The following is a 268,675-nucleotide window of genomic DNA, read 5'->3' on the forward strand; positions in this document are numbered from 1 at the left end:
TAATCCCCAGCGGAATCCCGGTGATGATTGAGATGTAATAAATTAGCCATATAATCGACCCACTTTCGATAACTAGAAAAGCACATGTCGTGAAAAAGCTTTTCGTTTCGTAACGTGCAATTTAATCGTTTCTGTCACCGCATGATCGCGAGTTTTTATTTCCAACACTCTTTGTCGAACTCGACAAATATTGCGCAAGAGAAAAGCTTCACGTGACGATCGATTGGAAACCAACCAAGATAAGATCGTTTCAATAGCAAATGTTGCACTTGTGCTGCACAAAGATTTCAAGTCGGCGGTGGGAGGAGGAGGGGAGAGAACAGGCGTGCGGGAAGGAGAAACTGCTGAAAATGTGCACTGACGCCGCCAATGCAACAATCCAAGTTCACCCGTTCTGCGTCACAAAATTGACTTTCTTTGTTCAGTATATACATGATATTATTCTGATGTGTGTATGTTTACTACGGGAACGTTGTTTTTTTTTTTTGTTCACTTGGACCACGCAAGGCAGGCTTCGCTGCCTCCCGATCCTCCACAATAGAAAAACCCTTTTTGGATGCCTTACAAACAAAAGGAAAAAAAATGCATCTCGCATTTACGCTGATATGGAAGCGCAACACTGTCATAAATTCGAGCTGTTGCAGCAAAACGATCCGATCATGCACCAATACAGAACCAATGGCAGAGAATTTATTCCCAAATTCACTCAATTTTTTATGGAAAGTGTTTTGGTTAGAACTACAACTAGAGGAAGTGGTTTGCTCTGCCATTTTAATACAAAAGGATTGCATCCACTGTGCATGTTTTTTTTTTTAAGGAGGGATGGGGGTCGCCACCTGACATTTTTAGTGACAACCTTCTTTCAAAAAAAAAGATATTTTTTGCGAATGCGTATAAACTCTAGTGAGTAAAGTGTGGCTGCACACTCACATGAGCATTTCTTTTCATTTGCACTTCTCACGTCAGACGATGGGAGGTAGTAGCCGAAGAGAGAGGACAGAGACCGGGCCACTGCAGGAATGTCTGCTCGCCTGTCATCGACTTCACATTGAACCGGTGAATGCAGTCACAGCACCTGACCACTAGACGGCAGCAGAGCGTATGAGTCTGAGGACTTATTGCCACATCTTCAATGTACCCTCTTTAACCTTATAAATCCCCAATATCAAAATCAAAACCGGAGTTGACTTGACCTCCCTCTCTCCGTCTTTTTTATGTTGTCAGATTAAATGAGAAAAGGTGCTCCAGAAAATGTATGGATAAAAGGAATGTTTATTTATAATCAGATGCAAAAGTACAATTTTAAAAAAAAGTACAGCTTTAACTAAGTGGTTAAGAAGCAAATTGACTACATTTCTTTTTTGATAAACTTCCAAGTTATTTACTTTAAATGCTCATTCCAACACAAATATATATCTTTATTGACTACAAGTAGTGCCATATTATGTCTCCAACACTGATTTTAACCACCTTATTGTGCTGGCCGAGTGTGCAAATGTAACACATCTTAAAACTAACAAAGAATAAATTAAACTATCTTTTTGGGGGGCATTTCTGTATTTACAATGGCTATCTTGCTCACAGCCACTCCAGTATTAAAGTCAGTGCTGGTAGTCAGGATGACTAGTGATGTCATTCCCTGGAATGTGGATTTTTTGTATGCAATAATCCGGACAATTGTTACCCATTGAAAATGTTTTAAGTATTGCTATTTTTAGATCTTTAGAGACACAGGATGTGGTGGAATTTGTGTGTATAAGTCAGTTTTGTTTTTGAATATCAATTTCAAGATACAGTACATAGATGATTGGGTTAGGAGTGATTTCATGGTTAAACAATAACAAATGTAAAAAAAACGAAAAACTTCAGTTCCGATTATAGTTTCAACGGTAGTTGAAGTACGTCCCTTAATTACACGTATAGAGTGTTTTCGTACCCTCTGACAGAGGTATTCAGTAAAATTCAACCATGAAGATAAAAGAAAATAGGCCTATAGCCAAAAGTCTAAGTCAGTGATGGAGGTCCAAGTGCAACCAGTTAGTCTTTTCTTTTGCTTATCAAATCTTCCAGTTTGGGGTTGACAAAGGAAAAGCCAGAAAAGGCCGACTGATCCATGGAGTTGATGAGGTTCTTGTCAGTGTGAGAGAGTCGCGGCTTTTCACTCAGAAACTCTCTGTCAAAGTTGCTGCAGTCACTTGGGGATTTCTGCAGGCGGAGGGATTTCAGTTACCACACAAGTCGATGCCGCGATGCATCTTGACATATTCACAACATTGTGTTTTGGACAGCAGAAAATGAGTCAGAATGTTTCTCACCACTTTGGGCTTGAAAGGGGGGTCCACTTCTCTCCTCTCCAAAGTGAACCAGTTGATTGCTTTGAAGAAGGGCTGTGCACGGATGTCTCCTACCACGCCAAGTCTGCGATTGGGATCTCGCTCAAACAACTGCAATAATGATGGAGGAAAAGAAGATAAGTGTTTGGACTATAAGGCAAAACAGCCCTTTGAAATATTAGAAAGTAAACAAAACAGAAAAAACTGAACACAAAAGTCACACCAGGCTTGCTGATAATTTCCTGCATAGTTTCCCAGCAACTCTAAATCGCCCCACTTTTGCACATTTAACGAGAACATGTCATATCATCACCAGTTCCAGCAATTTCTTGGCCTCCTTGCTTATCCAGCGAGGGTAGTGAGGGGTGTCCGACCGGATGGACTCAAACAGCTCATCCTCATCGTCGCCTTGGAAAGGCGACTGGCCAATCAGCATTTCATAGACCAGTACGCCAAAAGACCACCAGTCCACTGAGAAGCTGTACTTCTGCCCTAAGAGAATCTGCCGTGAAAGGAGAAAGTTGGTTGGCTTATGAGAAAAACATTCTGATTACTTGCCAATGCCACAAATAATACAGGACTATTGATTATGTAAAAGGCCGTAAAGGGCCTGTGGACCCCCCTCCCCCCCACTTAGCCCTTATCTAGAGGCACTGCAATATTAAATACCTCAGGTGCAATATAGTCTGGTGTCCCACAGAACGTGGAGGCTCGAACATCTCCATAGACGTTCTCCTTACACATGCCAAAGTCTGCAATTTTAATGTGCCCGTCCTTGTCCAGCATGACGTTATCCAGTTTCAGATCCCTGTGGATTATTATAATATCCGTTTATATTCCACCTACACTACGTACGAATCTCGTCATCTAAAATGATTTGTATTAGCATGTCCCTGTGAATATATTACCTGTAGATGATTCCTTTTGAGTGGAGGAACTGCAGTCCCACGATGATCTCAGCAGCGTAGAATCTGAAAGTTGGAATACAAAACAACCTCAATAGAATTCTATTTGAACATAAGAGGATAATCCATTCAGGTACGCTGCTGCGCTTACGTGGCTCGGATTAGATCGAAGCGGCCTTTTTCTTGGATGTGGAACATCAGGTCGCCTCCATTGAGATACTCCATCACAAAGAAGAGGTGCTCCTGAGGTAACAGCATGACCTCATCAGCTCATTGTTGCAGACAAATTGATTAAGTGTGTGCAGAGTTCATCTTGGTGGGTCGAGATAACCTCCGTGCGGTAATGATGTCACGTTTCACGCTTTGCTCACTTTAGACTGGAAAGTGGAATAAAGGTGTGTGAGGAAGGGGTTCTCCCAGGCGAGGGCAAGGACTCTCTTCTCCACCATCGTACACTCGACGTCGTCATCCATGAGAACCACATCTTTCTTGAGAACCTTCACGGCGTAGTACTGGTTCTGACCCTTGAGCTCGGCCAGCAGCACCTGAAAACGAGTGAGATTTGAGCGGCGTGGTGACACAGCATAATTTGGGAGAAGTGATATGGAGTAGAAACCCCGCCCACCTTGCCAAAGCTGCCTTTGCCCAGAACCTTGTGGAAGACCAGATGGTCAACGGTGAGGTGTAACCGCTTAACAGAAGGTAAGGCTGAACTCGAGGTGTCACCCGATGTGCCGTTCTTATCAGCTATGAGGATTTACACACCAGAGTGAGTACACAACTATAGAAACCTGTACTAAAAAAAAATAGACAATCTTGAACACACTCAAAAACAGATTTCAAATTGAGACTAATGGCAAAAAGCAAAGAACTCAACACATTTCAACATTTAGCAACCTTAAACTGCAATGACAACATCTTACCAGTAGGATGTGTTGGTGCACGGATGTCTTGGTAGATCCCGATATCTAGTGCATTGGCGCTATCAGACTTCTTCAGAGATTTCTAGGACGTAAAATTCATAGGTGTAAATATAAATGATCCTACATGTATTTTAATTTTTGACTGCATCATCCCTGGTGGTCTAGTGGTTAGGATTCGGCGCTCTCACCGCCGCGGCCCGGGTTCGATTCCCGGTCAGGGAAAGATCTTTTCACATTGCTCTTGGGTGGTACAAACCTGTGAAACGTAAGAGAGCGCTTCAGCCAGTAACTTCTGGTTGATCCCACACAGGTTGGCCACTTTCTTCTGACAGTAGCTATGAACGTTCATGGCACAATCTGAAAGATCAGTGAAGTTACAATTGTAGAAATTGAATGAGTCATTTTTTATCCAAACACTGTAAGACAAATATTGAGCAGTCCCACCTTCACATTTAAGGCCTTGTTTGTAGAGACCCCACAGCAGGCTGCCACAGTGGTCACAGAAGGTGGGGCCTCTGTAGGTATTGGACTTGAAGCGATGTGGCATATCAATCTTGAAGCGCTCTTTCTGGAACTATAAAAAGATACAACAGACCCGATTAACCATTACGTCAACTGAATGCTACATTCAGATAAGTTCAAGGAAGTCTCACAACAAAATGTTGCATTCAGCTGGGACTAGAATGTTTTTGTTGTACTGTAAGTCCCAAAAAAAAAAAAAATTGTGGTAAAATCGACAAAGTAATTGAAGTTGGAAAAAGTATATAGTGAGGTTAAGTTGAATTTAAGCCTCCTAACAACTCACCATCGTGTCACGACTGTTAGCTGCAGTTCCGGTGCACCTGCCCATAATCTTTTCGATGCATTTCTTGTGAATTGCTGCGTTGCATTCTGGGTGGAATCAAGAACAAAATATTGAGTCCAAATTTGAATGTAGGATGATGTAAAATTTGAAAAACTGTTGTCCTATAGTGAAATATGGTAGTGGGGGAAACTCACGTCTGCACTTGTAGCCTTGCTTGTTGAGTCCCCTGAATGGGCAGAGAAAAAAGAACACAATTTTGCTACCATCCAAGAATTATAAATTTGATAATGACCCCATAGAGTGAAAAGAGGGCGCTGATGCAATGAGTTAGTGCTGGTGACTTTCATCAGATGGAATCCAACACGACCTGGTGGTTTCCCCTGGTGACTCACTCGTGTAACAATAAAATGATTCATTGTTGTTTCTTTCTTTTTGTGTTTTAATACCCTGATTATCGTACCAAAGATCGGACTCACCAGAGAAACTCTCTGCACACAGAGCAGAAGGTAGGCTGGTGGAAAAAAGTGGCAGCAAACTCATGGCTCTTCATGAGGTGAACCTTGGGCTGCTTGAATGCTCCCCTCCTCCTATTTAGGGTCGTGAGTCCATCCTGAGGACCAACTCTCACAGATGGTTGGTTGGCAGCTGAAGAGAAAGGTCAATCGGCAAATAAATATAAATGAATACATTTAATTTTGTGTGTTGAAAACAGTGGCTTATTATTTTAACCACCTTCTTTCCCTAACATATCTGTGACATTTATTTATGTTTTATTATTCAAGGTTCTAGAAATTCAAGTTGAAACCCACAGTTACAAAAAAGTACGACGTCTCTTAAATGGAGATTGGACACATAGAAACTCAACTGTGAACAAGCAACTGACATGGGGTCAAAAGTCACTTGGAGAAGACGGTGAAAGGCAAACAAAGCGGACGAAAACAGAGGCGATAAGGAGAGTGGGCGGGTAAATGGCAGCACTTTGTAGGAAAAAAAAAAGGAGTTGCCTTAAAGAGGCTGCTGATTAGGCTGAGAAGTGGAAAGACGCACAAAAAGAGATCTTTGCGTTTGAGTGACAGCTGCTTGCCTTTGGACAGCGCTTCAGTGGACTGTGCCAAGAAAGCAGTAATAGGAGAGAAGGACAAAGAGAGTGGGAAAGAGAGAAAAATATATTCACTGATACTTTTCAGGAAACGTGGCGTGCATGGCAGCGAGCTGATAAAGTCTGGAGTCAAAACCAAAAGCACCCACCCCACCCCCACGTGGGCTTTCTCTCATAGGAACTGCCTCTGAACAATTGAACTTTCTGAACCTAACCTTTATGAAGCTAATCAGTTAGCGTGCCACTATTCTTTCAGGATGCTACAACAAGAATTGCAAGAAGGACACATAAAAATGATGACTTTATCGTTTTACCTGCATCACTGTCCTCCAGGAAATACTGCACAGAAATGTACACCTTCCCAGAAGGGATCATGTCCAACCAGAACTCAGCCCGCCCGTTGGTCTTGGGCTTCTTGCAGCGTTCTGCGAGTACAGACACGTCAACGGTCGCCTTGCTCAAGGCCACCTCGGCGCTCTGCATCAGAACCACTTCGATAACGCGACCCTCGTAAATATGAGCGTCGAAAGTGGACTTCCACGACGGATACATGGTGGCCTTCTTCTGAATCAATGTCATCCCTCGATCTGTGGGAAAAGAGTGATTTTAGGGATTCACAAGTTTGACATAGCGCCACCCAGTGGTTGGCCACACTGGCAGTCCATTTGCCGTTCATACCCGTGCTGACGGATTCCTTCAACTTGATGGCACAAATGGGGGCTTCAGATTGAGGAGGCAATTCACCCAAATCATATGTGGTGAAGGAGATGCGCAGGAAGGGCGCCATGGCAACGGCTCACCTCAGCTTCCTGGGGAAACACCAAATGGGCAATTACATGTGGCAGATATGGGGAGTACACGTCTCACACACACAAAAAAAAGAAGGGAGATGACCAACAGTGTCAACAGACGGGAACAAGAGAGGAAGTACAAATTACCCGGTCATCAAAATAACCACTTTGCTACATTAAGTGGCAAATGTAAAAAAAAGCAAATGGTAACCCCAAAATGAGTTAAAAACACAAAGAAAAAAAAAACAAATAAGGAAAATTGAATAATTAAACAAGTTTCAAAGTTACCTTCTTTTACTGTATATTGGATTCAAATTTTTCAATTGTGATTCATAATGAAACTTTAACTTTTTGTTCATATTTTCAAGACTTTCCACAGATTAGTTCTCTATATTTAGCATTTTATGCAAATGTTGTGATCACCTGTAATGGCTTTTTCCTTCCCAATGCAAATGTTGGAAAGCATAAGTGTTACGTTTTACTTCCTTGTAGAAAAGTCAATGTTTACGCTAATGGTCCATTACAGAATTCAAAGACTAGAATAATTTCTGTCCCTAATTCCCCTCACGCCTCCTAGCGCTTAAAACAACCTAAAATAAATCTGATCGGAGAGGTCACAAGGGTGCTGAAGTGCTCCCATAACAGAGGCTTCATTTACACACACAGCTGCAGTGTAGCCCAACACAAACATTCTACAAATACTAAACAAACGATAGCTAAAATAAATACCTGCTACTTTGAAAGAAAAAAAAAAAAGAGATCTTTGTGTCCCCAAAGGGAACTGGAAAAACTGAGGACAGGAGAACATACATTTGGGGAAGGGGCAGGACAGGAAAACAATCTGGCTGACCCAAGATGAAAAAAAACTTAATGCTCCAAAATGGTGTGTGTGCGTGTGTGTTCCTGCAAAGTCAACAACTTTTCTGAAAAATTTGAAGGTCTGCCACATGTCGCTCTAAGCAACAGTGGGCCATGTGATATCTACCCCAACACAAAAATAATTCATCATAAGAACAGTAAACTGGAATTGGGAAAATCTATGAACCAAAATAAATATCACAGGTTTGGTATGCATTGAATTGCTGGAAATTGTTATTTGACATAAGAGCTAACCAAACCAGTGGGACAGGTCTGGACACTTTCCAATGACAACTGCTCATTTGTACATAAAGGACCCATCGCACGCAAAGTAGCACTTACAGTAAACAACATTCTTTACAAAAACAAGAACACAATTCCTTTGTGCTAAAAGCACCTTATGCCAATGGAAAAGTTGAAGCTTGTTTGTCAGGTATGAGGGGTCACCGACCTTTTTGAAACAGAGCTACCACTAGGTTGTTAAATGATGGCAAAGGCTACCAGTTAGCAATAGAACAGAACTCACAATGTCTGCACCCAAAGTTGGAAGGGCAAACGCTATAAGTGACTCAGTCGATGATGGCTGAATGCCAGCGAGCTGATTTGGTTTCAGCATCTCGGGACTTTTCGAGTGTGTTTGTGTCACTCGGCTACAGGGCTTCCGGGTACAGCTATCCATTATTTTTGCATCTGTAGCTCATCAAGAGCGATGAAAACTAGCCAAAGACGTTTCAAAATTATGTTAAGAATGATCAGAGTTAGTCTTGCTGTCTAAAAATATTTATTTTGTATTCGCCGTGATTTCAATGAGGGTGAACAGCGGTGCCCCCCCCCCCTTTAATTTTTTGTTGCTGTAAGAAGACACCAGACAGGGAAGTTGGAGTCGGAGTGAAAGACAGCAAAGTTCAGCGAGCAGACTGACTTCACGAAGTGACGCTAGTTGACAGATAATTACAATAAAGCTGCGTCGGTCCGTCACGCGATGACAACCTTAATAACCTCCTGTGTTTTTATGAGTACGAATTTTCCACCTGAGAAATGTAACAGTAAAAGGTTAAATATACTTGACTTGCATAACCAAAAAAGGGTTACAAAAATGTCAGTCGTCATCAAGTCTTCAGAGGCATGCAATCTGAGCACACGCTAATAACCTTGAACAAAGCGGTCTTTAATGACTTTGAGTAGAGGGCCGCTCTCAGAATTAAAGCCCTCCCCCTTTCCTAACTAAGCAAGATTAATATCCAACACTTGCTCTCCTTACTCAAGGGCAACACATGCACACGTGCAAGAGGTCAACAATGTAGTCATGGATGCCACCAAAACTGTAAAAAATGGAAGTGATTTGGTCTCAGGGAGCTAATACTTGCAGAAATATTATATTTCCATACTTAGATTACATTTCTGAATGCTGTGCTCAGCTCTTTGACAAGCTGTCAAACCTGCTAAACCAGCAGAGCAAGAATCCTTCAACAGCGAATTTTTTTTCCTGCACGCTCATCAACGGCAGCGTGTAATATTTTTCCTTTTAGCATGGCGGTGAATCACAGCAACACATTTCTGAGGTACAGCTTTTGGTTTCCAGAAGTTCATGCTGCACATGGGTGACTTTCATACTCAGCAGATGTCCAGAGAGCATCCTCAAAGCTACTCAGGAGACCGCAAGCTAATATTGACACGGCTCTGCCTGCAGGCAGATTGTATTACCGCCTCCAAAAGCATAGCCAGTGCAATGATAAGCAAAATTGGTGAAAGCTCAGATATGTGGTGGGAATCTTTTCCCTCAGAGGGTCACACAAACTTCTGGAAAAATATGATCTGGTGATCAAACACATTTTTATGATGACAAGCGACTAAGCACAATTCCTTGCATGACTTATTCAAAAGCTCTCACGGTCCTAACATGGCCTATCTTTCTGTCAAGTTATTGCATCATTTGATCTCCTCATAAAATCCACATTGCTGTTTACAATCTGTAAATGGGAATATAAAATGAGCATATCCAGAAAAGTCACCAATGTAGACTTTCAACTATACCTCGAATTTGCAACATTGATAATCCACATTAATAAAACAAAGGTTTTGGTGTACCTTACAACATTTTGAATGTGTTGCTTTCTTTGCTTGAGTTCATAAATTTTATGTACAAAGTTAGTCAGTGTCACTAACTCGGTTGCCATGGGCTACCCCCTGGCGCAACTGACTATTTATAAACCAAATAGACTCGTCTTACTGTTTCATTGAATGTTAAAAGGATTGTTTGTTATAACTTGATGTTTACAGAAAATGGGAAAAGTTGACGCCAAAGCGCATCAATCTACCAATGAAAGCCAACCGGGATTTGTTTCCTTGTCGTGCGTTCATTTGCAAAGTGAAATAAAACAAAGTGGCTGCGCTTCTTTACGTTGAGGAAAAAAAAACGTCCCAACGATCATACAGCGACCTAGACAAGTTCCATAAGAAAATCGTGACTTACCGCTTCCGCCAAGTCGCAAAGTGTCAAGTGGCGTTTCCTCCGACGGCAGACTTTTTTGTCCCCCGGCGCAATCGCTGCAACGCTTCTGCGCTGCTTTCGGGTCCGTGTTTTAATGTATGCGGTGCGTGCGTGTGGGGAGACTAACTCGTTGAATGCGTTCCCGGTGGCGTCCTGCTACCGAGTGCTGCCACGCACGGTGGCTTTGAGCGACTTCTAGTAAGTCCAAAGTATGACGTCACCCAGGTGATTTCCGTGTGTACGTTATCGCTACTTCGGCAAACAAAGCCTTAAAAGTATCATTTGTGTGCTGGAAATTGAGTTTCTAATGAGAGATGAAAACATTCAAGTTATTTAGTTATTTAATACTCTGACAAAAGTGGAAGTACTGAAAGTAAACAATTACAGACAAAAAAGTAAAATATTTTATATTTTATATATATATATATATATATGTATATATATATATATATATATATATATATATACATACACATACATATACATACATATATATATATATTATTTATAATTTATATAGATTATATATATGGTGGCGCATAGTTCGCACAAGAGAGAGAGAGAGAGAGAGAGAGAGAGAGAGAGAGATTCTGGGGATATTCAGACACCCGTGTATTTTTACACTGGCCCTCCCCACATAATTTCCATGGTCCAACTCCTTCAATAAGCAGAGCCGTCCACATGGTGCTGAGTCATCATCCTCCACCCTCTAGAACTGTTCAAATGGATGAGGGAATGGAGCAGTAAATTTAGACGCTCTGCGTCAGCTGCACCTAAAGAACTATTTATAGCTGTAAAAAACAAAAAGGAGCACAACAATGACGTATAGAAAAGCTCACCAAGATGAAATGATGGAAAAAGTTACTGAGTCAGACTTAAAAGTGAGTAATCACTCCAGTGTCATTTATCAACAATCAGCACTGAAAGCAAACTCAATTTTTGTTTTTCATGAAACTCATGATTGGACCAGTTAAAGTTGATCATCCTTTACTGACCTCTGCAGGAGAAATTTAAGATCCTACAGCAAAAGTGACCATTTATGTCATTTCAAACCACCGCATACTTGCTTCTCATCACTTCTTCCACGTTGAATACAGTAAGTGAATATGCAAGCAAGTTTTTTTTCCCAGATACTTTCTCAGCATCCCCACACGAGTGGAAGGAATGTTTTCTTGTTTTCACAAGTCTTGTATGTGATGCTTTACTTGTCAACACAAAAAACCTGCTGGGACTTCACTCATTCCAACTTTATGTTGAACCAGTTTGTGCATCATAAAAATGACAATCCCTCATTATGTAATGACCATCATTTCCCCACAACCTTGGCAGAGAAAATAAAAATATTGTTATTTTTGTATTTATAGCATGAGGCACATTTTAATACTTTGTACATACCGAATTGGCAACTAGCTTGACTTTACACAGGGAAGCTGGAGCCAATTTCTGTGTCGTCTACATCAACGACTAAATTCTATACACATCTTTGACAGATATTTAACAGCAGCAAACACAAACAATCATGCTTGCCTATTTTTCCACCTTGCCAGAGTCACTTGACTCTCGACTGTCAAACCAGTAATCCAACACAACGAGCCAAAAATGTGCTCTAAATATTTACGCTCTATATTGAATCGCCTTTTGTGTGAATGTTATTAAGAAGCGGTGCACTGAAGAAGAACAGAGAGCGGGCAGTTGTTCTGGAAATGCCACTTTTCTCGGGTGTGCTAGCCGTGGAATAAGATTGGAGATTACTGCATGGAAACTTTCCAACCACACTAGTTCTCTGTTACCCGCTTGGCAAACTCCGACTTGGAAGAAAGGGCCCTTTCACTTTACAGCATGAATGTCGATTGGAGGATTCGAAAGGCTCAGTAAAACATTAATAAGGTTTTCTCCTCACAGTTTATCCCACTTTAACCAACAAGAGTCGTTCCAATAGAGGACAAATGTGCTAAATCGCCGTTCGCCTCTTGTAGGCACATCTGAAAGTTTTTACTAATTATGCCTCGGGCAAGATGTTTTGTGATCTGTCCATGCCTTTAAATATTAATTGCATTTTTTATGGTCTCGGTGCAAGGCAGTCTGGCTTAATTGTTCGGTAAATTATCAGAGCTGGGTTGTATTACCCAGCAGTCTGGCTCTGATAGGGAAATCTGGTAAGCCTTGAAAAGTGAAGACTTAATTATAGCCTGGACTTGAACTGTTTGCAAACGCTTCGTTCAAATCAACTGATAAAAGCCAATAACAAGTAAATTCTACACAATAATGTCCACTGGGTGGATTTAACAGAGACATGGTAATAAGATGTTATTTGGACTGGATGTCTCACGTAACGAAGGACATTTTATAGGACAGGCAAGGTGACTGTATCGATTTAACATGACATGACAAGATGACATCTAAGAAATTCTTGCTTCTCATAGCTGAAATGTTTTGACAAATTATCTCAGAAATGTAATTCGGTGGTTACAAAACAAACTATTATTATCACAAGGAACAACAGGGGAAAACCCTAAACAAAAACAAGTCTCATGCAGAGTCAAAAGCCAAATAATAAAAAAAACGTGATCATGTAGAAAACAGTAAAGATTTTTGAACGTTATTTTGCATGGATGTTATTTAAAAAATCCCCGTTGTGGGTATGCTGCTCTTTGCTGGATCAGAGATATGAACCCAACAGGAACGACATCAAACGGTCACGATGAAACCCAAAAAAATAGGTCAACTACGTTTTAGCGTAATGTTGGTAAAGGAGAAAGCAGTAAAGTCATTGACCATCAGCGTTTGGGTAAACATAATTATTAGAACGTGAAAAAATAATTTGAAGATCTTGAAATTATTATACTCTCCACTTCAAGTCACATCACTGTTTTATTTCAAATCCGTTGTGGGATTTGCAAATAATAACAACCATTGCATATTTTGGAGAGTTTATTTTAATATGCATCTATATACATAAACATTTACATTTACAACGCACTGTATGCAAGAGGTACAATTTTATGTAACACTTACGGTCTGGCAAAAAAATGAAATGAATGATAAATGTGCAAATATCACAGTTACGCTTCATTTGGACTCGAGTTTTCTTTTTTTTAAGTTGTACTTTGAGATAATAAATAGTTCACAATATGTTGTAAGCAAATTCATGTTTAGAATAAAATGTCATACAAATGTGACATTTTTTCGCTTTGTATTAATAAATTTAAATTTAGAACTTTCAGAGGAAGAACTATGAGGAAGTGTGAAACTTCAGATTTCGTCATTGGCAGATTCTGTCATGTAAATCAAGTAAGATTCAAACCAGCAGTATATTTACAGCGCTAAAATGGCACAATAGTATATTCATAATTTACCTCTGCTGTAATTGAACACCGTAAAAATACAAAATAGTTGAAAGCTATAAGAGCAGATAGAAAAAAAGCACAATTCTTCTGCTGACATAAGCGTAGTACAGTATTGTCTAACATTGTAACAATTCTAATTCGATATCAGGCACATTTATCATTAAACGCAAATTGCACTGAATGTAACAGGAGGAAATAAACTGGCACTTGATAAACATTTCCATAATTTCAAAAACCTACAAATGCAAAATATGTTCATTATTACAGAACTGTTGCTGAGGACCAGTCACTACATACAGTCTAGATGTATGGCCTACTTCACAATATATACCCAGAATAAGCTTTATTTGACACTAGCGAATGGCTCCGCCTCTTTTTTGTTGTTGTTTTAGCTGCTGCCAACAATTGAGGCTTTTACGAAAATGTATTGACATTCTTTTTGCAGTGACACCACAGTACATCCACTTGCAAAGGTAGAAAAATAGAAATCAAGTGGACAGACGGAGATAAAACTGTTTTAGTTCTCCGAGGGAAAAATGTGAATAAGATCTTATGTTGTCCTAGCTGCTCGTGAAGAGTGGACACTCAAGTGAAGACTTGGCACATTGAGGGAACACAAAGTGTGCCCTTGTTTTGATCTCCTTACCAGTGCAACTCTTTTCGACGTGGTTTCTCTGTTGAGCTTCCATGACAGGAGATATGGATGAAGATGACAAGACAAATCAATCAGGTTCTAGTGACAGTCCATAGTCAGAATGGTTTGTTTTGATCCTTAGCCGGTGCTATAAAACTGTAGCCTCCTCAATAGCGTTGACCCATCTGGAACACATAACAGAGAAAATAATTATCCAGCGTAACAAAAATATATGAAAGGATGATTCATTCATCCATTTTGTCCACCCCCAACCCCCACATGGGGCCATAATATGATGATATCGCTTCAGTAGCCGTGCCAGGTTTGATTCTTGTGACTTGATGCGCTCCATTTCCAGTCTCGAGATAAAAGTCAAGAGTGACGCTGACCTGCGTGCTGTGTGATGATCATCAGCCCTGAAGGTGTAGTACAGAGTTTTCTTGTGGTAGAGCTGGAACACGTTGCTACCCTCATCTCCCTCGGGCCTCTCGGTCAGCTTGACGGTGAAGCCTTGCAGAGGGAGACTCTCGGAGGCCACTTTATCCTGAAGGAATGTCCAGGAGTGTAAGTGAAATCAATTTTAAAAGATTGTCAGATAAAGAACAGTGAGGGCAAAGAGTCCCTGAAAAGGTCACAGAGGGAGTTCAGAGGGAAATGTTGAAATGTGAAAACAATGTGTGTGTATGTGTGTGTGTTTTGGGGCTGGTGTGGGAGACTCTGTGCCCCCTCACCTCACAGGCTGTGAAGGTGTAGAGCACCTTGTCTTTGAGGAGGAACCACAGCCGCTTCCATTTCCTCTTGCTCTTCTTTCGACGCTGTAAGATGCCACTCATGGTGGAGCCCTCCACCCCAACAGGCAACTGATAATACAAGGCCAAAAATCAATAGTGTGGAATATTGGAAAAAAACGTGCAAAATAAATTGACTGTCAACAAAATGTCAATTTTGTATCATATGCGCCCAAGCTTCTGTGGGTCCCAATTACTGGGCAGGTGGGGATCAATTTTTATTGAACTGGGTGTCACACTGATTATGTAAATACATTTTGAACATATGTGGTCATCATTGATTCTGTATTCAATGTAACATGTTTCCTCAATTTTCTGATAAAAAAACAAACGTTGCCTTGGCGCAATATAGATTGGGTCTCCATAGTAAGTTAACGACCTCTACTGGTCAAACTTTGGAAATGCATCCTGCATTCACTGTGGATGCCATGAATTCCTCAGTTGTTTCTCAAATGACATATCTCCCTGGTGGTCTAGTGGTTAGGATTCGGCGCTCTCACCGCCGCGGCCCGGGTTCGATTCCCGGTCAGGGAACTAACTTTTTGTATTAACATCCCAGCTGTGCTCCATCTCAGCCGTGTCCATGAGGACAAGTGGTACAGAAGATGTGTTGGTGACCTTTATCGGAACCTGCACAAAAGTACCACACCTGATTGAGGGATATTGTGCTTTTCCTGCTCTTCCAAATACTCTGCGTCTGCAAGCTTTGGAAGACAGCAGAGAGGGGACGACTGGCCCGGTGAGTCGGCGGACTTGAGTTGCCGCATGCCCCTGACATACTGCCCCCTATAATCAAACATGAGAACTTTTAAACAACCAAGCAACAGATTCCTAGACAATTATATGAGCGTCACCTCTTTTCCTGAGCTCGGCATAGCAGTGGTCACACACTTTGGCCACCCTGTCTTTGAGGTACTTGAGCGGATATCTATTCCTAGAACAAGCTCGGCACACTACCTGCAGGAGCAGAATACAAAGAATGTGTTTGTGATACAAACCATGTGAAATTAATTGAATAATAGCAACAAACTTTAGTAAAAAGATAAATAAATCTCAGACATAATATCAACTAGTGCAATGTTGTTGATGTGTGATTGCTAGAAACTAAATCTAACCTTGCCACAGGCATTGCAATGGTGTCGTCGAAGAGTGAGGCTGAAATCAGAGGTGCAGTTCATGCACATCATCACATGAGACACTGGCACCAAAACTGGAGCAGCTTCACCCAAGGCCATCCACAGTTTCTCACGGGCCTGTTGACAATGAAATTGAATTTGTCAGGACTCAGAGTGGAATTTTTCACTCAACAGAAAGTGTAGTTTTACTTCAAGTCTCACCTCATTACAGGGTCCCCCAAATGTACAGAGTCCCGCAGCGTGGTCGGCAATGGCTCGACTCAACGTGTGGAACCAATCCTCCCTCTCTCCGACTGAGCTGAAAAACAGCAAAAAAAAGACAATGTTTAATGAAAACATGATGACGATCAAAACCGATTTTGTTTTACAGGAAAGGGCGTTTCCAAATGAGAGTTTTATTGACCTGGCAGAGAGCGTGATGGTAATATCGGACATTTCGATCTTAAGGCAGTTCAGCACGTTGTCAAGAACAGGTTTGCTCACCTGCACAAAAGATTCCGTCAACAATCAACGCAAACATGACGTTTTGTGGGCATATTAAAAACAAATGTACCTTCATTCCAGACAGGGATAATGTGTTCTTAACCCTGTATTTGCCATCCTGCTGCGGGTAGGTGTACAGCATGATATCATTCATCTGGAGGAGGTCACACAAAAAGACAGTGTGTTGAAATTTTGAAGAAATTGTGTTCCTTATCATGATGGTCACAATGTTTTCCTCCTTTGCAGTATCTCCTATCTACCACAAGATAGTGCCAAAGCTATACAGATATTTTAAAAACCTCAACAGGAGATTGTTTTTTTTTCTGTCGTGCCAAGCAATTTCTGGCCCTTACTTCATTCATATGGATTATTTCCTTTCCCAGCGTTGACTCAACTAAGTAGCACCCAACTCCCATGAACACTAAGTGCAAAGTAAGGCAATGAAGGCGTTTATTTAGACGGAAGAGCACAGTATTGTTATTCCCTGAACACACCAAGCGTCCATTGTGTTGTGCATGAGAGGAATTTCATCCACCCCCCCCTCCCCGGTGAAAAAAAGAGATGACATAATTGGTCACACCTAACGTGCGTTCTAAACATCCGCTGGGACTATAAAGACAGCATCCAGGAATTCTTCACCCTGCGCTGGGTTCTGGGCCTCCCCTCGCTCTCCCAGCATTCTCACCCTACGCTGTCAAAGGAGGCTGGGGTGGGACACCTTCAATATAGCACAGGTGTCAAACTCAAGGCTCGGGGGCCAGATACGGCCCGCCACATTATTTTATGTGACCCGCAAAGACTAATTGTGCATCAAATTCGTGTGTCATTACTAGAATTGCAAATTGTCTTCACTTTTAATAATATCTTTTTTTTTTAAATGGTTGACCAGTTTTTACTCATCTGATTTGAACACGAGTTATTTGTCAGTTTGTTTTGCAGCTCTTACTGTATATAATATGAAGTACTCATACATTTATTTGTATATAATATGAAGTACTCATACATTTATTCGGGTTGACAGTTCTAATGGCCCTCCGAAAGAAGCTATGACTACAATGCGGCCCGCGAAAAAAAAGAGTTTGACACCCCTGATTTAGAGCACAAATATCAAAACTCAAGGCCTGCTCCTGCGACACAGTCAACTGTTCGTTTCTGCAGGTTGGCATAAGACACAAGTAATTAGTTATGAAACAATAGAGTGAACGTCTCTATTTCATGGGATGTGTTTGTCTAACACCCCACGCCCCTTCAAACTCTTCAACCTTCCCCTCCCTGCATTCTACAGCCTGTCTGGCCTTCACTTTGCTGTCAGTCCCCTCCCAATACACAGGAAGCCAGCATCCAGTGACCCACACCAAACATCCTGTAAGGAAGCGGTGCCCTGGAAAACAAGTCCTGAGAGGGGAGGAGAGTGGAGAGGGAGGCCCACGCTGGTGGGTGTGGTGCCCAGTGGAGATTTTACAACTTTGGCCATGTGCCCTTCCATAGTTTGCAGAATAACCTCCGCCCCAAAGTCACCAATATTTTTGTGGCTAACGCTAGCAGGTGCTCTTCGCTAAGGTGTCAAAATGACAACAAAACATTTAACAAGGTCTTCTTGCTGTTCTTTGTTTTTTTTCACCTGCTGGAGGACTCAAGCCAGTCAGTTATCAAGCCATTATCAAGCATTTAAAGAGAATGAAAAGAGCCACTTCAATTTGTTGTGAATCAAGTCAGCTGTATTCACACCCACAACGGCGCAAAGTTCCCTTTTAAATATGCGCTACACTGCAACAGCTTGCACGGGTGTGCGAAAATACCAAAACCAAGCAAGAATTTGGCATGGGAAGCTCTGGAGACAAAACACAATTTTAGAGTTTCATGAGACGATGCCAAGATCTGTTCAATATTTACTGTATGCTGTTAACCCCTTTCACCACAACAATAATAACTTGAATCGGAGCTGAGGAAAACAGCTAGCCTCACTTGGCCTGATCACAACGCCGCTAAATCTCACTAATTAACACACTGCATCTTGTTAAAAGCTTCTGTGTGTAGTTGCCAAGCAACCTGTGGACAAAGATGCATTGCACGCTGTCAGGAAATAGTGTAATTCTCCATAAAACTGCAAATTGTCTTTACACAATTGAGATGAAGTGTTGATTAGCTGGATTTAAGTCGAGCCAGGCTGGAACCACAGCACTTGCATTTAGCAAAGAGCTAAGAAAATTAACCGTTGTGTTTAGATAATTGAGGAGTAGCACAAGGTGAATTTTCAAAAATTAAAAAGATTTACCAGAAAAAGATGTCTTGGCTGTCGGCTTTTTCTCGAGACCTTCATGAGTGTTCCCTCTTTGACAAACATCTGCCAATTTAAACATTGTTAACCAACTTTGCTTTTGGGTTCTGATAGTAAACATGGCCAGATGCACGGCTGGAATTTGCTCACCCTGCCAGCCTTGAGAAGGTCCCTCTTGCCTTTCATGCTGTATTCGATGTGGACCATACGCAGCAAGTTCTCCTGGGACATTGGAGTGAGAAACGAGATGGCGCGTGAATAGAATGAAACTACCCTTGTTTGTTTGTGAATGAGCGAGAGGTTGGCGGGAAGGGATGTGATATGCAAGACTGAATCGTGAGGTGCAGAGATAGTGGGAGTTTGTGTTTACATTGTCTACCAGCCTCCGTCTGCGCGAGTGATAGTGCTGTGAGATAAACACAGCAGGCGAGCCAGCGCCAGGAACAAGGCGGTCTTGACAGTGAGAAGTCACCGAGACATGACGAGGGGAGGATTTTGAATTATCTCCATAAAAAACTCGAAGGAGGCTGTAAATCTTGTCCAATTAAACAAAAATCCCCTTTACAAAGACACACCAGGGATCTTTGCATGAGCTCAAAATGGAGGAATCTACTTCTAGTACTAAAAATTCTTTTTGGTGGATGTCCATAAAAATGTAATTTTTTTTATCGACAACGTGAATCAGCTCATATTTTGCTTCCATGTATCTTACCCCCTGTTTCAGATTATCATTGGCTTGGTCCGCCACTTCTGACACAATCACCAAGGCAGCTGCAACACAAACAGAAAAATGAATAGAATGAACATAAGATGCATCTAAAAAATGAAACCATCTTGATATCACTGGTTTACCTTGTGTGTCCTCATATTCTTTAGAATCAGGTGAGAGGTTGTTTAGGTAATCTGTGGATGGAGTCAAACACAATGTCATGATGTAATTACGATCCGATTACTGTGCATCTCCTTGAAACTTGGCCGTGTTTGTGTGTTACCTGTCAGTAGCATGCGATATTGCAGCACTCTCACGATGACCTGCAGCAGTTGGTGCTTCAGTGGCACTTCAGCATCCTCGGGACTTTTCCTCTGCAACATTAAAATAATATGAATCTTTGAATCACATGAGTTTTATAGATTAATGAAAAAAAATCACATCTCTCCAGTGTAACGCAAGGCAAGGTCAGAAGTAACCGAGCCAATTGTGTTAACCAAGGTGACCTTCACATCTTTCCATGAGATAAAAAAAAATCCCATTCCTTTTCTCCGATGACTCATTTGCAGGAGAAAGGGTGGCGAAAAAGCACACAATCAAGAGAGTATTGGAAAATCAATCAGTCTAATTGTCTCTGACAGGTATTTACACCCTAAGGGGTAGAACCCCCCCGCCACACACACACATGCACGATTTTTTTTCCCACACAAGTCATCAATGTCAAAAAAGTCCCTTTCTGTCTTTGCTCTCCCCCTCCCCATTCTTTCCTGACCACCACACAGGGAGTACAACAATTCCGATTGGTTAACCCACTTTCCACGACGCATCTGCTCTCCTCAAGTGTCGCATGTAAATTGTCATCCAATTGACACTTCTTCAGAGGAAGTAATTCGCCCGATGCGTGCCAGCGATGATAATTAGCGTTTTTGCTTGTTTGGACTAGTGAGCCGAAGAAGAAGAGCGATGCTTCACGCTGTGATGCAGACACCCGTGCAAACAAACCTACCTTTTAAGTCTCTTTCACGGCCAGCTGATTTGCTGTCCGCACACACAAAACCGATCTAATTGGGGAGTTGTAAAGCACTCTGCTCCTCTAATTACTTTCTGTCTGCCTCATTGCCCAGCTAGCTTGCCTAGCGAGGCATTCACTCAATTCCACCTGCTGCAGGGCGCTCTCTTCACCACCTTGACCTTCTTGCGCACGACAAAACAGGCCACGCAGGCTGTGGCCATCTAAAAATAGATTCATAAAAGCAGCTCCACCAAATCCATTACAATGGCATCGCCCCGTGGTGGCCAATGTTTATAGATGCTGCGGCAAACAAGGTCCAAGCTGTGGAGAGGAGGCACTAATCCTGTAAGAGCTTGCTGTGATCTGATCAGGCTCTCTAGATACTTCATCATTGTCACCACATCCGCAATGATATTACCAAACACTTCTACTCCGGGGCTTTACATCAACCAACATGTTGAGAGTTTGCAAAGTAGATCAAAAGCGACGCAATAATAATGAACAATATTGCCATGCATGAAAAAAACAACATTCAGCAAAATTGATAATTGAACGTTGTCGCTTCACCCATGCTCTCCCTCGACGCTCCTTCTCTCTCATTATGGAAGGGTCACACTCTCTACACTCGTCCCAAGGCGGTGCTCTGACATAGCAGAGCATCCATCACTTTTTTTTTTCCCCCACAAAAAAAAACTGCCTCACAAGGCGGATGCACAAAAATGTCCAAAGAGGGAAAATACAGAACGTGCATATGTGCTGGCAAGTGTGCTGTAAAACATGCCTGCTGTCAAGCCTCCTTTTCCCCACGTGGCATCTCTCACAGCAATAAAAAATAAAGCCTCCTTTGATCAGACAATATCTTTCGTGCTTCTCTTTAGGCGCCAATGAGGCAAAAATTAATTGATTCATTAGGCCCGACTTTTATGATTAATAGACAAGGACTTGAATGACAAACATGGACCAGGTGTTGAAAATATGCCAAGGATCGACACTGACAATATTTTCCAAATGTTCACTTCACCCTACTTTTTATGTAGATTAGCTCGTCTAGCTTTAAGAAAGTTTTTTCTTTTTTTTTCCCGGGAAAGTGCAGCTGCTGTTCAATATTCATGAGTGCAAACAGTTGGTGCATTGTCCACTCCTTTTTACCAAACTCGAACGACTTGGAACCGCTGTGTCTACAAACATCCCGTAAATCAACGTACGTGGAGGTAGTAAGGCGAATAGCTGAATGCCGTTCGCTCGCTCTAAACAGGGACGTTATTCTGCAGGCCAGCAAACAGCTGCATGGAAATGAGAATCTCATGTGCTTATCTTTTCTCCTTATCTTAATATCCTGCCGTTTTATTAAACGCTGTCAATGTTTCCATTAACAATGTTGTGCACATTTACTTTCCAAATGCTCTGAAGAAGTGAATGAAGAAAATATATAGAATACTGTCAAGCTGATTACTCCTTTCATCCAAACCTTTGCTGCCTGATTCTTTAAGAATAAAGACATGGATAAAAAGAAAAGATTTAGAAACTGTGATCAAGACAGAGGAAATGTCAGTCCATAGAGAAAGGCAGACACAAAAGAAATTTAAGGTCAAGTCTGTTGGATGAGTGCAAAGGAAGATAGCAGGTGGACAGATGAAAGCGAGGTGTCCTTTCACAAATATGGAAATTGAGTTTTAAAGAGCACGGTCAACATGGGCCTCACAATGGCGGGTTCCGGGTTTGAATCTTGGACAATTTACCTCAAATTTCTTGACAGTGCTGGCAAAGGCTGGGTTGACCTTGCAGCTCGCCTCCAGTAGAGACATGCTGCGATCGTACTCTGAGATGAAAGTATCAAACACCTTGAAGTCATCACGACGAGATAGGATCACATCCGCCACTTTCTGGCCTTCCTCCCTAGACACAAGAGCACGATAGAATCTCTATAAAAAAAAAAAAATGAAGTGCTTTTGGTAGTGTCGATGGTGATACGTACCAATGATCAATACGCTCCTCCAGCTCAGTGAGAATGTTGCTGTGGAGAGTTAAGACCTGCGGAAGAACACCTAATATCTCCTCCAACGTCTGATGGTCTAGAAGCAGACCCCCGTCCTCGGCCACGGTCTCGGCCACTGCTGGCCTGAAGTCCTTCACAAGATAAAATAAGTTGATGAGAGAAAGATTACTAGTAGGTTGGAAGGCATTAGACAGAAAAAGGGGCAGAGAGTGAGAAAGGAAGTGTGTCCACTTTCCAAAACATTAGGTACACCTGGAACATTTTAAAATAAAAAAATAAATAAAATGTCCCAAGATTCGCTCGAAACTAGCACAATATACCTTGAGTACCCAATGTTCTGTCCAGTGAATGTTAAAGAATGTGGAAAAGGAAAGGAAAAGGCACGAAGGTCAAGTCTTCCTAAACATCCTTCCTGCTGCCCTCCCTCCCTCCCTCCCTCTCTTCATTTTGGGCTCTGTCCAAGCATTCAGGAAGTGAGGAACTGTCTGCATGGGACACACCAGCAGGTGTTGTTGCGTAATGGCCTTGGTGCCAGAGCACTGACAGTCCACTGAACCTCTGGAGCCAATCACTTGTAGTTTAAAGTCCAGACATGAAGTGAATCAAGGATGTTCAAGTTAGTCATGGGATCATGTGCTGGGATTTCATTCCAGTTAGCATTCATCGCATCGGCCTCAGACAAGATCAGCCACATAGTCAAACATCTTCAGCTGACTCTGTTTCCTAGGTTACACAAACATGCAGGCACCGTCTCTATTTGGTACAACCTATCTCACTTTTCATCACGTAAGGCAACATGAGCCGCTTCTCCAGTCACGCTTAGCTGCTGTAGAATTTGTCCAGAGGTCAAAGGTTACAAATACAAAAATAGCGAGCCTTATATGTTGAAGCTGTTGTGCGAAAAGTTCTTTAAAAGAGGAGCACAGCCTCCCAGCACAGGCCCTGGAAATTCTTTGTGTTCTTGTTATTCCTTATCAGACAATGGAACAATAGCTCATATAACTCTCAAGCACCCCCCCCCCCCCCCCCCAACACCCAAAAAAACAAGCCACTGTAATGCTTCCAAGTAAAATGACTCCATTTTACGCACTTCAATTGTTGGTATCCAACCACACTAGCACACTTTTTTAAAAAATTAAAAGACTTCACACTGTTACAGAATAATGCATTCGTGGACCTTCAATAAATGTCGTCAATGTCTGATCGCGTCAGGGGAGCTTTCAGAATTTTGGAATAATATAAAAGCAGCACTGTTTCTATCTAGCATTGTCATATTTCTGTTAGATTGAATTTCTTGCATAATATTTGCATTCTTATAGTCACCAAATTATACCTCATCTTTCATACTGTCGCTGTGTCTAAATCGCTGTGCAGGTGCATGCATAAGAGATTCACGGTAACCTCGTTCAAGGTTAAAATACGGATGGCCTCCCTTGAGTTCAATGTCACGTTTCATTTTTAGCAATACTCCATCATGAATGCAATTTATGCATGCGTGTTTGAGAGCTCGGGGCGTTTCTTCGAGGGGGCGGGGCATTGAAGTGAGATGATGTTCAAATCTTATCGTAGCTTTTTGAAATCCGCATACTTCAGCTTTAAGTGCCGTGGCAAGTTGCCCCTCCAATTTTGACTATCAGGTAAGTAAAGATACAAGGACAATACCAGAAGGCGCCTGCATCGCTTGACAACTGACTACATGTTAACTTTGTCAGAACCAGGAAGTAGATCTCACTGCAACAACATTGATAAACCTCAGCAAAGCTTTACGGCAGGGGAGGGGCGAGGGGACGCAGACAGAGGCCAGGGGAGTAGACTCGCATGATAAAATGTTATCAGGGGGTTTTCAAGAAAGTGGAAGAGGAGGGGGTTTTTACCTCTTGAAGGTACTTGAGGGCACGGACATGTCTGCAAAAAGACAGAAAAGACAAAATGAAATGAGAAATGGAATCTTCCTCAGAAATTTAATGGGGATGAATATTCAGAGCTTGTTTGTCTCTCAGTAGTTCCACAAAGTTCTTCTATCTGGAGGTATACATTATGTATGAAGGCGAACCCACGTTAGATGATTAGTTAAAAGGAAAACAGAGCGAGGATGAGATTGCTACTCTGCATGCAGCCTGATGGATTAGTTTACACGTGGGTGACATTACAGCAGGCAGCCAAAAAAAAAAAAAAAAACACCTTCGGGATGCGTGCTTTCGAGTGTGATGACACCACGGCGATACTCACAGTCGTTCCGAATCGACGAGCTCCTTGGCGACATAGAACGCTCGGGATCGCCCATCAGTCTACGTGAGAGCGATGACAGGTGAATGAGCGCAGCTAATGTTCAAAGTGCACTTATTGCTCTCAAGCATTAACGGCAGCGGCTATACAGCAACCAAGGGGACTTATAAAAAAAAATCTGTAGTTTTTTTTTCTTATCTCTGCTGTCAGAATGAGACTGATTATTTCATTTAAGTGCAGCATGAGGGCCCTCTCGAAGATGGCACTTTTAAACACTGATGCATTATGGATGAGCAATGGCAATGATTTATAGGCTAATCAAAAGGCCTCAACACATCACATTCAAACCATTTAGAGGGTCACTGTACTTTTTCTCCGTTATGCTTTTTGAACAGGAGCACTTTGAAAACGATTTCAATTCAATATAATTATTCCTCGTAGCATCTAATGTCCATTTTGTGCTATCAATTGCCAAGCTGCAGACCAGAGGATTAAACAGGCAGATTAAAGTGCGGCATAATTTTTTTCGTTTTTGTGCCATAACTCACTTGTCGATCAAGGTTTTGCTCAGCAGTCCCTTCTTCCTCTTCCGAGGTACGTCCATGGTCCTCCTCAGCTGACCCAGCAGAGACTGAGCTCAGCGGGAAAGGTTCTGTGTAGGCACTGCAAGACCAAGGGAGAACATCATGATAGCCAATCCGGAGTTGTTCTTGCTTGTGAGGGTTAAGAATCTTCTTCCCACATGGTGAAAAGACTCTAAAATGTCCTAAAGTGTAATTATGCGTGAAAATAGTTGTCTAAAACTGGAAGGGGACTTGTCCACCTCTCGCCTTAAATCAACTGGGACAGGTTCCAGCACACCTGCGGCCTTTGTGAGGATAAGCTGTACAGAAAATGGATGCCGGATGGTGTTAGCTGAGTATTTCCATTCCTCATATGCAGCACAGTGCCACATTTTAATCCCTCCCATCCCCAATTCATCCTTTTATCGCCGACAGTGTTATGTACGTACAGCGATAATCCTTCAGTGTGGTGGAGAAGGGCTCCGGAGGGTCACACTCTAGGTCAGTTCTCTCGTAATCCCTTAAATGCTACCTGGAGTCATTTATGAAAATTCTCCTAACCATTAACATTCACTTAGTGTGCTTGAATATACTCCCCTTACGAGGATGATGATCTAAAAGCAGCAACCAGAAGGTACCCCGGCAACTCCCTCCAGAAAAATGACAATTTTTGAAAATGTCTTCTCAATATATTGTATTTGATTACGGTGGGTGGAAAAAAAAAACGGCACTGCCTCATACTGAGTGAGAGTTGTTTCGAATAATGACGCCACATGAGAGCGGCTCTTCCAATCAACTTGGCATTCTTGTCTCATTTATTACAATTTTGTGGCCTGATAATGAATAGAACCTGCTGTCTTTTAAAGCTCCGCTGTGTACGTCACATCATTTTGTGTACTCGAGTACATTTGAATCTAATAGTCCGACACAGACTCCATTTGGTGGGCTATTACACATGGTGGACCTCAATGAAGATAAAACTCTTTGGTCTCCAGGGTGATGTTGTCTTCAAATATATGATAGAAGCACTTTGCCAGGGTTGTACGATCGTAAACAAAATCAACCAAGATAATGATGATGAGAAATTATTGAGAAGCACGATTACTTCAGACGTAGAGAAATAAAAAAAAATGGTTAACAATCAAAAGGTATAAAAAATACATTTAAACATCTTTCAGGAGTTCTAATGATTCCTTCAGGCAACCAGCCCATTTCCTCAAGACATAGCCTCCATGTTGGAACATAGAAATCCCTTTAACAGGATCGTTAGTATGCCAGCAGATTGTCTTTTATAACACAACAAAGTAAATCTACTGTGTCAAATTTAAAGGACTAAATGCTTTTCTGGAAAATAAAACCTATATTTAAATTACTTGACGACAATATGTAATTCAGTTGAATTAAATTATATTAGTCCCAATCACAAAAGTGTCCTCCAACTTCGAATGGCGCTATTACAGAAAATAGAGAAAAGGTTGTCCCGCCTCTCCAGGCAACAAAAGCAATACAGATGGGGGAATTGTGAGAAGTGAATGCTTTACTTTCAAATTGCTTTCTGCTTTTTATAACCATTGAGCATTGCCCGAAGCACTCGTGCTTCTAATGTGCTAGCGCATGATGTTCTAATAAGACACACTTCTCTCGAGCTACCTGTTACGTGACAGGTAAAGCCAAAGATTATGGAGTCATAACTTGCCCTTAAAATTCCAGCACTAAAAAAGCAGTCTGCTCAGTCTGCAAGGTTCCATGCGACCACCCCATGGTGACAACATTCTTGGACATCTATCATGTCTCCATCCCCATGTGCTGCATTTCCTGTAAACAGGCTCTAGGCTGGGCGTTTCCTCCCCGGGGATGACCTGGCAATGACTTAAGAATGCCTGGCACGGGGCCTGCCAAAAACACACCCTGTCCACCGCCTCACTGCGGAGCCGCCACCCAGAAGTTACAACAATACACATAAGGGAACACTTTCATCCCGTAACGTAACACAGGTCATGACGACCAGAGCAGCCAAACGGTTTCTACCACACAAATAATTCCATTCCAAAAATTAACTGTGCATAAGATGCAACTCCACATTTGCTTTGTGAAGTGATGAAAACTGACATTTGGGGACAATGAATGGGCTCACAGTTGAATAAAATCACATATCGTGCACTTTCTTTGCCAAAAAGTTGTTTACTGCTCATTTGTTTCCAAGCTGCTAATTGGCTACATAAGAGTGCCTTCTCAGCATGGGGTGCCATCTTTGACAAAGCACAAGCACACTTTACACACTTCACACACACACAGACACACACAAAAGCTTGGCTCACGTTGGTTGCATCATCAGTAACGATCACACATCGTCCTAACACGACTATTTAATTAAGCTGATGAAGTCATAGCAATATTTTTTGTGACTACATTTGGAAATACTTTGGAGATGGCTTTGTCCGCAGTGCTGAGGCAATTTGTTTATGTGACTGCTGAAATCTTTTATTTCTCCTCTGTGAGTGTACAATGCATTTTGTTGAGGTCTTTTGGAATTTAACAAATACATTTGCATATATTTTTTAATATAATAGAATAAAGTAACTCATGTGCACTCTCTTTGCAACGAATGCATCGTAAAAATCCAAATGTTGCAATTTATGCTCATATTAAAAACAATTTCCAAATAAGTGGGCTGTTAATCTTGATGAGAAACGCTATTTTTTTAACACTGTCCATTTCTCTCCACAGTCCAACAGCGATAAAAGATTGTAGTCAAGATAGCATTCATTGCAGAATAAAAAAAACTGAAAGAGAACGGGCGTTCAGGACATAAACATTGCCATAGGGTTATCTACTCCAGTAATTATTTTGCGGAGTTCTCAATAATGGCTCTTATTTTTGACCACACACGGGTCATCAAGCACGACGATTTAATTAAGAACACAAAAGCTTGTGGCCTCGCAGAAACCGAAGCTTATGGTCAGGCTAATTTGGTACCGCGTGACCACGGTGATTCCTCACTCCATCGCACGCTGCAGTAGAGCCCGCCGTCCCCTGAGGGTCCAATGAATGAAAGCGAGAGGCACCCGTGAGAGTGCTACTTTAATAAAAGCACTTCTAAAGTTAACCATAAGTGTCAGGTACAGGAGAGCAATCACACACAAGCCGCTTCCTCCCTTTTCTCTGCCTCTTCATTTACTTTACCACATCTATCAAGACGTGTACTGCTCTTCTCTTCTCATTTCTTCGTGAAAAGTATTCCTCTCCTGCTACTAACCTCCCTCTGACTTTTAATTGCAGCCAATAATGATTATCTAATGTGAATAATCCCTGCTCAGTGAGCTATTGCGTTGATCATTTTCATCCATCATAGGAGGCAGATGTATCCAAAGTGACCTCTAAACGTATAAAGCATTAGGAAGCTACCCCACAAGGGCTATCCCAAGAACCACCCATGTGCTCATCTCTCATTTAACAGACTTTTACGACATCGTTTTACAGGAGGCGGAGCTCGCTCAGCCACTATGGAAGTCTCTACGTAACACGTTCGCTCGCCACTAAAGGGTCAAGACTGCAATTGGAGTGATTCTTACAAGACTGCAAATATTGCAGGTGAGCACAGACTAATCATTTGAAAAGAATGTAGGCCTATAAATTTCGGTCTTGCTATGTGGATTGTAAAATGAGTTGAAGCGGAAATTTATATAAAACACGCTAATCACAAAAATTGGTTAGCATAAAAATACTCAAAAAGATCTTAAGATGTATCATACCTTTCAGCGTCTGCTTTTGCCGGTTTGCTGTCGATCCCGGGGAAACTATTCATGTCGACGTATCCGTCGTTCTCATTGCAAGGAGCTGTCATGCGATTTGGATCTTCGAAAAACTCGGTGACAGTGTGCGATCTGGCGAGCCTGCCTGGAATTTGGATGTTCTCGTAGTCTGAACTCATAGCAGGAATGTTTTCATAGTCAGAGGTGTCGGCACTGGGGAAGGAGATTGAGCGGGGTTTGGTTAAAGGCAGCGGCATGGCGGAGCGATGCGAGCGTTCCTCGAAAGACTCGACTCTGGAAACGCCTCTTCCGTAAGCTTTGAGGTGACCTTTCCTTCTCTGGTGATCTTTGTAGAAGACAAATGCGGATGGCGGTTCTGAGGGAGATCGCTGGGGGTTTACGATCATAGTCTGGAGCTGAGGGGAGCCGGAGGTGCTTCTACGGTCGAGATCTATGACTCGTGTGGGGCCGTGATGACTGGACTCAGAAGAAGAGCGAGAGGAACGGACAGAACCGTCAGTAAAACCTTTCGAATCCGTCTTCCTCTTGAACTTGAGAGCCAGAAAGCGTTTAAAGGAGATTTTCTTCTTCTTAACTTTGTCATCGGGTTCATGCTGGATCAAAAGGGAAGGTGAACTCTTTGTTACCGGTCTCTTGGTGATGTAGGCGAGTTCAAAGGGTGGAGGAATGTCCACCAGAGAGGTTGGCGTAGAAACGCCGCTGGATGATTGGTGACTACGTTGAGAGAAACTTCCAGAAGAGCTCATGACACATGGAAGCGAAAGAGTGTCATCTTTCCTCTTGCTCCTAATCTCATCAATTATTGTTTGTTCAGCCAAGGACAATTCTTGACTCCCCGCTGAGCGAGAGTGCAAAAGGAACTGACGGGATTTTGTAGCTGGGACTGAGCAATTGTCTCCAGTTGTTTGGGACTGGCTGATTGGTTCATTGTTGGTCTCCAAGGATACGGTGTAGTAGTCATGCGTTTGATACTCGGTGGTGGTTTCTTCCGGCACAGTCTCTGGGACGTAACCCGGGACTTTACCAGAATAAGAGCGAGAACGTGACACGATGGTCTTCTTCTCTAGGTTCAAAAAGTTCTCGCCCTCAGAGTCAAAGCCAGCCTCCTCGTAAATATGCTCTTCGCTGTCCGAGTCGGTGTCCTCGTAGAAAGGCACAATGTGACAATCCAGTTCCTCGATGTCTTCTTCAAACGCCTCGGTGGTGTGAGCAAAGACGACCCTGTTGGTGAGCTCCGGGGTGCGGCCCAGGTCCAAATCTTTCGGCACGGTGATGTTGCATAACCTGAGACGAGGCTGGCAGCTTCTTCGTTGACTGAGAAAGGCCTGTTCCCGTTGAGCCGTTCTTTCTTTGACGCTTTTCCCCTTCACTTGTTTCTTCTCTGGCTCTTCCTCTTCGTCCTCGTCACCTATCTCCACATAATCTTCCGACGAGGCACATTCCAACTGCTCAAAGTCATCAGCTTTCGGACAGGAAGACTCCTCAATGTCTGCGTACTCATCTGCTGACTCAGCGTCCTTTGCTTTGTCTTTCTGCTGATCGCAGCGTTCAGCTTCGTCCTCAACCTCATCCTGATCAGCGAGGGCTTGCTTATCTTCCAGTTGGTCCACGTCATCCGACGATACGTAGAAAGGCTCCGGGTTGGAAGTCTCGGATGTTTGCTGAACATTTGATTGATTTTCATCAGTTTCATCCTCGGCCCACTCAGGGTCAGCGGTGCAAGTTTGATTTGGCGGAACAGACTCGATGACAGAATACGGGCCAAAGACATCCTCGGTGCTGGACGTGAAACGGAAGCATCCAGAGACATCTTTGGTGGCCCGTTCCGGTTGCCATACTTCGGCATCACCATTTTCAGCCGGGTCACATGACTCACATGTATCACTGGTGTCATCTGCAGGGCCAATCACATCGTAGGGATACTCTTCGGTGACAGTCGGGAGCGTGCGGAACCCGAATCCAAATCTTCCGATTTCGAGCGTGTCGTTATCTGAGGGCAAGTTAAATTTAACACAGTTTGTCTCAAGCTTTGCACTCAACTCTTGATCGTTGCTTTCTTCCTCCTCCAGGTTTTCATTTGCAGGAGTCAAAAGAGAAACTTTGCTTTGGCCACCGTACGGTTGAGTCGGATCATCGTCAGGATTCTCATCGTCGGTGGTGTCTGCAGTTGAACCTTCATCTGCTCTCACTGTGTCTTCAGAGCCAATGCTCTCAATCTCATTATCGTTGTTATTATTAAATATTTCCCCAGTATCAGTTTCGCTATCACTCACTTCCTCCTCTATCTCGGGTTTTCCCTCATTGTCCTGTTTTTTATCAGCCGTCTCATTAAGATCCGACTCCTCGTTAGAATGAAGCAGGTCTCCATTAGTGAGACTCTCGCATTGCTCCCCCTGTGGCACAAACACATGGAAGCCTTTGGGTTTGGGGGCGACGGGAGGTTTTGACCCATGCACAGGGGGACAAGGCCTTGGCATCAGCTTGGACTGCACTCTGATGGTCAAATGACTTCGGACCTTCGGTCGAGGGACTTGCAGCGGATTTTGGAAATCTGTCAAAAGAGTAAAAATCCAATGAAATCCTACACAAACACTTGGTGAACAAAAACACAAATAGGGAAAGCCGTGTCCTGTCTACTAGTCAGTGACATGCAAAATGCTGCGGGGAACATTATCAGCAGGAAAAACAACAGAACCACAGCGTACTTAGAGAAACAATAACATCTCCTTGTCTGGGAAATGACACATGCCTGTTGGAGGTTCACACTCAATGGTGCCTTGTCTCTCACCCCAAAGAATGCAGAAGAAATACCCCAAAACAAAAGAAATGCACAAATATGTCTTTTTAATTGTAATTGTGAGGTGTACTCTTCTCTAAAAATACGACGTGAAGATCAATTCTTATGAAGTTTGGAATTATCATGCAACACACCCGTTCCTAACATAGTGCACACCCCTTGTCGCTTCCTGTTATTGAGCACCTGCCCTGACGCACATCCTATTAGACACTGTGTCTCGACATATCCATCACTTTTCGTGATATCCTATTTGAGATCCATTTATTGAAAAATCTGTTTCGTTTTATCCGTGCTTTTTTTTTTTTTTTTTTTTGAAGGAGTCCACACAGGATGTCCACGGGAAGGACATTAGCAGACCCCCAGTCACCATGAATGTCTAACAGTACACATTTTCACGACACAAATGAACTTCCTTCTGCTCATTCTTCAACTAAAAGCACATAAACACACACGCACACACACATGGTTGCTGAAAAGGCTCTTTGAGTATGTCAAAGAACAATCAAACAAAAGAAAAACAAGGGTCCCAGGCTGACAAAGCACACAACAGGATATGAATTATGCAACAAGAATTCAACTAAAGCAAATGTTTGAAATCAAAAGAGGTGACGGACAGTAGGACCTTAGCAATTCCTGACACAGGAAACGATTTGACAATGTTCACATAGTTAATTCCGACCTGTGCAGCCGTAACAATACCACTGTAGTCAAGATTTTTGCAGAGCCAAGCTCATGTTGACCATTCAGCAAAAACTTGTGAAGGCGTTCTTTTTTTTTCAAGTTTAATTTGCAGATGACCTCTGAGTTTTCATATTTAATTTTCCTGAATCTCTGCAGATATTGAAGTTACTTAAAACCATTTTTTCTCCTCAAAATGGGTGACATTATCCTAAAATAATTAAATTAATATAAACAATGAGAAGTTCTTCGGGATATTATATTTGCTCCTGAAGTAACCACGCAATCATTGCTCAGAGTTGAATGTGACTTATTTTAGTACCTCGGAGAGGGAAGGTATTCAGTCTTTCAGTAATTGATCAATCTGAAAAATAAAATCACCCACTGGGCCATCCCTCGCACAGTCTCTCAAACATTAGCACTTTTTTTATTATTGACAGTGAAATAAAAAATGAGCAACCAACCTGTGTTCATTGTGGGACATCATCATCCACGGGAGCCGAGAGTTACGCTCATTTTTCGCTCCACTGACCGCATCGTCCGCAAAGTTAATCCACAATCAATCGGAAAGACCCTGTTGGCACAATCAGGTTTCAAAAGCTGAGGCAGATCATTTCGTCTCGTTTCTGTGGACAGATGATGTTGCGCCTCCCCGCGTAAAACCGAAGCTCGATGTGAGATGAGCCAGCCGGTGTGCAGCGTGCACCTCCTCTTCTGATGCTCCACTCAAGTGAGCTTCTGTGTGCAGCTCTCTTTGGTTTCCTGACTGAGGCAGGACTTGGTAGAGCGCAGAGTCACCACAATGTAAAGAGGCGTTTTATTTCCTTACGCAAATCAAACATTCGTGTTTTGGGATATTTGGAGCAGGTCACTGTTTGGCTATTTTTACATTTGTTTCATGCCCCACCCACACCATTCACCGACTTGAATCCACACAAGTGTGGAGAGCAATGAACTATTTATTTATTTATTTTTTTATTTTTTTATTTAAATTATGATAACGAGCAAATAATACATTCGAACGCAGCCATTAAAATCCCCACACTAGTGCAAGTTGGCTGAGTAACCAAACCTTCTTTGTGCTTGCTGGCCACCAATGTGCCTAAAAATTGAAAATTAAAAGTTCTTTTTGTTCAAATAAAATATTGCCATTTACTCTAGCCTATTGCCAAACATGTACATTTAGCTTTTAAAAATGAAAATTATAATAATATATTTTCATGCTTACAGGTAGGACTCGAGGAATTTTTTTCCTCTCCTGGGGTTAAAGGGGGGCTTGATCGACAGTAGCTGGGAAATTAATTTATAAATATATTTTAGAATATCAACTAAAATGCTGCCTTGTCACATAACACCTTGCCGACTGCAACTCTTCAGCCTCCCTCACAAGTTCCTCCGAAAAGACCATTCAGTCAGTGTAATTATTTCTTTGGAGAAAAGTTCCTAAAAACAGTTTCCAAAGATTTTGCTTTTGGCCAGGCTTCCTGGCCCAGCATCTGTTGCCTGATTGAATGAGAGCAACCCTTTAAAAGCCTCTCTTCATAACAGGAAACCGCTCTCCCTGTTTCCTGCACAACAGGCTACACTTCCTTGGCAACAGATGGGAAAGGTTGGCGACGTTAACCCCTTGAGCAATCTTTCTCGGAGATGATTGATCGATGCTTTACGAAGGTCTGATTGTTCGAGGAACAGGCAAACATTGACCTGCTTCACCGGAGGACTCGTGGCAGGCTTCAAGGACACCTTGTGTTACTCAGGTAGGCTGGGATAGTCGCCCGCTTGATGTCTACAATTTGATGGCCCCCGGCTCCAATTTGATGCCCACATACCAGGATGGGAACACCTCATCTCATTTCTCCTTTTCATCAACATATTTGAAGGTCAATCTATGCGGCCGAACTGCAACATGGGAGATGAAGTGAACACCCTTTGGGCAGCGGGATGCAGTTAAAGAATTAGCTGAGCTGTATGGGGGCTTCGGGCATGACTGCAGGAGATCTTTACAATACATCCTCCTTCGAATTCCCATTCCAGATGGTTTGGTGCGGTGGGAATTAAGTTAAGCTCAATCACAAAGAGGTAAGAGTTGGGGAGGGTGTACAAGGTAATCGCTACATTGTGTTTTTTTCCCACTTGCATGAAGGTCATCACATAAAAGAAATCATCTGGGTGTGACAGTACTATTAGGGACGTTATAATTAAATGTAATTATCCTCTATTAATTGCAGTCGAACGCATGCCAGTGAAATGCTGTGAGGGACATCTAAAATCGTACCGCAGATTAAATATAGTATGGCTCAGAGAACAAAAACTATTGAATGACGTAAATCAATAAAATTAAATGAATCTATTTTAGATGATCAATTTTACCATTAGAAACTAATTCAACAGATATCACAGGATTCTCAATCGTGTAATTTCTCGGTGGGCCAAATTAAAGAAGAACGTGGGCCATACGTGGACCAGGAGCCATATTTTGCCCACCACTGATCTAAGACACAAATAGCATGCCGAATCTACTGTATGTTGCACAATACATGACTCAGTTGTTTTGTTCCCACCAACTCTATTGTCCTACTGTCATGAGCCGGCTTGCAGAATTAGTGGCACAGTCGTGGCACATTTATGGCTGCAAAAAAAAAAAAAAGCAGACTTTTGTTTTTTTTAATGGACGACTAAAGATAGCTTTTATCTGTTTTTCTGTTCTTGTCTTCTACTCACACCCACTGCAGTTGACCTTTTTCCTCTCATTGCTCCCAAACGTGTTTTGCTTTTGCAGGGTGTGCAAATAGATCCCATCAGGCATATTGTGTCACAGGGCTGCCCAAAAGAATGGCTTCAGGAGTAAATATCCCTCCAGATGTGGCACAGACGGTCAAAACATGTTTTTTTGGATAGAGGACACAAATTTCCTGGACCGCCCGCGTCTGCGCTCCGTCACTCCACCTGGAACATGACATGACTGAAATAGAGGAGAATTGTGATATGAGGAAAACATGCTGCGGCGACACGGAACAATCCGACTGTATCTCCGCTCTGCTCAGCGGCCCTCTGCTCCAAACAGGAAAGGGATCGGGGAAAAGGGTCAGCGACTTGTTCCCAGAACTGAGACAATCCATACACCTGCTTTGCCAACGCTAGACTGAATGGATTTGCTGAGTGTTTTTATTCCCTTGTGAGACAGCACAAGTGTGACATCACACTTTTTTTTTTAATTACTGGAAAGTGCATTCTCGCCCGTGTTGCACATTATAGGCTTCTGGCCAGGTTTTGATTTCTAATTAATATCTCAGCCGAAGGTACTTAATCAATGCCTTATGCAAATAGCTGAAGTGCATTAAGCTCAGGCACTGATGTATGTGATAGTACAATCAGGTTGACTCTTTAAAGTGACCTGACCGCCTTTGTAATTGGATGGCAAAAGCCTTTGACTGCTGTAATGGATCGGCTCATTATTGACATGTTTTATTGATTTCCAACCACAGCGCTCTACTCAGACGCGTGTGTTTGCCCTGAGATGTATATTCTGGTAAAGCCCTGAGGATATGTTTATGAACGTCGGAGACTTTATTAGAATTTGAGGGCGCATCATTTTTTTGTGGTTTTCTTGTAAAAGACATTAATTGCTTGTGAAGGTCAAATTATTAATAATATCACTGAAAAAGGTCAGTGAAATTAATATGCAATATATATTGCATTGTAGATTTAAAAAAAATAATTCTAGATGTTTGTTTTATAATACCTGGTTTTAACATTTGTCACGAGATGTTACCCGAAAGGGTTAAAAAGAATTTTATTGGTGAAATAAACCCTGAAATAAAAATGTCATTGTGCAATATAAAGCTAGTGTCGTGTTCCACACCCCTTCGGCAGCCTTTGCATTTATGCACACACATGCACAAGCCGCACAGCATTGAGATCAGCACTTTGTCACAACGCTGAATTCTTTACAGATCAATGACTGTTGTCACTTTTGTGTGTTTTTTTCACGATGCAATATATATGAAGACATTCAATAACAGTGACAACAAATTGAATTCTGTCACATTTACATAAAATTGGCCAGTGCTGTTTGCATTCAGTCTATCTTTCCGTCTGCCAGAAATGGGGCATGGTTTTACATAAAAAAAAAAAAAAATCTCTGTAGTAAAAGGCCACATGCAAAACACAATAGCTGTCCCAGTGCCATTAATTAGCCCGAAGCCCCTGGAGTAGGTCAGACTCCGATAACAGACACATTTGTTATTCTTTTTACTATTAGCGCAAAGACAATCCTCGAGCTTGACTGTAAAAACAATGATTTAAAATCCTCAAGATGCCCTATGCAAAAAGTAATTTGTTTCCAAATAAAGCACAATCGCGTGGGGGACGTAACATACGTACGGTGGCTTTCGGTGATAACTGAGCAGCGTCGTAGCTTTCCATGTTGTGACTTTTTGTCATCTAACTTCAGACTCCATGGTATCAGTTTTGGATGTTGAACAAGAGGGTTATTCTGGAAAAGAAAAAAAAAAACAGGTCAGAAATCACTTTTCCTGGATTTGTTTTCAATTTTCAGAGCCAAAGGGAGAGTGGGAGGATGTAGATCCTCGTGCGAGTGAAAAACACGGTATTGGCAAAGTTTCCCTCTGACACAAGGCCAAGCAGGAGTCGGTGTAAGCAACACAAAGTTCGAATTACGTAACTAAAATACTGAAGTAGTCATTCAGCTGCGATGAGGCTTTTATGACTTCACTTCATTGCTGCGAAATTAATCGGCCTTGAGAACATCTCACAGGAGCTGAAAATCCAATCGTGAAGCATAAATCAAAAGCTTCTGATAAAGCAGTTCCATTCATTCACAGAAATAACATGTTCATAAATTGCAGCAGAGACGAAAACAATGATGGTCGTTCGTGCAAGGGAGGAAAAAATATCTGGGGGGCTTTCCAACTTCTTCTGACAATGCATCTTTTATCATGCTGCCTGTGTGCTCAGATATCGATGACTGATGTGATGGCTGCGTGTGTGTGCATATTGTGCATTCTGTGTTATATATTTCCAGACCTTCAGTCTCATTGGTCCAGCGGCGACACTTGATTTCCGCTTCCCTCGTCCGAACCGTGAGAGTTTTGGCTCAAAGATAATATGGTGGTCTGGGTTCTCTCTGCCAAGAATTCTGCCATGTTGAATCACGTCTACTGCTTGAGCTGTTTGATAGAACCAAATTAGTTCTGATGAGATCTCATCCTGCTTTTGGAATAATTATGAGCTCTCTAATAAAGTCGGTCAGGAAATGAGAGATATGCATTCTAATGAGACAGAATAATGTATTTTGCAACCACAAAGAGGTTTTTTTTTCTATTGAAATTTCCTTCTATATTATTTTTCTATACCTAGTGTTTTTTTATTTGTAAATGAATGTTCCTACAGCCTTCCACGCCACTCTGTGTTTGACCATGCAGTTAATACAACAGTAATGCATGGCTTGCAGTATTGCCAAAGTCATGCGGTGTGAGATAATAAAAAAGACGTTGACCCGGCGTGATCTTCGGCGTGGGCGCTCATGTGCCGAATGAAAGCCAGAAGAGCAAGAGGACACTTACAATAACATTATCTCAACTTAATATCGGCCTCGGGTCATGCAGTGTGTGTCATTCCAAGCCGATGTCAATCACCAGCGATCGGCCCTAAAGGGACAATGAGTTTCCATGGGAACCCAGAGGTCAAAAGGGTCAGCTTTGATAAAATGAACCTCAACCGATCGTTACTGTCACCTCAGCCCATTGGCAGGTTTATATTGCCTGTGCTGTCATTATACGTTGCGGAGAAAATCCTTCCTAGTCCACCTCATGGGACTCTCTCGCTTTACCCCTCACTGACCCGGCGGCCATTGTCTGCACAGACTGTGGCGCCAGTGCAATAAGTAAGATTTAAGCCCCAAATGTTGCAGCTCCCAATATCTGTTTAGAACAAATGTGTGTGAGGGCACTGGAAAATGAGTATTTGTTTTTGTCTGTTATGAGTAAGTGATAGTGAAGCGCAGCTGAGGTCACAGCCACAACCAAACAGAATAAGCATCAGTTATTGTTATCTATTTTTGATTCAATTATCAAGGGGAAAATAAGGTGTGGTCCAATTTAAAAAATTGGAATACAATGGGTCATCTTAAAATATTAGAATTTCTTCAAAAAGTACATTCATGAGTGCCTGAAGTTCATATTAACTATTAGAATTTAATGACTATAATGAATTAATTTACCCAAAGTTATTTATTTTATTTTATTTTATTTTATGAGGGTATGGCTGGATACTATGCTTTCATTGCCAATCCACAATATGTGTGATTTTTTTGTATATTCAAAAACTCGTCATTCTTCTGCTGGCTACTGGACTATTGACAAATAACTAAAAATTATTGTTTGAATAGCAGTCATAAACTGTTACAGTCAATATTTGCCTTTTGATCCCCACCACATTAAACTTTGTATTGCTATGGTTAGCATCATGGTTTGTCCTATTCCGCCAAAGGCTTTAGCAAAAGCGATATCAATAAAAACCGCTCGACAAAAAAAAAAAAAAAAATCTGTGCTGCTTTCAGTGAATCTGCAAGAGTCGCTCACTGTGAGAAAAGCTGCACCTTCAAGCCGTTTTACGAGCTCCATTACAAAGTTTGTGCAAACTCAGACATAAGCAAGTCATAAAATGGGAGATATCCTCCTGGGGGAAAAGCTCACAATAGGATTCCTGCTTTGTTCTTAGGATGGACATGTGTTTATCGTGCAAAACAAAACCGCACTCCTTCCCTTGTCCTTTCTCGAAGAGGTGTGTGTGTCCTATATTCATCTGCAGCTGCACTTTTCATTCTTCCAAACGGAATTACGGTGTAGCTGTCTCTTTGGGTTGTTGCGCATCCTGCGCCAGTGAAATGTAACATAATATGAGGGCAGCTGGCTTTTCCAGAAAGGCGCTGTAATTGCTGCTGACAGTCAAGAAAGACAGCCAAATGAAGCTTGAGGTGTCCACCGAGGGGGGATGTGTCTTCACCCGCTGCGTGACAACCATGTGCAAAGACAGCTTCAATGTGATGAGCAGAAGATGAAGGAAAGCTCCACCAGGTTGTACCTGAATCCAAACCTGCAAAGGTTGTCATCATCTCATCACTGATATGCATTCATTAGCGTGTGGAATGACAACGCAAGGGCACATCCAAACACTAACGTGATTATGGTAATGAGTGCCAACAGCGAAGAGGCAAATTCATAAGAAGTAATCAAAACTCATAAATAGCAATAATGTCATTGGCGGCAGACGGGAGCTCGGCCAACGTGGTTGCTGCCATTCGGTCTATTTAATAATGGTGATGCGTGCGGCTGGAGGTTGACAAGATAATACATCATGCATGCGATATTTAGTTTTATGCCGTGTCAGCAAATCTAATTACCCAAAATGACAAGTTAACGTGTGTTTCACTTCAGCTTAAATAGACAACAAAGTACATTAAATTGATCAGGTTATGAATATATTCAAGTCCTTGACACAGATAAGATGTACTGCATTGTATTGATGAACATTGTGGGACATTTGATGTTTGCTTATGTGGGTTTTCTCGGATTTTTTTTTATGGGGGGGGCAAGTCTACAAAAAACGCTGATAAAGATTTATTGTATGATTGCTACAGATGACTTGTAAAAATACAAGAAAAATCTGTAAAAAACAAAAGTTAATTATTTATCTCGGCATATTTCAGGGGAGGCAGTGCCCCTACGGCTCCCCCTCTAGCTTTGCCAGTGCGTACATTGGCTTTTATATTCCAAAATATACATAGTAGGTTCAGGTTCACACGCAACAAGATTGCAATATGTGTGTCGCTTGCAGAATCTTGCCGCGTCAACACCAACAGCACATGGTGAACCAAATAGCAATTATGTCAGAGCCAATCAACAGTCTCGAAACAGAATTGAATGCAACCACATTGTGGAAAGGTCCCTAACGTTGTAGCCAATGAGCGTATAAATCTCTAACACTCCATATGATTAACACTTTTTGTAGCTTTCGCCAGCAAGTAGATGTACCCGTGTGAGGACTCAACGCATCCTGCCTACACTTCCTGATGTGGAAGCGTGATATTCGTGAATGTCATCACACTCAGATCATCACCACACCCTTCTCACATTTTTTTTTTTCTTTTACAAGACGGGTGCTGCTGAATTTATAATTTGCCTTCTTTTGCTCATTAGGAGCAAAGTACTGTCTTGGTGTTGATGTGGGAATTTCGCTATCTACAGTATGTGGCTGCAGTGTATGCCACTAGGTTGAAATATGTCTGCATAAAAGCGGCGTAGTGCCGATCCACTTGAGACTGGACCCTGAGGGCTGTGTAGGCTTCTTCAGAGGTGATTTTTATATGTTTCCTAGAAACTGCCCTTGAGGGACATCTTTGTTTATGTTACTTCTTATGAGCACTATGAACTCTTTTCTTCCTACCGACATTTATGCTTTTATCCTCTTGACATTTATCAACATCACTGATACCATGGGAAGAATATAGCCAAGACAAATATACGGCTCTTATAAAACAGTGGTTAAAGGCTAACGGTGTTGCAAGATCGTCTACGGTTATATCTTGAAAATATAACTACAGGATGCTTTTGTTATGAAAGTTTTACATGATGTGGATTACAAATATTTGAAAACTTAAGCTATTGTCGTGTTTAGTAGCTGACGCTATATCACTAAACCCGGTTTTGTAAACCGGGATTCATATAGTGCAGATAGATTGGAGCAGATTGAGCAGAAAATACAACATCATCACAATTCCAGTGTGGAACATGCAAGCTCGCCCTGTGGTTTAATGTCTTGTCTGGGTGTGAAAGTCATAAAGTGGTGAAAGGTTTGAGAGAAAAATCTAAGCGCTGATGGAGCTGTATTGATTCCCTGGCAATGTTCTGCAAGCTAAGTCCTCCTCTTGACAACAGCGATTGACAACTTCACGCATGTCTTCATTGGATTGTTGCTGAAGAATAATGAATCAAAAGGCCCCATTTAGCTATATGTGTATATAAATAAAATTAATAATATAAATAAAGAGATATCACTTAGCTATATGTGTGTATAGAAATTCTCTATATGCAAAAGATTATTTTCAACAGGAGCGCTTGACAGACAGAGAAAACTTATCTGAGTGCAGCTAGTGAAGTGCCACAATATTATTTTGACAAAAGGAGGTTACCGATCCCCTCAGGAATGTCTAAACGGTGAAACATTCGAAAGATTTCATCTATAATCTAACATTTTTTGTGTCCTGGCTTATGATGCACTGGCAGGCCCATTATCTGCTCCCACGGAGAACAGTAAACTTAATGACTCAGCGTAATTTCATTTTCCACTTCATTATTAATCTGTTGCTTGGCAGCTGGAGGATGAAACTTCATCAAAATGATTGGCTTTAAAATGTTTTCTTCAGTCAGTAAACATCCTGCTTGCTTGGACTGTGTTGCAATAGGGCATTATTTTATATATTTTTACAAACTACATTATCATTATCATTACACACAATGCTGCAAAATTAGTATTAGAGTAATGTTTGTCACTTTGGTGAAGCTTTATTTTTTTTATGAAAGGTACCAGTATCTCCACCAGCTGGGGTCTAATGATGAAGTTCCAAGTTATCATCCACTCTTGCCAGGCTTAATATGGTAAGACCCGCCCACTCTACACCCAAACGGTTGTTGGAGAAGACAGCGAGGATTTACTCTTAATTACCTCAGCGGCTCATCTAATTTTCAGAGCGTTTGGGTGGTCTGTTAGAAACCTGGAACGGGTCTCGGGACTGGCTGGCATTGGGCGTGATGCTGGGAGATAAATTGGGATTCCTTTTTTTAATCAGAAAGAATAGAGTCATTATTTTTTCATGTGATTATATATTGTGTGCATTAGAGATTAGGGTGGTACAGTGTCTATGATTATGAATAATTATGAATAGGTCCAACAAATGAATGTATATTAACCTCCGTCATTTGCATTTTCTTCCGTATTGAAGCCTCAGATGATTCTGGCCTCGCTATTGCACAGCCGAAAATGTTCACATTGAGTATAACAACACGAGCACACACGAGGACGAATCATTACTTCAGCCAGTGAAGCGCCTATTTTTTCATCGTAATGATATGGCCAATGGGAGGTACATATGCAAACATATTGCTGCAATGAAAATATTATAATGGTTTAAGCGGCACCGGAACAATTGGAATTTCACAGACAATTAAATTCAAAGGGCTTCCATTTGCTAAAGGAGGTTGTTACTATAACATGGATGCTGACTGATGTCAGGATTTATTGTCAACTGCGACTTCATTTGAATATACCTTGTACACACCCAAGCTGTCAGAAAGTCTGAGATAAGAGAAAGAGAGAGAGAAAAAAATCGTAGCACCTGATTAAGCATCCAGACGCATTCAGGGGACTTTATTTCACCCGGGAGGAAATTCTTGGGTGAATGTTGACCGACTGGATGTTGTCTCTGCAAAGAACAACAGTTCTTTTTAGCAAGAAGGAGACAATGGTGATGCAGGAATGGAAAAGCAGGAAGCATGCCGAGGAGGACAGGAAATAGGAAGCGCAAGCCGGAATAAACGGTGGTGAAAAATCTGGGGGGAATTTCCCTTCCTCTGACTTAAGATTCTGCCGTAAGAAATGCTTTTGTTGTTCTCGAAAGACAAAGGAGGGAGATGAAAATATCTGGCAGAAAGAATGACAAAGACAAGTTCTCATACCTGGCCTCTTATTTGTCAGCCAGGTAAGCCAACTTCCCTTTAGGAAATGGAATTATTTATCATCAAAAGAAGATTATAGTTCAACAAAGTGACGGTGAATTCCACTTCTTGGCCCAATTATTCAGAATTCCTCCTCCATCTTAAAAAAAACGTTGCAGGACCAAACTACAAAAAACAACAAAAGTATGTTTAGCAAGGTCATAGCCGGTCCTCCCCTACCGGCAGGAAGTGGCGAGCACAAGGAGTCAGTGGGGCTCTGCCTCAAAACTCAAGCTGCAGAATCGAAACATCCCACCGCATATTTGGCGGTGACCCCTTTGTGCTCACTCCCAGACACCTATCAGGCTAATATAGCTCGAAAGTACTGTTTGTTGAGTGTAAATCTAGAATCTAATTACATTGTGAGCAGCGGTGATAAATCATCGGCATCTTATTATCAAAGCGCCACAACAGAGCGACATCATCAATCACTTAACTAGACAATAACACAAATCCAGCCTGTAGCGTTCCAATCTTGCTGCACGGAATTTGGGACACGGCCTTGTGACATGTTATCATCGGCACAATCAAAACCTCTTTGGACAGGCTGACACAAAGACTTTGACTGGTAAATTGGTATGGAGTGCAAAGGTGACAAATGAGAAAATACAAGAAAAGTTGATTTTTAGGGCTCTTTTTTTTTGCTCCCCGTCCGCTGTATTTGGCTTTACACTTTGTGATGGATGGCAAGGTCATCTCAAAGGCACGGTAGTGATATTCCCAACGTCCCTGTTAAGGTGGGAGGATGACAGATGGCATTTCAATGGAATCTATACAACGATGTCAGCACTGAAGGATGTTTTGACTTCTATTCTTTGACTGCCCTATTTCAGAAAACTGTGTACATTCAGCATCTTGACACCAGCTCTAGTCATGAATGTCACAGCTATGAGATAACTGCACATGACTTTTCAATAATCAAGTGCTCTCCTGTGTTCTTTTTTTCCTGATGTCTGCCATTACAGTTGAATACAGAAATTTGACCGAGGATTTGACTAACAGGAAGTGAAAACCGAATCCCTCAAAAATCCACCTAGAGTGAAAATATGAAGAAGTCTGTCCGGATACTGATCTGCATTTTCTTTTTTTGTCCGCCATGTCCCCTGTCCCATTTACTTCACATTTCCTAAACTATTTAAAAGTTCAAACCGAATGAACAATTGTGTTTGCATGCCCATTAAAATGCATGCAAGTTCTTCTCAGGTTCATTAATCATCGTGGAATGAGAAATTAAACACAAAGGTTCATTAACTCAATGCCGACGTAGTAAATCACATACTTGTGGGAGCTATCCTCCCCACTAAAGCCATTAAGCTTAATCACAGGTTCTCAATTTTATGTCCTCCATTCACACTAAATGCCTCATGTAATTCTACACTCTGATAGCAGTCCAATGCAGTAAATCTACATTATCGTGCAACTTTATTGTGTTGCACAGCTGTTTTGTCTCACTGTTTGTTACATATACAATATAGCAATGTTTTAACAGTTTGGCAAATGCCTGCCCATAACGTGAGGAGGATTTTACAATCTCCCACTGACTGTGATTTAATTGCTGAGGCTACAAAGAATAAAATGATTGAAACTTGTATACTATGTTATTGTTTGGAGAAAAATGAGATTACTGATGGGCTGTTGCAAAACAGTTGACTTTTGCGGCAATAGGAGGCCACAATTCATACCATTGGTACCATTTGCAGTGAAAATGTCTTTGTAGGACATTTGAAATCAAATTTATTCCATTTTTTGACAATCGGATTTTCAAAATTTGGCCTCATTTGAAAGCTGGCAGATATGTTGTCCGACAGGTGTTGCATGTTCTGTCAAGTCTGTGCCACTGACCACGCTAGAAAACAATTAGAAAAATGCTGCCCCCTATTGGCTAATTTAAGGCGACACTGCAGTCAATTGACCTTGATATTAACTGTTCAGAATTCCCACTTTAAAGTCAGAATCCTGAGAATTAAGTGAGAATTCCCACTTTAAAGAGAGAATTTTGAGAGTAAAGTCAGAATTCTGAGAAAGAAAAGTCAGAATCCTGTCACCCCCCTTTTTTCGAACGCTCTGCGCGTCAGTGCGCCCTCGGAGTAGATCTCCAAACGCACCCAACCCGCAGCTGCTTGACTAAACAATGACGTCACGCTGCTACGTGGACCGGAAGCAACGACATTGCTAAAGCTTCGAGCTCACCGTCTGAGAGCGACCAAAACAATCGAAAACGATGGATTATGATGATGATACTTTTGCTATGATGACCGTGGTAGCCGACTAACGCAGTATTAATATTCTACTGACGCGATCGGGATTCCTGTCTGTCTTCATTGCAAGCTCATGACTAACGCTAATCCATACTAGCTTTAGCTAGCCTAGCTGTCAACAAATCGAGTCTGACCAAAACTGTATTTCATAACAAAGCGTTGTCACGTCCGATAAATCGCTTCGAGCAAATATGCAGACCTATTTAAAGCGACTATGCATTGTTCTTTGATTTAATCTTAAATTTACATAATAGTTAGGAACTAGCTTGTGGTCAAGATGAGTTGGTTCAACGCGGCTCACCTGTCCACTTTCGCCAAACAAGCATTAACAACAGCTCAGAAATCAATCGATCGTGTTTTGGACATTAAAGAAGAGGGCCAATGGAGTGATACAACTGTAATGCCTTATGACGGTAAGTTTTATATAACAGATGTTTAGCATCTAATGTTTACACTGTTAAATGTTTTCTTTCTTTTGGGTCAGATGTGACATTGCCTGAAAAGTTGTCATTAAGTGGTGGTTGGGGGATAACCCAGTGGGAAGCACCACCTGAAGAAAAGGTTTCAACTCCACCTTCCTCTGTGGCCATAACGACTCCTGTCACCCGCACTGTTGTGGATGAGTCCGAAAACTTTTTTAGTGCCTTCCTGCCACCTGGAGATGGGCAATGCGTCACCCTATCCCAGGTAGTGTCTGTACCCCCTACTAAATCTCAGAGACAGCCTCAGGAAAAAGAAAATAATAGAAAAAATGCTGCGATGAAGAAAGAAGTGGAGCCGGAAAAGACGGAGTCTGCTGATTCAGATCACGAATGTCAGACAGGTGGTGATGGCCAACTGCTGGAGCTTGAATGCTCACATCAAGACGCTATTCTTCTCCAGCCAGTTTCTCCTCCTGAAAATTTTGATGACCTTACGAGCAGCCCAGATGACGCAAAGACCAACACAAGCAGAGAAAAACATAACTCTGTCACCAAAGTTCCTGGCGACTCCAATGTAGAGTGGCCAGAGATTGAAACGGAATACCCAGTTGGGGAAACTCCCTCGGATTCTCCTGAACCTTGTACAGATTCTTCAGAATCTAAAAACTCTAAACATTCTGATCCACCAGCCTCCCAATCTTCCAAGGATGTACATTTGGAGCAAAAAGATTTAAAAACAGAAGACCGGCAAAGTGACACGCCTTCCCCTCCAGTTAGTGCCTTCTCTTCAGGAACATCCACCACGAGTGACATTGAAGTGCTGGACCATGAGAGTGTGTTGAGTGAGAGCTCAGCTAGCTCCAGACAAGAAACCGGAGAAGCAAAAGCTAACCTTCATTTGATGCATGGCTCCTTCCAGCTTCTTACTGCCTCTGCTTGTGGGGATTTCCCTCGCCTGGACGACTACCCAAAACTCACCGAGAGTTGTGGTTCCTCCTCAGATGCATTTGAGCGAATTGATTCGTTCAGTGTGCAGTCGCTGGATAGTCGGAGTGTCAGTGAGATTAACTCAGATGACGAGATCCCGGGCAGTCGGACGCTGGCTTCCGTAACTTCGGGCGCTCTCCCTGCAGCAGATGTTCCATCAGATGTATGCGAGAAGCAAGAAGATGGAGCGGTGGAAAGTACAAATGAGGTCAACGAGGAGAAGGAAGAGTGCTTGACCGAAAGCGAGCGGAAGGAGTCTGTCGACGATATGGAGGAGAGTGGACGGAGTGTGACGCCGGTGAATTGTGAACAACCGGAACTGCTGGCTGAGCAGCAACAGGATTCGCCGGTGCGAAATCCGGTTGAAGAGTTCGTCACATCAATCACCGAGGAGATGAAAGGTGTCTCGACGGTTCAGATGGTTGAGCTTCAAAAGGTATTTATGTCGTTTCGATAAGAGTCCTTGAGCAAAACATTTGTGGTGTAAACGCAAATTTGCACTGTTGTAGGTTATCGACGAGCTGTCGAGCCGCCTTGAGAAGCGAGAGTCTCAGCTACTAGCGGCTAGCAAGGACAAGGCGAGACTGGAAGAACAATGTGACAACCTGCGAGAGTGAGTTGAGGGCATTGGCATGCTCAGAAAACGTTGTATACTGAAAATATTACGCTAAGATGCTTTTTCTCATGTGTTCCCTCCTACAGTGAAGTTCTAACACTGAAGGGGGAGAGCTCCACAGTTCAGTCCTTGAAGGATGAATTTACACAGCGCATAGCAGATACTGAGAGGAAAGCTCAGCTGGCTTGCAAAGAGAGAGATATTGCGAAGAAGGTAATATGGGTATATTTGAGTTCTTGCTGCTAAAATAATTACATCACTAATGGGGAAAAGCTCCAGCTGATCCCAAATGTTTGGTTTAAAGTTGGCATATCTTGGCAGGAAATTAAGGGTCTGCGAGAGGAACTTGCGTCAAGACTGCACTCCAGTGTTTCGTTGGAGCTCATCAAAGAGAAAGAGGAACAGATCAGAGGCCTGCTGGAAGAAGGTAAATGCTCCATAAACACTAAATACACTAAGTTAAATAAACCAAAACAATAATTATTATGCTTTCTCCTTTTGAATGAAATGTTGCTCAGGATAACAAAGATGTTGGCCTGTCTGCATTTTACTTGTAGGTGAGAAGTTGTCCAAGCAGCAGCTTCAGCACAGCAACATCATCAAGAAACTACGTGCAAAGGAGAAGGACAGTGACACAAGACTCACCAAGCAACAGAAGAAAATTAAGGAACTGGAGGATGAGCTCAGGCATCTGCAGGAGGTGGGAGTTGAGGGCAGGGCTTCAAGCTTTTCTGCAAAGATGAAAAAATCAAAACAAGGATAGAACAGAAAGACCTAAGCACCTTACTAGAAAAGTAAGGCAAATTTTCTATCAAATGGCTTTACTGCCCTCTAGTGGCATTTTAGAGCATTACAGAAGGTGCACAAAAACACTCAATAGCATGAGTTTTTTTATGCAGCCATAATTTTTTTCCCAAGGATTGAAGTACTATATTTTGTTTTGAAAATTGTATGTAGGTGTTGGAGGGGAAGGAAGAAGTGGAGAAGCAGCACCGAGACACCATCAAGAAGCTCAACTCGGCTGTGGAGCGTCAGGAAAAGGAACACAGCAGGCTGCAGACAGATTCTGAAGATCTGCTTGAGAAGAACAGAAGCCTCCAGGCTGCTCTGGATAACTCCTACAAGTAAACAGCAGCTTGCTCTAATACATTTGGGACCAGAGTTCTTACTTTAACTCAGAGCACATTAGCCTGAGAATAAAATATTTTTGTTGTTGCTACTATGTCAGAAACTGGATGGAACAAAAACTAGGAAAAAGCCGACACACCGCCAAATATGAATATCTTGAATTTTTATGGTAATCTTCAACCATTTTGTTTGTAGGGAGCTAGCAGAGCTTCACAAAGCTAATGCCAGCAGAGCCAGTCAGGTGGAAGAGGCAGCTCTGAGTCGGGAGCTACAAGTCAAGGAGCTGCAAAGCTTGGCCCTCGAGAAGGCCCAGGAGGACGCTCGGATGCAACAAGAGGTTCTCGCCAACCAGGTGACACCCGCTTGAACTTTACTCACACGATCAAACATGGATCCCTGCCGGATCCGTTGGCTTAGTCACTGTTGTGTCGATAGTTGGAAATGCACAACAGATGGCATCAATAAGACTTCTAATGTCTAAAGTTTTATAATTTGAAAGCGCTAAATGCTCATTCAGTAACTCGTAATGTGGCGTGCAGGTGGGTGACCTGAGAGTGGCACTTCAGAGGGCGGAGCAACAGCAGGCAAGGAAAGAAGATTATTTGAGGGAGGAGATCAGTGAATTGCAGCAGGTAATGCTGTCGTGTTAGGTCTCAGCCTACAAATCTAGTTGTCTTTACATATCACTTTTTCCTACCTTTATCCACAGAGGCTCCAAGAGGCGGAATCAAGGAACCAGGAGCTGAGTGAAAGCGTTACGTCAGCAACGAGGCCTTTGCTACGTCAAATTGAGAACCTGCAGGCTTCATTGGCCGGACAAACGGCAACCTGGGAAAAATTAGAGAAGAACATCTCTGATAGGCTCGGTAAGAGTCGAATGATTTTTTTCCGAGTTATAAAAAAATATTTAAATAAATAAGACCTCTTCTTAATCTCGATCTCTCCTCTCGTACTCTCAGTCCAAGCCCAGGCGCAACTCGCCGTTGCGGTTGAGAAGGAACGTGCAGCCACGGAAGAATTGATCTCCTTTAAGTGCCAGTTGGCTTCGCTTGAGTCCCAGAATTCCCTTCTTCGCCAGGAGAAGGCCCGATTCCTGGCACTTGTGGAGACTGAGAAGGGAAGAAGAGAGAAATTGGAAGATGAAAGCAGCAGGTAGTAAAGTACAGAAAAAAAAATGAACCCATCATGATAACTGCATCTAAAAAATTCTACTGCTCATGGACTTATTTGACTATAGGGAGCGTATCGAGTTGGAAAATCTGCGAGGAGAACACAGTCGCATGCTGGAAGAAACAAAGAAAGAAAAGGTATGGTTTTGACCCCTCCACTTGACCTCTACAAAACATCTCCTTTACTTTTCATACGTTTGCCCTCTACCAGCTGCTGCTCACTAATCAACTCGAGATGGAGAAGATGAAGGTGGAACAAGAGAAGAAAAAGTACTACTTGGCACAAGAGGCACTCAAGGAAAAGGTTCGCTCCGTTCAATTTCATTTGTGTACGTTATCGTCTCTTAGCTTCTCTCACGGTGTTCCTGTTCTCTGTTGTAGCAGAAGAGCATAACTCATGACCCACCAGCTTCTTCCACGCCCACACTTTCCCGCTCTAGCTCCATAAGTGGGGCTGACAATGCCGGTTTGCACACATCTATATTTTCACAGGTACGCTAATTACACAAAAAGTACACTTACCTCAAATAGTACTCAATTAAGTATAACATTGGAGAAGTGCATACATTTTACTTTTACCAGCCATACTAATTATATAATGTGTTTTAAAAATAGTTGGATGCACTTTTGGTTGTATGTGTAGACCTTGACTTTTTTTTTTTTTACCTCCAAAGGATGATTCTTTAGACCAGACAATGGGGAACGGGAGCATGTCTGTGTCGATGAGCGGAACCAACTTGTATGAAGCGGCTCGGCTGTCCGGTGGCTCCAGCGTCATTGAGAATATGCAGTCTCAACTCAAACTAAGGGAAGGAGAGATAGCACAGTTGCAGGTAGAACATTAAAACAAGAGCGGTTTTCACAAATTACTGCCAACACTCGTCACGTTCCCCCCCATCAACACTTTGCTCTCTTGTGTCATGTTAGCTTGAGATTTCTAGTCTGGAGAGGAGTCGTGCTGCAATGGCGGAAGAGCTGGTACGGCTCACCAATCAAAACGACGAAATGCAGGAGCAGGTTACAGAAATCCCCAAGTTAAAAATTCAGCTCAAGGTGAGTCCTAACAAATATGCAACCTATTTAGGGGGATCTTGACTGCTGTATTTACTTGTCTTAATTTGCGTTTCAGGAACTGGAGCAGAGGCACAACACCATTTTGCAGATGTATGGAGAAAAAGCTGAAGAAGCTGAAGAGCTGAAGCTGGACCTTGAAGATGTCAAGAGCATGTTCAAAACCCAAATTGACGAACTGCTGAAGAACCAGAAATAAATCTATTGCACTTTGATTGTATGTGGGATATTCACAAAGTCAGACTTTACACTTTAAAAAGAGATAAATCTTCTGTATTATGAAAAATTTCATTATCGTTAACTCAATATTCAGGTTGGTGTGTGTGAATTTTCACTGTGTACTTTGCATTGTACCAATTGGTATGAAGGATACACTGATTGTACAGATAAGGAATCAAAAACAACATACTGAAGCTTTCAAGCATTGCAGAGAAGTCACCGAACGGTTCAATGAGTTTCTGGCATCAAGATCTTACCCCAACGAAGTTTTGGATTTTTAAAAAAAATATTTGATGCTATTCTAACAGCTCACAGTGGCCCAACACACAAGTTACAGTACAGTGTCATTCCCCCATCTGTAATTTTATAATACATGATTTGCTTCACTCATCTTTGCAATCGTTTTGAGGCGGTGAAGCTTTTTACACTTGCACAAATGCCTCCACGTTTTCTTGTCTGAAATATTAAAAGTTGTACAGTACATAAACATTATATTAATATTGTTTAATAGGGTAGTCATAGAAGCGTGTGCTCTATTGTTGAGATCTAAAAGTGTGGCATTTAAATTGTATAAATGTATATGAATAAATGTGGGGAAAAATCTTATTCCTTATTCTGACAACTACAGAAAGTACTTCATAACAAATTAATAACCACAAGGAGCATGGGACACATTTTACATGACGAAAATGCCGCAGGGACTGAAATTATTATCTCAATTAAGTTGTGTAAGAGAGAAATACAGTAAATTTAGAAAATGCGCGCCCTCTGGCGGTAATCATGATCCACTACACTCTCGTTTCCGGTGTTATGGCCACCACCGGCGCTAGCAGCGCTACACTTGGGCAAAAAATAAGTTGTGCATTAAGGTAAACGTGATAATTCCTCAACTTATCGCAACAAACTGCGGGTGATTTTGATTTTGAGCTGTGTGCAAGTAACGCTTATTCGTAAAGCATTTTGTACGCGCAGGATAGTGCATTGAGCTTTCTATTGAATTAGCGTCCTGATAGCATTGAACTCTTTCTCATGTAGTATCCACGTTAAACATTGCAAAGCAGCTCGGATCAAGCAAATGTTAGTAATCATTCCAGACAAAATCACAGCAGCTAAGTGATTTGTTCCAAACACGTTCCAAACCAGGAGGAAATTGTAAACAAATGTTAGCTAATAATAAATAATGTCAGACGTTGAATTGGGCATAAGTACAGATGCCCATTTGAATTTAGATGATGCTTGATCCCAGTTTTCTGACTTAAGGCAACATGATTTCCCAAACAAAAGTCGGAAAGAGCTCACAAATGACTTCCTGCAGCAGGCTGTTCCCATACGTGGGACTTAGATCCGCCTGGAATGTAGTTCCCACATCCTTGACATGCCCACATATTGTTCCATTGTGGTGTGAAGGTCATGCTCTTAATCAAACTTTGTTTCTCCCTTTTGACCTCAGGTCTCAGCAGCCTGCATGCACGCCAGTGTGATTCTTGCTATGCTGCTCTTGGCAATGTTGGATATACTCTTTTCCGTTGTTGTGGTCACCGGTGAGGACAGCGATCACAAACGGTCAACACCCGTGTTCAACTACAGCAGCATTTCCCTACCGCCGGAGCACATTTCATATTTCCTGTCCAACAACAAGAAGATCGCCAAGCAATGCAGGCTTGACCCTCTCTGTCCTTTTAAAGTAAGCTTTGTCATATTTGAACTTGGGCTGGACGATATGTCTGGAAAGTATATCGCCGTATTCATATTGGTTGATATCAAAATATTTTTTTCTTACAGCAGTTTGCCCAGTTGAATTTGTCTTCTTGTTGGGGTTACGAGAAGAACTGTGAGCCAGAAAACCGCTTCAGCTATCCCAATTGTAACAAGGTTGATTCTGGATGGTACTATGTCAAACAGTTTTTTTACTTACATTTCTTTGGATAAAGCTTTTCTTTGTGCCGTGATTTTGCAGAGTTGCATCGATATTTACAGTGTCTGTACTGTTAGGGCAGATTCATTGGAGGCGGCCCAGGATCTTTTCTGGAAGCAGGGTGATTTCGGCTACGTCAAGGAGCGCCGCTCTGAGCTCAAAACACTTTGCAAGGCCAGCAAGCCCGTAGGTCTTGCTCATTTCCTTCGTGGGTCTGTGAATCAACAGGAAAAAACATCTTTGAAACATTCCTTACAACATTTTTTCCAGGGGGACTCCTCTTTAAGATGCACGAGCCATGCAAGATTCTGTAAAGCAACTAACCTTTACCTGGACTTGCGGAAACCGCGCAGAAGTCATGAAAGGTCACTATTGTTTTGAAATGACATGACTTAAAAAAATATATATAATCCAAATATTGGGAGGCTCACTCATGTTTATGCTTGCAGGTACCAGGAGGACTTCATTCAGAAAGGGGAGCTCGGTGGTCACTGCAGACTTGACAAGCAAGCACTTGCTGCAGCGGGAAAACACAAGAGCCCATTGCAGTCTTGGTGAGACAAATAAAAGAAAACAGCATTTTCTTCCTAATCAATAGCTTAGCAATCATACCTATCCTGGAGCTTGGCCACTTGATTTCATTGGCATTGAATTGTTCTTTTTTTTTTAGGTATGCAGAGCTTCAAACATATACAGAGTTGGACTTTCACTCTGAATCCTGTGACATCACTATAGAAAAACCAACAGTTTTCATGAAACTGGATGCTGGTAAGACAGAAAGACAAATTAAAGATGAAATCAATCCAAAGATTTTCACAACAATAGTATGTCTCAGAGGGCGGCCATTTTTCCACTTGCTGTCGCCTGAAAATGACATCACAATTGCCAATTCAGGTCTCAACCAATCATGGCTCAGCTTCAGGCAACTGGTGGCAAAATGATCGCCGCTGAGATGGATAAAAACAGATTGATTTTGCCTGTTTTTAATTCCGATTCCACAAACAAAACAGAAAACTATGCTTCGACTAGTTAGGCTACACAGAACATATGTCAAAAAAACTGAGGTTGACTTTCACTTTAAGCTAATTCATAGCATCAATTTCCCATTTTCAATCATGTGACAATAAATAATAACTGTCTGTTTTGGCCAGGGGTGAACATGTACCATCATTTCTGTGACTTTGTCAACCTCTACATCTCCCAGCACATTAACAACTCCTTCAGCACCGACATCAACATCATAATGTGGGACACGGTGGGTACCTCATAACCAGCAAATATGTCACCAGTAACAGGCTCATAAGGGAAGACATTTTTATATATACATAAGCATCTTTTAAACCAATAAGGCACATTTTATTTATTTATAAACACATTTTCCATTCTTGCTTTTCTTTCTGTGTAACTCAATAGAGCTTTCATGAATATGGAGATTTGTTCAAGGAGATATGGAAGGCCTTCTCAAACTCTGATATCATTCACCTGAAGACGTATGATTTTAAAAGAGTAAGTAAAACTTTCACCCTGATGAATCTTTTTTGATAAAAAGTTAGTAAGATCGATCCCAAGATAGCTGGGCTCATATATATATCTGCCTTTAACGTATTTTATGCTTTCATAGGTATGTTTTAAAGATGCCTTTTTCTCCCTTCTCCCAAGAATGAGATACGGTCTCTTTTACAACACACCACTCGTAAGTTGATCAATAAATTTACTCGCGTGAATTTGTGTTGCTTGCTCAACTGTAATTTGGATTTGGATTTTCTATTTTGGCGGTCCTCTGTACTGTAGAAATAAAATTGATTTAATAATTGACATGCACTAGTGTGATACCAAAAAAATGGATTTGTCTGCTGTATTTGACGGCAGATCTCTGATTGCTACAGTGAAGGGATGTTTCGGGCTTTCTCCCAACATGTCCTCCATCGTCTCAACATACTGCAGAACGGACCCATGGTAAGAGACTTAAACAATAAACAGTGAATAAACTCCTACTCTGAAACAAAACTCTGGAAAATATAATTTAAATATTTCCAATGCTTCCACCGAGCTTTTTCTTTTCAGCTTCACATTGTTTTTTTTCTGAAACTGATGTTTTTAGGTGGGCCGTGTTCGTGTTACCGTGTTGGCACGCAGCACAGAATACAGACGAATAATCAACCAAAATGAGGTAAGTCCAGCTCCTTCCTCTTCTTCTCGCTTATTCATTTGAGCCCCTGTTTCCTTTTCTTCCATTCTTCTTCCATGTTTCCTTCTTTTTTAAACATCTCCCTTGATTTGCGCCAGTTATCGGTTTTATAGTAACATATCATACCTGCTGGATGATTCAACTAACTGTTACTGCATTTAATTATTTTACAGAAATAAATGATTGTGCTGCAAGTTTTTACTTGAGCACGAACGTTATGTGATCTTGACTGTCCACATTTGTCCTCACGCTAACTTATTCTTGTATTTTTATGGCAGCTCGTAAATGCTCTTAAAACAGTACTGCAGCTGGAGGTCAGTGTGCATGACTACAAATACAAGTGAGTGGTTCTTGGAAGGGGGCTGCAATTTGCATATAACATATTATATGAGTCTGCAATATGTACAAACTACTTTTATGAAATATCTTTTTGACATTAGATTTCACCCCAGACACACCGACGATAGCAGATATTTAGCCTTTGTTATATTTGTATAAATAAATGATATTTAACGTTTGTCAAAAGGTCATAAAGCAAGTTCAGCTTCAGACAATGAGGTCATCAGCACGTATTGCTGGTTATCGATCACGACCTCGTTTTCCAGGCTTGGTCACGTGACCTTTCACATATAGCGCATTGGTGACCGTGTTTTGTAGGTAAGCATAACCGAGACGTTGCTTTCTATGACTGTTTTAGCGACGTTGCCTTCCTTGAGCAATTGAGGATAACTCACAACTCGGACATATTCATCGGAATGCACGGGGCGGGACTTACGCATCTACTCTTCCTACCTGACTGGGCTGTGGTCTTTGAGCTGTAAGTAATGTATGTGTGTGTGAGACCAAAAAAATGAAGAGCCAAAGCAGGGAGCAGGCTGAAGTCTGCCCACCTCCGGTTATGAAGTAACGACCAATTACTGCTTTTGCATGCTAGCTTGCGATTCAAATAACAGTACACATGCAACTGAGAAATATTTAGCAAGAAAGAGTGACGAGAGGCTACTTTAGGACAGCAGGAGATAAAAGTTGTGCTTCCATCCCTCATAGGTATAATTGTCAGGATGAGGGTTGCTATCGAGATTTGGCGCGGCTGAGGGGCATTCGCTATATGACTTGGCAGAAAAAGAACAAAGTGTACCCCCAGGACAAGGTATGAGAAGCCTTATGATTAATAACTCCACTAAGATATGGTCTGAGAAATAAACACAACCATGCTTATTTTCCATTAACTCATTCAATGCTCGTTAAAATGGTAGTTTCAATGGCAGTAAATGAGTTAATACTGTATATAAATAGAATCCACAAACAAATCTAAATTTATAATCTGCATATACACTCTGTTGCACATATATAGAAGATTTATTTGACAGAAATTTTGTTTGGCTCGACTTACCCTTTCTTGTCTTCTGTAGGGTCATCACCCGACTCTTGGAGACCATCCCAAGTTCACCAACTACTCCTTTGACGTGGAGGAATTCATGCGCCTCGTGCTGGAGGCAGCACTTTACGTCACGCAGCATCCCAAATGGCAGCGTTGTATCATGCGTGATGAACTGTAGTGAGTCCTTGGTTGGGTAAAAAAAAAAAGGCACATGTAGGTGACATCAGGAGTAACATTGGGATTTGGATTGGATTTGAATTTAAAAAAACAAAGTGGTAATTTGCTACGTCCTATTGAGTACTTTAATAAGTCGCGATGAGTGAAATGTGAGCACTTGACACATCTGGAGGACTACCAAAATACTTCTTCATTTCCTCCGCTACCACTGCTTCATTCCACACCGATAAACTTGGCTAATGAGCATCTGTTCCGCTGTCCCGTAACATGTGGTCTGTTGTTGCTTTGGATTAGTGTCACCTTCATTTGAGCCTCCTGTGAGTGCTTGACGTTTATACCTGAGAATAAGAACGCATACCGACGCTGTACAATTCACTTAAACATTGTGACCTAGAGGGATCCTCAGTTTTCATCTACTAAATACCTGAGTCAGCAAATTCTTTAAATGTATCATTGACTTCTATGTATATTTATTTTGTATTTAGTTTTTTTTTTTCTTTCAATTCTTTTTTTCTTATACTTTGTCCCCTTGAGCCATTCAACTTATACCTCCCCACGACTTTGATTTTGCATTTGATCAGAAAAGCGGTGGTAAACTTTGTTGGGTTTAAGTTTTACAGTTTAAAAAAAGACAATATCTAACAAAAAAATAATAAAGCACACTAATGTTCTCATCTGTTTTGACCATCGGATGCATCAAAGATATACTCCATCCTCATTAAATCAATCATCTTTTTGAAGTTTGACCTTGAAGGGGAAACAAGCTGAACTTTCTTTCCTGACAGTTTTTGCTGATGCCAGGCATCTCTTTGCCTTTGCTTTGCATTATTTTTCTGAGTGTGGTTTAAGGGAGGAAAGGACTTTTTGCAAAAGGGCACTAGTTCAGTTTTTTACTGTCACCATAATAAATCTGCATGACCTCAATAAAACCTACCTCAGTTATCAGTGATGCGTAGTAGCCACATGGGGGCAGTACAAGCCCACAGATGAGTAAAAATCCCTGGTCTGCGCGGTCATCAACCCTGGCCAGTGCATGCCTGGTTAAAAGAATGACTTCACGCAGATCTCCACTGAGTCACGGGGAAATAATCAAAATCATCTCATCTCACCACAAGTTTGGTGTGAAGATCCAAGCAGCAGCCTGCTCTTAGAGGATGTGTCCAAACTTTGGCTGGATTGACATCCTCTCCATGGATGGACACTATTTCTGGCCCAGCTTGGGTTACTGCCTGCGACCTCGTGAAGAATGCAAAATCACTATTCAAGATGGGAATCAAAAGCAGAGGAACTGACATGCCTGCACTCATTAACCTTTGCGACTGCTTAAAATCAATACCTAGTTGTTGTTTTTTTAGTTTCTATACCTCACGTCAACAGAATATATTCCATCTCTCCTCTGGCAAGTTCTAGCGGAGTGTCAGTCAAGCTGTTTTTTGGATCTTATTAGACCAAAGTCATTTATGTGCTGACAAATTTGCCAATTTGAAGTAGAAATTAGTTCACACATCCTGATAATAACTTTCCCATTAGTTGTTGATTATGCTATCATCGGCAGTACAAACAGCTTAATGATCTTATTTTAAACACCTTGAAAACTCAATGAATTGGAATGAATTACAACCTGATGAGCCTGCATCGATTGCCTTTCCAGATCTCCGTGATATAAAAAAAAAGTATATACATCTGAGGGTGATTAACGAAGGAGTATCGATCGAGGTGGGGGTATATCCCTCCAGTCAACAACAGTTAACCCGCAATGCTCCCTCTGGGTGAAAATTGTTCGATTATGGGAGTGTAGAAATAGAGGCTATATCCCTGATTCACGACACAGTAGGGGGCCCTAAGAAACCGTTTTTTCCTGACCAACCTTGTACCCCGATGAAATGAATACCTAGCAAAATCTAACAGCTGGCTATGTAATGGGATTTTAAAAGGGAATGCAAATTGAATTTTGTTGTTAACTAAAGTGGTCACATATAATGTGGTTTCCTGTATCTAGCCCTTTTTGGTAGAAAAAAAAATAAGTGCTATAGGCTTCAGCTTCCATTATATGTCCATTACACCATTTTGTCGAAAACACATTTTAAGGTAGTTGCGCAAAGCTGGGTGGCATTTTCCAAAGGTTTTGAAATGTTTTCGTCTCCTCCCTAGATGTGACTTTGACATGCAGGCGCAGAGGAGTGAGGCGCAGTGACAGGGCAGCTGGCGCTGTCCGTGGTGCTGAAACGCAATTTATTGGCGTCGGGGGAAAATTTTGTGAACAAAACTGTATCTCTGTAATCTAGATAGTAAAAAAAGGTTGAGTGAACTATGATAACATTTAACGTTTGGCATTTTGCCAAAAATATTTTAAGTTTGGCTAATGTAATGGTTTTCCCGTTTTTACAAAAACTTGAAGAATTTAGTAGAAACTCCGAAATTTGTTTTGAACCAAACAACTTACTTGCTTGCTTTGTTGTGTTAACTAACACTGCTGCCACAAATGTCAATATTTATATTTTATTCCAACTTAAATTACTGTTTTAGAGTTCAGCACTTTTTAATATTAATTTAATTTCTCTCACTTAAATATTCTAAACTCACATATGTATGCACACAAAAAGTCACTTACCCTGGACCAAGCAGTTCTGCCAATGAGATTGGATACTCATCACCTTCGGTCATTAGCAGGCATCGACCTCCATTCAGTCTTAAGAGGCCCGCATATCCAACACCCTGCAATCAATCAGCATCAACACACGAGAATATTCCAGGGGATGGTATAATTGTTCAGTAAGTCTCTTGGTACTGTAACCGAGAGGCGGCCATCATTAAATCCTGTTCAAGGGGTGTGGAAGGGTGGTTTATATTTACACCCTTCACAATCTGGTATCAATATCTACACAGCATGTGCATGGAACATGATCCATAGAAGGAAATGAGGTGGGAAATGATGTGACGATAATGATGACGGGTTAGGTTTAGTCATAATGGCCTGTATGTATAAGGCTTACTTTGAAATGGCTCCATTTAACCTAGGACATAATAGGGTTAAAAGTAAAACTTTCTAACACGGGCGCTCTCTAGTGGTAAACAATAGAAACACATGATGATACCTTTAAATCATGGATCATTTTCTAGCTACTTATCTCTTTTGTCAAAAAGACAAGATTCCTTTATCCACCTTTATCGTTCTGAATTATGCCCCTCTACTTCTTGCAAACTCCATGACATCAGCAGGCAAAAAAAAAAAGGGGGGCTGGGGTGGTGTGTCGAGGGGGTGTACTTTCTGCTGAACTGGGCGGGCACTGTTGCACGTGTTCTGAATGGGAAGGACGGAGCACGCGTCTCACTTCTCATGACCAATCGATCCCTGCATGGCCGGGTGGAGCGAAGGGAGCGCGCAACTATCGCCACTGCGCCACTGTACTGCCATCACTCTTCTGGGCGGCTCTGCCAGGCTGTCACAAAGCGACTCAAACTTCTGCGGAGAGTTGGTCTAAAACTAAAGCACACACCAGCTTGGTGTTTTTTTTTTTTTTTTTTTTTATTGCTACTAAACGTACTTATTTGACTGACTTTATCCTCAATGTGAGGTTGGGATGGGACTTTGTGAGTTGAGCACATTCGGAGCACGTTGCTGTTCCAAGAAGTCGCGGTTGTCTGAACCGGCTTTAGCTGCCCGTTCCTGTGCGCGGACTCTTCGAGCTTCTTTCTTCCCCTCTGAGTCGGTGCGTTTGGGTTTTCCAGGAACTGGATCGGAGACAGGAAAGAAAGGATTGTGAGGAAAAACATTGGAGTTTGAAGCAAAAGTTAAGTCTCTCCTGGATAATCCTCACTTTATTGCAGTCATGCTTTCCACGATATAAATTCGGGTAAGTTTATTTTATTTCATTTGTTCGGTTAAATGTGAAACAGACGATCGGAGTGCTGACTAATTCACCCACAGTCGTTAGGCTGCTTACTTACAATATTACTTCTCATTTGCGTTTGTGTGCGCGCAGTCTGGTGAATTATCACAAATAACAAATAAAAACGCATCCGCGTAATGACCGTGCGTAAAAGCGCACTCGACTGTGTTGAGCGTGGGTCGCGGGCTTGTGCACGGACGACACGGGGGGGTGAGACGAACGCGACGTGTCCATCCACGCCAAGCATCTTAAATAAACCGACTTCCACTCTCCTAAGCATTGAGTGACGTGAGCTCGACTCGGCTTGACTCAGCTGCCTCATTGCGTGGATCGAGATGAGCTGCTGGGAATAGACACACAAAAGACGGACGAGTAGCGCGGAGCTGCGTGGGGCATACATGAACGCCGAATGAGGGGCTGCTGGCACGAAGGGGGTGTTGCAGAATATACGATCACATTCTATTGGACGAAAATTCACGCACTCAGCTTGCACTCTCTCTCTCTGCTTCATTGCATGTTAATGTGCGCAGTAATCGTGTTTTAATTGCAAGACCCCCCCGACCTCGTTTCTCCTCCTCATTGTCTGCGTATATCTCTGCTGTCCTGCTGCTAGCCTCTGCAATTTGTACTGTATTGAGAGCGAGTAATTAACCCCCCCCCCCCCCCCCCCCCCCCCCCACACACACACACACACACACATTGTCTCAACCACGCGACACTCCACGGAGAGCGATGTCATTAGTGGGGAAGGTGGTGGAGAGGGCTGGCCTTGTGGGGGAGAAGAGGATGGAGAGGATCGGTCCAGGGACCTAATTCGCATTGACAGTCACATTAACACGGGAGCAGCAGTCTTAATCCTGAGGAGATTACGCTCTCCAACCTTGTCATACACACACACACACACACCTGCAAGAGGAGGGTTGCCTTTGTGCATCGGTGGATGGCTCCTTCACTTTTGTCGACCTTTCTCCATCGCTCCGGCGTTGAACTATAGTCACAGATAAACTCAATTACTTTTCATCCTACACTGTGAAAACCAGGGTAGGAAGCAAGCCTTGCTGCAATAGCAAAAATCATCAACTCTTGCCTAAATGTCACACCATGGTGGCCAAGGACTACTTTTGTCTAAATGATGCTCCTCAGCACACTTGCAATCATTTCCTCTACAATAAGATGCAAGATATTTAGTGTTGGTTATTTTGGTTTTAATTAGATTGAAAATTTTTCCTCGTGTACCTTTTTCACAATTAATAGTTTTTGTGTCAAGCCGACGATCCCTTGCGTCTACAAATCAGCTTTCTAAGCCATTCCTGTCTTGTTCAGGTGTTCCTCCTATTTCTCTGATTCCTTTTAGTTCATTGTCCTCATCATGCCATGTTTTGATTTGTATCATGCTTTTTGGACTGGTGGTAATTTTGTATTTCTGATTCCACATGCCTTGTTTGCCTCAACCTCCTGCATGGATAAGACCCCCCCCCACCCCTCCCATGTGTGTGGTTTCACTATCCTCTCATCTGTAAGCCCACTTCCCTCATCTCCCAGCAATGGGACAGCTTGCCATCCTCCGGGCCCTTTGGTGCTCCATGTCTCAACAGCCTCCTGATCTCCTTCCCCGCATGAGGGCTGTTCAGGATGACTGCCTGGCAATGTGTGCGATGTGTGCATTTGCGCTTGTGCATGAGCGGGCAGGGCAAGGCGGCAGCAGGGAGGGCATGGGAGGTGACAGAAAGGAGCTGTAGAGACTAAAATAAGCTTTGCAAGAGGCATGCGATGACATGTACACAAACACCGGGCGTGTGAGATGAGCGTCTGTGTGTGTGCGATGCTCAATGAATTAGGGTGACATCAGTGCGACAGATACACTGACTGTAATGAATGGAGACTTCCTGAGTGAGAGGAGATGGCGAAAAGGGGGAGGGGGGGTGGGGTTCTGTCATGAAAGATGGAGATAGGACTCCCATTTGTTCATGGCGGTGGCGCTCGATCCTCTCAGTATGTGGACAGGCGTCATTCACCAGCGGTGAATTCGCTCATCCCCGAGAAATGTACAGAAATGAGCAGCACCATTGCCGTGCAGGAGATGCATGGTTGTAATAGAAGAAGAAGCGATATAAAATCGATGGCTGCCTTGCGCTCTTGTGTTTTCGACCTCAACCACAATGACCATAATTAGACAGAGGTCATGACTCCTGGGAGGAAAAGGGCCAAAGTTCAGTTCTTGCTTTGGCAGGCAATAAAGGCCACACATTCTACTTTGGTGACAGGCTCGGGTTCATTTCATAAAAACGTCGTGAGCTAGATGAAGGCCAACTCCAGGAATTGACTAATTTTATGAAACTCCTGCGTCTCTGTTGGTTCTGTCATCTCGTGTGCAGCTTTGTGGACTCCTTCTCACCTGCCTCAAGGTGAATTCCTCCACAGCTCCAACTCACTTTGACCATGACAAATCTCCCTAAGTGATCGTAATGATTGTAATTGAACAGGCAGCGTCTCTTCCCACGGCGCTCTATCTATCACCTTGCTGGCATCTGCTGCCTCCTCATGCCCGTGTGGATAGTAAAGTGTGCGTCAGCCTGCGTGACGCCGCGTCCCACTTGACCCCCCCACTCTGGCAGCTGCCGGATAAACGTGAGACGGCGGCCACGACGTGGGTTTATGAAAAGCTCTGCGGTCAGGTGTGTTTGTTCGCGGTGAAGCTGGGGCCTGTGGCGTCCATCGTCTAACAATGAGGAGGGTTTAAGTGTGGGAGATGCAGAGCATGAAAGGTGGAGGGGGGGGGGGGGAGGTGAGACGACAACATGGAGGGGCAGAAAAGGACCTCGGGGGGAGCTGCCTTTGGATGGGTGTGTGAGAAAAATCTTCAACGGAGACGAATATGGGTAGTCAGGACTGAGGGGGAATCTGTCAGGGGAGTGTGAGTTTGTGTAAAAGCGTGTGTGCGTCCTAATGTGTGTATGTGTGTGTGCTGGAGGTGATGGCTTTGTAATGAAAACAGCAGGCAGCCAGTGATGGAAGGTCTCTCTAGGTGGCTGACTGATGTCAGTCAGCGGTGTGCAGCAGCGTCCCCCAAGGAGAGCAGCTTGGTGAAGCGTGCGCGTGTACGAGCGTGTGCGCTGTTATTCCGCATTCATCAACATTGCTGATTTGGCACTTTCCCACAAATCTGGACTACAATTAATGCGTAAGCTGCTTTTTTTCGGCATCTGCGTCCTGGTGACATTGCGTGTGTGTGTGTGTGTGTGTGTGTGTGAGGGTTAGAGGGCCCAATTGTCCCAGAGGAGCGGCGTGAACAAGGTGTCATGCTTGGGAGACCCCCCAGACAAATTAATTCACTTATTGACACACTACTGACACGTCTCAGTGACTTTGTAAAATGAGCAATTGATCAGGCTTGCTCTCGCTCTCTGCTCCGTGTCAGTCGTTGTCTTTGTCTTTCTCTCTCGCTCGCTCTTCTCTGACATTCCACCAAGCTGACCACTCACTCCCTCAGCTTTATCTTGCCCTTACTCCACTCTTCCTTGTCTGTCAAGTTTGACTTTTCCTTTGGCCCTTTTCAGTTGACAGGCATGACACGTACGGTAATCAATACAATCACGTACAAACTAATCATTAGCAGCAGAGGGGATCGACAGAATCAAGTCGTGGGTTCGTCTCCTTGCGTGTATGCATGGAGACTGTAAAAGAGACGGGTTTTTTTTTCCCCCGCTTACATAAAGCCACGAGAAGCCTTTGGGTTCATCCGCGTTGGCCTATGGAGTGGGGGGGGAGTCAATGTGTGAGAATCGCCGACTCATCAGAAAATATCATTCTAATTTGAGCACAGATTAACCTTTGGCTACAACTTTCGATAGACTCATCATTACAGCCTCGGAGAGTAATTGCTGTTCGATACGGACGCAAACAACTAGATGGGCTTGGAAATTGACACCCAAGTAGAGCGGCACTATATTTAATATTACTATCAGATATCCATTTTGTATCTGATCTTTACGCTCGTTGGTTGGAGGCTTGATTCGGCTGGAGAAAGAATAGTTGTTTTTACGGCGTCTTTGTGAAGACAGCTTCATTTTGTCGTAGAATTGAGTGCAGACGTAAGGTTTCATGGATTTTGTTCTAAATCTAAACAGCGCATAGGAGGCAACACGTAGAAAAGAGTCAAAATATAACAAAGGCATCAATTGTGCTCTGATGTTGACGTGCGTGCGTGGGCGCGTATCGTCATCTCAGAGTGTCTGCTTTGCTTTCTACCTTTTCTATCCATCATGCGCCGTAGAGGGACACTGACATTTAAAGGCCCTTTATTGCTTTATTAGAGTGCGCAGGATTTACGGCGCTGGCCCGCACTCTGTCTGTCAGAAGAGCTTGTTCTGATCTATGACGACCAACGCCGGCTGTCTGAGCTTTAATCGACAAACGTGTAAAGAGGAAACGTGGGACCGGGCTGCGGTTGAGCTCGTGCTAGCGGCCAGCCAGTGTTTATTAGCCAGTTAGTGTCCGGGTTTTTTCCTGCCATAAAACAAACACCGGCCTATATCTGTGCGCTCTCCTCCGCCAAGTGGAGAGGTTATTAAAAGATGATAAGACAAACAAGTCTAACCCGAGTTTCTACTCGAATTTGAAACACTAATTCTGGTTTAAAACCCTTACTCAAGTTTAAAACCCTACTTTGAAACCAAATTTAAAGCCCTAACATACTTTAAAAACCCTAACCCAAGTTTAAAACCCTACCACTAGATTAAAACCTCACTTTGAAACCTTAACCTGAGTTAAAAACCCTACATTGAAACAAGACAGGTTGCGCAACAAGAATGGAAAGCGGAGGCCGCCGAGCTGAGTTGTAATGGCACCTCTGTGGCGATGCCATTTTTTTGGACTTGAAAGTCGATAACGCAGCCAGGTAATGTTCTTGCATTCAGAAACTCACAACTCCCCCCCCTCCTTGTTCTCCCCATTCGACCATTTCACCACAGTGAGATTGTTGTAGTTAATTATTTGTTGCTTTATTGGAGGAAACACTTTGTATTTGTGTGCCTCTGGACGGAGGCATGTAAACAACAGTAACTTATCACGAGCCTCTGGATGATTTATAATTTTTCAAACGATAACACTTTGTCACGTGACAGCTTTCTTCTTCTCCGTAGTTTGTTTTCATTTTGAACACAGATTTCTAGGATGTTTCACATTAGCTCATTTATTTTCAGGTATTCAATAAATGATTGTTTTACAGAAAGAAAATCTTTCAAGATATTATCATCATCTTTCTATTTTTCAAACAAATGTCCTGTCTGTAAGCTCATAACTCAAAGCGAATTTGACTATCTGCAGAAATGTGAAATATTTCACGTCAGTCCATTGAGGCTTTGTGCTCATTTTCAATATCTTCCCAGCTAAAGGGAGATACACTTTACACTGATATGCTTTTTGTTTGTCTGATCTGCAGATTCAGACTGCTGGTTAAGTTATTACTCTCTACACATACAAACAAAGACCCTAAGTTTATTTTGGGGAATTCCTGGGCAGTATAAAAGATAACGCTGTTGGGATGCGGGGGCGCACAGATACTACTGTATGTTTGTGGCCGAGATGCGATTGTCTCATGGAATGTCAATGAGCCACTCGTGTGTCATGACTGCACCGAAAGAGTGTGATGGTGGCGCAAGTGGAGGCTAAGATTTGAACACGAGTGGAGTGAAGCACCAACCTGATAAAAATGCAAGCCATGGCCCCGCTTTTAAAAAGAGAATAAGAAATGGGCTACTGTGCTTCCATGCAGCATGCTTAATCACTCAGCTACCCAACACACGCCGATTGCATATTTCGATAAAATGTACAGTAATGGAACATATGCAAACACACACGCACACTAGTGCTAATCTAAAACACAAAAATACTCTAAGTACAAAAAATACAGCAGATTTCAAAGTAGAGACAAAACTTCAGCTTCCCATAATAAATGTGACAGCTGGGTTGCCTGTTAAAGGGCAACAAAGGCAAAAGGAAGCCATTCATTTTCTGCACGTGTATTTTATCTTACACTTGTTATCATCCTCTCATTTTCTTACATGTTGCCACCCTTTTTCGCTCTTTCTCTCTCCTGCTCTCGAGGCCAATGCTGTCATACCTCTCACATTTTTCGCCACTCATCTCTCTCGATGTCACGCATCAATATAGTATTGAAACACTGTCACATTTTGTATTCACTCAGAGCTGCTGTGTCACACTCCTTTTTCAAATACTTTCTACACACTCCATCCATCTATCTCTTTTTTTCTCTCTCCACAAAAGCCCAGCTCACTGTCTCTGACGCTGTTCCCTTTATCACCGCTAGGGGTCAGTGGTACAACGTGGACCGCTCACGTTCGGTTGAAGCTGACACGTTTCCTCCCAAGTTCCCGAGTATGTGCAGGGAGGCTGAGCTGAATTTTAATGAGGCATGATGAATAATGAAGGTTTAAAGAGGGGGAGACATTTCGATATTAATGTGAATCTGTTGTTTTTCATTCCGTTTGCTGAGTTAGTCGCTTTGTAAAAAGAAGTGTGTTGACACACATACAAGGCAGATGCGAATTTAACCAGCTTGATCTTGCCACTCACTCGGATTTCGGGAAAATCTTTCCTGCTGACAACTCTCTGTTTGAATTTACCTTGCAAACAGGATGTGTGCAAATGTGTGTAACATGACCAAATGTGCATGAGTGATGAGAGAGTTTCATCAACATCTGTGGTTTTGGGGCCACCTGAGTGATGGGTTGTCTTTTTTTTTTTTTTGGGTTATGTACACTCATTGTTATGAAAGATTCAAACAAATCACGTCCATCACCACCCACGTATGCACAGCATCTGTTTGAGCACGTGTATAAAAGATAGAGTCAAAGCTTTATGATATCTAGAGTGGGGATCACATTGAGCCTGGGGGTAGGTGAACCTCGTGTAAACAATACATCTGACAGAATCCAGACCTTCACATGGTATCTTCCCCTTTGTGTGTGTGTGTGAACATGTGTACCTTCATATAATGCCATTGGAGGCCATGGAGGAGCTCTCGGGCACACTGGCCTCTCTGACTTTGTACTTGCTAATAATTCCAGGGTCTTCTTCTGGTTGAGGAGAGGAGAAGCGAGTGGAAGAAGAGGAGAGCCAACGTGTGAATGGATGCAACGATGGCTTGGCGTTCTTAGAGAGGCTACTTGCTGGAAGAGACCAATTAAAAAGGCAAACAGGTAAAAGGACATATTAAGGGGGAGCATTAATGATATTATTTGGTACGTTATAAAAACAACCGTAAAAATGCGTGAGTAAATAAAGATGCAAACAAATTGTTGATACTTGCTGAAAAAGTTGTGTTTTTCCTTCTATGTTTAGGTTCTAATCTCTGCACTTTCCTCCTCCTCCCTCCTCGCAGGATGAAACTGTGGAGGAGATCAGCTTGGCCTTTGGTGGTGGCCTACCTCGTTGCCTTGGCGATGCTCTGCGTCACCCCCGTGGCCGCTGGCAACCGCAACCACCGGGGATCGACAGGTACGCGTTGGATCTAGCACTGAGCCCCTTTCACAAATACCGCAAGAGGTTAATTACACTGTCAGAGTGGCGGCGAGAGATGTTTCTCAAGGCTGAGCCATCCCGGTCCTGATGAAGCGGGGCCTGGGCTAATCTCCCTGTCATCCCGCTCTTGACAGAATGTGAGTGAGACTTTATTGACACACACGGTCCCTTACATTTCAAATTTTCATGGCACAAAGTAGAATGTGCAGCCCAATTAAATATCAATTTTATTTGAGTAAAAGAGTTTTAAATGGGATACCTGATGTGGGGAGCTTTCTCCTTTCGAGCTCGGATGCAAATGCCGCCGTTGCGAACGAGTCTACTGCATTGATACAAATGGCACTTAAGCTGTCAAGAGTTGTCAACACAAGTCTGTCAGTGCGGTTGTGATCTGATCTAGTGAAAAGCCTTGGAGACATTCAGTCCATTGCTTCTGGGAATATCTCACGAGTGCATACCGGCTAATTATTAGCAGTGCTAACATTAACGTGCATCGCAGAGACCCCTTCATTCAAATAACTTCTTCAGTTACTGCAACATATCCTGTCAACTAAATCTATTCTCTTTATTGACTGTGCAGCAAAAGTCCATCTTATTATGAATCGTATAATGAATTTGTGGTGGCTTCGGGGACGGTTGTTGCTTGTTTGCAAAAACCTCTCGAGTCACCACGTTCTCACACTTAATTATGACAATTTGCTTTAATTGTCTCTCGGTTCCTTTACTGCCGCCGCTTGTGTTTTGGAAGGTGACCTTTATTTGCAGTCGAAATGTGACCGGCCTGCAGTTTGGGCAGTGAGTGATGGTATTAGTTTTCCTTTTGATCGAGAGGAGGCAGCCTGCTTACGGCAGGGACACCACTAATTGCAGGCCTTGTGTATAGTGAAGGTCACGGGTGCCCCCCCCCTCCACCCCCCCTTGGTCACCCTCATTGTGGAACAAGACAAGTCGCTCCCAAACCAACTCTTAGAGTATTTTTTTTTAATTGGTTGAGATTTAAAGTCAGTTAGTTGTAAATATTAGCCTTAAACACAAAGTGATTTCAGTCCAAAAACTAATTGGCTGTGTTTTTGGTCATTATTTTTAATGGATGGATAATCGTATGCTCATTTTTGGGAGGCTTTGTCATTGAAGGCTCTAAAAAAATGTCCTTAGGTGTGTGCATGTGAGTGTAAATTGTTTGTCTATATGTACCTCGAAGTTGGCTGGCAACCAGTCCATGGTGGTGGATCCTGCCTCTTATCCAAAGTCAGCTGGGATGGGGTCCAATTTACCGCTGACCCTTAAGCAATAAATAAAACGGATAAATGGATTGCAGACATTTGTTGGATCACACATCACAGCTGAAGTTCTATCAGCCACCACGAGGTGGCTTCAGAAGTCAAAAAATGTTATGCTGGAGTAGTTTATGCTGAGATGTTTTAGCTCAGTCACAATTTTTTCCATGAGATGCATTGTGTGGTTTTGTGAACTACATTGAGTCAAAGGGTAATAAAAAATAAATAAATCAGCATTTAATTTAAATAACCACCCTATTTTAATCACCCATGAAAGTAGTTTAGTCTGTCTTAAAGGCTGCTACAACAAATATAGTTCTCTCACTGTACAAATGTCACGTAAAGCCGGATTCCACGCATGGAGGAGGTAATGTGTGGTATGCTAAATATACACAACCCATGACTGATGAAAAATAGGAGAGGCGGTCGGCACGACTCACAAGTGATCTTGCCGCACAACTTTCAAGTACTTTTATGTGTGCGTGTCCATGCATGCAGCATACATGTCGTAATTTACAAAGGTGGGCCATGCTCAAAGGCCGCCACAGTGACTCACATTAGAATTAGCATAAAGTGAGGTCAGGTCGGAGGTGGGCCTGTTAGACATCGATAACGTCGGGAGGATTTATGGCCGGGTGCGGAGGAGATGGAACAAAGATAGATCTCACAACCTTTCGACCCCAAGGACTGTCCCAGACTAAAAAAACAACAAAAAAAACTATTAGGATTTAAGCTGTTAGGACTACTTTAGTAGGATACTTGTCTTGTCAGTTATTGACAGCAAAAAAGAACTTTTTGGTCAATTTCATGACATTCTTGCTCACCTGCGTCCGTATGGCAAACGCTCGGCTGAGCCATCAGTTGAAGATGTCTCGGCTTGTTGGCGGCGGCGCTTCGCTTGTCATCTCCTTCTCTCCCGCACTCCATTTGTACTCGGCGGGACTGTAAACGTTTGGCCATGCTTGAGAAACCTCTTCATCTTTGTATGCTATGCTCTATTACTTTGTAATGTCATAACAGAGTGCTTTAAAGGCAGGATTGAAACATTAGACACACTCTTATTACGTGCCTAGCAACATTAGACACACTCTTATTACGTGCCTAGCAGGAGAGTGAGCTTCCCGACGCATAAATCTGAAATAGATGATTGCTAAGAGGCAGGAGCAGCACTCTGGACAAGATGCTGTATCTGACTAGTCCAGACTACTATATAATTTCTTTCAATTAAACTTGGCAGGGTTCCATCTTAAGTTCCCTACAGTGCAATAATAAGATGGTAGTGAACCCCCATTTACGGCAATTTTCCACACCTACCCACGATAGATGAAAATTGCCAATATAGGAATAGAAGTTGTTTTATTGAAATCTGTCCATCCAAGTTTTTTTTTGCATATGTGCGTGGATGAATTTCAGCCTCATTCAGGTGGTGGTGGTAGTGGTGGTGGTGAGGGGGGGTTAATGAAAGTGCAGGTATGATATCAGAGGGGCACTCTGAGAGCAAGGGATCAATAATGGCTCTCGGTGGAGAAGACAACAAACACACTTTAAATCAGAAAAGACGAGTGAGGCCACGGCCCGCAGAAATAGATCCTGCGGCGAGAGGTTTTCTTTGTGTTTTCCTGTGCACTTTGGTGTCTGCCGGCAAAGCCCCGTTGAGCTGAGCGGCAAAAGTTGCCGAGTATGTGTAAAGTCACGTACATAAATGACACTTGAGCTCATGGCTCAGTCTCGCCTTGGCGTTGCCAAGGCTGCAAAGAGGCTTATTGGTTGCTGTGTCGCCTGCGGGGTTTGCTCGGGAAATGTTGGAGAAGCCAAGAGGTGCACAATAAACCTTAAGATAAGTCCTTGGCAATCCCTTTTTGGAAACCATTTGACCCATCATTTGTGCTTTACACATTTCCAGTTGGACTGGAAAGAAATAACTCCAATTTTAGAAGCATGACATGATGAGATCTGGTTTCAGGCTAAGACGTGTTCTGTTAAAATGGTCATTGAAAGGCATCCATCGACCTCATTACTACCAGAAGGACGTTATCATTAACTTGATGAAGTTCTCTAAGCAGCTTTGGAGCAAATTAGAGGCTGGGTGCATGTGAAGAACTTGATATATGTGTGTGTGTGTGCAGTCTCCTACCAGGTGAAGCAGGGGACATGCGAGGTTGTGGCCATCCATCGCTGCTGCAATAAGAATAAGATCGAGGAGCGCTCCCAAACCGTCAAGTGTTCCTGTTTCCCCGGGCAAGTCGCTGGCACCACCAGAGCAAGACCCTCATGTGTGGAAGGTAAAGATTAAAAAAAAAAAAAGACAATTAGCAGCAGGTAAAAAGTAGGCACTGCATCAGGCACTGCAAAAATAAATAAAAAATGAAATGCTCCGCTGCTACTTCATTTTAAAGTATGGACGATAGCTCACAGTAATTTATCTTCAAAATCAATTTATTTCTGCCCACTCATCCATGGATTTTGTAATCTTTGTGTTTGTGCCTTTCGTTGTTCCCTTGTGCAATTTGGAAGGAGATTTCAAATATCGTGGTGGAGCAGCAGCAGCCAAACTCAAAACCAAACATTTTAACTTCAGGCTAAACATCTTATTTGATTCGGGTCTGTCGAAGATGCATGGCACACTTGGAGAGCTTATCATGTATATAAAATCAAGAAATAAGCATGATTTTTTAAAAATCTCATTAAAAAATATTAAATTGTTTTTTTAGATACAATCACTGAATAAGGAAAGCAAAAAAATATATAAATTTCAGCAATGCTATTCCATCATGAGACCAGCAGAAGGTGCTTTTCTCATTTAGATTCCAATCGTACCACATCTGCTTGTTCATTTCAACACGATTTCACCCAATAAACAACTAGATGTGTTGTTTAACCTCTATGATGAGATCTTAAATAGCCAAAATGCATTGATAATGACAACACCAGACAACCGTGGCAACACTGATTTCTTCTGTAATGGAAGATAAATAAAAGATAATATGAGATTTTGGGTGGAGATTCATGATAGGAAGGAAGGACAGCGATCAGAAGCAAATACACAGGATGAATGACTAAAAGTCTGCCAGGGCTAAATTATTCTCGAAGAGGATGGATGGATCGTAATCTTAATCACTGGGGCTTGCGATTGATTGCCGTCTAACCTCTCAATCTCGCTGCCTCCAAATCCAGTGCTCAGTAGCACTCATCTGGTGAATCGTGCTTGACCTCCGGGTTGGCAGTTCCAAACGATCCGCCCTCGGAAGCGCATGCGGGCCTCTCTCGTACTCCTCCGCTGATGGAGAGAGACGAACTTCACTCTGTTGCCAGCCCGATGCCGAACAACCGCGGTATAAATGGACTTGCATTATTGATGCGGCTGAAAGCGGAGCAAAAGGTAGCAGGTCCTATTACCGGCTGCAGCCTCATTACAGCCAGCCAAAGTTTTTTCAAATGAAACTCTCCAAATAAACTATTGTTTATTTTTCCCGAGTCATCAAAAAGCCTAGATGTTGACTTTACAAGACGAGTGATAATTGTGCTGTCTGACAAAGTAAAAGGCAAACCCAGCAACCCTTACGATCAAAATCAGCAAAGGCCACATTTACCGATGTCTACGAAAGGTTATCCTGATTGATTATCCTGCGGTGTGGGGTGTGTGATTTTCACGCTCGCTCGGCCGTGAATTGAAAATGATAAACCTGTCAAATATTTACAATTGCATTTGCTTGTGAGGCCAACCATGAGGTCAGCTGAAAAACAATAAAAAAAAAAAAACTTTGTCAACAAAACCAATATTGAAGCCTAGTACTGTCCGATACCAATAATACTAATACATACCTTTCTTTCTTTCTTTCTTTCTTTCTTTCTTTCTTTCTTTCTTTCTTTCTTTCTTTCTTTCTTTCTTTCTTTCTTTCTTTCTTTCTTTCTTTCAATGCAAAATGTTAGAAGTGACTTTGTCAAGTTTCACTATTCAAACAAAGAATAGTTGGCAGAATTAGGTATGTAGACTTTTTTTTTTTCCGATATCGGACCAATACAACAGTGAATAATAACAGTGAAGATGTGTTTCACAACAGGAAAGACATTTAAATGCTGCTCGCTGTTGTTTCCCAAAGCGCCCGATTTACTCCAGGTCATTTTTTGGTCACTTTGCTCGTCTTTCCTCCTGTGAGTGCTCAAGTCTAGCTGTGTAATCCATTTCCGGTTGGGTTTTACTCCACCCTTGTGTTTTCTCGTAATGCACATCTGGTTCCTCTGTGTTACTAAATCATAATCGAAAGAAGAATAGATGCATCCCCAGCTACCCCGGGATCACTGTGCGCTTGTCAGTAATGATGCCTGAGGGTTTTATGCAGACTATACCTTTGGCTGCTTGTCTTATTTTATGTGCAAAAAAAGTGCATCATATTTCTTTTAAATAGTAATGACCTGGTGGCAAGAGAGAGTCCCTTTGTAAAGTATTGATGGATAAACACTCAGGGCGCCCGCACCCAAGTGCACATGGCCGTTCCGCCTTCCCCAAGTCCTCATCCGACTACCGAATATGCAGTCACTCAATTCATTTTTTAATCACAATGAAACCATTCTATTTGTATTCTCTCTTGTGATAATAAGGGTTAAAGGTCACCAAAAGTTCCTTTCAACAAATGAATCACGACATATTCCATTTGTCATGTCGTTATTTGAAGCGGGAGCAAACTGGCTGACCCTGGACCACTTTGACATGCTCAGATGATTAATTGTTCACTTTTAATTATTCACATCAAGCATTTCAAATAATGGTGGCTTGTTTTTTACCGAAGGAGCACCATGGGTGAGTCAGCATTGTCTGCCTCGCAAGGTCTTTGAATCTTGGTCCCTCCTGTTTAGAGTTTGCTAGTTATTTATTTCCCTCGGTCGTCTTGCCAAATGTCAGCTGGATTCAGCTGAACAATTGGAAGGATTGATGCGTCGTGACCGAGAGCATACGCGTATGTCACGAATGCGAGACGAAGAACATATATTCTTCCCATTGCGTTCATAACGGCTTCAACAAGAATGGCGCAGAACCTTTCCAAGGTCGAACACAGACCTCAATGAAGGCTCTTTATTATTTTTCTTCTCAAAATAGATGTTTACTTTGTGGAGGTGCTCAGAAGCCTTTTCTCTTGTGCACTGTGACCAATAAATGTGATATTGGTTTCAACTCGATGCTCCCACGACTGTTCAGCTGCGCTCTTATTCTCATATGAAAACAGGAATGACGACACGGCTCGTCGCTTGGCTCGTCTTTTGTGATTATAGACGCTTTCGAACTCTGTGACTGCTTCTTCGCAGAAACTGAAAGAAGGCAACGGAATATTACGTATGTTACTTTATGTCTGTGGCACGCCTCAAACTTTGTTTGGGTCACTTCAACTTTGCCAAGCAGATTGAAAAGTAGTCAGTGAAAAGCTTTTGGACATGATGCTCAACCATGAATTTTGAAAATTTTAACTGGCAGCTCAACTTTTCTTGTGGAAATCCTTGGCGGCAGGGTCAATCAATTTAAAAATAGGTTTACATGACTTGCATTGTATTTATGAATGATGATATTATTTTCATTCATTATATTCAAAAATGATTATAATAGATTGGCTTTCAGAATGTATGAATGAGACTTCATTCCACACAACATTTGAGATGTGGGTCACCAAAATAGATGTTTCACAAATGAATTCATAATGATCACTCATCATTGACAATTATGGTGCCTCTGGAATTGGATTCAAATTTTGCACAAGCAGGCTGGGCCTCGAGGATGTGGATGCACTCCTCATTTTGTCCACATGATGTCACAAACATTACAATTGAAAATGCCAGCACAGATGCTGCAAGAAGGAAACTCTGGAAATTAAACACACTCAACCGTTCATTGAAAATCTATGAAATGAATTCAGTCACTCTGTGATTGACATGTTGGCATGATGCATAAAACTGTTGGCAGCCTCATAGCCTGAAACCACATCGATATGTGTCATGGAGAGCACCTCAGAGACGTTTGAGGAGCTTTGGAGGAATAACTATCGTCACACCCTTGAGCTGCCTCAACACCTGCACTCTCAGCAAAGCACGAGCTTCTTGTTTGGCACAGCTTTTTTCGTGCTGAAAGTTTTAGAGCCACCATCAGAGCAGCAACCGTTGAAATAAGTGTTGATGACGTGTGACTAAGGTGTGACCTCTTTTAATTGGCAAACAAGGTAGCTTGATGGTTTGGGATCCGGTGGTGTTTAAATTTGGGTTGTGTTTGAGGAAGTGACATTGAGCGGAATACTTTTTTGAGTGTGAACATGACAAATATGTTAAGCCAACTTCCAATATGCTCAAACACTTGACACTTGAAAAAACTCCATATATTAAAACAATCTAAAACAAATACTGAAACGAATCAACTAAAATGTAGCATTTCCCAAAAACTAAAATGGTAAAAAAAATGACAGTATGTATGAAGATCTTTAAAGAATATGACATCTTAGGCCAAAGGTGTCAAACTCAAGGCCTGGGGGACAGATACGGCTCGCCACAATTCCCGTGAATGGCCCGTGAAGAAAAATTGTGCATCAAATTCGTGTCATTACTAGAATTGCAAATTGTCTTCACTTTTAATATCTTTTTTTTTTTAATATTTGACCAGTTTTTGCTCGTCTGATTTGAAAATGTATTTGTCAGTTTGTTTTGTAGCTTTGATTGTATATAATATGAGGTGCTCATACATTTATTTGGGTTGACAGTCATAATGACCCTCTGAAAGAAGCTATGACTACAATGCCGCCGGCGAAAAAAATTAGTTTGACACCCCTGTCTTAGGCAGAGGGATTTGATTGAAGAAAAAAAAACCAAAACACTACCTCAACGACGAAATTAAAACAAGCACTTGCTAATCTCAGTTTAGCTTAAAGACCGGAGATGAAAGGCAATAAAAATATATTTTGGCTCATGCAGACATGACAAGAGTGATCTCAGCAGTTTTCCAAAAAAAAAACAACAACCCAGAAATCATCCACTACCTCATTCTACACATCCCCTGTTAATTCCCTGAGGTGAAGCTCTCCGAATTAACTGCTCCCTACTCCCGCTCTAATCTCTTTAAAATCGATCCGTTGAGGCCGGCCGGGGCTGTCTGAACTAATCGTGACATCACAGGCCCGGCCGGAAAGCCCGTTTGTTTTTGAACTTGACAGGCAGCTGCAGGCCGCGCCCACCCACTCCACTCCGGCATTGGGATAAGTTGCGAGGAAGTAATAGCAGCGCTCACAGGCCATTAGCTCTAAATAACACTCAAAGCACCGTCATCAGCACCATAATGGAGACATTAACAAGCATTACACAGCCATTGCTTTTTAGAACCGTTAACTGCCACTGAGCTCATGCATCATAACAGCCTGTTAAACGTAATGGCTGCCACTTGCTCATAGCAACATGTCAACATCATGTTTCTGCCCTCTCTTCATCTGTCTGACCCCCACCCACACCTTTCCTTTCTTCCAGCCTCCATTGTAGCCCAGAAATGGTGGTGCCAGATGCAGCCATGCATGGATGGAGAAGAATGTAAGGTCTTACCTGACTTGACCGGCTGGTCCTGCAGCACTGGCAATAAAGTCAAAACCACAAAGGTGAGCTGTGTGTGGATTTGCCTCCCCGGTCTCTCTTCTGCTGTAAGAAAGCAATTGTGCGTATTTAATAAAAAAAAATAAAGATCGACATTTTGTGGGACCGTATATCGCCTGCAAGTTCAAAGGATGAAATGCTATCATGGATGACATCACGTGACCTCGGCATATCTTGCAAGTCTTTCAAAAATCGTCATCATATTTCATCAGACTTCAACTTAGTGAGCAGGCTGACTCTTCAATAGTCTTAAAATAAGGCGACACCATAGAAAGGGTCTCAGTGGATTAATATGATCATGTCCGCGGGACTAACTTGGAAAAGCATAAATTTTAATCTTCATCCATACTCCCTGCGTACCTGATCTCTTAACTTTTCTCGCAAGGTGCCACCTGCAGATGCAATCATTTTAGCGTACAGACCTATAAAGCACGTAACCTTACCTTACCTCCAAATGTCCCTCCCAAAATAGACTTCATAAATATATTACATTCACCCTTTCAGCTTTGACTATATTTGATGCACCCTAGATAGGCCTTGATCTTGAACTGAATTGATATTTTTCCTCTATAATAATAAGAGCTTGTCTGAATTCATGTCTGGGAAACAAAGCCTCTTTAAAATCTGATGATCTGTTCACTTGAGAACCTATTTTTATGAGACTCAGACAAGTTAAAGTTTCAACACAGATGTCAAACGTCAGCACAGAGAAAACTTACAAAATAACTTTCTGCATCTTCTGAGGTCAGGATGGAGAAGACCTCTGCACACTCCAACACTGAGATTCAGCCGCAGGTTCCTCCTTGGCTGCTCACAAGCCGCCGGCCGACGTGCGGGAGTTAATTTGCATCTGCGCCGTCTCGGGTGTGAGCGTATCTGCGAGGCAGGGAAAGGAGAGCAGGTGCGCTTGATTTACGCAGGTGCAAAGAGAAAGACTTGCGAGGGAAACGATGCCGGCACCGTAAGAGTAATTGCTCAGGAGATGGCACAACATCTGTCGCATTCATTACAATGCATTATGACTGGGGCCTTCCGCAGAGGTTTTACAATTAAGGCTCGTAATTAAGTTGGTAAGTAGGATAGACTGAGGAGCGGAGGCACCGCTGGGCGCACCAGCCAGAGGCAGAGGATTTAATGACCCCGAGCCTAACGACAACTCCGGGACCAATAGGACAATTATCCCAACGCTGTTGCCTCTGTCTGTTTTGTCAGCAAGCGATCAGCACGATCGGATCCGCGGACATTCATTTGCATTTGCGAGGTGATTTGCGATCAGTCAACTGTTACTTGCGGGACTCGGCGGCAGATGTCACCGACGTCGGTTGCAACCAGACACGGATTCCATGGCAACCGTTCGCAGGGCTCTCGTTATTGTCCGGCATATCTCCTTGCGCTCGTGACCTCCCCTCGCAAGCTCGACATCGCATTCAACGTGCCTATCAATTTCTGTCCGCGGCTCTTCACTCCCACGCAGCGTTGGCGTGTTGTTGAAAGGTGCGAGGAATGTGTTTTAACACAAGGAAGGAAAGGAGACACTTTTAATAAGGATGTGCTGCAAGATGGCAGATCTCAACTTAATTTCATACATTCCCATGTTTGGACAGAACTGCAACCTGTGGTGGTGGTGACTGTATCATAGTCTATGCTGACAAAGAAAAAAAAAATTATGACAATATTGAAGACAATTATTTTTCTTGTCATTGCCGCAGAAACACTAAAAAGCAGTTTAGCAGCTGTTTGTTAAGAAATGTTTTTGAAAGCAGCCACAAGCGGCAAATTGCCAAATCTATTTGGAAAGTTTTGACTTCTTCTGGCTTCCAAAATGTATTTATTGATTTATTTATAAATGAAAACCATGAACGTAAACCACCTCTGATTAGTAGTGAAAGATTTCCTTTCCTTGTCATAATAATACGTTTAGGATGTTTAAGTGGAATTTTTGAAGAATTTCATTCTTGCATGAAGAATGACTTTTGTACTGTTAGAGTATTGTCAACATGGCATCTTTGTATAATGTAATATTTCAACCATTTGGATGCATTGCTCTATTTGTTTGGATTTGGTTCGAAAACTCTGTGAGAGAAAAATGTGTTTCCATTCCATTCAATGCTAAATTGCTTTAATCGCTGCCATTGTCTTTTCAGGTCACACGATAACAAGAGAGCCACTGGAGCAAGAGGCAGCGTACGATTAACTCTCCATCTGGAAAGAGTGGAAGACATGAACTTACTAGAACATGTTGAAAATATGATGTCAGCATCTCCATTATGAAACAAGACAGTAAACGTAACCACGTACCCGGCGGTGGGCATGAGGACAACCACGCTTGCCGAGGGTGCACGAGGACAAAAAGCGACTCTAATTTCCAACCTATGGATGATCGAAATCCAATCTGAAGACCGAGTAAGCATTTCAAAGTGTGTCTTTCAACTAAGCATTTGTGGAGACGTGAGCCCAGCCACTGGACATGATGCGGGCGGGCTTTTTGTCAACTTGTAGAGCTCATATAGTGCAGCAAAGAGATAGCGGCTCATAACTAGCAAATTAGAATGGAATTGCTCTTGTGGGTCAAGTCGCCGCCGCCACAAAGACTGTTTTGTGTGAGCCAATTTGCAGTTCTAATTAGGAATTGCTGTGTAGGAACATAACAACATATTAAAAATTCATGCGTGGTATTTGCACTAGTTGAAACCTTTGGGTAATGTTTGGTTATTCCCAATATCGCTCGATGGAGGTCTTGCAGAACTTGAAAATTTTCTCTAACATCTGACATTTAAAGTAGGCACAAACATGTGTATGCCTCTTTCCGTATGAGTGGTTGAAAATTGCTACCATCCTAACCAGTAAATCTCGATCATCCCGTATTTCTGGTGGTTATCAAAACGTGTTCTGTGACATCTCCACTTTCTTTTAAAATAAGACATAAAAGGTTCAAGCTTGTGTTGTCTTTTTATCGGAACCATTATCGTTTTCCTCATGGACAAGATTATTTGCAAAGTGACGTCCTGAATGAGGGTCATTTGTAGCCACCTTTACGAGAAATCGGGTGTGTTTGTGCGCAAGCGCTGATTTCCCCCCAGAAAGCTTTTCTGCATCAATATTTCAGTGAGATATGGTGAAATAATTGCTCCGGATAAGTGCGGTTCAACTCTTGGCAGGCTTTACCCTGCAGGGTCTGTCACCATTGTTGCAATGAGGACAATGGTGGTGCACACCCCCAAAAAAGTCATCTTACATCTCACTATTAATTCTCTCCCATCTCTTTGTACTTATTAGAAACCCTCGCTGGTTTCCCCTTTTCCACCTCCACAATCCTTACCACTGAGTTAATTTGGCGTTTTCAAGAATTGCCCGACTCGATTGTATTTCTCGCTTCACCACACACCCAATTGCGAGTCTTTCCCTAAATGTGTCTATCTGCCCGTCTGATATGTGAACGTGTCGGGTCATTGTGTCTCCGGGTCGGCCCGCAGGGGACCGCTCCTCTCCGAATGAGACTCTCTGCTTTCAGTCATGCTGCTTTATGAGCTATGATAAATCTGTAGGAGTCGAGTTTGTGCCTTTCCCGCTCCTCTGCTCAGCTCTGTGCCAGAGGGAGCTCGGAGGGAAGCTGGCCTACTAGTGGCAGGCAGCTCCGCACTCTCATTACTGAGGGGCCGGCATAGCGCCTGGTTTCTCTCGGGACCGCTGACATGGAATATTTTTAGGCCTACGTTGCAGCACTGCAGCTTTGCCACGGTGGCCTTGGTTCTTCAGCGGATTCTCAGCAACAATTGGGAAAAGGGAGGATTTTCCGGAGTCTGTTTTACACTCAAGTGACTTCAGGCAGAGTTCGGGTCACCCACACGGAAAGACCACTTTCGAAGAATGACATGCACTCTTCAAAAAAAGCACCAATTTAATTTTCACTTAGAGTATATCCTTTGGATGGGCTTCAATAGAAGGTTCTGTAAATTCTTATTTGTAAAATGCGGTGAAGCCTTCACTCAAAAAAAATAAATGAATTAAAACATGACTGAACTGACAATCTCAATGCAACACAAAATTTTAAATTCGCCAAACTACATTGAGATTTGATCATGTGAAAATTGTCCTTCTGTATTTTCAGTTTACAGAACTAATTGCTTCTTTTCATATCCCCCAACAGTATAAACAACTCAGCAAATTGTTTCCAAGCAAACAATTTTCTTGCTTATTTTAAGTGCAAGTAAGCCCTGTAGCTCAACAACAACAGATAAAAAGATAAATGATTAAGAAACTATACGAGGACTCTGTTTCCTCACCATATTTTCTCTTCCTCTCTCATCTTCTCTCACTTTCCTTCTCTGTTACACTCCCCCAGAGGTTTGATGCTCAACGGATGAGCCTGGCGCCTCGTTCCCATCGCCCTACACGCTCTCTGCAGCAAAATCAATATTTGAGAACAATTTGCACCGCTCCCGGTTGGCTAGTGAATGGCGATGCAACCTCGGCTTCAGGTCTTAAAGACGCAGATCGTGTCAGAGAACGATTTTAGCAATCGACCCGAAGGTCAAGAAAATATTCACCATACATACCTTTAGAAAATCTCTGCAGGCACTGCGGCAGAAGACCTACAGATTCCTTCCTTCTGTTTTGCTATTTTTCTGAGAAAGAAGAACTTGCATCTTATACACGGAACCACTTTTAAAAGGCTTAAACTCATTTTGGGATCAACTGTATAAAATTGTAGTAAAAATGTGATAGCTGTTTGAAATGTGGTTGCCGACATTGTGAAAAAGATGTTATTTACTCAAAACAAACAGACTGGTGGCTTTTATCTTCATGCTTTGGCATATGGTGTGATTCAGACGCCTGAACCTGCAGAAGCAAACACACAGCATGGTCAGAATGACTGCAGAGTAAACATACTAATGAGATTGGATACGTTAAAAAAAAAACAAAGGGACAATAACGTAAACAAAATCAAAGCCGCACAGAGGTTGTGCTTGAAAGAAAGGGCAAGGGAGGATTATTTCAAGTAAGTCTTTATTTATGAGCTAAGCCTCCTAAGAGAGCACTTGCATTGTCACACTTAACGCCTGCAGCAGCTTATTACCACATTTGTCCAATTTGTATCAGGACCATGCTTCTCCTCCATGATGAAAATGGTCATCTTGCAACCACTCAATGACATTAATTGACTGTAAATCCCATTATATGAAGGGCAATCTTGGAGAACAGATAAATAAAATTATGAACAACAGGTTGGGGTGGACCCTTATTTCCTCCTTGAATCTTTTGCTCTGTCAGAGGAGTATTTCACGCATACATTTATATACACCCCTATATACATATTTATATACACACACAAACGTATACATATGTACACGTGTGTGCATGTTTTTTTCCCACCTACAGCAGGATTTGGAATCAGGGTCAAAGACCTTGACCCTGACCCTGACCACATCTGACGCCTGTGCGACAAATGAGAACAGATTGTCCGACATCACTGACTTTGTAAATGTTCTTCAGGATGAATCTATAAAAATTCCCACCGACAATTGCGAAATGTAATGGCCCAGTGTCCTCACCTTTTGTAAGAATGGTCAAAGAAGTACAACGCAGATATAATCAGAATTTCTGCTTGCCCATTGTATTCCTATGCCAAGCTAATTTGTGCCACTCTGAAAGCCCCAAACACATGTGCTCAAATGGTAACACACTAAGGCACAGAAAAAAACTCTATCTAAACCAAATTTAATTCTATTCACAGCTTTTATCATCATTGAACTCACTCAAGAGCATCATTCAGCCAGGCCCTTCATTTGGCGTTCAAGTGAGCTACCGTAATGAAACGGCGGCCATGCGAATCCGCTTAAAATCGTCAGGTGAAGGTATGAGGATTCATCGCATTAGCTGGCGCTCTCAGGCTCACAAATGTGACAACGCCACAACAAAGCCTATTAAAATTCAATGAAACCGAGTAGAATAAAAAGAGCCAAAACAATCAGAAGTGTCGTTAATATTAATTTTGCAGGAGGCCTGCGAAGGCCTGATATTGACGGTGGAGTGAAAAGGGATTCATTAACATCTTCCTCCTAGCGCTTTCCTCTTGTCGAGCCCTTCCTCGCCGTGTCGTCACTTATCTCTCCCAAGCAATTAGCCACCAGAGGCTCTATTGACCGGAGTCTTTGTTATACTAACTGGCGACATTAACATGGCCGTAGCCTGGTAGTCTTGGCAATGCCTGTGTCAATGCCAATGTGAACGGCGCTGATAAAGACGAGCCCTGCAGTGCACGTGCGCTTGTGTGCAGAATACACCAATGCATATTAACAAGCGGTTATCATTGTTGGACTTGGGCACCTGCACTATACAGCCTAAATGTGTGTGTGTGTGTGTTGGGAAGCAGGTTGAAAAGATTGCAACCAATTCATACAAATGTGTGTACCTCTTTTACATCACACAAAAAAACCCGAATGGCGAAAGCACAGAAGCATAGATAATATTACATTACAATACACACACACTCCATCTTGGTGTGGACGGTATGTATGCGGCGCAGAAGATTACATATATTCTCTCAACAGTATGACAAATTGCTTGCGGCGATATCGCTCGCTCTTTGTGCCTCTCGTGCATGCGGGCAGGCAGCTGGCGGGAGCACTGTGTGTTGAACATCGCACGCTTATTTATGTTGGAGCCTAATTTGACGACTCTATTAAATTGAATATTTGGCAGATATTTTTCTGAATGTTGACCTTATGGTTGGGAAAATACGGTACTTTACATCTATCTGTAAATTTGGACGATAAGCCGCACCAGCTATAATCTTCTTTTGTTCATATATATAAGGCGCAGGTGTTTTAAATGGAATGTCCCTATTTTTATTACCTGTATTACGACAACAAAACCTCTTACAATATCGTACAAAACATGAAAAATTCATAGATAAGACGCACTGGACTATAAGCCGCAGGGTTCCAAGCTTGTATAAAAAGTAGCGGCTTATAGTCCGGAAATTACAGTACATATTAGCAAAAATACAATTTTAGTAGGACTAAATGTAGATTTGAAGTTGAATGCAGTTTGACTTATAAAATTTAAATGACTAAGCTTAGACTACATAAAAAGATTTTTTTAAAAAATATACTTGTTTTTTGGTCTACACTCCATGCCAGAGCATGGCGGCACAAATGTCGTCAGACCTCAGCCCAGACAATGATCTCCACGGGCCTTTCTTGGCTTCACTTATTCGGCTCTATCATCATCCATGGGCCCCTGTGGTTGCCTCCAGCATGACAGATTCGCCATCAGACTTGAAGTGAGCGGTGCGGAGGAGGCGCAGGATGCGAGAATACAGCAAAATCGCTCTGTAATCAACGTGTTGTGATGGAGGCTCAGCAGGCTCACTAACAGTTACAATTGGCCAGGCAGCTCTTGTAAACAGGAATGCTTGTACAAAAGAGGCAGCTTGAATAATTAATAGGCTGTAAGAGGATCCGGCTTTGGGGGATTTGGGGACATCGATTCAGGATGAGAGGGAACGAGTGAGGTTTGAGGAAGAATGCTTTGCTGGGCCCCAACCATTTTTTCCCCTCATATTTTTGAGGGCCTCACTTTGTCCAGCCATGATGATTCCATGCTCACAAGTAACCTTGGCTAGACTTTATTTTCTTGCGTGTTAGAGACGGAAGTTTCAAATCTAATGGGATTTTTTAACACAATTTGGGAACAGGGACATCAAGGACATCATTTTTTTTTGTCAAATAAATTTTCTACCAAAAATGAAACTTTTTTTGTATATATAAACATGCATTTTCTGACCGGTATGACCCCGTAGCAAACCCAGATACGGTAATTATCACTGGGTGTGCAGGAAGAGTAACCTGACAAGAAATATAAACAAGGTGCACATTTATAAAAATAGTCACTTCAGTATAGGCACAAAAACAAAACATCGGGCCATATCAATCGATTTTCTGACATGAAAATAGAGAATAATGCATAAATCATCAAGAGGATTTGATATCAAGTTGAGGCCATTATCTGCAACGGTCACTGAAAAATGGCTGCAGCCTCGTTATTTTGTTATTGTACACGAGTTTAGACCATGCTCTATTCAAATGCAAATTGGAGACATCACAAACATGTCACCTGGCTGCGTAATGCAACGACAGTGTTTGCAGGAAAAATCTCACTCGCTCCTCACAACAATTGCAATTCAGACTTACCGTCTTCTTTGCAATTAAGTGAGGGAGCTGGCTATGCAAATGCTTTCCCTCCTCTTGGCAACCTTCTTTGGTTCCCTACTGAGCTTCTGTTTCTGAACACATGAGGCCTTTTTTTGGACTCCTTGCCTGAAGTAATAGTTAATAGTAAGAGAATAGTGGGTGGCCTTTCCCTGACAAGAGACATGTGTTTGTTTGGCATTGGGTGGGTGGGTTACATCATCCGGTTGTCCGCCTCACAGCCGTGCGCTCCTTTTGTGCCGACTCGGGGACAACGCGCAAAGACCATCATCAGAGGAAATTAGCTCAGTAGCGTTGAAAGCGCCCGCTTCTCACAATAGCCAGTGGCCATGCTAAATCATTAGCCTGTCACTTCGCCGGGGTTGACTCCAATTATTCTCTCAATCCGCCTCCAAACCAAATTGCATTATTACAATTATATCCATTGCGTGACATATTGTCTATTACATGAGACAGAAAGAAGAGGCGAGAAGAAGAAATATGTTAGATAGAAGAGGTTGGGGCACGATGAAGCTCCAGAACATTTTTTACTCTTGCCATCTCTTAAAAAGGGCATATTGATTATGTTTTCCACTCCAAATATATGACATAAACATTCCCCCCAGTCAGCGCTTCTTTCACTTGCTCCTCATTGATTTAAGCAGCTTATTGAAAATCATCCAGCTGTTTTCCTGAGCGCATGTTTTCATTGGGTGGAGGGTGAGCTGGAAGTCCAAGAAGTCTTCGGTTGACACCTTAATTATAAAAACACGATTGTTTCGATTTGATTCTTGAGATCTTAAGATCAGGGGATGCTTTGAGAATAATTGTTTGTCTAAGCGTTTTGAGACTGCTTGTGATTTAGGGCTATACAAATAAACTTGACTTGACTTGACTATAAAGCGTTTCAGACTTGATGCCTTTATCATCTTTAAGCACATTATCACATTGCAGGTTCATTAGTTATCACCATCATGTAGCCTTCATCCAGACATCTTTAAGAGTCTCTCGCCACTACTTTCACTGTCACAGCAGTCTTGTCAACAGGCTGTCAGCACTTATCAGGACATGGCGCCGCTCATCAGCCATGCCTCAGCTCATTTCCCAGGCCGTCCCCGCTGATGAAGTCCGAGATGTAATGCAGCCAAGTCCCGTCTCAGCCACTGGCTGTTTTCACTTCGCCACCTGCTTGAACTGATAGATCGGACTTCCCGCTAGGAGAGTAAGCACTGCCGCTGGGGTGTGAGAGCGTCACGCAGAGATATTCAAGAATCTCGCTAACAGACAGTGTGCTGCACTCCAAGCTGCCTTCTCAACCGTGTTAGCCTCTTGATGCATCTGTTGGATTTAAAAGGACTCCGAAATCACATCTTTCTTGGAAACAAATGTGACTTTCTTGCCGGAAAACACCGGTTACAAAAGTCACTCATGTCCGCAGCTGGAGTTCCAAAAATCGACTGCTGTCCGATTGTTGTCACATTTGACAAGGTTTAGATGTCGCCTTTATACTGTGAAGTAACTGCATCCGGAAAGGTATTTTCCAGCCGTGGGGGAGACAGAACTTCTTTGAAGAGGCGTGCTTTCAACTGAACAAGTAGAAAGGCCTCCTATTTAAAGTGGAATGCCACTTGCATACAACAGCGGAATGCTCTTGTAAGCGCTCCTGAATTGCTCTGATGGAGACCACCCAAACACTTCGATACTCTACATAAGTACTTTCACACACGCACCTTTAACCTCATCCATTTACAAGTCACAAAATGTGTTGCAATAAAAACCTTGCACGCAGCGTTATTCTTACTCTTCATGCCTTTGCTGTTCAAATCATCACTTGCTGCAGAGACCAAGCAAAGTGAGCAACTGCACCCTTCCAAGTTGCTCCTTTTACAACCACTTGTGAATCTCACCCGCTTCCAATTAAGCTATTCAACTGTGGAGTGTGCAAAGTGGTGTTTTATGAGTATTTCCAATCTTTTGTTGCCTCGTAAACACTTTTTTTTTTTTTTTCAACAAATAAGTAAAAATTAACTGTACTGGAGGAAAGAAAAATACACACAGGCTATATGCATAGCTACAAGCATCATTGTGGTGTGTTTGACTCTTTCCTGCCCTAAATATTCTATTAATTCAGCAATACTTTGACATACCACTAGAGGGAGGCCTACTTGTACCACACTGACCATAAGGGGTAAAACAAGCTGGTGATTCTTACATGATCAATGTTGATCTTTAAGCTTCCCCACAATTAAATCATTTTCCAAACACTGTAAACACAAAACACGAAGCATAAACCGCAGTAAATAAATGATTATGTAAGGTGGTGAATGCGATCTCATTGCAACCCCATTAGCGGCGGCACAGAAAAACAGTGTGTTCTTGTTTGTAAGTATGCCCTTGTGTATGTGCTCAAGCGTCTGTCTGAAGTGAGACCTTGGACCCAATTAGACTTGGTAATGATGTGGCCTGTTTACAGCCAAAGCCCTCCGCTAATGATGAATGCAGTTGACGGATGCGGCCCAGACAAAAGTTCAAAAAGCGATTCCTGGCCAGGCTCCATGTCAGTTTGTCAGCGAGAATGATATCTCATTCATTTAAAGTCTGACCAATGGTTTTACAGCTCAGTAATCACTCTGAAAGCATCACTGAGGAACTCGTAAGGACCCGTCGAAATGATTTGTCTGCAACAGATGCGTTCGCAGCTGTTGCGCCTCTTTGCTGCATCGTATTTTCCTTTGGGTGGATGTCAACTTTTGCATTTTAGGATGCAAAAGTTAATAATAGACAAGCTTTATTTGAGAAAAAAAAATCCCTATTGCTCGAAAGAGAAGATTGATGGTCTGCTTTTGCAACTAGCTTCGCTCTTTTGGTATTTTGCCACTGCAGTTTGGACCGCAATTAAAAGAATCTTTTAAATCCATTCTTATGGCGGAGCCTTGAGGCTGCTATGGAAACCTCATCAAATAAGTCCAAGTCAATTGCACCGAATAACAACTTGTCCTGTTAGGAAACAATAATGATCACGAATTTTTTTCACCTGTTGCCTATCCGCTTTGCTCAAAGTTGAGGTCATTAGCAAGGCAGCTACTTTTAAAAGTACTGGCCACGATATTAAAGAGATCACCCAGGAGACCGACCATATTATCAGGAGCATGTAAAAACACCGATGAGAGGAATTCATCCAGGTAGGTGCTCACAATACACCACAACTTAGACCTGTTTTTATCTAGTCTAAAATCCAGTCCAATTTTGGTCACCAAATTGTCAGAATGCGCTGAACTGCTTATGGAGGCATAGCCTGGTCTACCAAATTCACAAACATGCTTAGTACATTTCCTGTGACAAACTACTCTGGCGGTTATTGAGGATTGACACAACCGTAGTTGCAGTCATAATTTTTGAGTGAAATGGTTGTCTCCTTGTGACGTGTGTGTAGGACTGTGTGAATTGCACGTTAAGATGTGTAATCGTTTTCTCTGTGGACGTCCAGAAGTTGATCCAGCCCCCCCCCCCAAGGGGTCATCCTACTTCCATGTCTATTGTGACAGCGCTCCGGACGGAGCTGGGCATGTTGCTGCAGCGCCATCTGTGGCCCTTCTGTTTCCGCACCATCTGACCTTTGACTGTCTTTAGATGTTACATGACAAGGGTGTCTGACTCAAGGCCTCACAAGTTAGTCCGCTAATAGTAGCCTGAGAAGGTGCTAGGAAAGAAAATTGACTTTAGGCCACAGAACAGATTAACTGTAAAAATCACTACATCCTGTTATTAAAGAAATATGAGCAAATATACTCAGCCGTGAATACTCTGACAGTTGGAGAAGGACAAACAATGCACCTTTTTCTGATGCCACACTTAAGAATGCTCATCCAGGAAGCCTGTACGGTGTCCAAGGTCACTTTTGCACCACATATAGAAGTGCTGCTGATAGCTGAGCATAAAAGCTGCATCCCACTCTCCTCCATTTGTTGAGTCACCAAATCAGAATAATGCACACAGGTTAGTCACACCGGATGGTTGAAGAAAAAAAAAAAAAAACAACTCTGTGCAGGTTGGGGGCATATTTGGATCAAAATGGTGCTCCGCTTTCCTAAGTCTTGCAAGCTACCCAGAGATTTCCTTCATCAGATCGCTCGCTATGGATACCGGGTGGATGTTTTGTTCTTCAGGACCACCACTCTTCATGTTTTATTAATGTCACATGCTGTCGAGTTGGGTTCTCCTAACTGACTTAGCAAGTCATCCCTTTCCTTGCCACAAATCAAATTAGCCCAGGCTGTGATTAATCATCAGTCGGGGCGCCCTGTGAAAAGGGGCTGACACCTTATTAATTTCCTTAATTACATCTTGCATGAGGTTTCAGAATGGTCCCGTCTAATTATGCAGCCTTTGACTCCCAACTCTTTCAACTTGGCTACACAAATTATTTGTGCAACTGGGGGTGTTTAAATGGATTTCATTTAGTATCATCAAGTGTGATTAATGCAATAAAAGCCAGAGGTGGGCTTTCAAGTAAGCTTGGACCCTGATTGGATTTTAGATGTAGCTCAAGGTGATGCTTGAAGATGCTACAACGGGGACATTCACTCTTGGAACCACACCGATAAAGTTAAAAGTTTCTGCAGATGCTCAAATTAAAATAAGATTTTTTTTTTTTTTTTTTTTTTTTTTTACTGGGGGGGGGTACGCACACCCTGCTTATGAATCATAGAAGCAGCTGTGCAGTTTAATCAATGACAGTCCAAACATTCATTTACGAAGGTTTTCACATGGTGAGCGGGTTTAAATAGTTTTGCTTTGAGAGCTTGGGAAAAAAAAATGCGCTAGCAGTGATATGTGAAATGAGAGCAGTGGCGTGGGACCTGTCCCCTGCATGAGCCTGCAGCTTGTTGTATAAAAGCATCACAATCTCTCACCTGGAGAACCCCTCCAATACATTTCTTTCAAATTCACTTAATACCCAACACAAAGAAGGCTTTCATGTGTACTGCATAGCGTTATTCAAACAGTTGCTCAATGTGGGTGCATTTCATAATGGAATGCTTGCCCCCTCAGGGATATTTGTATTCATACCATAAGCAGTTCGATATTAAGTCAGAGTGGAAAGATACACCCTGACCTTTAGTGAAGTCAATGGGGTGCGAAATTGTTACACATTATGGGCTTGCTATACTGTATGAGGGAATTATTTAACTGTGAGAAAAGACAATACTTGGAGTAGAAATGCGTGAAATCACTGAAGGGGGAAAAAAACGACTTCCAACTGGCAGAGGTCTGAGAAAGAAACTAATACGCGTGACCTTTTTCAACCCAACAAAGCTGGGGTTTTTGTACGAGGCATTTTGTTACACTGTTGCAAAAGCAACAGATAAAGATCTACTATATTGTATTTTAGGCTATAAAAAATTGACATTTTAACAATTTGTTGCAGTATTGGATGAGTTAGAGCACCACAAAAACTTTTTACTGTAGCACATATTGGTGACTTGGATGTTGGTTAATGTCTCCATTTTCAACAAGATGTTTGACTTCCAAAAAAAAAAACTTGGACCTCATATTGGAGCACTAAAAGGAAAAAAAATATTTGAATAACAGCACTAGTTAAAATATCAATGTATGTACACCTCCATTCAGATCCAAAATTGAACGCGGTACCGCTTTTAGTATATTTGAACAGCTGCCAAATGTCTTTATGAATTTAAAGTGCCTAGAACAATATCTCGGGAATGTATCATAACTAAGTCTTTGACCCTTGGTGACATCTACCTGTCGAGTGGTCCTCTCGTGTGTCATGACAAATAAACACAAAGCGTTGACGGCTCAGGCAGAAGAAGTCTTTCACCGCCAATGTGGATCAATGGCCAGCATCTTGAGAAAGGCGCCATTCTATTTGAGATAACAGCTTTAGGGAAAAACAAGGTGAGGACGGTAATACCAAACAGCCGCCCTCTGGACAGTTATACCCGAGCGCTGTCGTGGGAATAACATCTAAATTGCTTTCTGCTCGGCGCTCATGTTGACATTACATTCTCGCAGTAGGGGTGGCTGCACCGCCTACTGAGATAAAGGAGTTTATCTGCCCTTCTGCGTGTTTCCGTGCTTGTCGCTGCTCCATAATGTTTGGGGATTCCAAATTAATTGTATAAGAGCACCTGAGTATCAGATTATGCTAATCCACATAAAATATCAATTTGGCAGCCTCAAGCAGATTCAGACCAGAACACCTGTGGGTGTCAGGTTTGGTTTGAATTTTTCCACCTGCTTGGATCCAGCGTTGACTCAATATGACTTTTTTCAGAGTCCAACCAGAATGTTTATGAATCAAATTCTGGGAAACTGCCCTCCACTCGACACTTACTACACAGTCCCCCTCTACCTACTTTTCTAATTGGCAAACATCCAATTATATGGAAACTAACTCGCAGTCAAGTGCGTAGGCCAAGGTCATCTCCCTCTGTACATTGTCAAAACTTTCGACTTGACAATAAGTTCAGCGTACTTTTTGTGTGGGCTGGTTTGGACTGGCACAAAAAGCTGCCTGGAGGCCAGCCTGCTCTTGTCGATTATTTAATGTGAGAATTTAACAACGTATAGAATGTTCTTTGCCTCCACAGTAGAGTCGACCTCCATTTCTTCCATACTCCTATTCAACATTTCAAACTATTCACAGAAAAGAATGAAAAGTAGGGCCTGTCTGAGATCAATAAAGGCAATGTATTAGAATTAGATTGAACTGTTAAGAGCTGAGGTTTTCATCAACTGGTATTTCAATATGATTTTAATACGATTTGTGATTTAGATGAAACCTTGCTGAGGGTATTGTATGACTGCTTATGAGATCAGGCTTGGCATTTGAAAAGGATCTGACCATGGGGTGGACATACAAGTCATTGTATTGTAACCAGAACAGCTGTGTAGATTTAATTCATACGTCTATAAAGGCCCGTAATTGGTCTGGTCTGAGATTGGGCCTGAGGCGGTCTTAGTGTACCTGGTTCTTGACCCCGTGCCTGGAGACACAGCAGACCGATGGATTTGCCGTCTTGGAGCAGCTTCACCGCCTGAGAAACCTTTGAGGGATGCAGATACTGTTTCAAGGGCATGGCAAAATTTAGAAACAGACAGAGGTGATACAAACGACAACCATCCTGTTTGGTCTATGAGCACAAAGTGGATTTGCATTCCTTGTTAGTTATCCATTTCGAGAGTCACTTCACTTAAAACACCTTTTGAAAACTTCCGATGAATGACTTTGTAAACAGCGCCGTGTGTGTTTTCTCAACTAATGAAACAAGTAGCCTCAAACACAAATAGTTTGATGTCCTCTGTTTTCTAATCTCACTCGCAGCTCCTTATTTTTTGTCAAGTGTCAAGTAATCATTTGGCAGTAATTGAAGGCTCCGGGTTTCCTACATTTGCATTTGGCTTACAAAATAATGAGCTAAAATATTGTCGGGTACTGAAGCGTAGCTATTTCAGTACTTTTTTTAACCAAGCACAGACTTGGAAATCATTTGTTTTAAAGTTTACGGTATTGATGTTTTCTGGGCAGGAGACTTATATCTTGCACATGAGCCAGATTGCGATTCTTCCTTTTTTCAGATTTGCCTGGAACAAGTCTCAAAGAAAGTTGAAATGGATGAGTGGGACTAATCAAGCACAACGCCGCCGACTTTTACACCGCCGGCAATCAACTTCCACACTCTATTCCCATCCATTTTCTATACCACTTATCGTCATTACGGCTCAGGAGCCCATTCAAGCTGATTTTGGACGAGAGGTGGTATAAACCCTGGACTGGTTCTCGGCTGATATTAATTTACATGTCAAGAAGGTTTCCAGTAATAATACAACTGTGCCGCAATTGAAAGTACATTAGCAGTCATTTGAAGAGATGATTTCTGTTGGCCGGCTCCTTTAAAAGTTCTTTGCAAAGGCGCCGCTCACAATGACTTCTGACCATAATGACTATAATTACGGAACACAACATTGCCAATAATAAGCTCGTCTAAATGACAGTTACGTGAATCTCTTATATTGGAGCATGATAATCATGTTCAGACAGGAAGTGCAGTCAAAAGGTAGGAGAGGCGGTAAAAGCACTTGAAGTAAACCGAGCGTTTAATATCCGCATGGGACAACGTTCACTTGAGCTGCCCTTGGAAGTTGACAACATTGTTTGGGATTTACATGCGATAAAGGGTTACCCTTGCTGTCAGTGGTTGATTATCCCGTCCGGTGAGGACACTCAGCGGGAGGTCATCGGGCCTTGATGGATGCCTCTCTCTGCAGATTGCACTTAACTGAGGATGGAGGAGAACCATCTACCGTATTTTCCGGACTATAAGGTGCACCTAAAAACCTAAAATGTTTTCAAAAGCCGACAGTGCGCCTTATAGTCCGGTGCGTCTTATATATGGACCAAATTCCTAAAATTAAACTGGCCCGAACCATTGTGTCGTGAAATCAATCATAAGTGGCCCGCTGAAGACTATGAATCATGAATCAAAAAGACTATGGATCATTATTTTGTGATTATAAAGTAATTTGTTGTGTCTGAAGTTGAAATAAAGATAAAATGGAGAATGATTTCATTTGGATTAATAATCTGACATGATGCATTAATGGTGCGCCTTATCGTCCGGTGCGCCTTATAGTCCAGAAAATACGGTATTCTTATCTATTCATGCTGCATTATAAAATGGCGCAGGGCCTCCCACTCCAGCAAGACTCCTATTGTGCACTGAGCTAAAAAGTATAGAAAAGAAAAACATGAAGAAACCCTTTTTGCCTCAAAGGCAAAATTCACTTCAAATTGTACAAGGGCAAAAAAAAATTCCCTGATTCATGCAGGCACCAAACATTTGCATAATCCTCACAGCAAGATACTGGCAAAATGGTCTCTCTGAGGCCCAATGGCCAAATTAATCTTTTTTTATACGAGACTACAAAGAGTAAACAGGTCATCATTCCTCTGCCAACTTCTGGATATTCACTTCCAACTTGTCACATTTGTCTTTTTCATAGCTTTTTAGCACTGCTTGAAACTCGACACATTGCGCAATGATGGAACGTATACAAGCGCATCCGCTGGGAGAAGCACCTCTCAAATGAGAAGAGAAGCGGCTAGATATTGAAATGATCTTGTAGTTGGCCTGGCATGATATTGGAAATCTTTATTCTAATTGCCTGAATGAATCGAATGTGCTATCCTGATAAATCCAAGCGACTGGCAGGGGAATAACACAAGTGAAGCGCGACGGAATCGTTTGTGTGTTTACTGCACGTTTGTTAGCCTGCGAGTCACATTCGCCATGTGTTGTTGCTGATTGCGCGTTCGTTCGAGCAAAACGTCTCTTTACAATGTTAATGCATCATATAAAAGACACCATATTACAACATATCAAGAAGTCATTTTCCTCATCACTGCAGAAAGGGAGCTGGAGACTGCAAATCAGTATAGAAAAGCATTTTTATTTCTCATGAGGCTCTCCTGTAATATACTCGGATCTCTACTAGGGGATAACAGCATTTCTCTTTCCGTAGTTGTCAATACCGCCTCTCTGTGTTCCGGAATATTTCACCTGAATTGTCACAGTCTGTGATGTGAGAAGTACATTGAAACAGCAAACGTTCACGGATTACTTACGACCACTTTCAGCAGCGAGAGACACGTTCATGTTCCAATTACGTTTTTTTTCAGGATGGGGGGGGCAACTGAGACTGTTGCTTTGTGAGGCAGGCCTATACATTGTTTTCCTCATCTTTACCGGCATGTTCTGGCTTGACATGACCAATGACGTATTCTATTTTTACACTTTGCATCTTTTTCAGTACAGACGTCAATGAAGGGCTTTCCACATGTATGAATCGCACTTTGACCCCAGAAGAAAACAAACAAAAGATAACCACAGTGGGGGTTAAGCTCCAAATAGTCTTAAATATACTTTTCAGTTTGTTGGATTTGCTGCCATATATGTCTTTTATTTATATATCTATATACACACACGCAAACGCACACGTGTCCTCACGTACAAAGAAAACTAGCGCTGTAGAATGTACATGCCTTCAAGGTCAAGACGTCAAATGGAAAGTTCGTTATTGACCGCAAAAGGTGAGGCCATAAGGGCAGACCTTTGAGTCACAAAGCAGAAAACTGATTAACTTCATCCAGGCTGGCTAATTCTTTCTCACTCCTACGTAGTCCCTACAAAGCCATCTTGTAAGCAAGTCAAACACAAAGGCAGCTATCCACACCGAAAGAAAAGGTTATCAGGGTAATTTCCCGCCTTTGTGCTTTTAGTTCCATGCTCTGGTCGCCCGTCGTCTTCTCGCCGTCTTTTACCTTTTTAGACCGGCGGGGTGAAAGTCTTCACATAATGTTCAAAATGACCCCGACTGAGCTGCTTCAATTTACGTACGGCACAAGAAGGAAACCAGGAGCGAGTTGGTAGCAAGCCGGCCGCAGCTGAGGAGATTCACCAACATGGCGCTCCTTGATCAAACAGGGGATTAACGCCGTTTGAAATCCTTGGCGCCACGCGAGCAAAGCTGTTTTATCTAGGTGGATATCCTTTCTGTGGTCCCAGGTAATCCAGTCACCAGCCTCGGATGTAATAGTTTTACACCAGTCGACAGGAAGAGAAAGGATAGATGAGAGGGGGAAAGGCTGGCGCAGAGTGCTGCGATGGGAGCTCGTCGTTAGGTCCTGGGATGAATCTGAAACACGGGGAGGAGGAAAAGAGAAGGGAGGAAAAAAAAGAACACACACACGTGCTTAGATAGAAAGAGACAAAAGTGTACATGGATTAGACCCTGAGGAATTCCTTGGTGTGTCTCACAAACAACGGGAAGCTTTTGAACTGTTTAGTGCTTTGTGGAGCCCCGTCTCACCTCCTGCATCCTGCTGTTACTAAAAGCAGACAGCTTAGACAAAAGGAAACAAAACGCACGGTTGCTTCCATTCAGAGGCGCCGGTATAAAGTCTTCTCACACAACCTTAGCGTGACGACACGCTGCCTATTCCTTGATATCCAACTTCAGACTGGTTTGGGTTTGACCTTAACCTGCACCGTAATAAACCAACTAATCCCAGCGACGGCTTTTTTTTTTTTTTTTCCATCCTGGCAAAATGACTTTTTCACTAAATGGGATCAGTGGCCCTGTTGTGGAGTGTGAGCCGTCTGTGACTCCGGTTCAGGGACTTTTATTTGGTCCAGATTGCACACCAGGACACATTTCAATGGGGTATTGTGAAACCTTTTGATTACTGGAGAATTCCCTCGCTTTCCAGCTTCTGCCTCAAGCCAGAGATTTGTATAAACCCTAAGTACGTGTATTCTAGTATGCTACAAGGAGAGGTTTTAACTTCATCTATGTTAAGATGAGAATGAAAATACGGTGGAGCCTCCGAGCAAACACTGGCTCACCGTTTTAGGCAGATTATGAGAGTTAAAGCCAGTCAGAAAGAATAGAAATGGAAACTAACATGAACATACCACTACTTGTGAACAGTAATTATGATGCATATTATATCGACATTTTTTTGTAACAACGCAAAGCAGACAAAATAAATATTCAAAAATAATAAATGTGTGGGTTATCCGTTTTAGAAAGAATCCCATCGTATTTCTTTTCAAGTCACTTCCCACGTATTTTATTTTCTATATTCTGATGAACACACCTGGAGTCTCCCGTAAACAGAGCCAATTATAAATCTCATGATCCCAAACAACAACAATACAGCCGTGACATTTGGAGCAGGCTTTGGCAGGTGTGTGTACATGATTGCGTGAGGTGACGTACGCGATACTCTGGCACACCGAGAGCCACGCTTACCAAAGCTGTTAAAGCTCAACTCGACGTGCAGATGTTACATGCAAACTGGTAAGCATGCAGTTTGAAAAGTAAAATGCAGAAAGTGTCGAGTTGTGAATGTTGGACTCAGGGAAATTCGTCATTTTTCTTCAGTTATGTACGCTTTGACAAACTGTCTTTGACTCGATTTCGGTTAAAACGTCATTTGATGCATCTCAGAGCCCAAAGGAATGATGTACGCCAAAGCTTTTTGAAATTGTCGCGCTGCGGTTTGACTTTTATCTTCAAATAATATTCCAAGTTCAAGTATTATCATGGCACACAGGCTTCTATTAAGAAGAAAATCTCCCGTCTTTGACGAGGCAAATTCAAATGGCCTAATTTGGCGGTCGACAAATAACTTCACTTTTGTCCATTAGATTTATATTTTACAATGGGTTCAAAGGTCACTTATTGATCATTTAGTATTCATCTCCGGGATGTCCTTTTAATAAAATCTTGTGTGATCACCATTTGATGTGTAAGAGGATGAAGTGGGAAATGACCTCTGTCAAAGGAGTAGCGGTAGTTGTAACTGGTTGGATATTCTGGCCCACTCTCCAGCTCAGATATGATCCACCAGAGATTTGTTAGCCTCCAAGATTCTATGCAAATGCTGTCACTTCAACCTTCAAGCATGTAGGTGGTAAATGTGACAAAGGTGTCCTTTGTTCCCATGTGTCCCTTGCCTCTTAAAATGATCTTTGTTGTGGGGAATTTTTTAAAAAAAAAATTATTTGCGAAGTGGCGGGAGTTGTACGCATTCTAATTCAGCGGTTGGAATCAATTGCAATTACTCCGACTTCAGCCAGTGAGTGCAAAGGAGATGAAAACAATTACCCTAAGCTGAAGCTTTTATTGCCAACATGGCCGTAGCCTTTCCAGCATTTAACAAAACAATCGGGCCAGCTGCCAATAGTATCCTCTAAAAGCACGATTTCATGCAACAATATTGTTTAAGTTCCGTTTAATAGCATTTTAAGTTACATTAATAATGGAAAAAAAACAATGTAAGCAAACAAATAAGAAATGAATGTTTGACTATCTGAAGGCTAAATGGTCTTTCACACACTTTTCCATCACTCTGGGATAGCAATACATGTACAAAATGAAGTTTGACGTGATGAAATTAGAAATGGTAGTGCCAGACAAAGAGTTGCATCGAAGAAATGTTTTGCCGCAATGTTTTGTGAAGCCACTAACCGTATAAAAGTTTTTCTTAATTTTTCCCAAAGCCTCATCGTTACATTTATATAAATATCTGAATGTAAATAATATATTCATTGTGTTCATCATGGCGGTGAAAGAATTCTGTCAAATCAGGTTTGTATGTGTGTCACCAATCAAATTAAGTGCCACTTCTTGGTTATTGCTAAATGTGAAGGGCTTTCAAATAAATCTATCTCAAAGAAAGCAACATGAAAAACAATTGCGGCATCTCACTGGCGAGGAGCTATTTTTAAAGCAGGCTCTGGGGCTACTCACATGTTGGTGCGTACAATGTGCGACATCATCGACTAGATTTCGTTGTAACTCACTATTTGGTCTTTCACCACATTTCTTGCATAGTCATCAAATGCAAGGGGGAAAAAAAAAGTGTCATTTTTCCAACTATTTAATGAAGTCTCTCTTAAGATGTGGAATAGTTTAGGAGCACAAGAAATTGCCTGATCTAATTGGCCACTGGAGTGGATAACGCTGGGCAAATGATTTGGAAGGTGCTCGCCAGCTTTTGTGTCACCGTGACAACAAAAAGAGTCTGCCTGCCTTGTCTGTCTGCTGTTACAGGCAAGGAAAGACTCCCTTTTGGAAAAACACGACGAAAAGAAGAAGAAAGATGGATGTCAGGCACCGGATTCAGAGTTCACGGCAATTTCGAGAAAATGGGTGCAGACGCTGGTGCGTGTGCGCCATTGTGCTTCGGTGAGGCTTTTCAGAGCAAAAAAAGCGAACCTGCTGGTCAATTTCCTTCTGAAAAGAAACAAAAGCCGTATTGGGGGCTTTCCAGCTTACGGTGGAACAAACAAATGATGCTATTTGGTTGGAAAAGGAGGGCGAATGAGGAACTCGGATCAAAGAAGAGAGCAGAGTGCTGGGATAAAAGGCCTTTCACCGAGCCTGTGGCCTGATAGCGGCTCCAATGAGAGGATTGCTATATCAAGTGGCCTTTAACAAGAACCAAAAAACAAGAATAAAATCAACCTGCCCGGGGTTGTCCAGTACACGTACATACTCACGAGCGAGAGTACACCGAGAGAAGAGTAAGTCGCATGTCACAGATTAGTTCCAAATAGGATTGGCAGAGCTGTGCAAGGAACTGTTAGAGAACCAAGAACGGGACGTGGAACAAAGAGAAAGAGACGAGCCATGGTATTAGATGAACCGTTTCTTTTAAGGATGAGCATCCATGTTGCTTCCTTAAATGCGCCGCCGGTGCGCCGTGATAAACGTGTACTGTGGGTGGTGACAGATTTCGCATTTGTGTCACGCCCGCCTAATCATGCGCAGCATGTAAACACACTCGATTATTTGGGTTAATGAGACATCATCGAACATGACTCGGTCTCTCGTCTGTCGCGAGCGGGCGGCCGAATAAAGTGGCAAAAACAAAGAACATCTTGAGAAAGACTAACCTTTACAGAAGCAAGAATGCAGCTCAATTTCGGTTGACGTTTCCTCTGCATTTTGCTTCCAGAAGCTAAAAAGGGGAGTATGGCTGCTGGGTGTTCTGCAAAGAGAGGGTCAAGAGAAAAGGACAGATGTGTATTTGGATAGAAAAGCAGCCTCACCAAATTGGAAGATTTCACTGAGCCGTGTCTCACTCACGGAATTTTGAGTCGTAAGAAATCCAAATTTCTATTCTCAAACTAGTTTGGACTGTCGCAAAGGAGAAATTTGAGATTAAGATGCATTCTTTGGAGGGAATAGAGCAATGCCACCTACCTTGGCGTAAAGACCGCATTCGGTCAAATCCTTTCTGGAGATTTTATGCTTGTGCCGGCCTGGTGAAAGTCAGTGGGCCCCCGTGTGGCGTAACCTTCACTGGCTGCCCCCCCACCGTTAAATTAGACTCTACTTGTATTCAAAGTCATTGTCACTAAGCATAAAAAAAGATGGTGATCGCCTTCAGGTGGGGGGCGAGTTGGTTAAACGAATACAAATGGGCCGATCAAGTTGTCACGGTGTGCCCGACTGCCGGCTCGGTGGGCTTAGCTCCCGTCGTTATTTTTGTATGCGGCGCTCAGCGGTAGCCGAGCTAGCCAAAGGGCAGCAATGAGGAAGAGTGGCTGTTGACTTTATCTGAGTGAGGAGTGCAGCCCGAGATGTTGCCTCCTCTCACTGACCACTTCACGCTCGGATATGTTCAGAGGTCACAAATTTACTGAGTTTTATAATAATGCTTTCAGTTTTATCCTTCACGTGTTATTGAGGTGGTCTGCATTATTAGACTGCTCTAAACCAAACCTAAAGACATTTTTGCAAAAATATTTTACGTATCATTCGGTGAGGTCTCACCCTTGTGGTCTTGATTTTATTCCCGGAGGAGCACATCCATCCAGAATTGTCAGGCAGAGTCTTGCACTCTTCTCCCTCCAGACATGGTTCCATCTCACACCACCATTTCCCAATTACAATGGACGCTAGGGAAGGTGAGCAAAGATATAAATAGGGGTTGGTGAGTTGTTTTACAAAAACAGTCAAGAACACAGGGTAGACAGAATTTGTGCCAGAACTTGAATGGAGAATGTAAAATATCCTACATGTATTCTTCATCATCATCATCACAAAAAAGGAAACCAGTACCACACAAACTGGTACCAGTTCACCATTACCAATAGTAGAAAATACCTAAAGAATAATACTTGTAAGTCAATATTTTCCAAGTCATCCCATTCCATCTGGTTTCATTCCAATGCAAATGAATCATTTTGTCATGTAGTTCCAGGGTGGGTAAACTCATTTTGAAAAGCATCTCATTGAGTTCATTTAACATCGACTCAATTCATCTGCCGGCTATTTGACAAAAATAAATATGCTCTCATCCATCCCCCCCTTCTTCCTTGCTGTCAGTGTACGAGTACAATATACGTGCTAAAATATTCATCTTGGACAAATAATTAGCATGTTGGAGACAGCGGGTATCTACTACGGCTTTTCTATGTTCACATTGACATGTAAGGGTCAAATGATGGAATTTGTTCAAAATTAAAACTCTCTTCGCTTTTGTTTACAATGTGGATCATCCTCGGAATATGAGCAAATTACAATGCACAAGCAGAGTTCAAGACATGATGGCTGCAGGATATTTGAATGCCTAAACAAGATTTTCGGGAAAGCAGCTGTGAATCAGAACTTTGGATTCCCTCGTGGAGTTTTACATTTCTCGCTAATTAGCACGTGTTGCTCCGTCATCCAATGTGTTTTTCTCACCATATCATTTCTTGGACAAAAACTAAATATTTGACAGCAACACTCATTCAGCTGTTTAGGAGGTGCAAAAGCAACCATATGCAGGATGTTCTTGTTAGGAATAAAAATTGCAGACAGCTTGAGGAAAAGTGTTTCATCATCGCATCAAATGTTACTGATGTCGCTGCTCTTCTCAAGGGAACGCGAAGGGAACTTTGGGACGTTTCCATTTCACAATGTGAATCCTTGACTTGAGATGGAAAACAACTTTATATGCTATATAGTAATTATATATGGAAACTTGCTTTAGTAGATGAAAATGCAAGGAAGGAAAAATGAACTTGTGGTTCTAAAATTGAAAGACTGTGAAACCTTGAACGTGGGTTTCATGAAATGTATATGAAGTTTTATTTTACAGGACGGCCAAACTTGTTAACTTGTTTTGTGAGGGCTCCAGTCAGCAATATATTATTTTTCAGAACATTACTGGAGGAAATGTCAGGATGGTTTGCTGCACAATGATGTTTACTTGCTGAGCAAAAGGTCATGTGTTGACCGCATATCATTTTTGTTTAATCTGCCGAGCCCAAAACATTTTGAAGTCATGATAAGGTGATGTGTTTATATAAAATCACTGAAAAATGCAACTCCAAGGCAATGAAACACAGTTGCTGATGTGTATTTGCTACAAGGAAAGAAAATATTTCAATCGATATTATTTGATCCACACATATTTTAACACTTGAATCTTGTTGAAGTGAATCTGGTTGCAGAAATGCTGAAAAAACTGATCATGTATATAAAACAATGTTTACCGGTCTAATAAAAATATTGAACTCAACATTTTTTAAACATTTTCTTTGTTCATAAAATCATGACAGTTAATATTGTGCTGTTAGTTGCCATGGGCCGACAGTCGAGGGTCCAACATTGCCTATCGAAGTAGGTTATATTTTATCAAGTATCTTAATTAAAATCTATAATCAAGCTCCTCTTATTGTGGCTCAGACGGGAGTTTACCTAATCAGAATGTTGTTAACAACACGTTGGCATTTAATGTAATCATTTTAGGGTCATGAAAGTGAAAGAGACATTTTGATGGCCAATTAGTAATTTAATTATGAACCCTTTAATTGTCCTCTAATTAAATATACTGACATTTAGTGAAAATGCCACACAATTTTAATGGTCTGCAAAAACTACACAAATTGAAATGTTGACAAATAACGTCACTTGTCTATGGAAAAAAAATGGAAACAAGTTGGACAGGGACGATTTGAAATTAGAGCGATTCACCCTGAAATATGGTTATTATTTAAAATGTAAAAAAAAAAGAAAAAGAAAGGTCTTGTCAAATATATGCTCTCTCTCTCTTTCAATGTGCTGCTACTGTTTTCCATTTTTGTGGCTGCTTCAAAGCTGATCTTGAAAGCTGGAATCAAAATAATGTCTTGAAATCCTGTGGCTGTCTGGATCTGGCAGGATCAGGCATTAATACATCCGGACAAGTCGTGTACAAACATGATGCATGGGCCTCGGAATACACAGATAAAAAAAGACAAACAAGCGTTTGATTCAAGATGTTCAGTTGCGGGTCGCTTTGTCGGACAAACAAGCGAGTGTGCGACTTCAATTGATAAACATGAATAGATGAGAACCTTTCACAAGTGCATCTGTCAGAAGAATGGCGGCAGAGCAGAGCTGCGATGGATGGAAGCGTGTCGCACGTTCCTCCCTGCCAGGTAGTGGAATGTTTGAACATCGTGATGTGTGACGAGGAGAATTGATTTCTGTATGTGTCAAAATGGGACTACGTGACCGTGGGTTTAATGAATAGTTAATGTCTTTTTAACTTGGCACGACGCTGAGAGCATGGTTGACATCCTTTCAATGAATGGCTGCAAAAAAGATCTAAAAAAATTAGCTTTTTTTCTTCCGCTTGATTTTTTTTTAATCAGTGGAGATTCATTTACATATAAAAGTGCACAAGCCATTATACGTGCCACTGGGGTAACGTGACAATCCTGCGCTGGGACTAAGTCAAGCAATTGGCTCTACCTGACGAAAGACAATCAAAATAAATCCAAGGTAACTTTGGTTTTCCACTCCCAAGGCATGTGAGAACTTGGTGACAGAAAATAGCAGGTGCTTTGTCATTTTCATGCAGTAGTTTAGGTCGCCGACTAGAATATAGACACTCATAAAGCAGGTCTAATTTGAGGCGCAAAATAATATTGATGTATTCGATCCAGAAGGTGGGCAGACAAATCAGCACGGCGCTTGTGAAAGTGGCGGACGTCATGTGAGACAATCCTTCTAAATTATTAATGTGACCATTTGAAGCTCATAATGGGCTCATTCTGTTCATTTCAGATGTGAATATTCATATCTGCAGCAAGATTGACTCCATTGAACATTTATTCCTATCTTGGAATATTCCAAACTGTAAACAAGTACAAGAAGTCATTTGAACCATCCGAAGCATGGAGTGGCTTTATTAGTCAAACAATGCCACGCACAATTAGATAAAATACAAATATTTTGGAGCTGGTCCTCCACATTTTAATGTACTGCAGGCAAACATTTCACCATCTGTTTGACCAGCAGTGTAATATTCATAGCATTTCCCTTTCCTTCTTTCACTTGCCATCCATGTGTGTCCCCTCGCTACCCCCGCTCCGCCCCCCGCCCCCGGATGTATCTTAAATGTACCATGACAACCTGTCATGCTCGGCTATATGCACCCGCGGCATAACAGAAGGGTTCATTCCCCATCAGTGATCAGCGATGAGCGGGCATCTGCATGCGGCTCTTGTTGCGAGTTTGCTGCTACAGCAGCGACATGACAACATAGCCGGGGTAGCCAGTGTCTTGTGAGGACATCCGCCAACCCGTGCTCGAGATTACTATCCGTGCGTGTTTGCAATTTTCACCTTTTCGGTGGTGTCCAAACTATGGCTGGGGGCTTAAATTTCACATCCACCGGGATAAGTGCGATGACGAGCGAGGCTGCGGAGATATGAGCGTTTGACTTGTTAAAAGGGATGTTCTTCACTAAGAGCCTCGTTGGCTGTGACATAACTGGGACATAGTTCTCCCTGTCAAAGCTAATAATCAATTCCCACTACAGGGATAATCTGACAGCAGACCCCGACTGAGCGTGACGCCTTCCCGCACACGCTGTCGTCACATCTCTCTATCTTCAGCCAAAAAGCTTCAATCTCAACTGAAACAAGAATTTGCAGCTCACGAAGAAATTGTGCGCGAATGCTGAGAGAGGCCGCGACAGAGCCAATTGTCAATGACAGACCCTGAGCTGGTTGAGTAATCAAAGCACACTGAATTCATAGAACTGCTCACATGGGAACAGTAAGATGAGGTCCTAAGTCGATGAGAAACTTAGAAATGGTAAGTCGTTGTTGCATCCTAGCTTTGTTTTCTACTCTTACTACTGCTAAGACCTGGGGAGTGGTGGCCATCAGGGATTTTGGAAGGGTCCCGAACAGCCACTCAATTATCCACAATTACGTTTTGACGCTAGACTCATGTTGCTGTTAAATGAACATAACAATGTATGCCATCACATTTAGCCAACTGGTTAGCACATCTGAGTTACTGTAATTTCCAGACTATAAGGCGCACCTTCAATGAATGGCCCATTTTAAAACTTTGTCCTCATATAAGGCGCACCGGACTATAAGGTGGCCTTTCAGAAAATTTTAGGTTTTTAGGTGTGCTTTATAGTCCGGAAAATACGGTAGATTCATATCTAGGTTCCAGCTTCCTGTGTGGAGTTTGCATGTTCTCCCCGTGTTCTCTCCTGTCGACACTGGTTTCACACATTCACAAAACATGAGTGTAGTTATTAAAAGACTCTAAATTCGTCGTGCCTGCTTGCAAGATGCAAAAAAATATCTGTGCGACTTGAATGGGACAGTCAACAAAACTTAATTTTCAGCATGATTTCAATGAGCCTGTAATTCTTGGTGACAAACAACACACACAAGAATGGGATCCATGTTCACCATGAGCTTTGATGCTGGATTTAGATGCTAATGATAAAACAGCAAAACAGGGAGACTGCAAATTTGGCTAAAGATAAAGACAAACACTTTCCTCAAGGCTCTGCCTGCGTGTCCACAATAAATGAGCCCTGAAAAGGATTTTTAGTAACTGATCAAGACGGCTCAACAGTGTTAAAGTTTTTATCGTGTGTGACTGAGGATTTGTTTGGTTTTAGGAGCAAATAAAGTTGATGAAAATGATCCCACTGGAGTATGTGGCACCTGAATAAAGAAATTGCCTAATCAGGTGACGAGTTCATCTTATTTGTGGCACATTTGTGGTCAATATTGTTGTTCACTGGCTTGTATTTTTCATTTTTATCACCACTCCACCTGTAAGTGTTTACTAATCGATTCACCGACTCTGGAGAGTTCCGGCTGGGGGACCCAAACCCACTGAGGCGATAAGTGTTAACAACAGCTTCTACTTTTGTGCCTTTGCAGGTACTCTTAATTTGACCTAACTTCTATTTGAAACAGAGTGAAATTTTTTTGCAAGTCTGCAGCGTATCCTGAAGCCTCAAATTCCCATGTTCAATGATCATAGGCACTGAGTCAAAAAATCGTATCGCGACAGTACCGTTTTTGCAGAATTATACTTAGGGTAAATTGTTGTGATGTTCATCTGGGGCACGTCACGCATCAGTTTGTTGACTTGCATGAATCGGTGAAGAGTTTTCACTCAGCATGCATTTGCTGTTTTCATCATCTTCCACTGAATGTCAAAGACTCACAGAGTGAGATCGCTTACACACTTATGATCAATTGGCTTCCAACCGTTCGGTTCTCCTTTTCAAGTGAAGTTTTTGCCAGGTATGCGAGAAAAAAAAAATCTATTTTTTTATTCACTAATTGTTCAATAGGGGTGGTAAAAACTGCTGCATACCTTGTTCAACCAAATTCCTCCCCCCCAGAAAAGATTCAAGGCCCAGGGAGCCTGCGTCATCACTTTTGTTTGACCTATTAAAACAAAAATAACAGTGTGCCTGCTTGATGTTTTAAATTTTTTGCATCTTTCTTTCACCAAGGTAAATATTTTAACATCCTGCTGGAGTTGAGGTCAAAAGATTGCAGTGGGTGAGTTTTGTGGCAGAAGTAGGGCCTCAGTTCTATCGCAGTAGGTTTGCGAGCCCCTCCCTGCTTTTACTTCTCCCCACAAAAGTGCCTGAGCCTGATTGTTTTCCTCAGCTGAGGTAATTCAGGTGCACTCGCCTGAAGCTTCCCTGACTTGTTTATTAGTTATTCATTTCCATCAGCCTGATCTGCCGTGGGCCATGTGCTCTGCAACACGCTCCATGCTCAGGTGTTCACAAACGCTGGATCAACCACTTGATGCCCAGGAGCACAGAATCTCTTTCTGACTATTATTAGAATAGAGTGGAAAAAAATGGGAAATGCATAATCGTATTCACCTTTTTTATTTGAGTATTCTAACCATCTTGACATGGGGAAGTAAATTGTAAATGTATTTATTTATTTATCTATTCATTTATTTGTTTATTTATTTATTTATTTATTTATTTATTCTTTTGGTATTTTATAGTTTTTATTTTTTCAAACAGCATGCACTTATTTATCATCTTCTCATGTCTTTTATTTATTTGGAAGTGTGGAGTGTTGTTATCAAGTGAGTCATTCAAGAACACTCATAAAGAGCTTGGCTTGTCACACATTTGTGTAATTTCTGAGAAGTGCGAAATATTGTTGCTCACCATCCACACAGGAAGGTTTGTTGCGTGTTGTTCCTGCCACTTTTCCCGGTAAACATGAGCACTTGACGGTCTGAGAGCGTTCCTCGATGCGATTCTTGTTACAGCATCTGTGGGCTGCGATCACCTCACACGTACCGCCCTCTGTGGAAAAAATGGACGACAAATAAACAATTACACCTCATGTGGACTTGTTATAAAATCAAATAAAATCATGCCACCAAAATGTAATCATACTGCTGCACTGAAACCTCCGAGGTTGAATAACAGACTGGAACATTAACTCCAAGGCATGGGTGACATCACTCAGCGTGAAGGTAGTACAATAGTATGCTGGCTGATAAAGGAGAATGTCAAAAAATATATTTTGAGAAGAAAAGGCGATTTCTGCCAATGGGGGTTCTGGGTCAAAATAACAATGCAGGGGGGATCGCCCCATGGGAAGGACTGATGGAGGTGAGGGACATCCTGGAAGAAGTGAGAGAGCGCTAGAGGACGAGGTGTGTCTGCCTGCCAGGTAACGACCACGCCAGTGAGTAATGAGGGAGCCACTGGAAGTGCCCCCTTCACACAATTATAAAGCGACGGGCTAATGCGGCCAGCGGAGCTGCAGGAGAGAGGCCCTCCATCAATGCACTCCCCTTTCCTTGCGCCCCGAGAAAAACTCTTTATCTTTTCTTGACAGGCACTGCAACAGACACCTGCGTCCAACAATTAAAGTGGAAGCCATCCCAGGATAGGAGAAGAAAAGAGGGAAGAATAACAGGATGTTACATGTGCCCTCTGCGAGCTACAGACTGAGACGCATACAGATTAGGGGAAGGTCAACAAACAGCAGAAACCAAAATGTTTGTATCGTACTCGCTCTTGCAGTGAAAAGATTATACTCTACAACAAGCAGTGTGTGTTTTTTTGGGGGGTGCTGAAATTGGCTCTTCAAATGTTTGAGATGAATTACATAAGTTGGGTGAGTTTTTCTCTCCCATTTCCATCAATGTCTTGTGTGGTCAGACCAAAGGCCGTCGAATCTTGGATTACGAGGCAAACATTTGCAGTCGCGCTGGACTGCTGGCTGCGTCATGCACTATTAATGCACCTCTCTCAATGCTTGTTTGGCATTTTCGGGCAGGACAAGGCACAACACGGACTCTTAAAGTAGAAGAGGGACAAAAAAAAACTCCCATGAGTGTGCTAAAGCCCCAAAGCCCGTCATGTGGTGGCTTGTTGAATATTTTGCTGGTGGCCCTTTGACCTGCGTGCTCACTTTTCAGTCAAAGCTGAGTAAACGGGGAGTTTATGTTGCATCACAACCGCTGCAAAAGGTTACATCTGAGAAACTTTCTAGGGATGCTTTGCTGATTAGCAACACACACACGGGTAGGCAACGGACAACAGACATCCCTTATTCCCCAATCAATTAAATTCTCTTTACATTCGCGCTGTTGTCATTCGCGACACATTCTGACCTGTAAATGTCACACAAGGACATTTGGTGTTCATTAAAATATTTTCTCTTGATTAATATTAAAGAATGCATCTGAGCAGCAAATCAACACGCCGTTGGGGGACTTTGGAGAATTCCATGTAATGTATACATAACGAATTAAAGATGTAAGCTTTATGACAGAAATAAATTAAAATAGTTTTAATCAATTCCAAAGCGCCACGTATATTATAGGGGAGGCTGAAGTAGGAGAGGTAGCATTGATTTTTTTTTTTTTTTTTAAAGAGTGGCTACTAAACTTTAAGCTCTTACTGCGTTTATTGTGCTATGGGAAATGTTTTTATTGAATCTCACCAGCACCAACTTGCTGTACAATCTGATGAGATCTAATCAAAAGTTTTTGCTTTAGAGATCTGTTGACTTGTGAATGACCCGAAGAGGAAAGTTAAAACGAAAGATCATGTTTATTTTGGTCTTATCTTGTCAAACACTTTATTGTTGTTGAGCTGCAGCTGTTTGATGCTCATTGGTTTGGTTATTTGACACCCTGTGACATCACTTGAAATATTTTTTTTATTCCGCTGCTTACTGTTCAGCGCTAATTGCTCGCTGTTTAGGTTGTCACGCCACGTGAGTGCGCGTGCTGTGATGGATGCTGTCCTCTGAGCCTATGAGACAGCGAAAGGGGTTAAGCCAACCTGTTAAGATGGAGTGGGTGGCTTTGCACTCCAGACTTTACTGAGGGGAAGTGAAGGGCATCGATGGGGCCATTGGCTGGTCATTTTTCTCTCGGTGGCCCTCAGTGACAGCAGCCATTGAATGACTGGATGAGGTGATTATGTTTAAGAAGATCAATGCGTCATTGTTTTCAGCTTAGTCCAACAGCCAATTAAAAGCTGTTAATGAGAAAAGCTTGTAAATCTTCGGGGCGGGTGTCGGAGAGGAAGAGCAATCGGTCATGTCATGAATTCTTTGTGTTAAAAAATTGTTGCAAAAAGCGGTGACGTGCAAATAGAAATAATCCAGTATCATCGTTGAAGAGACTACCCCAAATTAGCAGCATTTAAAAATGCTGGTTTTGCATTCATCACAGGGCACGATATGGTAGAAAAAATATCAAGCTTACTTTGTCACTAAAATGCTCATTAAATCATAGAAGAGTAAAAGTAAAAAAAAAAAAATGTTTACCATCTCATTTTCGAAAGTGCTTGAAAAAGGAATCCAGAATAATTGGCATCAGAATCAACAATATGTTCCATGGCCAAGAGCTCAGCAGCTAGCATTTTTCTGCCATCTTCACTTCTTCACAGCTTTTATCACTCAGTTATCAAAATATTAACATACTGTATAGCCAAGGGAATAAACAGAGCAGTGAGGAAAACTACAGACCCCCAAGAACTAATTTTAAACAACTTAATTGGTGTGCACTCATGTGAAAATGAAACGATTCCACCTGCAAGCTGAGTTTCTTGGTTTTGTTTTTCAAACCGTGCAGATGCTGCTTCAAACATCAAGCTTGTGTTTTGCTTGAATGGCCTTTGTAATTCCATCTGCATCTGGATCACTACTATATATATATATATCTATATATACACACATTATATATACACTGTATACACACATATATAGACATATATACGCGTGTGTGTGTTTGTCTATGTATGTAATTCAGTCAAACGTGCTTAAACTAAATTGCCAAACGCGGCTGAGTCCACTCTCCACCCACTCCAAGTTATATCCGAATTATTTATTGTGAAGCCATAACAGCCACTTACTTCGTTATCGTGCAACGGGTGCAAAGTTTGCATCAGGGGGCAGAATCGGTGCCGCATACAAAATGAGCGCTGAAAATGATGTGCTGGTAAACTCAGAGTTCCCAACAGGGAAGAAAATAAAGATGCGATGAAATGTGTACCAAAAAGGGCAATTAAAGTTCAGTATTATTGTACTGGTTTATGATTTTAAATATACATTATATAACTAAAGGGGGGGGGGAAAGGAAAAATCCATCGGGATAAATGAATCAGTGGCTTTGTGCTAGTGGTCCCGCTGCACATATGTTTAATGATGCGCATAAGAATTTATCTTTTCATTACTTGGTTGGAACTTCAAGAGCACTCCCCCCCGATTACTTAGGATAATGTTTAAACATGCTACAAAGCTTTGCTGAGTCTATTCCAAATGAGGACCTTGCAGGCAGTGCCAGAAAACAACTTTTCATGTTCCTCCTCTTGGCAGCTGTTACGAATGTATATTTTATCAGGAATTACACAATCCTCATTTAGAGATGCCGACTTGTGTAACAGTAGCAGTTAAAATGGATCGTGTAGGAAGATAAATCCCTGGGAGGAGTAGAAATAGACCACCGTGGATATTTCAGATTTATCTGTGCTTCTATGATGTTTGACACTCATCTCTTCTGAAATTATGTAAAAGGGAGGGTTTAAAGAATGTGTATGACATATTTCGGTGTAGAAGGCCAGCTACTGCTATTTCCGTGTATGCTAATTGTACTCCAGATATAGCAGATAGAAACGCAAATCGCATTGACCGGCGAGGATATTTCAATTTGCAACTACTGGTGCATCACAATAAAACTATTCAAATTATCAGGAAGGAAGGATGATTATTGACAAAAACTCTGGTAGTGTAAGAATAATCAAAGTTGACTCGACTTTAAACTAGCTAAAAGCAGGTATAAGTTGTGGCGCAGGTGGTGTGACATGATTTTGGTGGATTTGGGTCTACAGGACGTGCAAGTCAGAGAGAGGAGGAGTCCCTTTAGTCATGAAGATTTGAGACATCTTTTAAGGATTTTGCTTGTGTTTTGTTTTGTTCAATGGAAACATCAAAATTAGCTCCACTTTATTGAGTAGGAAAATAATTAGGCAGCAGTAAAACTGGAAATGATTGTGCGGAAGTCTTTTACAGGTAATTTGATTAGTATGAATAAGAGATGTAAGGCCACGTGGACCACAGCCCAGGTCGATTCTTAATCACCTGTATGGGCTTCCTCTTGCGGGCCAATGTGACTCCATTGCTCACATCTTTATGGTTATTAAAGTTAACGATTGCAGCGTGCCTCATTTACCAAAGCTCTATCAATACCAGTTCAGCACCATGAAATTACCCCAGTCCGGAGGGAACAGCGTGACAAAGCGGATTAAGAAGGGCTCTGTAATACCCCGGCATATATAACACTCTGTGTCATGGACTCATTCAGGCCCATGGCAAGTGGACCCACTGCCAAGATCAAGTCTTGTGAATGACGGTTAGAGAAGTGGTGGTACTCACAGCTCAAATCTTAATTCTAACTTTTATTACATTTGTGGTGATTTAGAAAAGTAGTGACAACAAATAGCTGGCAGTCATATAAAAACAAGTCACTACTTTGGAGAAAACACATTAAAAGTTCTCGGAAGCTACCCCCCACACACACAAATGGAAAAAGATGGTGATTATAGTTAATATATGCAAGATGTAACCTACTTCGATGGTCTTCAGGTGTACAGATATTCTTGTACGAGCGTGGCAGTTATACTATGTTGCATATTCAAGATGAGGCTGCAGGAAAGAGCGAAAACGTGCACATGACAGGAGGCTGAAGCAAGAAATAGTGTCGGACTAAATAATTTGATACAATAGCAAAAACTTTGATGAATCACACCTCACATTTCATTTCAAGCCTCTCTCACTCCATTATGTCGTCACAATAGCACACAAACATTTGTATGCCAAATGTACAAGCGGGCGCGTCCACATCTTTATGCTTTACTGCACCCCATCGTCTGGTTGGCATGGCCTGAACTCTATCCAACGTCCATATGACACAGGTCACTGCGCACTGTAAAAGAGCGCTGGATGGCGAAATGAGCTGCTAAATTGTCCATTTGAAAGAACCCAAACTGCCCGTTTGAATGACGCCATTGAATACCCTTTAGAAATTGGCATTGTGTTGAAGAAAACTGCTCCAATACCATGCTTGATTCTTTCATTCTTCCATTTCCACCAAAAAGTGGACGTGCTGAAAGTTTTTCAAAAGAACCGCAAATAAAGTTCTAACAAGATATTTGATAGTTTGCTGTGATGCAGACTTTGCTATTATCAGGCATTTATGACCCCCATGTCTTTGGGGGGGTGTTTCCTTTTCCAAATCGAGATTCTAGCAACAGGGGAGGTCATAAAGTCTACCGTGCCATCCACTGTAAATTTGGAATACTGGGCTGTAAAAATAAAAACCGACATGACTGGAATATTTACTGAGAGGGGTGGAAAAGCAAGTGCAAATAAGTATTGACATACAGATGATGGTCACGACTATTACAGCGGCTCTAAAAGTGAGACATTTAGGATCGGACGAGGTGGATTACGACATTGTGTATTGTGAATAATGCATCGGCTGACAACTATCATTACATATAGTATTATACATTAAAAATGTATGCAGAGCTTTTGTACAATTTGCTGCACAGAGTGTGCTATAGCCAATATACGCTAAAATAAAGTGGTACACAATGAATTCCATTCTGTAAATGTCATTATACTCACATTGGGTGGCATTTGCTAACAATGCATACACTCAAATAGTGAAGCACACATCTGTGAAAAACAAAACCTACTCGCTCTGTCCACTCTAAAATGCTGTGGGCGTGGCCGGTGAAACCACAGATGTTAAAGAATATTATTACTCTAAATAGCAGTGTGTTTGGAAGCCTCGCCGCAAACAATGAGGGGAGGGGTGGGGGGTTTGGTTAGAAACAATTTAATGCAACAACTTGGCAACTCAGAACTACACATTTGCACGTTATATCAATATTCATAAAAAATATAATACCGTATTTTCCGGACTATAAGGCGCACCTAAAAACCTAAAATATTCTTCTTATAGTCCGGTGCGCCTTATAGTCCGGAAAATACGGTATACATTATGAGATAATATTTATAATAGTTTATAATAATATAATATTTAAAAAGAAATCTATGATTTTGGAGGTACGAGAGTTGGGTCACTGGCCCGAAATATTGCATATGGCCTCAACATCCTCCCTCTACGAAACTCTCCACAGTCCAGGAGCTCTCTCTCTCTTTCTCTCTATTTGCAGGAGTGTCCGAGCAAATGGAGACAGGTGTGCCGAGCCACATTTGCTCCATTTGCACCTCATCACCATAATCAAATTGCCCACAAACCTGCCACAACCGTTCTCCATTGTAGCTTCTTCATACTTTCTCGGCCCACTATTTCAATTTGCCGTTTGGCTTCGGCCTGTTTGTTGCTTCTTCAATCCGAATCCTGGCTCGGCTCCAGTTTCATCGTTCTGGCATATCATCAAGACAAGTAGTATGAGAGCCTTCCACTTGCGCCTTGATTATCTGTCCACTCAAGCTTCCCCATGTGATTGTAAGTCCATTTGGTTTCTAGCCACCAGTGTGTCAAGACTACAAAAAGCTGACACTTCTTGCACACGTTGCACCTTTGGCTGCCTCTTTTCTCTTCTTCCAAACAGCTCACTTTCCACCTTATTAACATGGATATTGGCTTTTCAATGATGCATTCATGAGCAGATATGGTATCGATCACTTTACTGAAGGCTCTCTTCCGCAAGATGATCAGTCCAAGTGAGAGATCGAAAAATTTGTGAGCCAAACACGGAGAAGTGGCCTTGTCAAATGTGACATTTCCAGAGCGACCTTGTTCTCGGCAAGGACAGGTGAACGCTGACTGAGGGGAAAAAAAAAAAGAAGGCCTAGGAAACCATAATGAATAGATGGAATATCCTCAGAGTGAAGGATACTCTTGATTATTGATTACCAACGTGAATCCTCATAACCACAACACGGCATGTACGTCGGTCCGAGTAGTTATGTTCTGTAAAGCGTTTTCTTACCGCTACAGGTCTCGTGAAAGCGCCAGATAAATAAAGACGTATTGCGTTGTAAATAGAATTCTGCAGTCCTATTGGGATCTGGAATGGAAGCTATTGAGAGTACAACAATGTACAACTGCTTAACCGTGAGCTCGTTGACATCGGACAATGATAATCTATTTTGATATTGTATGTCACAGTGTGCTGGAATTGTTTTTTTTTTTTAAAACCAATTTCTCTACCTGTGGGAAAGAACCATGGCTATGACAAATGATGTTAATAGAGACGAGCTGGGGCCGAGTTGCTACGCGGTGTTATGGTCCGTGAATGGGTTGTATTACCAAGATTGGAGAAAGGTGTAAAAAAAAGAAAATCAGCTCACTCACATTGATATCCATCAAAATCTAAAACAGTCAGTCAGTGTCATTAATGTCGGCTTGATAAGCTTTTAAGCGGGAGATAATATCTCGATGCGGTAACACGAGAGTCTCTGTCTCATCTCTTTCAATTGAGGCTACAATAGAGAAAAATGAGGCTGCTCCATTGCTTGCACCACAAGAATGTGTGAGAGGATTCATTCAAGGGATGATTGATGACTTTATCATCACAAAGAATCCATCTCACATCCCAACAGACGTGACAAAGACAATGACATTTCCTCCCCTATGAGGTTGCAGTTTTGGTTTTTCATGCTTCATTCTGGGTTGTGAAGAATTTTCAATGGAATTATTTCAAAGAAGTAGTTATTTTCATCTTTATATTAAAACAGATAAGAAAAGGGACTTATGAGTAATTATTGAATATCAGCCCAACTGAAATATTGACAGTTTTTGTACTTTTAATTTAATGTGAGAACCAAAAAGTTACAATTAAATAAAAACCTGGATCTTGCTCCTACACACTTGTAAATTCAATCAATGCCAGCAGGGTGGACTGAGAAATAATACGGCTGAACGTCAAAGCGGGCTTGAACTCTGTCTGAATGCCAAGAGAGAGTCGAGAAGGGTCGAGCAAGAGCGTACAAGTAAAATCAATCTCTTATTGATTGGGTTAATATTTCATCATCAAAAAAATGTTTGTATTCAATTTTCAAAGCAAGCATAACCTTCTACTTTTTATTCATCGATTGTACCGTTTTTGTTAAGCATCACTTCCAAACAGCGCATCAAATTAGAAAAAGATACACATGAACCAAAAGCAGCAGGGTATAAATTTTTACTTTATCAAAGTGGTTTGCGACTTCATTTCACTGTTCAGTGCCAGTGAGGTGCTGTTGCTTACATTCCGAATGGTGATTGGGAGAGAAGTGATTGTTTCATGACAATCAGACAGCCTGTCTAGACGGGCAATGAAGATCCATCCATCCATCCATCCATCCATCCATCCATCCATCCATCCATCCATCCATCCATCCATCCATCCATCCATCCATCCATCCATCCATCCATCCATCCATCCATCCATCCATCCATCCATCCATCCTCCTAGATGGTGACTAAAAATTGTCTTGACATTTTTTCATTTTCCTCACACATTTTTTTTAATAACTCCATAATGAGGTCATTTGTACATTAATGTTCACTTTATTACCCAAACACCTATGGACTGGAAATAGAATACTTTGTTATGACATTATTGCAAGCTGCTTCACACTTACAAATCAAATAGAGCTGCACGCAAGGCTCGGCAACAGATGGCTGCTCAGAGAAGAAAATCCAAAGTAGCTCCATTTGACATTCTTATCTAACGTATGACTTCTGTGTACTTATAGTTCATTCCATTCCTGTTATTGCAATAGAAAACAATTCATATGAATGAATTCCTGAGAAGTAGAAGCAAAAGTAGATTTGCCTGCTTTGAGTTTAAGTTAGTGAATAACCTTCACTTTTGGCATGTGGCCTTTTTGGACTCATTTGTTGATATCCCAAGTGGAAATTGGCAATGCACGATGAGTTTGGCCCTCGGTTTGTATCAGCTTGAAGTCTTGGATCAAGCAAATAAACAGGGTGAGACAAAGACTATTGAAGGCGCTACAACTTTCTGTTGATGTGAGAATAAAGGTTTGAAAAAAAAAGAGGTTGAAATGAAGTTTGTGATGTAATTGGGTTTTTTAAAAACTCAGACTTGAGGTTTGTAAGTTACTAAACTGCAAGTACCTCCTCTGGCTATCAACTTTGAAATTCTGTATGTATATTAAACATTACAGATGAGATACGTTAACATTTTTACACTTGTCAGTTTATCGACACCAAATTTATAATTTCAAAATTGAATTGTAGTTAGCTTTGTTGTATTCCTGATTGAGTTGGAAGTTTTATCTTTACAAAACAAAGAAAGCAGTTAAATAATGAAAAATTCTCAGATGTAGCCAAAAGATAAGAATGATGAAAGGACTCAAAGATGATTGATATAAAAGACTGATGAAAAAGGATGTCCATCATTGAGCTTGACAAAATGTTTTCTTGAACTGAAACCCAACATCCTTTCCAAAAAATGAGCCACTCGTTGCCCTTTACAAGGCCATCCTAATGCTCTTGTATTTCTATTTAGTAATTCTCTTTTCAGAGATAAACAAGAGAGCATGGGGATCACCCGTGCTGTTCGCCGGCATGGCGGAGGATTTGTTACCAACCATTGTAAAGTGTCTCATCAAAGCGGGAAAAAACTGTCACTCAAAAAGTAAAAACGGAAAGTTATGAAACTTGAAAGTATTGCTGCTGAGCCGTGCAAAACAGAATGATAATAATGGCTAATTTGCAAACAATGAAATCACATGAGATTACAAAATATTATTTCTCTCCCTCCCTACACAGAATACAAAACCTTGTTTATTTTATTACCAGTGCTACTTATTACTTTGTGTTCAAATTAAACAGCTCGTTTTTTCTTCATTTTCCCCAATAGTTTATAAGAATATATTTTGTAATCATAAAAAAACAACAAGAAAAAAAAACAACATAATGATTTTGGCCATTTCGAACAGTGGGTGGCGGCGAGCACCACCGACATTTTCCCGATCAAACAACTTTTTTTTCTCAGTCTTAATGAATCAGTCAGAATGAAGGCTCGCAACAGCCAACTGTCACCATGATGAATTCCTTCATTTCTTGTAATAAGCCGGCTGGAAGTGATTTATCTGCGGTGCACAGGAGACACTCTATACCGTGGTGGACAGAGGCAGGAAACATCAAATGAAACATAATATGTCACCAAAGTATTTCCTGTGCACTCGGTAAATAAATATCAACCGTGGGCGTCAGTCGCAAATCCCGTCCATCACAATAGATTCCGCTAAATCTCTCGTTAAGGCATTGCGCCATGCGAAGCTAATGGGGAGCCGGACCGCAATCCCCCTTGCATCTCTCGATAAGCTCCGTTTGGCGTTGAATTATGCACTGAGCTTGTTTTGTGGGCCCGTACTCTCGACTACATACATCACACGATGAGACAAAGATAAGTGAGATAATGCTATTGATCGCCTTTGCTCTGCCCTCTGTTGCGACTGAGATTAACAGCTGTTTTTTTTTTCTATTTCTTTTTTTTTACCGTTGATTACATTGGTTGAAAATTTAAAGGCCGCTCACAGTCTTGATCTATCAGCCAGTGTTGGGTGGTAATTTATAATTGTAAAGGTAAAGACAGGATAACGGCGGAGAGAATTAATTGGACGTGTGACATTAACTATGTAAGTGATGCCGACATTAATTTATGACATGATGAGCACATTTAAAGGGCAGCTAAAAAGTAACTTTAACTACGTGCTTCATCTTCTTTTGTGTGTGCTGGTGATGTCTTTAGTTGATACTTAAAACTATCTAGTGACATTTATTCTTCAGTCCCAAGCCTAACTACACAAAATCTAGAAATATATTGTGAATATTGTACAAAATGTGAGTAAGAATTTTTCAATTTTGAATTTCATGCAGTGGAGGTAGATTGAAGGGCCCGTATATTTATTTGTTGGTCAAGGTGTTTCGATAAACCTGTTTAATAGCTCTGGAAAGAAAACCAAAGAAACGTATCTTCATTCAAAACGTAAGCCAAGATCCTTGAATTACTCCCTGAAGAGCATTTCTGGCCGTGTCCTCATTATTTCCACCTCTACGGTTCTTCTAATAATTAACTGAAAATAAATGAGATAATCCCTGTATTTATGGGCTGTAGAAATCAAAAGGTGATGTTGGTGAGTGCTCTTTAATGACTTCGGAAAGGTGATGATTAAAAGGCGGTCTACTGTGTGTGCGCGCACGCACGTGTGAGTGCACGTCTGGGTTACAACTTGTAAGAATATATCCAGAGTAGCCATCTTAATATGCATCTGAGGTCTCGTCTGAGTTCAAAGGTCACCATTTAATTATACCGCAGCAAACACTTAATCACGGTGGTGTTGGCGAGCTCACCTTGAAAAAGGACGACTTGGAGACTGGCAGACAGAACACTCTGACCTTTTCTAGCTTGTTTTTTGCCTTTTTTTTTTTTTTAAGCTTGTGTGTTTATGACCCCTGGTTAAAATGTGGAATCTCAATTTCAATGAGACTATTAGCAAGAGAAATATCTTTGTTTTCCTTACAATGTGGCTTCGGCATTGGGAGTGATCGACAAGTTCTCGGTATAGACCGAACGGGGTCACAGCACAGCTAGGCGGCTATTGTGTAAGTCATTATTCAAAACATAATTTTCACTTCAGGAGGTCTACTGCTGTGTTGTTACATTTTCTATCAAAACGTCCAATGTTTCAATTGGGGACTCATCAGATTTAAACTGTGATAAATTGCACTTTCAACCTCAGCTCAGCCGGATGGTTGAGAGTTGCGGCAAAACTATTGTTAAAAGACTTGAAATGCAAAGCTTAATGCCGCGCTGAACTTATGAAAAGTTGAAGCATTATGAGCATTATGCAAAATTTCTTATTTGCTGTCACCTCAAATCATCTCAGAGCGGCAGCCAATCGACTCGAGCACGACAGGACGCTTTCCTCCGAGCAGTCGGCGTCGCCGAGCCCCGTCGCCGTCTCACGGCACAGTGTGATCAAATGGCTCACAAAGCTGGGCCGCTCCATCGCTCGCTTTCTCCCGGTATGTTTAGTCCCTCTCTCTCTCTCGCTAACTCTTGAATACTCAAAGTGCTCCTTGTTCTCAGCATGGAAGAGCATATTCAGGTTGAAAGACATGTCTGTCCCTTCATCTCAGTGTGAAATGAACCTGTTTTTGGCAGCAGTAGACACGCCGGGGACATGTCCCCTTCACTTTTTGAAAGACTTTGCTTATTTGAACTTCATAATGAATACGATTAGACTCGTACAAATCACGCCGACTTACAGTACATGCTGTCCGGTAAATCGAACTTGCTGTCTTTTTTTTTTTGGAAGACGCATCAATGCAGCTTTCCTGCAGACAGCTCAAGGGTGGAAACAGCACAGTGATTTCTCTGCAGGCCTTGTCAGTTCTCCAAGTTTGCCAGTCTCAATCAGTGGAGGAAGAAAAATAAAGGCTGAAAACTGAATCACAGCATTGGCTGAGCTACTGGTGGATACGCCATGCTGGTTTTGGACCATTTCATTTGAAACTCAAGACACCACACAGTTTTTCTTTTTGGTAATTTGCCGTGCATTGCATCGATCTCACAAGAGGATTAGCCCGCTGCACTGCAGGTGTAGATAAAAGGCAGTGCAAAAACAGTAAGTATATTGTATCATACTCAGGTCTGATTGAAGTTTCGTATCAGATTGCATCACCCGACATCATATTTCCACCCTGTCTTAAACTTCAGTCTGGCCAATATTACCATATATCTATAAAATATTCTTTAATTGATTATTTGTTGCCCCCGCAAGCTGACAATATGATGGACTGGAGAAGGATATTTTAGGAGCTTGAATAAGTCGAGTCAGGTCAACATAATCGGATGCTGACGATGAAACGATCACACGTAGGAGATAAAAATTGCAATGGCAGTGATGTGGCGAATGATTCCAAAGCTTAACACGAGCTCTCTGTGGTTAAAACATGTCAGCTGCATTTGTCACATATTTTAAAATATGTTTTGACAGATGGAGAACAGGTGGAGCTCAGTTATTGCGGCTTTAAGTGAAAATTTTATGACTACAAGAGCGAAGGTAGTTTAACACAGACTGACATTTTGTGGAACAAAATCAACAAATTATTTTGTGCTGTAGCTTTCCAACTGTTTGATTTTAAACCAATTAAAAAAAAAAACTGCATGTGCCGTACACGCAGGAACAGACGCAATGGGATGTCCTTAGTGTTTTCAGAGGAAACCTTGCTTGAAGTGCCAGGTTGTCCTCAGTCAGCCCAGACAGCACATGAAAGTCGTCTTTGAGTATGAGACCGTCTGATATTTCTAATTTGACAGACAGGTGGGAGGGCACGGCAAAGTTCGTGAGTTTTGCGGCTAGTGAACACTTGAGTGCATTAAGATGTTCACTAAGATGTGCACCTACACTGGGCTGTGTTTCCTGTCACTGGCTTCTTTTGAAGGCGTACTGCCCGGTGTCGGGTGAAATCTCAGTCAGACTGCAAATTAAAATGCGCTACTTGATATCCTCAAAGTGAAGAGTCGCCGTCTGACTCCTTAAAAGACCAACTGAGGAACATGATGAAGGAAGGAATTACAAACTGCGCAAGACTAAAGATGAAACCTGGCAACAGTGACTCACATTAGATTGAGCTGAGCAAACTATTTGTGAAAAGCATTTATTAAGCCCCAAAATGAGAAGGATATTCCTTTTGCATACAATAATAGATTAAGTGACAGTAATCATTCTTTTGCTGCCGCTCCATTGAACAAAATGATGGCCGACTGTGTTTACAATGATTACCTTGAATCTTAGCCAAATAGAGTGAAAAGCTAGAAGAGCTAAAGGTATTATGCACTAATGTTTTTTATATACTCATTTTAGCAGCAAAAGAGCTTGATATTAGCTAATTGAAAAAAAAAAAAGGTAATCGTAAAAAAGGGAGAGCGAAGACAGAAAAGGAGATCCACAGGGATATGTCAAATGTTGCATGAATGACAAAATGATTCCGGCTCTAATTGGCGCTATCGAGGGCCTGAGCATCCCTGCGGTGAGGACCAAATGCTTCTGTGTTGGATGTGACGGAGTTTAAAGGCCAGTCGTGAGTTCCGCTTTTCAGCACACTGCAGACCGAATCAAAGTTTCTGTTTCTGTACATGTGAGTCTAATCACACTGTGAAAAGACTAAACATTTTGGAACAACATGCACTAGGAGGGATTAGCGAACAAAAAAATTGACAATCAATTATGATATCATTAGTCATATTCACAAATTGAAAACAGTGTCACGATCAATGACAGTCAGCGCAAAAGTCTGTGTATTAGGTTGGACGGTGTTATTTTTGAACGCACTTCCAACTGGATGTCTTGACTTAGATAGATTTTTCTGTCCTGTCACCACGGTTCAATCAGTGGGTGTTTGTGAGTCTGGCTCTTTGAAATATGAATCACAGGTCAACACCATTGCAAAGTCACACATGTGGCCATTGCATTTTTACACAAGCTATTTTTGACTGTGTAAAGAAACGAGGGGAGTCTGCGTTCAGGTTAATAATGATCACTCCACTCTTTTGCCCTCTGATTTATACGCTCTCTATTTTCTGCCAAAATAGCCCGAGGTGACGCAATTTAACAGGGAACGGAGTAGGAGCTTGGCTTGATTGACAGACTCCAAAACAATTAGGATTTAGGCTAGTTCAGGATCAGCAAACACACACACATAACATGCTGCTGCTTTTCTAAACCTTCAATTTATCACCCAGCAGACCCCGACGGTGCTTCAGTGTATAAACTACCTGTAAATATGGACCCAAACAGAATCAAACACCGCTGAGTGGAACTCGAGGCTTCCCCGTAGCCACAAAGCTCACTATCATCCAAATCCAGTCATTAAAGAAAAAAAAACACTTGTGTAACATCAATAAATGCCCAAAAGATTTGCGGTTCAGGTCAATCATTGTAGTCAGTTAACAGTCCCCAAATAACAGGGCAGATTCATCACAGGGCTTAATCATATTGAACGAGTCCACACCTCGACTCAGAACAATATCCGCTAACGACATTAGCCAATGGCTGGTAATATGATGTGATTTCCTGCTGTCACACAGAGATGCTGATCGATGGCAAGGAAGAGCCAGGCGTGATTCGGGGAAAGTTTTGTCAAAAATATGAAACATGAAGGATAATCCAATAATTCACAGTCATGCTCGAGTATCTTGTGAGATCCAAACATAACGAAACGCCACTCCATCATGTCGCCAGGATGCTATGCTAGCAATTTTGCGCTTAGCTAGAAGTGAGACGAATGTGTTTTTCTTGAACGTAAAGAACGTGTGATGCATTTCTGGGTCAAGAGTTTCAATTAACCTTTGAAAGGAAATGGGATTAATAATAGAAAAAAAAAGCAGGGTTCACGGCTCGTTTATACTGAAGCGCTTCCTCACAGATCAGTGTAACCTAAAGTTCGCAATATCGTACGTTTGGTTCATTTGGCTCATTATGCATGCATGTAGGCCTATCTGATGATTCTAAATGCGTTTTTCCCCCCCAACAGCTTTCATACTGTCACCCTCCGGTATATTATACTCTAGTTAATTTTACGCCTTAGTGCAGTTCTTTTGGTCTGGTGTTTGACTCAAGGGGGTTTTGCGGGATCTTCGATTTAGAAGTACCATACAGCAATATCAGATAAGCATTTAAAAGGTGATGACGCAACAAATTACTTTATAAATCACAAAATAATGATCCATAGTCTTTTTAATTCATGATTCATAGTCTTCAGCGGGCCACTTATGATTGATTTCATGACACAATGCTTCGGGCCAGTTTAAATTGAGGAATTTGGTCCATATATAAAGGCGCACCGGACTATAAGTCGCACTGTCGGCTTTTGAGAAAATTTTAGGTTTTTAGGTGCGCCTTATAGTCCGGAAAATACGGTATTTATTTTTACACACAACAGTTTAAATTCTAATTGTGTCTTGAATCGTATAAGCTTCAGGCAAGAATTTTGTTAGATATGTAGTTGGGCCCTAAGCACTAATGTTTCTGGATGTCACGTGGCTGAGAGGCCTGGCTAGTCTCAGCACAGCAGGAGTTTGTTTGTGTTGTCGCTTTGCCGCGAGGTGCATATTTTGCCTCTCTGGGTCTTGCTCTCTCCCCAGCAGCTCCTCCATCCATATTCAGCCCCTCCCTTTCATGCTGGCTACCTCCCATTCCTATGGGGTCTTTGCTTCCCAGCCTCATTGTTTCTCAGACGGGCTTTGGACAAGCAGGCAAGCTTTTACTCAGGCCAATGCCAGAATAACAGCTACTCCAGCTCCTACCAAGCAAGGCTGGCACTCCGTTTACAGACAATCGTAGTGTGCCAATGCACACAGACTCCTGAGAGACGCAAGTGTGAAAAGTGAAGGAACAAAACATACTGTCATGAAAGGAAGGCCGCAGTGAACTGAAATGAATGGCGAATGTAACCCTTCTCTAACCCTCTTCACAGCTGTTATTGTCTGCCACGGCATGTAATTATCACATCATATAGTTACAGCATTCTGCACAGGGCAAAAAAGATCACAACACTCGAGCACAACACAGGCAGATGAAACAATGAAATCCATTTTGAAGCTTTTCAGAACACCCCGGTCAAGTAGTGAGCACAGTGGAGCCCACTAAGCTTAGTGTGAGGCCTTCTGTTTGTTGTGAAGGTCCGATAGTGTGATCATGGCAGTCCATTCCAGGAAAATATCTTTAAACTGAGGTTCAGAACATCATAACATGCATTTTATAATCCTCTGTTGTCATATCAGTGACGACGACACAGCTATTAATAATAATCTATCAAGTGTACTGTCTGTAGTTGAACAAGCCGCCCACATCCTCCCTCCAGATAATATTTGCATTATGTCTTAAAATATATATTTTAAAACTCATAATAAGTCCCACGCAGATTGACGTCACCTTCCAAAATTAAGTCGACATTTTTTGTCTTAGAACACATAATGGATGTCGTAGGTGGCTCATATATAGACTTGGTTACCATCCTAATGCTGTCAGCCCTCCTCCAGCTTTGTGCTTTGGGCCAGAGAGCTGTCAGCTCAGACGGTCAGCTGGTGGGCTGGCAGCTAGCTGAGCAGCAGCGTGGAAGCTCGCTGCAGTTCACTAAGGCACCGGGTTTCACGCCTTTCCATCTTCGGTAGCGGTACGCTAGGTTCAGGTATAACAGCGAACCTGTCAACCCCCCGGTGAAAGGGCAGCCTTGATGGAGGATGCCCTGCGGCAGATGCTGCGCGAGGATGGGCAAGGTTAATGCGCTACTTCTCGCTCGGGGTGCATCATCTTGTCAAAAATTAACAGAGGACAGAGCTCAACAGAATCTCGCAGCTTGCTGGATGTAGAAATACATGGAAATGCGGAACCACTAGAATTTTGATGCGTACGGTCTGGTAGTATTGCTTGGAATTCATCTGTGGCTCCTGCAACTTAATCGTAATGCTGTTTTCTGATCTGGATCGCTTAATGTATTATTACGAGGCTTGGGCGAGTAGCAATACCAGATTTCGGTAGCCAAGGTATCGGTACTTACGACAGAGGCCGATACCAGGATCAGTTGCCTGCAGTTTTACTATTGGCAACTACAAAATACAAATTTGAAAAATAGAAAATGACCATTAGCAATTTTAAGGAAGACCTATATTGGGTCTTTCTTGAAAATCCTAGGAATTAAAAACACTAGTTGCATTGGTACTTAGTATCGGTATCGGTGACTAGAACTTGGTCTGAAAAAATGCGGTATCCAACAAATCCAAATTCTGCTATACCTAAAACTTTACTGATAAACTAATTCCGACACTCCTTTAATTAATGAACAGATTTTTACACACATTCATCATCATTACGGCTGTTCCTCCAACACATTTCAAACAATTTAAGAAACATCATTAAAGTGTCAAAATATCCAAATGAAATATAAATATTGCCGCACCAAGTCAACAAAACCATGTGACCCGGGTTTGCAGCCTCAAGGTACTGATAGGTCCAGCCTGTTCTATATTAGCACCACGTCAGTGAAATTCACTTAGACAGGGACATGTTTCCCTCTTTTTTTTCCTTGGGCGGTATCATACTGGAGGATCATTTATGAATGAGCTGGCGGGATGTGCGCATCACAAGACATGCCCCTGTGTGGCGAGAGGACAATATTACCACAAATTTTGGCTCGTCTTCATTTTTCTCTGGCCAAGTTTGTTGCAGTGAGTCATATTATGTGCTTTCAGCCCATGGCCATTATTTACATTTTTTTCTCCTTGTGCTACATTTCAGATGCTTTCAATTTATGAGCCAGAACGTTGTTGTTGTACAATGAGAGGTTAAACATATTAAATAATCCTTTGGGCTTTCATTTGTATTGAGCCGCGCTACTTTTAAAATACTCAAAGCGCTATAATGTCATCCTTCGTCATGTAACTCATGAATAACTACGGGTTGAGTATCTTGTTCAAGGACACTAAAAGGGAGTTTAGGACGGAAGCAAAAACCTTGGGGAAACAACCACTCCACCAGCTGCTACTCTTCAGCTAATTCACGTGTAAACAAAAAAGTAATAGCAAAATAGCTCATTCAATTTAATGAAGGATCTTCATCTCTTTTTGTCATGTATGCAACATTTGACCCATCACAGAAAGCAGTCATGACAAAGTCATGTGTAACTCCCTTCATCTTTGACCTCCACCTGCTGGTCTTCCACGACACCTCTGTGTCCAGGGAGTCTATTTTACACATTTTCAATGCTCAGCAAATCTAACAAATAGCAAACTGCATCAAAATATGTCACTTTTTTTTTTTATTTATTAAAAATGTTGCCGGTCAGCTGGCACAGAGGAGGTTTGAGGACAAGCGAATACATCTGGACATGCAGCTGCCTGTCATGGCAGCAGGACATGGCAAGGAGCCATCATGAAGGGCACACGGGGACTCTTGGGGCCTCCAATGGTCTGACAAGCTTGTCAGCAAATTGGGCTTCAACTGGGAGTGGGATGTAAAAGTTGACTTGGATATGATTACTTTGCACTTCCGAATACAAGGAAAATGCCAGTGAGTTTGAAAATAGCAACAAAAATTCTTCCACTCTGTATTAGAAGAATAAAAGTCTGAAATAAGTGAAGCGGTTGCATAACAGCGGATCATTCCAGTCACCAAGTCTAACTGGAGACTTGGGACCATGCTGTGGGTGGACCAGTTCTTTCCTCCCCCTGGCCCTGATGGGGGACTATGGGCAGCTCAGAGCCTCACAACAATTTTTCTAGTCCTAGTTTACTTTCATCTTCATTATTTATAGACTAGAGCAAAGGAAAGATCTCCCGACGGCAGCTGATGGAGCTCATTTGGCGGTTCTGTTCTTGCTGCATTGCACCGGACTTTACTTTACACAGACATCACTCATTAATTAAAGCTCTCATTGGGCTCCCCAGATTAGGTTTCTATATAATCCATTAAACCACCACATTCAAAGTATTTGGATTTTTTTTTTTTCATTCCACTTCCTATGCTCAAATTAGCCACAAAGTTCCGTTGGGCACAAACAAATGATGAAGGCAACACTCCCAAGCCATGTTGTGATTCTGTGAAAATGAGACATAAACCCAGGCACTAAAACTTTTACTTTGAATAATCAGGTAAAGTTGTGTGATATATTACTTGTCATCTTAATTCCGTTTGACTGTGTACGTCTGAGGCCGGCAGTTGCGGCTCGCTGCCCGCATCTTCCGTGTGTCAGTGGCGCAATGTGTTTAACCACGTATGAAAGTAATTACTTCTCAAGAATGAACACAATCTGAAAAAAAAAAAACTTGAGGATGCAATTATGCCCCTATTGAATAAGTCATCCTTCCTGGCAAGAGCTAATTGCATTAAAATGGATTGCGTACAGTCCTCTAGCATGAACCATTAAGATTAACGCCAGGAGAGTTAATAGTGTGTCATCTCCCGGGCCGTAGACCCCTTCAAAACTCTCTCGACACAACATGAAATTAAAAGTAGGCAGGAAAAAGTGAGAGCGGGGAGGAGAGGAAAGTGTGTTCTGTTTCTCCCCTCAGCATCTGTTCTCCCAGCTGGGAAAAGACCAAACCTATTCATCAGACTCCATTCTGCTGTCTGCATGTGTTCTAGTCACTCAAAGGTCACACAGCGAGAGCACCCATCTGAAATCTTCTGGCCTGTTTTTAGAATTCCGTCGCTTCAACGAGACCAATATTTTAGGACAAACTTATTTACATACACAGATCTGTGTGGTTAAATTTATTCATTGCTGTATCATTTATCAAGCGCTATGTTTGGTGTCCCGGGGCCCTGATGAGGATATGCCTTCTCATGCTTATTAAAGATGACATACTTTGTTAGCTCCGCCAAGAAGGTAATGTTTTTGCCGGTGTGTGTCGGCAGAATTACGCTGAAAAATGCTCAGATCAACTTTGGAAACTTTGCACAAGGGTGGGTGGGCCAAAAAACTCTTGAAATTTAGTCTGAAATTGGATAATGATGCAAATGATCTCTTTAGCTTTTGCACTTTTGTTCTTGCAAAAGAGAATTAATTTTGGTACTCAGTAATCAAGGCTAACCTGCTCTCCAAAGTTTTGTGGCAATCTGTATTCTAAAAGTTGATCCAAGATAATTTCACCCTCGAAAATATTCCTGCCACGGCAAGTTTTCTTAAATGCTCATTTTGTGCAAACGGCCATTTATTTAACTTTTGTCAGCGAGGCCGACATGTTTCACGATGGCAGCTTACGTCCTCGTACTGCATTCAGTTGTAAACCCTCCAAATGGGTCAACGTGCCGTGTCATAGTTCCTTGTCGGGCCCTCTGCGCTCCAGCAGGCAGCTAATGCCTTGAAGAAACGGGCTCCCGAGCTTAACATTAATCCCTACAGCATTTCCGTCTCGGCACTTCCCTTCTTCCTTTCCTGTCAGTGCAAATGTAATGTGACACATACTCAGAAAAACACGGCCCCCTTGTAATTGTTTAGGCCCCGGATGATCTTCAGTCTAGAAAACGGAGGTTATTCGTGTGTATGCGACACTGGCAAATTTTGAGCACGCGGATCATCGCTAATGGCTTTGACTTAAGTTAAAATAGACACATTCACTGTTAAATGACGTGTAAAAGAGGTTTTGCACAAGGGTTGCTTTTTATTCCCCTCTTTCTCTCGGGCAAAAGGTGACTTGGATGTTCTTTCACAAAGCATTTATTCATCCATAAATACTACATGCAAAAGGCATGCTTTAGGCTGGCATAAGATTTTGGAACTCAAGGCTCTCTGTGAAAATATGTGTAGGACTAATGGTTTTATACCAGTGGCTCATTAATTATTTATCAAGGAGGTGTTTGTGTCTCCGAAACTGACACAGAGACTAAAATGATGAAATGGGTTGCCAAGTGTTGTGAAAAATTAAAAGCAAAGTGCCTCGCAAAGGTGTTGGGCAACAATGAGCTGCCGGAAAAGCTTCGGTGCAATGCGAGGGTGCCTAAAGCTTTTCATAAAAGTCGGATTTTCCGATTGTATCCTGAAGGGCGTGATGGAAAATAAATTTAATTTCATAGAATGGGTCTGAGAGAAAACTACAATCAATTTAAAGGAATCATGCTTATGTCAAACTCGACCTCTTATCAGCCATTACGATTGATGTTGGATCATTAATTTCATTCGTGACGAATGTTTCCTCCTTGGAGGGGGGCTCTCAAGGCAAAAAGTGACTTCTGATAGATTGAAGTGTTAAAGTGATGCAACGCCAGTCAGCCTCGGTGCGGATACACAAAAGTTGCAGAGCTTAAGCATGGCGGCTTTTGATGTCTAATTGGTTAATATCTTTGTGTCTGTTTATTGGCGCTGGCAGGTTGCGTCTTTGAAGTGGGAGAGTAAATGTATGCAGAGCTAAGACCTTACTTCCTATTCCCCTCGAGAGGAAATTCAGAAGCAACCAATCGGCGGCGGCGGCGGTGCATCAAAATAAAGAGAAACTTTAAAAGGAGTGATTCGGCGCCACATCCACGCTTCAGAACATGCAAGATGGAAAAGCACTACTGCAATTCGTTGCTAATTTTAAAAAAATAGCAACGGATAATGTGTTTGGCTTTTTCATGTGTTGATCTGAATGACCTGACAGCCAAACAGACAGTGGGAGAACGCAGTTGCAATTCTGGCTAAGTGTGTGTCGAGTGACATTGTTGTTTGCAGAGAAGACATTTGCAACCCACAGCCTGCCACTTGCGTGTCACTCAAGTAGAGGAGCATGAGAATATTATCTGAATATGATTGGGGAGATCTTAAGCATTGAAAAAATAGGTTATTGGATCCCGCCTTTTGACCACAGCGGAAAAATGTAAAGTGCTGTACTTTTAATAAATAGTCTAATGACCTTGAATCAGTCCACACCAAAACCAGACATCCATCACAACACATTTGCACATCTACTTCGAATACGACAACCTCACCTATAACTGCCATTGTTGTTGACCTTGTGAAACACGGGTGTCAAACTCAAGGCCCGGGAGCCAGATACGGCCCGCCGCATCATTTTATGTGGCCCGCGAAGACAAATTGTGCATCAAATTTGTGTCATTACTAGAATTGCAACATGTCTTCACTTTCAGTAATATCTTTTTTTTAAGTTTTTACTTGTCTGATTTGAAAACGAGTTATTTGTCAGTTTGTTTTGTAGCTTTTACTGTATATAATATGAGGTGCTCATACATTTATTTGGGTTGACAGTCATAATGGCCCTCCGAAAGAAGCTATGACTACAAAAAAATGAGTTTGACACCCCTGTTGTGAAAGGATCGGAACTGGTACGCCTTTTTTAATACTTTTTATCCGTTATTTACAGCAAGAAACAGTCGACTTGAATTTTACAGTTGACGTGGATAACATTTTTGGATCTCCTATGTGTTTGTTGTGTTTACAACTAAGGGTAAAGGATGATGTTGTTTGGTGCCTCTAAGAGCAAAACATGGCATATGTTCGAAAACCTTGTTTCACTCAAGGGGGAAAACATTTGACTCACCAGTGAATCGCAAATGGAAAGTCAAGTGTTACTCATCTAAATTAGGACAGCATAATATTGTATCGCAAAAAGCTTTCTGAGTTGAGACAGTGGATGCAGTCTTTTCTTTTTACCTTTCAAAAAGAAAGACTATTTGGCCTGTCTCACACTACCTTTTAGAGACCCATTAAGCCCGGGGCAAATGGCTGATGGCACAGGAAGGACTCAATAATTCAGGAACTATTGTTTCCTCTGATGTGCACTGTGCTCCCAATTGACTTCTGCTCCTCTGCTGTTTTTCCTCTGCCAGCTTGATGGATCTCCTCACTTAGAAACAACTTGAGAAATTCTCTAAAGACCTCACCAATATAAATAAAAGCATAGCTTCAGGCCACCATTGAGCAACCTGTATATGAAAACCCACACAGAATGTACATGTCAGCAAAGATTACAAGGCACACATGCACTGGACTTGTGCATAAATCAATCCGATCCGTTTATCAATAGCTGGCAAGCCTCTGCCTCACAGCTTCAACTGTCACTCGTTGATAAATGAATTACTCGAGCCTTGCTAGTCTTACTTGCTACGGGCTACAAAGTGAACCTGTTAACAAACACAAACACATGCGCTCGCTCACGTAGAGTTTCAAAGTGCTGTGCTCCCAGCTGGAGAGTCACAGTCAAGTCAGCTCTCTCACCCATAAAGACCTTATTAAAGTGCTGAATGTGCTCACGTCTCGGAATGACGCTTACTTCAATGAGCTGATAAACACGCCGTGAACTCGGGAGCCGGTGGATGTGTGACACAAGGTCGAGTAGGGATATGCAGATACCAAACATCCACCGGAGGTATTTACGAGAATGTGAGCCAGAAGTGATCCAACTCAAACGGGACTCGAGGTTAATCTATATTTAACCTGCTGTCATGTAAAGAGGTTGAACAATGTCAATACAGACGGCCCGTGAAGATGTTTGCTCTCTACTCGTCCTTCAAGTGAGTTGTTAATTTGCTTCACGACTTGTACAATGAAATTTGGATGTGTTGTGCGCTTCACCACGGGACTAATGTAATTATTGCTTTAATTACAGCTTTGAGTGATTATTTATCCCCGGTTGGAAAAGACTAATCCATCATATTGATAGTCCAAGCGGATCCCAACGGAGAATCCGCGTTAACTGAATATTTATTCTTTGTGGTAAAGCACGTTTCCCTGAGTCCTTGATTCAAACCGCGTGTGGTTCTTTTCCTCCGAGTCAGAGGAAAAAAAACTTCTTCACCGGCACCTTGAAACATTATTTTCTTTTTTTTTTCTCCTCGGCTGTGGATGACTCATTGAAGTTTTGTTCAAGTATCCCAAAAATCCACCGTCTAGAAATATAGGACGGCGGTGCTGCATTTTAAGACTAATACCAAAGTTTCAGCACGAGACATTTTGGGATAAATATTCGCGCCTGCTAATAATCTTGATGCAATGGATGAAAGCAGACCGGAAAGATGCTGCTGGTGCTGATCAGAGCTTGAAGACACCACAGACATGCTTCTGCATGGCCAATAGGATTAGTTGAAGTCATGATTAACTAGTAACGTGAAGGGCTTTCTGCCTAGTGCCAAAATACGATGAGAAGATTAAAATAGAACTGCAATAAAAGGAAAAGCAGTGAGAGGGCATTGGGAGAGGGGGGAAGAATTCCTTTTAGTCAGGGAGGCCCTGTTTGTTCTTTTAGTGGCAACAAGCCTGCACAAAACCACTTGGCTCACAATACATAATGTAAAACTAGCTTGCTATATGATGGATGGAAATGGTGTTTTGCCCTGGAAGGCAACCTACCCCTCAAGTTTTTTTTAACCTGATGGTTGTGAGACACATTGCTCCTCAACCGCCTAAGATGCAAATGAATACCTCAAATGAGGTGTGAAACTGCCAATGTTGTCCAAGACTTTAATCTCTGTGTGAAGAAAATCCATTAACACTCAGCAGAGATGAAGAAAGTGAATATTCTTCCTGCAGAGCGTCAGTCAGCTCCACGTGCCCTCGGCACACTTGCAACGTCAGATGATCAGTGAGAAATTCTAAAAGGCCTTTTATAGACATACACCTGCTAATTGTCTGTTTTCATGCATCATTTGATGATTTCTTACTCAAAATTGAATGAGCAGTGGTGGAAAAAAAACAAGAATGCAGCCACGAAAGTCTGGACAAAAATATTACACATCCAAATGTGCTTTGATCTCAATAGAAAAATAGATTTTTTTTTTTTTTGCTAATCTTAATGATTCATTCTGATAAAAATGGACAGCACTGCAAAAATGATTATGTATTTCTGGTTTTACCCTTAAATGTCTAGCAACAGCAAGGCTCCGTGTTATATTATACAGCTCAAATCGTCAATACTTTTACCAAGAAACATTACTCAGCTTAATGTAACTTTATTTATAGAGCACTTTAAAAAGCAATTAGTGAATCTTGCCTGATGGCTTTCCACTGGCATGCTATGACAAAATAGATCACACTCGCTTTCCTCTTTCTACTCCAGTAGTAACGCAAGCACGACTGATAAAAATAAATACGGTGGGATTGCCAAGTTCTTGTACATGACGCCCACCCCCCATGAAATGGTATAAGTCAAAGTAAAATGTATAAAATATCAATTTTGCTATGGCATTTATTCTGTAAGGACTCTTTTATGGAACATATTCGGTCTATATAGCGACAATGATTACCACATTACAATTATGTTGTCTCATGTTAAATCACTGCTTGTAAAATTTAGTAAATGTCATTTTTCTCAGAATAATCTGATTAAAGGGTTTTGGAAAAGAGCTTTTCATTTGTGTTGCTGGTGCCTTCCTTCCTGCCTGCAAGAATAAAGACAAAAATAGAGCAACATGCTTTTTTGCACAGGCGGATGATAGAAAGGGGAGTGATTGGGGGATGTAAAACAGTCAACAGTCAAATGCTAATGAAAGCTGACTGACATCATGAGACATTAATGTTACTCATAAAGCAAGGGAGGGGGGTGGGATCTCTTTTAGTCTCCGTTTAGGAGGGTCACGGTGACTTGGCAGCGTGAAGATATTGTCGATTCATTAGCAACATGAGCAACTGCCCTGCCAGTAGTCTCAGTGGATTACCGCTAATTAGCACATAGACATCAAGACCATCACCTAGCTCTGCCCTCTTAAAGGTGTTTTCTAAATTAGCCAGGGGGAAAGGATTTTTTCATTTTTTTTTCTAAATTTATCGTTGGTGTGAGATCATTTGGAATTTTTCTTTGGAGGTGCACCGTGAGATTTTTCTTGCGTAAAAGAAAAAAAAAAAAAAACGAGTGCCTTGGCTGAATAAAGGTCGGGTGCTTCGCTGAGTGCTATTCCAAAAATTGCTGTTGCTATCTGTGTCAGCCTTTTATAAAAGTACTGCAAATGTTGACAATTTTCTAGTTTAGAATTAACAGTGTGACATCTAATTATGCAAAACACTGCACTAGCAGTGGCGCCAATTAAAGTATACAGAGAATAATGGCAGGTAAATGTAGGTCATGTTTTTTCACAAGAACACTTAAAAACAGACCTAATCAAATGTGGTGCACGTATTGAAATAAAATCTATTAAAAAATAAAATAGAACTGGTAAATCACACAGGAGGACAACCAAGGCATCAAAACTCAAGCATTTGCCAGACCTGGACAAGAAAGCAGAGACCGCCTGTTCCCGATCGCCTGGTCCCTCTGTAACCATTGCCCTGATATGAAGACATGAATCACCCTTTCACAGTCAGAGACTGACTTGACCTTTGATAGCTTTGTGAGGCGAAAGACTCGCAGTCGCAAAACAATTGCCTTGTTTGTCATCAGGAAGTCGACAACAATGTCGGTTTTGTGTTCATTTAAATGAGACGCATTACAAGAACAAATTACAGCACGCTTTACTCTCTGTGGTCTTTGCGGAAATAAGGCTGCTTTATGGCGGCGGGGCTGTCTCGTAAAAATGAGTCACTGCTTTCTGCAATGTCACAATTTGGTAAATTTCAGAGCAGCTTGCCTCCAGATATATTTTTCGAAATAAGCAGCTCACAAAAGATTTACTAGTTTGTGTGAGATCACACCCGATGGCCCGCGGTGGGCAGGCACTCCAGAGACTCTGCTATATATAAATAAACACAACTTAAACATCAATTTGATTTAACATGTTGCCTTTATCTTATGAAAATGTGCGCCATCTTAAACACAGTCTAGCTTCATTCTTATATTGTTCAAGATGTAGCCTAGGCCGAGAGGAGTAGAGAAAAAGACTGGGCTAAGGATGCATCCCTGTGGCACACCAGTTTTAAAAAGTGCATTAAATAAAAGCAGCTGTAATGGTACTTTGCCTTAATAATTCATGGCCTGCTTTCCAATATGGCAGGTGGTAAGACATGAAGGCAGGGACTTGCTCATTGTGTATCTGCCTCTGTATTATTTTGTAATCTGTTGTTTTTTCCAAGCTATCTAGAGCAGGGTGGAGCACTGGCAACTGGGACAAATGGGAGCGTTGGGCGGGATGAAAGCTGGTGGGACCATTTATCATTCTGTTTTGCCTGCATCATGTCAAAACCCCAAGGCCGCTCATCTCCTCTTCATAGAAGAGCTGTAACAACAGGGAAAACAGTCGAGCCACTCTAACATCTGTATTTCACACACGCCGGCTGAGGTTTGAACATCCCCACAGCCCCTTGACACGACAAGTTGCCGGTTTCCTTGCTTTGGCAGTTTGGAAGCACAAACATCCAGAAACACACAGCAAACGCCCCAGTAGAGATGCAGATAAACAGTTGAAAAAAGAAGGCGTCAACCGGATGAACACAAACTTAACTGCTTTTCTCCGTCCAAGTAAAATCTGCCTTGTGCTATCTTTTATTACTCTGTGAATTAAGACTTGTAATTAAGAATGGGGGACATTGAAAGAGACCCTCGCAAATCACAGAGAAGAAAAACACCCATACGTCATTGTAGCGATAAGGGTGGTAAACACACGGTATCGAAAACAAGGAGAAAAGTCTTGCTAAACAGACGGGCATGATTCTTGCTAATGTTCGTTTTACCGCTGCAATAATCTATTCTAATTAAGGTTATTTACTTGGTATGTATTCTTTGTCTGTCTTCTATTTATTCATTCTGTTTAAATATTGGTTTAGTATTCTACGCAGTACATTTTTGGCATTTCTATAATATATGCATCATGTTTTCCCATTCTTTTAAAAGGCAATATGTTCTGTCCCTGTTAAATAAACAATTTAATGTTAATTCTAACGTCACCAAAATGAAAAGTAACACACACGTAGGAAGGCAAATATATTTGTTGCCAATATGATATCATCCAGCGCTTGTGGACACACGCCTGCCCTCATATATCCTCCACAAGTTTCTCTCACTCTGCTGATATTCCACTCCTTCTCTTGATCTTCATCTGCTTCGCTGTGAAAACGGCAAAAATGTTTCCCACTACATTTTAACTCCCGTTTGGAGTGCATCATCACCAGATTAGGTCATGACAACCCAGCGCACACTTGCTAAAACGAGGCGACTCACAGAACTAGCATTGAATAAAACTTTTATTGACCTTGTTTCACACTATCCCGATTGCATTTTCCATACCCTGACCGTAATGCGGTTGTAAACGTAGAATTTAATATTTATCTAGTCCCGGGCTATAACAACTTCTGGTCGGGCTGTTAAACACTTCTCGCAGTCATGCTTTGCCGGTAAAACGAAAGAGGCAATTAACAACTTGTGCCTTTTTCACTGCCTGCGATCCTCTGAGGGTTCTGCGGTGATTACCTCTTCTGAGTCTGGCTGTAGCATTTACCACAGTCAGGAGCCAGCGTCCTCCATGGCCATGTCACTGATCAAACAAGACCCGAATGAGGCTCGGTTAACAGCCCTGCTGTTTGTCGAACTTGGCTTGGAGTGCCGTCAAAACTTTGCTGATTTTGATACACATCACTCCTATATCTTCAAGAAGATTGTAACTGAAAAAGGATGCTCATAACACTTGACACACTGTACGCCAGGAGAACCGGAACAAGATGGTCACGCTTCTCCCGGTGGATAATCCAAGGGAAGTGCCTGCACAGCTTTTTCTCTGCTTCGGAGAGCGCCAAGTCCACATCAGGATTGGGATCAGTGGTGTGTCTTGCTAAGAATGCAAATAAGGGCACGGCTGCGGCTTTGCCAGGCAAAGTGCACGTCACAACAAGACCTTCCTTGTAAAAATGTCTTGAAAGTAGGCATAGTGCACTGAAGTTCCTTCCCCACTCATCCCCTTCACGTCTTTTGGTTCTTGCGTCAATAGTACCGTCTCCCCCTCACCTGACTTCATAACCCCAGCGTTGGCTTCGAAATTTTTCTTTTGTAAATGTGATCAAGCAGCTTTTCGAGACACCGGAGAGGCTCTGGTGAGCACGTCTGTCCTTACACGCACATTCCAGGTGATGTGAAATCTTCTCATAATGCTCGGAGCAATAAAAGCAATAATCTCTTTTTCCTGTACATTCGTTTTCCTGCTTTGACCAACTGAATGTCCATTTAAATCTTCCTTGGAAGCGTCTTTCATCTAAAATGGGAAAATAAATAGCTTGACCTTACGAAGCTAGTAGTAGATTTGAATGTGTCGTAAAAATGGCTGCCTTGGTAGCATACCCCGTGGACCTTTGATAAAAGTGTCTTCAAAATGGCCACCTGAGGTGTGCTCATCAACACGACATTTGGAAGGACATTCCTTGAAATTGTCAAAGTCAGACCTTTCACAAGAGGGATGCCAAGATACGTCCCGAGGAGTAAACGGTATATAGTGGCCCTCGACAAGCTAGTTTACAGATTATCCATCGACTGAATAAAGTGAAGGTAACATCCACAACGCACAGATAACAATTTTACCATTTTACCAGCATTGCTTCCTATCAAGTTTCCAAAAAGTGAACACTAAGTAAATGCTGATGGCAGCATCATCCCTGTGAGATTCGACAAAAATAATGAATAATATTGCACCCTGCTTACCATTTAACTTGAGGTTCTAATATGTGTTGAGAACCCCCTCTGTCAGCAGCAGGCCCTTGGAGTACTTTTCCTTTTAATGTTCACTACTTGCCTAGCTGCGTGCAGACAACACTTTTCACTGCCTCAAGCAGTTTGGCGGGAGTTTGTCTTCATTCGCCAAAGATGAATACATAATGTGTTGAATGCATTTTTGCAAGCCGGGTATGAATTATTCATGCATTGTGCGTTCGACTAGCCCTTCGCTCACAAACAACGGTGGACGGCCGACTTGTGTGGTCTGTAAATATTGTTCGAATATTGAGTCCAAGCAGGACGCGCTGGTTTTGCAGTTGAAATTTGAATTCAAAATAAATTTGATTTAATAACGTCCATCAGCTGTTGGGGAGACGCTGCATAGCAATGAAGTCGATCTCTCCATTTTGCAGTTCCACATTGCCTCCGTTTTCACGATGGAGAAACGATGGCAATGGCCTTAGCGCTGATGAAAAGAAATATGGAAAGTGGAGCCTAAATTTAGCATCCCTATGGGCGTTGGATTGAAGGTGGCTGTGCTTCAGACTCGAGTTGTTTTTGTGTGCAGTCGGATGAAACACTGGCAACGTGTTTTGACAACCATGGCAATTTACAAATTCACGATTTGCTTCTGCGCCCTGAAGTGAAACATAGAAGTAATCAGAGCTACCTCAAATGCAAAAGCTTCTTTTAAAGACAGAAAACTCCACCACGTTTAATCTATTAAATTAAGTGAACGCACAAATGAGTTCACACTTTTTGGGTTCTTAGTAAATCACAATTGGATTAAGCAATCGGCAGGGAATGATTACAAACTGCAAACTGGTATATATGATGGAGCAAATTGTAGAGCAGGTTTTTAGTCATGAATCTTGAGGTTCCAATATGTGTTTTACTTTTTTTGTATCAAACAGTGAGAACTGCTCTGTGGTTGAACAGCATGTGTGTGTTTGGATAAATTAGAGTCTATTCGCTCCGACACTTGGAGAGTCCACCTCTGATTAGCTCAGTGGGGGTAAAATGACTAAGGGACAACAATGAAGAGGCCCCATAGAAGGAAAATAAGAGCTGGAATGCAAAAAATAATAATAATAAATTCAATTGGGGCTGGCTGGTGACTAGCTTGAAAATTCATTGTGCGTTCTCTGAGCTCCATTTATACTAAAAGCGGTGCATGTGATGACCACGCCAGCTTCATGCTGAGAGCAGTTCCTAATAATGAATATATAACAATGAAACCGTGAATCAAAGTAAACCAATTGGAATACTTATTTAAACTGTTTCCTGGCTGAGCAAGAAGAGAACGTTCCCCCAGGGGGTTCCCCTTCTCACATTTTGTCTGTACACACCGCTCGCTTCCTTTTCTTATTTAGAAACACTTCACTATCTCTGCTTCTTTGTGTCCCTGGCCTCTCCTTGACCTCCATGGCTTCCTGTTTCCTCGAATCAGCTCCATTTTTGGCACTCGGTGAGCGCTTCAGTCGTTCTGCCAGCCCCGCCCTGAGCCGAGGAATCGATGAAGTAGCGGGCCTCTTACTGTAATCACTGACCCGTTCCCCAGCCGCCGTTCGGCCCCTGACCGCTCTTTCCTCGACTCCGAGCGGAGGGCTTTATTTCTTGTCGAGCGTGGTTCAAAAGGTCGTAATGATTACAGTTTGCTGGGGTTAAAGCCCCTGAGCCACCTCCAACTTACAGAAGTTGTGACAGATTTGGCTTCAATTACTATCCACTGACCTGACATCTGAACGTATTTTGGCCAAGCCGGGCCACACTAAGACAACAGCAAAGGCAAAATGTTTTTGACAGACAAAATGACCTGAAGCTTTACCTGTTTTTTTTGTTTGTGAGTAAGCAAGCAAAAATGAGTAAACTGATTTTACGGGAGGCGAAGGAAAAATCCAGTAAGCCCAATTTTTAGTTCATCAGAATTGTTGCTATTTCTATTTGTTATTGATATATTGCTAATTAATCTACTTTATTATTGCTGTATTGCTAACTAATGCGTGTGCTTAGATTGTGCTGTTACCGACCGATCAGCCACATTCAAAAGCTGCAAACAGCAAGCCAACTGTCACAACCTTCTTTTGCCTCAATAAGCAACGAATGTAAAGAATAGAGTAACGTTTAAATGGCATCCAGGGTCAAGTGGGGGGGGGGGGGGGGGGACTAATGCTCCTGGCTGGACCTTGCACCGCTGTGAGCTTTACATTTCACGAGCTTTTGATAGCTCAAGGGAGCACTTTCAAAACAATATCTGCAATCAAGTGCAACCTTCCTTTGTGATAGCGCCATTCATTCGGAATAAATAGATGTATTCCGTAAAGTTTGAAAAACAGATGTTATGAGGGCGGTTTGATCGGGTCGCCTTTTCTAATTATCGCACAGTCCTTGAGTTGCTGAATACGTAATCTGGCATCTTTGAATCATACAAGTCTCTTCTCAATACAGATTCTCCGCCAGCGAGTCATATATTTGTGGAGGCATGTTGCTCTTCTCAATGCTATTTCTATGTGCAGTGAATCATTAAATTACAGTGTAAAATGAAAAGGCCCGCACAGATGCAGACAGTTCAACTGGTGCGCTGTCTGCAAATCTCCTGCGGATTCACATTTTGACTGAATACGAAGAAGTGGCTGAGCAATGTCGGTGATGTATGGGCCTTTTTATTTTACACATTGCTCATTAGGATGACGAATGAAGTCAGCTGAATATTTAAAGATTGGGGAAATATGTGATCAGAGCGGCCTGATTCATCATTATGCAATGATTACTTCACTCAGAAAGACTTTGATTGGCTCTACAACCGATGATCAATATTTATTTCGATGTACCCGCATGATTTCCTTGGTTTGACTTATAAAAGGAAAAGGTACATTTGCGTTCGGATAAAAATCTAACACTCAAGCCTAGTGTATATTCCACTGGGGTGAGTTTAAAAAAAAAAACAAAGTCGTAAAATGATGCCTATTCTTTGTCAACATTATTTTTCAATGCAGTTTCCTCTTCTGCATTTTGATGAGCACGATGGTGATTTCAGTGTAGCTCAGAGGTTCTATTATGTGCTTGAAAGACGGTTGCTTCATATACTATAAAATTAATGGAGTCCTTTCTTGTGAGATTTCCTTTGAAGCAAAAGGAACTTTGAAAAACGCAACGATTTTCCAGGGACCGCCTAGTTACACTACCAAGGCTTGGCCGTCAAAATGTAAAGTGTAGCCGTTTTAAAGTATCACTCCGAGGTACAATTGCAAATATTAGAGTTATACTAGTTTAGCTTGACTGAACACATGCTTACAAACGTGGAGCAGTGAATTAAACTCACTTGAAGAAAAGACAAACTGCCTCCGCCAGGACTCATGGCAGAAACACAGACTTGTCTTTGTCTTCTAAAAAAAACATTGTGTGTCTTTTTAGAGTGGGAGGATCGAGGTTGTGGCTATTAGACTTCTTAATATATTGTGACATTCAGGCACGGTGGCTGGGTGTTGGAGGAAATATGAATCTTAATAAGTAATCATCAAGCTGTTACCGTCTCCCGGTTCGTTTATCTTTAATACTGGCGAGCCCATGTGACTGCATGTAGCTTTACTTCCTTAACTGATTTCAACAAATAAGTGTGCCAAGGGTGTCAGATAAAAATATGCCAAGCCAGCAGGAAAGGTCAGAGACAAAGCAGCCTAGCTCACATCACCTATCTGATTTTTAAAAGGCCTACCGTATTTTCTGCACTATAAGGCGCACCTAAAAACCTCCGATTTTCTCAAAAGCCGACAGTGCGCCTTATAATCCGGTGCGCCTTATATATGGACCAATATGGATTTGTGGATGAGGACTAATTAAAGTAATCTTTACGTGTTTATTTTCTGTGTTGTGTGATATTAACGTTTGAGCAACGTTGAGTTATTGATATATTGTTATTGTTTTCACTATTTCGAGTGTTACTATATTGTGATTGCATTGACATTTGAGCAACGTTGACTTATCTATTCTATGCGCCTTATATATGGACAAAGTTTTAAAATGGGCCATTCATTGAAGGTGCGCCTTATAATCCGGTGCGCCTTATAGTGCGGAAAATACGGTCATCTGACAAAACTATTCTGGAGGAGAGGAGAAGGGAAGAGCACATATTTTTAAGATTGGAAAAGACAAAGGGAGTTTGCATGGAACATCTACAATGATAAGAAGGTGGAGGCGGAGTCAAATGCAATAAATAACTGACAATAATATGTACTAATTACATGCTGGTGAACTTGCTCATGTTTTGGTCAAGATACTGTAATGGGATGCAAGAGATGGGAGCCAGTTTAATGAGCTGCGAGTTAACAGACAGCTTCCACAAGTGAATGACAACAAGTGTTAGGAAGCCGCCATGACAAGATTGCAAGACGGCTGCTCAACAGTCTTTCAGTCAGAAAGACAGCGTAGACATGAATATGCATACGTGAATGGGATGACACATGAAGAGAATCGCTAGAGAGAGCGCCCAGCATGTCCACTTGCTGCTAAATGAAGCGGTAAATACCTCCGAGTGAGCATGTCAATGTTAAGTGGTTCTCTTTGGCAGGAAAAAGTTAACTTACTTAACTCGGAAATGATACAAGAGCTACACCACCTTGCAAACTAAATTAAAAGGCAGAATACTGGCGGGAAAAAGAAGAAAAAAAAACTGCTATTTGGTGTTGCACTTTACAACAGCGCCAGGCACTCCAATAACGCTTAAACACATTCTTGACTTTCTCTTGACATTGGCCAATTCTCATGTTGAATCATGCTAATGTGAGTAGGGCCAACGCGCTTGTGTTTAATGTCCCCGTAGTTAAGACGAGTGGAAGGACCACGTCGCCCAGTGCCATCTGCTTCTTTATGATCTCGCCTTTGATTGCGTCTAACTTACTACCTCCAATCAATTCCTTCCAAATGACTGCTCTTCAGAGACAAATGTGAAACAGCGCTTGTGAAATGGAGGTATTACTTGGAAAGAGCCACATTCACCAAACCATAAAAAAGCTTAAAGTGTCGCTTCTCCACCTGGCTTGTTGCTTCAGCACACAAGTCTTCGATTAGCCTCAGCATTAAGGCAACATGTTATGTGAAAGCAAAAGCGTGAGACTTGCAACACGGCTCCCATCTTTATATCAGCCTGGCCTAATTCTAATTTCTCTCACGATCTCTCGGATCTCCCCACCACCAAAGAGCCTCCTTGTTTAATCTATCATTTAAGGGCATTAGCTAGAGAAGGGGGTGGCTATTAAATAGAAACCACTTGCCTGATCCCCTCCATTACAAGTGTGGGTTTTACAAGATACAAGTCTGCTGTAAAGTCAACCTTTTCCAGGAGTTGGGTTAAATCTTGTCGGTTCGCAATCATTTGACAGAACAGACACAAGAAGCTTCATGTGATAGGTTAAAAACAGATTTTCCTTAATAGGACATCATATTTTGACTAAATTTCTGCTATTATTTTATTTTATTATTTGTATAACAATTTATTGTACTGTATTCTATTTTATTATCGTATTTTATTCATTTTATTTAAATATTTATTCTGCTGTTATTTTTGCATCTGTGAATGGACATTTTGGTCACTTTTGCTAAATTATTGTAATTATGGCGACTGTGATTAACACTGACAATGGAGCTGAATATTTTTAAGCTTTAAGCCTAATCGTGGTGCAATTATGCCCAAACAGAGGAAAAGGTGACAAGAAGGGAAGGGGCAGGAAAGACTGATTCAGAAGTGGTCTTAAAATGACAAAAGTGCCTTGCTCGAGTTTCATAATTTGCCTCCTACCTAATAATCACCCTACTGTAAAAAGGTTCCTGTCAAATTGAATGTGCAGCTTCAGCATGACCAAAAGGATGATTTTATCACATATGTAAGCCAAAGTAGAATTCTCTGTTCTGTGCAATATTGATTGCATTTTACATGCATGTGTACATGGCAGCCATGTCTTTGTCTTTAATCTCAGAGGAGTCTTAACAGATTGCATGTCTCAGTCATGACAGACACGACCCGAGAGGGTTATCCCAACGTACGTCTCCTCCCGTCACATCATCATGAAATGTTGATAGTATGACAATCGGGAAGTCGAAGCCTGTTTGCTTTGCGCGCTCCTTACAAGCAGCTCTACCTATCGATTTATGCTTTGAATTTCCTAACGATTCACCTGCGGTTCTTTTCCTCTTTGACCAGAAAGAGCGTACCCTCGGGATGTTACTGTAGCCCCATAACGGTCAGTCTGCTCGGCGAGACACCGCCGCAGAAAAGCCAAGATACCCTTGAGCACTGTAAAACAAAGCTCAGTCTGCACAAAGTAAACAAATGAAATTGAGCCAACAGGCCTGGCCATTTTTGCAAACAATGCAAAAAAAATAAGAAAGCAGGTCGACTCTTAATACCATAAAGCAACAAAAGAACTGATTTTTTTTAACAATATCTGGTTGTGTGATGGATTTTTCTCACCAATACGAGTTTGAGTCTTGTTTGCTAAAAGTGTCTGTAATAGAGACAAGTAATATTTTAGTTAAATGAACAGTGGAAACATCAGGCCGCTTCTGGCCTCATCCTGAGCCTCTGATTTAATTTTGAAGTAACCACGTCACCCAAGGAACAAAAAACAATTAAGAGACAGATGGTGTGAGTGATGAGGTGTCAATCAATTGCTGTACACTCGCGGGCACAAAACACGCCCGTGGCCTCATGCTGACCTGACTTGAGCTTTGCAGAAACTATAGTAGAATATCCACCTTCATTGGGAACCCAGTACTATTTAACATATTTTTGGCCAGTTTTATTTCTCTGCCGAACAAATAGCCCCTCTTAACTTTCTAAAGTGTTGAATTTGTTCATGTAGCCTTTTGGCTACCAATTAAACATTCTCATTGGAAGCCAATCATAAAAAGCTGAGACAAGCACACTCCACATTATTGTCATCACAGTAATTACAGCGCTGGACACATTATCTTCCACATTCTAATCAAGCAGAAGAACAAAACAGTTAGACAAAAAAAAAAAAAACTACCTTGAAATGGATACAGCCTCCATGGGAGACTTCTCATCCCATGAGCTTTTAGCCGAACGTAATATGTCTGGTTTGGTAATAGCTTGCCGCCTCAGGGACACAGGTTCTTTCATTGGAAATCTTAAACAAAGCACAAGGTCTTTTGGCCCAGATTTGGGAGAGTGGGGAGCGGGATTGGCTATTATCTTACGAGGTCTGCGGCTGAAGAGTATTGGGAGGCTGCCGTCGGACCCCAGGTGCACTGATGTACACCGAGGAAATTGAGCAAACAGGAGATAAGTGAGATGGAGGGCTGTCTCTCCATAGAGCAGCATCACAAAACCACCCCTGGCTATTAACTTTACACTCCTCTCTGTTTCTAACCTCTTCTCAACTCTGATATCTAAAAACACGGGGTGGAACGTCAGTTCCGACTAGAAGTACTTGGTGCTGAGGGGAAACCATTCAGAGTCCCTTGAAATACAGTCCAGGAAGTGACAGCCAATAGCTTTACCTTATATATGTCAACCTAATTGAAAGTGCTCGCGCTTATTTTCTGCAGTCTGCTCTTCATATATGACATGGCGGCATGTATGGAGTGACTGAAAATGCATTGACAGTCTGAGCAGCAGCTTGTCCTGGAACATCCCGAGGCGACTGTATAAAGAGACAAAGCCCTGACGAGAATCCACCGATGACTACGCAGGCTGTCGCAGACAAGGAATGTAATAGCGGAAGGACGACAAGTCACATCTGGTAGTCTGACCTCAGTCTTGCCCCCCTCACCCCACCCCAGAAAAAAAAAAAAAAATCTAATGAACATACTGTATCTACCCACACAGACCTTATTGGAGAGCTAGTGGTGGGCATCACCACTGCTTATAAGCTTGCTGGAAGTGAGAGGTGGTGGCAGGCAGCAGATGAAAAAGGCCTGGGTGGCCTTGAGCACATGTCTCCACTCATCATCATAGGTACCCACCCCCACCCCACCCCACAGTGAATGGCGAGATGAAGAGGACGTTGGAGGTGTTTGCTGCTGGCTGCAAAACATCACTGGGATGAAGAAGATAGAAGTGAGATGATTGCATGCCTAACAACACTGTGTCTGATTCTAGGAGGTGATTATGGGGAACGTGGGTGTAGTTAATAACCCGTGTGTTGTCTCTACTGTTCACTTGAGAAGGGACTGGGGAAAATAACGAGGGGAGTGGAAAAGAAAGGTGGGTAATTTACAAAGGAAACTGCACTGGAAAGAAAAATAAACAGTACTCCAAGCTGGGGAGAAAATAAAGTCAAAATGTGAGAATAAAAATGTCATGCGAGAAAAATGATTACAAGCCAAAAAGTCCGTTTATGAAAATAAAGCCACTAATAAAATAAAGCGGTAGTCCTCTTGTGTTCAATTTTTGTAAAATAATCTTCTATTTTATTGCGATATTCAGTTTGTGTACACTGTCCTGCTTGGAAAACAATTACATATTAACAATAAAGTAAATTGTAATTTAAGATGAGTGACAATGTGCTCATAAGAGCACTCACATGCCGAAATGTATTTGTTCCAAATGGTCCACGGCTCCCTCATTATGCTCGTATTAGCCATAAAACAAGGCCCGCTCTCGTCTTTTAATTTAATCCGAACGACGGCAGACGGAAATGTACAATGCCATCTGCGCTACAGAATGTTCTTACATTTAATGCGCTCTATCTGTATGACAGCATTAGTTTGATTTATTTGCTTCTTTCAATTCGCTCGACGCATAGAATAGAAAATAAATCTTCATTAGACATTAGACATCTTCCTGTCCGTGGAAAGATATCTCAGGCCAGTAGTTTTAATACAAGTGACCTTTGGCATTGTAGGCATACCTTGATGAAGGACGAGACTTCTATCTTGCCCTAAACATAAACTAATATTTGTTCTGGACCAAATACAGAAACAAGGTGAAGAGTGGAAGGTTGAGAGAAACAAACAGATGAGACCTCGGGTAACAACGCTATTTTCTTTCCATGCAGTCCCCTGGTAGAGTGATTGGAACTCCGAGATAAATGAGCCTGTTTCTCTTTGATTGGCCCGAATTAGCTGGAGCCCTTGCCATATCTTAATGAGTGTGAAGAGAGAGAGAGAAAGTGAGAGAGAGAGAAAGACTCTCCAAGCTAGTCTAAGAATGGACCCTTTATCGTAGTAAATAAATCATTGAACTTGTTGTTTACGTCAGGCGCCGTCACTGCACTGATGCAGGCCGACCGACTCAGTTCATGTCGTGGGTGCTAAAATGCTTTTCCCTATTAAATTGTTATTAAAGGAGAAGTAGGAACTCGACTATCATCTCATGTGCCACTTTTTATTTTTCAAATCAAACCAAAGGGCCAGTCAGGGCATGGAGGGAAAGTAGATTGGCGAGTATTGGAATGCTGTTTATGAATTTGAAGTAAAAGTATCATTAATATTGCAACGTTCGTAGACCACCAGCAAGTAGATTCGGTGAAGAGTCATGTGTGGAGTGTGACCACATGACCGCAGCACAGACTACATCCAAGCTATACTTTATGCATACACCCCCCTTCCTCCCCTTGAGCCACAAGCAGTACACTTAGCCTCACACACACATTAAGCTCACGTGAAAATCCTTCCGGATGAATTTTAATTGGTAAGACAATGGGAACTCTGACATCAATCCCCGCCGGGCATCATCTTCTTCACCCTCATTGGCTTCTCCCCCTCGACGGTTCCTCCTTTAGGCATAATTACTCGACTTGTCTGTGAGCTGACTATTGGATTCCTCTAACTTAAGCGGCCGGCTTCTTGTTCCTGCCATAGGTCACATCTCCTGCTCAACGGCAGAAAGCCTTGAGATATAAATGAGAGAGAGAGATGGAGGGGGGAAGAGCAGGCTTGTGTGGTGTCTCTATAGAGGTGTGTGTGAGCATTTGTTGGTGCATGTTCTCATTTGCGTACGGGTGTGTGAGCACATATGCGTGATTCCCTCCCCTCACACACCGGGTATTGTGCAGTAGATCAAAGCAGCAAACCCCTGTAGGCTTGACACACTCTAGCAAGGCAGTTGCAGCAGCAAAGAAGCTCTGCAGTAATTCTGCTGATACAGTATACGGTGTTATAAAAAAAGAAAAGAAATAAGAATAAAAAGTTGAGTGGAGAAGTGAGCTCTCTTTGCACAACGGGGGATCAGAGAATATTCTCATTGTTCTGCGGAGGTGGTGTGTTGACAGAATACAACAGAGGAGGTTAGAGAGAAGAAAGTCATGTGTGTGGTGTTTTGGATCTCTCCTTGCATGCTTTGCTGGAATATTTCCCAAAGCAGCAACGACAAGAGGATTTCTAGAGAGCTTGATTGTTGTGGGTCACTGATTTGGGAGTGTGTTGCTAGCGGCTAATGGTAACGCCTCAACAGATTTTGGAATCAGACATGACAAATATTGTCGTACTCTGCTCCGTTGGGTAAAAAGTGCTGCATAATTCAAAAGTATCATTATTTTGCGGAGAATGACTGAAGATTTAGTCTTACAGATTTGCCTCGTTGAGGGAAACCTATGGGAAAAAAAATGGAAAGCCAATGTGTTGCATCCCATTGCTGAGTCAGACTGTCAATGACCTTCAAGTTATCAGCCTGCCACATCTTGAATCTGATATCATTTGAAATCAATAGCAATATAAATTGTCTGTGATGGTTGAAGTCTTGGACAAGGCTTGGGCAAACCTTTGACTTCAGATGCATCAGCATCGAGTCTGAGATCAGAGTCACTTGGGGAGAAAGAAAAAAAAAATCAAGGTATTCGTGCATTAAATTTCTCTACATAAAAGTGCAGCTCAATCTCTCGCAAGTTTCCTCATGGGCAAATGTTCAGTCTACTCAAAGTTTCACAAACTGTGAAGGTCAACTCAAAGGTAAAATAAAAAAAATGTTATCAGATCGACTCTACCGCAAATATTATTAGACTGACCATTTCACATCTATGACGCTTCTTCTTGACTGAGCCGTACCGTATACGCATTGACGACACAAAATGAGACGACTGCTAACAACTAGCGGCGGCTGCATAAAGACAAGTCACAACTGAAGGCATCCATAGCTTCATAGCACGACCCATAAATGACAAAATGTCTCCCAACATTAAAAGAGGCGATATTGCTAAAAGCAATGACACGGGTCTCCAAAAGCGATCTTTTTAAACACACAAGTCAGATCGCACAAGAGAAGGGCATGTGCCCTTTACGTCTTTTTCCCGTCATTCGTTTGATGCGGCGAACGCTCTTTCGTCTCATGACAATAGCGAAACGTTGCTTCTTTTTTTTCCCAAGGCTGTCTGTGTAAAGAAAGAGGGGCCACCTTTTTAAAGCAATCTCTTCATCGTTTCTTTTTTGCCTGCTTAGGTTGGGCTTACTTGATGAATAATGGAGGCAACTGTGACCTTTACAGTGCGAGTTCAGGCTTTCTCTGGCTTCCATCTGATCTGATGAACGCTTTTGATTGTAACTACACGAGAAACACGAACCAGTAAAATGCCTGGGGTGCACTTTTTGAAATAAAACAACTTTTGACGATTATATTTCTGTTAAAGATTTGCTTAGCTCAATCAGTCAGTGCATATTTGTGTACCTTAAGCTTGAGTGTCTCCGTGTCACATGATCAATCTCCCAACTCAAAGGCGTTCTGCTTTTCACACTACAGTACCATCTGTTTGCTCTGAGAGGCATTATCACATGGAAGACTTAAATAACACACTTGTGCCCTGGGGAAACACGATACAACAGGAGAAGTGCAAGGCAAAGGTGACAAAACGAAATTGTCTCAGCGCGACACGAGCGGAAAAACGATATGCTTATTAAAAACAGATGTATAGTCTGGAAAAACAGCAAACTGGGCTTCTGAGTGCCGTGATGTAAGGCGGAAATTAAAAAATCATGAAAAGTCGGCCTTCTCTGTTATGTCAGCGCTGGAGCTAGAGTATGGCAATGGATGGTGGAGCGCCCTTAAATTGTTCCTGCCAAGTCAAGCGTGAGCTGAGATCAGGAGACATGCATGCAATGGCGCAGAGGATTTTTGCAAGATGGAAGAGAGGCTACGACGACAATACACTGAACCCAAGACGGCTTCATTTCAACTCCTTTTTTCTGTAATTAGTAATCAACTTTGTATAATATATTACGTGTCACTGTATTAAAACTGACAGCAATATGTGTACGAGTAACATATTAGTCTGTGAAAGTAGCTTCCTAAACACTTCCACCAAATATATTTAGTGGAAAAGTAAATATGGCTAAGTGCTAAATCATCCATTGCTTCTCTTCCTTAAATTAGTGAAAATGCTGTAAAAAAGGTTAAAAACACTGATTTTGATGAAAACTCAAAGGTCCTTTTAAATCAACATCTTTGTATCACACCCAAGTGGCGCTTATGAAATAGTGTTAAAAGGAAATGTGACCTTTTCCATCACAAAATAAGTACACGCTGCAGGGAGCAAGTGACTATGGGAGCTTCTTAAAAGTTTTTTTTTTTTTTATCCCCCATCGCTGCAAGAAAAGCAGTTTACTCTGGCTGACGGCACCGTTATCAACCTTCAGAAAGGACTGATGACTCATTTAGCCACAGATGGGTTAATTCTCTCCCACTTCTCAATTCCGTTTAAAATAGAGAGAGGGGCACAAAAGTGATCAAATGAGACAGTCTACCACCTGTTTTGGTCTTTTTGCCAAATTGTAGTAATGAGTTGTCGTGGGCGGGGCGGGGTTGGGGCGATGGAGGAGTGGCAATTTGACAGTTGGATATAATGTGCACAAACTGAACTGAGCTCTAATTTAGATACTCAAATGACAAAAGGGTTAGCTGTGATTTTTTTATGGGTGTATTTCAGTCTTTTGCAATTCATAGAGGAATGGTTCGAGTATGATCATGTCTGAGCTTGATATAAATAAAATAAAATCTTTGTTGTCAATCAATACTGCAGCACTTGCTTTGTACCGAATGTGCGTGACCATGTGTTTTGTCATGCTTCACGGGATCACTCATCGATCGAGCGTCCTACAGAGACATTGTGTAAAGTCTATTAAGGCTTGATTAATTGAATTAGGAGCAAAACATTTGCTTAAAAAGGAGGATCTGAGCAGAAACATTGTCAAGCTACACTCTCAATAGTCGCAAGCTTGGGCTCATGGACTCAAATCAGTGAATGTCACGCACAACATTCTTACAGCTTTTATGGAAATAGATCTGGGGGCACTCAAGTGGCAAAGATGGTCACAGAGATTCATCAAGAGTGACAGAAGAAAGCGAGCAGTGCGAGAGATCACACACCGATGCCGTTGTGCTACATGTCATGCGTCAGATTTTGGAATGACAAGCTGGTTTTGCTTCGTTTTGTATCAAATGAATAAAGCTGGCGTAACAAGTCTTGGACTTGGGTGTCAAAGAGATTATATTAGGGCATGAAAATCTGTTACACCCTAAAGAGGAACTTAACGTAATGTCGAGTGTCATTTCGTGCAAGGAATTAGCGGTTTGGGGGTCAGTAAAAATGAACTATTGTAGAACCAGAAGCTGACAAAACAACGAGGTAGCTCAGGAGTTGTAACCAATGGTTTAGTAAATTTATCAGGGAATAGTGAACTGCATGGAGGCGACCATCATCTGCATTGTTATTTTATTATTATTATTTATAATAATTTCTATTTTTCTTATTATTGAAGTCTGAAAAAAAAGTCAAAGTTTGAGTACCGTATTTTCCGCACGATAAGGTGCACCTAAAAACCTACAATTTTCTCAAAAGCCGACAGTGCGCCTTATAATCAGGTGCGCCTTATATATGGACCAATATTGAGCCACTACAGCAGGCGCGTCCAAAGTCCGGCCTGCAGGCCAAATGTATTTATCTTAATTAAGGACAAAGTTTTCAAATGGGCCATTCATTGAAGGTGCACCTTATAATCCGGTGCGCCTTATAGTGCGGAAAATACGGTATAACAACCCTGATCAGCCGTAATGCTTGCAATAATGATTATAAAACAAGGAAATATGTTTTCAAAAGATATTTTGAAACCAATCTCTGTAATATTAACCACATTATGATTTGAATAATAATTTGATGGCACAATCCATCCAAGCCTTCAAACTATTTCAGCTTGGTTTTGATCTACAACAGTCAGACGTCCATTGGTACCAATGTGTTTGTGTTAAGTGTCTCCGTAAAGCTGCAATTTTACTGCCGTCTCTTAAATGGCCGATATCAAATAGCTGGCCCAGCAGAGCTGTCAGCCACCGTGCAAGTACGCGCCCGATATCGCACACCGCGGATTAGTCTCTGTCTGTTGCTCGAGGAGAAATGTGTAATCTCCTATCTGAGAAGTGGGAGGAAGAGAAGGAGGGAATTCTCGCCATTAATGTCTAACCTTTTAAAAATGGATTCGCCACTATGACGAGATAATGGGCTGAATGGGAGCTGCAAAACATGTACACCCTGTGACAAGACAGGAAAAAAAGCCAAAACAATTACACTAAAAATAAAATCAAAGAGAGCTTTGATGCGCTTTTCTTACAATCGTCTCACCCAAACGCGTTAACAGGGAAGGATGTATAACCTTCGTACATTCCGTGTATACCTACATCTTTTTTCCTATCCTGGCATTCATAAAACTGTACTTAGCCACTTCTCAACTTCCCTGAATAATATTTCTAATAATGATACTGAAGAAGTGCAAATTTGTCATGAATTTTTAATTTTTCCTAGATTACGCTTGACATTGAGCACTAAAGACAAAAAAATTGTATTTGTACATTGTACACCAAAAAAGGTGACCTGATGCCCTAGACAAGTCTCGTCTTTAAATCTTATGACAGGTTTAGAGACACGTTTTTGAACACAAAAGCTTTTGTTGAAGCACTGAACACCTCCAACTCGTTTCCTTTGCACTGAAAATCTGCCCACTGTCGCTGTGTGTCACTAATGGTGCATTATTCATATTCTATGATGGGTCACATATAAAGGGAAAAAAATAATAATAAAATGGGCTTTATGTTATCATGAGCACCACAATAAAGTCTTAAAAGGCCTCCATCTGCTGAGTGTGAGTTGAAGGAGGAGCGAGATACTCGCTGAGTCACTCTCACAATGGCTTGCCTTTCACTATACAGAAATAGTTCCTCATCTTGAAGGCATATTAATACATTTCGTGAAGAATACCACTTGGTAGCTAGCTACACAACTATCCAGGGGAAAGTAATGCTGGGCTAGCAACGAGCATTTAGATGGGAACCCAAATGATGATTGATGGAACTATTTTTCCTCACTGGCAAAGCACTTTTCTTTATCCCCCTGAGCACATGTGTCAAACTCAAGGCCCGGGGGCCAGATACGGCCCGCCATATCATTTTATGTGGCCCGTGCAGACAAATCAAAGTCGTGTGTCATTACTAGAATTGCAAATGGTCTTCACTTTTAAAAATATCCTTTTTTTTTAATATTTGACCAGTTTTTACAAGTCTGATTTGAAAAGGAGTTATTTGTCAAAGTCAAAGTCAAAGTCAGCTTTATTGTCAATTTCTCCACATGCCAAAGACACACAAAGAAACCGAAATTTCGTTCCCCCCTGCTCCAGAGTAAACCAAAATTCAATCGTCCTTGCTCATTTGGGCCGATTCAGTTTCCTCAAATTTACACACGTGCCATTTGGCAGTCAATGCAACATGGACCTAATGATGCATAGTTTTATTTCACATGTTGGAACAAATCAGGTCCTGATAATAAAATTGTAAGTAACTAACTGTTGCGTGTTGGAAACTACAATCATATCTGAAGATCAGTTGAATCAGATTCTGGGCTCTGTGGTCCTCGTCTGAGGACTGAGTTGTCTGCTTATATGCGGCTGAATCAGTATGTACATCTCGTACGGGCAGTGCGCTCATGTCTCGTTTCGGTATTTCTGTGTGTGTGTTTTTTATGTTGTGTTGTCAAAGAATTGCTTAAGTTACAATCCAATTTCCACCAGTGATGTTGATTTCTGTAGTCTGATGTAGATGATGGCAGCCATATTGCTGTTTTAAGAGCCCCTTTGCTCATGAAAAGGAATATGGCTCTGTTTTACAGCTTCGATAGAATATAGAAGGAATCTAATTTGAGTTGCCTGGCAAAAGCAGCCTTGACTGCAACTGGGGAGTTGTGAGATCTGAGCCCGGCGGCTTCTACCAATTCACCTTAGGATGACACGGCTTGTTGGAGAACGCTCGTAAGACCTTACGAGGGAGTTGTGGGCAGCCTCCAATTAAACCAATAGCACCGACATTGGCACATCACACCTCTGGGTGGGGAACCACTCAGAGGTTTGCGTCGTTCTCAACTGGCTGTTGACCGAGCTTTAACCTTCTCAAGTTCAAATCTCTCATTATTGATTTAAAGCTTAAGTGGTGCTGGGTTCATTTCAGGCGCTCTGGTGGTCGCTCCAACTTTTTGAAAATGAACACTGCTTTCAGTTTGTTTGTTTTTTGTTCTCCTTGCACTGACCATATAACAGCAGCGAAGCAAACACAGAGGTCTTTAAAGATGCACCACCTTCATCCTGTCCCAGCTGTGAGTGTGGGTGACAAATCTTATTTGCTGCCAAAAACAACTGCCCACTCATGCGAGTCATCTTAAATTGTAACACCATTGCTGCAACAATATGCTGCTTTTCCAAGGATTTACTCGAATAGGAGATTTGCCTTAAGAGACACACTTCATAATAAAAGCTTAGACCAAAAAAAAAAAAAAATTCACCACGATGCATGCGCTGCCATATGTGAGTCTCCCATAGCAGGCTATATGAGAAGCTTAAGCGACTGACATTGTCAATGAGTAATAGTGGTGGCTAATATTAGCGCTAAGACACAAGCGGCTTTACGTCCTTCTAGCACAGGGGTGTCAAACTCTTTTTTTTCGCGGGCCGCATTGTAGTCATAGCTTCTTTCGGAGGGCCATTATGACTGTCAACCCAAATAAATGTATGTGCCTCATATTATATACAGTCAAAGCTACAAAACAAATCAGACGAGTAAAAACTGGTCAAATATTAAAAAAAAAAAAATAAAATATTAAAAGTGAAGACAATTTGCTATTCTAGTAATGACACATGAATTTGATGCACAATTTGTCTTCCCGGGCCACATAAAATAACGTGGCGGGCCGTATCTGGCCCCCGGGCCTTGAGTTTGACACCTGTGTGTCAGCAGCTGCCTGACTGCTGTGATGTTGAGCCAGAAGTGAATTTTACAACTAATATTGGAGCTATTGAATTTGTTTGGTCACACTGCGTGACCTAAAGCCACAGAGAGCAAGTCACACTTTCCGCTTGGGTCATTACTGATCTTTTTCGGTCTCGTCTGTTTGGGTAGTGTTAAATAACTGTTCAAGACTATCGAAGCAAGTGAGTAGATATGCATTTCGTTCTACTTCTTATGACAGCTTGCAATATAAAACATATGAGTAGCTACTTGTGATATTTCACAATGAAATCAAGGCAATAAAAATATAACGGGTAGTGTCAATCAGTCATCTGGAGCGGAATTTGTTGAAACAGTGATTATCTCCATTCTTGACAGCGCAAGCCTTGGTGATACGTTTCTGCCCACCGGCCTTCATGTTCGTCTATCTGATGCAACGCAATGAGGCTTTACAAGGTAAGGTTTCAAACTATGTCAAAGTTGGAATCAAGCTAATGTCAAAAAAACACATTTGAATCAAATTAGAGGTCCAGCTCTATTACGTAAACCATTTAACATGCATTTGTGAGTCAGATAGACATCCATTGAAGAAAGGGCAAATATATCCTCATCAAAAATTGCACAATGGAAGCTATTCAACTCCATCGGCTTTCAAGAATAGTGATCATAACGTTTCTGAGCAATTTAGTGATTCAAATGAGGTGTCGCCAAGAAAAAGTTATCCTTGGTCATACGCCACACAAAGACTTAATTGCAGGTCTTTTTGTTCCAAAAACCAGGAAACAATTCAAGCTACTTTCAGCCCCTGATGTCACCGGGCAACGGCAAGAGCGATACATCAATCATATATTCATATTGCTCTTGAGTGACTTGAAATATATTTCATCATGTGGACAGTATCTTTGCTCAGCTTTTTGTTTCATTTTTTTTTGGGGGGGGGATAGTGCTGTATATTGTCAAATCCTTGAATTTTGTGAGGGTCAAAAAGCATGAAGGAGAGGAAAGGAGAGTGTGAGACAGCTCCTCTGGGTCATTACGCATGAGACAGTCACATGCAGATGCCACCTCATTCTTCATTCTCTTCTCCTGGCCAACAGGCACCGAGCGGGAAGGTATGAGGGCATTGAGCCATGCTCAGTGAAGCCGACATGTGCTGCAGATACTGGAGCAAATGAAGACACATTGCAGAGCCGTTGGATACTAATTGTCCCCCCCCCGCCCCGCTTTTTTCACAGTCTGTCAGCATTGTGTACAAGTGACTGGCACATGTAATGCCAGCAGGTAAAACAGCTACAGTATTTTTTTTGCTCAGATGGCCAATGTCTAGAAAACAATATGTGCCTGCCTCAGCACACATATTCGTCAGACAAACAGACCAAAGTCAATGCTGAGCAAGCCTAGGTGGAGAATTTAGACAGGCTTTCAATCACTCATCAGAGAAGTGGAGATGTATGCAGGCGAGAGAATTTGTCTTTCCATAATTCCAAACCCAATAATCAATTATTGCCCCACCGGGGCGCGGATGAAGGATTCACACGGTCCAAAGTCACCTTGGCAACAAATTGATTATATGCTGCTAAATTTGAATATAATGAGGAAACATGACTGCACAAAGTGCACCAAAGTGGAGACATCATTTGTATCACAGAGCCCCATTGCAAAATACACTGGCTGGCAGTTTTCCATAACTGTCACCACAAACAAATAACGCCTGTATTTGTTTTCGTGTAACACTATCAGGTGAACAAAAAAGAGATTGCAAAGTAACAGCATGAAGAGATTTAGACACAGTTAAGAAATACAGTCGAGACAACCTAATTTGACTGCCGCGAAGTAAATGAAAAGAAAGCGAGTCGACCAGAAACAAAACAGTCAATGAGGCCCATTTTTCCCTCTAGAGTGGATTTAAATGATGCCATTGTGTAGCACTGCTGCATCACAATTACCTGCTAGAACATTCCCTTTTTCCATTAACATAAGATAGCTACTCTGCTTTAAAAAAAAAAAAAAAAAAATTCAAAAGGACTTTTGGGACATGAAGTGAGAGAGAAAGAACCTACCTGCATTTCTTATCGTATAACTAAAGATGCTAATGATGGTTGACACCGTATGGAAATGAGATGAGGTGAAAGGCCTTAGAACAAAACACAATGTAGGAAAACAAAAACAGAAACTCTTAAAATAGAAAGTCAAATCTTTACACATCACGACCATTGTTTTGTCAAAACAAATGCAAAATTGGAATGAGAGCATTGCCCCCCCCAAAAAAACCTGAACTTGTCACCAAGATGTTCGTAATTAAAGTCGTGTTGATGTGAGAATCTTCGAAAATAAAAATTCCTACCGCATTACTGTTATTAATCCTGACTCCCCATTGACATCTGTCATAAAATGTCTACATACATAGATACCCTGAAACACATCGTTTGGTCTCGCTTCCAAATTTAGACCTATGGATGGAGTTTGTGTTTTTGATAATGCTTGATGACGCGCCGTGGGTAGAGTAGAGAACCGGTACACAAAAAAAGTGTCAATTCAACCTCTACTCCTCCCGTCGTCTTTCTGGCCATAAAACGCAGTGTAATAGGATTCCTGAGCTTTTCCAGTGACTGCTTCCACCATCACACAGACATTTAAGTGCACTAATCCATGACAAATTGTCTCATCTGATCCATGACAAATCGTCTGAAGGGCTGATAGCAGTGAGGAGATGGAGGGAGGTGAGAGGGTGAGGGTGGGGGGGGTGCAAAGAGAGCACCGTTTGGCACCTGAATGATCCGGTAGTTATTGCCTGCTTTCATTACCACATAGGGCATTGTATGTGTGTGCAAAAGCGAGATCACAAGCTGCTGATTAGCTCTCTACCGGAATCCTCCGTTTGCCAAACAAGTCTACTCTAGTGTGGGGGAAGATTACAGAAGCACAAAAGACAAGGTGGCTGAAAAATGAAAAGCGTCGCAGCTCTTTTGAGGATCGCAACGAGAAGGAAGGTCCGTGATCCTTCCAACAATCCAGCTTTTATAAATACAATATTGAGTTTTGATAAATGGCAGAGAGGTATTAGCAGTATTTCTAAATAACCACTTCACGTGGATGAGTAGGCTAATCAAATTATTACGAACATTTGATAATTTGGCAAAAACGCAACATTGAGGAGTCTGATACCTCTCCGGTCGGACAATGTCAACCGAAACGGAATGCTATTATAAAAAAAAAAAAAAAAAGAAACAGACCAGTGAATGTCACGCATTAATTCAAGGGCCTCATCTCGCCTAGCCGAGTTGAATGACTCTTGAATCACTAAGCGACTCTCCAGAACCTTCAAAACTTGACTCGGCACTTGACAACAGCCAAAAGACAGAGAATTCAAAATATTACGCTTTGTGATTCTACAGTCTAAACATTCATTTGGGTGTTCCGAAATATGCTTCAGCATTTCGTACACTGAAGGAGAAAAAAAAATAAAAAATACACAACATCATGTATGTGTTCCCAATGAGCTCTCAGTGCCTGTCAGATAGTTTTATTTTCAACAACATCATAAAAATATGACTAGCGCAGCATTTATTCACGTGGTGGAATTTAATTGAATTTTGTTGAGCCATAAATTTCCCACACTAATTAGTCCCCGCACTATAATGAGGATGGAAATTAAGCTGATTTAATGGCTTAACAAAAGCTCGGACAGCTTATGTGGAAAGATGTTCTAGTGGGTATCATCGATGAATGAATTTTAGAGGAGCTCCAACACCTCCGCAGGAGAATCCGCAAGATTATCAATTCAGGTAATTGTAGAAAAAAAAAATCCACATACATATTTGTGGATCTCATCCGCTAACTCACAGCGATTGCGATGATGAATCTGCTTTAACGATGGAAATGAGTTCCAAGTTGAAAAAGATTTCTTTGCATCACAAGAGAATCAGTTCATCTGTGCCCTCATTTGCCAAAACGCAGTTACCCAAAATAAAGCACAAGGTTGTACGCGCTGCATCTTGTTTCTTTTTACTGGAAAAATGCAAGCGTTGGATCTCAAAATAAAAAGCTCAAGTTGAATGGATACGTACACCCTCAGTGCAGTTTTACAGAGTTTGGCAGTTTTTTTGCAAGTAAATCAGGCTTGTCTTTCTTCTCCAAAACATTTTTAAAAAGGCAGCAAAAAATCATAACACAAAAACTTGTCACGATTGATCAACTTCAGTCAATCCAGTCTTTTAGGGTTCACTCTAAAATTGGCATTTATTATTATTTTTTTTAACAAAGACATTGCACAACGCTAAAGAACATCTCAAAATTGTCCCTAATTTGACTTTTAAAACTTCTCTTCAAAATGTTGCCTTGGTATCACCTTGACGTGACCAACAGCAGAATCTAGGCCTGCAACTGTGTCTTAAAGTGAGCAAAAAAAATAAAATAAAAAAATGGTTAAGGCAACATCGGCACCACGCTGCTTCAAAAGAGTTACGGGCCGGTTTTACAGCTGCGCCCGGACCGGGAATAACGCTCATCTATTAGATCTGAGGCTCTGGTAAACGGCTCTGTCAGATTCATAACAAAATAAGACGCTAGCTAAAATGCTCTTATCGTCCGACTGTCCCTCTGGGCATTGATGAATTCTTTGTCTTAACAATAAGAATGTTTCCTTTGTTTTTTTTTTCCCATGACAACGTATCACACACACATGACGCTGAATGAAGAATGTTGAGATTTGACAGCAGCAATTAGTTTTGGCAGCACTGACAAACGCACAAAACCACTTCTTGCGTTGTAATACAACCGAATTCTATTTAATGTCCAACCCGACCCGGTTTCTCGGATGTTCCTTCTACAGGTGTATAAAGTGTCGGCCCAGCTTGTGTGTGTCATGTCACATTCAGCCCATCTGTCAATGAAGTGGATTATTTTGAGAGAGAGAGCCGAATTGGCTGCACGGAATCAGGCCGCCATCAATCTTCGGGGCGGGCGAGCAGGACGCGAGGGAGGTTAGCGGCTGGCCAGCGAGAGCGCCGCCGTGCCGCTTCCTGAACAGGTGACAGAGCAGTCAAGCGATTGGTTACTCAATCTCTGCCTCAGTGCACCCATTTGTCAAGGAAACATTCAGGAGAGCAAAAAAAAAAATGAAATAAAGATCTTGAACTCATTTTTGCGGTATGCAATGTCAGCAATTTCTTTGCATAGAGTAGCGAGGACCATTTCTCAAACATTATTCAACAGGACAAGACAACTGAGCTCAACATGACCTTGATAGTATTCACACTGATTTAGTTGACATTTTTTCCAAGTCGATTATTTTACATTTCTAGATTCGGATCGCACTTGATTCTAAGTGTCTAACGGATGAATAGCAAGTAGGCAATCATCAGAAGGGAAATAAATGTTTTGATTTTAGACGACAGAGCGTCAAAGAAGGGGTGATGACTTTTACAAGAAGGCATCTATATGTGCCACGCAGCCGCGTCTATTTATATCGGAGGCTACTGGCCTCAGTGAAACTGGAGACACTCTCAAATTATAAAATCAATTCTAATTCAAATATTCATCATAGCATTTCAATTTTGAGAAAGCAGTTCTGGTTAGTGGCACTCAACAACTGAGTAAGATTGATGTCGGCTTAATCCTCGACAAAAAAGAACGAGACCAAGCAGGAAATTGTACGGATGCCACAGCAACCGGCAGCGGTTTTAAAAAATGGCGAGCATCCAGTTGCGATTGATGAACATCCCGCAGAAGATCACAGATCAAGAAAAAGAAATGTCAAAACCGATTATCGAACATTGATCCTTTCAACATTTTTCCTTATTTATATTAGAAACAAGCAAAAAACAAATTGATGGCTCTTGCAGCCAATGCTCCCTCAGGGCTCTGATTCAGCCCTGAAGATAAAAATCAGCCTAGTGACATATACAACAATTTTGATCTTTGAAAAGATCAAAATATGTCCCGAACAAAGCTCCGACCGATATCCTCGAGTGATCCGTGAAAATGTCAAACCGGAATGCTGTCAGCAAGAAAATTCTGCATTAATGTGCAAAGAGTGTACAGTACACGTCTTCTTCGCATTTTTATGCAGTTAGTGACTCTGACAAGGAAACTTCTTGAGACGAAACCATCCCGGACGACTCCTCCAGATCTATGCGGAGGTTAGAGAGGAAGGCTATTTTTTTCCCCTCGCTTTTCCCCTTGGGGACCACTGCATTATTCAGAAGACACTTACCGAGGCTTGCACGTACTTGTACATTTTTGGCACCCAACCCAAATTGCCACCAGCCAGAATAAAGGCGAAAAAAATATGCTGGGAATGAAATCTATCCTTTAAAAATTCATTCCTATCTTTCTATCGCTCATCCGTCAACCTCTTGTTTCAATTAACAATACTTGGAGGGCTTCCCATGGTTTGGATTTTTACACGTCAGCTGTTTCATAGTGGAACTTCTGCAAGAGAGTTTTCTGACATGCTGCTTAAAGCCACCAGCATTCAAAAACAGGCTTTTTTTTGTTTCCACACATCAAACACAACTCATAGCACAAGGAGAACTAAGTAGAAGATAGCGTCTACTTAACAGCCGCTTGGCTTTTGCTGAGAATCCCCCCGCTAATTTCTGACAGTTCAGCAAGGAATGGAACGCTCATTGTTAGAGACTTAAAGAAAGCCTTTTCTGCTTTCCACTAAAAAAGCTCCCTTTACCCGTGACACTCCCTCTTACACCATTACCAATGCTAGTAAGCTTTTTCCATAATCAGAGAATTAAATCTGCCTAGGCTGCTTCCTTCCTCAGTTGCCCCTGCAGTGCAGAAGGCGTCTGGCTTAATTGCCAAAGGTTTTCATTACAAAAGAGGGAAACATAATTGTCATTTCCATCCCAGGCACCGAGATCAAAGCTCCCTTGGCTACCGGCACATTAATGGAGGCTTTTGCCTCTAGCTTGTTGTAGTCATTTGCCAATAAGACTCAGGGTGCGACTGTCACCATTTCCTCACCCCGAATCATCTTCTCGCTATCACAACGTTGGATGAAACGTCGAAACAAAATGTCACGGTGGCAAAGCGTGCAGCCTGTCATAGACGGCCGTATGCGAACATGCGAGGACTGTGTAGCAAATTAAAGGCACAATTAGTCACCACTCCTCTTTGCGCATGTATGGCTGCAAGCACGGTGAATCATCATGTAATAGTACACAAGTGTAGCAAATCATCCTGACATATTGCAGCAGCTGCTTTGACACAGCCAAAGCTGGGAAGTGCGGCCTCTTTGGAGCTAGTCACACCTCACAACCCAACGCCGTGTTGGAAAAGCTCAAATGGGACAAAAGCCGAACACTTACCCAGGGTGAGAATGTCAGTTCGACCTGGCCGGGCCACGTGCTGCTGCTGGATGCTCTGGTAGAGTGTCGCTTGGCACAGCAACAGGAAGCTGAGGCTGACCCACATTGCCAAAAACCAGGACATTCTGCGGGACAGTACAGAGCAGAACATGTGGATGGTGTCTTCACGCGGTAAATCGGAATCGGTCAATTCTGGCATCGTGTGGTTTGACCGGCCGTTCAAGAAAAACAAATGTATCGTTTCAAACGGGAATCGAAAGAAGGACTCGGGAATTTGAGATGTTTAAATTCTAACAATGCTTCAATTCTCTGGAGTGAGCAAGGCTGTTTTTCTTTGCTTATGTATTTTTACTTTCTTACTGTTTTGTTGATGCGAACGTTGGTTCGTTGTGTGAAACAATTACTCCTCAAGTTTATTGTTGCCTGTTTGCAGATGGATTTGTTTTTATCAGGGGTTAACTTGTAGGAGGGACCTTTGCTATTTACAGTTAGTCACTGGAGACTGTTATTGATACGATTCTTGCTTGTGTGGTTTCCAGCAAGTATCTTTTTTTCTTTTGGAATCCATTTTCACTCCAAGTAAACTAAAAATCTGGTAAATGACCCCACCAAAGCTGCCATCTTCCATCATTGTGGGTTTTAAGAAGCACTGTTAAAAATAGTTAGGGCAACAACCGCAGCAGTTTTCCTCGTTACGTCCACTACGAGTTCATCGGCATCACCGCAAATTGGCCGATATAAAACCCAATGCTTGGCCTCTTTTCTGACACTGAGCTAGCTGACTTGGAGAGAAACAATGCCAGCCATTATGACAACACTGTCCAAAATTCCAGCAAGGTAAAAAAAAGAGAATTTGCAACTTCAGCAAGAAGACCTTTCCGATGCTCCAAAAATCAATGCCACTTGGCATATGATGCCCAAATCTCAGATGAAGCCTGACAAAGCGTACTTCAGAATTTTTTTTTTTAACAAGGCATTAATACTTTATATGAAAACAAACACTGTCTTGTTTTCATTCTTTATGTATTTAAATACATTTATTGAAATTTCTCTCTTTGGATCAATCCATTTTCGATACTTTTCTTCACTGGCCTATTTCAGCTGAGATGGGGTCTACCATGGATTGGATGTTGCACAATCCTAGCAATCTGCCCTGTCGCCATTGTTTTAATCAACCCATTCTTTGTGTGAGAGTTGCTTTTTAAGTATTCCAATAAGAAACCCACACATTGATCGCATTACACTTAATTGACAAGAGTAAAATCATCCATCCATCCACACAGATTCAATTGAAAAATTCATATCTGAGCTATACACGTCTTTGTTTTCTCCATTTGATTCTGTTTAGGGTAAAGGCTGATGTGGAACCTTTACGAGCTGATTTTAGGGACAACCTTGACTGATCATTGTCAAACACATACTTTGATTCACACTCCCACGTGTGGAAATCGTAGTATGAGGAGCCCGGGGACTGAATGCAAAGCACCCAGAGATTTATTTTGGTTCATTGATAAAATACGTCACCAGACGTTTTTAGAACAAAATGCTCTTCAGTCACAGTCTTGACATACAAAAACACCGCTGACCTCTGATTTAATAAAAGATACTGCCCGTTGTAGGTCTAATTAGTTTGTGCTTGCTTTAAATCCACCGCAATGCTTCTAAGAAAGTGTGACAAGGCTAATTACTATATCCATCCAGGAAAAAAGATATTCAATTATATATTGTTTATTAGTTAAAGCAGATTAACCTGCCTGCTTAACATTTGTTTATTATTCATATTTTTATGCAAAAGCATTTTGGGGCTGTAGGGCAAAGACGGTCAGGTGTTGGTGTGCAGCGGAACACATCTATGCAGACAATATGTAACAAAAGCTCAAATTAGCCACACAGACGTTTACACAAATATCATACCAAAGGGAAAAATGTCCAATATTATAATGGCCAAGAAGAAAAATGCAACCTTTGAAGAGATTTTTTGAAGTGCCTCACCTCGACAAAAGCGCAGTTTTTGTTTTTGTCATTCAAGGTTGAGGACCTGCATGGGTGTAATCACACTCATGCATACGTGTTAGTGCACAACAGCAGCAAGCCACTCACCAACATGACATAACAGCTGCATGTAAACTTTGCTCATTTTAAAACACATCACTCCAGAATTGAATTTTTGCATGACAAACCTAATTCAGTCTATTCCAGTCTAAGAGCAGCATGTGTCAAAGTTCCAGTTGGAAAAATTCCCTCCACTCTCCCCCTGCTCCCAAAACCAGAGATGGCCCTCCAATATGATCCACACCCTTACCTGAGTAGTAAGTTTCAGAGGACCAAGTCTCGGTTCAAGCGTCTGACTCCCCAGCCGGCTCACACTTTCAATTCATCCATCCTGTAGAAACCTTCCTGCCTGAAATTCCAGATGAGCCGAACCCAGAACAAAAGGTGCTTGGCCAAGACTGTTCTTCTCCGTCCTTTGGATCTGCACTGTTCCTTTTCTCTGAATTCCTTGGAAACACAAAAGAGTCACCAAAGCCAGCGCACCCTCAGGTCTGTGTCACCCAGTGGATGGAGGAAGCGGTGGCTCATCATGTCATGGCAGTAATCAGCTTCACACGTGGAGATAGATCTCCGTTCCTCTCGGCCGCCCCAGCCGTCGCGCCTTGCTCTCTCCGTGAAGTAGAACTCCTATGTTGCGATGACTGGGAAGCTTCTTTCGTGCACACCCCCACCCTCACACTCCTTGTCACGCATGCAGCGGAAGGCTCCCGAGGAAGGAGCGCTCTGTCTTCCCTTGGCTGCGTCCCCTCATTGAGAAGCTGTGAGCCACAGTCCTCTCTCCAAGCCACTAAGTAGAGAGTCTGTATCAGAGAGGCAGAGCGCTTGTGCGAGTGAGCATGTGTATACCCAGCTGGGAGAGAGAGGGAGAGATAGAGAGGGGGAGAGAGAGAGAGAGAGAGTTGAATGCCTTAAAGTAAGACTGCAGCTCACTTCTTCATCAACTCTTGATGATCAAATGAAGCATGCTTTATGAAGCCACCATTCTTTACATCCCCAGCCGCGCTTCGGCAATGACCGGAGGAGAGGTGCACGTTTAGCTGTCGGCTCATTAGAACGCCTTTGAGTGTATCCATGCGCAAAAAAATGTCTAAGAGGGTGTGGAGGGAGGGGTGAGTAACTATGCCCTTCCCGTCATCACCCTCTAGCAATTGAGAGGGAAATATGTTGTAAGCATGAGAGTTTTAATAGGCGGCAGAACGCCTCTTCGGAGATTTGCAATCAGCAAACGGTCCATTTATGCTCTTTCGAGCGGTTTTTGAAATGATGATGATAATTTGTGTTTCACGGCCAGAAAAAGTAGGAGAATCCCTCAGTGACTTTCCTTTGAGGGGGGGGGCAAAAAAAAAAAAATTACACAGCCACATTTTTTTGCTGTGTGAGTGGTGAACATTGTGAGAGGCGAGCCTTGCCTTCCCATAATATATTTCTCCTGCATACAGAGGAGTGGTCCATTAACATGTTGCCTGTTAGAGATGTGGAGGACATGCAAATGAGACGCAGGCGCAGGTTGACACCCTTGCTATGATTTTTGCATCTCGTCGTACTTTCCTCCAAAAAATATTGTAAGAAAACATTGAGGTCAGTTATTTTTGCTGAAGACTGAAAATATTGCTTCTGATAGACAATGTAGAAGATGGCACAATTTTCATCTGAGCTCCGTTGGTGGAGCGAGCACGTGACATGCATAAGTGTCTTTAGAGCCATGTAAATGATGCAAAGCTCACAAAGGAGTGCATTTACATTTACTGGAATTCATAGTTAATGTCAATTTAGCTACCGGATTATTTAGCTAGTGGCCTCATAGCAGAACAGCAGAACTTGGATCAAAGCAATAAACCAGGGAAATATGATTTCCACAAGTTTTTTTTGTGCTCATGCTTTTGATTTGTTCTGTTTTATTCAGCACCAGGCTAAAAAGCACCATGTGTCAGGAGAATGGACGAGAACAGTCACTCCACAAATTGCCGTCCCCCTCTTCCCACTTTCCTTCCTCGGGGGCATTCATCATTTCCAAACAGCTGTCGCCTCAGACTGTGCCACTGCTTAACCACCGATGACCGATCATCGGCCAACTCTGTTTGGACCCTGGCCACCCCTGTTGTTTTGTTTATTAGCCATTTTCTGGATTTCGTGCTCTTCTCCAGTCGAGCCAACGGCCGTCTGTACCTGACTCGCCGGACAACACAAAACACTAATTAAGCCCGAAAGACAAAGCTGTTCTCTTTCGAATGGTGTGGCCACTCACATTTGTTACAAAGCTTTTCTTCTCTTGGTTGTTATCTGTCTGTTTTCACCAATAATGTTATAAAACACTTAAATAGGAGACAGAGGGGAATAGAGCATTGCTAAAATATTAGACAAGAAAAGTAAATTATTTTTGAAGACGCAAGCAGTGGAACTGTCTTCACTGCGGGATGGTGAAGAGGAGGAAATGGCTAATGAATGGAAATAATAAATAATCCAAATGTGGGGAGTTTGTGTTTGAAGAAGGTCAGTAATTTTGATCTCAGCAGGGTTGTTTGTCTTGCTGGTTGAGAAAGAAGAGAAAATTACAAGCCGACTTCACGACAAAACTGCGAGACCGATAAAAATATTTTTCTTATTATTCTAATTGGATCAGAGGGTGGAAGGGTTTTGGCACCCTGCCCGAAGAAACCACCTGTGAAAATGTTTTTCTCAATAGTTTTCAAATGATGAGACAGGCCGCTTGCTGAGAGCAACAGTCCCGTTGCGAGCGATTGGAGCTGAGTTGAAAGCCAAAAGAGAAAAATTACACCAAGATCCCACTTCACAAATCAGGGGGTAAAAAAAATTCCCATTTCCCTGCAGGCTCCATGAGAATGACAAACTTTCACATCATACAGTACAGGAACGGTCAATTATAATTAATTTCAAAAGACAGATACCTCAGAAAATATTTCATCTAAACATAGGCCAGAAAAGAAGTGAGTCCTACCAAGAAAAATATTCCACCGGCATTATGATGTGTGCAGGCAATCGTCTCAAATCGACTTTCATAGAAAGAAATCTAAACATGCAAACTAATCCAATTTTTTAATAAATCTACCTGGAATTTGTTTGCATTTCTGCAACGCTTCCATATTTTTTAATATCCTCCCAACATATCAGGCAGATGTACTTCCACTTGGTCCTAAGCCTGGATTTCTTGTGTTCTTGCAGCAGTACAGGCTTTATCCATCCCTGAGCTGAGGCTGAGGAGTGAATGACTGAGTATGACTGATGACTAACATGTGAGTCACAAACTTGAGCCACGTTGGACTCCTCCACATCTACTTTCAGAATATAAGCAAGAACACATGACATTATTGTGCACATGATGAAAACAGATAAGTCCGGCATGCTGACAAGCATCCACGTTCAGACTTTAATCTGCCTTTTCTCTCACCCCCCTCGCTAGACGGACAATTCCCGGAAGATAACGCAACTGCGTGCTTCTCGCGAGTGAGTGAATAAAGCATTACAATCTTGGGCTGAGGCTGTTGAGAGACAGAGCAGAGCAAAGCAGAGCCAATACATGCTGACCTTCCTCACGTCTGCTTAAATTTCAGCAGGGGAGGACCGTTTCATAAAAGGGATTATTCTGTTCCCTCACCTTTGACCTGGCTTGCTGCTTTCCACAGTGGCTCGAGAAGCCGTTCCATCACTCAAAGAAAAGCAGAAAAAGCTAGGAGGAGTAGGAGAGATGATTTTGACTACCGTGCTGGGATGGGATGGGATAATGAATCAGGACGAAGATTTGGATGACAGTTTCCTCTACTGACCCCTGCAAGCAACCCCCATTGAGATGGAGAAACCTGAGTGACCTTTTGCATCAGCCATTTCACTAAGGTCATATCAGGATGTGGCAGGTTGACTTTATTGGCAATGAGCAAGCGATTCACTCCCTCAAAACAAAATTCCAGCTCTGCCAGGAAGGCGTCCAATTCTACTTTGCTTCCAGCCATCACCCGCCAGGCACGCGAGAATGAAAGAAATGGAATTGAAAAGGCAAGAGAGAAAAGGAAACGGTCATAAAGACGATGAGATAGTGCACAGGTGAATAGCAGTCAAAAATGAACATGAAGTGGCGTAATGGCAAAGACCCCCCACCCGTTCCTCTTGACGAGCAGCGCTTATTTACTGTGACCTCTCCTTTCCCCACGGCGGCGTTCTCCTGACTGGACTCCCATACATCATCACCTACTCCAACAATGATACTCGCACCCAGGGAAGGCTTGTTGCCCTTTAAAATAAATTATTTCAGGAGTATCAAAATAACACCACGCTTGAGCACGACTAATTGTTTCCTAGGAATGTTACGTTCTCTTTGGTGGGGAGAAACACTCCATTGATCATTAATGAAATAAATGATGACAAATTTGTTTTTTTTTAATGAAAGACTTATTACAGTACGTTTTCAAACGAGCTTTTAGGTACAGTCTGTGTTCTAGACAATAATTCAAATGTCAGGGGAGTAAATCAGATCTGCAAAAGTGTTTGAATCACCTTAGTATCCATGGCAACTAACCATTTCCAGCCCATTATATGAGTTTCATATTTGGTTGTATATCCTTTTTGTGTTGAGCTTGCTCTTTTTTTTTTTTTTTTTTTTTTTTTTAAAGCACCATGGTGAGTTTTGTAATGACCCCATCAAAAAGCTATCTTTATACAGCTTGAATCTAAGCAGTGTTGTTTTTTTTAAACCAGATTTCATGTGGTTGCATGAAAGCCGAGCAAACCACTCCTGTTGTGTTAGGTGGTATGATTTGCAAATGCAAATTAATTCACTCATGATAAAATGTTTCCAATCCTGTTTCATTAAGTATTTGCGATATAATTGCAATATGAAGCAATCAAATAAATGAAAGTCAGAATATATTATGACAATATATTTCTGATAACTCCCAAAAAACAGATTAAATTACAGAAGTAAACTGCTATCTCCTTTAAAAATTGATAAAAAGGAGCAAGACGTGCATCATGTGTAAACATGAGCACGCCCATTTCAAACCCTCAAAAGAAATTGCAGGGCTGATAGAAATATGTTAGATAAGAAAAATTGAAAGTATGAGCAAGTTGAATTGTGCAAGAGCTGAAATTGGCTGAAAAAGAGCAAGGGGGGGCATGATTGACAATTTACATCCTCTTCACAAGGGACATGAGTCATGCTGAACCCATTAGGGGAGCTCTGCCGTCGAAGGGCCGAGCAGAAAAAGCCATTCACTGCCACCCTGTCTGTGCTCGTCACCCATCTCCATTAATATTCATGCTGGGGCAAATTTTTTTGAGGGAAAAACGACAGGGAGAGAAAGACCACCAAAACCTGTCCACACCGGCCAAACATTTGTAAGCTGGATCACGGCGGATCCTGTTTGCACATTTTCAAACATGTGATATCACTTACCTGGTGGAGAGATAAACACAGTGGCCAAGGAGTGCTGGTAAAAAATCCCCATGTCTTCATTCACTTCAGCAAAAGTGCCAAAGCAGTTTTAGAGATTTACTTGATGAAAAAGGAGGCGGAGCCTTTGTGTCTCATCCAGGTGTTGCTTGTCGCCTCATCACTTTGTATTGGATGTGTGTGTTTTGAGCAACAGTTTTGGCTGCTAAGCAGAAAATTAATAGATCCAGATCTGTTTACATGAGCAAACAGGTTGGAACCTGTTTTTGCATCCATTGTTGCAAAGCAAAGTGGGTGACATTTCAATAAAAATATCAAATTCTCTCAAAAATGATTAGAGTGTTAGTTTGCGTTAGTCTGATAACATTTGATCCTAATGTTGTTTTCTGTTTCGGTCCCTGAGAGTCAAGAGTCACAGAGGGATCATGTTCAAGTTATAAATGTGCCAATTAGCTGGAGGTGGAACGAGCGCGTCTCCAAAGTAGTACTCAAGTGACTTGTGCAAAAATATCGCCAGGCCCATAGATTTTATTTAGGTCGGCTTAATGCAGCCCATTGACTTCTGGATGAGGACCGGGATTAGGTCAAATATACTTCACTCGCTAATGTACGCCTAATGGCTCTAATATAGATTTGCCATAAAAGCAGATGAGGATAAATATTGCTGGATTTTAAAACATTTATGAGATATCGAAAGCGCTGCTTCAAATGTTTTTAGGTGACTGCGCAATGTTGAAAGTGGGGAATGTTTAAACTCAGCATAACATTTTTTTACTGCTGAGGTTTTAAGTTTATTCCTCATCTTATTCCTATTCCATTAAGAGAAACAACCCATCCACATATAAGGCACACTTGATTATGAGGCTCAGTCATTTTTTGAAGAAAATGAAAAGATTTTAAATTTGCCTTATTGTCGGAAAAATACGGTTCATTGCATCTCGCTTCCAAGTGTTTACCTGTTGAATAGCTTTTCTGAATATGTAATCAACGCCTGTGGGCAAGGTCGCATCACGGATGATGCTGGAGGAATAATACGATATTTACTCAACATGAGGTCTGAATAATTAACAGATTATTGATAATGTAGTGTCATCAAAGGTCACTTCCAAATCAATTCATTTTCCTTCCTACTATGCTAGCTACAAAAAGTCTGTTGCTGTGCAATATTGACACGTTCATTCGTCAAATTAGCACCTCGGTGCCTTTCATGCTGAGGCAAAGTCTCAAAGCCTCCATTTTAATAGTTTGTTATTCCGTGCAATTCATCTGTCGAAATCAGGTGTCTCACCAAAACACATCTGTGCCCCGCAAAAATTATTTAAAAATCCTCTTGTTAAGAAGTTTGCAGATTTATTTCACTGTCAGCTGGCACAACAGAGGTGACCCTGGACTTGGAGAGTGAGATGTCTCAAGTATATGTTGCATCTTCAGTAAGAGGAGGAATCTGCATATCAAGAGGAGAAGAGCTAACAGAAGAAGGATGTCCTGCATGCACACAAGAGAACAAACAACCTGTGCACTTACATCCATGAAGCCATAAGATCAATTTATCATTTCCTCCAAATCTGCAATGAGTCAATAAAAAATGACTCACGCCACTCAAACGATAATGCCGCACTACAAAGAGCTCGCTCGGATCAAAAAGAACTGCCGCCGTTTTTATGGTGTCTTATTGCCTTCATATTTCACACAGGAAATGTAGCGGCAAACCTGTCCAGGTCCTGGAAAATTTAGGGCACTGAGCAGCCAAGCCGTTTTATTGTAAGTCAAAGCGGATCTTTTCTATGTAAAATCAAAATAGAAAGATGGATTTGGATGCCTGCTGAGTTTATTTGTTTTCATTTTAACATGCCAACATGTATCAACACTGTTGAAAACTACCCTCCTTGTCTCTGTATCTAGCCAGCAATCTTTTTCCACTGGTTAGAATCAGAAGTAAAAATGGAATGGAAAAACAAAAAATGCGTTCATATTTTTATCTATAATTATCATCCAATATTGTGATCACATTTCAAAATGTTTAGCGAAAATTTAGGAAATATTTGGCACAGTTAAGACAACTGCCAGCTGAGTTTGTCATTCAGATTACTCTCGTTATTCAACGTCTCGTTCTATTTGTCATTTTGTAGCTTAGCTTGCAACATCGTTCTGGTCGGTAGCTTTGGGCCAATGAAGCATAGAATAATTTGCCTTATATTATATTATGTTCCATTCTATTATAATTTATTATATTATGCTAAAATCGGACAGTACTGAGTCAGGAGTGGAACTGATTCAATTTCCCACTGAGAGGATGTTATAGGCCAACGAAATACTACTTCAAGACTCCCCGGGGTGCCCCATATTCTCTTCTGCTCACCCTGCACACTGTGCGCTTAATGGAATTTAATAGAATTTTTGCACTTTTGCTTTCCTCTATCATTTCCGCTCAAATGTCAGAGGCATAACATGGACGTTGCCCTCCTGACACTGAAGACTTAATTAAGGATCCCAAATGTCTCTTGCTACGAGAGAGCTCACGTTAACAATAGTTTGATGAGGCTTTGGTGATGACGGTCACATTGCAGTTTTGCCGTCCGAGGAAAACAAGCCACATTTGCGTTCCATCCACCATTAATGATGTCTGCAGCCTACAAATGTCATAGCTAAAGTAAAATCGTTGAAATTATTAATGAGCTTTCAGGTTTATTTAAGTGGATGGAAAGCAATGCAGGTATGCTGGTGACTTTTTTTATTATTATTATTCATGGATTTTCAGTCTAGGTAATCAGAAGCGTTTAAATCAACATGTGAGATGTTGTGGAAAATAAATAAAAGTGAGTCTTTCAACCGCCCCACCTTTGCAAATGAAGGAAATGGCCTGCAACGAGTTCAGCACCATGGACAGCAGCCGTTCTTTCTACAATGGTATTCAAAGGGTTGGAGACGCCTGACAAAAACTCCAGCAGTTTTCTAGATTCAAATGAATTTATTTTGAGCATTCATAGTTGGGGAAACAAAATTCTGTAAATTTAGCACATCATTTTGAATTTTTGTGTCAGAAACTCAGGCCACGAAAGAGTTACCAGACGCAGTACGATTGTACTGCAGTATTTTGTTTGTATGTATTCTGTAATGTGAATGCTTTCCCATTTTGTTTTGTTGATTTACTTTCATTTTTTAAATCTTCTAACAATTTTCAGTTTCCTCAATTTTAATGTGCAACTATACAAAAAATAGATATCTCGCATAGTGAATTGATCAATACGATGCTCCAAAGGATGTCGAAGCTTGTTGTTCTTTGGCGTTAGGTAGGTCAAAAGACATCCCACTGTTGATAGAACCCCCAAACGGACAGATAAGCCCGTGTTTGTTTTCTAACTACACTCCGGTAAGCTAAAATTGAGTGGCACTATCTAAAGCTTCTAGCGATTAGCTGACATGCCGGAGGGTTGGTGCTGCAAAGACTAATTAGCTTCATTAACCTGCACTCAAGATAAAAACAATTGCTTTCATCTAATTGAAATGCGGATTTCCCCCCCATACTTTGGCTCAGCCCTCCAGCTGTCTTGTCTCATTCTTCGCTGGATTTGCTACACTTAGCCTTTTCCCGGCCCTCCACCTCTTCAAGCTGCTCCAACATAAATCACTCTCACCTTTTCTTTTTTAAAAATGATTATACCATGCCACCAATGAGTTCTTGACATATTTATGAATAAAACCGGCACATATAAAGCACATCCGAATACAAATAAAACCCCGAATGCATGAAGCCCCGCTCCCGCTGCGACGTCTCTCTTAAATCACAAGCGGAGTCGCCATAAGCACCAAGAGGATCCACAACTGTGACCAACATTTACGACAACGCTGATGCCGATGGAAATGAACGTGTAGATCATCCGAAGAATTCAATAAAGCCATCAAACCATTTAGACTTTTATAACATTTTACGGTATAAGCAGAGATGACTTCAGTAAATGATGAGAATTAGACAACTGCTTAGATTGTATTTGGCTCTCACTGCTCTTTTAGTCCCCCCCCAAATTCATTTAACACGAGGTAAACACGGCTCCAGCTTTCTAAAAGCAACAAAGTGTAGCGCATTTTCAACTCACTTTGCATATAATTTAACCTTTTCCCCTGCTCTTTAGCGCTCACAGGCATCAGGTCTTTAATATCAAAATAAATGAGCGCTGACGTGATTCACTTTGTTTGCTATTGTTCTCAAAGTGACGGACTCCGGGGTTTGACAGAAAGGCACCGCGGGAATCATTTTAGGCCGCTTTACCCTCTGAAGTGATATCGGCGTTCCAACCGGAGGGGTCCGAGCCCGTCATTAATGACCTTTTCAAACGCAGAGGGTGAATTCATTGTACTGAGGCAGCAAGCAGTCGCCGGTCGCTTTGTTCTCCAAAGTGTTCGGGCTGCATTAATCAAAGAGGTAAAGATTTTGATATGCGCCCTTTAGCAAAAAATAACAAGCTTGAATTCAAAAACAGCTGGTAGGCAGGTAGATGTGTGAATAAATATTACGTACATCTGCACAATCTACAAAAGTTTTTTGTTTTTTAATCAAAGCCATACTATTTTTATCCACAATGGTGAAACATGAATTCTAAATACAACCAATGTTCTTGAATTGTTTTCAAAAACAGAGGGAAAAGCCCAAAACTTGGATGGCGGCAAGTCCGAGGAAAAACTCAACGTCATGAGCTGAAAGATAAAATATTCCCTAAACTCAGTCTCTTGGATTTCCATTTTGATCACCTGCTTCCTCTTTGGAGGCGCCAGGATGGGAGGAGCCGAGCCAAGCCAAGTCCCCGAGATGCCAGAAGCAGTTAGCGTTGGGAAACACGGCCCAGCATCTGCTTCTACTGAGCGCTTCCCGGAAAGCAACTGCCATCTACACTAGGTTGAACAGAAGCAAACGCCACAAAGTAGCCTCAGTGGATGTCTGTGAGTCTCCGTCCAACCACCGAGTCTGGAAAGTGTGCGGAGGAGTCAAAGCAGCAGTTTGTCCCAAAGAGGGATGCGCTGATGCTCAGTGACGTAAATAGGTCCTGCGGATTTGCTAACACATTGCCAGGATATATTCGGATGTGTTAGCTCTGGGTTTCTATAAGACACTCATTGCTTCTCTTATTGGACTCAGACATGCAAATGAACTTCATTGTGGACAACGTGGGCCACGGTAACCTTGCTAGTAGGAGCATGGAGCGCTTGTTATGATGTAACCATGGCACTTTTTTTTTTTTGGGGCTATGAATCTCAGTTCGGGGATTCCTGTGTGATAAAAACTAACAAAATAAGCTCAAGTTGAAAATATTTTTTGCATTAAATTAAATAAAAACAAAAAAACATAGAAAAGAAATCTTATGCTCAACAAATCAATGAAAACTAACTATAGTTTTGGTGAAAATGTATTTTGTATTTCTCCTGGTCAATTTATACCACACAAGAGCTACCAGGGTTTATTTTATTTATATATGTTCAGTTTGAGTTCAACTTTAGTGAAAGGAAGCAATTTTTTTTGTTTTTAGTCACAGAAGCCCTGTGCCTTTATCATCCTATCAATTTTGTACCGTTTGTCGAAAGGTCAGGCCACTTTAAAAGCTCACATGATCTTATGTGCAAAGGGCAATTTTATTCATGTGACCTCTGATAGCATTTTAAAATGAGACAACATGAATGGAACATACACACAGTGTGAAATCCCAACATTTCTTGTCTTTGTCAGGCTGAAGATGGCGTGTAAACATGAAGCCCATCTATACATATCGGTGCAGTAAGAAAAACAATTAGCTGTGAGTGGTGTGCTTTTTTTTTTTTTCCTCCCCGCTGCCTTTCTGTCTGCGTCTTTGCTGTCAATAGCGTTTGGAAGATGAAAGGACCGTTTAGGTGAAATACAATAAAGGCATTTCTGGCCCCGGGCTCTGAGACTTACGATCAATGGCCGCCAGGAATGTTTTTCCTGTAACTAACATACATGAATATATTTACAAGATGCTGTTGTTCGTCACTTGGATTTGTTTTCCCTGAATGATTTGAAACCAGCAGTGGATAATAATGACATCGACCTTGTTGTGTCCTTTACATTAACATTTGGCGCTTCAGGTCTTCTGCTAAATATCATATTTGTTTGTTTGTTTGGTTTTTTTACAATGACATTTTACAGAATTTAGTTATTGCTGTGTTTTTTTTTTGTTAATAAAATATTCAAACAAGCACTTAGCTCACACTTCATATTTTACATGGCCTGCTTTTATATACTTGTTATTTTTTTTATTGCCTACAGTTCATTTTTATGCTTTTGCCCACATTGCTCTTTTTAATGTATAGTCGAATAGGCCTGTAATTTTTTTCTTGAGGAACAAATTGTAAATCTTGTGCAGCCTGGAATCAAACCACCAAACGCAGTACTGTGAGACAGATGAACTAACCCCATGTACCATCCTATAATAAATAGATAAATAAATAATCAGATAAATAATTTGATAAATAATCTAATTAATAAATAAATAAATAAATGTGCCTTTTGGAAATATTTCGTACACAGCCACATGCTCCAGACAGTCAAGCCAGCCTGCCTCTAACTTGTCACCTCGCTTTGTGTCATCCATTGTCAATCCTCTCTGATGTATATTTCAATGCCGCCATGACAAAAAGGTATCCTGGCAGGTGTAGCCAGGGGGCAAAGCAAGTGAGCCTTTGTTTAGAAGGCTACACGTGCAGTCATGCTGACAAAACCTTAAAAGCCAGCTGGCTTTTTCGGCTGCTCCAAAGTGCTTCACACGAGATCACTTATTTACCTGCTGGAGGCAGTTGTGTCTTACGATTCCACATATGTGCCTCCAAAGTAATTGCTAACAATAAGTCTTGAGTTAAAGTGTCAATTAAAGTGTTTATGGTTGTTTTTTTCGCAGTGGAGAATATCTTAACGGCTTTAATGTGATGATTCATGCAAGTAACAAATTATGTTATGATGGAGCCATCAGTGACTTCAGATTTTCAAGGTTTATGCAAGGAAAACTCATGCGGCGTCTTTTTTCTAATCTGTCATACACATTTTTGTCAAGATCTGTGTAGCCTAAAAAATTTAAGTGATTCATTACACAGAATAAAACACCAGGATGCCCAATATTTATATTTGTTCATTTCATCTGCAGAGTATAAGCTAAGATGTTTGGCCATTTTCCATGTCTGATCTGGACGTGAGTTTATTAAAAATGAATGTCCCGCATTCCCGCCTTGGTTTGTGAAACCGTCTCACTCGCACGGATGGAATAATAAAGATGTTATTAACATGACTAATTTCACCCTGAAGGCGCTTTATGTATATGCACATTTATTTCAAGTGATGTGATGCCATGTGGAATATATCCTGCGCAATAATCAGGGCTGTAAAGTTGTTCTAATTCTACTAATGCCAAATGAGAAAAGTATGAATCTCGTTTATGCCTGTTCACTTCAATAATAACTTGTGAAGCTGATTCCGTCAGGGCCCAACTGGGATAGACCATCATCAAAACACGCCGACAATATTTGGACTTTTCTTTTTATTCCACACCTAAGTCAAAGCCCATTAATGCTGACCACTTAACTGACCCTCTCGTCCTTGTAACAAATTATTGCCCAATAAAAAGGTATTAATAAAAATAATTTAAGATACCCAAGTATAGAAGCCTCATTACGACTATTGTTTTATCAACATCAATCTAACTGTGCAATAATTCAGTGGCAATTCTTGGTCAATATTAATTTTATCCATGAGTGGGTTCATTTTCTTGTCAACATCATTAAATATAAATATTATATAAAATATTATATTAATATTGTTTAAAATGTTATATTATATTTTAAATATTTTTGTTTTCTGCTTCTTTCGACAAATCTTACTTGTGCAGGTTGTGGTACTGAAAGGTCGACTGTCCAGGTTACTCCAGGTAGAAGATGGAGCTGGACAACTAGACCGGTAAAAGCTTTACTGAAATACATTCTAATAGAATCAGGCTAAATAGAAGACTTGTCCATCTATTCATTAGCTCCAGAACCGCCTCACTAAAAGCATCACTGAATGATGGAAAATAAGGTAAGGCAGTTGCTCAGGAGTACAGTCATGAAGCCATTAGATAAAAAGGTACGCAAATGGAGCGCAGGAATAAAAAATACGCTTTTTGTTTTAAAAATGTTCAAGGCTATCATAAACAAGTCTGGACCCGAGGATATGACAGAGGTAAACAATCCCGCCCAAAGATGAGGCAAGATCAGACCCAAATCTGTCAACCTCTTTCGCATATGCGGCAGCTGGGAACCATGAAATTCTTACAGAAACTTGTGCCATCCAGACTTGCATCTCTTTTCTGAGATCCTTAATTTGCTCTGGCTTGGACTGCATCTCATTTTTGCCTTTCCTTGTGTGTGCGTGTCGGGGGGGGGCGAGAGAGAGAGAAAAAGTGAAAAATATCCAGTTTTAGGATTAGTTTCAAAGATTTTCGCCTCTAGGAATCGAGCTTTCTGCAAAGGAACCCCCGGCACTTTTAAAGCCTCTGTCTCTGCCGCCGGACTCCCATGCATCCAATCAATGGCCGACTGTAATTGTTGAAAAGGTTTTGGAGCGTAACATGAGCTTCCGACATTGAAACCCAGCTCATTTATCTTTGCTGTTTTAGGTCTGTGACTTGAAAGGAGCGTGGCACAAATTGATCCCAGGTCAGAAAGGAAATCAAATGTTGAAAAATAAATAAAACATTGATGGGCAGAGGGCTCGTCTTCCCATTGTGCTGTTGCATGTATTATACATCGGCCACCATCAAGGATTGACACAGCAGAGCGGGACGGCCATTCCGGTTTGGAAAACCAGTAATGTACTTTTCACAAAGGACCTTGTGAAGTGGATTGATTTTTTTTTGTGATGAATCATTGAAGATTGTTTTTTGGGAATTTCTTTTGTTCATGTAACCAGTCACAACAGCTAGCTGTGGGCAGATAACTCAAAGGATTCAGGATTTTTTTTTTATAAACAATACTAATGATAATTCAATACCAAAATAAATACAAGTGTGAGTAAGAATCAGTGGCGTATGCAGTGCATGAATGACGTGTAAATCAAAGATAACTGGAACGAAAGATGAACTATAGAAAAAAAAAATGTTACCTGGTAGGGGAGAGAGCAGAGAGAATAAATGAGGACAGCACAAACCATTTGACAGCTCAGGTGCCACCACTCAGGTGGCCCCACCCCACAACAGGCAGGGGAGGGCCGTGACATAGGCCTATCAATTAAAGAGATCTTGAAATGTTTTTTTTACTGTAATCTCAGCACCCCTAAAAATTCTGAACCAGGAATTGCCAAAGATACCTCTCTACTATGTTTGTATATCGTATTTTTTTATTGTTTGGGATAAAAGGTCTTCATATTGGTTTTTCTCTTTCTTTCTATCCATTTTGAAAAGCCACAATGACTCCCTCATTTTATTGTCAAACGCAAACATCAACGCCTTTTACTTCCAGTTTACAAAACATTTTTCTTTGTGGTATTTCATTTGAGGAATGAAATCCAATCTCGGCATTGGCGCCCCAGGAAAAAGAAGTTTCATTGTTCGCAGCGACTACGAAATGGAAGGATGGCTGAAGGAGATGGAAGGCAGACAGCCAGATGAGTGAGTGGGCAGGCCCGCAAAGCATCGGCACAATGCGGGCAGGTTCATGGGTGCAGAGGAGGCGGGGTGCATGAGTGGGTGATGAGACATATGGGAAGGAAGAAGGGTGGAGGAAAGAAGATGCAGGAGAGCAACATTAGTCACAACAGACAAAATAAGGACATGGGGAGCTAGTTAAGCAAGCAGCGCAATGAAATAATTTGCCATGAAAAATAGCATCTATCTATCTATCTATCTATCTATCTATCTATCTATCTATCTATCTATCTATCTATCTATCTATCTATCTATCTATCTATCTATCTATCTATCTATCTATCTATCTATCTATCTATCTATCTATCTATCTGTGTCTGTCTGTCTGTCTGTCTGTCTGTCTGTCTGTCTGTCTATCTATCTATCTATCTATCTATCTACCTACCTACCACCTAACTACCTTCCTACCTACCTGTCTGTCTGTCTGTGTCTGTCTCCCTTCCTTCCTCCCTCCCTCCCTCCCTACCTACCTACCTACCTACCTACCTACCTACCATCCATCCATCCATCCATCCATCCATCCATCCATCCATCCATCCATCCATCCATCCATCCATCCATCCATCCATCCATCCATCCATCCATCCATCCATCCATCCATCCCTCTATCCATCCATCCATCCATCCATCCATCCATCCATCCATCCATCCATCCATCCATCCATCCATTTGTCCGTTCATCATCTATCCATCTATCTATCGGGAGTACCGGCTCTGCTATGCTCCCCTTAATTAACAGCATGTGCTCTGTGAAAGCAGCGCACCGCAATGCAATAAAGCAAGTTTATAGTCTTCCACTGCCCACATTCTTTTTATCCACTTTTCATCTCTATGACAAAATGCCCTCCCCGTGCCGAGGTCGTAACTCTCGGCCCACTGACAGCTCCAGCATTACGACTGTGGGGAAGCGGCGGAGGTGAGAGCGTTTATATGAAATGGGAGCTAACAACTCAGCTCCTTAAAGTCCTCATGGCAGTCATAGATTATAGACTTTTCAACTCTCTTCCTGGCAGGCGGACAGAATGCATCAATATGCATGCTGATCAGTTTAGGTGGAGATGAGGCGGCAGCGCGACGGAGCGAGATCGTATGGCACAGGCCCTAGCTGGGATGAAAAGCAGCTGGTCCCACAGCTGCCGCCGCAGCCCAGACGCCTCTCACTCTACCCACTCAATAGATGGCGACAGTGCGAGCTGACGGAAATGACTGGAGCAAAGGATTTGCATTCATCAGCCTTTTGTGCGCGGCGTCACACCTCACTCGGCTCTGTCTATGCATGTTCTTGCACATACATTTACTGATTTCCTAGAAGGCCTTGCTCACTTACTTGTGATTGAAGAGAAGTCGCCCGGATCCCTCCACGGATGAAAATTGATGCAAAGAATATCCCGAGGCTTACATTAATTACACAATAAACGACTAAGCCGGCTCTGTATTTCATTCATAACACCGCTAGTTAGCCCCATTATTTGAACATTAGCCATCGGTTAATGTAGCTATCAAGCTTACATTTGCATTTCCAGCAAAGCCCTGAAGAGCCATCTCCAGCCATCTGCCACCGATGACATGTGGATGTGATTCTGTTGTAATCAAATGATTTTATGACTCAAATGCTGTAGTCGCGCCTTAATTGGTTGCGTAAAGTACCATTGTTCATTTGCACGTCCGTATCGTGTACCTTGAACCGCCGTTGCCGAAACGAATAGATGTCACCCCGTTTTTTGTGTCACACTGACAAATTCTGAAGGCTTTCGGCTGCATGTGCCCTTGTCTTTCCATCTGGGCGTGCTGGCTCTCCATCGCTGGCTTTTTCCTCTGTTGGCTCCGCCCGTCTGCCTGTTCCTGCACACTCCTGTCACCTTTCTGTCTTTCACCCTACGTCTCTTTCTCCTATGACTGCTCTCCTCTGTCCAGGCTGAACCAATTTCCTTCACTTGTGTGTGCATGTGTGTGTGTGTCGTTCATGCTCCCTTTCTCCCCCAAACACCGTTGTTTGGCACCTTTGCAAACTGGCTTTGCTCTTCCCAGTCCCAGAAGGATTAACATATTCCACTATTTCTTCGAGAGGCGGCAAGAAAAGACGGTCTTCACTCGGTTTCCCGGGGAGCGGTAACCAGCGTGCGCCTCTCCTCAAGGTCATGACAGAGAAGAATTGTCCACCTTAATTCAGTTTGGGGCTTTGCCAAGTACTTTGGCAAACCTTCTATTTTGCATCACCTTGCAGCCCAGGTGTTATTTCAGATTACACTGTGCACTCACACGGGCAAATAGATAGTCTGTAATCAGGTTAGTTGAATGGAGACACATCGCCTCACTCACTTCATAAACTTCAAATCCTCAAGACCGGTATGACTTGAGGCTCCCTGACAAGAAAGGGAGCCAAGTGTGACCGAAGCTGACTGTGAGTGCTGCACTTGGAAGTAACAGGACAGCAGGCTGGAGTGAATATTGTGAGGTGAATCACAATTCAAAAGTCACAATAGTCCAATGTACACTCAGACAAGTCCTTCATCCTAAATCTCGCTGGAGAGGGATGCCAGAGAGAGAGCCATAAACTCTCATTTTCAGTTTCCTTGTTGTCTTGTGAGTGATCCGTCTGTCTGTGAGAATCCATCTCGTATATTACTCGAAAAAACTATTGTGGTAACCTCACCATGCACAGTCTAGAAATAATTAATGGAAGCAGTTACAGTTAACATTGTTGTTGCATTCCTGTGGGTGGAAACTTAACAATGTCAAATATATTAATAATTAACGTGACTCAAATTGCCTCCGAGCTTGTACTTTTCATTTTAAAAAAAACATTGATGTGGCTTTACAAAGCATTCATTGTTTTGAAAAAAAAACATCGCGCCTTCCTTCTCAAATAACAACATTGCTACAAAGCAAACAAAAATAAAGCTTGAAGGATCACTCTAATTTATTGCAAATGCAGTCCTTTCACCTGAGTATATTATAAATCAAATTTTAGCACCCAATCTCAGGGAAATTGCTGTGCAGGCTGCTGGGTCCCCATTGTAGTCATGTGGGTCCCATATAGCACAATCACATCTGTGCACAATGGCTCGATCATTGAAAGATGGCAGTGCGGCACTAAGCCTTTTTTTGTGTCTGTGTGTAGTGCGAGGACGTGATATCCATTTTTGCATTTTGTCCCTGGTGTTTGGTAACATATTCATATGTACAAAGCTTCATATTTATATGTATCCATAGGCTTACAGCATCATATAAAAATATCCAGTGTGTATAATAAAAAGTCTAAAAAAAAAAAGGCAGTATTTTTTGTGATGAAACACATCACAATTTCGAGATTTATTTATTTCTACTTCAGCTCTCAAAAATATTTTTTGATTGAGTTGTACAGTGAATAAGTCACAGTCATGGTGGAAAAAGTTTTGAAATGATTTATTTATCTTGGTCTCATTTTTATTCACCAAATGGTATTCATACAGGGGTGTGTAGACTTTTTCTACCACTCTGTACACCATGGTGTTGCTGTGGTGCTGTATAAATTACAGGTATCCAGTTAAAGCATTATAAAGAGCAGGACCAAGCTAACTAAGTGCACCTTTAATGGTGCCTGTTTCTATTCTGGGCACAAAGCCTCGACATGAGAGCTTGTTAGTTTTGTTTAGTCAGTGAAGTGAAGTAAGAAATATGCTCAAGTCATAAACCATGTTGAACCTTAAAAATGTGTCAGAGAATAATTCATGGCGAATGAGCTCTATAAGGGAAATTCAATAAAATGAAGTAAAAAGCAGTTTTTATGGTATTTGGACAGTAACGGTGTTTTTGTGATATTCTCAAATGTAAACAAAAAATACAATATTTTTTATTAGTGTCCAGTCACTTTAATATATTCATTGAACAATGACAATAATAACCTTTGACGCTAAATTAATTTTGCACTAAATTGTATTCAATTGTTTTTTGTTTTGTTTCTGGGGATGCTTTGTTGTGCAATGCACTGGACTGAGCGGACAAAGAACCCAAAACGCCTGCCATGCATGAACTTCCTTTTGTTCTTTACAATTTGGTGGCTCCATTCATTGTTTGACCTTGTGAGTAGGACAACCACTGTGCCCGGCTTAGAGGTATTGGCACAGAGTCTAAGTGGAAACTGCCGAATGTGTGGGCTGATCTTTTCTGAATAGCTAAATAGGCCACTCAGACAGTCCTCGGGAGCCCTCATTACATGGCACATCTTGAAAGGGCACGAAGGGCAAAGCGATCATAAAGAGCAGTGATTATGGCACGGGGCAAGAGATGAGATGAAAGCCGTGGTGTCAGCATGCCGAAGATAAGACAAAGCCGATGAGAAGAGAAACACGCTTTTGCGGACCTTTAACAAGGAGGGGGGAAATAGATAGATCATTTTAAAAATGAACAGTGACCCTCGTTTAACAATTTTGTCCTGAGTCCAAAAAAATGACGCTTCCTGGTATAAAAGAATTCACATCTGTATCAACATCATGTGTTTATTTTATAACTGTAACTAATGATCTAGAGGAATATAGAATTTCGAATCAATTTCACAAAGTCAAAAAAATCAATCAAGTCATTTTGGCTTGTTGTGAGTATGATTATCTGATCGAAAGGTTGACCGCAGGTTCAAGTTCAAATCATTGAGATTCATCCAAGCGCAGAAAACAATCATCATACACTTGTCGTTTCCGCCTTATATTTTAGGTGCTCCAATGGCTCTAATGAAGTTGGACTTGTTTCTGTCCCATTTTCCCGCACCTCCTCTCCCCTGAGGAAAACAAGGAATGAGAAGACGGAGGGACTAATTTGTGGTTTCCCCCAACAATCTATCATCAGTTTACACTCAGCAAGGAGTCATTACGCCAAGAGTCAGAGCACCACAGCTCCCAACAGGAAGTGCAGTCACAAATAAGCCCTCAATCACACTTAAATGGCAGCAGGGGTGCTCCGTAAACAACAGACAGCGAGGAGCTCCCAACCCTGCAATCCGGAGTTTGCACCACACTGTCAATCCAATATCGAGTGTCCTTTACTTTCGTAGCTCTGCGAATTCCATCTTCTTTTTAATTCTCCCAGTGTCTCTGTTTTAGTGTCTCAACAAATTTGACATATTTTATAGACAGTATATTTTACAACAGGGTTTGTCAACCTGTGGTCCGCGTCTCTCTAGTGGTCCGTGGCAGTATGGTAGGTGGTCCGCGAAATTGGAAATGGAAAATAACTTTTATTTATTTATTTTCCAGCGGATTTTGTGAACAATGTGTGTGACTTTTTCTGTCTTCCTGGAGGTGGGTTCACCAAGTGTGGCAAATTTGAACTGGTTCCCCCCTCCACAAAGTTACAAGTGTCGTGGCTCCGTTATAGAGTGGTCGACTTGAAGGTGGTGTGTTAAATCTTTGAGTCAATTTAGACTTGATTTATTCTCCAGCTAATTTTGTGAATCATTTACCCATCCAAATGATGTCAAATGTAGTTGTATGGACTAAACCAGCCCCGTTTTACAACATGCACTCAAAGGAAAATCCATTTAGATTTAAGATCTTATCGACTTTGTAACTTTGTGTGTTTACATTACATTTGTGTTGCTTGAACTAGCCAGCAATCACTTGAGCTTTCTTTTAGCAGAGTTACAGAATAGCAGATGAATGAGCAGGATTGGGAATGAATGCACTAAACTGCTGAGTCAGCTCCAAGGATCCCAACAGCTTAGACAGCATGCTCCACGACAGAATAAGGAATTAAAATCAGCAAGAAAAAGAGGAAAGGAGGAGAGAAAATGAAGGAGAAGGGATGGTCACCGCCATCATGTATTCAGCACATCTCTCTCAATGTATAACAGATGGCAAACATATTCCGTCATCATTTTTTCCGCAAACCTTCGGTTCACAATGTCACCGCGACGATATGCATATGTATGATCAAGACCTTCCTTTCATCCTCCCGTCTTGCTCCAGAAGAATTCTGCTGGAGATTATGCCAGAGTAAACAGGAATAAACGGCGTGTAGAGTTCTGTGCGCAACCTTCACATCACTGCTCAAGAACATACCACCTGCAAAGTTTGTGACCTTTGCTAATGATGAGAGAACGAGAGAACGTCTTATGATATTCAATAGGAGTGACATCAGAATGAATGCTCGGCAAGTTATTGCTTTAACAAGCTGTAAACGACAAGCTTGTTAAGATTATAACTTGCACAGTGTGGCAGCTCTCATTAGAATCGTTTGTAACAACACATTCATGTAAAAGTATGTATTTCGTAAGAAATTAGAAGAGGGGATGGCACATACACTTTTTTATTCTTGAGCTGCACACAACATGCTTGCCAGGTTCCTGCAGTCATCTACAGTACGTATTTTCCATTTTTTTTCAATATTTTCAAAATCTTGCCATTGTGGGCTACTATAGAGTCATTTTGAGTCTCACTATTGTCCAAATGAAAACAATTGATGTTCCTTCATGGCTTTGGTATCAAACACACACACACACACACTGTACACGCCAGCAGATGCCATGAACGTGCTCAGATGTGCAAATGAAAGAATGAATGAAGCCAGATTCTTCACAAGCGTGACAGCTTGCTCTCACCCACACCTCAAAGAGGGGGTGAATCATAGTTTAAAACTTTACTCGCTCCTCTGCTCTCTGCTTTTTCCTTCTTTCCCCTTACAAAGTTCATGAATATAAGCATCTGCTGTATTTTCTTGTGACCTCAGAAGAGGCAGCAAGAAGCCAACACACCATTGGCACTTGAAGATTTTCATGCAAAAAAAAAAAAACATACATTAATGCATTAAAGATAGCATGATAGTTCTTGCAGACTACAATTCTGCAAATATAAAAATCTGCAAATAAAAGCGTTGGTGATTTATTTATAGATATAGCTTACATTTGGGTCCTACAATTTTCTGGAAAATAAAAATGCCCTCAACATGTTCAAACAAGAAAACTCTGCAATCAATGCAACAGACATCCCTGAAAATAAAGAAGTATTTCTTGACGTGAACAAAAGCAAATATGATTGTTGCGCATACATTTCAAGACATCCAGCGTGAAATATGGACTTTTTCTTAAGTGTCTTTATGACTATCCTCTATGGAGTCTCGGTGTAATCATGAAAAATTCATGCAGGTGGAGAGGGAGGAAATGTCAATAGAGGAATCAAAGCAATTGGGAAGGTGCTGAAAGGGATATTGGGGTGATAAATCATCTTGTTCCTGACGGAGGTCACAGCAGAGGTGGGAGGAGGAGCAAGAGGGAGCAAGAGAATTTTGCCACGCACACTTGCTTAATCATTCTCTAGAAATGGCTTAAAGATGAGCTTTGGCAAAGGTTCGGAGACAGTGTGTGTGTTTTATTATCTGTAATACTTTCTCAAGAAAATTTGATACACAGTAGCAGAAAAGAACAAGTCTCATCAAAACGCTGACGCACAGCTAGCGCAATAATGGATGATGATAATGACGGTGTTTATTTTTCCAATCATAATTTAGCTATTTCAGCGGGAGAAAAAAAAAAGTATTTTCTGCACACTGACATATGATTGCGGGGGGAAAATACCATTTGTCTGTTTACCATACTGCCCTTTAGGACTGCAAAAAGAAATAATACTAAAATAATGGAATGTAAATATATGTCATCATAATAGGGAATGCCAAGAGTTGACGGTCCCAAGGCAACCGGCCCCGCCAGCATATTGGCTGAGGGATAAGTCAGGCACGGTCACACATGTGGATGCAGGAGAAAGGAGGCACTTACTCGTCCAAGGCTCCATTAACCTTGTTTGTGTAGAAGCACCTCCACTAGCCCAAACATATCCCACATGGCTTGAGGAACCTCAGGGGACCCTTCACTAATTAACCTTGTGGAGACACCCTCAGCAAAGAAGGCTGAACCCGGAATAATAAGGAGGCCTTTGCCTGGCCATTAGCAGGGAGATAAACACATCCAAGTCTCAAGTAGCTTTTTGACATAAAACCAATGTTTGTCTGTACCGGAATGCTGTGAGGAGAGACAAAGCTTAATTCTAAGAGGCAGATGTTTAACCTCACAGATCCCTCTGTCAACAAATAATTGTTTGTTAAGTGAAGCGACAGTGTTTGTTAAGTGGTTAGTGCAGCGATAGTGTTTGTTAAGTGGATGGCTCAGAAAGGATAAAAAATTCAAAAATGTCGTTCCCCTCAAACTTATATCATGTATTATGAATAGAAAGTCTTTTGGATGTCACATGACTGATCCCTCTGTGTATTTGTTGAAATATGCCACCGCATGGCTTTTTGCTGCAAATGATCAGACTTTGCTGTTCCCGTTTCTTTCCCTCCAAAGAGTGTTTTTACCCTATCGGCAAAAAAATGCACAACATTTGTGTGGTTGACATGTCCCCATACCTTCTTCCACTTCATTGAATTTTGCAGCAAAGTGGAGGGATGTTTTGAATTTCTACCCAGGAGAAAACTCACAGAAACCGGAACACTCCCTGACAGCACTTTGTGATTTTGCATCGAGAGGACACGGTGCACTTCAATATCTTTTCCATCTTCCTCTGTGACATTTTGTATTAAATCCCTCTCCATAAGGAAACAGGTGTCAGACTTGAAAGGTAGTTGACAGTTAGTCACATTTCAGTTGAAGGATTTAGAAGTGGTCAAGGATAAAAATTTGTGAGGATTAAGCAGCTAGGGCCTCAAAGGAAGGTTTGGCTTCTGAAATAAAGTTAAAAAAAAATCAAATGTCAGAATGTGACTTTGAGTTTAAACTAAGTTATAAATTTAATTATATGACAGTGTATAATCTGATTTTTCTTAAAAACATAACAGAAGTGTCTGATAATCTATCCTAACTTATTTAACGTTTTTTTAAACACAAATGACGATTGATCAAAAATTACATTTGAATTTGCCTATTTGGCCACCCTTGCTGAGTGCGCTTTTCTCCTAGCACCGCCCCTGCGTATCGGTTGACGTGGAAACTACCACATGCTCGTGACGTCATCCTACTCGCAGTTCCGTAACAATATGGCGGCATCCATGACAGCCCGTGCTGCAACGAGAGGACTCGGTGCAGCCACGTCAAAGCACCTACTTCTTAACAAACTGAAGGTACAGTCTCTTCTTTTCTCATCACAATGCAGGTTTGCGTAATCGTGTCAAATTCGATGATTGCTTGCACGATTGTGTTCTACGTTATCGCGAGTCATGCATAAGGTAAAGTTGACAGTAGGAGCGAGTTGTTGACATAACATAACATCACCATCTTATTGTCCTCTAATTGTTATAATCGTGCATTACGTGACTAGTTACACGAGGTTGTATGAGGAAAAATGTCAGGTTATATTAATAAACGACAGTTTATCATCAGTGCATCATACGTATTGACATTTGACAGCATTTAGAATGCATGTGTTCCCACCGTAAATCAAAATATGACCTTGCCATAATTTTCAAAACAGAACCGAATGTTTGAAAGCTTTAAGCAGACGACAGCCTCCGTTTCAGATAAGACAAAAGTGTAAAGGTCAGACGTTGTACTTTGACCAATTGTTGACTGAGTTTGGTACTTAACCCGTTTGTTCTTATCAGATTTGCACATTGCAAATAGTTACTGTTGCATCCTTTAAGTTTGTTCTCTACAATGATTGCAATACATTGTAAACATACTTTTAAAATGCATTGTGAATGCATTTAAATGCATCACATTTCACAGGTAAGTTACACAATTAATGTCCTTTTAAATCAGACAGCTATAAAGATAGTCGTCTTGGAACAATTGGTCAAGTGGAACGCATGGAGTCCAAAAAAGTATTAGTTCCTTACTTACATTGTGTGATCAATAAGTAAGTGTATCAAAAATATTTCTGGAGAAGCAGCATTGCACATCAAGCTACATTCCATTGTCGACAAAACATTTCTTTAAAATTGCCTAGATATTTTGAATGGTATTCTTCCTCAATGTAATTGTTTTTATCTTTAATCAGTTTCATTGTTTCTTATTTTAAATAGGCAAAAACTATTGATAATGAAATACACAATGTTGTGATGTTGGTTTTTACTTTAAATAGGCAAAAACTATTGATAATGAAATACACAATGTTGTGATTCACTCCTAGCCCCATTAAGCACAATATTTGTCAAAATACCTTCATTCAATATTTTTGAGCATTTTTCCCTTTTTCCTTTGCGCTGTTGTCATTGTTGTTGTTGGTTCATATCACTGTCTCGGTTCAAAGGTCATGCATTCAAGATCAACAAACAGCTGAATTACTTGTAACTCAAATTCTTTCAAACCTAATAAAAGGACCTAAAAAATAATTAAACCATAAAGATAAAAAGAGACCTTTAAAGTAGCTGGCGAGTGATTATAATGATACTGTTGCAATCTTTTTACATGATTTGGATTTTACTTCCATTTTTTTGGGACATTTTATTATGACATTGCTCTGTCACTTGTTCATTATCATTTTTGGTGATATGAAACTGTCAAATGTTGACACTGATGAGATCTTGACAGGAGATGAATATCCCAAGTGCGACGTGTATGCGCTGAATGAGAAAGCGGCATATGTTCGGGTCGGAGCCAGGCGGGCATCTGGCTCCTCGTCTCGCGAGACGCTCTCTCGACAGTAATTATCGTCAACGGCACTCCAGGGACGACCTGACTCGCTCCTGCTACCTAACTGCCGCTGTACTTAATGGCACGCAAGGCCATGCAATAGCTAGCCTGACACTTCCGACACAACAAGGATGCAAGCAAACGTGCTGTAACGTTTTAATTCCCCGGCTACGCAAAATAAAACATTACAGTCGGGTGTAATATGTGCACGCCGCCACAAATTCATTTTGGCAGCCACTTATAGATTTGGACACAACTTGTCAATAGGTAACTGAAATTCAATTAACTTTCTTTTGCCGCACGAACGAGCCGCTCTGCTCCTTGTGTGAATCTGCCGATCGATGCACATTCAATTTTTCTTTGTGGTACGCTACTGCATATACACTGCCTCTATGTGGCCTACTTTTTGATATCATTTTTTTTTCTGATTGGACTTTTTTCTCAATCATTTTGTCTTCAAGAGTGGCAGATGTTTGTTTGAAGTCTCTCTGGCACAACGTATTTAAAAACTTCAATCAAGTCAAGGTCTTTATGTTTATGTTTGTGTCTCATTTTCCTTTAACGCCTCCATGACAATTTAAGCATAATTTATGTCTTTTTCTTCTGGGAGAATAAATTAGAGGAGGTTCAAGCAATGTCGTCAGCCACCAAAGGTGAAAACGACGACAAAGCTAAAGTTTTGATGCGATAGCACTTTATAGCGTCTCTTCAATGTTTCCAGGAATAGTGGAAAGGTACTGTTTTTTTTTTTTTTTTTCTGTGAAAGGACCCAAGTAAAACCTCTCTCACACAATTCACATTCGGCTGAGAATAAAGTAACAGCTAATCTATGAAAGAATTTTGCTTTCAGCAGACTTGCAGCAAGAGTCTTGACATTCAAAGAGTGTGATCACAAAATGTCACGCTAATATGCTGCAGCAGGGATGCGTACTTTGGTCTTAGGGCTGCTTCTGTTTTCAAAATGGGAACTGGAGTTCTGTATATATGGGCTTGAATGTCAGCCATCCTTTTATTCAGCCATTTATCTATTTTCTGTACAGTTTGTTTCTGTGCACGGTCAATGGAAATTTGGAGCCTCCTATACCATCTGAAGGAAAAAAAAAGGGCTAGTAACGTAATTTCTACCTCCAGTCTGCTGAGGTTAACATCCTCATTATTTGTCATGCACTGACCTTGAACCCTATTGTCTAATTGGTGATGACAAATGGCTGCAGGGTTAATTTACCAGAATGCTCCCGACAGGGGCTTTTCCAAATGCTCATGAAATTAACACATTGCTGGTTCACTAATTCCAAGTAATTGATTTGTTCCCATTCTCATTATGAACTCATGTATTTTCCCTGTTCATTTATCAAACCACATGTGCAGAAATTAAAGGGAATTTAATTGTGTGCACTTCCATGAGCACGGACATCAAATAGCACAGGACCGAAAAACATTCATGTGTAACATCAATGTGCTAAATAGAAAGCCATCAAACTCGTCTTGATCTCTTTAACTAAATTCGTGTTAATGGCTTATGTTTCTTTCTGTGTACCGGTATTTTTTTATTTTTTTTGGCGCGCCCTTTATTTGAAAATTTTGCCATATTAAAATAAAAAAAACATTGCATATTCCTCAATACCAAAAACATTTGTTTAATTCCCAATCAACATTGATTCACTAATGGATGCTAATTATGAGTTTGTACATTTACTATGAGGAATGAATTGTAAATTAGGGGTCAACATTAACGGTAAATCAATGGCCTGTGGCCCTTAGGGGGCAGTGTCGGGCCACCTGTAGTTCACTAATGGCGGCCGTTAAAAATTGCAAAAGGTCGACTCAGCCACTTTAGCTTATTTATGAATTCTAACCATCTACAGCAGCTACGACACCTTAAATGGCCGAATTAAAATACGACAGACCATAGATTCGTTTTTTGAGGGTTTTTTTTTTCACGATGCTGTTAACGAAAACATTCAATGTGCATGCGACAGGCGCTTGCAGTACGTTATTTAATCATCACTTTTGTAATCTGCATCATATAGTCAATATTATTCAATAGTATGAGTCAATGTATTACATACAATAGGTTTTGTCTCGTATGCAATATGGAAAAATAACAATCAAATGTACAAAACCATTTTCCTTCCTGTTCTTCACCTTTCAATGCACCGTTCTGCGTCCTTGCCTGTTCAAAACGAAAGTCACGTGCAAACCATGAGGGGATAGAGAAAAATGGCATCTGTCTGCGAACGACCTGTAAATAGTACAGATGAGCAGTGGAGCATGGCCTCCTGGATTTAGATCAAGTAGATTTGCATCCTGGCAGGCTTGCTCTAATCTCAAGCAGACAGGTTTAAGAATGAAAAACCTGACTGGTGTGTCTCAACAGGTATTTAGGTAATTAGCATCGTTAATAAGCTTGCATCTATGGAGTCTCGTTCCAAGGCGTCATGTTTGAGGAAAGATAACAAATGTGTTAGGCACTGTAAAACTGCAAAAGTGTTGCTTTGTGAATAAAATATGTGTTGGGTGGCAACACTAGTTTTCTTTTTGCTGAAAATAATTGAGAGGCAAAAGGTTTGGGGGCCAGACCTTACTGACCTCATGTTATGTCTCAAATACAACTAAAGTATCTTCATGGGACTTTAAAAATGCTCCGGTGAAAATTTATGGCTGGGTCGTCATTCTTTCTAATGCCCCAGGCAGGGGACATATTGATGTATAACAATGTGTACAGTTGCGTAGTAGTGCTGCCGTCAGTAGATTTATTGCTCAAAAATGACACTGTCTCGCTGACAAATTGTCTTCCTCTGATAAAGGCGAGTAAGGTCTCCTTGACTTTAATAAAATGACTTTAAAATAATGTCTTAAAGAATCCCTGCAGGCAAGCTCTGTATATAGAATGTACAGCAGCATTTTTTTAAATATTTGACTGAAAATGTCTTATAGCATAATTTACTACTGCAGTTGTGTTCAATTATTGTCAACATCAGTTTGTTACATGCCAGCAACTGATTGTAAATGTCACACACACATTTGACTTCTTGTGACAGACAATCGCATTCCCAGTTTTAGAACCCTTCAATATCTCTTAATGGTCATGTAAATTATTGAAAAGCCCTAAGCAGCTGACTAGTTACAGCAAGGCCTATTAACCTTGGTAAAGCAATATTCAAATCTAGTCGAAGCTAACTCTGTCCCTCGCGGCGAGGAAATGGAAATGTGTTCTCTCGCTGAGACAGAAGGAGAAGCTGCCCGTTGTTTGAAGTTCCTGCAAGAGATGTTTCAAGTTGAGGGGCTCTCCACCCCTCGGTTTAAAATATTCAGGACCGAGTCTCATTGAGACACCTTTGTTGACGGTGTTTTTACACACAAGGCTGGGAAAGTGTGGCGATATCATTAAGTTTGCTTGAGGGTATAAATAAAAAAAAAAAAGAAAACATGTTAACGATGAAAGCAGTTTGGCAGAATGCAATCTGCTTTGATTTGCTCGAGAACTACTGGGTGAACGATAGGCGGTAAATTTTCATCATTTTTTTTATTAATTTGTTATTTTGTGATTTTATTTTTTTAGTAATTCTATTATTTATTAATTTAATAACTTTAAGAAATATTTTAATTAGTGCAAATAATACAAAATAAAACAAAATTCCCTCTCTAGCAACGTGGGAAATTTAACGATAGGACGAATGCGTCGAATACATCGACTCGGTGAACTGTTGCCCCGCAGGCTTTGCAGACCAATAGGTTGAAACATTGTTTTGACGGTCTAATTACTCAACAGCAATAGGAATAAAATATTAGTAATTACCTTCGTATCTGATCTATTAGTCACATTTCCCGCGTAACGCTGAGGCACACAGTCATGGTGCAGCTGCTCTCAATCGCTCTTTGCGCAGATGCAACGGTGACATAATGAGAGGCTTTGCTGCTCATAAAAAGGATTTTACCATCTGTCCACGCCTTGTTAACAAGCCACACGACCATTGTACATATTCAGGGTTATTTAATAATTTATACTACAGTAATATTGTTATTTGGACACGTAACAAAACAAATTGACAAGAGCACGTTCAGTGCTGAGCTCTCCAGCTATCATTCAACGGTCTATTTGTTCATTTCTTATATACGGCTTATCCTGTTGAGTTCACGAAAATCCTTCTCTCAATTGGTTTTACATTGAAATTGAATGTTTCCCAGAAAAAAAAACAGTGTAACTGATGGGGAGGCACCATAGGTTGTGGTTATGAGTTAAAAGAAAATCAAATAGGGGGCTTAGAACATAGCCTTGCGGAACGTCCGTGTTCAGTACAAGGATTGGAAAAGTGTGGTAACCCGAGCTGACAAGTCCATCCTTAGTCTTGAATAAAAGTGGATAATCACACACGTCAGTTTAGTCAAATTCCGTGGCGAATTTTAATTGATGAAGAACTGCACAAGAGAGAATCGCTTGTGTATTTGCCACAACCTACCTTACAATTCTTATTTCTATTCACGTAGACCATCCCTATAGGGAAACTCCAACCTGCCTTTGTCTCTCCATCACATTTAAAATTCAATCTCTTTTTAATAGCGGCAGCTGGAGCTGACAGGGTCTGTGTCTGCTGATGGTGCAAATAGCTCAAGAGCTGTCCCGGCGCTCAACCTGACTTAACGCCTCATTACTGGAAAAAGGAGAACGAGACATGTTTGGAGGTAGCAGACAAGACGGAGTCAGGGAGTGGAGAGAGGATGTAGTCTGTGCAATACTCAGTAAGATAAAGACACGTGTACTGTGATAGAGCTTTTTTCTGACACAGCGGAGGGCGGAAATGTTCTTGTTCGAGATTGTGTAGATTTGCAACTTTATCTCGCACTGTTTTAACTACATTAGGTCTCGTCCTGACATTCCGGCTGCTTTCCTTTATCAGCTTCAACGCAATTGGCTGAGTCCTAAACGATGGCTGAATCTTCAAGAGTACCAGAGCAAAAAATTGATGCAAGACTGCGGCGTTGCCGTCCAACGCTTCTTTGTAGCCGACACGGCCTCCGAGGCCTTGGAAGCTGCCAAGAGATTAGGTGAGTAGTGGAAACACACACATTTGTGGGGTAGGGTTATTAATCAAAGTGCTACATTGTCACCATGTTTAATTCACGTTTACATTTATAATAGATGCGTTTTATTTTCTGTGCATTCTATTATAGTATCCTAGAAATTTCTAAATAAAATGTTTATAATACTACTTATCATCGGATTCATTTTTTTGGGTAATCCTGCCTCAGGACAGGAAAAGACATTTGATCTGAAAGTAATAATTTAATGACATCTCGACTTCCAAATGATTGCCAAAAACAATGATGTAGAGTGAAAGTGTATCGCAGCCCGTCCCATTTAGCTTGCATGACTCTTTGGCCGCGCTGTTGTGAATAATCAGAGATGAAGTTTCATCAAGATTAATCATGTCTTCCAAATTTGTCGCTAATGCATCGCAGCCTGTTAGTTTTGTTGTTGTTGTTGTTTCAGCTTGATGGCCGTGCCTTCTTGTTTCTTCATCATGGCACTCAACCGAATTAATTGTTTTAACAGCCTCTCATGTTCAGTTTTTTACACATGGCATGGCTTTCGTTTGCATTTCTATTCTTTGTAGCTTATTTTAACCCTTGGATGTTACGATTTGGATCATTACAGAGACTCAGAGATAACAGGCGTAGTTTTAGCCTTTTGTGTCAAAAGTTACGAGACCATTATAGAGTTTTAGCAGCAGTTCTAATTTTTTTTCTGTATGTATATTGCATGGCTGCCTGGACCTCCACTCAGTCCATAAACCTTCTTTTGTTGTTCCAACTGTCCCCACTGAAAAACACTTCAAGCGCCTTTTTTTTTTCTCTAAATGACTTTCATCTTACGCTTTCACAAAAGAAGGCAGTTGTCTCTGGTGAAAAGTGCTGACAGTAGCATTTAGTGGTGCTGAGTAGAGTTGGCTTAACCACAGCCCTTTGTCAGAAGTGCTGAAGGATAAGACGAGCGACCCTCTTATAGCTTTGTGCGTTTGCGAGCGTGTTGTTGTGCCTTTCTTTGTGTGTAGGATGGAGACTGTTGTGTCCTCTTCTTGATGCTCTACTCCACAGGTGTCAAACTCAAGGCCCGGGGGCCAGATACGGCCCACCGCATCATTTTATGTGGCCCGCGAAGACAAATTGTCAAAATCGTGTGTCATTACTAGAATTGCAAATTGTCTTCACTTTTAATATCTTTTTTTTTTAAATATTTGACCAGTTTTTACTCGTCTGATTTGAAAACAAGTTGTCAGTTTGTTTTGTAGCTTTTACTGGATATAATATGAGGTGCTCATACATTTATTTGGGTTGACAGTCATAATGGAAAGAAGCTATGACTACAATGCGGCCCGCGAAAAAAAAGTTTGACACCCCTGATCTACTCGATTTTTGGAACCATTTGACGTTTCTCAAGAGAATGACGTAATTGTGACTGCGTAAAACTCCATTTTGTGCTGTTGCTTTACTGTCGATGAAATAGTAAAGCAACAGCAGTGCGACTAGTTGTAGACAATTCAGTGTAACATAGGATATGAATAAATTTAGTGCAGTAAGGGATTGCTGTGCTTCACCGACATATTCCCCTGAGTGCTTGCATGGACAGAGCGGCTCTTCCTCCTCACGAGTACTCACCTGTGACAAAACAAGACAGATAGTATTGCACATCTGTCCATTGTGGCAAATACCTGATTAGGAGAAAGGATATTGGAGGCTGGAGATATAATTAAAGTGTCTGAAACAAACGAAAAGGATAAAAAAAATGTGGAACAGAGGACTCGGACAATGCGAGGGCTTACACACGCATGGACACACACGGTTTAAGGGACTCTCATCGAACCTGCTGTTACAGCAGAAATGAGCTTGCTCTTAAGACTATGCTTTTGAAAAAGCCCTGAATTTCTAAATTGTCCTAACAGCTGTAAATAGGCTTTGCAGGCTAAAGGCGCCCGTCTCTCTCGGAGATGATTTTTGTAAGCAGCTTAGTGTTTCCACCTCCTCATTACGCACGCTAACCTATTCAAGTGGAGGGTGAGACATGGAATTATTTTAGACACACATCCTCCTCTATCGAATTAGCATGATGCTAATGTGCCAGCAGAAGTCAACCTGAGACTTGTTTCCATGGTGCCTGGCATGCATGGAGAGCTACAAGGGAAAGTGTTTAGGAATTCAATTTTACTCGGTAAAATGGGGAAATGTGAATATATTCCGAAATATAATTTCAACCCTTAGACACAATCAGTTGATTTCTTTACAGCCATAATTATTTAGAATAGTGCATTTTAACGCACAGATTTTTCTGTTATCATTGGAAGGTTTGTTTAATAATATTTTAAATTATTCTCTAACAGACACAACCACGTGATTTTCACTTGTACTTCATCCGGCAGCTATTTCATTCTGCCCCCGGTTTAAAGCTCAAATTGTTTCCGCTGTCTTCCTCTGCTGCTCATGCCCGCGAGATACTATTTCATCTTACTTGGAACTCTTTTTAATTTTGCACTTGTTATTAACACTGATGCCTCCTTTTGTGTCTAAGTGCACCTTTTCTCCTTCTTTTTTAGTATCCAGGCTTTCAGACTATGAATACCGGGTCTCACTAATGCAGTGTTAGTTTAATCCGCCCCATCTTGCCAGAGACTATTTTCTTTGGTACCGCTAATGATTTTTTTTCGGGGTCTGTGACTTCCCAAGTTGTGTCTTCATGTTCTTCTTAATTTACTGACATAGTATGGGCTTGTTTCTTGCCTCCAGGGTCAAGGTGTCCATCTCGCTGTCCACTCTTTTTTTTTTTTTTTTTTCTTTTCCCCCCCCCAACTTGACGAGAGCCTCTTGTCAGTGGCTGAATTTGTCCACTTAGATCACGATAACCTTGCCTGGAACCATCAAGAGTACCAACGCTATTTAAATTGGGCTATTGTAGGGTGAATGCTGAAAAGAGAGCTGAATGACATACGATGAATTTTCAGCTCTTGTCGGGTAAATGTGACACCTAAGGTTATTTTGTATGAGAGAATGGTCAAGGTTTCTTAAATTGCATTCTTTTGAGAATGTTCGCTTTATTCATGTACAAACGTGCATTTTTACATTGCATGGTGTTGGATTTGTGTACTGAATCAAAGCACGTATAGTCATCGGTGTCATTGAAGTAAATATCGTATGTTCCACTCAGTGGTCCACGCATTTTTTTTTCTTTTTTCTTCCCTCAATGGGATGAGTAGCACGCTCAAGGGGTACTTAAAGGTGCGAAACGTCGAGTGCATTATGGTTCTATATATGTCCGTCTATTGTTGCAGATGCCAAAGAGATTGTGCTAAAAGCTCAGATTCTGGCTGGTGGGAGAGGCAAAGGTGTGTTTGACAGCGGCCTCAAAGGCGGAGTACATCTAACCAAGGAGTGAGTATGCCTCTTTGCTTGACATAAACACATGCAGTAGCCAGGATTATTTGAAATGAAAATAAGACTTCTGCTTTTTTTTTTTATGCCATGACCTTTTATTTTTACTCACAAATTTGGTTTTGACACATGGGAGAGTTTTCCTCTGTTAAGGCTTTGCGGAGTCACAGAGTTTGATTTTTGCATGTTCAATTTATTTAAATTAAAATGAGGGTTCACTCTGAAGTGTGGTGCATATTTTTCACTGTTCTTTGTATTTGATGATTATTTCTTTGATTGTTTTGGCTGTTTCTAAATTAGCGATTAATAAAAAGTTTGCTGGTCCGTCCATACATTTATTTGCAGATTTTACACACTTTAATTAGTTGCGATGAGGTCGTTACCTTGTTGTTTTTATGATTCATTGCAAATCATTACATTTTTAATGTTTGCAACGAGAGTTGAATAATTTAGAGTGCATCTGTACCGCAGAATATGCAGAGGGAAACCGGAATGGATTGAGTACTCGGCTTTCTGTGATAATCACAGCTTTATTTCTTCTTTTCTATTCATTCATAAATCCGGCTCTTTCGAAGCAATCCTTGCGTGCAAATAAAAATGAGGTTCATTGACAGTACTGCACAGAGGAGATATACCGAAGTTTCCGTCACTCGTCGTTTTCTCCATTGCTTGACGGCCGCATTTAATATGAGTTGAACTCTAATCCTCCATAATGTATTCCGTGTGTGGCAACTTTGTTATCGTCTTTCCCGTAGCCCCGCAGTTGTCGGTGAGCTGGCTAATAAGATGCTGGGTTTCAATCTGACCACCAAGCAGACGCCGAAAGATGGAGTGAAAGTGAAAACGGTAAATTGCTATCCAGCGAAGATAACGATAGCAAGACGGTACTGCACTTCACACATTATTATGATGTGGGCCTCATCTTGAGCCTTCTGACAAACTGGACCTCTTGAGAGTTTCCACGAAAATCGTTATTTTTAGGCATCGCCAGCAAGTGTGGAAGGTCTGGGTAAGTGTAGTCCTTTTAGTCTAAGCTTGGCCAATCATACGACAGCCAGAGCTTAGTTGTCAACTTTCCGATGAAGCTTGAATCTACTCCCAGACCTCACCGCGCTACCGAGCAGAGAATGCCATTCAGCGGGAAACAGCACTTGTGCTTCAGCCACATGGATTTGCTGTCAGCGCTGATAGAGGATTGTGCAGAGGTGATGAGAGAGGCATGGGTAATATTCTTGTGGAATAAGGCGAGATATAGAAACAAGTAGAATTGAGAGGGTTTGGTTTTAATGAAACAATATGGACAGAGGTGAACCGCAAAGTGAATGACTTAAGAAGTCCACTTATGGCACTAAATGAATACCCTCTAAACACTAAAGACAGATAAGGCAGTCCTTCCTATTTTAGTAGGTGATGAGTTGGAAGGAAAATAAAGTAGTGTCTATAAACGTAACCACTCCTGTCCCTCAACTGATTTCCCAAATTTGCCTCCCTGATCTCATTATTTCTTCAAAGTGATTCCGCCGAGTTTTTCCGGTGTTTACAATTCAAATGCGGTAACTTGCAAATGCATTGAGTGTATTTACCACAGTCAAAGGGATTAGCTCACCAAAGTCCATACATCAGTCACATCTCCCATTTTCCTCACGTGAAGGTGATGGTTGCAGAGGCCTTGGACATAACCAGGGAGACCTACTTTGCTATTCTAATGGATCGCTCCTGTAACGGTCCTGTTATGGTTGGAAGTCCCCAGGGAGGTATGGATATTGAGGAAGTCGCAGCTAGCACACCAGAACTCATTTTTAAGGTATGTCATTTGTGTTTAACAATCCACATACTCGTAAAAAGAGCAATTTATAATCCATAGTCGGGCATTTCTTTCTTCAGTGTTTGAGTTGCTGTCACCTTCTTTCACTTGTACCCCAATTCTGACAGGAAGTCATAGATATATTTGAAGGTGTACAGGACGACCAGGCAATTCGCATGGCAGCTAATTTGGGCTTCAAAGGACCTCTGCAGAGACAGGTAATAAGCACAGTAAGGTCTTTTACTCTGTAAAGTCCTAACAAAGTGTGATGCAGAGCCACTGATGTATTGTAAAATATGGACGTGCTCTGTGTACCCAAAGACAGCTGCATGATTATTTATAGACCAATCAAACTTGATATTATTAGTTTTCAGATGTGTGCTGTGAAGTGTCAACGCATTCGGCGTGCTTGCCAGAGGGGTCAACTGTCACATCTGGTGGTTCTGTACAGTGCTTTGCAAATGGTATTTCCCTAGGTTGTGTTTAGAGGAAGGAAGACACTTTATTGTATTTCCTAACCCTTGGAAAAAGCAAGAGCGTAGTTTGTGGTTGTCTGGATGTGAGCGAGACATCAGTTGTAGGGGTGCACGCATTGGGAATTATATTTTTCAAGTCCACCTTGTTGAAAATAAAGCAATATATGAATAATGTGAAACCGACAATCTGGCGCCGAACTGTATTTGTTGCCTTTTGTCCAAATCAATTGATTACCAGTACTTGAAATTCCCCCAAAACCAAATCAGACAGTGTGACAGTGAAGGTGATCTGCCATGTTTTGTTGCGTGCGTTGGAGGCTGATTGGTCTTGGTCGGGCCGGCTGCTCAGATCTGAACCATCGGGTAATTATTTTCCTCTATGGACTTTGCAGGCAGCAGATCAGATTAAGAGGCTCTATGATCTCTTCTTGAAAGTCGACGCCACTCAAGTTGAAGTCAACCCTCTCGGAGAGACTCCTGAAGGACAAGGTACCTCCTTCCTATCGTGATTTAAATACAGTTGTTTTTGAATGTTTTTATTTTTTTTCTTACATGGGTTCTTTATGTAGACGTTTCAAAGGTCATGCATTCCTAATATTTATTCGGATGTACCGATGCCTTTATTTTTGTTGCTGTACTGTTTTCAAAGAAATTCCTGGGACTAACGAGCGAATATTTTGCTTGCTGTCTTTTGTAGGTAGCCTAATGAATATGGCCTCTTTGAAATTAAATCTTTGAAGTGTAAAGAAGATGTCCATGAGGTCTACTATAATGGTCGACTTTATCCCTTCCAGGCAGCGAGGAAGGCACCGAGCCACAATTTATTCAGACGCTAACCTCTGAAATAATTTATTCAAACAAGCCACGGGGAAACCTTTCATTTTGTTAATTTCAGTTTTTTTGAATTTATAATCACCCGTCTGCATGTGACGTCCTTTCATTTTTCCTGCATCCCACATCAGGTGCTTTTTCTCCTTTTGTCACTGCTTTTTTTTTTTTATGTCCCTCCTGTCTGCTTACATGACCAGTGGTGTGCTTTGACGCTAAGATCAACTTTGACGACAATGCCGAGTTCCGTCAAAAGGCTGTCTTTGCCATGGATGACATGACTGAGAGTGACCCCACAGAGATGGAAGCAGCCAAGTGGGATCTCAAATATATCGGTCTGGATGGGAACATTGCCTGCTTTGGTATGGAAGCAACACAGCATATGAAAAGTCTACACACCCCTGATCAAATGTTAAAAAAAACATCATTTCAAAATTTGTTGATCATGATTTCATTGAATACAGTAGATCATCTTAAATGTAAAAAAAAAGGAAATTATTTATTTTATTGCATTTTTACATCACAGAAAGCTGCATTGAACAGTAGCATAGCGACTCTTTATATCCGCCGTATATCTTAAGTCCCTCGGGACGCAGTTAAATCCTTGCCAAAGTAAAGGCACTCTGGGCTCTCCTCTAATCCACATTACAAGCAGTTTTCTGAGGACTCCAGAAGGGATGCCACCGTAACCAATGTGTTCTAATTAGTGATAATCCACCCAGAAAGTCTCTTGTGAGCCGGATTGTTAGCGTTCTCATTAAAGGCCCACATTATTGTCATAAATCAAAGCTTTTACAGACTACAGCAGCACCAACAGGTACATTTTCTTCATACCCCGTTGGCCCGTAAACGCAAATATTTTCTCTTAGCTTTCCTCATCAATCCACGTACGCGCCTGCCCCCACCTGTAAAAGTAAGGAACGCTTTTAGGGCCCACTTACAATAAGATGTTAATAAACCACACTAGCGACGTCTGTATGATTGAATTTATATTTGGGGTGAGGTGTCAATCTGCGAACACAGTTACAGAGTTTTGTTCTCTTGGCTCAAGTCGTTGTAAAGCCAAACAACAACTCATTAGTTTGACCTACATTTAAATTTTAGTCTACCGATATAAAGTCCGTCATGCTTTTTTTTTTTTCCACTTGTAGTGAATGGAGCTGGGTTGGCCATGGCCACATGTGACATCATTGACCTACATGGAGGAAAGCCAGCCAACTTCCTGGATCTTGGAGGAGGAGTCAAAGAGAGGCAGGTGTACGAGGCCTTCAAGCTTCTTACAGCTGACCCTAAGGTAAGATCAAAACATCTTTAAAAAAAAAAAAAAAAAAAGATGCTATACATTTCCCCGAGTAGCACATCTTTTTTTCTTTTCAACACACATTTTACCTCTCCATCTCCCTCCCTCCTGTTTCGCTGGCTTTAATGTCTCAAGCTCATTGTGTTGAGAGAAGAGCAAGTGACATGACTGAATAGCAGCGATGACAAAAGCCCCTTTCTGTTTCAAAACACTGCCATCGGAGCATTTATTGCCTTAACCGTTGTTATATGCTGGAAAAAAAAATAGAGGCGGAAAAGCCGAGAAAATTGTCCTGCTGGGAAAACATGTTTAGAAGTATTGTGAGTGGAAAATATTGTTTGTTTGATTCTGTCAAGTAATGCTGAAACAGGTTTCTCTATCTTGGGTCAGCAACAGACGAGTCAGGTTTTTATATTTAGACTTCTAGCGTGCTTACAGCACACGGATTTGTTTTCCAGACTTGCTTCATATAGGAATGTTTGCGCGCCAAATACCTGAATGTGCACTTGATGTCACCTGTAGGCAAGATGCTTTTTGAAGACGGAAAATACCAAATAAGCCTTTTATTGCCTTGTGCCGCTGCAGTCAAGAAAGTGACAGATGGATGTTTTGTCCAACTCGAGATCCATTTTGTTTTCAGGGCTGAAGGCTGTTTTCTGAAATGTTATAGGCTTGAGTAAATCATGACATTTGTGAAGGATGGCAAACATCATCAGATACTCAGATGCCGTTTATATGAAGTGTGCTTACAAATTCCAACTCAGATGTCAAAATATGTATTAAATGTGCAAGGCGAGATGGATCTTCTCTGTTTAATTTCTACTCCGGGGGAAAATATGTTTTTAAAAAACATCACAAATGGGGCAGCCATTTTTAGGTCTTTTACGAGATTCTGACTTTTCCAGTGACTTTATCTATCGATAAGAGCTCGCTTCACCCGATGAGTCATGATACCATTAGAAAGCTTGCAATGGAAAGCGCATACCCCAATCACACGTGCGGGAGTGTGTATGTTCATATTATCCGTCAGAGCCCACACATATTCCAAGTCTTGAAACACACAACCTTTCATCACAAGCTGGCTTTTTTCAAAGGCAAAATCACCACTGCGCCCGAAGCACACGGCCTGTGGGAGGTACCCGGTCCCCCGTGTTGTAAACATAAGCAATGCAAGCCAACAAGAATGGAAGAAAGCAACCTGCCACCAATAATTGAGTTCATTCCCAATGCGCACGATATTAGACCAGATCCAAATATGGGCCTGGCCGTGAAGGGGCCACGTATTTAGTCCGGCCAACAATCTGCCATCGTGACAGTTAAGTGTGTGGCTTTGTGCGCGTAAAGGAGAGCGAGCTGTCTTTGTGATTCATTTCGTTTCTTTCTTCTAAGCAACACTATATTGTGACAAAGCCATTGCCTTGGTTAGCCATTACGGGGGAGAAGTTCTGCTTCATCCAATGTTTTTCCAGCAGATTTGCTTACAGTGCATTAAAATGCTACTCCTGTGACAGCTCGGGGTTTTGTTTGTTGTAGGAAACATTTAGATGTACTACATTTGGATTCACAATGCAAAAGTGGATGTTGCAGGTTCACGCGAGGTAGCGCTGACCTTGTGACCTTTTAAGTTGAAAGTTGGAACTTTCATACCTTTTTTCAATCACTGCTATATATAAAATAAAGTCAATTCCTTTTACTTTAACCAGCTTCATTTTCTGGACAAGTGGAAAAAGGACTAATAAGGTTGCCACACATTCGGGCCCACATTTGTCTTTTGAAGGTTAATTTGAAGAAGTGAACGGATTGTCTAGAAATGCGCAAGGGAACCGGAGACTTGTCAGATTGATTTGCCCCTCGGAGAACTTTTGTCTCGTCTTGTCTCCTTCGCCATCGCTTAAGGGTTAGTACAGTGCCTCACGTGTTTCCGAACAGTTAGATCACTTTCTATTTATCATCATTAGACAGCAGTATTACTTCGCCATACTCTTCTGTATGTATAAAGACGACGGACTGCTAATACAATGCCGCCATCCTGTCACCTTGTCCAATTTGTCCCTGTGGATTCTCACAGCATCAGACAATTCCCAACGGCACGTTTGATTGAGTGTTCTCTTGTCCGGCATTCCTTATCTGCTGGAAATCAATACGGGATCTAGGATTGGAGCGACGGCTAATTGAGCTCTGCACTCTTTCTTCTCTTATTGCTGCCAGGAGTGTTTTGTCATTGCGGCACCTGCTTCGCACTGTTTGGACAAAAAGCCGTTAGCCACGCTGTCATCACATTGGGGCCTTTAGATTCACGGGGGAGGAAGATGATTGTGACTGAGTATGGACTTATGCAGTCCAAAATGAGTCTGCGTATCATTGGAAATTGATTCATTTCCCAGAATGGAAAAAAATACCGGGCAGCACGGCGGGGCACTGGTTCGCACGTCCGCCTCACACTTCAATTCAACCTCCGGTCCCCCCCCCCCCCCCCCCCACACACCCCCGTGTGGAATTTGCATGTTCTGCCTGTGCCTGCGTGGGTTTTCCCCGAGAACTCTGGTTTCCTCCCACATCCCAAAAACATGCTTGGTGGGCCGATTGAGAAAAAAAATACTCAGCAGTTTCAATTTCCTAATGGTGATTTTTGATTGCAAATATTCTCAGTTTGACATTCAGACTTGGATTGTCAGTTACTGCAATGAAGCAAGTTCTTGCATCTATTTGCATCCATTTTACATCCCACTGCTAACTAAAAGGATGCCAAGTGAGCACATTCAAATTCACTGCAGTCGACGTCTTTGCAATATGGAAAGACACTTACCTCCAGATATTGCATGTTTTTTCGACAGCAGCCATGATTCTCTTCGCTGTTCTGTTTTGCATTTGCTAATGGGTGATACTACAGACAACTTTTTCTTCTCGAGTGCTGGAACACACTGCAGCAGTCGTGCGCCTCTTCGATTCTTCACATACACTGAGATAATGTGAAGCCACTCAAACATGAGCTTGATGAGCTCATTCACATTCTCGCAGTCATCCATTAACACTGTAAGCCTTGTTTGTTTTCGTGAGCTGTTAGTGCTGAGTATATTTTGAAGTCAATTTTTGAGGTTAGGCCTCAGTTAATTGCCATGAGAGCAAGTGAGTGCTGCCGGAAATTAATTAGCAGAGGAAAATATGAGCACCCTGTCAACTTACATGTCAAAGTCTTAAATATATATGAATATTTTTTGAGTTTGAGGTGGTCAAAGTTCAACTTAATGAGTCATTCAATTCAGAGTCTGAGAGAGTAATTCATTCCCACAAAAATAATGTTTATATTTTCTATCGATCCATATCAGTAGAAAGGCAAAGACTTGAATTTGGTGAAAAAAATAAATTGTCAATAACAGCCATCTTTGTTATCGTGACTGGTCGACTCATCTTGTAATCAAACAGGATTGTCCGAGTATACTTAATACAGATAATAGCTTGTTAGCGCAATTTGTGTACTTGAAACGAGTCCCCATGTCCCGCTGACCTCTACTTCTGTCCATGTCGTGTGTTACTTTGTAAGACATGCCAGGCATAGTGCAGCAAGAGATTATTGTCAGCGTAATTGAATTTTCTACGAGTGATTCAATACTAGCCTCTTTTGTGATTCTCCTATGTCTATATTACCCAGGATAATGGAGAGATGATGAGTCTCACTTGCAACATCGCTTGCCTGATATCTGCAAAGAAATATGCCTCTGCCTTGTTTTTATTTTCAGGGACTGGATTAAAGTTAATTTAAACAGCATACACGGAAATTAATATAGCTCAATGTAGATTTTAAATCCCATATTGCATTCTATGTAAAGCATCATGTTGCTAAACAGTTCCTTCATCCATACATGATTTTCTTTGTCTGCATTCTGATAAGTGGCAGCCAGAAGAAAGAATCAGTATCAGCCGAGGCGATCCTTGTTCGCTGTCTGGATTGACGTGACAATCTGATGGGAGCGCAATCTGCCATGTTCGCTAAACAGGAGAGACAATGCGACAACGCCTCAGCGAGGTTGTTATCTCAGTCAGTATCTGCTACTGGCGGATGAGACTGCAGATAGTCGTGAAATTTGTGCTGGATAACCTGAACATCGGCACAGATGAAGAATATTATATCCTGTAAGCCTTTTCTAGCCTAACACCCATTTTTTTTTTATAATAAAATTGCAGGTTTAAATGACTGGACTCCTGCAGAGTTTGAGAGTCTGGCAGTTTGTTTCTGTACTGGAGCTGCTGTGTGTGGGTGGCACGCTTGGTGTGGAAATGAAAAAACATATCGAGCATTGGTATGGTTGACCTGAATGGAGAGAATTTCATGACAATTTGGAAAAAAAACCCATCATTTTTAATGCTATTAAAACAGAATACATATTTAAGAGCTTATTTTAATACCCATAGTCTCAGTGTAATCATCGTGTGGCTGTTCTTTTCTCCCACACTCGCCTTTTTTTTTCCCATTTGCTTGTCTTATTATTCTTTTTACTGTATCAGCTGAAGCACTGGAAATGTCAAATGCTGTCAGGAATAGCAAATATAAAAAGGGACCAGATATGGCTCGAATGGCACAATTCGGACGTATGACACAGTAAAAATACACAAAACACCTGGAATTGGTTATCGTTAGCCTGTCGTCACGTTTCTTAGAAATGTAGATGTGGAATCGGATGCATATCGGGTATTTGCCAATGCGACTGCAGCCAGAGCGAATGCACCAATTGCTGATCAATACACGATGTGCTCAGTCGACGCTAATAAACACTTTTGAAAAACTCCAAATATAAACTACAGCGAAGGCATAGACCATTAAATATTATCGAAATACGGGTGTTTTAATAGAGTTGTATCGAACATTAAACAAGGAACATAACTGCCAAAGGCGGAAGTGAAATACTGAGCTCACACTTATTCCCAGGCAAGTTAAACAATATTTAATAGTTTATGTCATTTATCATAATTTTTTCTTGTAGTGTCACTTGTACATGTAAACAAACATCCGAAAAAGATCAGATATGGGAATTAAATTTCAACGAGGTACTTGCGGTTTAAATCCTGCCTAAGTGAGAGCTGACTAGAAAGATAAGCGCAGCGATTCAAGATAGCTGTTCTGTTCGGGAGGCAGGAAAAACTGAAAGAAAAGCAAGTGCAGGATGGCGGCGAGTGGGAGAGTCAGATGCTGGCCCTTGCAGTGATTACATTGTCCATCAGGGCACAGGATGGCCCGCATCAGCCCACAGGATTGATGGTTGACAGAATAATTAGAAAACTGTCTGAGTCTGTAATCACTGGAGCTCATCTTGCAGGAGAAGACTTCCATTCGCTGTCACTGACACACAAACGGCAAGTCCGAGCCATCTGTTGTTGACCCGTATGTGGGGCACCGGCTCGATAGAGTGCTAAGATGGGAGCCTCTCTGTTTATTCTTAAGGAACTCAAAGCGTGAGCAGAGGTGGGTGGCGTGAGGGGGCAGCCGAGTATGGTTCACGGCTCACTGAACCCGCCGCCGTGGAGAACACGGAGGAAGTCAGGCTTCATGGCCTGTGAAACGGATTTAATGGAAGTTTTACTACTTTGGCAGGCACAGCGTAAAGATGTGAGCGATGTGCTTTGCATGCGTTCCGGGCGTGCGTGCGTTCAACAGAAGTCGGGTAATTGGAAAGGCGTTGTAGCATGGAATACTAGTAAGGCCCTGAACTGTCATCGAATAGTTTTGCCGCATTTTGTAATCGGAGTTGCATGTTGTTTTTTTTAATGCGAAGATCTGAGTGAATGATATCCACTGAAGTGGAAACGGAACTTTTGCGATGGAGGAAAGCAGCACACGTGACACACACTCTTTTCTGGTGTCTTTGGCGAAAGTGACAATAAGGTTGCGTAATTATTAAAAGAAGCTGAAGAATGGATTCATGCTGTTAATGCGAAGGGACTCCCATTCGAGATTTACGCAGTCATCCTTTCGTTTCAAGTTTGCCACCGTATCGTCCTAAGTTAAGCGTGAATGCATAATTCATTGTTTTACGATACTGCGGTTTGCATATTTTTACATTTGGAAGATGGCTGGGAATATTGAAAAGCATGATGCATGAAGCCTACAGTAATTACCTCTCCTCACTTGTGGGTTCCGTACACGCAATTGTCAGGAATGGAATGATTCCAAATGAAAATATTGCGCTCAAGTGGCTAATGTTGGAGTCGGTGTATGAAGTCCATAATAGACGCCGTGAGGAATCAAAATGTTTTATTCGACTAGATCATCGCTGTTAAGTTTTTTTGTGATGATCTGTGTTGTGTTAGTACCGATCATACTTTTTGGAATATTTCCAAGATTTTACAAAAATTATATTTTACAGTCCGATGAAGCCAAAGTTCTTGACTTGTTTTAAGCGAAGTTGAATTTATTTTTACAGTATCACCTTCCCTTCCTCTCTGCACCACGTATGTGTGACTGACAACAAAATGTGGCTTTAACACTCAGCTATTATCTCCAGTTTCAAAAGCTAGCACCTGACACTTTTTTTTTTCCTGTCCAGCATTTTCTTTTTCCATTTTAAGGTGAAAATTGGAGTAGGGTATTAAATGACTAAAATACCTGTGAAACAAAGCCAGTTTCAGCTTGTCACATATCATTTGTTGAATTTGACTAGATGTTACTCAATATATAAAATATATTTTAATTTAAAATATTTAAGATGTAGTTGTCCATTAGTCGTAGTTAGTAAAACTTGAGTGGCTCGCCTGCAAGTCAACACGCAAATGCTGCGGGAGTGTCAAAGACAAAAGTCGGGGCAATCATTTGCCTTGCAAAGTGCACCCATCTGCCCTTTCGGTGGCTCATTGGCTCCTGAGATCATGCTACAAGCTCAACTGAAATTATTTGGTTAATTGACCTTCTGTGCGCATACATTACAATAAATTAATTTGGGTCAGGCGTGCAACATTCGGAACAAAGCAGAGAATGTTGGCTTTTTAATATTCAGCTTTCGATTTAGTGGAGCCTGACCTAAGTACCGTATTTTCCAGACTATAAGGCGCACCTAAAAACCAAAAATTTTCTCAAAAGCCGACAGTGCGTCTTATAGTTCGGTGCGCCTTATATATGGACCAAATTCCTAAATTTAAACTGGCCCAAAGCATTGTGTCATGAAATCAATCATAAGTGGCCCGTTGAAGACTATAAATCATGACTCAAAAAGACTATGGATCATTATTTTATGATTATAAAGTAATTTGTTGCGTCTGAAGTTGAAATAAAAAAGATAAAATGGAGAATGATTTGCTTTGGATTAAAAATCTGACATGATGCATTAATGGTGCGCCTTATAGTCCGGTGCGCCTTATATAAGGACAAAATTTTAAAATGGGCCATTCATTGAAGGTGCGCCTTATAGTCCGGTGCGTCTTATAGTCCGGAAAATACGGTATATGTTTTGGTTTTGGTTTAGCACACAGGCTAGTGACAAAGCCTCACTATTTGCTCTCTAAAGCAATTTTCTCATCTGCCTTACCTGCCACCTTCCAGTTCTTCAAATCTCCATAAGTGACCTTGCCATTCCACGGAAGATGTCCGTATTGTATGTGTCTACACCGGGCCCGTGCGGCCCCCCGCATGTCTCACGGCTGCCTGATGGACAACCATTAACCCGCCGTGAAAGGGTTGACGAATATTTATGTCTCCCTGTCAGCGATGACACGACACCCTCTGGAGATGAATAAAATGGCTGTCCTACCCCAACTTCAATTGTCTGCCCGGTGTGCGTGCATGTGTGTTGCGGGGCCATCTTCATAGCCTGAGGTGAGCAGCGGCGCGACATCTCTCACTGACATGACAGACCTCCCGCTGCCCGCAGGAGTCCCGCTCTCCTCAGTTCAGGCTTGCCGCCTCTCAATTACTCCATGTCTCTAAGCAACAATAGCGCTTGCAAAATACTATGGCAATTGTCGCTACTATTGCTCAAGTAGCAGTTGCAATATCAAAAAATGGCCGCAATAATGAAGGGAGATAAGATTGCTTAAGATCTTAGCGTCCCCCAAATTGCAAGCCGGGCCTCTCTCAAGGCAATTGGCCGTCACCGGTTGCATTAGCTTTCCTAGCATCACGTGAAACTTAAGCCGCCGCTGTCTGTCAAGAGGTATCTTTGCTCGTGACATGGCCAATCTTTGACATAATGCTCAGTCTGTCTCCCCAGACCCGAGAGGAGCCCGTCATGCTTCAGCAGGCCGGATAATTATTTCCTTCTTATCCCTCCTTGCCAGGACCGGTCTTCGTCTTCAATAGAAGTCAGGGACTGCACCGCTTCCCATCACCTCTTTCCATCTTCTTTCTTCTCCATCTATTTTTGCTTTCAGTGCGCTGCACTCTCTTTTCATGCAGCCTGACTTTGTTTGTTTGGTCTCGCCTTTTTCTGAATCAGTCCTATGAAGAGATTTGCACGGGCTTTTCATCTTTGGAACAGTTCATGTCCAGAAGGTGAATGCTCCAAAATGATCGTGTCAAAGGAGTATCTTTATTATTCATTTTAATATCCTTCGCTGATTCAAAGGCACGAAGGTTTACACTTGATTTCATTCAAAAAATCTTATCACTTCAATTTTATTTAAATTTGATCATTTGTGCAATTCATTCTTAGTTTAGCGAACTTGAGCCAAACCACAATTGTGTTTGAAATGTTCCGATACACATAAAAAAAATATTTTGCCATATCCTGTACATCCATCACATTGAACATTTTTGGTAGAAGTTTGATTCCAGGCATAAGCTCCGCCTTCATTTGGAAGTTGTGCAAGTTAACCTGTGGCTAGAGGTTATAAAACGGTGATGGAAAACAAATAAACAAGGCCTGCCGGAGCACGTGGTGACTTCGCAGGCTGCGTGCTGAAGATAAGACGCAACAATGGCCTCCTAATAGGCCGCAAAGGGACACGCGGGCATCTCTCGCCCGCTCATTTTCCAACCCGATCTGCTTTCTGGTAACAAAGGAAACACGACGCTCTCGCTTTTCGTCCTTTCCTGCGGAGAGATTAAGAGTGCTTAACAGGGTTATGGGCATGAAAATGTGTATCTGACTGATAATTCCGCAACGCTTGCACAAGTCTTGAAAGGAGCCCAGCAGAATGAGAAGGAACACAATGCTGACGTTTCCTCCTCGGGTTCCGTCTTGAGGGAAGAAGTTCACACTTTTCCCCTCTCTATTAGTCTGTGGATACAATATGATGACTTTCACAAAAAGTAAATTTTTACTTTTTACAGGGGTCAAATTATATTATCTAGATTGGGTATTATGGCTTTCTGGTGCGCTTATTTGTTTAACTTGTAGTCGCCTCTTTTTTCCTGTTTGAGTTCAATATGCCTTGACAGGTTTCGGGATGCCAACAGCGATGATCCTATCGAGTAAAATTTGAATAATTTCACATGGCACCTAGGTAGCGAGCGGCGGCGTGTGCTGTGTAATACTGCCTGAAAAAAATGCCCTAAAAAAAAGCGAGGTGGGACGTTGCATGTGATTTTTCACATGTGCTGATCTTTGATGGAGGAAAAAAGGATTCTCGCTCCCAAATATGCTCACCGGCATATTGCTCCCCGAATCTGATGTTTGAAACGGATTGGCACTTTTTCATATCTTGGGGTGAGAATTTTGAGAACACGACTAGAGCAGGGCACAACTTGTGATTTGAGTGGCTGTCACATCAGGAAGATTAGCTTTGAATTCGGGCTGCACGATATTAGAAAAACACGAATATGGTTGTTGAATATATCCATGTCGATATTATTGCGATATTTAACACGTACGTCAAGAAAGGACATTTTAGTTATTTATGGAAAAAAACATGTTTTTTCCCATGCAGCAAGCTCAATGTGTTCTTAGCTAATTAATTATAATTACCTCAGATAATAATAATTTTCAAGAGAAAATTTGCCGGATATTTTTCATTATATTTTTACATTTCAACATTCTACACCACAAACTTAACCAAAAACCGAATCATACATTCCAATGACATTCACATGCTCATTCCTTTATTTGGGAATTTCTTACTATTTTACTTTAAAAGTTTCATTTCCTTGCCCCGTCAGACAAGTAAAATTATCTCCCACGGACTGGGCCACTTTACGGGGCTACCACAAGTAAAAAGAAAACACCAACTTTGCAAAAAGTCCTGTGCGCATACACATTGTTATAAACAGCACTTACCTCTGTGCCAAGCAACATAAATCTTTTCTTATGTATCATTTATATACATGGATGTCAATAGGAGACGCATGAATGGAAGACATATTGTTCTTCCTAAACGAGACAGGCTTGAAAAATGGCTTGCAAACACCAAGAGAGCAGAGCCCTGCCGACGGTGGGAATGAAAAAGGCTTCTGAATCTATGCTGCCCCCTAGTGGAGGATGCTTTTGTGTATTGTGTTAGAACAATCCATTTGGTGTTTCTTTATCTTTTAAATATTTTTTCTGCTGATTGTGCACCACATACAAATGATTATATTTAGTCATTCGCTGTGTGAAATTAAATGGCAACTGTGGTTGATATTGGCACTTAAGTATTCAGCCTGTAGCCTGTGGACGTCAGTCTTCGAAATCTCTGTGGGCCACGCCGCAACTGGCCTACATTCTCAAACAAGCCTTCCTTCGTACGCCTGAGCCAAGCGAATTTGTCCAACCACTGCGGCACAAAACTGCTGGCTGGTCTTTTGAGGAAAACATCACTTTTTCTTTTCCCCTGACCTTCCTCATATTGGCTTTGCGTCAGAGCAACATTATTCCATCTGAACACCCTCCCTCCCTCCCTCCCTTCATCGTGTCCTGTCCTGAACCCTTGCCTTCACTGCTCCACTGCATTTGAGGCTTACTTTCAAACCTGATCTTATCAACATTGGGGAGAAAACATCATCTGAGGTGTCAGACTTGAATACAAAAGGTAGTTAGGTAGTTATTTCTCCATTTTCTCTCCATGCTGTTTCCTCTCTGTGCTGTTTACAAGAAGATCATTTGGACGGCATGTAAAGGACAGTGCCTCGAGTGTTACTCTCTGAGATATCCAAGTCCTTCATCTTGCCTCCCAGTAAACATCATTACCACATGCTGAAAGAAGACACATTCACATCACACACACAACACACACACACGTGTGCGAGACACTTACAAGCTGTTCGTCCAAATCGGCACTTGCAGATTAGCAGTGATTATAAACAAGCGGAGAGGATTAATCCTGTGTGTTCTCCATCTACTTTTCCAGTCAGCGAGCCGGGCTAATTATCAAGTCGGAGATCGTTTGTGTAATCGGACATTTAGAAACACAAACATGTGCGCTGGGCTTCTTTTGTTTGTTCAATACGTCATCTTCTGCTTTTTTTTTTTTTATTATAAGAAAATAAACTCTGCTTGTTAGTTTGCCGTTCTCTGAATACTCTTTTATATCTCAGGTTGAGGCCATCCTGGTCAACATCTTTGGTGGAATCGTCAACTGCGCGATTATTGCCAACGGTATCACAAAGGCCTGTCGAGAGCTGGAACTCAAGGTGCCTCTGGTGGTCAGGCTTGAAGGTAGGCAAAGTTCTTCTAAGCACCGGGCCCATCACCGCTCACGGTGCTGTGGCCAACAAAGATTCTTCTCCACCATATCTGCTGTGGTCAATTTTTAGACATTTAAAAAAAAAATCTGACCTGCTGTCAGGAACATAGTGTACCTAATGCACCTTTCTATCAGTGTTCTGAAACGAATAACACCGAACCTTCTCACCTTGATTTTGAAACTACTCTTATGAGATTATTCATCTTCATTGCAGCCCGGTGTCCCTACACGAGCAGCAGTGCATTTCTCAAACGTGTCACATCGTGCCGTAGCCGTCATTAAGCTTGGCCAGAATAAGAGTCCAGAACAGCACTGAGAAGATCACCTTTCGACTTGCGCTCGCTCGAGAACCCGGACGGCTCTGTGCGCCGGGAGATTGCGACATCAATAGTCGCTCTCAGAAGCAAACCGAGAGATCGGGACATGAAAACCATTTCTCGATGGCGGCTGTGAATTAATTACCGCAGTGCAGTTTTCGCATGGCTGCTCCGTGTAATAAAATAAACACAACAGCTCGTTTTTTTTTTTTCACTTTTTAAACACACGACTATGACTCCAAACACAATTACGAGGGTGTTAAGCTCTCCAGTGGCAAATGCAGTAAGTTGAGCCTGCAGCACACAACTCCCAAGCCCTATTATCTAAGATGACTCACCAAGTCCAGAAGGTCGCTGCCTGTGGAGGTCCCAGCCATGCTTGTTTGACTTGGGCCCTTATTCACACTATAGTCATTACATCTCCGTTTTCAGCCTTGTGGAGAAGATTGGTTTGGAATCAATCAGCTCAGCTTGCTAGGCTGGCTTGCTGCGGGGCGGTGGGCACAGGCCAGCACTCTTCAACGGGATCAGAATGGATTAACTGGCACACTTTTAATTGGGAAAGCTCTTTTAGAAAATGGCTTGGCTTGATCGCGTTGGCCCAAGAGTTGCGAAGGAGAAGAAGGGCTGAGTCGAGATGCATGAGGTGTTTATGTAGGACGCCGGCGTCTCACTGAACCTCCTTTGATCATTTATAAATCTGAGAATTTACATATGCACACACACACGTGCGCCGGTAGATTTGACTTCGCCGCCCTCTTGGGTCAGCCGTACTTTGAAGAAAAAAAAGAAACTTAAAATAGCCCTTAGGGCTCAGCAACAAAGGTAAAAGCTTAGCTGTGGTCCCAGCCTATTAATTTCCTCCTTTGTCCCTTAACTGCCTGTCAGACAACAAAAGAGCGTTCTCAAGTGATTTGGCGTCATTTGTCGTGTTTTAAGTTTATTTTATTTTAAGTTAGAGGTCTTTTTTATGAATTTAAATCGATTCCATCCCGTCGGCTACTAGCATTGTTTGATTCAGGACCTCAATCTACTCACATTGCTTTACACAAATTTAAAATAAACATTAATATTGCCATTCTGCATAACATTTTAGTTATAAACTTCCTTTCTTGGCAGTGTTTATGTCCTCAACAAAAGTCCAAACAATATTGGCCATGTAGGAACTGGTTAATGACTGGCAGCACATCAAAAGGAAAACGAGGTATCACGAGTATCGAGGGTGCATTCTGATGAGCACATTTGATGTTCCACTCGCGGGATGCTAATGGGAGGAGCACATTTCAAATATTTTCGGATGCAAAGAGAAAACTTCTGCTGCTTGCCACTGATAATTAGGAGGATTAACAGTCTCAACAAGTATGACGACATCGGATGATGAAAGTAAAGCTCACTAATAGTACAGCGATACGCTATCGGATAGATTCGAGTTTTTAATTTCCTAGGAGAAAATTCATTTTAAATGATCAGCATCCGAAGGTCAACAAGCATCACGGAACAGACCGTTCAACCTTGATGGGTTTACCTGAAATCGAGTCTTTGAAATGCTTTTGCTTATAGTGACACAAAAATGAAATATCAGTATAGTTGTGACTGTCCTTGATTATTTTAATAATGTATTTTTTATATTTAAATATTTTTATATTGTCCAAAGCCATTAGTCCTTCTGTCATGACATATCAATGCTTTTCAAATAAGGCTACCGTTTGTTCGCAAGTCTTTTCAGTTCACTGAAATTGAATCTCGAATGGGGACAAAAGCTTTTCATATTCACGGCAATGCACGGCGTTCGGCTGTGCGTTTAACTATTCGAGGGCAAAAACATTGAATGAAAACAGATAAGAACAAATTAGTTTCATTTACAGCAAGCTTGGAACCAAACCCTCAACCTCAGCTTGTGCTCAAACATGTCCAGCGCAGAATAAACTGAAACGTGCTCGACACTTTTAAATTACTGTTCAGTTCCAGCACCACTCCTCTTCGAGTGGACGTGATTTTCTCTTCATCACTTGAGAGCCTTTTGTAATTTCACCTTTTTAAAGAACACAATTAGGAGCTTCCATCTTTACACCATCTTTGGCACAGCCCCAAACCTTGTTATCCCATTGAAATACGCCGCCTCTAATTGACTCACGCGTTCAAGTGACATTCTCGCAATTAAAATGCTAAATACAGCGCAGACGTGCCAGAAATCTCTTGTGAAGTTACAAGATGGTGTGGTGGAACTTCTCTGGCTGCATTTAAAGACCTTAAGTTGAGCAGGCTTGGAAAGTTCTAAAAAGTTAGGCAACCGATTATGTGAGTTCAGGAAAAACTTGAGATTCCAGTTTTGACTACTCTTGTGAGAATATGCAGACAATGAGAAAAGAGAGCTCATCCATTTTTTTCTCTCCTATGATTGTGCGGCCTTCCGCAAAAGGAGAGTCGGTCTCCAGCAGCACCTAGTGGCCGCAGGTGAACACGCAGCCATCTATGAAGTCACTCTCAGAAAGACTCCACACACGCTCAGCCAGTTCAATTCCAATCCTGTCAGCCGTCCGAACTCAAACACACGTTCACAAAAACGCCAAATAATCATGTTCTCTGTTCGCACACAGATGCGGCGGTAACCAAACAGTGTCATACACAGTCCACACTTCATAAATATTTATGGGATGCGGGAAGAGCAACGTCGTGTTGATTTACTTTATCTCACCACTGTAGGCACTCGCAGTAGACATTTGTCTATAATAAATGCAGTATGTCATGAATAATGGATTTGCCTGGGCCATATATGACGTACTTGTTTGTCTGTAGTTGTTGTGGCAAATTGGTTTTAATGAAAGATAATCTTCCTTGTGGTGATATTAAGGCAATCCCATAGAAGTTCGTAAATCAATCTTTTGAATTCTAACTCTGCCGCTTTCCTATGTGGATGCAAAAATATTCATTGTCACCCCATCTTCCTGTTTTGTTTCCTCGAGGAAGGCCTCTTCCTGCTTTTATCCTAATTAATTACACTGTAGAATTGATTGTTTGCAGTGCACAGTGTTTGGAATTACTCATTATCCGGCTGGACAAAAGAGATGAAATATTAGGCGTTAAGTGGCACGGCTAATGCAATTCCTGACAAAAGCTCTATTGATCAGGCTGCCGGGGCCCCGCAAGCACTCACAAACAAACACACACACACACACGACTTTGGTTACATCATGTGAAAGCGGACGTAGTGGATTTTATGTAAATATCTTGCGAAAGAGCGTCAATATGCAAAAAGGCTTTTTTTGGGGGGGGGTCATTGTGCTACATGAAGGTCTCAGCGTGAGAGCATCAGAGCTGGTTTTGCTTTATTGAACCTTTGTGCTGTTTGGCCCCCTATCTCATTTGGCGATGCTCCACGGGCTTCCTGGCTGGCTCGCCATGTCCTTCCATCCACAGCGGCACCCCTCCGCCCTTGTGTTGTGACAGCCTTGTCAGCTTTGTGTTTCCTTTCATAGAGTGCTGAGCAGCGCTCAGAGGCAGCCGGTCGAGACTTGCTGGCTCATGTGTGCGGATTCTATTTGTGTGTGTGTGTGTCGGCGTACGAGGGTCCCGGGCCACCATGTCAGCCAGCATCTGCTGTCCTCTGTTCATCTTGCAGCCAGCGGAGCACATGCAGACAAACAACTGCAGTGTTTGCAGACAAAGAAATTACACTTGACCCATCTGTCATTTGCGCCGAGTCCTCCATTGTGTTTAGCGACTGCCTCTGGAAGCCATTTTTCCTGTACAAAAAAAAAAATTTTCTCGATGCCACTATTCTGAAGGCCTTGGGCAATTTTCATTGACATTGAAATTGATTTATTTTCTCGCTGTGCTTTTTAGGGACCAACGTGACCGAGGCCAAGAGGATCCTGAGCGAGAGCGGCCTGCCCATCACGGCCGCCGACAATCTGGACGACGCTGCCAAGAAAGCAGTGGCCGCCATCAAGAAGTAGAAGAGTGCCATTTATCTTCCGCAGCAACCTCCAGGTGGCCTTAGTATCCGCGTGCGTTCCGTTCCGGTCGCAGAGCTGACCTCAGGCCAGAAGCTCTTTAAATCTTTTTTTTTTTTTAAGTACAGCTGTCATTATCACTACAGATCGTCAGCTATTGAGCCAATCGTTTTTCCTCCCTCATGTGCCGATGTTGCCTGTTAGCACCTTTCTGTTTGCTACTTTAAGTGTCGCTGAATATTTCCGTATCAACACACGATGAAGATTACAACCACAGATTAGACCGAGCCCAAACACTTTTACCATTCCGTTTTTTGTGTTGCGCTCCTTTTGTCACCCTTTTATAGGCATTTGATTAGATTTGTGCTTTTTATGAAGATGCATTGCCAAGCCTTGAATAATAAGTCACCTTATCTTTGAGGGGGCTCAGAGGCGGCCTATCACACTGCCATAATTTCATGCCGCTTGACTTTAGCAAAGACAACGCTAATGCCAACGCTAAATCGTTCTTGATTCTTTTTGTCCCCATCATCTAATAATGCCTTATCTCCGTCGCTCACAACAAGTATATAAAACTCGAGTGCTGTGAATTTTTTACGTCAGGTAATATTTGAGGATTTGTTCTTCACTTATTCAACAATCTGCGCCATGTTGTACGTGAACATAAAAACAGCATATATATATTTTTGAGAACAGTATATGGGTGGGGAAAAAAAAAATTCAATGAAGTCTGTACTATTTTATTTGTGGCAGTTTGTCCATTTGGAACACCATTACAAATTCACTGTTTTATCAATTTTTAGTCTGATTGTGCGGTCGAAATAAAATCAAAATGGTTCCAGACACAATGCTCAGTTGCTAATTCAAGTTTGCATGAATATCTTCAACGGAGACACTCTCGTGCTTAATACGCATAAGTGCAAAATAGCTGGACTTGATTTCGCTCAAATATCAAATAGCAGCTGAAACCTCCTCTGAACAAACATCCAGTCTACATTTTGGTGAGACAATAATAGAAGTTTGAGCATCTACTTTTACTTTTGAGTGACACTCACAAGCTCCTAGCAACTCCCTCTTGCAATTTTCCAATCCAACTCCCAAGGCAGACTTGAGCAAAGTGAGTGCCCTTGGTGGACTTGATGGAGAGTTGACGGAGACTTCCTCCTGACAGCGGCGCTGACTCCATGATGGATTATCTGTCAGTTCAATCGGAGAGGAAACTGCTTTGAGTACTATCTGCATGGAAAACGCCAAATAAGTTGTTTTTGTGCACGCACCAGAGAGCAACCCTTAGCGTCACACTAAACTTTTGACTTTCTGCTCTCTGGAATAATTCAAGACCACTCCAGAAAGCTCCACCGCTACTTGCAGCCGCCATTTATTTTCCCTACACGTGACACACCGACAATCCACACGTGCAGGAAGGAAAGAGTCCTATTTTGGTGATCATTTCTTTCTCCCGTCTTATTTTCCGTCACCCCTGTAGAAGAGCCATCTGAAAGCTCAAAGTCGGAGAGGTGTGTAGGGCTCATTTGAGCTTCCCTCGTACTTGCCAGCAAAGCCGTAGAAATGGACTGAAGGGTTCAATAATTGCCTTATTTCATGCTCTTGGCTGCGTGTGTCAGAAAGCTCTCGGCTGATGGATTGGACGGAGGAATTTAAGGCTTGTTAAAGCAGCCTTCTCAGGACCTGATATTGTTTAATTCAGTGTCAAGCTGGAGGTCACAATGAAATGTGCACACTGATTTACTGAGCAAAATTAGTGCCGCTCCGTCATATAAATATAGATGAGGGGGGAAGAAGCTTTGGAGGTCAGCCTGAAGACTTCTGTCAAGCGGCCTTTTAAGCGCACTAAATACACTTTGTAGTCGGGGGGGAGGGGGGGAACTCGATCTCGATGGCCCTCGGAGCAAAGGGTGCTCATCTAATTAAGATATTTATTATGCCAAGGCAGTTTTATTCCTTTTGGCGGCTCACTTTGTCTTGGCAATTGTTCGCGTTTCATCAACACGTTTTGCGGAGACTATTAAAGATGACGTCACGTGGATATAAATTGAAGAAATGAAGAATGGGGGTAATGTCGATACCGCGCTGCTTCGGGGGGGTGCGTTACGCTGGCCTTGGCGAGGAAATGGACAGAAAAATCCATTTCTGTCTCTCCAAAACTTGTCGGCCGATGACTCTGACTGGAGGACTTGGAATCGATTCAAATGACTTTGCCTGGAGAATTTGAGTGAGGTGCGGACAGGATTAAAGAGCTAATCATGATCATCAGCGCACCTCCGCAATCGTCATTTTTGCCGTGACAATCTCTTGTTTTCACCTTGTGTGCCGGCAGCGGCTGCCACGCTCTGCTGATAGATTCAGAGTCAATATTCATTTTCTGTCTTGAGCACTCTTTTTGTGCTCAGCCTGGAATTATCCTTTACTTGTCTTTCCACTTAGCCCGTCTGAGTCACTTCAGCAAGACATGTTTTGTACTCACAACAGAGAATCCGGACAAAACTTTTAGTTAAAAATAAAAAGTTAATCTTGTTATAAGATCACATGACTGGCAGTGGTGCAAGCTAATTTTTGACTCCTAATTTGCTTTAAAAGCTTTTGTTTTTGTGTGCAGGGAAGGCCCGTCCTGGATGCCGCAGTTCTTAAAAGCTCGTTTCGTGCGACCTCTAAAACGCAAACAATTAAAAAGTGGCCCAGATGACACAATATGCTTTGAAATCACTCGCTAATTACGCTGCCAACTTACCGCTTGCTGTCACCTCACAATAAAAACCCAGGCGTGATGAGCCGAGACACTTTATTTATTTTTTATTGTTTTTTTTTTTTTTTAAATAGACGTGACGGCGTGCGTGAAGTATCATCGCAGCCGCGTTTGTGTGTACCCACACACGATAAAGGTGACTTTGACGCTTAACGGCAATAACTAACATTCCGTCTACCGTCTCGTATTCAAATGGAATAAATTAAAGCAGTCTAAAATATTCTAGCTCTGATTGCAAATTACAAGGCGGCATGATGTAATCGGAAATACTTGTGCGACCGTGTTAATTTTGCGTTAACTGTGCATGTTGGAATATTTATATATTATATTCATACCTTGATATAAAGTGTTGAGTGTTTAGTTCACTTGAATTTAAGTGATTAGAAAATATTTATTTCCATAGCTGAAAACCAGATGCTTGGGTTTGCTGTACGTCTGTGTGTGTGTGTTTTGTGTGTGTGTGTGTGTGTTATAATGTTTACAGGGCGCACTCTCCTTCGATGAACACATTACCCACATCCAAAGGATATTTCAAACGCTTCCCCTTTGTAAAATTCTCCATTACGTGGGTCAATAGAGGGCAATGGGAGAAGAATAAATAGGCCCAACGCCTCCTTTGCCTCCACACACACACACGCACACACATAAGCTGACACTTGCTGTCAGCCCATTTGATTGCCTGTTAGCAAGTCTCCGCCACCACGACAAGTGCCCTTTTTCGCCAAGAAGCATTTTCCCCGCCATGTCAGATGCTGGGATATTAATGAATGCACAATGACAGTACTTAAGGGACCACGGCGCCTTTCTGCCTAGACAAATTTTCCCACAGGTCACTTTTGTATGACAGCAAAGAAAAGGAGATACGGAAACAAACAGGTGCAGGGTCAGAAACTCATCTCCTCTCCGAGATTAAAAACTCATCTTTCAAAGCAGCGCCGCGTTATTGAGGCTGAATCGCAGAGTCCTCGCATGCAAATTGAGGTGGGACGAGGCGGCGCCGGAGACGGGACCACGCCGTGTGGCTCTGCCTCCAATTACCTCTGTGAGGATTACTGAGAGAGAAACGGGCCAAAGGCTGCATTTGCATCTAAAACACTCCTCGGGACTTTTGGGGACGGAAAGGTCGCCCGTGTACACACTCTCGAGTTTGCTCACCGATAACGTTCACGTTGTAAATTGTACTTGAACGTCATGACAGGATGCGTTTTGCTCTCCTTTAAAAAATACTTTGTCGACGGCGGAGGAATGACAAGTTTGCCGTGCGCCGCTGAGTTTAAATACTCGTGTACGTCTCCTTGAAAAGGAAATTTACACTCGCATCGGCATTTGATGTGACCAAATAAAAGGGGGTGAAAGTGGGATGAATTCACACCTCATTAAAAGCGCCGCTTCTGATGCCTTTTTAATGAAATGCACCCCAGCAGAGCAAAGCCAGACGGCATAAAATGAGAGCGATTTTATCTGCTGTTTTTCCTCATTAACCTTAAATTATGCAAACCAGTAGAGTTCACATTCGAGTTTGCGGGGAGCTTCGGCTCGCTGCTCCTTTCACCAGCCCTCCATTTCTCCTTCCATCATGATGCTAAGCACCAACTGTTAGCGTTATTTGGCACGCTGAAAAAATGTGAGGTGGTAGGAACGAAAACGACGAATTGTGACGGAGCGAGGAAAAGACAAAATGGTGTTGATGTGTTTTGGTAGTTTTTTTATTTTATTTTAACATTGCTGGGAGATACAAACTTACGCTATGAGGTCTTGCGTAGTCGTTTTAAATTTAATTACGTTTCCTAAGAGTCATCCATCTTTTTTTTTTTGTTGTTGTCAAATAGCAAAGCAGTGGGAGATGCCTTCAAAGTATCTTTCAACCCTCATAAATCAAATCGTCGGGAGTCATTTCTCAAGTGTCTTCTGCCTGCGAGAGCTTTTGTTCTCGTGTATTAAACTTGATGTGTAGTTGGATGACAAATTTCAGAAACAGGCGTCTCTCTATCAGTCCTTTTGCATATTTAAAAAGAAAAATTTTATTGATCAATATTTTGCACCCTCTGCACCATTTTGCTGTGACTTCCTCCATTTTAACTCTTTTGTTTTCAAATACTTTTTAATATATTTTTCAAATATTTTAATAAACCACACGCAAGCAAGTTGATTTCACCGAGAGCTGCTGATTATTGTGTTCTGTTGTCAAGTTATTAATTGCTTTCCAATTATTTAAACACCTATGCTACATTAGGTGGCTAATTTCCCGAGTGAACTGAAGCAGATGGACGCAAGGGTAGCGGAAACGAGCGTTCTGTACCTCAGCATATGAGAAGACTGCAGCGACTCATTCAGCATTAGAGTGGGACCACTTTATGATAAGGGGACCCTTAGCAAGGGTACACAAATACATTGATGACCCATATAACTGTTAACACGCTCTTATTTCTGATATGTTGTAGTTAAATGATGGATATTCAATTAGCGGTGAAGGCCAGTCTTCCGTAAAGTGCTGCTTGATTATGTTTTGTGCATTCATAAGTGTGTGTGCTTGTGCACGCCAAGCTTGATAGCAAATAGGCGCCAAATGATTCAGACACATTTAAAAGCCTAATGGGAACTATCTCCCCTAATTAAGATGTATGAATAATTCAACTGGTGGCACGCTCATTAGCATTTCCATCATTCCTCCACGACCATGACGGCGCACACGTTAGCTTGTTATGGCCCGAACATGGATAGCTGCATGTCAATGTACCAGATGCCTCGGCTCTTGGAGCTTTTTTTTTTTTTTTTTTGGGTGTACGTCCGCAAAGCTCCTTACGATATGGATCGCACTGCTTTGAACACTTGATTTAAGCGTGGAAAGGCCCCACAGTTATTGCCTCCCTTTCATAGCGACACTTTAATGTTAGTAAAAGGAATAAATTGTTAAGATGGAAATGAATTCTGGATAAATTCAGCGCTCCTCTCTACACTAGCTCATAATTACGCTAACATAACATTTATTATTCTACTTGCAAGGTGTTTAGCGCTGGGTGGAAGTAGCTCATTTAATGTATACGCTTTGAAAGTAATTGCAGCTACTTGTTAAAATGACATATATTAGTGGTGACACGGATAGTATGAAAATGGCTTCGGCGACTGTTTCCAAATGGCAACATATTTGTTTAATGCCAACACACACACACACATAAATGGCTAAAGAAGAAAAAAGCCCCCCTGTGGGTCTCAGACTGTGTGAGTGGATGCAGCCCCGGGGAGACAGACTGAGGTTTGGTGGCGTCTTTGTGCCGGGGTTAACCTTGGCTGCGAGCTAAACACACAGCGAATGCTCTGAGGGGACCTTCAACCATCAGCTGCAGCTTTTCATATACTGCTCCACTCCTGCGGGAGAGCTGCCACAAACACAACTATTGATCCACTGTCATACTCTCACACACTCCTCCCTTCAGCTTTGCTCTCTGACTGGCTTCAGCGTGTGTGTGTGTTGCGTGTACGTGTGTCAGGTTAAAAAATATCCTCTAAAGTGGTCACAAATCCCATGATGTGGTGTGTGGAGGATCAATGTGTTATTGGTGCCCTTAGTATCCAGTGGACTTTGGCTTTTGCATTATATTTCTGTTGATTCTATTCATAGCTTGGTCTGTCATGAGGACGATGCATTAAGAGAATATCTATGGTTGGCCTTTTTTTTTTTTATGTCACCCTAACTGACCTCATGGGATGAATAAGTTAAGAGATGTAGAATGACACTGTCGAATGTTATGGAGTTTTGTTTCATTGTCAAGAAATTCAAATTTTCTATGCCACTTGTCGTCATAAAGTCGCGGTTGACTTTGGACGGGCAACTGAAGACTTTTGATTACAAGGATCTGTATTTGAGCTTTTTGTTTTGGTGACGTTTGTTTTGTTTTGTGTGATGTCTTGCTTTCTTGTGGTTTGTGTGTTTGTCGTGTGTTACCACCTGTACTTGTCGGCATGTCCCTTGTGTCTACCAATCAGCTCCTTCGGCCATTTGGGTCTTGTCCAAGTGTTCCTCGTTGCCTCGACAGTTTTCTTGTATTTCGTGGCCTGTTAATTTTTTGGTTCATTGTTTGTTGCCATGTTGTGCCCACATGTCATGTTGATTTTTTGTTTTTGTTTGTTCGTTCCTTTGAATTTTGAGTTTTTTTAGGGGTGGGTTATTTTATGATTTTTTTTTTCTTCCTGTGATAATATTTCAATCTTTGTGACATGTCCCCAAGTATTGAAGATGCAGAAATACATATGTTGTGTGAAAAAGGGTTAAACAGTGGATAGGGAAGAGGATACCAGAAAAACTACTATGGCTTCATGGGCTAAATAAATTTCCACATCGTCAATATCATCCATACTTCCCAGTGTTGAGCTCGGAGGTGATCCCAAAGTGTTGGATTTTAAAAAGGGGCTTCTTCTTTGCACTCTCATGAGAGGGAGCGAAGGACAGCTTAATCCCTGAAGTGAGGTTCATATCTGTCCCAGCCCCGTCGGGGCGTATGCACACCAGATGTCAGCTTGGACAAAAAGGTGCATTAATCATTTTTTTGTCCGATGAGCGTGGATGTGTCTGTAAGACACGAGGCAGGCTTTGGGGGGTTGAATGAGAGACGTGGACAATGCAGCTCTTGACACAAGGAGGGATGTAGTCCTGTGAGGTCCGACTGTCAGAAAGGAAGTAAAAATAGAAGAGGATACTATACAGTTACACGCCATGTGTATCTTTTATCCTGTCTGAGTGGGGGCCTCTCAGGCTGCTGGAATCGGTGACATTGGGCGCCTGACGTGTGAGCGGGTTGAGCTCATTTTTCTCAATGTCAGCCCCCGTCCCCTCTGATGGATCCCGGGGCCGGAGAACCGAGGAGGATCGGTCCGAGTGATTGATGACTGCGGCAATACTTGTTAACTTTGCTGTGATTTCCCCCGACCGGCCTTACATGACAGCCCTTCCGCTGTCAGGTGGACATCTGAATTTGGCTCCGCTGCCACTGGCAAAAAGCTTTTTGTGCCAAAACGGTGGGAAATCACTACAAAACGGATTTTGAGTATTTTATTTTTGAGTGTCGTGCTGTATTCCAACCAAGCAGCTAGGTTATTATAGTTAAGAAAAACAAAATCAAAGCAGACAAACGTTAAAGCAAAACTATAATTGAAAAATCCAACACTATTATATAAAATGCCAATTATGCTAATGGTTTTCCACAACTTAAAAAAAGAAAAGAAACAGGCCCCCATCTATTTAAAACGATGTTCACCTTGACGCAGCTGCAGGAGAGGCATCGACTCCTCAATTAGCACCTTGTCCAAAACTCCACATGTTCAATTTCCTCCCTCACAACAGGCCTGACGTGTAAACACTTTGATTGTACTTCTTTCTCAGACTTCATGCTGCTGAGGTGTTTTACCCACAGCAGGTTGTTTACAGTGGAATGCTCTTCTAGCCAAAACTCACAATGAAATTAGGATCGTCACACTGTGACTCTCTGATGAATCATCAAGTTTGCGGAGTCATGCTTCTCAGCACCGGTCGTGACCATCTGGACCTGTGAAAAGCTCCCTCCATGTTTTGTGCTCATTGCAGACATGCCCCGCCCTCTTTTTGGCTCTTGGCCACTTGTCAGGTAAGCAAAGCTGCACCTGTCCACCTGCTCACCTGGGAGGAGGAATAAACGTCTGCTTAGTTGGGGAGAGCGTGATTGGCCGCATATGTCCTTGCCAAGCAAATAGTTATAGCTGTATAAATGCAAAAAAAATGCATATTGGGCAACATTCAACTTTTAAATGAAAATTTTAAAAAAATATATAATGATCACAATTAGACTGTATTTTCAAACTAATTTATTTATAATTTGAAAACAAATGTATAACTGTTTTACATTTTTAAAAAAATGTGTGATGTTTTCTGTTGTACTTGATTTTTAATTTCTAATGTCTTGCAAGCTCAATTTGACTGATGATCAATTCAATTGTTTCAGTTTATTTCTCATATGCAGAGCTTTGAAAATGCAAACATGCAGTTGGACCAAATTGAGACGGAAAGAGACAAAAAGCGAGGAGGTGCAGGCATTCAACTCGCCTAGTTTTTCCTGTGTCTTGCCCATCAGAGCCCAATCAAATATTCTATTACTGTACATTATTCTCCAATTTCTGCTCCCATCAGCTTCAGGACCCAGGGGCCATGCGAGCACTGTCTGTGGAGGAAATGTTTCCTCTGCAGCCATCTGTGGTGATGGGAGGACATATTGGAAATCAAAGCGGCAACAGGAGGAGGGCGCAGAGTGCAGCTCCCTCGGCTCCGGACGGGCTCCTCTTTGACCACGAATCGCTATGCGGAAGAAGAGGGCAGCCGTGTCTTGCTGGTTAAGAAGGCGGCCTGGCTCCAGTCTGCCTCTTGGGACCTTCTGGTGAGCACTCGAATGCAAAAACCTTAAAATTGCTCTTGGGGTGTGCAAGACAGTGATGTGTTAATGTGACTTACAAATTGCATATGTGAAGTATGAAATTCATAACGAAGATAACCATTTTATATCAGAAAAATCTCCAAAACGGGTTTTAATTCTGATCAAAACCAAATTAGCTTTTGGATGTCTCTATTAAAAAGCCAGATCAATCATCTAAGTAAAAGAAAGTTACAAAATTTGCTAAAATCAGATTAGAAATTGGACCAGGACACAGAATATTACTTTAATCTCTTGTGGGAATTGGATTTATTAAATCTGTCCGCTCTCTACCAGGGCCTAGCTGCCTTAAAAAAAAGTTAAAATAAAATCTCCCCCAAAATCCTTCAAGGGACATTTCCCCAAGCCTCCTCTCATATCTGTGTAATACAGATGGGCTGTGTCGTGGTGCCAGCATAGATACGCACTTGCTGAGATTAAGAATAAATCAAGAGGGCTAGAATAAGAAATGTGGAGTTCTATCACAACCATATTTTGCTCTTAATGTCTTACAAGAAAACACCACTCCAAAAATGTTGACTTGATTAAGCTGCTCTTTTCAATTATTTTTATCCTGAAAACGTGAGTTAACCAGGAAAGCTCCATGAATTGGATTAAAATGTGTCTTATGCACTTAAGAAGAAGTGTGAGATGAAGCAGCTTTTCTCACCTCTGGATTGAAATCTTCTCAAGTGTAAAAGTGACGGTCACGTGACCTCCTCATGGTTTCATAAGTCTGAACAATGTCACTTTTCTTGTTGTCTGAGATAATCCTATATAATACTTTGAAATAAAAACAAAAGTGGCAATAAATTGCCCATTCCATTAAGATCAATGAAGAGCCAAAAAATGCACACACGCTCGCACACACCTCCCAGCTGGAAACTCAGGGTGACACACCAAGTAGCGTGACAGGACAGCAGGGGCCCTGCAGTGAGGGGTCAGTAGGACAGCAAAGGTTAGTGAGCGGAAGGGTGGTGGGTGGGGGGGGGATATTGTGCATCTCCTGTGGCCACTAATGGTGGCCAGGCCTGAAGATCATGCCAAGGGCACTATGGGCGGCTGTATCCAGCCAACGTTTCCGCATGTGTGTATTTAGCTCATGGACCATTTAACGATAGCAAAAGTATCCACTTTGTGTGCACGTGTGTGTGTGTGTATGACTCACCTGTGACCGACCGTGTTTGCTTGGAGGCAGCTCTTTGTCTTTGTGCTGACAGTATGAATATGATCAAACGCTTTGCGCCTCCACTTTGTCTCCACTGAGGCCGAGAGCTTCACCAGCGATAAGTTGCGCACGCATGACATGTTGGAGCATCGCTCTGTTAACACACACACACACATCTTGGCTGGTGGATTCTTTTAAAAAATGTTCTAGATAAAGTTAAATGTGAGAAAACAGGGTCAGTGTGTCTTTGGGCGAAGGTGGTGGAATGTGATTTTGGTGGATTTGATGAATGAGGGGAGCTGCTTCAATTGGCTGGGAATTAAGTCGGCTGTGTTCACTCCCACAACGGCGCAAACGCAGTTATTAAAATACTAAAAGAAACATTGGTTGGAAAGGATTTCAGTTTATAGTCTTATATATATTTTTAGCATTTTTGTTTCGTGAAAATTTCCTAATTTCCCTAAGTTGGGAACCACCAAGCTTGATAACTCCAGCACCAACCTGATCTATGTGGTAACAGGAAGATGAAGGCAGGCGGTCGACTGCAGTGTTTGTCCTCCTCCCCTCATGATATCATATTTCTCAGGCTGTTTATGCTATTATGCCGACAACTGTGGACTGAAATATGGACTTTGGCTTGAGTCCCAGGAGGGCATGTGCTGTTGGAGTGATTTGCAAAGCATATAAGCAGCCTGTAGCTTGTTGGGCTCGATAGACGAGGAACATATGTACTTGTCAGGGCTCTTGTAATCTAACGAATGGGCTGCGAGGAAGAATGGAGCTGCTTCTCTCGGTGGTTATAGTTATATATATATATATATACACATACGCACACACTGTCTCCAAAATTTTGTTTTTTTTTATAGATTTATTTGAAGTGGAGGAAATCTCCGTAATGAAAACCTCTGTACTGGATCTGTCTTTGACCCTCACCACAAAGTGGAAGTTACAGGCTTTGACTTCCTGCAAATTCTCCCATCAGTGCAATGCATCGATTTCATTAGTATCACCTCCTCCTCGATCAATGACTCCCCAGGCTGGATTTTGCATCATGGACATGCTTTTAATAGGCTGTTTGTCTCAATCGTGAATGAATTATACTCGTTATATGAGACGAGGGGATGCGCCGGAGGAGACGATAGTGCAGCTTTTGATTATGGAAATAATAATGAGGGAAATCCTGTCTACCTGTAAAAAGTCTGAATATGACATTTGGCACCGACTGGCTCCAGTGATGATTTTTCTGACCTTGATCTGCCCTTCGTCTCCAGTAGCTGCAACATAATCACAAAGCTGCAGTACATCGTGTCTCTTTCTTCTCCGATTCTTTCTTTATCTTTCGACTTCCTGTCACTGTCCCATTCACCTCCTGGCACTGCTGGCATGAGCACTGAACCCCCCCTCCTTTCTCCCAAACTCCTGCAAATTCATTAATATGATTTCCATAAAGTGAGCGTTCTCTGGTGCGCCAAGGAGGCCGCTCTAAAATAAGCAGTGTTGGTGACAGAGCCAATGCGTTATGTGTGGCAAAGGCCCGGGGGGGCTGCTGGGTGGGGAACGCGCGAAGTCCCCGGGGGGGCTGCTGGCCTGGAAATGACACAGAGTGAGGGAAGAGCCCCCGTAGCCCTGAATCACTCATCTCATCTGCAGGGGAGAGGAGGAAGGACAAAGACGCAATGCCCCGCCGCGGGCCACAAACACGCCGCACACTCAACCTCACTCGAATAGAACATTTAGTGGGTGATTTTTAAATACTGTATAGCTTTAGAAGGGATTACGCTAGGATGATATGGGATGAATGTGGTTTCGGGACCTCCAGGGCCGCTTTAGTTCTTTTATTCTTCGCTACTGCTATTGTCCAATGACAGCCTTATAACATTACCTTGTGCCATTTTTACTGTGGTCGCACGGTGTGTTGTATTCTGCATGTAACAAATTAAACATTATTTAAATGTTTTTATTTATTTTTTTAAACTGAGTGCTGGAGTTTTGAACTGAGACTAGACAGTTGATAGTTATCCGAAGGACAGAGTGTTGAAAAATGGACTCGCTAAACTCGCCAGAAGTCATTTCTGCTTTGTAAAAATATCGATGTGGTAGTGTGGAAACTTTAAATAGTGGACCGCTTCCAAAAAGTTTCGCTATCGGTCGTCCTCATTTTGGTCAGTGGCGTGATAGTTTATTTCGGTTGACTTTTGCACTTTATTAAATCAATCTAAGCGTTACAATGCGTAGTTGCCGAAGTTTAAGGATAGCGATATCTCGCAAAAGTTTTATACATTTATGAGAACTGTTCTGTCAAATAAAATCCAACAGTTGATCTTTCAGTAAAAAGGGTTCAAGGGTTTAACATTTGCTTGGTAAAAGCAGTGAATGAAATAAATAGGTAGTGAAGGGAAGAGATGTTTTTTTCAGATGTCCCAGATGCATATTGAAGTTGCAACTAAAATTATTTCCTAGAACCCCATTTCATTTCTAGCTAGCCGTAATAATTCCCATGAATCATTAATTTCAATTCAAATTCAAACAGTTTCCAAGAATATTGCAAAGACAAATGTGAAAAAAGTCATGAACCCTTTGACGGATAATTCAAATATCCTCCAAAGTAAATCCTTGCTTGATGTTGAGTTTGTGTCGGCCATTTGCGAGCTGTGAAATCATCCCTATGCATTTCCTCCTAGCAACAGAAATACCAAAACGTCACAATTTAAACACCGTACAAATGTTTAGGCAAAGTGTGACCGCAGGGGTCCTTTCAGCAAAACCAGGAACACCCGATGGGAAAATTACCTTAAAACATCCACATAACGCCGCCCTCCCATGCTCCATCCTAGTTACCGCCACGCGAGCCATGCAAATCTGATTGGCCGTTTACGCCGGGAATTTCATAACCACCCAGCACTATTAATTACTCCTGCAAGATTGGTGTTCTATTTAATATGCAAAAGGCGTCGAGGCCATTACCAGCCTTGTGTTTCAGCTCCAGCCCTGCGTGTCAACGGTAATCAAATCTAAACGTTGACAACAACACATTCCCTAATCAATATGGCATGGGAGGGATTCTTTTGATGGTGCAATTTTAATCTGTCTCCTCTCGTGTGTGTCTTAATCTGTGTCAATATCCTGTTAGTGTCCCTCCCGAGCAACTCTATTAATTTTTTTTCATACGCTCATTGGCTTTTCTTTATTCCAAGCCTGTCTTTTGTGCGCTGTTGTTTGCCAACACATTAGATGAAGTGGAGTCAAATCCAATTACCACACAAGGATGTTGTTGTTTGGTGACGCCAAGTATCTTCTTCCTTTTAGGGAAACAATGTTGTGTTGTGGCAGTTTAGCTCACAACGGAAGTAGGACTAGATGCAACACCTCAAGTGTGATCCAGAGAGGATGGAGTGCGAGGTGAAGTGAGAGATAGCGGGAAGGGACCATCGACAGGATGAAAAGCGGGCCTTTGCTTCATCAGTGGAGCAACGCTGACCTCTTCTGGTAACTCTACATCATTCTTTTTTACTTCTGCAGCCCTGAGACTTCCTCTCACTGCCCAGTGGCTTTTAAAATGGCTTTCTTAAATCATTTGCCTGTGAGTGAGGGGGAATATAAATCAAACCAGAATCAGGACCAGAAATAATGAGGAGGAAAAAAAGAAACACCAAGTGCAGTGCCAATTACTGGCTCTGGTCCTATATTGCTCTTGTAAAAATGTAATCAATCACTTGCTCCTACATGGACCACCCACAATGTGGTCCACAGTTTAACGCCCCACAGCCGAAGCCGGGGAGTAAGGTCGCCAAAGAGGAGGTCATGGCGTTCTTAATGAAGTAGCTTCAGAGCACAACTTGGAGATGGGGAGAGAGGTGACAGCGGGATTTTACTCATCCATATCCATAAAGACATTTGTCTTTCATTTCACGACCCCCCTGGAGGAACTCCATTCTCCTCGAAAAGCTTTCAGGCAGGCGCTGGGGATGCCACCTCACGCTAAGAACTGTGCCCCAGGGATCCCGGCAGGCCGAGGCGTGCTTATTAATGTCTCCCGGTGGGCAGCACACACAACAAAAGCAAGTGTAGATGCTGCCAAAGAAGTCTGGGCATACAGGCGCATGGAAATCACACATGCATGACAATCGCTGGCAGAAATGTGAATGTTTACCTGCAAACAGAAGAAGCTAGAAAATGACTTGTGGAGATTGGCTGAGGTTTAAATATGGTGACTCAAGCTTTTCAATTACGGACCCCAATACACGGAGGACTCGACGTTGCTTAAATTCATTGTAAATAACGCTGTGCAGATTTGCTGTTGTTATGGAAAAATATTCAAATCACAATTAAAATTTGGCTCACAGCAGCTGGAATAAAAAACAGCGGGAGGCCAAAATGGAAGTTGATTCTAATGAATCTTTGACAAGATGCAGGGCCAACGCTACAATATTTTCAACAGTTGACTGTCTTCATCAACATGGGCTGGAAATAGTTGCATTGACCCCGCAATGAATTAACAGTATCAGGCTGGACTGGCCGTCGGGCATAGCCCGATGGGCTGGTGTCTTTGGGGACTGTTGAATTATTACTCTGGTGCTTGTGCATTACTTCAGAAAATTCATTTCTTCTCACTCCCTAAATAGTTTTCCATAGTTTCAGTGTACAGTACATACAATTGTTATTAATTGAATAGTTTGCCAACAACAATTGGCCAAAAGGCAAACAATGATTCCCAGTTCAATTCGGTGACCCACAATTTATTCTACTAAATGCAATCAAAAATGATTACAAATCCAAACAGCTATTCCATGTGTGTTTGGGTGTGTTCATATCCCAGCGCCATCCTCTACCGTGGCTAAATGATGTTCTGGCATGCTTGACGTAGCATTGCAGTCATTCGTGGTGCCGGCGTGAGTTAATGGCCTTGGCGCCCCCTGTACACAGTTAAGCCACACACCCAGCTGGCTTAATGGTGCACACGGACCGGACAGAACAGATGCCACTCACTTCGGCTGGCCAAAGTCACCCAGCAATCAGCTGTCTAAGCACCTCGAGATCGCAACAAGGAGAGGGATGAACGCTCCGCTGGGTGAGATCGGAGAGTGTAAGGGTGTCGTCACCGTGGCCACCTTTTGCTGTGATTGCCCTTTTTCTGCTCTTCCCAAGTCAATCATCTTTCCAGCCTCCTGCCCTCTAACTGGGAAACACTGCTTTGTGCACATGTGTGTCTGTGTGAGATGCAGGATGATGCACTCCATGACATATTGAGGTAATAAAAAGCCACTCCATAGGGACGGCCGTGGCTCAACTAATTAAACACCTCCGATGCGACCTTATTGCCGTAGCGTCAGCTGCACGGCCCCTGCACCGAATTTTGCATCTTTTTTGTCTGCCTGAATCACAGAAATGAGAGAGAGGGAGAATATGGTAAAAAGGAGACGTAGCAAGGTCATTGTTTTAGAAACCCAATTATACCGGTGTGTGTGTGTGGTGGTGGGGAAGGGGGCATTTTCTAGCATGCAATGGAAGTATTAAAATGCAGAATACTGTGTCAAACAGTCAGCATGACAATCAGAGAACAAAATAATCTTGATCCACTCATTTAAAATTTTTTTCAATGGACTAAATGGTGGGGGGGAAAAAGTGTGTGCGTGCGTGTGTCAGGCTTGCCAAATGCATGGGTACACTGATTTGGTCTGCAATGCCGTGAGGGTCGACAGGATGCACAAGTCAGCACCTGTCCCTCTCATCTGTCTCACCATCCATATGTCGACCATTAAAATGAGACACACAGACACTCATGTGGCACACCAACCGACCCTAGCCACATCTGTTGACAAAAACTTTAAAAGGCCAAGTGTGGGGACAGTGAAGAGAGAGAAGGAGCTTCATTTACATGCACTGAAAGCTCACTTGTCTAGTTTCCACGGGAACCGCTTAGTCACGTGATAGGAGCCGATCCATGGAAAGAAGTTGCAGTAAAATATGTGCAGGAAATGTTCAACAGAAAATAATGAGTACACACACCACTGCAGTATATGTGTGTATATATTTATATATATATATATATATAGTATCTGAATTTGTGCTCAAAAGGACAGAAAAATCTTGTAATATTGAAAGATGACATTTATATCCGATCTTAATCATCAACATTCGTTCATGTCGCTGATATGAAAACAAAACAAATATGCACTGACAGCATACTAATTGAATTTGTGATTTTTTATTGCGACGAAAGTCTTTCAATTAAAAAACATCAGGTATGTCAAAATGTAATTGAAAGTCATCCGTCACTTTGGTTTTGATCCTACAAGAGTGGCCGGGAAGAAAATGCAAGCTCAATCATGATTATGATGGCTGTCTAAAACTTATTTCTGGTAAAGAATACTAGAAACTTTGCTTTTGAGACTTAAAATTAAAGATTAAAAATCATATTCTTTCAGTTGGCAGGAGAGCTGAGAGGGCTAAAGTTAACAAATATAATAAATAAATGAATACAAGACAAAGGAGAGAGTTCAGAGAATGAACAGGCCCGAGGCGGCAAACCTACTGAGCCAGTGCCTCACCTTACTTGGGGACACTTGGAGTCAGGAAGTAAATGATGAGAGGGGGCATAATATCGTAGTGCCCCTATGGGAGCCGGGAGGTGTGCGGTGGCCCAGATTGCTGCAGAAATCTGACCCCGGCGCGGCGGGAGTGATGCTCCGTGAATTAGCATGTCAGCGGCCCGATGCCCCGTCATGGCAGACCCCACGCATACGCATAATAAACGTACTCCATCACCTCACCTCGCTCGGCCCGACCACGCCGCCCAAAGATAGCATATTAATTATAGATGTATGTTAAATGACTTTCATTACCTCCACTGCTCAGTGAGTGGGACAGTGACAGGGATGATGGATGGAAAAAGGTTTGCTACGCCTCCCTCAAGTAGTAAGCGTTCTTGCTTACGTCGCCAAATTCTTCTCAAAACCTTTTGTTCTTCATTGGGCATCAAATATTACCAGATGTTCTGGCTTTTCCATAATTGAAAACATGCCATTAAGAATTTGATCATAATTGCCTCATCATATTTTTATTTATCTTCTCAGGTAGATTGTACCTGAGTAAAATACTGGTTTGCAATCACAGGCGGAGCTAGATGTTGGAGCGTGGGCCTCCTCCACCCCATACCTTCCCGAAATATGCTTGAACCACTCCCTGGTGCCAGCTCGGATAACTTCCAAGAAACGAATAAAGAAAAGTAAGTGTTGTATCGTATCGTATTTTTAATGACAATGCTAATGTGTTATTTCAGGTGTGTATCAAACTATTATCCCTTCTCATGAATCAGTCCTGAATTAGATGGTCTGTTTCAAAAAGGTTGGTGACCCCAGATGGAAAATGACGTGAAGACTATGCTGATTAAGGAGAGCAAGTTGAATCAACACAACAGAATGCATGATTCGGAGTTTCTCAACCTTTATTGAACCAGAGCAGCCAGAAAAAAAAAGCAAACAAAAGTATCAAATCTTGAATTCGGGCCCAAAGGCCACAGTGTTTGCACACATGTCACTGTGAGCCCGTTTCACTGTGGTTTGATTTCATCCCAGCCAGGGAAAGCGTTACATTGGCGCGTCTCATGCTTGCTCAACAGCGGAGCGCTATCTAATCTCTGTTGCTCTCCAAATCCCATTCAATTTCTTCTCCTGATAGATGCCGGCGCTCTTTGAGCCCCGCGGGAGAACATTCTTTCTCGGCTGCTCGTCTCAGACCGGCCACTCGTGTAAGACCGCTCCCGATTCATCGGCTCAGCCGGCGATTGTAAACAAGGCGGATTTGATTCTTACAGATGCAAAGGTCGGGAGAAAGGTTGGTGGGTCATCAACATCTAGACGCGCTCTTATATCTCGCTACATCCGTGCGGTACAAGTTGTCATGATTATGTTTGGCTTTAATAGGCTTGTTAATTTAAGTGATTGCAAACAGACACGTTTTGTATTCAGTAGAGTCAAATTCATTAAGGCAAGTGGTTCTTCACCTTGTTAGAGGTTTCATATGCACATTCACCGAACTCCTCGTTAGTGAAACTTTTTTTTTTTTATTCAAGACATAGATGTTTTTTTACTGGTGCACAAAATGAGCCGTGGATGAACATCACCTTGTTCAAAGAACAAACTCAACACAATACATAAACTCACAACAAATTGCATACTTACACGATAAACCAGGTTTGTTCGGACCTCCTCGGTGGAGGAGGTTCTTAACCCAGGTTAAGAACCATTGATTTAGACGTACCGAAGAAGTAATTCACAGTCTGGTCACTAACAGAAAGCAAAAGAACCGTTTTACACAATAAGAGTATCGAACACTTAAAACATTCAAGTTTGGTTGACAAACACAGTCTCAAAAGTCAGGACTCATCAGTGCAATGTTGTCAGGAAATGGCACAGAGGAACATATATGGCCGAGTGATGTAAGGAAAAATACGCTGGCTCATTTGTTTAGAAAATATGTAAACTTCAAATGTAAGGCTTGGGGGATCAGTTGTACTTTTGAACAGTAGAAAGGAGGGGCACGTACTGTAGGTGAAAGGTAACAAGATAATAAAACCTTGGAGTTGTTTTGAGTTATTCAACGTAAGCGCCACTTTAGTCCTGGGAAAGATAAAACAAACAAAAAAAAGCTGAGCCTATCTCTGCAAGAATGAAGTATTCCATTTAAATGGAATGTCTTCTAAATAGAATTCATAGTCCCACAGTTTTTTTTTTTATACTGCCACATTGGATTTCATTAAACATTAAAAAATAGGGTAATGTAAACATCATTTGAACCATATTTTAGCCAACTACAAAAGACAAACTCTTGTTAAAAGTGTCAACTTTTAACTTGGATGCTCGCTGGGTCTTTACACTCAAGCACGTCAGACTCCTTTGGACAAAAGGTGTGAGTGAGCGCGCTCGCCATCTCGGCCTGGTCCTGGCCTACTGTGTGATTTGCGTTTGGCTGTTGACGCCTCTCTTTTTCCAGCATACGATAGTTGTAAATATTCATGACGAAAAGGAAGATCCCCCCGGTAACAATCACTCCGCCGCACAAGAAGAAGAGGTACTTGTAGTCTTCAAATGTATCCACCAGTAAACCTGTGAGGAGAGCAGACAAGATGGTGACTGGTGAAAACTAAACTGCTCGAGCACACCATTATGATGCAAACATTTTTGAAGAAACACACGAGCAGCACAACGCTACCTGAATGAATTTATAAAGGTGCGCTAGAAACAAAGCAAGCTTTAAATTGAGAGGGGGCCATGGCCCACCCTGTATCTCCAAAAAGGCAATTTTGACAGCTGCTACCAAAACAAATCAGAAAAAAGACCCTTCTCATCGAAAAAAAAGGACAAATGTGCCTTTGGAATCATTTGACGCTTCCAACTTCAGATGCGGATCAACTGACAGATGACTATCGGTCTCGCTTTCAGTGTGTGTATGTGCATTGAATCAAAGTAGTAAAAAAAAAGATGAGGCATAAAGTGAACCATCTTTAAACTTTGAGCAGATTGTCTATTTGTGCAAAGTGGAGAACTTTTCACCGTGACAGCTAGATTTGCATCATCTGATTGATAGCTGTCATATGGTGAATGCACACAAGTGACCCCCATGCCCATTAAAAGGGGCTTCGTTTGGCAAAGTCTTAATGGGGTCCATCTGGCATTGTCACCTTTTGTACCAAGCATAGTCCAGTTAAAATACGACGCAGGTCCACTGACTTACAGGGTGGAGCATCATGAGATAGCCAAAAGCAAACGCTCATTAAAGGGACTTACCCGCATTATCGCTAATTGACTTGACCCAAAGGTTTGGCGGAACCATAACAAGAAGACAAGTCAGGGTGGAGGTAATAATTGTGCCCTCTGGAGGAGAATGCAAGATGTGCAGGGAGCCTCTTATTTATTTCACCTTTTTAAATGAGTGCCTCGAAACAGGGTCACGCCAGACAAACCCGGGGGCCTATCAATTTCCACCTCATTAAAACTCAGGTTGCCGGCCGGCACAGAAGGTTTGGAGGCGTGCAGCTGATTAAGTTTATGCAGCGTCAGTGCTTATTCAAAGCCTTCGTTTTGGGGACTCCGATCCGTACCGCTGACACCAACCGATGCACGATGAGAGAACTGATTTACTTCTTTGGAATTGCATTTAGACACGAATTCCAGGCCAGATAGAATTCAAGTGTCCCTTATGGATGACAGCAATTAATGCTTATGGAACAAAGGGTGCACTGTTTGCAATTAGCTATGACCAATGGCAGAACATCATCTGTGCTGAGAAAAGGAACAGCTGAGGCGTCTCAAACAAGAAGCACGTGTGTTGTTTGATTTAGTTCTCGTGTAGTAATTATGTCCAATCTTTCCATTCAACTTTGGATCTGAGAAAGCAAGTTGTTTGCAAAACTCACTATCGCAATACATACATGACTAAATAATGGTTGTCAGCAGATTTAAGTTACCTGCTGTGGGCGGTCCCAGTAGCATGGGGACACACTCAATGATGGTGACCAGTCCAACGGCACGAGGGAAGCGTTGATTTCCCATCAGATCCATCAGGCACTCAAAGATGAGGGCGAAAACCATGCCGAAAGCCACGCCAAAAAATACGGCGTACACCACCATAAAAGTGTAGTTGGTGATCAGTGGACAGAGTAAATGGCAGGTGCCATTGAACACCACGGCAAAGCTGAAGAAGTACTGGATTCGTGGTCGGATCCACTTGCTGTTGGCAATCAGGCCTGTGCCGGGGCGAACAAACATGTCCACAAAGCCCATAATGGAGAGCAGATACGCTGCCGAGTATTGGTCCACGCCACGACTGATGGCGTAATCTTTCAGGAACATGATGGGTGCGTAGGCACCGAAAATGAACATGATGTTCCCGATGAGGTAAATAAGAAAACCTCGATCTTTGAAAAAGGACCAGTCAAAGATGTTCTTGGCACCTCTGATGCAACTTTGCTTCTGTGGCTTGGTATTGGCGTTATTTGACTGCACCTCCGCTTCTTTATGGGGAGCAGGAAATGAGGTACAGGAAGCGAGGGGTCTCATCAAGGCCCCAGCCACACAACAGTTGAGCATCAGGGCCCCGAGGATAAGAAGACTTCCTCTCCAGCCAAATTTGTCCAGTAGAAATTGATTAAAAGGGGCTAGGAAGCACAAAAAAACAGGACTCCCTGCCATTGCGAGACCATTGGCCAAAGGACGCTTGGCCAGAAAATACTTGCTGATGATGGTGATAGATGCATTCAGGTTTAAGGCCAGTCCACAGCCTGCGGTGAGACAAAATGGGAAAATGAGTGAAAAGATCTCAGTAACAAACATAACTAACCACAAAAGTAGTAAAATATCATACCTGCAATGACGCCAACGCACAAGTAGAGGTAAACGATGGAGTTCCCGAAAGAAGCCGCGACCATGGAGGCCCCGCACATCAGCCCCCCTACAATAACTATCGGTCGGCTTCCAAAGCGATTGACCAACGCACTGCTCACCGGTCCTGTGAAATTTATTGAACATTTAGAATTGAACAGAAACCCTTCATTGGTATTGTATAAGGAATCCTGGAATAGATTAATTAATCTCCATCGCAGCATTTTCTCTTTGCCCAATTGGAGGTGGAGCAGTGGACTGGAACTAAACGAATGGGGTTGTCAAACCAGACAAGGAGGAAACCTACTCCTTTGTAAACCCCTTCGGGACTATAGGAGGCAGATCTCGACAACAAATGGAGGCAGCAAACATGCAAAAGTCGTAGATAGAAGATACACATTGTGTATGTGTGGGGGTCAATGGCAAGGTTCTGTCTCAATAGCGTATGTTCCATACTGCACTTCACGTATCATTTGACTCCTTGACTCAGAGTTTTATCTGGAAAAGGCTGTCAAGTCTCTCTCGGAAGGGGAGGGGACCCCAGTTTGTGGGACCTTCCGCTGATGTATTTGCGCTGTCGCTTTCCGCCATTTGGTGACATTGCTGAAGCCTTGCCAAGGACAATATGATGAAGCCCATTGCCTGAAACTCAGATGAGGCAAATATTTCACCAGTTTGGCCTCTTTGAGTTAAGGTTGGGTGAGGCAGTGATTTTTTTTTTTTTATTAGTAGACAATGTGATTATGACATTGACTGAGAAAACCACAAACCCCAGAGGAATAGTGGGTGGACTCACCTCCAGCATACATGGCTGCTAACATGATAGAGGAGATCCACGCTATGTCACTCTCGCTAGCTTGCAAGTCTGATCGGATATCCTTGAAGAAAATGGAGAGGGCTTTGGGCGTCGAGTAGGCAAAGCCAATGGAAATATGAGCCCCAATCACGACCATCCAACCCCAGCCACCATCTGGTGGTTTCAAGCCCTGCTTATTGGTTGGTGTCGAGGACATGTTCCTAATGAGAGTCAAAAAGCATGTTAATTATTTCACAAGTCTGAGAAATCTTGACTAATTCAAAAATATCTCATTTTGTTAGTCTATCATCTTGGTATGATGTTGTTTTGTTGTATGATTGCGTTTAGACGAATTACATGCTTTAGACTAGATATAATTTGAGTCCGTTGATTTGATTGGTTAGAAGGTTTCGTGGGCTAGTGTGATTGAGTATAAAAGACCCGGAAGTGCACGGGCGCAGCAGTAATCAAGACGCATTTTGACCATGTCCGTGTCTTATGAGATCGACGTTGTTTTATTTAGTCATTTCGCCACATTATGTGAACCTTCTTGTGTGTTGAGATGCTACTCACAAAGTAAATTTAAGCGAACGATCCTGAAACGCAAGAACTTTCCAAAAAGCCCGTCAAACTTTGACCGGGAAGCCGCCAACTACGACGCGCACGCAAACGCCCGTGGCGGGTACGCTTACCTGGAGAACCTGGAGGCCAGCGTGGACAAGAATTAACCAAGGCGTTCAAGAATGAAAAAAGGAAACAACTGGTCCGTGAGTACACCGAAATAATGACGGAAATGTATAAGGAATGGATATTATTATTATTATTATTATTATTATTATTATTATTATTATTATTATTATTATTATTATTATTGTTGTTTTGTTGTTATTGTAGTACAGTGCTGAGGAAAAAATCTATTACGTCATTCGCGACTAGTTGACATAACTAAGTAGCACACAAATCAACCGGTGCACAGCTTTGCCGTACTATTGAGGGCAATGACAATTCTTTCGCAGCTTTCCATGTCTCTCGTGTTCTATATCACTTGTGTTTAGAATTTCTCACCCACTATTGTGTACACTGTACAGCACACAAGTATCTTTGACCGGGTAATAGTCAACATGTGACAGTGAGCGATCAATGGGGACTGTAACGTGTTGCATTACAGGGAAACGAGACTTGACTTGCAACCTATTTTAAATAGTATTTATACGAATTATATAGATTATACGTTTTCAAGAATTCCCTAAAGTGATGCCACACTGTACGATTAATCGCTGATCGCCTCATTTCACGAGTGAATATAATACATACTGTAGTCGTGCATGAACAAAAGAAAAACTAACTTGCACTTTAAGACGGTTTAGGGTAGCACTTCCGAGTCGCCGGAAAATCTTGGTTTAGCGAGGAGCTTACCTTTTGTTGACAGAATTCGCGACAACTAAAGTGAGTCGTTCAAACTTTCTCAATGCGGCTTTTGTCGCTCACGCGTCACCCGGCGAGTAGTGGGCAGGCATCCAGCTACCACGTGTTCCGCCTGTACTTCAGTATTTGTACTTGAGTATTTCCTGAGTACATTTACTCTGCATTTGAAAACATTCCAAGCCGCTTATCTTCATGAGGGCCGTGGGTTATTTCATAATAGACCGGTAGTTTTTGCATACTTTAGTCATGGTGGGTTCGTTACTATGTTGCATCCTCCGGAAGATGATTAGGGCCAGTGAAGAAAAAAAAAAGGGGTGACAGAATTCTGACTCCTCTTCCGTAGCATCCTTTAGGCATACTGGGCTCGTTACTATGTTGCAACCACCGCGGATATCTCGACGTCAAACGGAAGTGCCTCTGAATACCACTGAGCAGAGAATGAATGAACTTAGTTTCACTTTTAATTATTTTATTTTCAAGTTATGTGCAACGTGAATTTCACAGTTGAGCTCAACAACCACTATAAACCATAAGCCCAAAAAGACAAACCAGCAAAGTGGAGAGAAAAAGAAAAACATGAGAAGTTGAGTTAAATGCACAAACATTTGATGAGATGAGCTTTGTATTGCAGCCCAGGGCCATGAACTAGCTCTTCAACATACAATAGATTTCATAGCTTGTAGTACAGTCTGTCATGACTGGTATTTAAAATGTTTAGTTTATTGATCTGCAATGCTTATGTTTGGTGAGAAGGTTCTGTACTACAGTGTAGGGGGGAAATCAATTCAAATGTATTAGTCGTGCAGGCAATCTTCTCAGAGCAGGATTAGTCTACCAAAACTAAATAGCAAATAACATAAGCAAAGAGAGAGGGGGGGGGGGGGTTACTGAAGACAACAAAAAACATCTACTCTTCAAGTTATAAAAGAAACTGAAGTTTAAAAACTGTGCAAGTACAGCAAACCTATAGTACAGTATAATACACACAAAAACAATTAAAAATACAGTACTGTTTCAGTAGAAATCCTGAGAGTTCCCCATTGCTCACTTACCAACTGTAAAATTGCGTGAATGAAGCTTTAACATCAACTCTGAGCTGAGCCATTAAAGTCATCGCCTCTAGTATTATCGTGTTTTGTTTTTAAATGAATGCTTGTCATATTTTTTTCGGGTTGATTGTAATAAGGTTGCTGAAGCTCTTTCAGAATGTGGGCCACTCTTGTGTAGTAGTGCAAAGCTGACACAGGAACCAGCATGACAAAATTGACAGTAATGTACTGAAAATGTCACACGGGCAGAGAAACACCACGTAGCTGTGGGACGAGTTCTTCTGTAAAAGATTGTCAAAAAAAAAAAAGAAAAATGAAAGCAGCACCAACTGTTAGTCCACTGGCGGCGGCATGTAAAGACGGATTTGTGGCCTTTTTCACAGAGGTGCTTCTTCAAAATGAGTTCGCAGTTCAGATCTGTTGACGTGAGAGCCGTTCAGTGCAAGGCCGAGTTAAGACTTTCCCGCTATTGTTCATCAGGAGGGACACTTTTGAGTTCCACGCTTTTTCTTTCGGCCACAGGCACGTCGGCATCTCGAGTGATCTGCACAGAATGACATGTCGCTCCAAGCCGTGCTCCAGTGGAACTAATGTAATTTCAATACCGGACGAGCACACAAAATAATCAACGCACTTTGACTGAATTCATATAAAGACATGTAGCCTCATCACAGTTCTAGGAATTATTGCTACAACAAAACGCTTTCCAAATTCCGGATCAGTTATTACAAGATCGCAAATGCATTTTTGTGGAAGGCTGTTTTGCCCTTTTCAAACTGGTTAGAATGAAACTCTAGAAAGCAATCCAAACCGAGCTCAATGTTGTTGCTTCATTAACACAAAACATCCAGAAAAGTCCTTTTTCTTTTCTTCCTCCTCCTCCTCCTCCTAATGGAATAGCTCTGAAGTCTCTGAGGTAAGCGTGGTAGTTGGTCTGAACTTCCCACTTAGTGTTGACACAAAGTTCACTCTTGTCATTTCTCCAATGTGGAGAGGGAATATTCCAACGTTACACATCACAAGTCGTCCTCATGTGTGACACACAAAATGGACACCGACTGAAAGGGTGGGAGGCACGAGACCCCCCCCTAAGCAATTGGAATCTAAAACCAAAACATGAAAACTGCTCAGAAGCCACACACAGTGAATTGTTTGACACACAGTCGCTTGTGGAGGAGTAGCGGGGAAGGGGGGAAGGGGGGGGGGGGGCATCAAAATATCATACAAGCTTCAAAACCTACTATAAATCACAACTAGACTTCAAAATAAGTCACCTAGAAAAAAGGAGCTTCAGAGATTTGACTTGCAGGGCGGTTGGGGTGGGGGGGAGGTGGCGCAAACAAACAGAGCCGGCAAACTAATAATAAGCAATGCTATTCATATTACCCGTATGAATATATAGTTTATATATATATTTTTATATATGTATGTATATATAGTATTTGACTTTATGCTGAGATGTAGCATTCATATTTCCAGAGTGCACGCCATGTTTACATGCTTTTGTAGAACCTCGGTCATGTATCCAAACCAAATGACAAGAGCGTGGCTCAACAATAAGCAACACAAGTTGAGTAATTGCACTTATGATTCGTTGTACGGTTTTCTAGAGCAAGCATCAGTGTGGGTAGTTGGTGGTGGTGGTGGGGGAATACTGCAATTTTTTTAAAAGCACCCCGGTCTTGATCTTGTCAAACCCAAAAACGTTTGACCGCTTAAGACGTATCGAAAACAGATAGACAAAAAAAAAACGGTCTTTGTGGTGCAAAGCCGAGGTAACACCAGGCACAAGGCAGGCAAAACCGCACCGCTCCCTCTGCCGCCCAGATTGGGTTCACAGCACAAGCCACGGCCACGGCTTCCATCAAAGCACCCGCTGTAGACACTGTGGATAGAGTTTGGCTACCACGCATTCAAAATGGCGGCCCAAATCCCAGAGGCGGTCAGGCGTCTCGTAGACTTTGGTCCATGCGTCCGCCTGATCGTCATACTGGTAAAGGGAGTTCTTGCGGCTGGTGCGGAAGACGTGCTCCTCCACCATGACCTGCGTGGCCCGTACAAACAGGTGCAACTTGCCTTGCAGCAGCATGGCCTTGATGTAGGGGCTGGTGGCTTGGTCAAAGGGCAGATCCCTCTTGCGGCTCCAGCTGTTGCGCTCAATGTCGTAGACCTCCACAGTAAATGTGCGCTGGTGATTCTTGCAGATGCCGGCAATGTAGTAAATGCAGTTCTTGTAGAGGGCGGCCAGACCTTGGCTTCGGGGGACGCTCATCGGGGAGAGGTGACTCCAGTAGTCCTTACGAGGGTCGAAGCAGAAGAAATATTCACCTGTGAGGAGATAAGGAAATGCAATTCGTAGTCAGTTTCACTCTTTTTTTTCTTTTTAGGGAGGAAGGAGAGGTTAAGATGACTGAAACTTTGTTGTGTGTTAACTTTGGCATAATTTCAACATGAAAATGTAGCAGCTTGAAGTGTAAATGTTACATTTTCAGGGTTGTTCGCCCCTCCCCTCTCTTCCATCCAAAAGTGTTTAATGAAATAGCAAGTCCGGGCAGGCTACATTTCCAATGTGAGCAATGCTGCACTATGAGTATTTTGTACGCAAAAAGGCCTTCGTCCCACTAAGAGGGCTTAACATACCTTGGAGGACGTAGATCCGGTCTTTGTACTCCACGGCGCTATGAAACTCCATGGCCACCGGCATCGGACTCACGGCCGTCCAGCAGTTGTCCCGGGCGTCGTAGCATTCGACCGATTTCAAAGCGTTGCGGCCGTCACCTTCGTATACTCTGCCCCCCAACGCGTAGAGCTTCCCGCAACAGTGTACCAGTCGGCAGCCGATCCTGGCTCGCAAAAGTGGCGCGTGCGGTAGCCATCGATTGCCTGCATGTTCGTACTGCCAGAAGTCGCTCTCAGCCCGATGATCGATGCACACCTCGCTGTTGCTCGGTCGGTAGCCCCCGGCGATGTAGATGTCGTTTTCTGAGGACACCAGGATGCCGACCTCTCTGAGATCGTTGGGAGGTTTGCAGAGTTTGAACACCCTGCCCGTGGCTGTGTCCAGGCAAGGTACCGTCTGCTTCTTTCCTGAGTGTTTGTGAGCGGCATCGAAGCAAATGACCATCTCGGAAGCAGTCATTCCCAGGCGCTGGGGGCAACCATTGGTGCCGGTGAGGCGGGCTTTGGCCTCGACTGGGTCTTTGGACAGGGAAAGGGCGCAAGCGAAGGGCGCGGGGATCCGACTGAGGAAGGTGTCATCCAGCAACGGCAGACGAATGCACTGGGAGAACACGTCGGCCAGGTGAGCCTCGCGCCCGCTCAGGTCGTGCTCCAGCCAGCGAATGATGCTCTCGTACACATGTTCTTCTTTCTCCACGTTGAGGTCGTCATTGTTCAAAATGCTGACCAGCTGCTCCTTGGTCATCTGGAGAAACTCTTGCTCTCTTGAAACACATAGGAACTGTCACCGCCCACCAAAAAAAAAGAACAACATTTACAGCCGTTAGTCAAAGCATTGACGTAGGTAAAAAACAGTATCAGTGCATCTCAAATTCCCAAACTGACCTTTTTGCGGATGTAGTCTTGAGAACGTTCCTTCAGCTCTTGGTGCCCGTAGGCATCTGCAAACATGAAAACCCCAATACAGTTCTGCGGGTCCAGCCTACTGATCATAAACTGGGCACACTGGTCCTGCAGGGCAGGGATCTGGAATATGCTGGCTGCGGTGAACAGGGCCTGAACGTTGGATTCTGAGAGCGTGACCCTGGACGTGTAGGCATAGTCCAAGACGAGGTGCATAGATTCCGATTCCACCCCAACGATTCTGACCTCCCGTTGGTTGCTCTCTGTAAGGCCACTCGTGAACATGGACCTGGTGAGCACGAAGACGCAGAATAGACCAAAAGCAGCAATTCACATGCAGGAGAGTGTGTGTGTATTTTCTTTTTAACGTATTTACCTAAAATATGGGCTAATTGCGGCAAGAACATTCCGGTGACATGAGAAGGTCTTGCCGTGGTCCACCTCTACGACAATGTCTGTGAGCTGAGCTTCATCGTACAAAGCTTTGAGCTGCTGAAGGATGTTGCAGGCGTGTATGGCATCTACCCCATTGTAGTTGGTGCTTGGCGGTGTCCCATTCTGAACTTGTAACAGCTTCCCTACCTCTAAACACAGAAGAAAGCACCACAGATCAGCATAAACAAACTGTTTGAAATTGTTCATTAGTTCTAACAGAATAGTTAAGCCCCCCCCCCCTCAAATAATGACAAAAGTCTTTTGTTTTTATGACACATTTATCTTTTCTATACAGCATATGCATTATTTACAGATGTATTTAATCCATTTAGCACCTTCATGGTGCTTGACAGTCGATACCTGAAAATCAACAAAGTTAAGGACTTTGAATCAAATAGACCTGAAATTAGCGAATGACTGGGTTTGAGAACAGGCTAACAAATTGACTAATATTTACTGGGTCCAATGTGTTTTCAACAAAACAAAACTAATTATACCATTTCATTCAGTTAGACCTTAAAAAACAATAGCACTTTTTTGTTTTCAATTGAAACTGAAATTACAGATTAACTTTGTATGTTTGCAAAAAATGTTAATCTGCAAGCAGGTTTAAGAATGATATCCCAAAACTGTCATTGTATGTTTGGTAAAGGTTACTTAGTTGTGATTCATGAGGAGTCTTGCAGTAGAATACTTTTGAAAAAACAAATGGGAAAGTTATTTTTACATACGTTTATCTCTGTGTCCTTTTGTTGTCAGTCTTTTTAACTATTTGAAGACCACTAGTTGAATGCATCAGTCAATAAACTTTATGGTTGGACTGTTTGTAAACATGCTTTGATCTGATTTTATGTCGAGGAGGGGAGATCAAACTTTCACAACAAATACCTCGTGTTGAGCAACGCGAGCTACTTCACTAGACAAAGAGTTGAAACAAGGGGATTGCCAAACACAGCGGCAGATGGAAGCTAGCTCGCTAACTGATTTCTTTCGTGGGGAGGAAGGGACGCTCAACAACGCCAACTTTCCCAATCGCCAACATAAGTCACGTCGCGGGTGGTCAAACCCGCAACTGTGATGATTCGAAGAGACACATTCGAAACGCTGTCTGGTTGACAACCACGCTAAACTTTTAGCAGACGGCTAATCACCAAGCTAATGTCTAGCAAGATATCACTCAAGCATTACCAGATCAAATTCGGTGATAAAAACTTCAGATGCTTTAAGCTCTAACCTCCATCTCTACTCATCAATACAACCTACGACGTGGTATATTTGTCATTAGCAATGATAAACGACGCGACGGCTTGAACTTTCAAACCTTTGTTTGTGGTGACGAACAAGTGTTTACACAATCAGCTGTAGGTAGCAAGCTAACCGGCCGAAAGTTAGCCACACGGCTAACGTTAGCCGCAAATCCAACCTAGCGACAGCCAAACACTTTTCAGGAGTCATTTATAGCTCGGCCTCGTTTAACAAGAACGCAACATGTCACGTATAGGTACAACATCGTTGACACTTTAGTCCACACGTCTAGAAGCACATCATTTATAACGTAGATCGTGTTATTTACGTCTAGGTTGTAAACAAAACGATGAAGATTTTCGCTAACCTGCACTGGCAGCCATTCTCTCCAGTCTGTCTCAGGGGGGCAGCCCGAAAAAACGTCAGTGCACAGTGGAGCCACGGAAACAAGGAAGAGCCAATCAGACGCCGAGGCACCAATGTAACATCCAATCACAATCTTTCTATCTAAAATAGGGCAAAAAAGTTTATTGGCCTAATGAGAACATGATACACATTGGTGCAGTTGTCGGTGCTAGTAAATATTCCATAATAAACCAAAAAGATCAGCGCAACACATTAATTTGAATTTAAACTAGGAACAAATAAAAGCAAGTTGATTTATTTTTGCCTTTATTTTCACTGTATATCAGCAGAACATGTCAACTTGAAATCTATTACTATCCAACTCATCTCAAGTCATCTTTATTAATAAAGAAGACATATCATGTAAAATATTTTTTTTTAGCTTTTATATATACATTTTATTGTGCACTTGGAGTCTCCAGGATTGTAGAACATTTTAATTGAATCCCTCCAGGTGCTGCAGAGATGCCTTTAAAATATTTTAGGGGGAAATTTGTTACTCCATTCAATTTTCTATTATGTATTTTTAACTGTTACCTCACAGTCTTTGGACCGGCACTACCAAACAATGCATTGAGTGTGGCCAAACGGTTTCACAAATCCGCAAACTTTATTACTGGGAAAGACTTGTACTCCAAAATCAAGCATGCCAAAGGTACAAGTGGAGAGAGCTGTGCCCTCTATGTTTTCACTTTTTGTGAATGTACAGTGATATCTCTACTTACGAACCTTTTGAAATACGAACCAGAGGCTTGTGATTTTTTTGCATTTACTCCCGAACCAATTTTCGACTTCCAACTGACGCCCCAGCCAAACCCGCAATTTATCTCAACGTTGCACTGGTGTCACTTGTTACACCCTTTGGCTACCCCCTTTTGACATTAAAACTTTCATGTCACAGCCTCAGTCATCTTTACAAACACAGTATCTAAATACTCCAATAATTTAAATGGAACATATTTTCCGTATATCGCTAATATTTGAATTGAAAAAGAGTTGTGAAATGCTCGTCCATATAAAAATGCTAATCACAATTCGACTTGTATACAAGCATCATTTTCATAAAGAATAGTATTAATTTAATAATATATAATTCTACCAAATTTACAATTTTACATATATTTGGTTGCAAAAGAAGAGCTACAATATGTTATACGAGAACAGTGTGGACCTGGAGATTGCACACTCCACAAGTGTCCTTATCTTTGCTGAGCAGACTAGAAATGCATTCTAACATTGTCAAATGACAAAGAGGGAGACAAATAAGACTACAAGTGCAATGTAAGCGAGCAATTTCACATTTTTTTTCTCTTGATTTCTTCTCATTCCGCCACGGCGCAGCCTGTGAAATTGGGCCAAACGTCTGTTGAATGAGACAGAGGGGCTTCCTTTGCTCGCATTTATTTCATGATAGATCTGCTTTCTGTCGCTCGGTGATACATTGAAACTGATCACCTGATACATTCTACCTGTCTCATACAGAATTTTCCGGTCACAGCAATATGAGCACGAGATTTATTGTTACAGTGTGCAATCAGAATGTGCGGTTTCAGTCTGCAACCGTGCAGGAACGGCCCACGCCAGTGGAATTAGAAGAGGGAAAATATATACGAGTAGTGTGCTTTTTTGCTTACAGTTGCCTCGAGAGAGAAAAAAACAGCTGCTCTGTTTCCCCACAAGAAAATCTGCCATCATTTTCTTAGAGCTAAAGTTAATGTGACTACTTTGAAAAAAACAAAAGTACACGCCATTTAATCGGACTATTTTATGTGCGATAAGCACAGGGAGTTATTTCTAATGGTTGTTTTGAATCTTCTGTCCCACTTCCCCTCAAATCAAACTTCAGGAGGTGGGGAGGGGTCCCGGCAGGAACGTGTAGAACTGGATTAGAAGACTCCCCTGTTGTGTGCTACCATGCAGTCATGTGTGAATCCTCGTCATCAATATTAAGGCAGTGGCGCAGGGAGATGTATCAGCAAATTCGATTGCATTCGGAGAAATCTGGGGTACCACCAAAATGCACTGGGATGGTCCCCCCCTCTCACAGCCCCCCCATCCACTTTCCTTTGACATCATTTCATGCCCCAGGATTGTATGCTCCATCACGTCGATGTAATGTAGCTCACAGAGGCAATCATGCAACCTCTTTGGCCTCGAGGGCTGCCTGCTAGGAGGGGCGAATGCAACTTTTGCACTTCATCAGCTCCAACATACAGTAGATGCCACGCCAGTCTTCTCCACCATTTGAAACAAAATATTTCACAGTAGCGTGTGCGCTGCCTTGAGGCCTTTTACTCCATTTCTGCGCCGTTCCATACTTTTCTGATTGAATCCCACCGCCTGCTGAAATGTCCAGATTCGGGAATTCTATCTTCTCACTGACGAAGGACATGATCCTGGATTTTGAGGATACTTATTGATATTGGCTTGTATGCGTAACGGACATTAATATTGCATGTTACAAAGGCGAAGGGATTACATTTGATACAATGCTGGTCTAAGTGTGCCTGAGGTAAAATGCATAAGGAGAAATACATCGTGTGTGTTTTGGGAGGTGAACATTGAGATTTGTGTATTATCAGGAGAATCAGAAGATTGATTGGCTTGTATGCGTCGCCTCAGGGGAAGACACGGGAAGAGGACAAACAAGACCGTTCCCAATGGACCTCGGAATCGGCCTCAGGGAGGTCTAACCGGTTGGACGAGAGTAATACTTTGTTCCGCCGTGAGTGCTCTCGCTTTACTGTGCTCGGACCCAACGAGCACATGTATTATTCACGGATCCCGCTGGGTGATGAATGAGAGCCCTCCTTGGTGAAGTGTTGGAATATTCACCAGTGCTTATCTCTTTTAATCCGGTGACCTCTGGCCAAGTCACTTTAACTGCGCTTCTCAAACTGCAGAAGCAAGTTTGTTGAGCAAAGGCGTTTATTAATGAGGTACTTGTGATTGCTGCTCATGGCTTTTTGATTGCATCACATTGGCTGGACATTCAGAATTGAGTTTGGCTATGACGTGTAGTGTAAAAAGATGATCCTGAAATAGTTTTTCTAAATATGTGACGTGATGTTAATATGATCTTGAGGAGATGAGGTGAGGTGTTGGTCTTGCAAATGCTTCCGCTATAGATGTTGAGATGCTAGTGTGCAAACATTTAAGGGAAATGAAAGGAGACACTTTGACTGGTTATTATTGAAGTTGGCTGTGACCACTCCCACAGCGGCGCAGCCCTTCATCTTTAATGTTAGAGGTCTAATACGCATCTGCTTAGAAATACGCCACGCTGGTAGTGCCATGTTTAAAAATATTTTTATATTGCTGTGTGTGCGTGTGTGTGTGATAGGACTAAACGGAGAATTCCTCAAAGCTTTCGAGTCCACATCTCGCCGCCCGCTTTCTCCATCCTCGCTCATCTTCGCCTCTACACGGCAACTTCTCTCTTGCCTTCTTGTTTCATTTCGATCCTGATGATGTGCCTGTCTGCCCAACTTTCAATTTCTCTACCAATCGTCTCAAACTTGCCCAACTTTTTCAACGACAGCAAATTTTAATTCTCACCCACCGTAGCATCTCTCCCCGTCTGACAGCAGGTGGCCAGGCCAAGATTGAAAACACAGTCATGCTCCTTCTCACACACACACATACACACACACACTGAGAAATAAAAAGACGGAATCCTCTCACTTTTATGCCCATGAGCGTAGCAGTGGTTAAGCTTGTTGGGCAATTAATGGTGCTCCTTGTGGCTATGAAGAGTTTCTCTATTCTAAACAAAGCCTATTCATGAGCTGAGAGATAACCCCTGCGCCTTCATTTGTATCAAGGAAAGAATAATTACCCCCCATGCAACTAATTTGTCTCCGTAGCTACTATGTGGTCGTATGCTCTATCTGGTTAAGGAGCTATCAGTGCTATCGTTGCCATTCTCTAATACACACTTCCCTGCAAGCGTCTCTCGAATGCAGTGAGAATGCAAATTTATTTCCAAATGTACTTTTGTATAACACAGAACATTATTTCTCGGCTGGCACCATCTCTGAGTGTTAGCTAGTCCGATTGCAATGTCGCTGATGTTCAAATTTGGCTCGGTTATGTATTTTCCATTAAGAGCACAATTTTTTTTTAATATATTTAGAATTTTGAATTTCAATGGCATTTCTTTTAACATTTCTTGACTATCTGTATTTTTTATTATTATTATTATTGTTATTTGTTAAATGCAATTACAAGCACGTGGTTAAATAGAACAAGTCAATGTATTGCAGATTTTTTGTTCATTTTTTTTTAGACTTAAGACAAGGTAGCAGCAGCAGCAAGGCTTTCATGGGAAGAGCAGCATTGCCATCTATCATCTGGAAAAAGAAATGCATGCCTTCAAAAAATATAAATCTCTAAAATAGTGAACAAGTGCAAAAAAAGGTTCCGTAAATCAAAGTGCATTACGGTACAGTATCACAAATTCAGGTGGAACTCTTTCACCAGTAGTCATTTTTGTTAGTCATTCCTTGCTCTGACTTTTATCTTTATCTTATCTTTACCTTCATCTCTTTATCTTTAAATGGGTATTGGCCTACTTTGCTCAATTTGGTAAAAATGGATGCTTTTATTTCAAAGTCCCTCCTTTGCTTAAATCCAATATTTCAGAAAATATGAGGAAGCACAAAAAAAGTCAGCGCAGAATGAATTTCGGTAGGCTCGATAAACCCACATTTGATATCACTATCATCTTTTTTCTAAGTCCCAAGCAGTTGATTTTCCTTTTTTCTAACTCCTCCTTCCCTCCCTACCTCCCTCCCGCCCTCCATCCTTTGCTCTTCAGCGCTAACAGCCCTTGACAGCTGGAGATGAAATTGAAATTTTGATATCAAACACCTACAGAAAGGAGCGCTGACCTTTGATCAATGCGCTGTTTGATGTCATGACATGAAATTTGCATTACAGGAGCTCGGGCGGCCCGACGCTACCACAAAGGACTCATGTCAGAAGGCTGTCAGGGAGCTGCGAAGGTCAAGGATCTATTAGAAACGAACAAGCCCCTCCAATCCTGCACAAGAGCCCGGTACACCATTTGATGCTCAATACACAGAAATAAAATAGAAATTTGATCGCCACTTACAAAGCAGACACACTTGGGCAACCATTTAGTGTTAGTCGGACTGATAGCAAGGTATTCAGAAAGAAATTCACTCTGATATTGTGTGTAAATGTTTTATTGGAATTAATGGAAGCACATTTCAAGCTCATACTAAGTATCCAACAGTAGTCAACATTAAAAGGGAAGACCAGTTGAAATAATAATTGCTGTGGTCGTACGAGTAATATTGCATTAATGGAATTACAATTAAGTAGTAAAATCCACCCTTTTTTTAAATCCATCTCAAGGGGGCGGTCATCCCAATTTGAGGCGATTGCTGTTGTGAGCCACTGGGAACATACATGCGTCCCGCTCTATGTCGTTCATTGATCTGTGGACAGATGGATCAGCGGGTCAGTGAAGCTGTTCAATTATTCACAGAAACACATCATTTTTCACGCCAAAATCTGTTTCATAGCACCAAAATAAACCAGTCAGTCCGAGTGACCATCTCTCATCATCAGTGAGCGGCCTCATTATACCGCCGCAGAGGAGGTGAGGCAGGGTAGAACAAAATGGGGGGGTGTAGACTTTCGCTTCTTTGGAAATGTTTAAAATCATTCCAGCCAAGATCCAACTTCTCATCCACAAGTAACATCCGTGTATAAAAATAGTAGAAAATGGATGAATGGTTGTCCCCGTGCTCCACCGAATGTGTATCTGGGGTCACCAACAGAACAATTATGTATCGCATTACCTCACTCCACATATTTTCAGACGACTTTACGAGGCAAGGCTGAACAGGTCAGACGGTTTTAAGACTTTGCTGCCCTGATCAATAATTTTGTTCCCTGTAATTATCTCACCATTGCACTCATCAATTACATTTTCGAGGCTAATTTCTTGCCCGCAGATGTCCATTCTGCGAGGGCGTCCAGTGGAGCCGGTAGGGGAGGGGCTGATTAATGTACTCTGTCTCTCTGTCTGAAGTTGGCCAGCACTCACGGAGGCTAGAATGCACGAGCTCGGTCACATGACACTTGACCAAGTGAAATGAGCTGTTTGGCGGCCAAATCATTATGTTCCTCTGATGAGCCAAGTTTGCAGAATGTTGAATAATCCATCAGACACCCCCCCGCCTGCTCCCCTCTTCGAGGACATTACTCCACAGCATCATATTTGGCGTTCTCCTAATTGAGAATAAGAATCGAATAAGAGAAAGATTGGCCAGGGCAGGGTTGAGGTCAGGGCTCAGTTAGTTAATAGAGTGAATTAATTTAGGCAGCCAAGTTTCCGATTTCCTAGTTCTTATTTTCAGTAGTATCATTGTCCGGGATGCAGGTGCATATATTTGATTGTAATTTTATTGTAAATGTGTTCCAATGTGTTCTTACCCCCCCCCCCTCCAAAACGGGCCTATTGTGACCGGTTGTGATTTTTTTTATGTCAGTGTATTTCTATTTTAATTGTAAAGAGGGTGAGAAGGCGATAAGCTTCTGCATTCCTCGAGTATTTTAGATTTTTCAACAGCACTCAACAGCACTGAAGAGCCTTCTTGAAGTACTTTTTCTCTCCACAAGAGGGCAAACATTAACCATTATTTGCATACAGTGCAGACCATAACCATTTGAATTAAAAAAAAGCTTTTACTGTTTATGAGAAATATTTGAGTGCATTTAATAGGGAAAAAAAGGTTTTGCATGTTACATTTTTTGGCACTTTTGCATTTTAGGGCAAGTTTAATTCAAATATAACGAAGCATATCTGAATGTAAGGTTGGTAATGTCATTTTGAGCTTATCTAATGAATTCATTTGACAAATATTTCCGCTTTATTTGTAAGGATTTGGTGAATTAGTCTTTTGGTTAACTGCTGTGTGTGTGTTTAACTAATTTCTCCCTTTCAAAAGTCACTCAGCTTTTGCCTCGGAAATTAATTTTCCACCCCGATAGACAAACTTGGCTGTTTCATCCTCTTTTCAGTTTTTTTTTTTTGCCTGAGGCAGGAAGCGAACACAGGAGGTTTTGTCCTCTGCTGTAGTGCCCCCCACCTCAAAACACCCCCCATCCCCGTTCTCCCGGCAAGTCAACTTGATGTTGGGAGATGAGACGGGAAACAGGTGTCACCCATGACCTTCAGTGTTCAAACACCGCAGGCCTCACAACGAGGGGCGCTCCAAGGAGTTGTGTGGGGGGGGCTGACCTCCTCTCCTCGCAAGCTACATTACCAGGACCATCCCCACCCTCCTTATCGCCTTAGCAACAGTGACAAATATTAACTAATCTCACCCTCCCATTTTTGCCACTGGGGATTATTTCTGTCACAGCTGATGCGATTCAGGATTGTGTGTTTCACTGCAATACTTCAATGGCATGTGAGACAATGTTTCTCTTGGGCTCTCACCTCCACCTCACATCGCTATGACCCCGGGGATAAAGAAGGCAACACATAGTAATAACCTCAAAATCCCAGCCGGGGGCTTATGTGAAGCCCGAGACATTATGGAAGTGAGCTGCCGAGAGGGATAAACGTGCGAGTGTGTGTGTGTGTGCATGTGTGTGCACTCGTGTGTGCGTCCATGGCACTTCTCTCAGCGCCTCCATGCTGCTCCCTCATAAAACAGATTAATTCCACAGATTATCAAGGTTGAATAAAGTACTTACTGTTAGCCAGTGATCAGAAGAAGTTGATGCCTTGTTCAAACGTACTCAATGGGTGGCCAAGTTGAGGTTAAAGACATGATGGAACTTCGAAGTGACGGGCACAACTCGATCAACTTTGCGAAAAATGATTGGGTGGAAAACTCCTGACATAAAGTGTGGAGTAAACAAAATTATCCGATGTTTTGACAATAAAGATGACTTTGTAGAATAGATTTTAGGACGCTAGTGGTCTATAAATGACTTAATGATTTGGATACTGAAGGAAACGCTAAATTCAGTTAAACTCGGAAACAAACATGGTGAATAAGCAATTTGCTGTTATGCTGCTGCAATATTTTTTTTGATTCAGTGTTGTTTTTTGTTTAGGGCTTCTAGAATATGTCTGTAAGCGTGTCTGTTTATGGACTAATGGTTATTTGGGTTGTGTGTGCATGGCATGTCAAGTGAGAGACGCAACTGTTTGCCATAAAGACAGATGGCAAGCAAATGCCTTTTATTACTCGCTTTGACCACATGTGCATCCCAATCACATCAGTTCTGAAGGCAACGTCTCTTGATCAGCTAAGCTCCGTTGACCGTGAACATTTCAGATCTGCAGGATGCTGTGATTCATGACTTTTTTGCATGCCATCTCCAATACTGTACATTCACCCCCCCACTCTCAATGTGTGCATGTTTATATACAGCACATCCGTGCGTACATGCTATGTGCACATTCTGAAGATGCTTGTGGACGTCCGAGTGTCATATTGCCTTCCTATGTGCCGATACAGAGCCCGGAGCTACAAGTCACACCTGGTGTGTGAGAGCAGTTCACCAGCTGCTCATGATAGAGTGTCAGATACACACACACAAATACACACCAAATATGCATCGCATGCTCACAAGTGTATGTTTGCTCAGTTCATTCCTGACACATTTGCATTTATACTTTAGAGTTGTGCATTCACATTTGCCTGTTGGTGTCACGCACGGTGCAAGAATACATTTTTGTCGCCAGGATACGAGCACTGAATGCTGAAACCGAATGCATGAAAAGAAAACGGGATTCTATTTTCTCCCCAACCAAAGAAATTGGAAAAGTTTACAGTATGCATTGGAAGCGGTAATTAAATGCAAAGCCTTTAAAATAATGTCATTTTTCATCAGACATGTAAAAAGTTGATTTTATTATTCAGTATTATGCAAACCAAAGTATCCAGTATGCAGACTATTTTACTATTTAACTATTTGCGTACAATTTAGTAGTAGTGCTAGTAGTATTTAGTAGCGTATGTGCGTGCTTAAATTTGTATAATTTAAATTTGGAATAGATCCAATATGACAAACAACTTTTTACATCAAAGGTGCTCAGTATCCAAGAAGTCGCTGTCAGTTACAAAAACGTTGGTGAGCGTTAGCAAGATCATCTTTTTGTATTTGTTGGGAGGAGAGATGAGGCTGAGGCGGAAGGCAAGGAAAGCACCATGCCTCTCTTCGGACATAGACAAGACCCCTTTATCCAGCGTCGTCTGAGTCGAGGCTCATAATTGGACTTTTGTGCTGTGTGTGAATTCTTCGCCTGCACACTTTCCCAGACGGTTTCCAGCTCACAAACAGATTGGAAAGCTTGTATGCAGCAGGAAATCAAATTGTGTCCATGGGACATGTCTCACAATAACAAGAACTTTCAAAGGGTCTTGCACCCATGAATGTGTCGGTCCAAAACTCACAGACTCTCGCGATCCATTTAAATTTGCGGGAGAAAACAGACAGGAAAAGGAGACAGTTGGGTTTGTTTTTTTAGTTTTTCTCCAGGCGTTATTCAGATTACTAGTGTGGCAAGTTGCATGGCAGGGAGGAAAGAACCGCATCTCCAAGGTAACCACGGGGCCTACAATTGTCTCAAAGTCCTTTAGAGCATGCAGCTGCAATGGCACTCGTCTGAAAGAGCTCTCTTTCGGCCATTGGTGGTAAGAGCGAGGAGAAAGGGGCAAGAGGATGGAGGAGCGGGGCCTCCCTTTTCAAGGTCTTTCAAAACAACAAAAGCATTTCTATACTTTTTGTCCTCCACTCATCTTTGTTAAATTGCCAATCTTCCTTGTCGTTCACTCCTGTCTGTCTCTCTCTTTCGATGAAACAGAAAGTAGTTGACTGACAAACAACAAAACAATCATAGTGAATGTTTTTCCAGAATTAAAATTGATCTACCACTAAAATGAGACACGTTACGCAATCGTTTTGTACAACAAACAGCTATCCGATGTTTCCATGGCTGAAGGTCCATGTGCCTCCTTTTTAGGCAGTCGAAACCAGAGCACTTTTTGTAATTCAAAGCATACGAGTACGATGGGCCCTGCTTGGGATTGCTTCCAAATCAATAGTCATGCTTTTTGGATGGAATGTAGTTGCAACATCTGCTGCCTGAGGTTGGAAGAACAGGTGCCATACAGCACCAAAGTGGCGTGAGAAAGCAAAATCTTTCTGGGAGGGAGCATGGCAGAACCAGCTGCTCAATATGTTGTTTGTGTGTGTGTGTGTTATTTTATTAAATCACCAACAATAAAATGCATCAGATTGGAAAGCCCTGGAATCAAAATGGTATTCCCCAGAATTGTTTGTTTCCCGTTGAGCAGTATTGTCGAACTGCTCTGGATGCTGCTTGTCGTGTTTTTTATAAACACACCCAAATATGTCGGGAGTTCAGCAAACAGCAAACTTTGTCGTTCCAAGGCCTCGCCACAGAAGCCAGCCCGAAGGAATTAAGGAATTTCACCACTTGACTTCAAGTGGGCTAGAATGTCAAGTCAAGAGACTGCAAGGTGTCTCTGAAACTAGACAGATTGCAAAAATACATTTTGTTCCCACATAATGTTTTAGCAAGCTTGTTTTTGATCACATTTGGATGTTTAAAAGTGGTGTGATGTTTCACAGAGAGGGAATTGTAAATTCCAGTTGTTGCCTTTGACAGCTTTAGGTAACAGCTGGTCTCAGCCCTGGAATGAATGTGAGTCTCATGGATACTTTGTCAAGCATCCAAAAAAAAAAAAAACTTATTATAAATTTCAATAAACTGTTCACTGATTAACTGTAATGTAATTAAGATCTAGAACATAGGTGTCAAACTCAAGGCCCAGAGGCCAGATACGGCCCGCCATATAATTTTACGTGGCCCGCAAAGACAAATTTTGATGTGTCATCACTAAAAATTTTTTTAAAAAGTAAAGATATTACTTGCAATTTTTATTACCATTTGTCTTTTTCAAACTATTTGAACAGTTTTTACTAGTGTCTGGTTTCAAAACAAGTTATTCATTAGTTCTGTAGCCTATACTGTATATAAAAGACGTTGACAATCATAATAGCCCTCCGAGGGAAACTATGACCACGATGTGGCCCATGACAAAAATGAGTTTGACACCCCTGATATAAACTTGCTCAAACTTGCTGCTGGTTGCTAAGCAACAGGACAGGAAGTAACCTGGTGTCTTTTCCCACTGTTTCGGATGTAAAGTAGATGGAAGCTCGGCAATAATTAATAATTAATTTGCTTTTAATTGTGCACCGCTTCTTCTCCTATCGAACGTACTGCATCCTGACATGATGCTGGCAAATGATCAGAACAGCCTGAAGACGCTGTGGGAGGTCTATGAGTGTTGACTCTATGCCCACCCGGATTATATTGCATTTAAAGCTGATGCATATCAGCAAGATGACTTTTCCATATGGCTCAGAGTGTCACATCAATTGTGTACTTTGTCGCTTTTATTTGTGTGCTGTAATCGCCAAATCAACTTTGAGTGAATGTCTACCTTCTTACGTTACTGAATGGAAGCAGTGTTGACTTTAAAGAGGAGACCGCTGAGTATCCTCCCGATTACTTTACCTCATCTATCACAGCACATAATCTGGACCTCTCTTGGGTTCTCACTCACAGATAGCTAAAGGTTAAGACCATCAGCAACCTTAAATGGAGACAGCAGTCTATAGGGAGAAAAGACACTGAGGAGCAAGGAGAGACATTGGCACAATGCAATCAGTCCTTTTCAGACCCCCTGAGAAAACGAACTCCATTGAAGCGGTCCAAGTTGCCGACAATAACGATGCAGACTTTCCATATAGACTGAGGTCTTGCAGTATCCCTTACACAGTTGAGAAGTTTTTGCATATCCTTGATAAATCAAAAACCTAAAAACAGATTCATTCAAGGGAGACTGGCTTACTAGTTAGGTTGCACGAGGAGAAAGAGTATGTTTCTATTTGGGTCGAAGCCAAGGGACATTTTTGGGTGGAGTGCCACACACCTGTTTCCCCCCAGTCCTACCATCAACCTTTGAGTAACTAGCGTGAGTTTTTTGGGAGTGGTCTTGGTCCTAAAGGGCGAGGACAGAGTTATTGTCACCCATTTAGAGGATGATGGGGGACACGTGGCGCACGCTTTGGAATGCTGGCAGGGTTGAGGGTGAATGAAGGCGGGGGTAGCAGGTGCTTGGACGGATGTGCCAACGCAAATCAGCGTGGCAAGATGTGGTCAGGGTGTGGAGGAAACTGAGAGGGGGTGGTATCCAAGCAAAAATTAAAGAACACCCTGTGATTGGCCAGTAAGCAGTCCAGGGTGTACCCCGACACCCGCCCAATGTCAGCTGGCTCCACCTCAGAAATATGACTCAGCTAGAGTTTCACTTGTAGCATCTCCTTTCAATCACTAGGACTTGACTAGCTTTACACATATGCCCAGAAACTTGCAGGTCAAGCTGTTACTCAACAGAAACCGGATCTTCCTTGATTGCAAACATCAGGTCCATATCGTGCCAGTCTCCAACCTATTAGAGTTAGAACCCCTCAAGTCTACTTGGGTGGCACAATGTACTGTTCCAAAACTAGATCTGAGGTGAAGCTGGTGAAGCAAGCACGACACAAGTGGTAAACATGAGCTGGGGAATGTCTGGTAGAAGTTCAGAGGTTAGAAAGAAGCATGCCTTGGCAGGGACAGAGGGACATAGCCACCTGGTCATCTGGGTTAATTATAAATGAGGCGAGCCACAAGGGGGGAAGATGAGCTGGACAGCTGCCGCTTCACACTCACATTTGAAACACACACGCACACACACACACTCCAGACTACAGCCCATGCGCATTGTCCACTCCACTGAGCACCGGATCCCAGGGGCCCAACATGGCTGAAAAGTCCTTCAAAGCAGCCAGGTGGAACTAGGGAAAAGTTCAGCATAACAGCCGGTAAAATATTTTAAACTGTTAGACCTTTCATAAGAAACTGTAAAAAAAAATCTTCCTTGGGTTCATCTGCCATAAGTCTACAGCGTCTGTGCTCTCGATGAGGAAAAAAGTTCATTTTGCTTCTCTAATCGATGTCAATATTATATGTAAATACTCAAAAGGTTCACAATTGGTTGTCCTAATTCAAACAGCAATTTGTCAGCACCTCTTCTCAGCAATGCCCTTGGGGCTCTGTCCTCAAAGATATCTGTCTGTCTAATTGTCATATAAGCGTTTTTCTATGCTCAAGCAGAAATCTGAAACCTCACAGGTGGAAGTGCCTCCCCCCCACACACATCATGACATGCCACACACAGAAATCATAGGGAATAAAAAGGAAAGCCACAGGAGTTTTACAAATAGTAAAAGTAAACGGAGCTAAATGTCACGTTAACCAACACACTGAATTAAATGAGATGATATGAAAGTGAGACGGCGAGAAATTTCATAAACTTGATCTGATGCCACCAACTCCCTCACACATTATGGAATTATGCACCGTATACGCATATCAGTCATATTCAGCACTCCCATTTAGACTTGATAATATTTCGCAGGCTGGGTGGTGATGGATGTAAAATGATGATGCAGGCTGATTATTTTGTGCTGATCCAGTATAAAACTCAGAGTCACAGCAGCCAGCTACAAGAAATTCTTCTCGGGTTTCTCCTCCAGATACAAGAGAACAGAACAGAATGCACTTGACCTTTTGTGGAAGCATAATATATATATATATATATATATTTATTACTGACTCAGTTTATATCCAAAGTCTCCCATTTTGGAAGTACTCTTGCATAACAGACCAAAAACTTTTAAGACCTTTGGTTCAAAGATGACATACCAGTTTTGCAGCCCTCTCAGTACATAGTACACAGTACTGTATCATTCTATCATCAAATGACACAAAGATTTCTTGCATTTCTGTGAGAGACAAAGGCAGCTGCTCTAAACTTGCTGTTTACGGCAGATGGCCTCAATAGCATCCAGCCAAAGATAAATAAAGAAAAAAGTGCCGATCGGCTGCAAGTTGAGACCAGCTGTTGCTAGCAGCAATGGAGCAGGGAGTAGCTGACAACGACAATCGTCCAGCGCAACAAGAAGGCGAGAGGTGAAGTGGCAGCCGTGGGAGTGCTGAAGGAAGCACGAGGGATGAAAGGGATCAGCTCAGAGTGTTGGATGTGTGATAGCGTGGTGTTGGGCCAAGGCCTGAGGAAGTATCAGATGTGACACATTCATGTGAGTTACTAGGGGATGAGTCGGTCGGTCTCTGTGACTGCTCGCCTCAAGAAATACTGACAGACGTGCAAAAGCAGGGACACACCCTTGAGTAGGGTAAAAATATCAGTGAGCTACCAATGACAAATAAATAAATCATCATTATCGATGAGTGTGTATGGGTAAAACGAGCAAACAGCTGAGTATTCAAATTAGAAATGCACCGCCCCAAACAAAGGAAAATGTTGTTACCTAATCTGCTGGATTTGGGACCCCACAGCGTGCGAAATGTTGTTTAATCCCTTTTATCAAAGCACGCACACGTGTTGGAAAGTGTAAAAATGTCAACCAAAGCGGTGATATAGAACAGACGGCTCTTAGAAGACAACAAAAAAAACATTTGGCATATGAGAGCATTCTTCATGCAACACGGATGAAAGGATTCAATTAATCCCAAATGTCAGGCCGTGTTTATAAATCAGCAGGCAACTTCAAAAGCGATAGAAAGACACCTTTTATTTCTCTTCATCGCGCCTTCTATTTGTCTTTCAGTTCTGCATGTGACTCCAATCGGCTAGCAACAGTGTCACGGATAACGCGAGTGAAATTTCCTTCGTCGTTCTCCATTCCACCCATCGTGACTGACAGCTCGACGTTCAATAATTCATCCGGCCTGGGCTGTGTGAAGGTCAGGAGATCATCTGCGAGTGTCGCTGAGACGAGGTGGAACTGTCATCAAATATTCATTAACGCGCTGTACTGCCAATACGTTCTCAAAATACCCAATCTCTTCCGCTAACTTGCACAGATTTGCACTCAACGCGACCGACACCGTTTCATGCTAGCTCATAGTTGAGGTTCAAATTCAGTGCAAATTGTTGCTAGGGAAATATTTTATGGGGAAGGTATCTTTACCAACCCAGCCAAGCAGCTGGAGAGACCTTGCAAAAGCAATGACCTAATGCAAGTCCACACGTGCGCACACACACGCTCACAAAACGCAAATACACACTTATCTTAATCCAGCACATATTACGCTCATATTGCCGTTGGATGCATCCATATCAGCTTGATCCGATCAATGACTTGTTGCTATTGGTATGCCACAGCAAATGGACCAGCTGTTCCAATCCAAGACTTCTGCCTCCATTTGTTGAATTACTACATTATCTCATACAGACATGAGAAAATAAGTCATGAGATTTGACTGAGGATTTATGGAGAAGTTCTGTTGGAAGTCAGAGGATGGAGCCACAGGTGTTAAACAGCTAAGCACTTTAGCGGCTCGGGCGGGGATAGATGTTAGTGAAGCAAGAAGACTTCTCTGACAAGCCCCTCTGCAGAGCAACTCAAAGCTAAGAGGTCAAAGGCCACAGGGGGCGCAGTGGGCGACAATGGAAGCCATTTGTTTGCTTGTCGTGGCTCAACAGGTGAGCACTGGCCGGGGGACCGGCTTCTCAAAACATCTTACATGATGAGGAAAAAAAAAAAAAAAAAAAAACATACCCCCATGGACTCAATGTCAGGAATGTCCACCGCACACGGTCAGTCACTCAGCACATACACGTCACAACAAGCCACGTTCGCCGCTGTTCACACTGCACTGTTTGCTTTGTAGCTTTGTTAGGGGAGCTTACCCTGTAAAAATGCGACAGCCGTGAGGAAAAAGAAAAAGCATGGCCACCACCGGTGAACAGCTCAATGTTTGTTTTCATTTGAATGTCACAAGGTCTATGTTTTTTTTGTTTTGTTTTTTTTTCCCCCCTCCCTGCACCTGTGGAGCAACAGCCCAGGACTGGTAGCATTGTTTTGAATGTGATCCAGCCCGAGGCTTTGGGCCAGAACAGACTTATTATGTATGATCGTTACCTTGAACCCGTTCCTCCTCAATTCAGACTTTTCTATGTATTGCACGGTCAGTCGAGCTTTTCCAGGTCATTCATAGAATTTGAATGAGCTTTTCAGCAGCATTTTTTTGATGGTGGGCCGTGGAATCGAGATAATTACATTCAAGCGTTGTTTAAAAATAAATGAGCTGCAGGAAGTCATAATGGCTTCTTGCATCTGGTTGTTGTGTATCATGGACAAATTCGTAGTTCGTCATGAAATACTCAGAACAAACAGGTTGAGGGTGTGAAAATTGTCCAAACAACTTATCCCCGGTGCAAATCACATAGTTCTGCTCTGACGAATCGCCGCTCTGCAGTTCCACATTCCGATGCGGTTGTAACTGTCTGTTTTATTCCGATTGTTTCCAAGTCAGGTGATGAAAGACGTAGCTGAACGGAGACGTTGGGTTCTTGACAAGTTGTATGGATCTTTCTTTTACACTGGATTATTACATGAGAAGGAAATTGCTTTTTTGAGAGCGAGTGAGATTTGTCTTTGTGAATTTCGTCCACTTAGTCCTGTCTGCAATCATGAACAATCCACAGTGGGTAGTCTCATCTTCTCTAGGGCAATTAGATCTTTGACACAAAGTTGGCAATGTCAAACTGACTCCTTCATATTACTGTAACCCTAAAGTGAGTATTCCTAATATCTCTATATAACGGGGATCATCCTGAAAAGAGCAGCGAGTGAATTGAGCGCACAAGCTAATTATCTCCTTTGGTTTGGTCCAAAGACAGAGAGGAAAACAAAAGAAAATTCAGAACTGTGGCACAATGTCACGCCTCAAACCTTCCTGATGTGCCCGCAGGTTAAAAAAGCACAACAAATTCAGCACAGGTGTGTGTGTGTGTGTGTAGGAATGGAGACGATCAAGCAGGTTTGACACGCAGAAGCACCCGACGGCAAAACTAATTGCCTTCTGCTGTCTGTGGAGCAAAAGGTTAAAGAGATCTGTCAGGATAGAACCATGACGGGGACGAAGAAGAACTGCGTGAATGACGAACGAAATGACGAATACGCCATTTCAGCTCGGTCGACCAAGCGAACAGATTTAAAAAATTGAATTGAAACAAATATGGGTGTTGTTTATGCTCCCAGTTAATTACTGAGCTCAAAACCACTGAGAAAATGGATCTTTATGAGGGTTGTGCAGATTAGCCAAATGCTACCACATATATCACACGGAAGACATTGTCAACGTCTTGTGTAATTCCAGATGTCAAAAAAAAATTTGACGGCATGACGAATGCTTGTGTAAATGTGTTCTGTGTGGCTTTTAGCGTTTGTCAGGGTCCAGGGGAATGTTAATACAGCACACATGGCATATTCATCTTGGTGTTTGGGTGATAGTTTTATAGTTGTGCCTGATGATCCGCCACTTCCTGCTTCGGATCAATTAATGCCTGCTGCCTGTCGTGGGTCAAGACATGATTTCAGTTTCTCAAAACTCCAAAGTTGGGTCCGATGTCATAGCTGCTAAGTCATATGTGATTGTGTCAAAGGCAAAATAAGTCTCATATGTCTGATTTATATGAGCATAATCATTAATAAAAACAGGATTAATTTTACTGTGGATTATAGAGTCCTTTACTGCTGTAAATAGAAATCAATAAACACCCTTGGGAGGCTGACAAATCAAAATCATATCAAAACATCACTGCAAGTAATTGGAATTAATTGACACTGTGTACAATCATTACTTAATTTGTACTTTTAATAAATCCATACAGAGCCCTGAGCACTTTTGCGTTGATTTTAAGTGTGCATAACATGGCAGCCTTTATCCTATTAGAAGCAGTAGATGCCCGAGGGCAATAAAAGAGGAAGGGGGTAAGTCATAAATAAAAATGAAAGAAAGGCAAGTAAGCAGCACAAAATACATTTATTGTGTTTGTGTGCCTGTTCAGTCAAGTATGCTTATTACAACACAAATGTTTCTTACAAAGATCTAAAGTCACTCATCTGATTAGTTGTTTATTATCATTTGTCTTAATAAACGGGGATGATTACTACTGTACTTAACAAAAAGCAAAGAAAAACTAACTTTGGTTGGTTGCTGTGAACGAATTACAACTTTGAAGTTCAGCATGGCTTCATTTGCCACAGTCGACCTCCCCCTTTTGAACTCACCCCAAACAACGGACAGCTTCATTATAACATGCTAATTTCCATAATGATTGATTAAAGTAAGCCGCTTCTCTTCAATGTCCCGCACTGACCCGAAGAGATGAATGTACAGCGGAGGCATAACAATATGCAAAAGCTCAAGATCCTTTACCACACTTGTTTTTTTAACATTCCCTAAGTTCCGATCCTTGCTTATTCAGGCTCTTTTCATAAGGTCTCTATTGAAGCCAAGGAAAAAGGCTCAGCAGAAGCAGGTGGTCGCTCTTTTCTTCCAGGCAGGTATAGAGGGGGGCCGGGAGCTCTCTGCATGAGCGAGTCCCGCTCCTCCATCCCTCATTCAGCTCCGCTTGAGCCTCCACTATTCACAGAGGCCCTATTTTGTCAAGACCAAAGCAACATGGGGAAAGAAAGAGGGATCATCCTTTTTTTTTTTTCCTTTCCCCCTTCTTTGTACGGCACATAGTCGTACAAGTGGTCCCAAAGCCTCCGCTAACGAGCAAGCCTCAGACAGAAAAGAAGGTTTCTGGAAAAGAAGAGGCTTGATTTATATGGACTGCTTTTTTTCCCCCTCACTGATGGAATGTCAGTCTTAGCCCGCTGGGTGGTTTTGTACCTTTAGAATATATAGAGGAAGTCCATGATAAATAAAGCTGACACTGAATGTGCCAGTGTGGATTCAGCAAACTATAAACTTATTCAATCATTGTCGTTATGCATTTCAGGGGGAAAGTAAGTGGGTTAAATGTGTGTCTCCAATCTGTGCGTAATCAGACACGGTGTGTTCCACGAACGTCTATGCAATTACATAGATATAATTTCATAAGTAACGATGCAGAATAACATTCAAAGAAATATAAAGAACATCTCCCAAAAGAGACCATTTATGGCCCTCTGTGCCATATTTTTTTTTTCCAGTTA

The 268,675-nt window shown here is 41.9% G+C and overlaps 9 protein-coding genes, 3 long non-coding RNA genes and 2 other non-coding genes across 29 annotated transcripts; 7 read left to right on the forward strand and 7 right to left on the reverse strand.

The window, feature by feature from the left end:
• Positions 1–1,254: 1,254 nt before the first annotated feature.
• Positions 1,255–10,425, reverse strand: prkcdb (protein kinase C, delta b). The gene is made up of 17 exons (XM_088389576.1): positions 10,188–10,425; positions 6,744–6,874; positions 6,380–6,652; positions 5,443–5,611; positions 5,161–5,192; positions 4,967–5,052; positions 4,606–4,735; positions 4,418–4,518; positions 4,162–4,243; positions 3,864–3,985; positions 3,610–3,783; positions 3,390–3,481; positions 3,242–3,304; positions 3,003–3,141; positions 2,647–2,835; positions 2,316–2,444; positions 1,255–2,205 (listed from the first exon to the last, which is right to left on the reverse strand). The coding sequence occupies exons 2-17, from the start codon at positions 6,850–6,852 to the stop codon at positions 2,038–2,040; spliced, it is 2,058 nt and encodes a 685-aa protein (XP_088245702.1). The 5' UTR covers positions 6,853–6,874; positions 10,188–10,425; the 3' UTR covers positions 1,255–2,037.
• Positions 4,312–4,383, forward strand: trnae-cuc (transfer RNA glutamic acid (anticodon CUC)). Its single transcript has one exon. It is a non-coding gene; the product is annotated as a tRNA-Glu (tRNA).
• Positions 10,426–13,118: 2,693 nt separating the features above from the next.
• On the reverse strand, positions 13,119–33,626 carry fgd5a (FYVE, RhoGEF and PH domain containing 5a). 2 transcript variants are annotated; one of them, XM_088388755.1, is made up of 21 exons: positions 33,090–33,616; positions 29,130–31,701; positions 25,363–25,477; positions 24,818–24,876; positions 24,463–24,493; positions 22,568–22,719; positions 22,332–22,488; positions 19,864–19,954; positions 19,724–19,774; positions 19,584–19,642; positions 19,022–19,093; positions 18,869–18,937; positions 16,664–16,747; positions 16,514–16,593; positions 16,312–16,408; positions 16,090–16,227; positions 15,829–15,931; positions 15,624–15,760; positions 14,918–15,046; positions 14,576–14,730; positions 13,119–14,371 (listed from the first exon to the last, which is right to left on the reverse strand). In XM_088388755.1, exons 1-21 carry the CDS (start codon positions 33,097–33,099, stop codon positions 14,335–14,337), a joined length of 4,398 nt encoding a protein of 1,465 aa, XP_088244881.1. In that variant the 5' UTR covers positions 33,100–33,616; the 3' UTR covers positions 13,119–14,334. The 2 variants fall into 2 exon arrangements, with proteins under 2 accessions (XP_088244881.1, XP_088244882.1); XM_088388756.1 differs by lacking the exons at positions 13,119–14,371; positions 14,576–14,730; positions 14,918–15,046; ... (1 more) ...; positions 15,829–15,931; positions 16,514–16,593 and having other exon boundaries at positions 16,088–16,227; positions 33,090–33,626.
• Positions 15,437–15,508, forward strand: trnae-cuc (transfer RNA glutamic acid (anticodon CUC)). Its single transcript has one exon. It is a non-coding gene; the product is annotated as a tRNA-Glu (tRNA).
• A 4,679-nt stretch (positions 33,627–38,305) lies between the features above and the next one.
• On the reverse strand, positions 38,306–43,757 carry LOC148391070 (uncharacterized). Its single transcript, XR_015861176.1, has 3 exons — positions 43,380–43,757; positions 43,040–43,126; positions 38,306–39,741 (listed from the first exon to the last, which is right to left on the reverse strand). It is a non-coding gene; the product is annotated as an uncharacterized LOC148391070 (long non-coding RNA).
• A 1,792-nt stretch (positions 43,758–45,549) lies between these two features.
• Positions 45,550–51,894, forward strand: tmf1 (TATA element modulatory factor 1). Of its 2 annotated transcripts, none has more exons than XM_088388758.1 (17): positions 45,550–46,089; positions 46,161–47,521; positions 47,595–47,698; positions 47,788–47,914; positions 48,023–48,128; positions 48,259–48,401; positions 48,659–48,825; positions 49,025–49,181; positions 49,369–49,461; positions 49,539–49,695; positions 49,789–49,981; positions 50,067–50,136; positions 50,210–50,302; positions 50,383–50,490; positions 50,673–50,831; positions 50,926–51,051; positions 51,128–51,894. In XM_088388758.1, the coding sequence occupies exons 1-17, from the start codon at positions 45,954–45,956 to the stop codon at positions 51,266–51,268; spliced, it is 3,441 nt and encodes a 1,146-aa protein (XP_088244884.1). In that variant the 5' UTR covers positions 45,550–45,953; the 3' UTR covers positions 51,269–51,894. The 2 variants fall into 2 exon arrangements, with proteins under 2 accessions (XP_088244884.1, XP_088244883.1); XM_088388757.1 differs by having other exon boundaries at positions 45,551–46,089; positions 50,380–50,490.
• Positions 51,895–52,056: 162 nt separating this feature from the next.
• On the forward strand, positions 52,057–57,894 carry eogt (EGF domain-specific O-linked N-acetylglucosamine (GlcNAc) transferase). 2 transcript variants are annotated; one of them, XM_088388759.1, is made up of 16 exons: positions 52,057–52,157; positions 52,739–52,972; positions 53,071–53,174; positions 53,281–53,389; positions 53,474–53,568; positions 53,653–53,757; positions 53,874–53,971; positions 54,355–54,458; positions 54,617–54,709; positions 54,825–54,896; positions 55,073–55,159; positions 55,305–55,373; positions 55,670–55,731; positions 56,089–56,208; positions 56,439–56,541; positions 56,804–57,894. In XM_088388759.1, exons 2-16 carry the CDS (start codon positions 52,754–52,756, stop codon positions 56,948–56,950), a joined length of 1,587 nt encoding a protein of 528 aa, XP_088244885.1. In that variant the 5' UTR covers positions 52,057–52,157; positions 52,739–52,753; the 3' UTR covers positions 56,951–57,894. The 2 variants fall into 2 exon arrangements, with proteins under 2 accessions (XP_088244885.1, XP_088244886.1); XM_088388760.1 differs by having other exon boundaries at positions 53,074–53,174.
• On the reverse strand, positions 52,813–54,035 carry LOC148391073 (uncharacterized). Its single transcript, XR_015861175.1, has 3 exons — positions 53,816–54,035; positions 53,635–53,720; positions 52,813–53,417 (listed from the first exon to the last, which is right to left on the reverse strand). It is a non-coding gene; the product is annotated as an uncharacterized LOC148391073 (long non-coding RNA).
• Positions 56,827–170,048, reverse strand: tafa1b (TAFA chemokine like family member 1b). Of its 6 annotated transcripts, XM_088388768.1 has the most exons (22): positions 169,902–170,048; positions 162,446–162,570; positions 107,501–107,641; positions 100,831–100,955; positions 99,948–100,042; positions 92,450–92,528; positions 81,826–82,108; positions 81,553–81,668; positions 77,989–78,145; positions 77,222–77,314; positions 72,805–72,935; positions 71,793–71,926; positions 70,483–70,600; positions 70,215–70,355; positions 69,576–69,663; positions 67,846–68,029; positions 61,746–61,827; positions 60,508–60,681; positions 59,561–60,433; positions 58,059–58,178; positions 57,884–57,986; positions 56,827–56,956 (listed from the first exon to the last, which is right to left on the reverse strand). In XM_088388768.1, the coding sequence occupies exons 2-5, from the start codon at positions 162,567–162,569 to the stop codon at positions 100,013–100,015; spliced, it is 420 nt and encodes a 139-aa protein (XP_088244894.1). In that variant the 5' UTR covers position 162,570; positions 169,902–170,048; the 3' UTR covers positions 56,827–56,956; positions 57,884–57,986; positions 58,059–58,178; positions 59,561–60,433; positions 60,508–60,681; positions 61,746–61,827; positions 67,846–68,029; positions 69,576–69,663; positions 70,215–70,355; positions 70,483–70,600; positions 71,793–71,926; positions 72,805–72,935; positions 77,222–77,314; positions 77,989–78,145; positions 81,553–81,668; positions 81,826–82,108; positions 92,450–92,528; positions 99,948–100,012. The 6 variants fall into 6 exon arrangements, with proteins under 6 accessions (XP_088244894.1, XP_088244895.1, XP_088244896.1 ...); XM_088388769.1 differs by lacking the exons at positions 81,553–81,668; positions 81,826–82,108; XM_088388767.1 differs by lacking the exons at positions 56,827–56,956; positions 57,884–57,986; positions 58,059–58,178; ... (12 more) ...; positions 81,826–82,108; positions 92,450–92,528 and adding exons at positions 94,913–96,177; positions 164,748–165,347 and having other exon boundaries at positions 169,902–170,013.
• Positions 60,299–80,204, forward strand: tafa4b (TAFA chemokine like family member 4b). 5 transcript variants are annotated; one of them, XM_088388762.1, is made up of 5 exons: positions 60,299–60,803; positions 67,928–68,059; positions 68,242–68,357; positions 71,785–71,940; positions 77,150–77,531. In XM_088388762.1, exons 2-5 carry the CDS (start codon positions 67,992–67,994, stop codon positions 77,353–77,355), a joined length of 546 nt encoding a protein of 181 aa, XP_088244888.1. In that variant the 5' UTR covers positions 60,299–60,803; positions 67,928–67,991; the 3' UTR covers positions 77,356–77,531. The 5 variants fall into 5 exon arrangements, with proteins under 5 accessions (XP_088244888.1, XP_088244890.1, XP_088244889.1 ...); XM_088388764.1 differs by lacking the exon at positions 60,299–60,803 and adding an exon at positions 67,721–67,754; XM_088388763.1 differs by lacking the exon at positions 60,299–60,803 and adding an exon at positions 67,741–67,807.
• Positions 155,152–157,788, forward strand: LOC148391076 (uncharacterized). The gene is made up of 3 exons (XR_015861174.1): positions 155,152–155,326; positions 155,502–155,579; positions 156,221–157,788. It is a non-coding gene; the product is annotated as an uncharacterized LOC148391076 (long non-coding RNA).
• An 18,449-nt stretch (positions 170,049–188,497) lies between the features above and the next one.
• On the forward strand, positions 188,498–219,693 carry suclg2 (succinate-CoA ligase GDP-forming subunit beta). Of its 2 annotated transcripts, XM_088390180.1 has the most exons (12): positions 188,913–189,068; positions 194,725–194,903; positions 195,062–195,209; positions 198,485–198,584; positions 199,340–199,430; positions 200,236–200,388; positions 200,517–200,606; positions 201,257–201,353; positions 201,893–202,054; positions 202,844–202,986; positions 214,427–214,547; positions 218,736–219,693. In XM_088390180.1, the coding sequence occupies exons 3-12, from the start codon at positions 195,128–195,130 to the stop codon at positions 218,846–218,848; spliced, it is 1,152 nt and encodes a 383-aa protein (XP_088246306.1). In that variant the 5' UTR covers positions 188,913–189,068; positions 194,725–194,903; positions 195,062–195,127; the 3' UTR covers positions 218,849–219,693. The 2 variants fall into 2 exon arrangements, with proteins under 2 accessions (XP_088246305.1, XP_088246306.1); XM_088390179.1 differs by lacking the exons at positions 188,913–189,068; positions 194,725–194,903 and adding an exon at positions 188,498–188,653.
• Positions 219,694–236,634: 16,941 nt separating this feature from the next.
• On the reverse strand, positions 236,635–242,908 carry LOC148391078 (monocarboxylate transporter 2-like). 2 transcript variants are annotated; one of them, XM_088389319.1, is made up of 5 exons: positions 242,802–242,908; positions 241,386–241,606; positions 240,573–240,716; positions 239,677–240,489; positions 236,635–238,315 (listed from the first exon to the last, which is right to left on the reverse strand). In XM_088389319.1, exons 2-5 carry the CDS (start codon positions 241,600–241,602, stop codon positions 238,050–238,052), a joined length of 1,440 nt encoding a protein of 479 aa, XP_088245445.1. In that variant the 5' UTR covers positions 241,603–241,606; positions 242,802–242,908; the 3' UTR covers positions 236,635–238,049. The 2 variants fall into 2 exon arrangements, with proteins under 2 accessions (XP_088245445.1, XP_088245447.1); XM_088389321.1 differs by having other exon boundaries at positions 242,732–242,878.
• Positions 242,909–243,262: 354 nt separating this feature from the next.
• kbtbd8 (kelch repeat and BTB (POZ) domain containing 8) lies at positions 243,263–249,550 on the reverse strand. 2 transcript variants are annotated; one of them, XM_088389317.1, is made up of 5 exons: positions 249,489–249,550; positions 247,818–248,025; positions 247,424–247,730; positions 246,500–247,319; positions 243,263–246,187 (listed from the first exon to the last, which is right to left on the reverse strand). In XM_088389317.1, the coding sequence occupies exons 1-5, from the start codon at positions 249,502–249,504 to the stop codon at positions 245,724–245,726; spliced, it is 1,815 nt and encodes a 604-aa protein (XP_088245443.1). In that variant the 5' UTR covers positions 249,505–249,550; the 3' UTR covers positions 243,263–245,723. The 2 variants fall into 2 exon arrangements, with proteins under 2 accessions (XP_088245443.1, XP_088245444.1); XM_088389318.1 differs by lacking the exon at positions 249,489–249,550 and adding an exon at positions 249,198–249,385.
• Between the last annotated feature and the right edge of the window lie 19,125 nt (positions 249,551–268,675).

The sequence above is a fragment of the Syngnathus floridae genome, chromosome 11 (assembly GCF_059516105.1).
Source record: "Syngnathus floridae isolate MCC-2025c chromosome 11, RoL_Sflo_1.0, whole genome shotgun sequence".
Taxonomy (NCBI): Eukaryota; Metazoa; Chordata; class Actinopteri; order Syngnathiformes; family Syngnathidae; genus Syngnathus; species Syngnathus floridae.

Excerpts from the sequence above, each read along its gene's own strand:
- prkcdb (XM_088389576.1), bottom strand. The coding sequence starts at position 6,852 with ATGGCGCCCTTCCTGCGCATCTCCTTCACCACATATGATTTGGGTGAA. Across the intron at positions 4,736-4,966 it reads CTAACAGTCGTGACACGATG|TTCCAGAAAGAGCGCTTCAA; the intron begins GTGAGTTGTTAG and ends ATCTTTTTATAG. Across the intron at positions 4,244-4,417 it reads CGCTCTCTTACGTTTCACAG|AAATCTCTGAAGAAGTCTGA; the intron begins GTTTGTACCACC and ends TTTACGTCCTAG.
- fgd5a (XM_088388755.1), bottom strand. Across the intron at positions 22,489-22,567 it reads GAGGAGCGTATTGATCATTG|GGAGGAAGGCCAGAAAGTGG; the intron begins GTACGTATCACC and ends TCTTGTGTCTAG. Across the intron at positions 14,731-14,917 it reads ACACCTTCACAGCCTGTGAG|GATAAAGTGGCCTCCGAGAG; the intron begins GTGAGGGGGCAC and ends ACATTCCTTCAG.
- tmf1 (XM_088388757.1), top strand. The coding sequence starts at position 45,954 with ATGAGTTGGTTCAACGCGGCTCACCTGTCCACTTTCGCCAAACAAGCA. Across the intron at positions 49,462-49,538 it reads AGATCAGTGAATTGCAGCAG|AGGCTCCAAGAGGCGGAATC; the intron begins GTAATGCTGTCG and ends CTTTATCCACAG. Across the intron at positions 50,137-50,209 it reads AAGAAACAAAGAAAGAAAAG|CTGCTGCTCACTAATCAACT; the intron begins GTATGGTTTTGA and ends GCCCTCTACCAG.
- eogt (XM_088388759.1), top strand. The coding sequence starts at position 52,754 with ATGCACGCCAGTGTGATTCTTGCTATGCTGCTCTTGGCAATGTTGGAT. Across the intron at positions 53,972-54,354 it reads TTTCATGAAACTGGATGCTG|GGGTGAACATGTACCATCAT; the intron begins GTAAGACAGAAA and ends TGTTTTGGCCAG. Across the intron at positions 56,542-56,803 it reads AAGTGTACCCCCAGGACAAG|GGTCATCACCCGACTCTTGG; the intron begins GTATGAGAAGCC and ends TGTCTTCTGTAG.
- tafa4b (XM_088388762.1), top strand. The coding sequence starts at position 67,992 with ATGCAACGATGGCTTGGCGTTCTTAGAGAGGCTACTTGCTGGAAGAGA. Across the intron at positions 68,358-71,784 it reads CAACCACCGGGGATCGACAG|TCTCCTACCAGGTGAAGCAG; the intron begins GTACGCGTTGGA and ends GTGTGTGTGCAG. Across the intron at positions 71,941-77,149 it reads AAGACCCTCATGTGTGGAAG|CCTCCATTGTAGCCCAGAAA; the intron begins GTAAAGATTAAA and ends CCTTTCTTCCAG.
- tafa1b (XM_088388769.1), bottom strand. The coding sequence starts at position 162,569 with ATGTCCTGGTTTTTGGCAATGTGGGTCAGCCTCAGCTTCCTGTTGCTG. Across the intron at positions 107,642-162,445 it reads AACTGACATTCTCACCCTGG|AGGGCGGTACGTGTGAGGTG; the intron begins GTAAGTGTTCGG and ends TTTTTTCCACAG. Across the intron at positions 100,956-107,500 it reads CAAACCTTCCTGTGTGGATG|CGTCCATTGTAATTGGGAAA; the intron begins GTGAGCAACAAT and ends CACCTTCCCTAG.
- suclg2 (XM_088390179.1), top strand. The coding sequence starts at position 188,531 with ATGCTCGTGACGTCATCCTACTCGCAGTTCCGTAACAATATGGCGGCA. Across the intron at positions 199,431-200,235 it reads ATGGAGTGAAAGTGAAAACG|GTGATGGTTGCAGAGGCCTT; the intron begins GTAAATTGCTAT and ends CCTCACGTGAAG. Across the intron at positions 201,354-201,892 it reads AGAGACTCCTGAAGGACAAG|TGGTGTGCTTTGACGCTAAG; the intron begins GTACCTCCTTCC and ends TTACATGACCAG.
- LOC148391078 (XM_088389319.1), bottom strand. The coding sequence starts at position 241,602 with ATGTCCTCGACACCAACCAATAAGCAGGGCTTGAAACCACCAGATGGT. Across the intron at positions 240,717-241,385 it reads AGCAGCCATGTATGCTGGAG|GACCGGTGAGCAGTGCGTTG; the intron begins GTGAGTCCACCC and ends TAAATTTCACAG. Across the intron at positions 240,490-240,572 it reads GTGCGTTGGCGTCATTGCAG|GCTGTGGACTGGCCTTAAAC; the intron begins GTATGATATTTT and ends GTCTCACCGCAG.
- kbtbd8 (XM_088389317.1), bottom strand. Across the intron at positions 247,731-247,817 it reads GCAATTAGCCCATATTTTAG|GTCCATGTTCACGAGTGGCC; the intron begins GTAAATACGTTA and ends CGTGCTCACCAG. Across the intron at positions 246,188-246,499 it reads CCGGATCTACGTCCTCCAAG|GTGAATATTTCTTCTGCTTC; the intron begins GTATGTTAAGCC and ends ATCTCCTCACAG.